Genomic DNA, 288,358 nt, shown 5'->3' on the forward strand with positions numbered 1-288,358 from the left:
GGAGAAATACAGACAAGAATAAAATCTACACACACCACTCTATAAAAGGGGAAGAAAGGAAATTATCAAGCACAAATAATACAAGATGACAGCAACTGATCTACATTTAGATCTAATTACACTGAAATCCAATGGACTAAACCCACCAGTCAAAAGACAAAGAGTAGCAGACTGGGTTGGACGACAAGGTCCACCAACCTGCTGCCTTCAAGAGACACATTCAAACTCACAGACAAAATAGACCAAGAGTCAAAGGTGGGACTAATGGCAAGCTAATGTCAATTAAAAAAAAAAGCAGGGGTGGCAACATTAATCTGACAACATCGACCTCAAGGTACATGATATAATGAGAGACAAGACTGGACATTACATAATGCTCAAGGCATCAATAGACCAAGAACACATAACCATAATAAACATATATATACCCAATGAAAGACACTCAAAATTCATCAACCACATTCTCAAAGAGATGAAAAGAGAAATCACCAGATCAACAATTATAGTAGGTGATTTCAATACACCACTCTCAAAAAAAGATAAATCAACAGGTAAGAACTCAAAAAAGCAACAGAAGAGCTGAACAACAAAATTGAGCAACTCAACCTCCTAGATATTTACAGAGTTCTCCAACCAACAGCAAAAAAAAAAAAATACACATTCCTCTCCAATGTGCATGGCTCATATTCTACAATAGACAGTATGCTAGGTCATAAAGCGAGCTTGAGAAAATTCAAACACATGGAGATCATTCAATCCATCTTCTTTGACCACAGCACCAGAAAGCTGGAAATCAACAATAGAAAGAATTAAAAATCAAACAACAAAATAGCCACTTGGAGACTCAACAACACACTACTCTGAAGAGACTAGGTAACAGCCCAAATGAGAGAGGAAATTAGGAAGCTCCTAAATAATAATGAGAATGATAGCACAACATACCAAAACCTAGGAAACACAACAAAACCATTTATCAGAGGTCACTTTGTTGCAATAAATACGCACATGAAAAAAGAGGACAGAATCATGTTCAGCACCTTAACACAGTCCCTCCAACAATTAGAACAGCATCAACAGCATAATCCTTCCAACAGCAAAAGAAAAGAAATGATAAAAATTAGAGCAGAAATAAATGAACTGGAAAACAGAAAATCAATGATAAAATCAACAAAGCAATCGGTTGTTTGAAAGGATCAACAAAACCAACAATCCCCTAGGATACTTAACAAAAGAAAATGAGCAGACATCAATATCTAGAATTAGAAATGAACAGGCAAAGCCACAACAGACCCTAATGAAATAAAAGGATTAATTACACAGCACAATGTAAGAGTGCATTCCAACAAATTCAATAATTTGGAGGACATGGGAAAATACCTGAAAAAATCACTCTTTCCAAAAATTAATGCATAGGACACTAAGAAATTAGAGCAGACCCACAGCAAAAGAAGAAGCAGACAAGGTCATCAAGAAATTCCCAACTAAAAAAAAACCCAATCCATATATATTCCCAGGAGAATTTTCCCAAACATTCAAAGAAGTGCTGACACCAAAAGGGATCTGCACAAATGGAAGAACATCCCATGTTTGTGGATCGGAAGACTTAATACTGTGAAAATGTCAATACTATTTAATGCAAACCACAACTTCAATGCAATCCCAATGCAAATTCCAGAATCATTCTTTAAAGAAATGCAAAAACCAAATACCAACTTCATATGGAGAGAGAAGAAGCCCAGGATGGGCAAAGAACTCCACAAAAAGAGCAAAGTAAGTGGTCTTGTACTACCTGACCTCATAACCTACTGTACAGCCACAGTTGTCAAAACAGCCTGGTATTTGTATAATGACAGATACACAGACCAAAAGATCAGGACCAAAAAAAAAGCCCAGAAATAAAATCATCCACATACAGACAACTGATTTTTGACAAAGGCCCCAAAAGGTATTACATGGGAGGCAGATACACTCTTCCATAAATGATGCTGGAAAAATTGGATATCCACCTGCAGAAGAATGAAACAAGACCCATATTTCACCCCATGCACAAACACAAACTCAGGGTTAATCAAAGACCTAAGGTACAACCCAAATCTATCAGGATCATCAATGAAAAAATTGAGACAAATCTAAGTGCCCTAGTGCAGGGACTACATGAGCTATCAGAGATAACAAAGGAACCACATTCCATGGAAGACAAAATAGATGAGTAGGACCTATTTAAAAAAAACATTTTTAGCAACAATGTAATATACAACTTTCCTCTAGTTCCTAAATACTTCCTACCTACTCCACCCTCACTATCATGATCCCAATTCTACCTTACAAATCCAGCTAGACCAGAGGGTGTACAGATAAGAACTGGAAAAACAGGGAAGCCAGGACAGATTATCCCTTCAGGACCAGTGCTGAGAGTGGTGATACCGGAAGGGTGAAGGGAGGGTGGGGTGGAAAGGGGGGACCAATTACAAGGATATACAGATAACCTCCCTCCCTGGGGGATGGGCAACAGAAAAATGGGTGAAGGGAGATATCAGACTGTGTATGATATGACAAAATAATAATAATTTTTAAATTATCAAGGGTTCATGAGTGAGGAGGGAGCAGGGAGGGAGGGGAAAAACAAGGAACTGATACCAAGGGCTCAAGCAGAAAGCAAATGTTTTGAGAATGATGATGGCAACAAATGTGCTTGACACAATGGATGGATGTATGGATTGTGATAAGAGTTGTATGAGCCCCGATAAAATAATTTTAAAAAGAACAGAAGTAAAAAATACAATAAAATACCTGTGTGTATTGCAAGATTTCATTACGATAGTGACTGGGGTCTTAAAGGCTTGAAGATAAACAAGCGGCCATCTAGCTCAGATATACATACATCAATTGTATAAAGCACATCCATACATTCCCCACATGGAAAATGCCCACATGGAAGAAGCACACCAGCCAGTGCTATCACGAGGTGCCAAAGGGACCAGGTATAAGGCATCATGCAAAAAAAAAAAAAAAAGAATATGTGTGTATATATATATTATATATATATATATTATATATATATATATATATACCACATTGAATGAAGGGGGAGGTGCAGAGTGGAGACCCAAGGCCCAAGTGTCGGCCACTGGAGATCCCCTCATAGAGGGGTTTAGGAGAGGAGATGGGTCAGTCAGGGTCCAAGGTAGTACCGACGAAGAGCACAGCTTTCCCCCAGATCCTGGATGCTTCCTCCCCACAACTACCACGATCCGAATTCTACCTTGCAGGGCTGGATGGGGCAGAGGTTGTACACTGGTACATATGAGGGCTGGAGGCACAGGGAATCCAGGGTGGATGATACCTTCAGGACCAAGGGTGTGAGGGGCGATGCTGGGAGAGTGGAGGGTGAGTGGGTTGGAAAGGGGGAACTGATTACAGGGATCCACATGTGACCTCCCCCCTGGGAGAGGGACGGCAGAAAAGGGGGGGAAGGGAGACTCCAGATAGAGCAAGATATGACAAAATAACGATGTATAAATTAAAAAGGGCACATGAGGGAGGGGAGAGCAGGGAGGGAGGGGAAAAAAAAGAGGACCTGATGCAAAGGGCTTAAGTGGAGAGCAAATGCTTTGAGAATGATTGGGGCAGGGAATGTATGGATGTGCTTTATACAATTGATGTATGTATATGTATGGATTGTGATAAGAGTTGTATGAGTCCCTAATAAAATGTAAAAAGAGAAAAGGGGGAAAAAAAGAAAGAAAGAAAAGAAAATGATTAGGGCAAAGAATGTACAGATGTGCTTTATACAATTGATGTATGTATATGTATGGACTGTGATAAGAGTTGTATGAGCCCCTAATAAAACGTTTAAAACAACAACAACAAAAAGAAAATGTCAAAAAAAGAAAGAAAGATTTCATTACAAGAGTAAGAAAGCCCATAGAGTGAGACAATATATTTAGCAATGACATAACAAAGGACTAAAATCTATAGTAGTTTATAAGCCTACAACAAGAAAAAAAAAACCAATAACCCTCTGAGAAGGTGGACAAAGGACCTGAAATGATGATTCACAAAGGATGCCACTCAAATGGCTAATAAACACATGAGTGAATGCTTCCGTTCACTAGTCATCCAGGAAACACAAGTGAAAACTATGAGACGCCACCTAACACCCATTATTTAAAAACTGAGAACAACAAATACTGGAGAGAGTGTGGTGAAATTGGAACTCATATCCACTGCTGATGGCCCTGTCATTACGTACAGTCACTGTGAAAAACTGTATGGCGATTGCTAAAACAAATATCAATTGAAATACCGTATGACCCAGCAATACCATTCCTGGGCATACACCCCCAAAAATAGGAAATAGATCATGAGCAGATGTTTGCTCTCCCATGTTCATTACAGCACAGTTTACAATAAAAAGAACTGGAAATGGCCTAAATCCCCATCAGTAGAAGTTGGATAAAAAAACCTCTGGTATATACACATATCCCTAAAAAATACTACATGGGATACTACATATCCCTGAAAAAAAAAAAATGAAACCACCTCAAAACTTGGAGAGATCTGAAAGACATTATGCTGAGTGAAGTTAGTCAATCACCAAAGGACACACACTATAGGAGTCCATTGCTGTGGGAACTAGCGAACAGGCACAAGCTCAAGTTTGTAGGGTATCCAGTTAAATGGGGTGGGTGGGGGGTGGGACTGTCAGACCTGGTAGAGAACCTGACTAGTGCCCGTGAACTATACACCATCCACTCTAGGTAAGTATTTTGAAGGTCGTGTTGCTGGAGGGCACCTCACATCACTGGGATCAAATGGTCAAGGGAGGAGGAAGGGGATGTTGTCTACTGAGTGGCTGCCATGTCAATCTCTGATGAGGTCCCCCTAACAGGTAAGTAGACAGTCCTACAAGAGGGATGAGGGATACTGATGAGGAATCCAACACAGGAGAGGAGGAGGGAGCAAACATGTCTGGGGAAACACAAGCTCGTTGGTAGGAAAAGAGGGGGACTTGACCTCCAGTTGGGGGAGGAATGACTGAACACGCTTTGTGGGGCATTGGCAGGGGAGTGCCTCTGGTGCTATTCACTGACTGGGCCACACTGGCCTGGACTTTGGGTGCATCTTTGGGACCTAGGCCATGTGCCGTGGAACTCTGGGGAATTGAATCCTGGATCTTCAAGGCAAGCAGCATGCTCCAGAGGCTGCATCAATGAGATCCGATGCAGAAACTCCACTGGTGAACTGGACTCTTCCGCAGACACACTTGTAACCTGAGGACTTAAGTCAGAAAATACATGGTGTCTGAGGAAGCAGAAGACAGCTGTAGCAAGACTGTTGAACTGTTGGTTAGCAGACAATCGTGATCTTGCTACATCAATACCCTGTGTGCTGTATTGAGACAGGTATTATTCTGGTAAACCTATGATGACATTCTGTTCTGTTTTGTTTTTATTTGTTTGTATTAGCTTGTATCTTAGAGGAGTTATGTCATTGGGGAGGGCATTCTCTTAAAGTTGTGTTACATGGTTTTCTATTTTTCAGTAAATGAGCTCCAAGATTGATGAACCTATAGGGACAGGAAGCAGAATAAGGATTTGGGGAGGTACGGGGGTGTTTGGGAAGGAGGGTAAATGGAGACAATGTCAAGGAGTCCAGGAAGAAAAAGTATGCTTGGAAACATTGTGAAAGCAATTGTACAATTCTGCTTGACGAGATGAACTACGGAATGATGTGATATATGTACTAACACCCAATGGATAATAAATTTTTTAAAAACAGAGATCCAGGAATGGGGTTTGAACTCACATTAAATCTTAGCCCCAACTTAAGACAATTAGTTCTTACACCATGACCCTGCTCTGGATCCTCACCCCGAGGAAGGGAACAGGGAAGACACAGGTGCTATAGTGAAACGTGACAAAGAAATTAGATGGTACCCGTCTATTGGATAAAATAGCATCTGGGGACTTAGAGGCTCATCTCCAAACAAGCAGTCATCTAAGTGAGATGTCAACTAAGTCCACATGGAAGAAGCACCCCTTCATCAGTCACCAAAGTATTGTAAATCGTATAAGCTGGAGTTGAGAAGGGATTCGTATCAGAGCCTAAACTGAGAATCCAGTTTGCAGAATACTACGGACAACAGTGGGAGCCCACGATTCATCTGTGGGAACTACATAGCAATACACCTCCAGTGCACTCTCTCTATCCACCGCTGAGGGCGCTGGAGAGATGAAGATAGATCTGACTTGAACAGTTAAAACTTTATTAGTTGACTCCCCCTCTGATGCACACTGGACCTAATCTGGTTTTCAACATTTCCTGTAGTTTTGGTTGGTTTTTTAATATTCATATTAGGGTGTATCTCAGAGGTGTATGTCATTGGAGGTCACCCTCATGAAGTTGTGTTATATGTTGTTATGTTTTGTGATATATGGAACCAGGATTGATGAACCTATAGGGACCGCATGTAGAGTAATGTTTGCTGGGTTTGTTTGTTTGCTTTGAGGGGTGGGGTGATAAAAGGGAGACAAGATCAAGTAGTCTAGGAGGAAAAAGAATGTTTAGAAACGGTTTGTGGTAGCAATTGTACAATTCTGCTTGATGTCATTGAACTATTGAATGATATGATATATGTATTAACTCCAAATTAGTAATAAATTTTAAATGCAAATATAAAAAGGCAAAAATAACTTTTAGAAATTCTCATTTTTTACCAGAGGACAACCAGTGTCCTCTAGTGGCCAAAGTAAGAACTAACAATAAACAAAAAATGTCCTTTTTCTTGCTCTCTGATTAATATTGACTGAGCATCTATTGTATGTCAGACACTTCCGATGTCTTCATAGATATTTGACCAAAAATGGCAGATTCTTTCCTTTTATTTTCCTTTTTTTATTTTAAGGAGACTTGACTCACATTTAATTAGAATATTAAATTAATTAGAAAGTCTGTGAATTTAAATCTCACTAAGGATAACTATGTAGGTTTTCTAGGCAGGCAGATTTTTTCTTGTGCAAAAGGACTATTTCAGAAACTTCATACCATATGGAAATTAATATAATTAGACATTGTAATAAAATCAAGAGCCACAGGTGTGACTTAATGAATCTTGGATGTAGAAATTTTAACTCTTTGAAATTCCTTTCTCTGTAATGCTCACTAAGGAGCCATGGCAGTGATGTGGGTGGGTTAGGCTTTGGGTTAATAACAAAAAGGAGGGCGGGTCAAACCTCGCAAGGATTTCTTGGGAGAAAGCTTAGACGGCCTGCCGTCTGTTAAATACGCAGTTCCAGAAACCCTGTGAAGAGTCTGTACGTCAGAACTGATTCTATGGCAGTGGATTATGGGTGGGTTTTACAATGTAATTATTCTACATCATTCCCTCTTTGTAAACTAGCCATTCTGGTTGAAGATATTCAACCAGGCAGACGCATATACTGCTCCTTCAGTCCCACTAGAAACAATAAAAGAAAGATAAACACGAATAAACAAACAATAAAAGACACATAAATGTGCAGTGAGTTGGAACATTTGGGGCGGGGGGGATAATCATCAGACAAGAATGAAACTCAGACCAATATATGCTGCGTGCACCGAGGGTTCGCGTCAGGATGAGCCGCAGCGGTCCGTGCGCATCTCCTAAGGGTTACGGTGCTGCTCGCAAGAAGAGGCGGTCACAGCAGAGAAGGTACTGGAAGAGCCCTGTGTGCTGGTTCCACGTGTGACGCTTTGGCTTGAAAGCCAGGAAAAATCTGCTTGGGTTAGAATGTTAATCTTCCCCTGCCTGCCTCACAATGTCCTCCTGTAAAATGAAGGGACTTCTAAGGACCGGAAAAGTACACATGCTGAAGCAAAGTCCCAACAAGTCCATGCCACCCTGGCACCTAGCTGGGGATCTTTAAAGTTTCAAGACTAGGGACTATAATTCCAGACAACAAGCCACAAAAAGAACAGGGCGTTTAAGAAAGAGCTGGAAAGCCAGCATACTAAGGAGTGCCACAGAGTAGACCAGGAGAGAAGGTGGCAAAAGATTGGCTTGTCTGCTTCCTCTGGGTGCCCCATGATGCTTTCACTCAACACACAGATGAGTGCTTATCAGTGTGAACATTACACGTTTATGTTTGCATAATAGATGTAATCACGCTACCAGATGTATGATGCTATGGAAATTATTGCTAAAAAAGACTAGTGAAAGCAGAAAATCAATTTCATGCTGAAGAGTAAAATTTCAAAATATTCATAAAGAAATTACAGTGCATGCAAAGGAATAAAGAGTCATCTACAATACTCCTCCTGTTTATCTAGAAATAGAAAAACATTATACAGTAGTCCTTGACTTACAACGCCACCATAAACCAGTCCTGACAGAAGGCCAATTCTTGTGTCTGTACATCTGATCTTTCTGGGTTGGAAACATTATACATAAACTCACAGATATATTGTAATATAAAAATGCATTAAAGTGCACAAATCATAAAAAATAAGTATGGTCCTAATGTAGTTAATTATACTACAAATATTTTATAAATTGGAGACAACCTTATACAGAGTTAAGGAGTCCCAGTGGTGCTGTTGGGTAAGCATTGGACTGGTAACCATGAGGCCAGTGGTTCAAGCCCACCCTCCACTTCACAGGAAAAGATGAAATTTTCTGCTCCCATAAAGACTTACAACCACAGGACCCTTATATGGAGTTGCTAGGCGTCTGAAGTATTCTATGGCAGTGGGTTTGTACGCAGAATTGTGAAAGAAAATATATTTAGAATCTAAAACCCATATCCAAAGAAACTATCACTTGAACAAAAGGACAAAATAAGCATATTTGTCGATTAATCCCATTATCTTTTTGAAATAATTGCTGGAGAATGTATTTCAGTTTAAAAAGAAGAGAACTGAATCCCAAAAGAAAAATAGTGCATGGAAGCAAGAAACATTGCGAAAACAAAATGTGTCTGAGTTGTTGAAGGGAAACCTCCATCCAAGTCACAAAAACAGTTTAAATAAAAAGGAAGGAAACATTGCTGAGCATATTGCTAGCATGGACTAAATAAAAATAAGCACTGGCTGAGGATGCAAGTAAGGCAGAAGGGTTCCTGTTCTCTTGCTATTCGGTGGGTCTGGGCTGAGGAGCTCCTTGCGGGAAGAAATGGGGTTCCAGACGGGGGGATGTGTCCCATCTTGCATTCCCTGTCTTCCAGATCATTCCGACTCATAAGCACACTATAGACAACATAGCCCCGTTCCAGAGGGTTTCCAAGGCTGTACATCTTTATGAAAGCAGAAGGCCTCATCTCATCTTCCTTCCACAGGAAGGCAGCTGGTGGGTGGGTTTGAACTGTCAACCTTTTGAATAGCTACCCAAGTTTACCTCAGAGCAGCACCAGGGCTCCTTAGCATGCTACAGGCTGGAGAAAACACTTTCGATTAATAGCTTAATCCAGTTTAAGTGCCAGATCGTTAGAGCATGCGTAAATGCCACCTTTCAAACACTTTGGGCTCTGGTCGCATTCAGGGAGGAGCTCAGGCGTGGTTCCACCTCTCATTACTATCTAGCCCCACCCGGAGGAAGGGGGGCCTTTTATTCTAGCAGCTTGTTGTCAGGCAATTCGGAAGAAGGCACCTGAATCAATGCTTTGAGAAACCGCTTTCTTCTCCAAAATAAGTCCATGAAAGTGACTAAGTAGGGCGCAGAGGAGGGGAGCTAAAATACTAGACAATAATCTGTTTAGAAGGATGACTACTGGCGTTTAAAAATATCATTAGGAAGAATGTTAAAGATATCAATGTCCTTTCGATTCTGTAACTAACCCAAAACAAACAAACAAAACTTACTGCCATACAGTCAATTCTAACACATATGTAGGACAAGGTTGAGCTGCCTCTGTAGGTTTCCAGGATTGCAACTTCACAGGAGTAGAAAGCCTCGTCATGCTCAACCAAAATGGCTGGTGGTTGCAAGCTACTGACCTTGTAATTAGCAGTCTAATTTGTAACCCACTGCACCAGCGGTTCTCAACCTGCGGGTCACGACCCCTTTTGGGGGTCTAACAACCCTTTCACAGGGGTCGCCTAAGACCATCAGAAATGCATATTTCTGATAGCCTTAGGAACTGAGACACAGCTCCTCTATCCTTCTCCAGGCAGGTCCGCCCACATGCAGATACGCCCACGTATGAGTATCCCAGTATCCGTCGTGAAGACTGTTACCCATGCTACACCATGCTTCAAGACAAAATTTCACTTATTTGCCATTAGAAATAAATATTTCACAAGATAGAATTACATATGTTTTTGTTATTCATCACTATGCTTTATTGATGTTCAATTTGTAACAATGAAAATACATCCTCCATATCAGATATTTACATGATGATTCATAACAGTAGCAAATGACAGTTATGAAGTAGCAACGAAATAATTTTATGATTGGGGATCACCACCACTTGAGGAACTGTATTAAAGGGGCGCAGTTTTAGGAAGCTTGGGAACCACTACACTACACCATTGGGACTGCTCTGTAGATCAACAAATCGCATATAAAGTTAAGGGTAAGCATTAAAACAATGAAATGCCATATGTACCTTCCAAACCACTAAAATAAAATTTGACCAATCTAATAAATGTTTTAAATGAAAAAAGTTAGAAAATATTATTAATCAGAAAAAGCAATAATTAGAATGAACCCACTATCAAAATGTGTTTTCCTTTACCTTAAAAAAATTTTAACACTTTTATAAGCCCCTAATAAAATGTAAAAAAAGAAAAGAGGAGGAAAAAAAAGAAAATGATTAGGGCAAAGAATGTACAGAGGTGGTTTATACAATTGATGTATGCATATGTATGGATTGTGATAAGAGTTGTATGAGCCCCTAATAAAATGATTTTTAAAAAGTTAACACACATATACACCCTTTTAAATAAACTTACATAAAACACAAGTTCACAAAAGGATTGAAGGGTAGGATGGGGAAAGACATATTGTCTTAGTCTAGTTACTCTCCACACCAAAAACCAAATTCACTGCCATGGAGTTCATGCTGCCTCCTAGGAGGCCTCTAGAATCATGTCAAGCATATGATCTACCTGTGAGTTTCTGAAACTTTAACTCTGTAAGGAGTAGATAACCTCATCTCAGAACTGCTGATCTTGCAGTTAGCAGCCCAGTGGAGTTGCTAACCACTACTCCAGCAGGGCTCCTCAGAAGCAACCAGAGAAACTTATAAACATATAATATATACAGAGATTTAGCTAAAGGACATGGCTCACACAGTTGTAGAAACTGACAAGTTCCAAGTCCATGGGTCAGAAGTCAGGGTGGAGACTCCTGACTCCCATATCTGCAGGGGCTGATGCTGGACAGGCTGTTGACTGCAGAGGTCGCGAATCCAACATCAGCAGGTAAGCCAGTATGCTACTGATGACTCCCAGGATCAGCGGTCTATATGACAGGCCACTGGTTCGAGTCCAAAGAATTGAAAAGCACATGAATGACAAGCCTGAGGAAAAATGCAGGTCCAGCAAACAGCAAGTGATCTTTACCAGCGTGTCCACATGTATTGGAAACCAGGTACATCGACCCCAAAGGAAATTCCCTGTAAATTGCTTGGTTACACATAGCAGATTTCATCATAGAGATGATTACATTATGTCAATCCTTTTTGTGGAAGATGACTACATCATAACTGCCAAACCACTGAATCATAGCTTAGTGGACAGAACCTTAAGCCATCACACATACTTCCAGAAAGCTGATATGACAATATTAGTTATGCATAGTCATGTGTATCATATAGAATAGTGGCAATAGGGACTTTAGGATTTTAAAAAACATGGGACCCCAAATGGTAGAGAGGGGGGAGTGGCAGGTCTGGTGGGGAATGATCGAGGGTAAGGTTGCGTAGAGAAGAGGTATACTCTAGCCCAGGTGGCGACAAAGCATGGTAGTAGGGCAGGAGGAAAGTCAAGGGAGATGGAGGAAAGAGCTAGGAGTCAAAGGGCATTTATGGAGGTCTAGACAAAGACATGTACATGCAAATATATATAGGAGGATGGGGAAATAGATCGATGTGTCTATATTTATAGGTTAAGTATTAAGGTGGCGGAAGGAGCTCGGGCCTCTACTCAAACACTCCCTCAATGCATGAATACTTTCTTTTATTAAATTGGAACTCTATGATGCTCACTCTCCCAACACAACGGCTGGAGTCAAAGTGGGTGAACAAGTAAATGTGCTGAAGAAAGCTGATGGTGCCCGGCTATCAAAAGAGATAGTGTCTGGGGTCTTAAAGGCCGCTTGAAGGTGAACAAGCGGCCATCTAGCTCAGAAGCAAAAAAGCCCACATGGAAGAAGCACACCGGCCAGTGCGATCACGAGGTGCCAAAAGGAGCAGGTATAAGGCATCATGCAAAAAAAATATGAATGAAGGGGGAAGTGCAGAGTGGAGACCCAAGGCCCAAGTGTTGGCCAATGGAGATCCCCTCATAGAGGGGTTCAGGAGAGGAGATGGGTCAATGAGGGTGCAAGGTAGTACCGATGAAGAACACAGCTTTCCCCCAGATCCTGAATGCTTCCTCCCCCCAACTACCATGATCCGAATTCTACCTTGCAGGGCTGGATAGGGCAGAGGTTGTACACTGGTACATATGAGGGCTGGAGGCACAGGGAATCCAGGGTGGATGATATCTTCAGGACCAAGGGTGTGAGGGGCGAGGCTAGGAGAGTGGAGGGCGAGTGGGTTGGAAAGGGGAAACTGATTACAAGGATCCTCATGTGACCTCCTCCCTGGGAGAGGGATGGCAGAGAAGTGGGGGAAGGGAGACTCCAGATAGGGCAAGATATGACAAAATAACTATGTATAAATTACCAAGGGCACATTAGGGAAGGGAGAGCGGGGAGGGAGGGGGGAAAAAAAGAGGACCTGATGCAAAGGGCTTAAGTGGAGAGCAAATGCTTTGAGAATGATTGGGGCAGGGAATGTATGGATGTGATTTATACAATTGATGTATGTATATGTATGGATTGTGATAAGAGTTGTATGAGTCCCTAATAAAATGTAAAAAAAGAAAAGAGGAGAGAAAAAAAAAGAAAATGATTAGGGCAAAGAATGTACATATGTGCTTTATACAATTGATGTATGTATATGTATGGACTGTGATAAGAGTTGTATGAGCCCCTAATAAATTGTTTTTTTAAAAAAGATTGGGGAATAAAGAAGTTCATTGCATAATACTAAGTAATTAATCCACCAAAATAACGTAAGAATTTTTTATTTATGAGTGCTTACTACCATAGCCTCAAAATCTATAAAGGAAAAACTGAGGAAATTACAAAGTGAATTTGGCAGGTACAAAATAATAGTAGAACCAAAACACTTCTAAGAATAACTCATACGTCAATCAGAGCAAAATTAAATTAATATTGATATAATAATTATATAGCAGGAAAACCTGTAACAAACATCTAAAGAGCACACATCGTTCATATATATGGGTAGAATATTTTCCCAAAATGACCATATTAGCAGCCCACAAAGTATTGCCATGAATAAGGATGACCTCTCCTAGGTAAAAGCACCCTGAGAAGCAGGAGACAAATATCAAGAGGGGGGGAAAAATCCTCAGACCCTCTGGTTAAACAAGCAATTAAGCCACTCAACTACTAGCCAAAAGGTTGGTGGTTCAAACCCATTCAAAGGCATCTTAGAAGACAGAATTGGTCATTTGTTTTTTAAAAAAATCAGACTTGAAACCCCTATGAGGTTCTTCAGTATATTTTTGAGTCCCACTCAAAGAATAGCAACTAACAACAAAGACCCTTCAAAGGCGTCTAGGTGGCGCAGTTTGAACTCCACCTCTAACCTTAAGATTGGGTCCAAATCTACTCAACGGTGGTACCTTGGAAAAAAAGTCCTGATATTCTGCTTCGGTGAAGATTGCAAGCAAGACAATTCGATGGAGTTGCTCTACACTATCATACATGGAGTTTCCCTGTGTCTGAACTGACGTAGCAATAAGTAACATCAGCATGTTACTAGGAGAGACTAAGCCCCCAGGAAAGGACATCATGCTTGGTAAAGTAGAGGGGCAGTAAAAAGGAGGAAGGCTCTCCACAAGATGAATTGACAGTGGTTGTAACATTGGCTCAAACATAACAACAATTGTGAGGATGGGGAAGGATTGAATAGTATTTCATTCTATGGTACATAGGGTAGCTATGGGTTGGAACTGATCACAGCTTGATGGCCTCATTTGGAGGTGCCACGAAGATAAATAGCTCACTGGAGGCCAGATACACACAGACTCGCTGCTTCCTATTCCTGCTGACAAGACACATGGAGCTATACTAGAGCCCTGGAGCTGGAGTAGCCACGTGGAGGCCCCTGTCAATGATGATATGCTTCCACTGCCACTGTATCCACAAGACTTTATGCCCACTGGCCTGTGATCTTCCTGCATTCAGCATCATTCCATGTTTTTGCATGAGTCTGAAGAGGAATTTATAGATTGCTATCAGACATATGGACTAATATTGGGCTTATAAATTTGACCTGAACTGGACTGGGATGTTTTCTTAATGTACAATTACTCTTTATAGAAAGCTCTTTATTACATACATATGAGTCTCCCCAGATTTGTTTCTCTAGTCAACCCGGACTAACACAGCCTCCTTCCTGAGTTGGGACTTCCCGCTGATTAAGCTTAAAAAGGAATCTTCACTGTAAGGGAGGCAACTATAGTAATACTGCAGATTTTTAACAAACTGAATTGTAAATTATGTTATATTTCGAGAATTGATTTTAACTATATCACTGTGATATTTTACTCTATTTAACTAAACTAGAATAGTCATATTTTCCTTCTATTAAAATCCATCCACTAACATGGGTTGAATCCAACTGAGAGGTGGGGAAAAGACGGAAAAGAGTTCGTGCATTTTGCAAGCTGAAGATCATTGGTGACCTAAAATGGAGAACTAGAAGGGGGAAATAAGCGTAATGTGAATTTATTAGGGAACGGAAGTGAATATATTTAAATAGCAATGGCAAACTTTTCTTTGACTCCGATGTGGAGGGAAGCAGGAAATGGAATGAATGCTACAGAAAATATGTTATCAAGAGAAGGTTTTTTGGTTGTTGTTGTTGTTTTCCCTAGAACATGAACTTGGGGATGTTAACAGGTGTTTGTAAAGGAACTCCGGTGGTATAGGTCAGCAGTTCAAAATCACCAGCCATTCCTTGGAAGAAATATTAGGCTTTACACTCTACAGGTGATATGATCCTATATAGAGAAAACCCAAAAGTCTCCATAAAAAGCCTACTGGAAAGAATCGAGGGATTCAGCAAGGTAGCAGGATACAAAATTAACAGCCAGAAATCAATCAGATTCCTCTATACCTGGAATGAGAGCTACTACAAAAAAGACCTAAAGAAAACAATACCACTGGCAATAACTACACAAAAGATTAAATAAATCTATTTAAAGAAACAATAGACAGAGAACTACAGAACATTACTACAAGAAACCAAGAAAGATAGGAGCCCTAGTGGGATAGTGATTATAAGCTGGACTGCCATCCAAAAAAGACCTACATAAATGGAAGAATATACCATGCTCATGGATAGGCAGGTTAAATATTATGGAAATGTCAATATTGCCTGAAACAATCTACAGCTAGAACTCAATCCCAAGCCAAATTCCAAATACATTCTTTAAAGATATGGAAAAACGAATTACCAATTTCATATGGTAGGCAAGAGGTCCAGGAGATGTAAACAACTTCTTAAAAAGAAGAACTAAATAGAAGGCCTCTCACTACCTGACCTAAAAACCTACTACCTAGCTACAGGGGTCAAAACAGCCTAGTACTGGTACAATGAGAGAGATATAGACCAGTGGATCAGAAGGGAAAGCCCAGGCATAAATGCATCAGCCTACAGGCAACTAATCTTCAACAAAGGACCTAGAAATATCAAATGGGATAAAGCCAGCTTCTTCAACAAATGGTGTTGGAGAAGAATAAAAACGACCCATATCATTCTCCATGCACAAAAACAAATTCAAGATGGATTAAACCCCAGAGCTATCAGGATCATCAATGAGAAAACTGGAACAAGGTTAAGGGCCCTATTACAGGATATATATAGACTGCCAAGCATAATAACAGAAGACAAAATAAATGACTGGGACTTGCTGAAATTACATGACTTGTGCACTTCAGAAGAATTCATCAGCAGAATAAAACAAGAGCCCACAGATTGGGAAACACTTTTACCAATGATACATCAGAAAAGGGTCTAATTACCAAAATCTACAGATATGTACAAGAGATTCTGATATTATTTCAATAAGAAAGTAACAAAAGGCCCAATAAAGAAGTGGGAAAAAGACATAAACAGATAGCTCACCAAAAATGAAATCCAAATGGCTAGCAGACACATGAAAAAATGCTCACAACTACTAGCCACGAGGGAGATGCAAAGGAAAACCACAGTGAGCTACCACCTCCCACCCACAATGCTAGCCCAATTAAAAAAAAACAGAAAACAAATGCTGGAGAGGTTGTGGGGAGAATAGAACTGATATGCACTGTTGGTGAACTTGAAAATACATACAACCACCACCACAGAAAATGGCCATATTTAAAACTACTGGTAATTGAAAACCCACGCCAACTATTATTGAAAACAATACCACTATTAGGCATATACTTTAAAGAAATAAGAGACACTCACTCACTCACTCACCCTCTTACTCTCACTCACTCACTCAAAAAAAAAAGAACTCCAACAATTAAAAAACACAAATAAAGGGACATATTAAAATATAAAAAAAATTTTTTTAAAGAAGTAAGAGAGACACATGAGTGGATGTATGCTCTCCCGTTTAGAGAAGCACATTTCACAATAGCAGGCACCTGGAAGCAGGCCACAAGCCCAACAGTGGAAGAATGAAGAATAAAGACACTATGGGACTTACAAACAATGGAGTACTATGCATCCCTGAAAAACAGTGACGAAAGCACTTACCACTCCATGACATGGAAGGACCTAGAAAGCAGTATGTTCAATGAGGTTAATTACAAAAGGTCAAATATTGTATGCGTCCACTAATCTGAGGAGGAACATCAATTACCCAATCTTACAAACCAATTCCCACACAAAGGGCTAGAATGTCTGCCTATGGGCCATGAAGCAGGCATCACCTCCCCTTATGTGCATTCTTAAGAACCACCTCCAAAGAGGAGACCTCACGCTGGCTGTGGTCACTCCTTCAAGGAAGGGAGAAAGGGAGATGGGCAGCCACTTAATGATAGACAACATTCAAACAAGGGTTCGACAGAGCACCAGGGCCTCCACGGGAATGAGAGGAGAACCTTACTGGAAAATCAAGTTCAGAGCAGGGGAGGGGAGCATCGACATTTCAGAGGACGCACTGAGATTTGGTCGGTATATGGGGTGGAGCAACCTCACATGGGGAAAGGATGCTAAACAATCATTGTTGGGAACCTAAGGGGAGAGTAAACCCAGCTCTATGTTCCTGGGCATAAATTAGGAACACGTTTCTACCCAACTCGTGGTGAGCCATACCATGGACTAAGTACTAAGATGACCTTAGACATTCACCTTACAGGGAACAGGGCCTCCCTCAAGGGCCACACCAGGAGGACTCCGCATGGAGGTCTGAGTGAACAAACTGGGATCTCCCTCAAAACTACCGGTATCCCTTGGATTTAGGACTGAAATTCCCTGATGGGAAAGCAAGCAAACAATAGCCTCCCAACACTGTGGAAATGGCAGTCATGGAACCTGGGGTCAGACCCCTAGCTTATTGGGTGTCCAGTGAAGGGGGACCCAGAACCACCAGATGATTGCCATCTCAATGCACCCTGTAGCACTAACATGACAGGTATTGATCTGATAGGCAAGACTCTCCCCTGGTAAGAAATTTTAGAAGACAGTTTCTCCTAGCACCAACCCCTATGCGCAATGTAAACAGAGCTCAATTGATTAAGAAATCAGTCTGTACAAAGCAACAGCTCCTGGAGTGCGGCTTGCCATTGAACTCTACTCACAGAAACTCCTCATATCAGCAGTACCTTAACTTCTCTGCCATTGGATACATTTTTAATGTTATTATTGATGCAAACATCTTACACCTCAGGGGGATAATGGACAATATTTTTCTTTTTAGTTTCTTTTGATTTTTAGTTTTTAGGGTTTTATTTGTTTGTTGTTCTTGGTGATATTTTTATCTTGCTTTTTTCTTATTAATCATTTTATTGGGGCTCTTGAAAATCATATAACAACCCATCACTATATTAAGCACACTTGTCTATATGTTGCTGTGTTATATCTGGTTGATTAAAGAAAAAAATCCAGATAGATAGATAGATAGATAGATAGATAGGTAGATTCATGCAACACATACACAATGATGCTGAATTCAGGAAGATCACAGGCCAGTGGTGGTTCCAATGGTGATGGAAGCAACTCAGTTCTCCAGGTACAGGTCTCCAGGTGGCTCCTCCAGCTCTAGGGCTCAGGCTGCCAACAGCATAGCTTCGTGTGGCTTGTCAACAGGAATGTCAAGCAGAAAGTGTGTGTTCTGCCTCCAGGGAGGAAGACAGGAGTTCCCAGAATCCTCAGGAGAAGACCAGGCCCTCACAGAGACATCATTGGCTATGACCTGATTGGCAGGCTAGATTTCACTCCTTCGCCCAAGTTTACAGGAGATGATATAACTACCCCAGTTGTCATCAACATTTCCAAAACATTTTCTTTCTACTTGAGCCTTTGGTATCAGCTTCTCTTTTTTCCCCTCCGACCCTCATGAATCCTTGATCAATTATATATTATTTTTATTCCATGTCTCACACTGTTCATGTCTCCCTTCACCTGCATTTCTGTTAGTTTGGCTTTTATTGTTTTTGTCATATTATAATCCCCAAAGTAAATCAGAGTCATTCATACCCTGGGGACAAGCAGATGGATTCTGGGCTCCCGATTATTTCTAACCCCAACCCAAGAAAAGTTAGTTCTTATAACACAGCCCTACTTGATACTCACCTTCATAAAGAGATCACTGAAGATAAGCATGCTACAGCAAAGTGTTGTGAAGAGAAAAAAAGGGTGCCCGGCAATCAAGTGGAATAGGGCCTGGGGTCTTAATTTCTTGCATTCAGTGAAGCACCATCTAATTGAGGCATCAACAAAGTTTACATCAAAGAATCACACCAGCCTGTGTGATCCAAAGATGACAATGCCAAAGTCCAAATATGATGAAAGTATTAGAGCTTAAATGATGAACTCCCAATTTATAGAAAGCAGAGTATCTAGTTGGATTAAGCCTCTGACAGATCCCCTCTAGCCACAAGCGAGGAACTCGAAGAGCTTTACTAATAGACAGAGATCATTGTAAACTTGATATGGTGGCTTGAACTACAGCCTAATATGCCTGGTCAATTGACCTGCTCCTTGATCCAATCTGAATTTGCTCTAGGTGCAAATATTTCTTGTTTGTTCCGTGACAGAGATTTCTTCTCTGGCTTTTTAAATATTGTTGGTGGTCTTTATTTTTATCTTTATATTATTAATATTAATGAAAGCACAAAAGGAGTGGATGCATGGAGACAATGACTGATGCACTGGTTTATTGAGATGGGGATGGGAAGTGGGGCGGGGAGGGGAATTGGGGGGCAAGCAATGAATGTAGGAGGGAGCACTAGAATTGACTGTGATGAAAGTGGGGGGAGGGAGATGTCAGACAGGGCAAGATATGACAAAATAATAATTTATAAATTATCAAGGGTTCACGAGGGAGGGGGAAAATGAGGAGTTGATGCCAGGGGCTTATGTGGAGAGCAAATGTTTTGAGAATGATGAGGGCAATGAATGTGCAAATGTGCTTTACACAATTGATGTATGTATGGATTGTGATAAGAGTTGTATGAGCCCCTAATAAAATGATTTTAAAAAGAGAATTGATTGTGATGATGTATATACAACTCCTTTTAAATGTGACTTAACTATGGAAGTGTATGATATGTGAATATTATATCAAGAAAACTACAAGAAAAAAAGAAACCGAAGTGGATCAATAGTTGCCATGGCTGGAGGAGAAAGAGTTTTTGCTTAGAGGGCATTGAGTTTATGTTAATGGTGATGGAATAATTTGGGAAAATATTTCAATAACAGTTACACAACATGATGAGTGCAATGAGTGGCACTAAATTACACAGGTAGAAGTTGTTGATTTAGAGAATATTTTGTTGTGTATATTTTTACCACAACTAAAGAAATGACTACACAAATAATGAGTACAAGGAAAAAGAAAATGTTCTAAAATTGATGTGATAATGATTGTACAACTCTTCTTGATACGATTTAACTACTGAATTGTATGATATGTGGAAGAAGGGCCAATACAACTTAAAAAAAAGATTTATAATCTCAGAACCCACAGAGCCAGTCCCTCTCTGTTCCTTTAGGATCACGATGAGTCGAAATCGCCTCACCAGTTTGAGGCCCGAAGGAGAGAGACGTGAGAGGAGGGAAATCCCAAAGTAGCGGGAGATGCGAGTTTACAGAAGTATACGGAGTAGAAATTCTCCGTGGGAGGTGGACTAACCTTATTCTTCATGTTAGAATAATGGTGTGCATGCATGTCTTCAACTGTTTCTCACAGTGTGCTGGGCGGGGATCCTCTTCCATGATCCTAAAACTTCAGGACAATGCCACACACACTGTCTGGGTTTTTTAGTGGTTCTTTGGCGTAAGGAGGACAGGTCTGCAGTGAGTCAGGAAAGCGGAGTGGTGCCTAGGATACAAGAGGCCAAGTAGGGAATTAGATCAGGTTGGGACATGAAGAAATATAAGCTCCTGGTGATCACCAGAGATAATGGGGAAGCAAAGGGTGTCCAATAACAAGCCTTTGTGATTGCTAAATGATGGAGCAATTCCAGTAAATATTAAGGAAAGAATTTTGTAAGGCTGGAGGGTCTGGGGCTAGTCAGAAAACAATTTGCTGGATTTCAAGTAGCTAAAAAGTTTTGAGTTTGCAAATTATCTGTTGTTGTTACTATGTAAACTGGAATGATCTTGTTATCCCTTTAATAAGATCACATTCGTTCATTTGCATTTAATTCTCTTCATTGACTGAGACAGAACGACACTGGCAGAACTGGCCTGAGGGTGATAGAAACTGAGCACAGGTGTGTGCTGTGCTGGTGACTACTACCCATTCTATGTGTTGCAACGGGGGAAATCTGAGATGATTCATGTCATGGGATTAGCTCAAAGAATGTCTAAACAATTCAGTTGATACATTGTTCACCAGAGGGAGATTTCACCAAGGTTTTGTCCACACATTGTGTATGACTCAAAAACTAAAAACAAAAAGCCAACTCACTGCTGTCAAGTCAATGCCGACTCATTGCTATCCTTAGGACAGTGTGGAATTGCCCCTTTGACTTTCTGAGGGAAGCTCAGCCTTTCTCCCACCCTGAATGGCCAGCGTTTTTGTTTGTTTGTTTGTTTGTTTGTTTTTAATTCCTGCAGCACCCTTAAAGTGCCTGAGTGGTACAAAAGATTAAAATTCTGGGTGACTAACCAGAAAATTAGGTGGTCAAGTCCACCCAACAGGTATTTTCAAAGAAAGAATCAGCCCTGATGTCCCAGGGGGGTGATTGATAATGTTCTCTAGCACAAAATGACAATGACTTCTCTAAGGTGAACTAGATACATAGACATAGACATATACACATACCATAGACACATGAATGGATTTGGGGCTTCCACTTAATTCTAGCCCCGATCTAAAAACAATTAGCTCTTATGACATGGCCAGGCTTGAGCCTCAACCTCATGAACAGATCACTCTAAGATATTGGTGCTACAGCAAAGTGATGAAGAAACTAGAGGCTACACGGCTATCAGAAAGAATAGTTTTGGGGGTCTTAAAGACGTTTGCTCAAACAAGCAGCCACCGACATGAGATGTCAACTAAGTCCATCTGGAAGAAGCACACCAGCCTGTGCGATCCACGGATTTTAAATAATAGAATCCAAATCTAAAGGAGGGAACGGCATCAGAGCTTAAATTGTGAACACCCAGTTTACAGAAGCATATGGATGACAGGGGAAGTCTCAAGTCCATTTTGAGGCTCTACGTGGATTAAGCCACTGATTAATTCCCTCTACCCATAGTTGAGGGATATGTAATACCATTTGGTTGCTTTTCTGCCCCGTTTTAAAGTTGTTTCAGTTTTGTTCTGTTTTTTAAGTGAAGGAGAAAGGCTTGTTGATTCAGCTCGTGGCGAAAGACCTGTGACCATGAACTAAGGATGGGACTAGCCGTGCTAACATGCACAATGGATTGTTGCAGATGTAGTCAGGCTAACATTTAGCACCCTGCCATTCCGTCTCCTTTATGGTCCCTTTAAACTTGTTCTAGTGAGTTAGTTAATTTATGTGCCAACCTGGCCAATAAACACATGTGTGGTTAACTGAAGGGCAGAGGGATAAATGGCTCAGTGAGCCTCGCTTTTCTAGTTCTCGAGTCTCTTGCTTTGTGATGATCGGACCAGGGTGCAGCTGCCTTAGCAGTTCCCTGCTTCAGCTTGCAAGGCTGACTTCCTGAAAGACACCCCAAGGAGAAGCCGCATGGACCTACCCCGATGCAGCCCTGGGTGCTGGAGCAGCCATGTGGAGACCCCTGCCAGCACTGAGATGTTTACACATTCACTGACTCAGCTTTCCTCCTGCAGTCGACATCATTGTATCTGTTTTGTGAGATGGAGGAGGACTTTGTGGATTGGTGTTGGACATATGGGTTAATGTTGGACTTGTGGGCTTGGGCAGCACTGGGTTGGGATGTTTTCGTGATATGCACTTACCCTTTATATAAAACTCTCTCTTATACAGGAGTTTCTGTGGATTTGTTTCTCTAAAGTACCCAGACTAATACATCTAGTTTTTAATATTTTCTGCTTTCTTTTTGATTGAGGTTTTTCTCTAACTTTGTTATTCTTGTTAATTAGTTATTTGTTTTACAGTACCCTGAAACCCAGGCCAGCACACCTACCTGCAGTAGCCCCAACATCTGTGCTCCTTGAGGAATTATACTTTAGTCCTAACTTTCTGTCAGTCAGACTTACTTGTATTCCTTCTTCCCACAAATAACGCTCACTAAGGAGTCTTGGTGACACGGTACTTAAACACTAGGCGGCTAACTAGAGTTCAAGTGCACCAGGTGCCCTTGGGGGGACAGGGCAGGGGAGATGAGATGTGGCAGCCTTGGAGCACAGTCTTAGGAAGATTACAGCCTTCAAAACCTTTGTGGGACTCTTCTGTCCTACAAGCTCGGTGTGAATCATAGTCAATTCAATAGCCATGAGGTTTTCTTTCCATTCTTTTTTGTGGCTTTAAAACTCACCCATTAAAAATCACAAGGACACAAGTATGACCCAATACCGTTAGATGTTTTAGTTTCCTGTAGCAACGGGCAACGCACAACATGAGAATTCTAGTTTGTGTCAAATGAGAACAATAACTAAAGGGAACTTAAAGGGCTTGGAAGACCAGGGTTTGTTAACAGGTGGTTTTAGGACAGAAGAAAATGAGCAAGGTCTGAACAGGACTGGTCAGAATTCATAAAGCAGATCAATCCCTGACACCATACTGATCTTTTCTAAAAGGACGTGTCTACGTACAGTCTCTGTCAGCCCTAGCTGTGGTCTTATCTTGAACAACAGGGTTTGAATGAGTTGATGTGGAAAGAGACAATGCTGTGACGGTTTGCCTTGCACGCCATGGTTTGGTACAGTTTATCTGTTTTGCAAGTTATGGTACAATTTTGCAAGTCGTGGTTTCTATTTCCTTTCACATTACTCAAAACTTCTTTCTGCTTACCTCAATGATCTCAGAACCAAGATGGATACATGAATGCTCTGCGAATGATTGCCATGTGGCATAGCGATACAAACTGGCTTCAAACTCCATTAATGAGAAGAACTCAGTAAAAAGGGACCATGTTCACTTCCTGGGGCATTCCCAAATTTCTTATCTGTTTACAACCCCGAAGACCCAAAAAGCATCAGCGTGGCATCTGAAAAGCCAGATTCAGTGCACTCAACACAGAATTACTTGTTCCTGTTAACGCAGGTGGAATTCGTTCAATTCCCGACTTGCTGGCTTGTTAGTTGTGGCATTTGGGCAAATCATTCCATGCCTCTGAATCGATGTCTAGGTGGGTAACAACATACATCATAGCACCTGCTTCACAGGGTTCTAACGAGAAACCAGTATGTGAATGCACTGCAGTCTATTTACATATTGCAAAACACTGAGTGTTTTAAAATAACACCTTTCTTTTGCTCAGGAGTTTGAGGAGCAGGAATTCGGTAGGAGTTTGTCTTGGTCCCACAAAGCATCAGCAAGGATGATTCCATTGTGCTAACAGGTCCTTTTTCAAGGTGACTCATTCGCATGACTGCCTAATCCATGCTGGCTCTCAGCAAGGAGATCACCCAGAGCTGGCACCAGAGGCATCGATTCCTGTCCCATCAGAGTGAATCCCTGACAGTCTGGTAATTGGGTTCTAAAAGTATTTCTTCCAAGGGGCCTGAGCAGAGGCTGGAGGCTTCCTTGAACATATTCTTACATTGCAGAGTGATATAGTTAAAATTTATTGTACCAACCTGGACAGTAAACACATGTGGAGTTAATTGAAGGGCGGAGGGATAAATGGCTCCATGAGCCTCGCCTTTCTAGTTCTCGGGTCTCTTGCTTTCTGATGATCGGACTGGGGTGCAGATGCGTCTACTTTGGCTGGCAAGGCTCACTTCCTGCAAGACATCCCTGAGGAGAAGCCGCATGGACCTACCCCGATACAGCCCTGGGTGCTGGAGCAGCCATGTGGAGACCCCTACCAGCGCTGAGATGCTTACACATTCACTGACTCGGCTTTCCTCCTGCAGTCAGCATCATTGCTGTGTTTTGTGAGATGGAGGACTTTGTGGATTGGTGTTGGCATATAGGTTAATGTTGGACTTGTGGGCTTGGGCAGCACTGAATTGGGATGTTTGCTTGATATGCACTTACCCTTTATATAAAACTCTCTCTTATACATGAGTTTCTGTGGATATGTTTCCCTAAAGTACCCAGACTAACATGCACAGTGTCATCTCCACTGCATTCTATGGGTGTGTGGGGGGTAGGAGGGGTAGAATGTCATGAAAACCACCCCAGCTTCAAGGCGATGGGGATTAAAACCCTATGTGTCACTGGCAGAGTGATAAAGAAAAGAGCAATCCTAGTAGCAGCCTTGCTCATTCATCACACACATTAAGTGTTTGCCATGACTATCTTCAGCGTTATTCATGGATGAAACATAGGACACAAGAGAGCTTGAATGTCCTAAACCCAGGATGGGAACATAAAGTACATAGACATTTTGATTTCTTCATGGAACAGTTACCAGTTCATTAACTCTATATTGGGCTCCAAAAATGTACCCCCCACTCCCTTGTGGAAGCTTCCAGGCTTCATGGCCACCCTAGGTCCTAATAATAGTTCCTCAGAGCTGAGAACTCTGCTTCACTCGTACGCTTTGTTGAAACATTCTTTTCGTAACCCCATTTGTCTCCACGTTGTTCAAGAAACGCATTATGAGTCATGGTCTATACCACCTGTCTCTTGCAATGATTGCTAAGCAGAAGGTGGGAAAGAGATATCCCGAACATGAAGTTAAACGCTTTCTTCCCTCCTTAGCAGCTCAAATGGTGGGCTGGACTTCCATGGACTCAGTGTAGTTGACTGGAAAACGAAGTGCCTGAACGAAAGGGAGGTGGCTGTCCAACGTTGAGAAAGTAGAATCAATTTTGCTCTAAAATAGGGGATTTGTTTTCTCGCCCTGTGTTTTCAAGGGGAGAACGTGTTGGGGTGACAATAGAAGCTGTCTTCAAATATTCGTTTTGACTGTTCTTCGTGCCCTTGAGTCAGCGTGCTCTCACGGTGATCCCGGGACAGCAGAATGCCCAGCTCTATGATGCCCCTGCACATCCTCACCATCTTCATCATCGCTGGTAGGCTCAGGCCCACCATGGTGCTCTGGCCACTGTGTTTCGAGTGCCCTCTAGCCTAGGGATCTCGTCTTCCAAAACTCTATTGGACAGTGTTCTGTCATGGCCCATAGGGTTCTCACTGGCATATATTCAGAGGTATATACCCAGGCTGTTCTTCCTACTCGCTCTTACTCTGGAAGCTCTGCTGAAACATGTCCATAATGGGCAGCCCTGATGACAGTACAAATACCGCTGGTAGAGCTTCCAGAAAATAGTGACACACAAGCTGCGAGAATCGCAAGCTGACAGCTAGATGGTGGTCAGGTTTTTGAAGTGCTGTCATACAAAAGGAGCAGATTTCATCCAATATTAGAAAAACGTGAAGTGGTGCATGGAAAACATGGACGGGCATTCCACAGAAATGAACTTTTCTTTTTATTCTCCTAAAATTGTTCAAAAGCAGAATGGGAATCAGGGGGCCTTTTGTCCCCTGCAGGGGCTGTAGCAGGATCTGGATAACGATCCAAGGGTGATGTTCCAGAGAGGTTCCAATGCTCTTGTTCAGGGCCAGTTTTTTTCAGATGTTGTCCAAGCATCCTCTGACTCTTGGATTATACAAGTTCAAGTGGAAATAAAGTTCAGTGCTTGTTGTCAGACTCCTTTCCCAACCGATCTATGTAAACGATGCTAGTAGAGACTCTGCTAACCACTTGATCCCAGGGGAGCAAGAGAGCTGGGTGGTCTCACAGACCCATCCAACAGAACTAGGGAGAGCAATAACTCTCACCAGCAACTGCAGCATGTGCAGCTGAGGAGCCGTGACCAGAAGGACCCTCCTAAACCTCCTCCACATCAGCATCAAAGTAAAAAGCCTCCTGGTGCCCCAGAGATACAAATAAAGTTTCAGCGGAATTGGACACAGCAAGATGGGACTCCAGTTGGTTTGGAGGTGTTGGAAAGTTGATGGCCAAGAAAGAGTATTTTAAAGCAAAAATAAAGTACCTGGTGGTGGTAGGAACCCTTGATCCTGGCCATAGCTATACAGTACCTACAACACTCAGTCTCCAGCATTCCAAGACTAGGGAAGAGCCTGATGCAATGTTTGTTCGGTTGGGCTGGGAAAGGGCTTTAATCACTTAAAGATAGGCAATCACAAGAGCAAAGATCACCATGTCTACATTCTTTCAGGGAAAATGTCTTACTTCTTATAGGAAGGATACTTAGAATCTTAATTATTAATTATTAGATCAAAATATTAATTAATCATGAGATCAAAAGAGCCCTCTAAGTAATCATTCAAAATTGTTATATAATGATACAATGCCAGTAACTGGCCGAACAGGGCTTTTCTGCCAACAGGAACTCTCCCCTACTCTCCTCTATCCTCCTGATTCATTTGATACATATTCACTGACTCACTCAGTGGAAGCATGGGACAAGCACACGCAATTCAGATCATTTAATTAATCTACAGGGATAAACACTCTACAGAGAATATTTGAAACAGCACAACACGTGGCCAGCCCCGGGGGGGGGGGGGGTTCATTTGCCGCACTGCTCTTATTTTGTCTTTAAATGGAAAGCTGTTGTTTAGTAACCAAAATATAAAGACAAGTTAGCTAACGAGATAACCAATAATTTCCAAGCATATAAAAATTCGCAAAATCGTCCTCGACAAAATGGCTTAACAGCAGGTGGGACTCTGGCTGACTGCTTTGAACAACCAGAAACCTGATTTCCATGTCTTGGCCATTGTTCTGAAGAAATGCAATGGCATGCCACACACGTGCAGGGGATGCTTCCCAAGATCGAAGCGCCCACCTTTGAAACATAAGATGAGAAGTCAAGAGACCCTCCGCTCAGAGAATAGGGTTGAAAAGGAAATAGGGGAGCTCCACGGTAGAAGCTTGTGGCAGTCACCTAATCTGGTGTCAATTGAAGGATTAAGAGTGTAGGGGTGGAGTCTAGGCTGTCAGTCTGGAGATAGCCAATGAGACCTCTGTGGGCATGGCCTTCTCCTGAGAATTCTGGGAAATCTGGTGCTTCCTCCTTGAAGGCAGAAGACACCTCTCTCTCTGCCACTACCTGGGAGACATTGCAGAAGACAAGCCACATGGATGCAACCAGACCTCGGAAGCCGGAGAAGCCACAGAGAGAGCCCTGCCAGCACTGCGATGCTTACATCACTGGACCCAAAGACTTTCTACCCACTGACCTGTGATCTTCTGCATTTGGTGTCATTACGTGTGTTTCGTGAGTGTGAAGACGACTTTATGGATTGATATAGGAATATGAGGCTAGTATCATTGGACTTATGGACTTGATCTGGACTGGGCTGGGATGTTTTCTCAATGTTCAGTTGTTCTTGTATATAAATCTTTTTATACGCGTATGTGTGTCCATGGATTTGTTTCTCTAGTCTACCCAGACTGACACAAAGCACCAAAGCCAAAGTTAAATCAGATTAAGATTTCAGAATAGCCAATGAAATAATAAAAGGTGTTAAAGAAAAATAATAATAAATAAGTAAAGGAGTTAAGGAGCAGATCTCTCTTCAGTGCCTTCCTTGATTGGCCAACTGTCCTTCTTCCATAGGAACAAGGGAACAGTGACCTGTGCTAAGTGTCAGGCTGGTGAACTCCACCAGGCTCTCCACAGGAGCCTGCGCACTCACAGCAAGATTGACGGTCTTTGACACCCCACAGAACAATTCTATCCTGTCCTACGTGGTCAGAATCCTCTGGATGTCAGTGGGAAAGTGGAAATGAGGGAGATGAGAGTGATTAGCTCCAAACCCTACCTCTAACTCAAAACAAAACAAAACTCACTGCCATCAAGTTGATTCTGCCCCTGCGGCTTCCCAGGCTGTAAATGTTTACAGGAGCAGAAAGCCTCGTTTTCCTCCTCAGGGGAAACTGGGGGTGTCAAACTGCTGACCTGGACATTCGTTAGCAGCCCAACTTTTCACCCACTGTCACGAGGGCTTCTTAAATCCTTCCCCAGCATCTAGACAATGCCAAGCTTTCCTCAGGCTCCCAGTATCTAAGAGGCTCCCCGAAAAGATTGTCGTGAATTGTCAATTCTTGCTCAGGATGTTGCCTTGTGTTCGAGAGTAGGACTGTTCATTTGGGTTCTCAGCCCTGTTGCTAGGGAACTCTGGGTAGGTCTGAACCAGCAACCATTCGGCTGCTGTTTGTATCAGCGAGGAACCTCACCAAAACCACATCTTTCCAAAAGAGACATTAACTGAATCTGTTGTTTGCGTAAAGGTTAATGGTCTATCTTTTAGGGTAGAAATCTTGTCTTTCAGGTTCACTCTTCTAACTCATGTAGAACATTTCCCAAAATGCAAAACAGGGTCAAGAAACATTTGTTGAGTACATGAATAAGTGACTTCATGAGAATGTTTCTCACACAAGGACTATCATTCAGTTCACATCAAACATCAACTGAGTCACCTTTCATACAATGCTTTGCACTAAATACCAAGGGAAAATAGCTCAAAAGATTAACCACACTCCTGCCCTCTGTGAATGTACAGCCTAAAACACTAACAAAAGAATGTGAACAGACATGTATCCAGGTGATGTTTGCCTTTGAGACAGGAGGTAGCCTGTCTGCCTCTTCTACTGGATTGTGGGTATTTGAGGTTGGGGACTTTGATTTAATACTGGCTGATCAGAGCATTCACATGAAGTCTGGGTCACAGAGGGTCCTCAGGAAATGTGCGTAAATAAATAGATAATCAACAATGAATTTCTTTCAAGTTGCCAACAAGCCGATTCTGAGTCATGCAGCACCTTGTGTGATGCAGTAATTTTTATAGAATAAAACAAAACTCATGAATATCAAGTCGATGCTGACTGATAGAAATCCCCTGTGGATTTCTGGAACTGTTTAAGTGAGTAGAAAGCTCTATCTTTCTCCTGCACAGTTTCTGGTGGTTTTGAACTGCCTACCATGCAGACTGCAGCCCAACGCATTACCATTGCCCCACCAGGACTCCTTTTGAAACAGCCGGGTCTTTTGTACCACAGTGCTCCGGATGAGCTTGAAACTTCCCCCCTTTGGGTTAGTTCCTAAGGGCAAACCTGTTAGGCCATAAGAAATTCCTTATATACCAAACAACTAAACCCTCTGCCATTGAGACAATTCCAACTCAAACAGGCCCTACATGGGGTTTCTCAGAGTGTAGGTCTTCACAGGAACAGACAACCTCACCTTTCTATCTCTCCGTGATTGGTGAGTTTTAACCACCAACCTTGCAGTTAGCAGCTCAATGCCTAACCCACAGCACCACCAGGACTCCTGAATAAGGATAAACCCACTGCCATTGAGTTAATTCCAACTCAGGGTAGCTATGGGAAAATAAATTAGTGTATAATCATAGACTCCAGTACTATTTTACAACAAACAGATTATGTACACATCTAGAATATTTGTCAAGATAAAGTCTTGAAATAATATCAAAATAAAACTGAAAGTGAAATAGATTATTTTGTTAAGAAAACATTTTAATTTAAAAAGAAAAAACCAACAGAAAATATTTCAACCATAACAACAGGAACAACAACAATAAAATACTGGGGTGGGGGGACAAGGATTGATTGTGTTACTATTGGTATTAAAAGAAAAGAAGGAGATGTATTGGGCTGGGTTGACAAGAGAAACAAATCCAGGGACACTCATATGTGTAAGAAAGAGCTTTATATCAAGAAGTAATTATAAACCAAGCAAACATCCCAGCCCAGTACAGATCAAGTCCATAATTCAATACTAGTCCATAAGTCCATCTTCAGACTCATGCAGCCACTTGGAATGATGTAGAATGCAGGCAGCTCACAGGCCGGTGGGTGCAAAGTCCTGTGGATCCAGATCCAATGATGGCAGTCTCATCAGAGGGTTCCCAGCAACCAGGTCAGCCAGCAGGGAGGTGAAGGCAGAGTGTAGGGGAGGTTCCCAGGGCACAATGAAGTGTTTGGGAATTCTCATTCTTCTCAAGGTTATACACAGTTTATTATGGTCTGCATAGTCTGATGCTTTTGCATAGCAAAGGAAACGCAGGTAAACATCTTTCTGGTATTTTCTGCTTTCAGTGAAGATCCAACTGACATCATCAATGATATCCCTTGTTTCACATCCTCTTCTCAATCCAGCCTGGACTTCTGGCAGTTACCCTTTGTTATATGAGCTTAAGAAAAATGTTACTTGTGTGCAATAACGATGATATCCTTTTATAGTCCGAGCATTCTGTTGGGTCCCTTTCTTTTCCGTGGGCATAAATATGGATCTCTTCCGGTCAGTTGGCCAAGTAACTGTCTTCCAAATTTCCTGGCATAAACAAGTGAGTCTTTCCAGTGCTTCATCAGCTTGTTGAACCATTTCAGTCACTCGTCTGTCAATGCCTGGAGCCTTGCAATTGGTGAATGCCATCAGTGCAGTTTGAACGTCTTCCCTCAGCACCACTGCTTCTTGCTCATGCGCTACCTCCTGACATGGTGGATTAACCACTAGTCCTTTCTGGTACAGTGACACATTGTGTTCTTTCCATCTTTTCTTGATGTTTCTTGCATCGTTCAAAATTTTGCCTAGAGAATCTTTCAAAATTGCGAGTTGAGGCTTGAAATTTTTCTTGAGTTCTTTCAGTTTCAGTTCATATTCTGGATATGGCTTTTGGTTTTCCATTTCCAGGTCCTTGCGCATTTTGTTATAATATTTCGCTTTGTCTTCTTGAGTGGCCTTCGATGTAGGGGATGATATTTTACTTACCCTTGTAGAAATATGTGTATTTAGAAATTAAACCTGTTCACAATGCACCTGCTCATATTTTCTCTCACTCTCTCTCTCTCTCACACACACACACACACCACCACCACCACCACCAACAACAACAACAAAAGCCATACTTGGACAAATTTTTGAATCATCTGGTCTTAGCCCCACATGTGAAAGGTAAGGAAGCTGGAGATTAGAGGCGGGGGTGGGTGGGGGGAGAAGAAAGGATTCTAATATGTACTGAGTGAATGGTATGTGCCAAGCACTGAATGTATATGACCTTGTGAAATCTTCACAAGTGTTCTACTAGACAGACAAGAGTACCTCGATTCATAGATGAGGGAACTGAGGCATGAGGTTGCCGTGACTTCCCTGAAGGAATTCACCAAATGTTTAACTAACGCAAAGCAGAACTTGACTCCCTAACAGTGAATAGATTCTCCCTGTGTCCCACTTAGTGAGAACCATTCTACCTTCGCTTAGTGAAAGAGGAAGTCAGAATGTCTTGCACGATGTTGAATTTTCTGAGAATGTCTATAGTGACCACTTCTTAAGAAATCTATATTTAAAGTGCTTTGAATTTCTAAATAATGGGCAGCTTTTTGGTCAGTGACATAAACTCTTATTTTAAACCTCTTGCAATCATTTCCTAAATGGTCGATTGACTTGGTATACATCACAAAATAAATTTATCTGCAGAGTAATATATTTCCTTGATTTACAGTGTCAACCCTCTGGGAAGTAATTCTTGATTTCAGAATAAAAATAATACTGACCATATTTCACTCACACCCACAAGGAGGCAGCTATAATCCTCTTTCTTTAATTTAAAAATAATTAAATGTCTATTTTCGAAGAACTTAATATATGTACAAGGAGCCCCGGTGGTGTAGTGGTTAAGTGTTGGGCTGTGATCTGCATGGTTAGTAGTTTATATCCAGCAGCAGCTCAGCGGGAGAAAGACTGGGATTTCTACTCCATAAGCAGTTACAGTCTCTGGAACCCACAGGGGGTCGCTATGAGTCAGCATTGCCTTGATGTCAATGAGTTTTTGTTATATATATATATATACACACACACACACATACATACATATGTGTAATATGTATATGTACACATACTGTATTTTTATGTAAACTGCACATGTTCTATGTTTGCTTTCCTTCTCCCCCTTGAGATATTTTCATAAGTGCATGGTGCTTAAACAAAACAAAAACTGAATAAAGAACTTGCAAAAATACCACTTTAGGGGAGGATGTGGTTGGCAATAAAATATAGAATATGTGTGTTATTCGTGTAAAAATACAGTAGGTGTGTGTGCACGCGTGTGCACATGAGTTTCAAAAACTCTGTGGAAAAATTCGATTACCTTTTAGGTCCATTGTCCACAAACTTGAAGGCTCCTTGTATGTGCTACACCACCATGTGCAGTTTGGTTGAAACAGCCTGCGTGTTGCTGTGTTGCTGGAAGCTATGCCACAGCTATTGCAAATGCCAGCAGGGTCCGCCATGGAGGAAGGGGTGAACTAGAGCCTCCAGACTACGGCAGCCTAGGAAGACAAGCCTGGTGATCTACTTCGGAACATCAGACAGTAAAAAGCTTAAGGATAATCGCATAAGGAAACAGTCAGCAAATGTGCTTTGAATGTCTCATCAGGAGGGATTCATCACTAAAGGAAGGCATCGTGTTGAGGGAAGTCGAGTTCCCATAAGGTGGTGGAAGACTCTTGATGACATGGATTGGCCCTGCAGCCCCAGAAATGGCCTTGAATGTGCCAGTTACTGTGAGGTTACACCTAAAATCATCACAGATGAGAAAGAAAGCAACAGGACTTCTCTATCAACCAAGAGACCTGATGGTGCTGTTAGGTAAGCATTGGACTGCCCATCACAAGGTCTGTAGCTCAAACCCACTAACTACTCTGGTGGAGAAGAGCTATCTGCTCTCATAAAATTTTACAGTCTGAGACTCTGGACAGAGTCATTCTATCTCCTCTGTCCTCCAGGGTCACTATGAGTCCGAATTCAGTCAACAGCAAGGGATTATAACATTACTAATACACAGGCACTATGAGCATAAAGCAGTTTTATTCTTAATTGCCCTAAACTGGAAACAATCCAGGAAACTGTGCCACAGCCACACGATGGAATCAACCACCCAAAGGGGAGGAATTCTCGATACATCCAACAACTTGAATGAATTTCCAAGGTTTTATGCCGAGTGAAAGAAGACATCGCAAATGTTTACTTCCGTTCATGTGTACAATATTCCGAGAACATGCAGCGAGCAGTGATTGCCAGAAGGTGGTTCAGTGGACAAGGCACAGGGTGTTTACTGGAGTAATGGTTATGATCACACAGCTCTATACACATGTGAAAACTCAGTGAAGGACACGTAGAAAAAAATAATTTTACTGCATACATCAAAGAAAACCCTTTTAAACAGTGCTTACTCTATGCCAGGCACTGTGTTATAAATGGGCAAAATGCATAAATTGGCTCTGTCCTGAGTTCCATTGACTAAGACATGAATAGAAACACAAAATAACTGTGGTGTGAATACATATTAGAAAGACAGTAACTGAACAGTGAAAACAGAGGCATCAGAGAAGGAAATCATCTTTGGCTTAAGTAAGTAGATAACACTTCAGGAATAAAGCCACCAATCCCAAAGCCAGGCTCCACAGCAAAGAAAATGAATAGATGGCCCATTTATGAGTTTCATTTGAGCTAAATGAAAATGAATAATGAAAAAAAGAGATGTATTTGATCTTGGTTTCAAAAGCCAAAGGTGAGCCCTGGTGCACGGTGGCTACAAATTGAACTGTGAACTGCAAGGTCAATAGTTGGAACCTAGCAGCTGCTCCATGGGAGAAAGATATGGATTTTCTTCCTGTGAAGATGTGTACCCTTGAAAACAGTTCTTCATACTCTCGCTGGAAGGCCACTGCATGTTAACTCGATGGCAGCAGGTGTCTTGTCAGTATGGGGCGTTGGGAGTTCTGTGGTAGAATTCCTGCCATCCATTGACCCTGATGTTTGATTCCTGGTCAATACACTTCATTGTGAGATTCCATGACTCGGAAACACCCAGACGAACATGGATAACAACTCAAGGTCAAAAAAAAGCAAACCTAAATCCTCACAACTGGATCAATACACATCTTGATAAATGGACGTAAGGTTACAATTGTCAAGGATTTCATTTGGGTTGGGCACACAACCAATGTTCGTGGACGCAGCAGTCAAGAAATGAAACCACCGAGTTCATGGTTTGCGCGCTTGGTAACATTGAGGGTCAGCTGGAAAAGAAGAGCCTTGATGAGATGGATTGATCCGGTAGCGGCAACCTTGGACTCAGCTTTGAGGAAGGCACTCGACTAGGCAGTGTTTCATTCTGTTGAAGATGGGGTCCCTACGAGACAGCCCTAGGCCTGATAATGCACTTATGAAAATCAACCAATGAAAATCATATGCATTATGATGATACGATTTGCAACCAATGACAATGGTACAGGACGGGGCAGCATTTTGTTCTTTTGTGCGTGGGACCACTGTGAGTCAAGATAGAGTGATGGCAGTTAATAACCACCACCTTCCCAATGGACGGAATGTAACAGAAAAGCCCAGCTGAGCGAGCTAGAACACGAGGGCTTTGAGGAGAGCCTAAGCTAGAGTGTTGGCCATCTAGCAAGGTACAACCTGGGCACTGGGCAACATATAGAAAAATGACCAACTCATTTCTTCATTTTATGCCCACCAATTTATATTTCCTAGCAGTTACGTTTTTGTCTCAATGCAAACATGGGCACAGCTTCATCTTGCCTGGCTACTTTTCTTTCTAACTATAACTACACTGCCCCTATTCTGCAGTTTATCTCTAATCTTCAAGAACATCCCTTCACAGTTATTTTACTGGTCAGATGGTTCCCCGAGAAGAGGGGCACAAGTTCCCTTTGGGGCGCCAGGAAATACTGGTGCAAAGGACAGATTTGAGAGACCTGAGTATGGAGATAAGATTAACAAGTCTGGGTTATAAACTAGATGTTAGTTTTAAGAAGATGAAAAATAAGTATTATTTAAAAGTTATAAGTAATCATAGTAAATATTTAATAATTTCATTTAAATATTAGTTTGATTTAGTAAAAATTTATAAAATAAACTTTTTATTTACTTTTAAAAAGCCAGGACAATAAAATGATGCTCTAAATTTAGTCATCCCAACTTAAAAACCTTTTTATGTTTTTACCATTGTTTTGATCTTGGCATAAGTTTTGAATGGCAATCAGGTTCCCAGGCTTTGGCCCAAGGAAATCCATTAAACTCATTGCTATGGGGTCAATGCCAACCCATAGTGACCCTATAGAACAGGGTCGAACTGCCCCTGTGAGTTTCTGGAACTGTAGCTCTTTAGGAGAGGAGAAAGCAGTCTTTCTCCAGTGGAGTGGATGGTGATTTCGAAGTGCTGATCTTGCAGTTTGCAGTCATGTGTAACCACTTGGCCCATTTAATCTACAAAGTAGCTAATATAGAGCCATACTGAAAGTGTTATGTTTGCAACTATTGATCGAGGCACATTGAAGTCTCAATGAAACAGCTGGTTAGCAATTACACATGAGAGCAGCAATGTCCCCCTTTGGGAGACTGTAGGTTCAGGCAGCAATTTCAAACATTCAGTCCTATTGATTGCTCCACACAGATAGCCAGAGCCCAAAGGCAATAACTGATTGATTGACTTAGAAGCCCTGACTTATAGTGTACTCTCAGAAGCAGAATGATATAATGTGTTCTAAGAAGGCACTGAGCTTACACTGAGCCACATCTCTCTACAGTCCGCAAATAAAAAACTGGCAGATACTGAGATGCCCTCCCCATATCTATTCCCTGCTCTTCCCCACTCACCCTCTACCCCAAACCAAACCCAATGCCACTGAGCTACTCTAATCCATGGCAACCCTATATAGGGATTCTGGTGTTTGTGGGGATAGACAGCCTTATCTTTCTTCTGAGCAACTGGTAGGATTAAACCACCAACTTTGCAGGTAGCAGCCTAGCTTCTAACCCGCAGGACTCTGATTGTGTTTAGGACACACTCCTTTGCAGATACAAGGAGCCATGTGATACATTTTTGGTCAATGAAATTTAATACATAGGTTCTAGCTAGCAAGAACCTATTTATTGCTTTCCTTTCTTTATTCCTGTCTGGAATATTGTTACAGATTGATGTGTTAGGCAGGGTTCTCTAGAGAAACAAAACCAGGACACGATTACTGTATATACGCATGTATAAGTAGAGTTTTCAGCACATTTTAATGCAGTTTTTGTGGTAAAATTAGGTGTCTAGGCTGATATTCAGGTCGGCTTATACTCGAGTATATATGGTGTCCATGTATATATACATATATGGATAGGTTTATTTGCTGAGAAGGAATACAAGAGCTAATTAGGCCACACAGCCGTACAGAGGGCTCAGTTCAAGTCACTTTCTTGGAACAGTTAATATACTGAAGGTCCTTCAACTCACAGACTGCTGCTCCAGGGTCAAGGAAGCAGACAGTAGAATCTGCCCTCAGGCAAGAAGAGCAGAGTCAGCCCACAGGCAGCAGGCACAGCAGGGTGGGGCAGCAACAGCAGGAAGATGAGAAGTGGAGGTGAAGCAGAGGCCAGTAGATCAAGAGCATAGAGAAGTAGGTCCCTATGAAGTCATAAGTCCTAGTGATGCACAGCATGGCCACCTGATCCATGGGTTGGTTCAGCCCACAGGTAGCACAGCACATGGTTGAGGCAAAGAACTAGTAGTCTGATCACCAGGGAGAAAGAGGAGGCAGCTGGCTTCACAGAGCCATTCATCTCGGTAGAGCTCCAATCAAGCTGCGACCTGATTGAACTCCACCCACCTGCTCCTCCAGGAGCCTAGTCGGCACAATAGAGCTAACTATCACAATCGAGTTGCAGTTTTTATAACTCCGTACAGAGTAGAGGCTCAATAAATATAAAATAATAATGGCAAGAATAACTATACTATGTGCAAACACAAGAACCCCACATATTATCTTCTATTGTTGTTGATAGGTGGCTTTGAGTGAGTTTCATCTCACAGCAACCCTCTGTATGACAGAATGGAGCATTGCTTATCCTACAGCACTCGGTAATCATTGCTATGGTTGAGGGCCTGGTGCAATTTGCAGGATGTTAACCAATTCCTCCAATCTTGATGCCACATTTGTTATCAGATAGTGCAATTTCTCTGATTATTTGGGCGGCATGCAAATTGAATACATATCGTAGAAGACAGGGCCTTGACATATACTTTATTTTAAACTGTGCACTATCCTTTTGTTTGGGTTGAATGACTGCCTCTCCGTCTACATACAGGTTTTGCATGAGCACAGTTAAGTGTTCTAGAATGTTAGCCATGATTATATTATGATCCGCAGTCAATTGTTTACATAGTCAATGAAATATTTATGTAAGGGAAGAACAGAGAAAAGGCAGGTTCAGGGATTTGCAGAAGCACAGTCCTAGGTATTTAGTACATTTAAAAAATAATCCTATAAAGTAGGTATGACATCTCTCACTTAATTGATAAAGAAACCAAGCTTAGAAGTTATATTGCAAATAAATGGAAAATTGAAATGAAAACTCAGGTCTAGCTATAAAAAATGAACTAAACAAGGGAGATGGAGGAAAGAGCTAGGAGTCAAAGGGCATTTATGGAGGTCTAGACAAAGACATGTACATGCAAATATATATAGGAGGATGGGGAAATAGATCGATGTGTCTATATTTATAGGTTAAATATTAAGGTGGCGGAAGGACCTCAGGCCTCTACTCAAACACTCCCTCTATGCATGAATACCTTCTTTTATTAAATTGGAACTCTATGATGCTCACTCTCCCGACACAACGGCTGGAGCCAAAGTGGGTGAACAAGTAAATGTGGTGAAAAAAGCTGATGGTGCCCGGCTATCAAAAGAGATAGTGTCTGGGGTCTTAAAGGCTTGAAGGTGAACAAGCGGCCATCTAGCTCAGAAGCAAAAAAGCCCACATGGAAGAAGCACACCGGCCAGTGCGATCACGAGGTGCCAAGGGACCAGGTATAAGGCATCATGCAAAAAAAAAAAAAAAAAGTGTGTGTATGTATGTGTATATGTGTGTATATGTATATATGTATATATGTATATATATACCATATTAAATGAAGGGGGAAGTGCAGAGTGGAGACCCAAGGCCCAAGTGTTGGCCAATGGAGATCCCCTCATAGAGGGGTTTAGGAGAGGAGATGGGTTAATTAGGGTGTGAGGTAGTACCGATGAAGAACACAGCTTTCCCCCAGATCCTGGATGCTTCCTCCCCCCAACTACCATGATCCGAATTCTACCTTGCAGGGCTAGATAGGGCAGAGGCTGTACACTGGTACATATGAGGGCTGGAGGTACAGGGAATCCAGGGTGGATGATACCTTCAGGACCAAGGGTGTGAGGGACGATGCTGGGAGAGTGGAGGGTGAGTGGGTTGGAAAGGGGGAACTGATTACAAGGATCCACATGTGACGTCCTCCCTGGGAGAGGGACAGCAGAGAAGGGGGGGAAAGGAGACTCCGGATAGGGCAAGATATGACAAAATAACGATGTATAAATTACCAAGGGCACATGAGGGAGGGGGGTAGGGGAGGGAGGGGGAAAAAAAAAAGAGGACCAGATGCAAGGGGCTTAAGTGGAGAGCAAATGCTTTGAGAATGATTGGGGCAGGGAATGTATGGATGTGCTTTATACAATTGATGTATGTATATGTATGGATTGTGATAAGAGTTGTATGAGTCCCTAATAAAATGTAAAAAAAGAAAAGAGAAAAATGATTAGGGCAAAGACTGTACAGATGTGCTTTATACAATTGATGTATGTATATGTATGAAATTGTATGAGCCCCAATAAATTGTCAAAAAAAATTTTTTTTAATGAACTAAAGCTTTCTACACAGGTAGAATTTTATAGGGAATAGAATCCCTGCTTTTACCATTTGAAGAGGCATGGTCTAGTTCAACCTAAGTTTTCGGAATATCCAACATTAAGACTGATAGCAGGTTATATCAGCTCTGTGGGATTTAGGGAAACTGAAGCATGCCTCTCAATACCTAATAGCAATACTAGTAAAAGGTTAACATGCTTGGCTGTTGAGATAGTTAAGGTTTATTGTGCCAACCTGGCTGATAAACACGTGGGATTAATTGAAGGGTGGGGAGATAAATGGCTCACTGAGCCTCGCCTTTCTATAGTTCTCTTGTCTCTTGATCTCTGATGGGTGGACCATTATGCGGCTACCATAGCTAGTTCTCTGCCTCACCTTGCAAGGCTCACTTCCTGTAAGGCATCCCTGAGGAGAAGCCACATGGACCTACCCTGATGTAGCCCTGGGTGCTGGAGAAGCCACATGGAGACCCCTGCCAGCACTGAGATGCTTACACCACCACTGGATTCAAAATCTTTCTATTCACTGGCCTGTGATCCTCCTGCATTCATCATCATTGCGCGTGTTTTGTGAGTCTAAGGAGGACTTCGTAGATCAGTGTTGGACATATGGGCTAAGTTGGACTTATGGGCTTGGACTGGACTGGGTTGGGATGCTTTCTGAATGTACACTTACCCTATATATATAAAACTCTCTCTTATACATACATGAGTTTCTGCGAATTTGTTTCCCTAGTTTACCCAGACTAACACAACTTGTCACCAAAATGTTGGTGGTTCCTCCCCAAGACATCTTGGAAGAAAGTCGTGGTGGTCTGGTTCAGAAAACTCAGTCAGTGGAGACCTCATGGAGCCCAGTTATATTCAGATACACGCCTGAGACCCCTGAAATTCAAATGCCAACGCTAAGTTGGAATTGACTCAGCAACTAGTTTAGAAGGCCCTTCCCAAAGCCATCCAACATGAAAACTGAGGGAAGGTCAGTGGCAGGCACATTCTCAGGAAGGACCAGCGAGACATGGAATTAGCTAAGTCATTGACCCATGGTTAGATGTCTGAATATTTTCCAAGAGCCAAAGGGAACAATTAAGTATTTTAAGGTGCAACATGATTTGATCTAATATTATAAAAGATCAAATAATAACCTATCTCTAAAATTACTCTTAAAATATTTTTGAGTGGGAATAAGGAAAAAACTTCCATGGATTGTATAAAACAGAGAATTAGAAAACAATAGATGATTAAAGAATCCCTTAAGCTATAAGTATTGGTGGCTTTCCTTACAATAAAGAGATGGTTGAAATAAGAAATGGCAATGACATAGAGATTGATAGGAAATTTTATACTCTTGGACCTATGTAATAGTACTGCTTTAAACGTTAAACCACAGTTGTACCCAACAGAAGAAATTCACTACTATTCTGAACACAATGAGCTCATTCCCGTTGGGATGAATTTATACGAAATCACTATTAATATTGCCATGAAAAATAAGTGCAAAACACCAAGGTAAGGAAGACCTATCAATGAAGACTGAGGAAATGAAAAGACCTTGTGCTCTTATTCATCTGAAGTGTTCACAAAGTGTTCTGGGCTCATCTTTCAAAGGAAGGCATAATACCCCCAATCTTTACTGGGACACTACCTAAGGACCATCATTTCGTTAAGATTCTTCCGTGGGGCAAATCAACAATGCTCTTCCATCTATACTAAGTAAAACTATTTAGTAGATCTAGTTTTAATGCTTCAACTGAAAAAAGAAAAATGTCAATGAGTATATTTGCTGACTGATGAAATAGGAATCACAGGCAACATGGACACTTTTTGTGAGTTGGGCCTCCTCCATGGGGTTAAGTGAGCTTCCCATTGTGGTGACAAAGACACCATAAAATTGGACAAAACCATTTCAACTATGGTCTGTGTAGGTTCAGTAACAAGGAATAGCCACGCAAGAATATGCTCCCTCCTCTCAAATGCCATTTTGCTTAGTGTTTTGATTTCTTTTCATGTTCATCCTTAAGCAGTAAATTAACGTTTGTTTAGAAAAAAGAAAGTTAATTTAATTATACCCTTCCGTTCCCCTGTGGCTGACTAAATTGTGGTTGGAAAAAGAAAAGAGAGTTGGGAGGAAGCTTCAGGTACAGCATTTGGAAAACTCACTGAAGGGAAAAGCACCTCTCATCGCAGCGATCTCTCACAGGAACATGCTCTAGGAAGAACCAGCCAAGCCAACGCTCTCACACCCCTTGCTCTTGATTGCTCACCTGTGATCAGCTCTCTCCCTAACTTATTCAAAACAAGTGGCTGCTGGGCCTTGAACACTATTTGTCTTTGAAAGGACTGTTTGAAGTCAAAATATAATAATAATAATTTATATTAGCAGTCATTTTTCAAGAAAAGACTTTTAAAAATGTATTTTAATGGTTGTTGTAATTGCCAGGTGGGCTTTCAGAGACTGCATGCATGCATGCATGTCAGAACAGAACTGTGCACCACAGGGTTTTCAATGAGTGATTTGGAGAAAGTAGATCCTCGAGACCTTTCTTCTGAGGAAGGAGCCTCCACAAAGCCTCAAGCCTCCAGGCTTTGGGTTAGCACCCAAGCATTTGAGCTAGGTGCTCCCCTCAGTAACTCCTAACATTTCCCGGTGGGAGGTGAGCCCTGAGTAGTTAGAGGTAGCGGTGTTACTTGATTAACTTACCTAATGCTATAGACGAAACCACTGCTGCTGATGAGAGAAGATGGGCACCATTTCTAGGTTTTAAAGCGAAACAATATTCACATACCAAATGATGGTCAAGAAATAAATAATGTGTGAAAAGTCTATGACTTAGAAAAGAGCAGTAATTCCTGAACTGTCCATGGCAGAACTTGACATTCCTTAAAATCCTCTCTCATTAAATGATACAAAAGCAAACCCCACTGCCATCAAGATGATTCCCACTGATAGCAACCCTATAGATCAGTGTCGAACTGCCCCTGTGGGTTTCTAAGACTGTAACTCTTTACTGCGTAGAAAGCCTAGTTTTTCTCTCTCAAAGAGGCTTGTGGTTTAGAACTGCTGACCTTACCATTAGCAGCCCATTGTGTAACCACTATGCCACCAGGGCTTGTCAAATTCTGAGGTTGAAGACCTGTATGCTCTAGGTTCGTGGGAGCCAGCATCGGATTCCCGCTCTGAGATTTAGTGTGGGGTTCTTTATACATCTTTATACATCATCTCATCTGGGATGAGGTTAACTGAGCTAGAAAGTTGCAAGGGGAGTCATACTGGGTTATAATAGAGGTTCCTCCATGGAAGTCCTCTAAAAACTTGAGACTGCAAGGACACCTTGCACTCACAATGGAGATGTCAACACCTCCTGGTCCTCATTACAAAGATTTGTCAACGAGCCTGGTATTGATGGGTGAAGGGCTGCTGGCTAGGCCTTCCCTGGCGTCACTTGACGTGGCCTCTCTCCTAAGAGCTTTTCAGGAGGTGGATTTCTCTGAAGCCATTTCCAGTCTCAGACAAGTCTTGGTTTGGGCTGACTCTTCAAACCAGCTTGCATCTAAGCAGTACTTGTTTGCATATTTCAACACTTAGTCTTCATAGAAGGAGACGTGTGTGTGTGTGTGTGTGTGTGTGTTCAGGAGATAAAGGTTTGTTTTAAAGCTACTCTGCTGAAATGGAGAGTGATTAAATGTCCAATTTAGTTCTTACTCTTTTTTACCTTCTGGTGTAGCATTAGTGAGAATTATCTGCTACTTGATTGCTAAATGTCTTAGCTTCTCTATCTTTCTTTCATAACACCGTGAGAGTAAATTCTCACAGCTTTGGCATTTTAGGGAAAGGATATGAAATTGAAAAGCTTATCACTGGATTTTTTTGCTTTGTTTTGATTTATAATCGTTTTGTTGGCACATAGTTTACATATCATACAATTCAATAGTTCAATTTTTCATTCATAGAGCTTATCATTTGGGTTAAATGAATTGGCTCCATTTTAAAGTCAGGTGAGAATGAGACAATACACAAAAGTCCCTTTAATTTTAAATCACCACATACCAATTATTGGACCCATGGTATTTAAAACTCCTCAGTGGCAAAATCATTTTCCCTGCTTGACCTTTGAATTATTTTAATAACAATTGAAGTAACAACCAGGCCTTTTCTAATCATATCACTTTCTGTAGCTTACAAAAAAGTAAACATTTGGAAAAACATTACCAAATGCAAACACATCTAAGTGAATGGAGAGAAATATTAGTGCCTTCCACTCATTTAAAAAACTATTTTAAGAAATCTCATTTCTCACAGTAATGGCGATGCCTTTGAAAAACATGTGCTAACAATCCTTCATGTGTACCCACATGGACACATTCGCTTGCATTAAAAATGTCCTCATTGATCCAGGTGTTTATATTGTTAGCTGCCTTTGAATCATCGTTGTGATCCAGATGGTCCTCATCGGCTAATTCTCAAAAGTAGATCACCAACTCTTTCTCATTAGTCCATCTTAGTCTGGGAGTTTGTCAGATGCCTGTATAGCATCATAGCAATACACAAGTCTGCCAATGAGCCACCAGCACAGGAAAGTATAAATAGTTTGTGTGGTGGATATAGACGTGATTCTAAACCCTTCCCCGAAAACCCAAACCCATGGCCATTTAATCTATCTGAAGTATAGAGGCCTTGTAGGACAGAAGAGAACTAGGTCAGTGTTTTCAAGGCTGTAGTGCTTCTCACAGACAAGCTGATGGGTGTGAAATGCCAACCTTTTAAGATTAACCTTAATCTCCTGTGGCACCTTCTGATAGGATTATAAAAACAAAACAAAATTTTAAAAGCCTCATTGCCATCGAGTCAATGTTGACTCATAGAGACCACTTGTGGTTTCTGAGACTCTTCACACTTGATCTTAGCCAAAAGGCTGAGAAGCGATGTTTCTGAGACTCTTAACTTTTTATGGGAGTAGAAAGACCAGTCTTTCTTCCGAGGAGTTGCTGGTGGTTTCAAACTGCTGAACATGCGGATCGCAGCCCAGCACGTAACCCCTACACCACCAGGGCTCCTTTAGCCAACAATAATTGAGCAATTACTGAGTCAGGTACCATTCTGGGCCCAGTAATCTTTCTAATCTAGGTAGCAGATACCACCTCTTCTCCCATGTTACAGATAAGGAATCTGAATGCCAAGGTAACTTGCTCAAGGTCCCTACGCAATAAGCAGTAAAGCTAGACTTGATCGGAGAGTCTGATTCCAAATGGCCTTTTGTTGAAACCATGGTATTTCATATCAGACTGGGCATAATTTAGAAAGCTCACCATTTCTCCTTGGTTATTCAACCTCTTCCTCGGCTCTCAGAGTATTTTCATAATTCTATGAAACTACACAAGGAGCATGAAGAAATTGCTTAACTTAACCATGTAAACACGGGGTAAGGCAACCCGTTTGCCATCTATTTGATTATCATTGATGGTGACCCCATATGTATCATTTGGTTTCCAGAAATAGAGTATCAGGCCTTTTGTCCAAGGCACCCCTGGGTGAACTCAAATCTCCATTTGTGGTTAGCAGCTGAGCAAATTAATCCCATTCACCCCACCCCGTGATGGCCCGAGTAAGGTGGAATGGCTGCTAATTCAGATATTCCTTCTTAAATACTGTGCTAGTCTAGGTACTTTAGAGAAACAAATCTAGAGAAACTCATGTATAAGAGAGAGTTTTATATAAAGTGCACAGCAAGCAAACATCCAAACCCAGTGCTGCCCAAGCTCACAAGTACATTAACCCATATGTCTGACACCAAGCCACAAAGTCCTCCTCCTTAAAAAACACACACTATGATGTCAACTGCAGGAGGAAAGCCGAGTCACTGAATGTGTAAGCATCTCAGCACTGGCAGGAGTCTCCACAGGGCTGCTCCAGCACCCAGGGCTACATCGGGGTAAGTCCATGTGACTTCTCCTCCAGTATGTCTTGCAAGAAGTGAGCCTTGCCAGCTGAAGCAGAGAACTGGCTAAGGCAGCTGCACCCTAGTCTGACCATCACAAAGCAAGAGACCCGAGAACTAGAAAGGCGAGCCTCACCGAGCCAATTATCTCTCCGCCCTTCGATTAACCCCACATGTGTTTATCAGCCAGGTTGGCGCAATAAACTAACTACCTCAAATACTTTTCAATGTTCTAATGGTGTATAGTAGGGAGTTTGGGAAACTTAAGAGTAAAACCTGCTTCCTTAAATCATACGCCAGTATTATTGGGAGGCAAAAATATTTGTTAAATGTTGAGAGGGAGAGCACTCTTTCAAGATCTTTTATAAAAATCTCAGGGGTTCTCCAACTTGTTTGGTTAGCAAACATTGCTATTGCTGTTGGGTGCTGTGGTTTCCAACTCATAACGTTCCTCTGTACAGCAGGCCGGTGCACAGCCAGTTCTGCGGGAGCCTCACATTGTCCTTATGGTTAGGGCAAGTACTGCAGCCACTGGTCAATCCTCTTGTTGAATAGCTTCCTCTTTGTCACTGCCCCTCGGTTTTACCAAGCATGTCCTTTTCCAGGGACTGGTCTCTCCTGATAACATGTCCAAAGTACATGACATGAAGTCTCGCCATGCTTGCTTCTAAGGAGCATTCTGGTGGCACTTCTTCCCAGACAGCTTGGTTTGTTCTTTTGACCGTCCATGATACTTTCAATATTCTTCTCCAGCACCATAATGCAAATTCAAGTACTCCTCTTTGGTCTTCCTTCTTTCATGTCCAGCCTTCACACATGTATGAGGCAGTTGAAGGTACTGAATTTACTAGTTGCCTCAATCCAGGACTTGACTTGGAAAAGCAGCAGCCCTGGCTGTACATTTTTTCTGGTAGAATGTGGCTAGTGTCACTCGACAAGTATCAATTGACAGGTAAACATGGGCTCGGGAGCCAGCTAGACCTGCGCTACCAGTTAAGTGAACATGAGCTAGTTAAGCTCAACTTCCAATCCCATCTTCTCGGTTAAGATGGGGATGTTAATGTGCACGACTCAGGGTTTTTGTAAAAGTCAAATGACATCATGTCTGTGAAATTGACTAGACCAGGAACTAGCAGAGTAGGCACATAATAAATGGTAGTTTTATTTAATTTTATGTCATTTGAAAGGAGGGGCAGATGTAAAAGTTTGTTATTAAGAAATAAGAGGATGGAAACCATACATTTGTGGCCTGCAACACTTTCCTTCCCTTAACTGTCTACCAGAGGACTATGTTTTCAGCTAAAGAAGAGATTGCAACAAAAAAAAAAGATTGCAAAATATTACAACAGTGAGCTTTTTCTGCCAACGCCGCAACTTTCAGTAATCAAGCAATTATGTATGCATACCACACGGCCGCTCTGTGGATTACCTTGAGAAACGTGTCTCTGAATGAAAATCAAGAGCGCCACGCCCAAGTCCACATCCACAGGGAAATGCTGATGCCCGGATGGAAATGCCGGGTTCTGCAGCCTATCAGAAAAGAAATGCTCCTTTGTTACCCTGAGGGATGGCGCTCAGAAGAAGTTAGATCAAGTACATCGGGAATTCTACACACTTAAGAAACGTATGAAAGAGCTTATATGAAGAAATCACATTTCCGCCATCTAAAATCACCTGTGACTGCACCTCCAGCATTGTGTTGGTTTTTTAAGATTAAAAAAACAATATATATTTATATATATATATGCCTGCCACGCCTTTGCTCAGCACTTCCTTTTGGGTAATAACACAGCTAATCTGGTACATCAAGAGGAGCAGGGCGAGCTCACGGAAGAAAGACAGAAGCTGACAGCTATAATGCGCAACACAGGCCAGGGACAACAATGAGCAATACTCAGTCCAGAGGCAACAAGAATGGGGAACCAAGGCAGAAGTGCCTTTGCCTGAAGCGACCAGGCAATTTTCCCTTTCTCGAGTAGCAGGGATGCGTTTCCTAACTAAAGGAAGCAAAGGCTGGAGAGCTCAGGGCATCGTGATAGTGAATAAAGCTCAGGGTACAGTAAAGCTCTGGTCACTTCCAGAACGATATGAAGCTCTCCTTTCCCTTTGTAAACTCACCGGTGCAGCAGAGTGAGATCAGGGGTGAGTTCCTAGAACCAACTGTTGTTGCTGAGTTCAGCATTAGTCTCTGAGAAAGCTCAGCTCATTTGGCACCAGGAAATGCTGAGTAAGCAACAACAACAAAAAGCTGAGTAAGCAAGCTTGAAATTTCCCAGGAAGCTTTAACCACAACTTAATGAGTAGCCCTCTTTACCCAACCTCAAAACACTGGAGCCAGCCAGATGTTTCACATTCAGGGTTAGTAGTTACATGCAATGACAAGAGGGTTCTCATTTTATTCTCGAGCTCTTACATAACAGATCTCCATCCGGCTCGTGATACTTTCATTACAATGATCTACACTCACATAAACAGTACGATTTCTGTTCATGTTAACAACTAAGAGGGCTTAAGTTACCCTTGACTCGAATTATCCTAGGCCCCAAATAAATAAGAGCAATAAACTGCATGGTCCTAGAAGCTTTTTGTTAGGGCCCAAGCTCCTTTGAGAGAATGAATTCTTGATGAATCTTTATAAACTCTAAACTCACTGCCAGGAGACAATGCTGGCTCGTAGGTTTCTGAGATTGTAACTGTTTACAGGAGTAGAAAGCCGTCTTTCTCACCTGGAGTTGCTGGTGGTTTTGAACTGCTGACCATGCATATTACAGTCCGACTGGTAACCACACCACCATCAGAGCTCCTTTAGATTCTATTATAGGGAAGTGGGCGGTGCAGCTGCTCAGAGCGCAGTTGTTTGGGCCTCTGGAAAGGTGTTCTCAGCGCTCCCATGCTGGTCGCAGTGACAGGGCGACCTCCACGTCCCCTGCCTCTCTCCCAGTGCAGCGTCTGCCTGCGGCCTCCCTCAGCAACCTGCAGGCCCAACATGGAGCAGGAGGTGTCAGAGTACTTGAGCCAGAACCCAAAGGTGGCTTCCTGGGTGGAGGCGCTGAGCTGCGACACTGACAAACACCGGCTCCACGGTTCGCTGGGGACTTGGCCCCCGCTGGCGGCGCGCATCTCCTTCTCCCTGGCCTGAGCCAACCATGTCTTCCTCGGGTACAGGTACCCTCAAAAAGTTATGGAGAAAATACTTAGTATGGCTGCAGGCATCAAAGTGACAGGTGCTCCGATCCATACAAGAAACGGACTGGTTGCCAAGAAGGCGTACAAGAGCCACCCAGAAAACAAAGCATCGAAGGAAAAAGCAACTCTGGGTTCAGCAAGAGCATCCAAGAACTTTTGTCAAAGCAGAGCAAGCATCACCTAAGCAGGAAAACAGCGCAACATGTACCCGGGCCTCTACCCAATCAGAAAGTGGTGGGAACTCAGCCCGGAGCTCCGGCATCTCCTTGAATGAGAATAACTACACGTGATGGGGATCGAGCTACTTCCAGCCAGAGCAGCAGCTTTTCCTCCCAGGTAACGGTGGTGACGGCAGGGGCTGGAAAAGGTTCTGAATCAGAAACATCAGATAAACATGGTTCCGCGCCATTTGTTTCCTCTGTTGAAATCAAGTGTGGATAATCAATCCACTGATCCCGGACAACCAAGTGGCTCACCTACAACGAGCGTTTTGGAAAGTTCTGCAGTTTCAGCTTCTCAAAGTAGTTCGGAGATTCAATTGCCACGTTGGGCTCCTCAGGAAGCTCTGAAGTAGAATTGCCACTCTCGTCTTCTAAACCTAGCGCAGACTGCTTCAGGTGGGTTAGCTTCTGACACTAGTTCAGAAGCAACGGCTGCATCGGTTTCTAAAAACAGTTCTTCATCGGGCACATCCTTGCTAACGCCCAAGGGTAACTCCTCAACACATACATCACTGCTGACTTCCCAACGCACTTCCCACGTAGCTGCTTCGCTGTTAACTTCCAAGAGCAGCCCCCAGACCAGTGGATCGCTGGTGTCCAAAAGTACTTCCCTGGCGAGTGTGTCCCAGCTAGTCTCCCAAGAGTAGTCCTGAGACAAGCACTTCACAGGTGCCTTCTAAAAGTACTTCACAGCTAAGTGAGAGTCCCATGCCATTCACTTGTTGCAAGTTAACCAATGAAGATGTGAAGCAGAGGCAGCCTTTTTCAATAGACTGAATAAGACTATTGGAAGTTGGTAGCTTTCGGTGGCTTTAGTCTCAATGTGAATCATGGAGAGCTCCTAAATGCAGCTATTGAGGCTCTTAAAGCAACACTGGATGTTTTTTTTGTCCCACTAAGAGAACTGGCAGATCTGCCTCAAAATAAGAGCTCTCCCATGTGTGTCCACATGGAAGAACACACCAGCCTGTGTGATCGAGTGGTCCCAAAGGGATCAGTTACCAGGCATCAAAGAACAAAAAATCATATCATTGACTGCATACCTCCATGATAGGATCGCTGAAGACAAATGGGTGCACAAGCAAATGTGGTGAAAAAAGCTGATGGTGCCCGGCTATCAAAAGAGATAGTGTCTGGGGTCTTAAAGGCTTGAAGGTGAACAAGCGGCCATCTCGCTCAGAAACAAATAAGCCCACATGGAAGAAGCACACCGGCCAGTGCGATCACGAGGTGCCCAAGGGACCAGATATAAGGCATCATGCAAAAAAAAAAAAAGGATATAAGTGTGTATATGTATGTGTATATATGTGTATATGTATATATGTGTATATATATATTAAATGAAGGGGGAAGTGCAGAGTGGAGACCCAAGGCCCAAGTGTCGGCCAATGGAGATCCCCTCATAGAGGGGTTTAGGAGAGGAGATGGGTTAATTAGGGTGTGAGGTAGTATCGATGAAGAACACAGCTTTCCCCCAGATCCTGGATGCTTCCTCCCCCCAACTACCATGATCCGAATTCTACCTTGCAGGGCTGGATAGGACAGAGGCTGTACACTGGTACATATGAGGGTTGGAGGTACAGGGAATCCAGGGTGGATGATACCTTCAGGACCAAGGGCGTGAGGGACGATGCTGGGAGAGTGGAGGGTGAGTGGGTTGGAAAGGGGGAATTGATTACAAGGAGCCACATGTGACCTCTTCCCTGGGAGAGGGACAGCAGAGAAGGGGGGAAGGGAGACCCCGAATAGGGCAAGATATGACAAAATAACGAGGTATAAATTACCAAGGGCATATGAGGGAGGGGGGAAAGGGGAGGGAGGGGGGGAAAAAAAGAGGACCTGATGCAAGGGGCTTAAGTGGAGAGCAAATGCCTTGAGAATGATTGGGGCAGGGAATGTATGGATGTGCTTTATACAATTGATGTATGTATATGTATGGATTGTGGTAAGAGTTGTTGGAGTCCCTAATAAAATGTAAAAGAAGAAAAGAGAAAAAAATGATTAGGGCAAAGACTGTACAGATGTGCTTTATACAATTGATGTATGTATATGTATGAACTGTGAAAAGAATTGTATCAGCCCCAATAAATTGTTAAAAAAAAAATAAGAGCTCTCAAGAAAATATTGTTTGTGAATTAAGATGCAAGTCTGCTTATCTGGGCATTGGTTGTGGAAAAAGTGAAGAAAATGCTAAAGCAGTTGCTTCCAGAGAAGCATTAAAGTTATTTCTCAAAAAAAAAAAAAGTAGTGGTAAAAATATGTTAGAGAAAATACAGAGGCATAGAAATAGAAGATCTCATCCTCCTTGATGAAGAATCAAGGCCTTTAAACTTACCACCAGCATCGAAACATCCTCAAGAATTATGCTAATGTGTCTGAAAGGTCACTTCATAAAATATACCTAGTATTGGAACAGAAAAACTGGTCTTTTTTTGTACAATATAAAAACACAGGCTTTCACAAATTTTGTATTCATTTTTCCAGTTTTGCAGAAAATTTATATTCTAGTTATCTTCATAATGTAGAAGTTGTAAATAATATAGGAAGGTATGCATTAACAGCATACTAGTATGCTGTTTTATTTGTTGAAGAAAATACTGTCTTCTATTTTTAATGATACATTAGGTACGATATGTAGTTCTGTAGTTAAAGGTTTTTTAGTACTTTAAATTTGGTGAAAATATATTACGTTGTCTACCATGCTTTTTTTTTTAAGTTTGAATAAGCCTCCACATCAAAGAAAAGGGGACCACAGTATTTGTACATGAAAAAGCTAGGACACTTAGGGTTTTTAGATTGTTAGCCCATAATGTTGAACGTGTCTGTTAAAGCATAAAAGAAAACAATAGTTACTTCAGACTATTTTTATGAGAAGTTGTGAGCAATTTTTAGATATGTAACAGTATAAAGTACTTAATATTATTTTGAAATTGTTTAAAATTCACCATGATTGTGACTGCTGCAGATTCTTTGTTTTGAAGTAAGATTCAATTTACACTGTTTTCTTACAGACACAAATGTGGGTTTCCATAGGAAGCATATTTTGTGACTATTAACAGACTGACTTGTTTAGATATTAAATGCTTCAAGCTATTTTACCTTTTCAAAGAAAAGATTCTATTATAGGAAGAGTTCATACTTTAACAAGCATTTCATACTCCTATTCCACGCATAATACGCAATAGAAACATTTAGTTCAAATCCATATTTGTTTTAAAAATAAAATGCCACCTTGTCTTAGTTCCAGATTTTGTGTTCAACTTTGTTGAGTCACTTCTGGTACAGAACGTATCCTTTCTCAGGGCACTTGCAGAGAGAAAAACTGAGCAATCACAGATAGGACAAACTTAGGGAAGCAGTTACCACACATACTCATGTATAAGGTGAATTTTTCAGCACTTTATTTTAATGTAAAGGAGAAACTTATTGGGTCATGAAGGGTAACATAATAGGCTTTGCAGGGGTTGGGACCAGGGGCATAAATGCAGTTGGCTATTGCCCAGATGGACACGCTGCATGCAGCACAGGGCTCTGTTGGAGTAAGCTGTCTGAGAAAGCCCAGGGGTCTCACGCTGGGGTACAAACCAATGATCAGGGCACAGGCAGAGTGACTGTGAGGTGAGGGCCATCATCTGAGAGAGCCGAGCCCACAGACACAGTTGGGTCCAGGGCAAGGATGCAGTCCAGGCTGTGCTGCCCAGGTGTCAGCAATGGAAGCCACTCAGCCAGGGGGCCAGAGCAGCATCAGGACCAGGCTGAACAGGAGGGGCCCATGGCCATGGGCTCAGCCCGACTCATGGCCTCAGCCTAGAACCGCACTACCTCCTCAATGGGGTTGCCCTGAGCCGGGTCACACCACATCTGGATACAGCGGCCACTGCCGGGGCTGTAGTTGCTGACCTTGTATGAGTGATCCCAAATGCCCTCACACCAGGCGGCAGATGTGAGAAAGTAGAATTCAGATGTGTGGCAGGCAGCCTTGACCGGGCACTCATTAATGCCTGAGGTCCAGTTAGTCTTGCAGGTGTGAGAGGTGCAACAGTCCTGCCACCAGCTCTGCCAGTCCTCTCTGCACCAGGGCACTTCCAGGAAAAGCTCTTGGTGCCATCTCCGGTCCACCTGCTGGATCCAGGGCCCCACGCTGGGGGAGCACTGGAAGAGACAGCTGTCTTGGTTGAAGTGGGCTTGCACTGGGCTCCATCTCACGCAGCGGTTCCAGTTGAATCTGTAGAGGGAGGCCTTCTTGTGCAGCTCCTGGCTGCTGTTCGCCAAGCAGTTGGCATTCTTCTTCCAGGGAGTACAGGTCATGCAACTTGTCCCCAGGGCTAGGCTCTTCCTTGTCAGCACATTTTTTAGTGCAGTTTTTGGGGTAAAATTAGGTGTCTCGGCTGATATTCGAGTTGGCTTATACTTGAATATATACGGTATTCATTTCCTGAGCTGGCTCACTTTTTCCTCCAAACATTTCCTTCTCTTCCCCAATATATGGGGGTGGGGTGGGGGAGCAGTGTGTACAGGGTGTTTATGTTTAATAGTATCTAAGTCTTCTTGCAAAACATACTTCTAGAAGTACTATCTAGAATTTAGACAAATTCCAAGACATACTATTGCCAACTGTGGTAGTTACATCATTTCATGCTAACTTGAAGATACCATTTCCCTGAAGATAAGACAGTGTCTTATATTAATATTTGCTCCCAAAGATGCGCTAGGTCTTATTTTCAGGGGATATCTTATTGTTGAAAATAAAGGAAACGTATTACCTGTATACGGTACAGTAGTTGTCATCACAAACCAGCAAACCAGACAAACTGTGAATCCTACAGTATCAAGAATTTCTTGTTACTACCATTATTTCCATGTTCAACAACCTATGGTACATTGACTCATAATTTATGGTACATGTACTCGCACTTCCTGTCTGCTTCAGCTGCACTGCGGCCAACAGTGAGCTGCGCTGTGCTGCCGACACTACAGTGGAGTCCTGGTAGCTTTGGGGGGGCTTATTATCAGGGAGTCCTTATATTCAGGGAGGTCTTATTTTTGGGGATGCCTTATATTTCAGCGAGAGGCAAAACTGTAAGTAGGTCTTATTTGGGGGGATGTCTTACTTCGGGGAAACAGGATATGAAAGTGTAGGGCTGGTATTTCACCTGTCAGTCAGGGCACAGCCTGATGGAGCCTCCTTGTTGGTGTGGCCCTCTTCCTAGCAGGGTCCTGCTTCTCTCTGTGCCTTCACCTTCCTGCTGGCTGACCCTGATTGCTACCAGACTCCTGGAGATGTTACGACCACCATTGGATCCACACCAAGTTGTACCGACCAACCCATGATATTCCTACATTCTGTATCATTGCATGGGGCGGTAAGAGTCTGAAGAGGGACTGATGGACTAGTGTCGAACTTATGGACTTGAGTTGGACTGGCCTGGAATGTATTCTTGATTTAAAGCTCTTTCTTATATATACATGAGTATCTTCGTATTTGTTTCTGTAATCAACCCAACTGCACACACCAATATTATCACTAAAGAGATACAAAATTAAAACCTCAACTCAAATATCATGTTGATACTCAGGAGAGCTTCCTGCAATGCTAGTTGATGTTTTCGCAAAAGAATCCTAATCATCATGAGCTAGACCCATGCTTTGAGAACACAAATGTTATCAAGAATGAAAAACTGAATGTAACAAATACTCAAGGCTCCTAATTACTTCATGTGGAAATCTCTGGCCTTTTCAATGACAAGGAAATCAATCTCTTAACTTTGCTAACTTTAATGGGTTAGCCGTTTCTTTGTACTAAATAAACCTTGAAGGTAAGTCTGAAAGTCTTATAATAATTATTAAAGTTATATATTTTCTTAGAAATGTATTTTCCCAATGACTACTAGTTTGACTGTTATCAAAGCAGAAACTGGAACAAAACTTGGCTATTCTTCATTCTTCTGTGTGACATATTTAAATAACAAAAAAATCAGTCTTTACCTAAATTTAAACATGATAGGTTTATTTATTAACCAGCAATTACTGATCACACAATAACAGACAAACAGAATAAAATCTCTTAAAATGTTTATTTTCGTCAGAATAGTTGACGATTTTCTTTTAAGAATTTTGGTTTATTATTATTCCAAGCATTCTGCAGTCCTACCCCCACCCCTGGAAAAACCCATTCAAAGTATCTCAGTTCTTGAGGTAAAGAACTTAAAACAAAACAAAAAAAAAAATCCTGACTTCTTTTTAAAGAAAAAAATTCTGAAAATTCCTCTACGTGATAAATAGAAATAATCTCTTCTCATCTACTCTGGTGAACATAAATGTACTTCATACAGCAACGAATCCAGCCCCTGGTGGAGAAACTGAAGGCGAGAGCTGCACACATGTTCTATCCAACAGTGCAACACTGCCACGTGCATATAGGCTTATTTTTTTTTTAACAGTTACCAACACTCTTCTGGCAAAGACAAGACTTTCGGAATGGCAAAAGCAACGTAAGTTTTCAATCTGAAAGCTGTGGGAGGGAATTAATCAGAGTCTTCGTCGTCCAGATAGTCCTCAGCATTGCTTAATGTCCGAACTGCATCTAAAAGGGACAGAGGGAAAGGACAAAGAGGGAAATTATGAAATCTGTTTGCCTATTTCCCCCACCACCACTTTTAGAACACGACAATTCACACACATTGACTCTTCCCTCTGGCCCAGGGATTGTGCATGCTCAAGGATCTTCTCCTACTTTGGCCTGCCCAGAATCTGGTGCCATCGTAGCTAACACTGTTTCTCAGAGCCCAGAAAAGCAAAGAGCATGGTGCTAGGGTACCATGACTATCTCCGGGGCACCCACACTGGAGGTGACCACACGCACCACAGTTGCCCATGTGCGGCACTACTTGCTGGGCACACTGTGCTTGCACCCGCCTCTCTACCTGTGACAAGGACACTCGTGGCATCCTCGGTCCACGGACTGTCTTACCTGAAGACAAGGTCACTGGGCAGAAAGATAACTGATAAGGGGGAAAGGAAAAGAAAGAGAGTGAAGACAAAGACGCTTCAACGTTACTTTAGAAAACACTGCTAAGCGAAATGAAAGCAAGACACTGAAATGAAAAGGATAAAAAAATAAAATGGAAATAACTGAACCCTACTAAATGTTAAAATCAACTTTAAACAAGACTCAAAAGGGAGACAACTTTCTCCTGAACTGTATACTAATTCAATTATCTGGCCAAATTCCCATAGGAAAAAAAATGTTCCCGGTATAATTGTGAGAGGGAGTGGGAATGCAAATTCAGGCACGTTTTAAAGCTAAAAACAAACTCAATGTCATCAAGTGAATTCTGACTCATAGTAACCTTATAAGACAGCGTAAAATGACTCCAAAGGGTTCCCCAAACTATACATCTTAATGGAAACACATACCCTCGTCTCTCTCTGGTGAAGTAACTCATGTTAAACTTTATGTATGTTGATAATATTAGTTTTCTTTTTCCTCTCGTCTAAGAGTTTGTAATGATAGAAGTTTAAAAAATGATAGTTTTAAAAAGGCAAAAAATGCGAAATTGAAATTAATCGGTTTTACACAGAAGAAAGGAAGAAAGAAGAGTAAGTGAATGGAACTTTGAACAGAGGCAAGCTTCACGACTGGCGGTGATTTGGTGAGAAAAAGTAGTTTTTCAAGCAAAAATTGGAAATAAAAATTACAAAGTGTTCTGTCTTTCTAAACTCCATCACAACCCTGTGGGTATGCTTATCTGAAATATCCTTTTTCTTTTGCTGGTTACTTCTGCTATTTATTTTAATTTTATTGCTCTTGTTCAAAGGGACACACAGCTGGCCATAGTGCAATTTTTGAATGAAAACCAAGAAATTAGAAGTGAGTTGAGCAAATAAAATTCTTCTCATTCCTTCAGCCCCTGGACTACTCAGAGGCAGTTTCTCTGGAAGGTTCCCACATGGTCAGGTCCCACATGGCCCACTGTATGCGTCAGCTCAGCTGGGGGCCACAGCTAGCAGAGTAACTGAACTCTTGATGCTGACTCATAATAACCCTATAGGACCAGGTAGAACTGCCCATGGGATTTTTCAAGACGATAACTCTTCACAGGAGTAGAGAGTCTGATCAAAGAACAAAAAATCATATCAAGTGAGGGGGAGTACGGAGTGGGGATCCAAAGCCCATCTGGCAGCAACTTCACATCCCCTTACAGAAGACTGAGGATGAAACATACAACTTTCTTCTAGATCTTAAATGCCCTACCCACCCACCCCTCTCCATCATGATCCCAATACTACCTTATAAATCTGGCTAGACCAGAGGATGTACACTGGTACAGATAGCAACTGGAAACACAGGGAATCCAGGGCGGATGATCCCTTCAGGACCAATGGTGAGAGTGGCGATACCGGGAGGGTGGAGGTAAGGTGGGGTAGAAAAGGGGAACTGATTACAAGCATCTACACATAACCTCCTCCCTGGGAGATGGACAACAGAAAAGTGAGTGAAGTGAGATGTCAGATGGTGTAAGACATGACAAAATAATAATAATTTATAAATTATCAAGGGTTCATGACAGAAGTGGGGGTGGGTGGGAATGAGGAGCTGATACCAACAGCTCAGGTATAAAGCAAATGTTATGAGAATGAAGGCAACAAATGTACAAATGTGCTTGACACATGGATGGATGTATGGATTGTGATAAGAGTTGTACGAGCCCCCAATAGAATGATTAAAAAAAAATCTTTCTCCCTTGAAGCAGCTGGTGGTTTTAAATTGCGGACCTTGCAGTCGGCAGCTCGTCACGTAACTACTATGCCTCCAGGGCCCTACAACCATCTGATTTAATGAAGTGGTTTTCTAATGAATACAAGTGTGGGCAGGTGGTATGAATAGAGGAAAGACAGTTGGTTCTACAAGGACTGGAGAAAGGTGGGGAGAAGCGAGAGAGAGGTTTACTGCCTGCCTCACACAGCTCCTCTGTTCACGCGTAGACTTCTGGGAGCAAGGACAGCTCTCTGGGGTCGGCGGAGCTTTGGCATTTGCCTTGCAATCGTGACCAAGCCCACAGTCCATAGACGTGACATGGAAAAACTTCACCGCAAAGGACACCATACCGCTACAGGAAACCAGAGGCCCCGAGAGGAAGTTGGGCCGCACTCCTCCTTCCTGGCCTTACCAAGGCAGCGAAGCAAAGAAGGCAGAAGTCGTGTAAAAGTCTCTCTCCCACATGACTACAAACATGGGGTCTAGTCAAAAAGTCCATGAGGAGCAGCAGCTTAACGGAAAGATATTCCCTCTGGAGAACCTATGTGAGTAACCCCTTTTAAGAAAGGTGGGTTCTATCTTTTAACATTCATGGCCAAAACAATGAAGGGATCCCATATTGATTACTGCTTTATCTAAACTGAAGTTGAAGGGGAAAAAAGTTATTGGGGGAGGTGGGGGCAGGAGATATATTTGGGATCAATTTCAAAGGGGACAGTAGGTTCTGAGAACTGTGACAGGAAGTTGAAGAGAGTTAAGGTAGAGAATTCTCGGACTCTTCACCAGAGAGAAAGATCTCTCATTGTTTTTCAATAACTAAAGCAGGTAACCAGTGCACTGGCTTTATTTTGTTACTTCGACTAGGGATGCACTGTGAGCAGCACTAACATTACTTAGTCTGATGCAACAGTGGGAAGACAAACTTGAGGGAGAATTAAGTTTTCTAGGGGTTCCAATATAAATGGGGGCTTAATTAAAATGATAATATCAGAGAAGTAATCAGGATCCCATTATATGATTTTGAGAACTCTGAAAGTATAATACCCTCCAGTTAAAATGGAAGTAAATGCACTTAGCCTGAGTGGACAGTTGTTTTATAAAGTTTGGAATGATGGGTAATGATGCACAAGACCTGCACAAAATTAATCCTCATTGTGCCTACGGTACTTTTCTCCTACAAATTGGTTGTTATAAGTCATATTAGTAATACAGTAACAACAACAACAAAAACAAACAACAACTTGCCATCGGGTCTAGTATGACTCAAGGGGACCCTATAGGACAGGGTAGGCCTGCCCCTGTAGGCTTCCAAGACTAATTCTTTATGAGAGTAGAAAGTGACAAACACAAGATAATAGAGTCACCTTTAATGAACGGGGAAAAGGGGGAATTGAATGTCCCCTAACACCAAACCTTCTTCTACGGTTCTCTTTTCTACCCTCATAGGCTTGTCATGGGCAGGGAAGCGAGTCATGAATGAGAAGGGGGTAATGGACAGGTATGTCAAAGGAACAAAAAAAAACAAAGTTCAAGGCACCGTCTCCTGAATTTCCTTCAGGGATCACCAAATTGGAATGAATTGGGGTCATATTCAATAGGCGATATATTGAAGAAATTTCTAGCTTAGACCTGAAGATCAAGTCAATAGCCAGACGCTGAACTATAATCATGAATGGTCTACGTATTTAAGTTTTTCTTTCAAAACAATTGTATACATTGTCTACTTTTTCAAATTTATTCTTCTGTATCAATAGATGTTTTTTTGTCATTTAGAATGTACACCTAAATGGGATAATTTATGAGGAAAATTTATGGGAAAAGTATGAGCTAGTGATAATGGCTACACAGCATGATGAATGTAATCAATTCACTGAAATTATGCATGCAAACAGTGAGCTGGCAAATGTTTCATGCGTATTTTTGCCACACATGCACACACACACACAAAGCATCTAAACTTTATATATATATATATTTTAAATCATGGTACTATGAATAAACTCCAAATTGTTAGTAACGTTTAGAATCATTTTGATGAGTTTATTGATACCCTCATTTCAATAAAAATAAAATGCAGTCATGGTGCTGTTGAATGCTTCATTTAAAAACACAGAACCTCTTCCAATATGAATCTGAAACAAACGATTGGATGCCATGGTTCTCTCACAAGGGCTGTAATGGAAATCGTGGTGATTGGCACTTGATTGTGAGGAACAGAAGGAACACACAAATATTAGCTTCGATCCATGTCCCCAAGTTGCTTCTCTTTTGGAGGTTTTGGTTTAGATCAGGGATATAAAAATCAAACTTGAGACCTACCTGATCCAGAATTTCCCCCAAACTACCTTGATAAATGTTCACAAAGGCACCAAAAGAAAGGAGAATTCCGGTGAGTCCAAATACCTGTTCCTTGTTTCTTCTTCAGGAGGGAGGCACAGGCAGCGTTCGTCGCCATGTCCAGGGCCAGCTTCTTCTCGTTGTTCCTTAAGTCTGTCCTAGCACCTTCACCAAAACAAGGAGAGGAAAGTCGGTCGATCAATCTTTCCACCAAAAAGAATGGCTTTTGGCAACATGGAAAAAATGATGGTCCAGAAATGAAATTTCTCAAAAGAGTAAAAGAGCGGTCTATGCTAGGGCAGATCTGTCACTTTTAATCAGACAGCTGGTCGCCGTAAGTGTGATGATGATGCCCATTTGAAGCACGTCATCGCCCTGGAGAGGCCCGGTCCGGTAGGCGTCTCGGATTGCTGTGAGCCCTTCGGTGAGAAGTTCACCAGTCCCCTCGGGAAATGCCAAGTGAATTATACCCAGTGGTGACAGGTGCCTCAGCATGAATGTTCCCCCAATCAATGCCATGTGACCCTTCCTTCTGCTAACACGGCCTTGAGAAAAGACCATAGGAACTGAGTTGGAAAGACTTTGACTCTATGAGCAAACTCTAGTGCCAATTAGCAGAATCTCAATAATATTCAAAAGCAAACAAAACTCCAAGGAATAGTCTTCAACAGCATTTTTGCTCATTTACAGCTCTTTATTATTATTAATCATTTTATTGGGGAGCTCTTACAGATCTTCTAACGATCTATCATTCAATCATATTAATCACACTTGTACATATGTTGCCATCAACATTTCCAAAACATTTTCTTTCTACTTGAGCCCTTGGTATCAGCTCCTCCTTTCACCTTCCTTCCTAAATCCTTGATCAATTATATATTATTATTGTTATTTCATGTATTACACTGTCCATTGTCTCCCTCCACCCACATTTCTATTATTCATCCCTCTGGGGGGTGGGGTAGTGGATGTTATAGATCCTAACTTGTGATCAGTTCCCACCCATCCCCACCTCATGTTCACTTACATTCCCAAAGGATCTCAAAAACCTCACTGTCCATGGAGTCAATCCTAACTCCTAGCGGCATTATAGGACTGTGTAGAACTTCCTTGTAGGTTTCTGACACTATAACTCAGTGGTTCTCAACTTGTGGGTCACAACCCCTTTGGGGGTCGAACGACCCTTTCACAGGGGTTGCCCAGTTCATAACAGTAGCAAAATTACAGTGATGAAGTAGCAATGAAAGTAATCTTATGGTTGGGAGGGGGGGGGGGGGCGGTCCATACACCATGAGGAACTATTAAAAGGGTCGCAGCTTTAGGAAGGTTGAGAACCACTGATCTAACTCTTTAAAGGGGTAGAAGGCCTCCTCTTTCTCCTGAGGAGCAGCTGCTGGTTTCAAACAGCTGACCTTGTGGTTAGCAGCCCAATGTGTAACCATTAACTTCATTCCTAACAGACAGTTTCCTAGAAATTATGGTGAATGTAAGAATTCTAGTTTTAATTCTGCTAGTTATTCTCAGATTGCTTTCAAAACAGGCTTCATCAATCAACACTTTCTAACAGTATATAAAACTGAAAAAAAAACAAACAACACCCCCTGCCCACACACACACACACAAACCCTCAAGCCCACGCAGAGTAGAATGACCCCTTTTAGGTATCTGGAGCATAAACGTTTATAGGAGAAAGCCTTGTCTTTCCCACAGAACAGCTGATAAATTCAAGTTGCTGGTCTTGTGGTTAGCAGGCCAGCATATAACTTACTTCACCCTCAGGCTATTTGTCACAGTCTAAAGAGTGCTGTTTTCCTTCTAACCACCCCTACTTCATAAGCAAAACGTAAAATGCTCCAACCTTAAAGTACAAAAATATCAAATGAAGGGTAAAATGGGGTATAAAATAGCATCGTATACAGTAGCATAGGAAATGCACTCTGGCAACTAGCCTGTAACTAGTTCATTACACGTACTGTTGTAACCAGTACATACAAACTATGACAATCTTATATTACAGTTATATTTCTCCTGGGCAGGTTCCAGCCTATCCCCAGCCGTGGTTGTACATAAAACTTCCTGCTCTCGACTGTGTTTCAGGTCATGGATGTCTGAGGGTTAAACCATTTGTGACTGCTAGTATCTTACATGAAATAATTCTTTTAGAGCATATGTATATGATTTCTGACAGAGCAGGAAAGGTGCAGACACAGTGATGCTAAAGAAGGAAAATCATCATTTCCTCCATCCCTCTAGCCAGCATTACCCAGCAATACCTACAGTTTCAAACAATGCATTTTAATGACATTTTTCATTTAGCTTCAAATATATAACATGTTATCACTTCAACATGTAATTGAAATGTATTGTGACACTTTAGGTTTTTACTACTAAATTTTTGAACATCTAGATTCAGGTGAGCTTACGTCCTAGTAGATGCCTTATCAGTGCAATTCTAGGCATTCTCTTTTGTAAGGAGGGGGCACAAAAGAGTATTTCTTATGTCCCATGATATTGTTCAGAGGCTCCCTGCCATCCAGCCTTATAAAGTATGTCTTGGCACCCAAATTTCCTTTCTTAATAGACTTCTGGACCACCTTATGATAAAAGGTCAGATAATTTCTACAATACATCGGGCCCAAAGTAAGGGCTAATTAATACTTGTAGGGAAAATGGATGGATGGATGGATGATCCACAATCTCACTTTCCCAATGACTTGGTGTAAAAATAGAGATATTGGGTATTCTCATTCATTCCTGATATACCTACTGAACTCAAAGCAGGACACTGGAGCTGCACCATTCCCTAATATCTATTGAGACTTATCCTAGCAATTTTACCCAAATTACTTTTTTAGAGAGGAGATATCGCACACAGGCACACACTATTTCCTTCTGAAGACATTTAATTGTGCAGAAATATACAGTAACTCTTTACTAATGCTAAATATATAATTTTAAAGCTTACCTATTTTTAATTTATAACTAAAAACGTATACAAATCAACCCCAAGCATTTCATCTTACTCAGTAAACAACCATTACACTGACAGACTGGAGGTTAAAATTCCAGTTTAAAGATAAGGAATTTGTTATTCCTCCCACTCTCTGCAATGTTATAATCGGATGTAGACTTTTAGGTTAAGCAAAGGCCAGAGAGGCTCAGCACACACTTACCTTTCGTCAGAAGCAACTGGACAATGTCTGCATATCCCTTCCAGGCAGCAGCGTGCAAAGCAGTGTCCCCCAGCTTGTTCTGTGATAATAAACAGAGGAAGTAACATCTGAAGGGAGTGGGTTGAAAAACAACACATCAATTTAGGCTTCTTCCAGTTAGAACTAACATACGAGCACATTTATAAAACCATATGAAATCCCAAGGAGAGTCAAGTGCCCAGAGTCACTTTTGGAAAATGGAAAAAACGGACGCCGCAGAAACGACATAGGCTGAAATCAGATGGCTGTTGAGAGGACACCAGGAGAAGCAAAGATCTGTGCTCAGATACCTAGCAAGATTCCAGAATTGAAGATTCCTGTAAAAGCTGAGGGTGGGAACAGGGTGCTGATTTAAAGTGTTCATAAGTAAGCAGCACCCCGGATCGTCTTCCTCTCCCCTTATTTTATAAGCAAGCCAATAAATATGGTAGAATGATTCACTCAGAAATTAACTTGAGTACAAAGAAAATGTTTTGAAAATGATGATGGCAACATATGTACAATTGCGCTTGATACAATTGATGTATGGATTTAACCTTGTAAGAGCCCCGAATAAAATTATTTACAACAAAAAAAATTAACGGAAAATGAGCTGATTCCAAGAACCCAAGCAGAAGGCGAATTTTGAGAATGACGAGGGCAACAAATGTATAATGGTGCTTTATTCAATTGATGTATGCATGGATTGTGATAAGAGTTGTATGAGCCCCAATAAAATGATTTAAAAAAATACATTAAAAGAAAAAAATTAACATGAGAGATTGCAAGATCATGAACACTAGGTACAAGAAGGGGCAATGAGGAAAACCAAACCACAAAACAGAGAGAGGATTAAGTAAAAACCTACAAACTAAACAATATGACCTATCTCACATCTCCTTGCCTTGCCCTCCTGCCCCAATGGATGCACACCAACATATGTGTGCCTTAGGCAGGTAACTGGGGACCCTCTCTAGACACCTCAACAAACTCACGAGAGAGGAGGAAAGGTAGCATACACTGGCATTGGCTGTTTCCTGAAAAAAGTCAAGACCTCACCACCTCACCCACCAGAGAAGCCCAGTGGCCACCAAGTGCCGCCAAGCACAGAGGTCTTCCAGGCACACTTAACCTCTTAAAGAAGTACATTTGGAGGACGCAGCCGATGTACATGGTTGTGGTGGTCAAGTGCCAACGAGCCGGCTCTAACCCAAGTGGCCCCAGGTATGAACACTGAACCGTGAGCCATCCTCACAGTGTTGCTACGTACGCTCAAGCCCCCTGCTGCAGCTACTCACTGAAGGCCTCCTCCTTTTTCACTGACCCTCGATTTTATGATGTCCTTTTCCAGAGAACATTCCCTCCTGATAACCTGTATGTCCAAAGTATGTGCGATGAGGTCTCATCATCCCCGTGTCCAGGGAGCATTCTAGCTGTACTTCCGCCAAGACGGATTTGTTTGTTCTCCTGGTGGTCCCAGGTAGTCAATATTCCTTGCCAACACTATCGTTGAAGGGCATTATTTCATCGCGGGTCTTCCTTTACGGGTTGCCCAGTTTTCACATGCTTATGAAGTGATTGAAAACATGGTGGCTAAAGCCAGGTGGACCTTAGTCTTCCAAGTGACATCGCTGCTCTTTAACAATTCAAAGAAATCATATGGAGATTAACCCAATGCAATATGCTGCTTGATTTATTTATGCTGCTTGATTTATTGACTGCCACTTGGATGAATGTTGGTTGTGGATCCTAGTAAAATGAAATTTTGACCACTTGAATTTTTTTCTTTTCCAGTGTGTGAGGAGTTAGGTTTTTAAAAAAGATTGAGTTATAATCCATACTGAAGGCTATAGTCTTATCTACAAGTATTTCAAGTCCTCTTCATGTCCCGCAAGCAAGGTGTGTTATCTGTATTCTGCCTTTGTTTCTCTAGAGAACCCTAACATAATACTAATAAGAAAGCATTTATGTTGGAAAGATTACTAAGATGGTCCAAAAATTCCTGTTCCCTGGTATGTATATCCAGGAAAATTCCTTGTGTGGGCGGGACCAGTGAATATAATAGACTATCATTCCCGTGGATAGGTTTATAATCAATTCAATTGGAATTTATCAAAAAACAAATTATTCTGGGTGGGCCTGACCTAATCAGAGAGTCCTTTATAGAAGATAAAGATGCTCTTTGGAGGCCAAGAAAGTGGCCATATGGGGAGTGTTGGGGAAGCTGCTGTCCAGGAGGTCAAGTGAGAGTGTTCTGGTGAGTAGAAAGGTCCACACGAAGATCCGGGAGCCCTCCCTGTCCAGGAAGTGGCTTTGCCCCACATCTGCTTTGGTAAAAGCCCTGGCGAGCTGGGGCCATGTAATAGGGATTTCACGCTGGCTGTGCAACCTTTGTGCGCCTCGATTGCCACCTGCCCACCTGGTCTCCACCCCAGGAACTGAATGGCTGTCATGTTGAGCTCCCCAAAGCCATGTCCTGATCACTACAGAGCAACTGTTCACTCGCAGCTCCCACCCGGTGGATCTGTGCCCTTCTCCCACGATTTCCCTCTCTCAACAGGGCTAGGCAGCTATTCTGCCTACAGGGTCTGATCCTTCCTGCAGCCACCCAGGGCCTAACCTACAGGAAGTATGATTACCTGTGGCTGGAGGGACCCAGCACCAGCACCTGGGTCACCTTCACCCCCCACCCCCACCCCAACAGTCACGTCTACGAGGCATGGCACCCGCCACTTCCAGGGTGCCTCAGCTCATTGCAGCCCCAGTTTCTCCCTGTCCTTACAGTGGTGTCAGCACTTCCCACCCACCATTTCACCAACACTGCAGCTTCTAGCAGCCCCATCCTCTCCCAGGCAGCCCATCCTTGCAAGCCCACAGCACATGCCACTTCAGCCAGAGGTGCGTATCTTCTCAGGCCAGGTCCCTGCAGGCCCCCTGGTGTTCTCCCAGCCCCGGGGCCACGGATAGACACAGCCTAGGTCTCCTCCAGCTCATGGATCATCACTGCCCCATCCCTTCCCAGGCCACGCAGTGTGTGGAAAAGTGGTGAGTACATCCCTGGTCCAGAGGGCATCCTTCCCCAAATCTAGCTCAGCTCCGGAACCCAGGGGACCAGTGACCCAGTTCTCGGAGCTCCCCAGCTCATGCCAGCCACACCACCTTAGACCCCAATGGGGCCACCACCACCTATTGGCCCCCTACAGCCCTATCACTATATTAGGAGCTATCCACCAGTCAAAGTGAGTTCCCTACAGCTGTCCTCACCAGTGCTCAGAACCTTTCATCACTGTTGACCACTGAGTCACTGCAGCACCTGCCTACATAGCAGTCAGACCCATTTCCTTAGTAGACCACAGGCAGCCCTTTAAAACACTGTTGCCAGTCACACAGAGAGAGAACACCGGGCCTCTTGGTCTTCCAGAAATATTGTGCCCAGCTCTTCGAAATCACCACATAAACAACAGCACGTCACATCACGCCCAACAAGAAAACAAGAAAGAGAAACCACCACAGCATGGTTAACAACTCTTATAGAAGAATCTGACATTGATCTGCCACAAAGAGACATTTTCAGAAGGCTGCTTGGAGTGATACAGGAGATGAGGGAAGCTACACAGACTAAGGAGGCAACAATAGAGGAGATGAAGTCCACAAAGGAGGGGATGAAGCCCATGCACCAAAAGGAAATACAAGGACTAACGGATGAAGTAGCAGAAAGTGCACACAAGATCACAGAACTCATGAACAGACTACAGGAGGCTGAGAACCATATCAGTCATCTCAAAGACAATCAGGCAGACCTCAGCAAACAAAGAAAGAAAATCAAACAAGATAATAAAAGAGGCAGAAGAAAACCTGAGATCAATGGCAGATGCTATGAAGAGGAACAACATCCGAATTATTGGCCTACCAGAACAAGACACAGTGAAGAAGTCGCCAGCTAAATGAACAAGGGAATTTCTAGAAGAAAACATCCACACCTTAATGAATGAGAATCTTTCACTCAGAGGAATCAGAGAGGACACAAATTAGACTAACCCCCAGGAAGAACTCACCAAGGCATATGATAAACTATCCAACTTCAAGGTAAAAGAGAAAACCCTAAGAGCAGCAAGAGAAAGGAAGACAGTCACATAGAATGGCTCTCAGGTAAGAATATGCTCAGACCTACCAACAGGAACCATGAAGAGAAGGGTCTTCCAGGACAAGGAAAAACTTAAAGAATACGTAGCAAGATACCCAATCCTGCAGACGATCCTTGCCGTCTCACTAAGGCCAGAAGACCAACATCCACCAAGCACAAACAGTACACCATATAGCCCAACTCCAACCAGACGCCCACGAACCCATAACAATCACTAAGATAACATGGCCTCAGAGAGAAAAGAAGGCAATAAGGAAGCCCCCCACAAAGACACTGCACAGCGATAAGAAGGGTGATAGGAAAACACCCAAAACAAAAGGCACGAGATGACAGCAATGAATCCACGTATTGTGATAATACCTCTAAATGGCAACGGCCTCAACTCCTACATTAAAATAAAAGGGCTTCCAGACTTCTTGGAAAACGTAGCCCATTGGTCTGTTGCCTGCAGGAAACACATCTTAAGCTTGCAGACAAGAATAAACAAAGAATAAAAGGCTAGAAGAAGATATAACAGGCAAATGAAAGCAGGAGTCGCAATCCTAATCTGACAAAACTAATTTCAAGGTTGAAACCGTAAAAAGAGGTAAGGAGAGGCATTATGTAATGCTCAAAGGATCACTTTACCAGGAACCAGTGAGCACAATAAATATATATGCGCCAAATGAGAGACCCATGAAATTGGTCAAACAAACTATTCAAAACATGAAAAGATATCACAGATTCAACAATTATAATAGGGGGCTTTAATACACTGCTTTCAGAGAAAGATGGATCATTGGAAAGGAAGCTCAACAAAGAGACTACAGAGCTAAACACTACAATTAGGCAACTAGATCTGAAAGGCATACTTAGGGCTTTCCATCCAAATGCAAAAAATCCACATTCTTTTCGAGTACACATGGCTCATTTTCAAAAGTAGACCACATGCTGGGGCACAAATTAAGCCTGAGTAAATTCAAACACATAGGGATTACGCAGACATCCTTCTCAGATCACCATGCCATAAAGCTGGAGATCAATAAAAGGACAGCCAGAAAAACAAGGGCAAACAATTGGAAGATGATTATTATCTTCTGTGACAATAGTGGGTACTGACCCAGATTAGAGAGATCAGAAAGTTTCTAGAAGCTAATGAATACAGCATTTCAAAACTTATCGGATATGGCAAAAGGCGTCAAGGGAGGTAGCTTGATAACAATAAAGGAATATAAGAAAAAGGTAGAGAGGTTTATGACGGATATGCTCTCACAAAACTTCCAGCAACAGAACCAAGTCATCAGAACAATCCCTCCAATAGCAAAAGAAAAATAATAACAAAAATCAAAGCAGAACTGAACCACTGGGAATACGAAAAAACGATGCAGAAAATTAATGCAACAAGCTGGTTCTTTGAAAGGATCAATGGAATTGAGAGACTCCTGGTAAACCTAAGCAAAGTAAGAAAAAGCAAACAACAACAGCCAGGATGAGGAATGAAAAAGGGGGGATCACAATATACTCTAATGAGAATGAAAAGATAATCACAAAGTACTATGACTGTTTTGTATTCTAATGAATTCAGCAATGTGGAAGACATGGACAAATACTTGTAGAGAAAAAAAAATCCCTCTCTAGACTATCCCAGATAGAGGTCAAGAACCTAAAAAACCCATAGCAATAGAAGAAACAGATATGGTTATCAAGCAGCTACAAAAAAAAATAAAAGCTGCTGGACCAGACGACTTCACAGAAGAACTCTACAAAGCATTGAGGGAGGAGCTGACACCGATCCTCCAGAAAGTATTCCAGGGTGTAGAAAAGAATGGCAAACTCCCAAACTCACTTTACAAAGCAAGTATAACTTTGACACCCAAACAGGTCAAGGATCCCAAGCAGGAACAGAGAACTAAAGACCAATATCTCTAATGAACATGATGCAAAAATCCTTAACAAATTATTGGCCAATGGGAATACAAAAGTATACACCACATTGGTAAGAAAAAGCATAAGAACCACATGGTAATATTGATAGATGCAGAAAAAGCATTTGACAACATCCAACACCCATTCCTAATTAAGACGCTCAAGAGACTAGGAATGGAAGGTCAATTCCTCAAGTTAATACAAGCTATCTATGAAAAGCTGACAGCTAACATCATAGTCAATGGAAAAAAGATGAAATCAATCCCACTGAAAGAGGGGACCAGACAAGGATGCCTCTTGTCCCAATTTCTATTCAACATTGTAGTGGAGGCCCTAGCTAACAACATAAGGTAGCAGGACATTAAAAGTATCCAATAGGGAGAGGAGGAGGTGAAACTATCGCTATTTGCAGATGATATGATTCTGTACATTGAAAATCCTAAAAGCTCCACAACAGGAGTACTAACAGCGATAGAGGAATATAGAAGAGTGGCAGGAAACAAGATCAACAAACAGAAGTCGATTGGTTTGTTGTATTCATCAGAAAAGACCATGGAAGAGGAGATCAAGAAGGCAGTACCCTTCACAACAGCCAAGAACAAATTGAAATATCTAGGGATTGAGTTAACAAAAAAAAATACACAAAAGACCTATACAAGGAAAATGACAAGACCCTACTACAGGAAACCAAAAGCAACCGCCTTAAATGGAGAAATATCCCATGCCCATAGATCGAAGACTCAATATAGTAAAATGCCTATCCTACCCAGGACACTTTATAAGTTTAATGCTATCTTGATTTAAATACCAACAACCTTCTTCAAAGAATTGGAAAAACTGACCACCAATTTCATACGGAGAGGGAAGAAGCCTAGAATTAGCAGAGAACTCCTCAAGAAGGACAACATTGGAGGGCTCGCTTTACCTGACTTTCACACCTACTACACAGCCACAGTAGTTAAAACATGTGGCACTGGTATAATGACAGATACACAGACCTATGGAAAAGAACAGAAAATTCAAAAATAAAACCATCAGCATATAAACAACTGATTTTTGACAAGTGTCCCAAAAGCATCAAGTGGGGGGAGGAGGGGGGGGCAACACCCTATTTAACAAGTGGTGCTAGAAACAATGGAAATTCACATGTAGAAAAATAAAACAAGATGTCTACTTCATCCCATGCACAATAAACTCAAGGTGGATAACGGACCTAGAAGTAAAGCCCCAAACTATCAGGACCATCAATGAAAGAATTGGACCAACCGAAGAATTTGGCCCAGGGAATACAAAGGCTAAGCTAACTGCAATAGGGCAGGGTACACACACAGGGGAACCTGAAATCAACAAGTGGGATTTACTAAGGATAAAACACATATGTGCGTCAAAAGACTTTACCAAGAGGGTAACAAGGCAACCCACAGACTGGGAGAGGATATTTAGCAACAACACAACATACAAAGGGCTTATTATGAAAATCTAAAATACCCTCCTTGCCTGCCCAAAGAGGAAAACAGTTAACCCCTTGAAGAAGTGGGCAAAAGAACTGAAGTTTCACTAGGGAGGAGACCAGTATCACCAATAAACATAATGCTCCTGATCATTAGCCATCAGAGAAATGCAAAACAACCACGAGATACCATCTAACACCTTTGAGGCTAGCCCAAATAATAAATCATAAAATCAGAAAGGCGAGCCCAAATCATGAAATCAGAGAGCAACAAATGTTGGAGGGGATGTGGCAAGATAGGAACTCTCCTTCATTGCTGGTGATCCTGTAGATATGTACAGCCACTATGGAAAGTGATCTGGTGATACTTAAACAAAATGGAAATTGATCTACCTTATGACCCTGCTATCCCTCTACTGAGCTTATACCCAGAAGAGGTAAGAAGAGACAAGTTCAGGTGTATGCAATCCAAAGACCTGGAAACAACCTAAGTTTCCATCAGTAGATGAGTGGATCAGTAAACTCTGGCACAAAGAAACAAAGGAGTACTGTGCATCACCAAAAAGCACTGATGAGCACATGCACACGTCTTTTCATGGGAAGACTTGGAGGAAATTATGCTAAGTGAAGTGAGCCATGTAATCAGCATGGTTGGTAAAGAAGAGAAGCCACCTATATCACAACATTCCAGCTGAGGTACAGGGAGTCAGGAGGAAGTTAGACCAAACTCAAGGAAGTACGTGTTGGTCCAACACAAAAAAAGGGGAAAGGGTAAGGCGGGGGTGGAGAAAAGGGAGGGTCAAAAGTGAGATGATGATGGAGGGAGCAGGGCACTAACCCACCAAGGGGGAGAGTACTGGTTTTGTCTCCACAGAATTGGGACTGGGCATACCTACCACGGTGCACCAAACCATGAGGACAATGTGGCCACGTGGAAGAAGGCATGAAAAGAGAGAGCTACAGGGCTGGCCCCCAGCCAGAGCCATACCGACCCTTCCCTAGAAATCGGGGTGACAGAGAACAACACTAAACCTACAGGTTGGGGAGGGGGCCAGCATCACCCAGCCGCATGGAAGCAGACCAGGAAGGAAGAAGAGAAAGCCGGATTGGACCCCTCGCTGGCACAGCAGGCCCAGGAGGACATCCCTGCGGGGAGCAGAGGGGACTGGGTGGCAGACAATAGCTTTTGTCACATTGTCCTCTTACTGGAGCAGACTGCGACAGAGGACAATTCTGGGGTCACACAGCAGGGAGGTAGTGTGGTCTGAACCCCGCACTGAGGTGGGGGAGACCAAGAATCATACCAGACCAGCAGATAGAGCAAAGCAAAGCTGCAAAGCTCCTGAGGAGCCCCAAAAAGGGACTCCAGGCTGGGAGGGGCAGCTCCTAGATAGTCATGAAGGCCAGTGAACAGACCTGGGATTTTTGTATATTTCTTCTCTCTTTTTTTTTCTTTTCTCTCTTTTCTTTTTCTTCTTGTTTCTTCTCCTTTTTTCCATTAAAAAAAAAAATCAGTTTCGGCTATGTCATAGTTGGAGTGCCTACCTACATAAGATAGGCATGAGAAGTGTACCTGAGGAGAAATCAGTGGGACCAATAGTCCCGGGGAGACCTGAGGGATGAGAACGGTAGGGTAAGGGGACGGTGAGCAGACAGCGCCATAGATGGGAACTACTAGGGTGTTAAGAGTCAATAAAGAGGAGATAGGGATCTGATGGCAGGAGGTGAGGTGGGGGGAAGGTGTCAGAGCAACAGCAAACTAGCTAAAAGGAGGTACCAAGAGGTAGAAATAAGGGGAAAGTGCAGTGGGACAGGAGGAAGGTAAAAGGAAACAGAGGAAGGACATAGGAAACAAAGCAGTGGATAGAGGTATAAACATAGGTGTGTACATATGTAAATACATTAATCCACAAAAATAGAGGTATTGGCCTATGTATATATATTTATATGGCAATACACGGAGGTAGTGGACAGACTTTTGGCCTCTGGCTCATACCCTCTCTCAATACAAGAACACTTTGTTCTAACAAATTGCAGTTACAGATGTTCACCCTCATGACACAATCACTGAAGACAAAACAGGTGCATAAGCAAATGTGGTGAAGAAGGCAGACGGTGCCTGGCTATTAAAAGATATAGTGTCTGGGGTCTTAAAGGCTTGAAGTTACACAAGCCGCCATTCAGCAGAGAAGCAATAAGCCCACATGGAAGAAGCACACCACCGGTGTGATCATTAGGAGTCATTGGGACCGGTTAATAGGCATCAGCCGACACGTAACAAACAAAAACAGAGTGTTAAGAATGAGGGGGCTGGGAGCAGAGACCCAAAGCCCATCTGTAGACATTGGAATATCCCCGCCACAGAGGGGCCACAGGGAGGGAGGAGTCGACCAGGGTGCAGTAAAGCATCGATGAAACACACCACCCCTCCACTACCATGACCCCAGTGCTGCTTCTCAATTCAGACTAGACGGAAACATGTACACAGGTATACATAAGAGATGTGTGCTCATGACACACAGAATCCAGGAACAGGAGTGGGAATAGTGATTGATACCAGAAAGGTAGGGGGAAGGAGGGTTAAGGAAGGAAGAAAAGAGGAACTGATCATAACGATCGACACATAACCATATACCTCTCTCCAGGGGGAAGAACAACAGAAAACATGAGGGAAGAGAAATAGCAATTGGTGTGAGATATGAAAATAATAATAATTATTATTCTGGGGTTATGGGGGGGAGTTGATGCCAAGAATTCAATAGAAAGTAAATGTCTAGAACAGAATGAAGGCAACATATGTACAATTTCAATAAATGCAAGCGATATATGGATTGTAACAAGAGTTGTAAAAGTCCCCAATAAAATTATCTTTTAATTTAAAAAATTGTTTTAAGATGCTCTCCTGCCCTGCTGATACAGGAAGAGAACAAACAACTATGTTGTACACTGCCTAGAAGCTGAGACCCTCAATCTTGCAGACACAAGAAAATGAATTCTGCCAAAGACCTGAATGAGTGTGTTTTATATGGGCTCAAGTTCTGTGTAAAACACACCCACAGGCAACACCTTGAGTTCAGCCTCTGGGGCACTGAGCATAACATCTAACTAGGCCAGACTCGGAAATTTCTTAGGTAAATTAGTATTGTTTGGAGTCACCATGTCTGTGGCAATTTCATGTGTAGTAATAGAAAACACATATAGATCTTTTGGAAATTAAAAAGACAAGATGAAACAAAGATACAGGTAAGTTAATGGGAGGTTCGATTCAAGAGGTCCAGCATATTACTAACAGGCATTCCAGAAACAAAGAAAGTAGTCAAATAAAAACAGCAAAGAAATAATACCAGATAATTTTCCAAGCTAAACGGATTCACCATAGTTAGCTGGGGAAAGCCCCACAGTAAAGCAATCACTGTGAAATCTAGAACACCAACCATGAAGTGAAGACTCTTAGAGAGAGAAAAAATATTTCCCAGAAAGGAATGAAAATTAAAATGGCAAAAATTCTCAAAAGCCAGTCTGAAAACTGGACTACTATAGACACGCCTTTGATATTCTGAGGGGAATGATTTTCTATCTTTAATTCGGATCAGCCAAGTAATCCATCCCAAGCTACCTTTCCTTGAGAACCTAGTTGAAATTGTGCTCTCCAACGAAGGAAAAAAACCAATTAGGAGACAAAGGATCCAGAAAAATAGGAGATCCAAAACGAGGTACATAACACCACATAGCCCAACTTGTAAAGATTACAAAGTGAGAATGGTGGTTGTGGTAGTTCCATAATCTGTTGTCAATTTGAGACTTAAGAGTAAAGGGGTGGAAGTTAACCTGTCAATCAGGAAAGTTTGATGACCTCATTTGGAGGAGCTAAGGAGATAAACAGCGCACTGAAGGTGGAACTCACACACACCCCTGCCCTGTGAAACATTCCTGTTAAGACACATGGAGTTACGCTAGAGCCTTGGAACTGAAGGAGCCACAATGGAGACTCTTGCCAGCGCTGAGATGCTTCCACTGCCACTGGACCCACAAGACTTTCTACCCACTGGCCTGTGATCTTCCTGCATTTGGCATCATTGTATGTGTTGCATGGGTCTTAAAAGGAATTTATATATTGGTATCAGACATATGGACTAATATTGGACTTATGAACTTGATCCGGACTGGGCTGGGACGTTTTCTCAATATTCAATTGCTCTTGTATATAAAGTTCTTATACACATGAGTGTCTATAAATTTGTTTCCCATACTAACACAGAGGTCTCCAGGAAGTGTGAGTCAAAGGAACTAATCATTTGTCTTGTATATTTAGGAAAAGTATGCTGAAAGAATATTTAAAATGTAGGGAGAGAGGGAGAGTTAGTTTAGGAGAAATAGAGTTTATGTTAATGGTGGTAGATAGATTTGGAAAAGGATATTGAGAATGGCTACACAGCCTGAAAAATATAACCCATGTTATTGAAATATGCATGTAGAAATCACGGTGATAACACATGCTTAATTATGTAGTTTCACCACAATAAAAAGCATACTTTTAAAAGAACTACCACCAAAATAATTAAATACAGAATAATTGTCAATTCATAAGTACAGAAACAAAAATTGCTATTTAAGGAAACAACACAATAGATTTCTTGGTTTAGCAATCAGCAATAGTTAAATGGTCACAATAATATAAGGATTATACACTATCATAACCCAAAACATTGCAGGACCACATGGGAAGACCAGTAAAATAGGCTGAGTGCTGGTAAGTTGGAGATTAAGAGTTGGGAGTCAGAGAAGACAGCAGTTGATCTGAAGCCCTCACCTACCAAATAGGAAACCAAGTTGATGTGTCAACTTGATGAACTGCTATGAAAACAAGACAGCTCCAGAAGCACGCTCTTCAGTAACATCAAAGTAAGCATAAGAATAAACTACGAGAAACTAAAAATGGGATATGACAGTGGTTAGTATGCTGTGTTAGTCCGGGTAGACTAGAGAAACAAATTCATAGACACTCATACGTATATAAGTAAAGAGCTTTATATACAGAGTAAATGTATGGTAAGAAAACATCCCAGCTTAGTTCAGATCAAGTACACACATCCAATATTAGCCCATATGTCCAATACTAGTCCATAAATTCCTCTTCAGACTCACAAACACATGCAATGATGCCAAATGCAGGAAGATCACAGGCCAGTGGGTGGAAAATCTTGTGGATCCAGTGGCAGTAGAAACATCTCACCGCTGGCAGGTGTCCACATGACTCCTCCAGCTCCCAGGGCTCTGGCTGAATCAGCATAGTTCCATCAGGCTTATCATCAGTAATGTTTCACAGGGAGTGAGCATATAACCTGCCTCCAGTGAGCTATTTATCTCCTTAGCACCTCCAAATGAGGTCATCAAGCTTTGACCAGATTGACAGGCTAAACTCCACCACTTCACTCTTGGGTCTCAAATTGATAGCAGATTATATAACTACCACAGATGCAAATTATGAGCTTGGTTTAAGATTTAAATTTTCCTGAAATAGCATGTACTTGTAGCATTTTGATGATAAGTTTTTGGGGGTTTTCTTTCCATTTTATTGGAGGCTATTACAACTCTTATTACAAACCATACATCAATTGTATCCGACATATTCGTACATGTAGTCCATCATTCTTTTCTAGACATTTACTTTCCACTGAGCCCTTGGGATCAGCTCCTCCTTTTATCCCTCCCTCCTCATCCCCCTTGTGGCCTCCTGATAGATTTTAGATTCTTAATTATTTTCAAATCTCACTCTGACCGCCATCTCCCGTCCCCTCTGGTTTGTTATTCTTTCTCCCTGGCTGGGGTGTGTGGCTATGTGCCATTCATTGTGATCGGTGCCCCTCTCCCTCCCAACCTGTCCCCCCCACTTCTCCCTACCCTTTTGGTATCTCTAGTTCCATTCCTGTTCCTGGGTTCCATGTGTAATAAGTTTTATCTCTTGCCTATACTTATGTACATGCTCCTGTCTAGTCTAGATTGGGAGGCAGCACTGAGGTCATGATAGCGGGGGATGAGGAGGCCTCCAAGAAACAGAGGTATATTGTGTGACCCATTAGTGCTCTACTGCACCCTGATTGACTCATCCCCTCCTTGTGACCCCTCTGTAGTGGGGATGCTCCATTGTCCATCGATGGGCTTTGGGTCTCCACTCCAACCCCCCTAATGAGAAGTTTTATCAAAAACAACACAGGGGTGCAGGTAGTTCCAAACATCAAGGCAGAATTGTGCAGGTCCCTAAGCTGCACTGTGTCAAGAGGAGGGCAATACAGGTGTGTTACATGAAGGGAGGTTAGCAGGCTCACCTGTTGGTTCAGTTCAACATTTGGCTGAGTAAATAGCATTTCCACTATATCTGAAATTCAAAGAGAAAAGATTTTTTTAAGCTTGATAAAATTAGGCCTAATCATTTTTAAAAAGCAGACTTAGCGTCAACTTTAGTCATGAAATATAGTTTCTTTTATTTTTTCCTTTTAAAAAGCTTTCATTTTATTGGGGGCTCGTACAACTCTCCTCACAATCCATCCATACATACATTGTTTGAAGCACATTTGTACGTTTGTTCCATCATCATTCTCAAAACATTTGCTTTCTACTTGTGCCCCTGGTATCAGCTCTTCATTTTCCCCCCTCTATCACTCACAAACCCTTGATAATTGTTTTTCATGTTTTACACTGTCTGACATCTCCCTTCACTCACTTTTCTGTTATCCTTCCCCCAGGGAGGGGGCTATATGTAGATCATTGTGACCGGTTGCCCATTTCTCCCCCCGTATTCACCTACCCTTCTGGTATCGTTACTCTTATTATTGGTCCGGAGGGGTTTATTTTTCCTGGATTCCCTGTGTTTCTATCTCTTATCTGTACCAGTGTATACCCTATGGTCTAGCTGGATTTGTAAGATAGAATTGGATCATGATAGTTGGTGGGGAGGAAGCATTTAAGAACTAGAGGAATGTTGTATGTTTCATTGGTGCTATATTGCACCCTGACTGGCTCAGTCTCCTCTCGGTAACCCTTCTATAAGGGGATGTCCAGTTGCCCATAGATGGCCTTTGGCTCTCCACTCTGCACTCCCCTCATTCAGAATGATAAGATTTTTTGTTCTTTGATGTCTGATACCTGATCGTACCGACACCTCATGATCACACAGTCTGGTGTGCTTCTTCCATGTGAACTTTGTTGCTTCTCAGCTAGATGGCTGCTTGTTTATCTTCAAGCCTTTAAGACCCCAAACGATGTATCTTTTGATAGCCAGCTTTCTTCACATTTTCATATACGCACACATTTTTTCTTCAGTGATTGTGTTGGGAAGGTGAGCATCATGGAATGCCACTTTAATAGAACAAAGTGTTCTTGCATTGAGGGACTACTTCAGTGGAGGCCCAATGTCCATCTGCTACCTTAATACTAAATCTATACATATATGCACATAGAGCTATTTACCCATCATATATAAATATATTTACATGTGTACATGCCTGTATTTAGACCTCTATAAATGCCCTCTGCCTTCTAGTTCTTTCCTCTATTTCCTTTTACTTTCCTCTTGTCCCACTATCATGCTCAGCCTTCATTTGGGTTTCAGTAATTCCTCTTGCTTACATTGCCCTTGATCAAGCCCTACCAGATGTTCTACTCCGTCCTTGCCTTCAATTTTGGATCACTTGTTGTTCCCTTGTCCCTGGGTTTGTTAACACCCACTTCCTTTCCCCACCCAGCTTTCCCTCTCCCATGCGCCCCTACCCCCAACTGTTAGTCCATTGTTTTCTCCTAGATAAGTCACAAAATTTTTAATATCTATGTAAGAAATATCTTAAAGATCTAGAAAACAGAATTATTTAGGAAAAGGTCCTGTTTGTTCTGCTTTTCCACATGACACCTGTCATATAAATATTACCCACAATGATATCTTATATTCATATAACTACCGTATATACTCGAGTATAAGCCAACCAAAATATCAGCCGATGCACCTAATTTTACCACAAAAACTACATTGAAATTGTGTTGAATAACTCGGCGTATACATGAGTGTATATGGTAATTTGTGTAATATTCACTAAATAAAAAATAACTTACAGTTATACTTAGCACATTTTCTTTGGTGCTATTTAATTTGTTGGCTTATTCTTTTTTTCATTGCTAACAAGCATATTTTTATGTGTGCTACAGAGTAAAAGTGCTAAATTTTGTTGGGGGGGTCAAGCAGAAAAACATTTAAAATTTTAATTTGTCATTATATTGATTATAACAAAATTATCAATTAGTCCACTAACTTAATGAAACAGAAACAATGAAAAAAATCTACTTCTAGAATTTAATAGCCTGTTTTGGCTTATAATTTAAAGCATAAACTATATATCCTAAAAAGCTGATCCTTTGTTTTGTTAAGATTTGATGCTTTTGTTTTTATATTGCAGCTGCTTTCCTATAGCAGTTCTAAGCCCAAGGGAGGAAAAGAAGTTTCCAGTCTTTCAAATGGAAGAGGTTTCCACAGTTAGACTAAATGGGCATATTTATACCCAACGTATTATAGAGCTTCCGAGAACAAAGTTTATGGCTGACGCTCTAAAGCAGTGGTTTTCAACCTTCTTAATTCCGTGGCCCTTTAACACATTTCTTCATGTTGTGGTGACCCCCAACCACAAAATTATTTTCAGTGCTATTTTGTAACTGTAATGTTGCTGTTATGAATTGTAATGTAAATATCTGATATGCAGAATGTATTTTCATTGTTACAAATTGAACTTAAAGCACAGTGATTAATCACAAAAACAATGTGTAAGTCTATATTGTGAAATATTTATTTCTACTTTCAAATAAGTGAAACTTTGTCACGAAGCATGGTGTAGCATGGGTAACAGTCTTAATATAACAACAGTACATTGCTACATTTTGTGACAGTATACGTAAAAAGCCAACTTCAGTGCGAAGGTTGAGATAGCTTCTTTCTCAACAGATCAGCATGTGGTCGGACCCTCCTGGGGATGGATAGAAGAGTGGTGCCTCCGTCCGATGGTCTGAGGCAACACCTGTGAAAGTGTCTTTAGGGCCCCCAAAGGGATCGTGACCCCCAGGTTGAGAGGCACTGCTCTAACGGATTTGAAAGAATGACCAATGTCTTTTTCAGTTTTGAAAAGCTGGCCACCCTAGATAAGGCACATTGTCAGTAGCATACTTCTTCAAGCTAACAAATGGAATGCAATACCTTTGTGACCGCCGTGGCAGGCCCAGTATAAGGCAGTGCTCCCAGCTTTGTCTAAGCCATTAACACCAACATGGTTGTCCAAACACTCTCTCAACCAGCTCAGGTTGCCTGAAAAATATTTTACATTTGTGAAAACACAAGAAGACATTTCTTTTGGCTATTCTTTTAAAGCCACTTCAGGCTGCACAAATCTCCATTTCCAATGGATTAATCAGCAAGTTTTTAATAAAATTGCATTCATTATGATACATTCTGATTCAGTTTATTAATGGAAAGCATTAACATCAATTTTTAATGGGAGGTTAATAGGATGAGTTATCTAAATGGGTCTCCTTAAAGCATTTTTGCCATTTTGTTTTTTAATGTGTTTTTTTGGGGGGGCGGTAGTAAACTCTAGAACTTAGTGAAAAAATTCAAACTTAAAAATAAGTCGGGGGGGCACAATAAATAAGTAAGCACTACTCATTCATATTTAAGTGCACTTCAGTTTTAACAAGAAAAGACATACTAAATAACCCAAAGCTGCTGCTCTCAAAAGTCAATCATTAAATGATCAGTTGAGTAGTTTTATATAAGCCACCATCTAGAGCGATGATTCCATTGGCATACTCATATTTCAGAAAGATCTAATATGAACTGAAATTGAGCTCACTGAGACCTTACAACCTCCCGTATTTTACTGCACGGTTTCTCAATAATAGTCTTATTAACATTTGGAAGTCAGATATGCTGGGTTAGTGAGGGCGATTCAGAAGACGGTCTCTTCTCAGAAGATGTCTGCAGCATCTCCCCCCCCCCTCCCCCCCGTCAAAACATCTCCACAAAGTAACACATACCCCCAGGGCTTCGGGGCAGGGGTCCTACAATCACTTCCAAGTAAGAACCATTGATCTTGGAGCTATAGGATAATTCCCAAGGTACAAGCCCATTAATTACTTATTTAACCACTTCGGGCTGCTAACTGCAGCAGTTTGAAATCTCCATCCCCTCCTGGGAAGATGAGGCTTTCTGCTCCCATATGATGCACTACGATAAAATGATGAAGTCTCCAAACGGAAGCCAGGGACTTACAGAAACAGTAGTAAATGAGGGATTTTGAGCTCTCACCTGATCGTAGTCCTAATATAAGAACATTCGTTTTCATGCCATGGCCCTGCCTGGTACTCACCCTCATGAGGAGATCATTGAAAACATGGGTGGTGAAAAAATCAGATGGTGCCCGCAACCATGAACAATAGTACTTAGAGTCTTAAAGGCTTGTCTTAAAAGTAGCAGCCATCTAAGTGCGGAGTCAGTCAACTAAATCCACATGGAAGAAGAGCACCAGCCTGTGATCCAAGGATTGCAAATAGTAAGACCCATACTTGGAGGAGGGAATGGGACCAGCACCTAAATTCTAAGCACCCAGTTTGTGGAAAGCTGTGGATGTTAGCAGTAGTCTAACACCCACTTGCAGGATTTTGGGTGGCTTGAGTCCCAGTCAAGCCCCAGTGCACACAGGCGAGGAATGTTAACAGCTCTAGTGCTAGGCAAAAGGCATCGGAAAGTGGATTTCAGCAGCTGGACTTCAGCAGGAATATGACCTCGTATAATTTGACCTCCCTCTGGGCTCAATGTGAATTTATTCTAAGAGCCTTAGAAATGCACAAGGGCCATTCCACTCTGTCCTATACGGTCACTATGAGTCGGAATCCGCTCAATGGCAGTGAGCGACTCCTGCCTGTTCATCACTGCAGCCCAAGCCTTCTCTTCCCCATACACATACTTACTTACACAGCACCAACAATCTCCTAAATCCCATGCCCCAGGCAGCTAGCGCCTTGCTGTACTCCATTTAATTACTCTGGCCTGCAGACCCTGTTTAACTTAAAACTCATACACTGCATCAAGTCTGGCTCGAAGAAACCCTGTAGTAGTGCAGAGAACTGCCCTTGGGTGTTTCTGAGACTGTACACCTCTACAGTCATAGAAAGCCTCGTCTTTCTCCCAGGGGGTGGGTAGTGGTTTCAAACTGCTGACCTTGCAGCTGGCAACCCACCTTATCAAATTACATTGTAATGAGCTGTACTTATGTTTTTCTCCCCTGATAGACTTTAAGCTCGAAGAGTTTACAGTCCATGGCTGTCCACATGCCTCTCTGTACCACAGGTGGCCCTCAGTATTTGCTAGCAGACATAATGAAATCACACGTACGATGGTGACAAACGCCAAAACAAGAAAGCTGACTCAATAGAGGAGGGGCAGGAGGGAACTCTGGAGAATGACACAAATGTTCTAGATCTTGATTTCAGCGTTGGTTACATGGGTGTGCACATTCCTCAAAGTTTGTCAAACTATGTACTTAAAAATCTGTGCAGTTCAAAAGATTTACACCTACCTCTTTTGGCAGCTTCATGCAGTGGATTGTCAATGGATTCTGCCTGCTCAGCCACTAGATTGAAAAGAAAAAGTGCACAGCTCAGGCTGAGAGTGCCAGAGGAGTGATTTCACGGAGGCTGCTCACTTTCCAGGGTCTGATGGAATCGGCAACTCGGTAGACTCCCATACAATCGTTGCTTTAACAAATAGCAGGAAATCAAACTGACATTTCCTGCGGTAAAAGAAACTGAAATGTGTGTGGTATGATGCAAGCCAAGCAAGGAGGCAAGAATACACCCATTCAATGGAAGATAAACAAAAACAGCAAATTCATGACAGCTACTACGTGCTCAAATAACAAATCAGCTTAGACAAAAACAAAGTATTTGGTGATAATTTTTACATTATGTAAAGCACATGACTATTTTTCAGAGGCCCAGGTAAATTTTTATTGGTAAAAGCTACAATAACACACACAAGATTCTTTGTCAGAGAAAGAAGAGGGCAACTTTAATGATAAATTTTAGTAAATTACCAAAAAAGGGGGCTTCTGTCATTTAAAAAATTAGTGAATTGATTTAAAACCTCTTGAGATAAAAATAATATCATTTGTAATTTTTTAAAAGTCATAGCTTAGGCTGTTGGTTTAGGAAACAAATTATTTCAAACACCTATTGAATACATTAAATAATTTTATACCTTGAAAACATACTACCTTTATGAAATCTTTGCCTTTGTGTGTACAGGAGAAACAGAGGAGGGTATTACCCAGCTAAACCCCAAAACCAAACTCACTGCTATCCGGTCAATTTCAGCTCATAGCAACCCTATAGGACATGGTTGAACTGCTCCCGTGGGCTTTCAAGACTGTGGCTTTTCTTGTTGGTAGTTTTGAACCACTGATCTTGTGACTGCCAGTCCAATGAGTAACTATAATGCCACCCAGGATCCTTTGAAGGGAGCCAAAGGGGAAGAATTTGCTTCCTGTCTTCAGAAAGGACAACCAACATACTCTAAGGGAGGTGCATTCACTGTTGTCTAAAAGCCTGTTCTGCAAATACTACTTCTAGCCCACACCCTCCCCATTAAATGGCCATTTGGGAGACAATTTCTTGGATACAGGGAAGACAGTAGTGTTTCCAGAAGCCTTGCTGGGACAGTGGTTAAAGTGCTCAGCTTCGAATCAAAAGGTTAGCAACTTGAACCCACTGGGCTGTGAGAGAAAGATGTGGCAGTCTGCTGTCAAACAGATTTCACGTCCTTGGAAACCCTAGAGGACAGTTTCATTCAGTATCAAATAGCCGGCAATGAGCTTGGGCTTGGGGTTTGCATGCTGGTTCGGTGCAAGAATGTTACCTTCCATGCAGGAGACACCTTCTTCCTCCTTGAAGTAGTATACCTCATACTCAGTCACCCCAGGCTGTCTGCAGAGGCCTGCATGTGACTATTATATTGAACAGGTTTCTGGGGCACTTCTAGACTGAGGAGGGCTAGGACAAAAAACCTAACAATCTCCAGCCAAATGTCAGTCAGTGCAAACCGTGTTGACTCACCATGACCTGACACATTGTGCAGGTCGATGTGATTAACTAGCAAAGCACAGGTCTCAATGTCCAGTGTCATGATGAAGGTTGGAAGTGGAGAGAGCCTGGTTCAGGAATATTTGAGATTTCAAAGACTTAGAAGCGTATAGGAACATTTCAAGTCATCTTGAACCGTGGTGCTCTTAGCCCAAGGCAGATGAGCCCCCTGTGAGCTGAAGTATTTGTAGCAGTCACCTATTGTAACCAGAGCTCCCCTTGTTTCACAAAGGCAGAAAGAGCATGAAGGCTCAGGGCCCTTGTGTACCAGGCTTGTGCTCTTTCATTTTTTTTAAAATAATTTTATTGGGGGATCGTACAACTCATCACAATCCATACATATATCCATTGTGTCAAGCACATTTGTACATTTGTTGCCCTCATCATTCTCAAAACATTTGCTTTCTACTTGAGCCCTTGGAATCAGCTCATTTTCCCCTCCCTTCCTCCACCCCTTCCCTTATGAACCCTTGATAATTTATAAATTATTATTATTTTGTCATATCTTACAATGTCCGGCGTCTCCCTTCAGCCACTTTTCTGTTGTGCATCCCCCAGGGAGGAGGTTATATGTAGATCCTTGTAATCTGTTCCCCCTTTCTACCCCACCTTTCCTCCACCCTCCCAGTATCGCCACTCTCACCACTGGTCCTGAAGGGATCATCTGTCCTGGATTCCCTGTGCTTCCAGTTCCTATCTGTACCAGCATATATCCTCTGGTCTCGCTGGATTAAGGGGCCGAGGTTTTAGGATGGTTGAGAACCACTGTTCTAGACTGTAAGCCTCCACTGATTTCTCAGCCACAGCAGCAAGCAGAAGCATCCCAGGAAGCAGACAAATAAACGCAAGTGAAATCTAGCCAGGGTAAAGCCAGTATTGCAATTCTTACCATAGTTGCTTGGAATTAGCCCAGTTCTACCTTTGCAGGTGCCTTTCCACCAATTGGTATCACTCTAGTGAAAAAAGAGTTAAATTAATTGGTATTACATCCACTTTACATTCAAATTACCTTAAAATTATTTGGCTCAGAGTGTACCTGATTCTACACAAAGTGCTTTCGCCTGCATTTATCAAACGCCTTCACTCCTCAGTTAAAGTTAGCCAATCCCTTTATCTCCAGAGGACAAATGCACACACATTAGCCTGCAACAAGTCCAATGCACCTCCTCATAGGACCGCAACAAGGAAAGAATCCAGCAGGTAAGATGAAGAACAAGCTTGCATAGAGTTCATACTAGATACAGGTCATTATTGTTATCATGTCTCTCAGAGTGTACCTTCTCTTTCCTCCTCCATGCTTTCTCTTTGTGCGGCGGGGGAATCTCTTCATTTCACCCTTATTTGGAGGGGCATGATAAACTTTTTTTTAAACTGTGATAAAGTAATTTTAAAATATTTGCCATTTTAACGATTTTACATGTCCAATTCAGTGACATTAATAGCACTCATGTTGTGAAACCTTCACCACCAACCATTTCCAAATGTTTTTCATCACCATAAACAGAAACCCAGTTAGCTCTTAAGCAGCACTTCCCCATTCCTCTCTCCTTCCAATCTTTCTGGTAATCACTAATAAATATTTGCCTCTATGTATTTGCCTATAACATATATGAGGGGAGTACCCCAAAAAACCAATGCTAATTTGTTTTTTTGACGGGAGGCCAAAAGTGCTTTTGGAGTTCATTCCACCAGGTCAGAATGTTAATCAAGCTTTCCATTTAGATTCTGAAAAGATTGCATAACAATGTAAGACAAAAAAGGCTGATTTGTGGCAGATGGGAAGCTGCTTTTCCTGCCATAACAATGCACCTGCTCACACAGCCATCTCAGTGCGGCAGATTTTGGCAAAAATCAGCATGCCTCTCTTGCCTCACACGCCTTGCTCACCTAACCTCATTCTGTCTGACTTCTTTTTGTTTCCTCAAATGCAGAGGGACATGAAAGGACAGCGATTTGACTACATAGAAGGGCAAGGAAAAAAACGAGGGCAGTGCTGTCAGGCGCCCAAAGCAAATGAGTTTGAAAAATGTTTCCAAGAATAGAATCGCAGATTTGACGAGTGTATTAAGTGTAATGGAGAATACGTTGATATGGTTGTTTTTTTAAAAAGTGTAAAAACATAGCTTGGGGGGCCCATTTTGGGGGGTACCCCTTTGTATTTCATTTACTGTATATACTCAAGTATAAGCTGAGTTTTTCAGCACATAATGCAGTTATTGTGGTAAAATTAGGTGCCTCAGTGGATATTTGGGTTGGCTTACACTTGAATTTATACGGTAAGCAGAATCATTCATTATTCATCCTTCTGCCTCTACTTATTTTACGCAGCATAACATTTTAAAGGCGCAGCCTCGACATCACAGCATGCATGCGAACTTCCTTTCTCTTTGTGACTAATATTTCATTCTGTGGATACACTGCATTTTATGTATCCTTTCATCTGTTGATGAACTAAGACTTAGGTTGTTGCCACCATTAGGCCATTTTGAATAAGGAAGCAATGAATAGTAGTGAACGTTGGGGGGGGGGGTGTTAATATTTTATAATAGAAAAATTCAAACCTATATAAAAACTTAAAAAAACACAATGAACAAATCATATATCCATTTCCAACTACATAAATTATTTACACCTTACCACGACTTCTCTTCCTTCCTATTTTAAAAATAAATTCTAAACATCACATCATTTCATCTGAACATATAGTAATGAGCCTCATAACACAGATTCAGACAACATCTACCCACATACACATTCATGGTTCCAAGCCCAGTAAATCTTCCAAAAAACAAACAAACCCCAAACCAAACTCAATGCCTAAGTCAATGCTGACTCATAGTGACTCAAAGCTCAGCCTTTCTCCTGTGGAGCTGCTGGTGGTTGCACACTGATGACCATGTGGATCGCATCCCAATGAATAGCCATTAGCTCTTTTAGTAAAACCTACTATATTAAAAATTAGATGTACATGGGGAGGGAGTGGGAAAAAAAATGAGGAGCTGATGCCAACGGCTTAAGTGGAGAGCAAATGTTTTGAGAATGATGAGTGTAATGAATGTACAAATGCGCTTTACACAATTGATGTATGTATGGATTGTGATAAGACTTTTATGAGCCCCCCAATAAAATATTTTTTTAAAATTAGATGTATATATAATAGTTCACAATAACTAGCCAAGCCATCAAAACATCATCATTACTCTTGTGCTATTATATTAAAGATGTTTTAGTGTAGCTTGAAGTTTTTAAAAACATTCTTTGCACAGAAAAGTACACTACATAATATATACTAAGATAAATATTTGATGTTAAATTGACGTTAGATACAAACCGTATCCTACCCTTCAGACTTACACCCAAATTCAACTTGAAGAAAGGCTTTATGAACAGATCTTATTCATGAGCCCAAGACTGTGTGTATATTATTTGGTGTTCACACAATGTCCATATCACAATGTCCATATCACAGATCATATCACCGACTTCCAGTGATTTGTGATTGTATTTTGTACATCATTTCTTAAAAATTTTTTACAACATTTCCTAATATCATGGCTATCTAGATCACAACAAAATTTCTAGTGTCCCATAATTGGGGAACAAAATACATTGTGCCTGAATGATTGGTTTGCCTCTTAAGTCACTTTCAATGTCATGGTGTCCTCTCCATCTCTGGCAATACTTCTGTGGAAGAAATCTGCTTGTGCTTTAAAGTGTCCAAGAATCTGTGTAGTCATTTAACAAGTTCCTTTGCACCTGTATTGTCAACAAATTCACCTGCAGTTTAAGAGGCTTAATTGGATTTTGTTTCAATTATTCTTTGGGGGAGGAAGGTAATATCAATTTCTTCCACACACAGACACATAGTTTCTGGGGGTGTCTCTGTGTATGAAATCAGTAGCCACTGATCATTTTAAAATGGTGACACTTATGATTCTCTGTCATTTCCCCATCAACTCTCACGTTAGCCTGAGGAACAGTTCATGAGAGAGAAGGAGGGAAAATGTAGGCACTCTATCCTACTGTTTTCCAATAAAAAATTAAATAAAAAGTGAAAAAGCTCATTCCCTTCCATTCTTAGGTTGAACAATAAAGTTTTGCTGTTGTTTTAAGGATCATTTGGAATTCATAATTTTAAACATTTTTAAACGTTCCATGCTGTTTTCCTAGCTGACACTAGCTACACTGTGCTTATCCAGCATCTAAGTCTCGTGGAGTGACTTCATGAATTCTTCCTTTGAGAAGAACTAGGCTTTGGCATTTTCCTTGCTTTCTAAAAACATAATGTTCTGAGTTCATCGTGTATTTTGGCTGCCTGAGACTTGATAACAATCATTTCTCAGAGGAGCTTTGTACCTTTGGGGGAAAATGACATTTTTTCCCACGTCTTCCCGAAGACGAGGAGCAGGAAATATTTTAGATAAAATATGTGATGGCACTTCCACCTCAAGTGCAGAACACAGCGACATGGTTTTTAACTCCATTGAATTTACATCTGCACCTCCTCTCTCCAATGTGGGAAGTCCCAGTTCTCAGTATCACTGTCCTAGTGACTCATCTGTTCCAAACCACAACATACAAGCTCAGAAGAGCAGTCCCAGCATTTCCCCCAAAGATTATGAGTGAAAACACTTCATGAGTACTATATTTTGGGTGGTGGTTGCTGGGGGGGCGGGCAGAGAGCAGTACTGTTGGTCCTTTATATATATATATATATATATATATATATATATATATATATATATATATATATATATATATTTACTAGGGATGTTCAGTCAAAATATTGCTTTAAAACCATTTGGAATGGGGAACTGATTACAAGGATCCACATGTGACCTTCTCCCTGGGAGAGGGAGGGATCAGTTACCAGGGGGGAAACCAGGTTTGCCCTTTAATTAAAGTGCCTTCACCTGTGATTGTCCTGCCCTCTGCTGCTTGTGACTTAGGGGCTGGGAGGCCGACCCTGTCGGGAATTTATATTATGTGCCCTGAAGCCCAAGGCGGCAGCACCTGTGGAGCCGGCTCTGCTGCCCCTTCCTGCCCAGGCACCTGGGGTGGTTGGTGAGGGCAGCTCTGCAGCCAGCTGATCACAAGAATAAAACCCAAACTGTCAGCCTCTCAAAAAACAAAAACCATTTGGAATAGTTCCTCTTGGATACAATTAGGCTCATTTGATTCATTTCTCTTCATTTTCAGTGATTGGTTTTTACAGGCTAGTTTAACAATGATGCAAAAATCCCTGCGATTTCAAAGTCAAATAACAAATGGTAAGTTTTTATACACTAACTTGTCTACTACCTATCTATGTATCTATTTAAGATCCCGCTCTTTCTCACACCCCTGCCCCTGCCTCCACCGTGGCATATACATGGAACCACTTTTCAAATTTTCTTTTAAGTTTTAATCCTTTTTGTTCTAAACTCAAGTATACACGCACACAAGGGTAAGTGACAAAGTACTGCTATTAGAGTCTCAGTTCATACATGCCAGGGTTTATTCCAGCAAAATGTGTTTAACTATGTCCCTGCACTCTTCAACGGTTGCTGACCAGTTCGTTCAGTAATACACTTGTCTTCGTCTGGTTAGCACAGGGCCCAACAAAACAGTGGCTCTGGAGATCTGGTGACAAGTCAAATTCAAGGCTCAGAGGTCAGCTCAGAAGGTTACAGTGACCGATGCTTGGAATTCGAAGGGGACACACTTGGTAGATTTCCTCAAAGGACAAAAGATGCCCATAAGGGCTTTTTTGTAAGAAGTAGTTCAAAGAAAACTGAAAACTGCACTGGTGAGAAAGTGGCCAGCAAAATTGTGCCCAGGAATTGTGTTTCATAACAATATACCTGCTCATTCTTTGCAGGCACAAGGCCTGACCTTATGAGAATTTCATTGGAAAATCTTAACCCATCACTCTACAGTTCTGATCTTGCCCTCTAGACATCTTTTGATTCGCAGGCCTCATAGAACACTTAAAAGTAGCACAATTTGCATCCCTTTAAGATGCCAACACTGCTATTTTGACAGGATGTCAATCTGAGAGCACAGACTTCCTCGGAGCAGGGTTAGAGATAGAAACACTTCCTTCACACGTGCAGAGCTAGATGGAGGCGATGCCAAGAATATTAATAGCTTCACATTTGGATACTTTTGTTTAATAACTGTGTCTATGACCTTATGGCAGTACTTCTCAACTTGCTCGCTTTTGTACCAGTGTGTTCAGATTCTCTTACACTTCACCCACCTTGCTCTCTTTCACTAGTAAAATATACTGCAGACTATTCTACAGTAGTTGATAGACATTCTTCATTTACTTTTTTGTTGTTGTTAGAGCACACAACTTATATATTTCAAATGGATAAAACATTAGTATCATGTACCATGTCTTAAGATAACCTGCCCTTGAATGGGAGCTTCCTGTCCAGTACTTTGAGGTCTTACAAGGCGTCATCTAAAATAGGTACTACCGTGGAGAGTGAAGACTGCTTAAGTCGAATGGGGGAAGGGAGGCCTGTGGTTTTTTGGTGATTAACTGCTGTCACACTGTCCTTCGGGCGGCTGAGGAGCTTCATATTTTCTTTAGGCATCTTTAGGGGCTGGAGCTCTTGCAGGACAACTTTGATGCTGTAGGAATTCTGCCATTTTGCTAGCACTGGGGCCCATCACTCCATTAGAACTGTTAACTCCATGCATATTCATTTTTGTTACGAATCTTACAAAGTGGGGTGCTTCTGGTTATTTAGGTCCACATTTTATTTTAAGGCTGACTCCTGGTTGAGAGGATTATCCAAGAAGAAGTGCGCTACACACATAAAGAGCTGCTCGAGTTCTCAAATACGTACAAGCAAAAGCCTGGAGAATACCCCTGGGAATGGTTACTAAGGATGTGGGATACTGGTGCACGAAATGTAATATTAGACCAGTATGAGTTTCTGGATATGGGACCCCTAAGCACAGACTCTTTTTTCAATGTCTCTGTGAGACAGGCTAAAAAAGGATCTAAGTCTTTATTTGGTTGGTTCAATGAAGCATGAACTGCCAGATGGCCTAGATTAGACCAACTTGAAGTACCTGACCTACCTTGGTACACTGTAGAGGAAGGCATCCAAAAGCTTAGATAAATTGGTATGTTAGAATGGATCTATCAAGATATTCCCATAGATCCAAAAAGGGGGTGTCCTGAAGACATACCCTTTTACCACAACCATTAGGAACAAGTTTGTGAAGTGGGCCCCAGCATCTCTTAAGACTCCTGTAATTGCTATTCTATGTGCACCAGGATTAACAGTGGACACTGCCCTAAGCGAACTCTGACATTTGCCCACAATGGGGCTGCTTGGTCCCCATGATGGTAGAGGGCAGGTGTCAGCACTGAATCAACAGAGACAGGGTGGGCGTGGTTATAATAGACAACAAGTTTTCAATAATAATCAAAGCAACCTGTCTCGTGTGGAATTATGGCATTGGCTACTTAGCCACGGTGTCCCTAGGAATGAAATAGATGGGAAGCCTACTAAATATTTACGTGATCTGTACAGGCAAAAGAATGGTAGATCAGGTGAACAGCAGAATAGACAGTCACGATCGCTCAGTCAGTTCCCAGACCTGAGCCAGTTTACAGACCCACAACCCCTTGAATGAAGGGGAGCCCAGGTCCCTTGTAAGGAGGATCCTGCTACATCACTGACGGTTTATACTGTTAGTCTTTCTTCTAGCCTTCCCCAAAGGGACCTGCGGCCTTTCACAAGAGTGACTGTTCATTGGGGGAGAGGAAATAATCAAACTTTTCGGGGATTACTAGACACCGGCTCAGAACTGACACTAATTCCAGGAGACCCAAAATGTTTCGAAGACCCACCAATCAGAGAGGGGGCTTATGGAGGTCAAGTTATCAATGGAGTTTTAGCTCAAGTACGCCTCACTGTGGGTCCAGTGGGCCCCCGGACCCATCCTGTGGTTATTTCCCCAGTTCCAGAATGCATCATTGGAATAGACATACTTAGTAACTGGCAGAACCCCCATATCGGATCCCTAAAATGTGGAATAAGGGCTATCAAGCTAGGAAAGGCCAAGTGGACACCATTAGAATTGCCATTACCTAGGAAAATAGTAAACCAAAAGCAATACCGCATTCCTGGAGGAATTGCAGAGATCAGTGCCACCATCAAAGACTTGAAAGATGCAGGGGTGGTGATTCCTACTACAGCCCCATTTAATTCACCAATTTGGCCTGTAAAGAAGACAGATGGATCCTGAAGAATGACAGTGGATTATTGTAAACTTAACCAGGTGGTGACTCCAATTGCAGCTGCTGTCCCAGATGTGATTAAACTGCTTGAGCAAATTAATACTTCTCCTGGTACATGGTATGCAGCTATTGATCTGGCTAATGCCTTCTTCTCCATACCAGTCTCAAAGGACCACCAGAAGCAGTTTGCCTTCACCTGGCAGGGACAACAATATACTTTCACAACTCTCCCCCAGGGGTACATCAACTCTTCTGCCCTTTGCCATAATTTAGTCCGAAGGGACCTTGACCACCTGTCTATTCCACAAAATGTCACACTGGTCCATTATATTGATGACATTATGCTGATTGGACCCACTAAGGAGGATGTATCAAAAACTCTAGATTCATTGGTACAATATCTGCGTACAAGGGGTTGGGAAATTAACCCAACAAAGATTCAGGTACCCTCAACATCAGTAAAATGTCTAGGGGTCCAGTGGTATGGGGCATGTCGAGATATTCCTACTAAAGTAAAGGATAAGCTATTACATTTAGCTCCCCCAACGACTAAAAAAGAGGCACAATGCCTAGTGGGCCTCTTCAGATTTTGGAGGCAACATATTCCTCACTTGGGTGTTCTACTTCGACCTATTTATCAAGTGACATGAAAAGCCTCCATTTTTGAGTAGGGCCCAGAACAAGAAAAGGCTCTTCAACAAGTTCAGGCTGCCATGCAAGCTGCTTTGCCACTGGGACCATATGATCCAGCTGACCCAATGGTGCTAGAGGTGTCAGTTGTAGATAAAGATGCAGTGTGGAGTCTTTGGCAGACCCCTATTGGTGAATCACAGCGTAGACCACTGGGATTTTGGAGTAAAGTCTTGCCGTCCTCTGCAAACAACTACTCCCCCTTTGAAAAACAGCTGTTGGCCTGTTACTGGGCCTTGGTGGAGACTGAATGCCTCACCATGGGCCACCAAGTCACCATGAGGCCTGAAGTACCCATCATGAATTGGTTATTGTCTGACCCACGTAATCATAAAGTTGGACGTGCGCAGCAACACTCCATTGTTAAATGGAAGTGGTATATACGAGATCGGGCCAAAGCAGGACCTGAAGGAACAAGTAAACTGCATGAAGAAGTGGCCCAAATGCCCACAGTCCCCACTCCTGTCACATTGCCTTCTTTCTCCCAGTCTGCACCTATGGCCTCCTGGGGAGTTCCTTACCATGCTTTAAGTGAAGACCAAAAAAGTCATGCTTGGTTTACGGATGGCTCTGCACGATATGCAGGTGCCACTCGTAAGTGGACAGCAGCAGCACTACAGCCCCTTCTGGGATCTCCCTAAAGGACAGTGGTGAAGGGAAATCTTCCCAATGGGCAGAACTTCGAGCAGTGCACCTGGCCGTTCAGTTTGCATATAAGGAAAAATGGCCAGATGTGAGATTATATACTGATTCATGGGCTGTGGCTAATGGCTTGGCTGGATGGTCAGGGAATTGGAAGGACCATGATTGGAAAATTGGTGACAAGGAGGTGTGGGGAAGAGGTATGTGGATAGACCTCTCTGAATGGGCCAAGAAAGTAAAGTTAATTGTAACTCACGTGACCGCTCACCAAAGGATTACCTCTGAAGAGGAGGACTTTAATAATCAAGTGGATACGATGACACGCGCTGTGGAGACTGGTCCTCCTCTTTCCTCTCCCACCCGTTATCGCCCAATGGGCACATGTACAAAGTGGACATGGCGGCAGGGATGGAGGTTATGCATGGGCACAGCAACATGGACTTCCACTCACCAAGGCTGACTTGGCCACTGCCACTGCTGAGTGTCCCATTTGCCAGCAACAGAAACCAACATTAAGTCCAAGACATGGGACCATTCCTCGGGGAGATCAACCAGCAACTTGGTGGCAGGTTGATTACATAGGACCACTTCCATCAAGTGTTTTGTTCTTACTGGAATAGACACCTACTCTGGATATGGATTTGCCTTCCCTGCACATGATGCTTCTGCCAAAACTACTATTCGTGGACTTACAGAATGCCTCATCCACCGGCATGGCATCCCACATAGCACTGCTTCAGATCAAGGAACTCACTTCACAGCAAATACAGTGCGGCAATGGGCCCATTCCCATGGAATCCACTGGTCGTATCATGTTCATCATCCTGAAGCTGTTGGCTTGATAGAACGATGGAATGGGCTCCTAAAGACACAATTACAGCGCCAACTAGGTGGCAACATCTTGTGGGGCTGGGGCAATGTTCTCCAGGAAGCTGTATATGCTCTAAACCAGTGGCCAGTACATGGTGCTGTGTCTCCAATAGCCAGAATTCATGGGTCCAGGAACCAAGGGGTGGAAGCTGGAGTGGCACCACTCACTATTACTCCTAGTGATCCACTTGCAGCATTTTTGCTTCCTATCCCAGCAACTCTGTGTTCCTCAGGCCTGGAGGTCCTGGTCCCGAAGAAAGGAACTCTCCCACCTGGAAACACAGCACAGATTCCACTGACCTGGCAGCTGAGAATGCACCCTGGGCACTTTGGACTTCCCATGCCTTTGGATCAACAGGTCAGGAAGAGTGTCACCGTACTAAGTGGTGTGACTGATCCTGATTACCAAGGAGAAATTGGACTGGTGTTACATAATGGAAGTAAAGAAGAATATATCTGGAATCCAGGAGATCCCATAGGCCGACTCTTAGTGCTACCATGCCCTGTTATTAAAGTAAACGGTAAGTTGCAGCAACCCAATCCTAACAGGACTTATAATGACCCAGACCCCTCAGGAATGAAGGTCTGGGTCACCCCGCCAGGCCAAAAACCACAGCCAGCTGAGGTGCTTGCTGAGGGCAAAGGTAATACAGAATGGATAGCAGAAGAAGGCAGTTCTAACTATCAATTACGACCACGTGATCAATTGCAAAAGCGAGGCTTGTAATTGTCAATGTATTTTCTTTGTATGTGATTATTACGTATATTTCCTTTGTTCAAGTATGTTATATCAGATATAATTTGACTCAGTGTGTTTTCATTTATATGTATGATAGATGATTGATGATAAGTATAAGTGTGATTTCATTAATACCTGGAAATTATATAAGTACGTATGGGTAAAGAATTGTGTACAGGTGCCAGGCTGGTAAGGGGTAGATTGCTATAGTTTATAGGGGTCGATTGCTATAGTTTATTGTGCCAGCCTGGCCGATAAACACAAGTAGGATTAACTGAAGCGCAGAGGGATAAATGGCTCGGTGAGCCTCGCCTTGCTTGTTCTGTGCCTCAGTTTAAAGGGGTACACTACCTGTGGGATGCCTAGCCTATGGACTGTGTCGCTGTAAGTTGAGGTCCCTTTAAGCCCACACAATTGGAATGTTCATCTCTGGAGCTGGGGACTGGCAGTTGATGACAGTTGGGGACCTGCCTTGCTGTTTGCTGCCTGGGTATATATAGCCCAGCTCTCTCTACAGAAGGGTACTGGCATCTGGCAGCTTTCAAAACTTGAAGGACTGCTAGTGTCTCACTGCTTTATAATTTAACTGTTAATTTCTTGTATTATCTATCTGTAGATTATTTAACGGTTTATTTCTTGAATTTATATATCTATCTTTATAAATATATTTATATATAATTACTAGCAATCTGGTTTTGTCTCTCTAGAGAACCCTGTCCAATACAGGCTGTATAGCCAGTTTTCCTAAATTGTTCTTGGAAGCCCCATCATCATCCCTGTCCATCTTGTAAGTGCCATGTCTCCGTCATCTTCCAGAGCCCAGCTAACTGTGCCATCGCCCACGCCTTTCTGCCTTTCTTCTAGTTCTTCCAACTGTCGGAAATCGCTGCCGCGCGAAGGCCGGGCCCTTCTTTTCTTCATTTACTTTTCAAAACTGCATAATAATACGTGCTTGTGGAGACAATAAATTTTATTTTCCTCCTGACAGACATTTGAGCATTACTTCTAATCTATGGCTTACTAGTTTTGTATGTAACAGTAATTAGAAATACATGCATATATGCCTATATATTTCTATGTAATTGATAGACTCGCATTTAAAGAATATACCATAGTATGAAACAGCCTTTTTTGGGACTACTTTTTTTCATATGTGGTATTATTAAATGTAATCTGGACTTACCATGTCAGTAATGTAGATAATATCACCTTCTTCAAAGTATAATTCATCTGGCTAAAAGAGAAATGAAAGGGTTCCATGTGATTCTTCATGAATTAAAGTATAATGCTCATGAAAATAATTATAGATATAAAATCATATAGCTCTTTAGAGAAAATGCATTTTATGTATCTAAATCAATACATAAAACATATAACCAAACATGAAAGAGTAGAAGATGATTGTCATTGCGGAGATTCTGACGCACGGTGTGTGTCAGAGGAGAACTGGGCTCCGTAAGATTTTAAATGGCTGATTTTTCGGAAGTAGATTATGAAGCATTTCTTCTGATGCACCTTTAAGTGGATTCAAACACTAATCTTTCAAGTAGCTGTTATGTGTTAACTGTTGGCACCACCCAGGGTAGAAATACCACCGGGGGAAAACGGAACTTTCACTCTGATGAACTTCGAAGAATTCCACATACAGCAGTGCATTAGACTAGGATGACAAGAGAAACAGCTCCAGAGACACTCGTGTGTTTAAGAGAGAGCTTGATTGTATATTGAAAAAAATCCCAGCCCAGTCCAAATAAGGTCCATCAGTCCAATATTAGCCCATAAGTTCCTCTTTAGACTCACGCAGAACCTACAATGATGTAAAATGTAGGAAGACCACAGGCCAGTGGGTGCAAAGTCCTGTGAATCCAATGGCAGTGGATGCAACCCCAGGGCTCTGGCTGCCATCAGCATGGCTCAATGTGGCTTGCCAACAGGAATGTGAAGCAGAGAGAGAATGTGGCCCTTTTCTAGGGAGAGAGGAAATTCCCAGAATCCTCATGAGAAGACCAGGCCCACAAGGAGGCATCAGGCTGTGACTTGATTGGCAGAGTAGACTCCACCCCTTCATTCTCAATATCCTCAAATTGACATGAAATTATGTAACTACCATTCTTTCACTATAAAAGAAAAGCATTTGGGAGGGGGGGGAATGAGGAGCTGATACCAAGGGCTCATGTAGAAAGCACATGTTTTGAGAATGATGAGGGCAACAAATGTACAAATGTGCTTGACACAATGCATGAATGTATGATTGCGATAAGAGTTGTATGAGACCCCAATAAAATGATTTTTAAAAGCATTTTATATCAAAACAACATAACAATAAAGCTTATTAGAAACTTCAAAAGATAATGTATATTTACTTCAAAAAAGAATTGTCTAGAATTAAAACCTTGAGAAACAGGCATAAACTTGGCTCTCACCTAAACGATTAGGTCTCAACCCTTTAACTTTTTAATATCAACATCTGCTATCTGCTTATTTTGATAAATCTATTATTCTTCTCTCTTTATGTTCAGAGACAAGGCAGATTTCATAGTGGGGAGTAGCGCAGCCCTGCTGAACCCCTCCTCAGAAGAAACAACTAGAATATATAGAAAGAGCAGAAACTCCAATCAATCCAGAGACCACCATTAACTCCACGGGGTTATTGTACGTTCAGCTTTGGGCTTGGTGAATATCCTATAAACTCTCTAAATAAGCCAGGTGATTTAATTAAACAACTTTTTCTCATCAGTATGTAACACCATCAGGACTTTATGCTTATTGATAGCAACATAAAGATATGGAAAACATAGTAAGCAAAATTTCACAAAGGATAAGATCACAATTATGCATGAAAGAGGCATTGGAAATTTCCCAAAGTCTCTTTAATTGGCATACAATTATGCTCATAATTTGGGGTAGGAAAATAGTTTTTAAAAAGCCTTTGCTATCTTCTGATTATAGTTACTGTATCATATAAGTAACAATGATGGTAGTGAAATAAATCTTCCCATCCATTAATTTTTGTTTGGTTACCTACTCTCAGTAGCAGAATTGAGAGGTCAAAAGGCTCGGTACTCATCGTTTATGCAGTTTCAAAGCTGGTCTACATTATTATTATAACTATTCCTCCCTATGTACACTGGTACAGACAGGAACTGGAAACACAGGGAATCCAGGACAGATGACCTCTTCAGGACCAGTGGTGAGAGTGGTGATTCCTGGAGGGTGGAGGGAAGGTGGGGTACAAAGGGGGAATGGATTACAAGGATCTACATATAACCTCCTCCCTGGGAGACGGACAACAGAAAAGTGGGTGAAGGGAAACGTTGGACAGTGTAAGACATGACAAAATAATAATAATTTATAAATTATCAAGGGTTCATGAGGGAGGGGTTGCGGGGAAGGAAGGGAAAATATGAGAAGCTGATACCAAGGGCTCAAGTAGAAAGCAAATGTTTTGAGAATGATGATGGCAACAAATGTATAAATGTGCTTGACACACAATCTGGATGGATGTATGGATTGTGAAAAGAGTTGTACGAGCCCCCAATAAAATGGTTTTATCCGGCGCGAGGCGGCAATCCGAGAAGCACCTAGATCCCTAGCGAGGAGTCCCTGAAGCCCAGCCACGATGTTTCGGATCGAGGGCCTCGCGCTGAAGCTGGACCCCGAGGAGATGAAACGGAAGATGCGCGAGGACGTGGTCTCCTCCATACGGAACTTTCTTATTTACGTGGCCCTGCTGCGAGTCACTCCATTTATCTTAAAGAAATGGGGAGAGGGGGAAGATGGCCGACAGGGACACCCGCATACTCTGAGAGCTCCTCCAAAAAAAGCGGGATTGGCGACCAGGTAGCTGAATAGTAAGAGTCTGGTGAGTGAAATATCCCCCTGGGACAGCACCCCAGTCCTACCCCACGTATTTGTCCGGAGCAGGGGTCTAGGTGAAAGAGGACTGGACTAGTGGGACATCTCTGGCCACTAAGCTGCCGTGAGCTCACTGGCGACCGGCTTAGGCTCCATCCCCAAACGGACGGACGCCAGCCCAGAGCCACTTGCCTGCCCTGCCTACTCCAGCGGCCCACTCCCCACTCCCCATACGCGGATCTCCACTGGGAGAGAAGCTTTCCTCTCCCGCAGTTCCCCTCTCCCCGCAGGGCAGCGATCTGCCCTCGGGCCCACGTCCCTCCCTCCATTCATCCAAGCTCAGGGGAGCGGACCCGCGGGTTGTCTGGCGACCCCCACGGGGGACCATCCACCCGCACCGCTGCCGCGGACCTCTCCACCTGCCCTCCGTGCGCTGGCCTCCCACCCCCGCCCGCCCCCGCCAGCCCCTGGCAGCCTAGCGCCAGCTCCACTCCTGGCCGGGACCCTGCGCTGAGCACTTCCCGCCAACAGGAGCCATAGCCCAACCCGCGCCTGTCCCAGACCCTGAGCTTCCGCTGAGCGCCGCGCCCCGCGCTGCTGAGTCTGCCCACCAAGGGCCCCCCCCTGCGCAAGGCACAAGAGTAGGTGCCCTCCCCAGGGTGCTGCGGGGACCCCGGCGGCCGCGACTCTGAGCCTGAGCAGAGGAAGGGCGCCATTGCCCCCTGCGGTTTCGCGCCAAGCCTCCTTTGCCGGCGCCATTACCCCCTGCGGTTTCGCGCCAAAAGGGCGGAGAGCGAACACCATTGTTCCCTGCAGTGTCCAGCCCGGGCAGATCAAACACTCCACCTGCAGTCTAGGCTTTGCAGTCCCTGAGGAGCCCTCAGTGAGCTCCAGCCAGCTCTCACCACCTGGGGCCCTGTTGGGTCCCCAGTGCCAGCCCTAAGCCTGCCGCAGCCCGCCCCAGCCACCCCAGGAGACGGCACAGTGGCCTGAGCCTCCACACAATAAGGTTACTCCTGTCTCCCAGAAGCATGGGGCCTATTAAAGGATCAAGGAAAAATCAACAGACCACATCACTCCCAACAAAAAAATCAGAAAAACGAGGCACTTTAACAGACCTAACGTCACTCATAGAAGAAACAGATATAGATCAGCCACAAAAGGAAATCTTCAGAACTCTGCTTGCAGTAATACAGGAGCTAAGAGAAGAAAACCAAAATAAGGATGCAACGATAGAAGGGATGAAATGCACAATAGAGGGGATGAAGTCCACAATAGAGGGGATGAATACTATCCACCAAAAGGAACTGCAGAAACTAACAGAGGAGGTAGCAGAGGCCACACAAAAGGTCACAGAAGCTATATCTAGGCTTGAGGAGGCTGAGAACCGTATCAGTGAACTCGAGGACGCTCAAAACAAACGAAGCAAGCGAGAAAAACAATCAGATAGGAAAATTAAAGAAACAGAAGACAGCCTGAGATCAATGACAGATGCTATGAAGAGGAAAAATATTCGAATAATTGGTCTACCGGAACACAACATAACACACAAATCGACCGCCAAGATAGCAAAGGAATTCCTGGAAGAAAATTTCCCCAACCTAACAAAGGAGAATCCGACTCTCATACAGGAAGCAGAGAGGACGCCGGCTAAGCTAAACACCAAGAAGAACACGCCAAGGCATATAATTGTAAAATTATCCAACTTAGAGGAAAAAGAGAAAATTCTACGAGCATCAAGAGAAAGGAAGACAGTCACATACAAAGGAGCGCAGGTAAGGGTATGCTCAGACTTATCAGCTGAAACCATGAAGAGGAGGAGAGAATGGAGCAGCATCTTCCAAATTCTGAAAGATAAAAATGCCTCCCCCAGAATCCTATACCCTGCCAAGTTATCCATTAAGATAGAGGGTAAGATAAGGGTCTTCCAGGACAAGGAAGAACTCAAAAAATATACTGCAAGTCACCCGACCCTGCAGAACATACTGGCTGACTCACTATGGCCAGAAGATCAAGCTCCAACTAGAACCTCCAGGAGACCACCATATATCCCATCTCCATCTAGAAGCCAACATGCCAGCAACACGTACCAGGACAACACGGTCTCAGATGGAAAAGAGGACAGGATAGAAACCCTCCACTCAAACGCAGTACACTGATATGAAGGAAGATAGGCAAAGACCCAAAACACAAAACAGAATATGGCAACCATGAAGCCAGAGATTGTAATAATCACTTTGAATACAAATGGGCTCAATTCATATGTTAAAAGAAAGAGGCTGGAGGATTGGATTAGAAAACATAACCCATCAATCTGCTGCCTGCAAGAGACACACCTTAAGCAAGCAGAAAAGCATATGCTGAGAATAAAGGGCTGGCAGAAAGTTTACCAAGCAAATGGTAACTCCAAGAAGGCAGGAGTGGCTATCTTAATCTCCGACAAAATGGATCTCAAGATCCAAAACATAAAAAGAGACAAAGAGGGACATTACATAATGCTCAAAGGCTCAGTAAACCAGGAAGCAATAAGCATACTGAATATTTACGCACCTAATAATGGTGCGGCAAATTTCGTCAAACAAACTATTAAAAAAATGACAGAAGAAATCACGGAAACAACAATAATAGTGGGGGACTTCAACACTCCACTATCAGAGAAAGACAGGTCACAGGGAAAGAAGCTCAGCAAAGAGGCCAGAGAGCTAAACAATGTAATTAGGCAACAGGGCCTGATAGACATCTATAGAGCCTTTCATCCAAAAGCAAAAGGTTTCACATTCTTCTCCAATCCACACGGATCTTTCTCAAGAATAGATCACATGCTGGGGCACAAGGCCAGCCTGAGTAAATTCAAACACATAGATATTATCCAGACGTCTTTCTCAGACCACCATGCCATAAAGCTGGAGATTAATAGAAGGGCACCCAGAAAAGCAAGGGCCACCAATTGGAGAATAAACAACGATCTCCTGCGACATGAATGGGTTAAGGTCCAGATCAGAGAGGATATCAGGAAATTTCTAGAAACTAATGAGAACGAGCATACAACATATCAAAACTTATGGGACACTGCAAAGGCAGTTATCAGAGGTAGCTTGATATCACTGAATGCATACATGAAAAAAGAAGAAAGGCGTATGACAGATATGTTAACACAAAACCTCCAACAACTAGAACAGAGTCAACAGAACTACCCCTCCAATAGCAAGAGAAAAGAAATAATAAAAATCAGGGCGGAGTTAAACCAGTGGGAAGACAAAAGAACAATGCAAAGGATTAACGCAACTAGAAGCTGGTTTTATGAACGAATTAATAAAATTGACACTCCCCTGGCAAAGCTTACCAAAGATAGAAAGGAACAATCATCAATAGCCAGGATGAGGGATGAATCGGGGGCAATAACAACAGACCCCAATGAGATAAAAAGGATAATCACAAAGTACTATGAAGGTTTGTATTCTAATGAATTCAGAAACCTGGAAGACATGGATAAATATTTAGAAAAACAATCTATCCCTAGATTATCTGAGACAGAGATCAAGAACCTCAACAAACCCATAGCGAAGGAAGAAATAGAGAGTGTCATCAAAAACCTACCAAGGAAAAAGGCCCCAGGGCCAGATGGCTACACAGCAGAATTTTACCAAACATTCAGGGAAGAGCTGACACCGATCCTCCACAAAGTATTCCATAACATAGAAAAGAACGGCAAGCTCCCAAACTCATTTTACGAAGCCAGCATTACTTTGATACCCAAACAGGGAAAAGACCCCACAAGCGTAGAGAATTATAGACCAATATCTCTAATGAACATAGATGCAAAAATCCTTAACAAAATATTGGCCAATAGAATACAAAGGAACATCAAGCATATCATTCACCACGACCAAGTAGGATTCATCCCAGCGATGCAGGGATGGTTTAACATCCGAAAATCCATCAATATCATTCACCACATCGAGAAGAAAAAGGATAAAAACCATATGATAATATCCATAGATGCAGAAAAAGCATTTGACAACATCCAGCATCCATTCCTAATCAAAACACTCATGAAGATAGGATTGGAAGGTAAGTTCCTCAAGCTCATACAAGCTATCTATGAAAGACCAACAGCCAACATCATAGTCAATGGAGAAAAGACAAGAACAATACCACTGAAAAAGGGTACAAGACAAGGATGCCCCCTGTCCCCTCTTCTATTCAATATCGTTTTGGAGGTTCTGGCTAACAACATAAGACAGCGGAAGGACATCAAAGGGATCCAGTTGGGAGAGGAGGAGGTGAAACTATCGTTATTTGCAGATGACATGATCCTATACATTGAAGACCCCCAAAACTCCACAGTTGGAATACTTACAGCAATAGAGGAATACGGAAGAGTAGCAGGATACAAGATCAATAAACAGAAGTCGGTAGGGTTTCTATACACATCGGACAGGGCCATGGAAGAGGCGATTAAGAGGGAAGTACCCTTCACAGTAGCCAAGAACAAACTGAAATACCTAGGAATATACTTAACAAAAAATACTAAAGACCTATATAAGCATAATTATAAAACCCTATTACAGGAAACCAAAAGTGACCTTCACAAATGGATGAAGCTCCCCTGCTCATGGTTAGGTAGGCTGAACATAGTAAAGATGACAGTTCTTCCTAAAGCACTCTACAAGTTCAATGCTATACCAATCCAATTACCATCAACCTTCTTCAAAGAATTGGAAAAACTGACCACCAACTTCATATGGAGAGGGAAGAAACCCAGAATTAGCAGAGAACTCCTCAAGAAGAAGGACACAATTGGAGGACTCGCCCTGCCTGATTTTAATGCCTACTACACAGCTACAGTGGTCAAAACAGCATGGTACTGGCACAATGATAGACACTCAGACCAGTGGAAAAGAATAGAAAGCCCAGGAGTAAAATCATCAGCATATAGACAACTGATCTTCGACAAGGGCCCCAAAAACGTCAAGTGGGAAGCAGATGCCCTCTTTAATAAGTGGTGCTGGAAACAATGGATATCCACATGTAGAAAGTTGAAACAAGACGTCTACCTCACCCCATGCACAAGAATACACTCAAGGTGGATCACAGATCTAGAAGTCAAACCCCAAACCATCAGGACCATTAAGGAAGGAATTGGGACTAATCTCAGAGCACTGGCCCAGGGAGCACATAGGCTCACTGCAACAGGGAAGGGGACACACACAGGTGATCTGGAAATCGACAAATGGGATCTAATAAGAATAAAACACCTGTGCACCTCGAAAGACTTTGCCAAGAGGGTGACAAGGCAACCCACAGACTGGGAGAAGATTTTTAGTAATGACACGTCAGACAAAGGGCTCATTACTATAATCTACAACACCATCATGACCTGCAAAAAGAGGAAAACAGTTAACCCCCTAAGGAAGTGGGCAAAAGAAATGAGAAGAACTTTCACTAGAGAGGAGATCAATATGGCCAATAAATATATGAGAAAGTGCTCGAAGTCCCTTGCCATAAGAGAAATGCAAATCAAAACAACCATGAGATACCACCTAACACCCCTGAGGCTAGCCCAGATCAGTAAATCAGAGAGCAACAAGTGTTGGAGGGGCTGTGGTGAAATAGGAACCCTCCTCCACTGCTGGTGGTCGTGCAGATTTGTACAGACACTGTGGAAAGCAATCTGGCGATACCTAAAGAAAATGGAAATCGATCTACCTTACGACCCAGCCATCCCTCTACTGGGCATATACCCGGTTGAAGCAGCAAATAAAACACGACCAGTCATATGCGCTCCAATGTTTATTGCGGCACAATTCACAATAGCAAAGACTTGGAAACAGCCTAAGTTTCCATCGATAGACGAGTGGATTAGCAAACTTTGGCACATACACACAATGGAGTATTATGCAGCATTGAAAAGCACCGATGAGCACATGAAACACGTTATTTCATGGGAAGAGCTGGAAGGAATTATGCTAAGCGAGGTAAGCCAGTCCCAAAGGGACAGGTACAACATGAGTCCCCTGAGGTAAGTACAATCAGCATGACAGAAATGGGGCATTAATCCACCCAAGGGGAGGGTATTGTTTATATCTCCACAGGGAAAGTGGGACCAGACTTCAACCCAGTGTCGCAAGGTGTGAATGCATTATCCCGGCGTGGAGGACGGAACCGGTGGAGAGGTTTGGGAGGCAGGCCCCAGCACCATAAATTAAGTGGATTCCTGCCCCTCCCCCGAAAAGAACTTGTTCCAAAGGACGACATTGACCCTGCAGCTATGGGAGATGGTCATATTTGACCAGAGCACACGGGAGCAGATGAAGGGGCAGGAGGAGAGAGTGGAGCACAGCCTGGCCCACCAGGCCGTGATGATGATGTTCCTGAGTAGAGCAGCCAGTCCACAGAGAGAACAACATGGCTGGCCCTACTATGAGACATGATGCCCCTCAGTGACTAAGGGCGATACAGGGGACAGCACCGGAGACACAGTGTGGGAATTGCACCTGACCTGATCCCACCACACCGAGGCGATACACTGGGGGAGTGCAGCGGAACAGCAAGGGAATGGAGTGGCAAGGTCCCCAGGGAATGCTGAAAGTGGACTTTGGGGCCAGGGCGTGGTGCCCCAACAGACTGGACTGGAAAACGCTCCTAAGGGCCAGCAAAGATCCCTGAACTAACTACAAGCTTTTCTCTTGTGAACTGTTTTGTTCTGTTCTTTTTCAGTGGTTTGTTTTGGTTGTTTTGTTGTCCGGTTATATACTGTTGCTTTGTGTTCCTCTGTCTAGTTTTCGTGCATGTTAGTGACTCCACAGGTCTGTCTGAATAGGACAGGCTGGATGAACTATCGGGAGGAAAAACAACGGGACCGACAGTTCCGGGGGGACTTGGGGTGGGGGGTAGGGGGGGTAAGGAAGTGGTGTTAACAAACCCAGGGACAAGGGAAAAACATGGGACCCCAAAGGGTAGAGAAGGGGGAGTGGCAGGCCTGGTGGGAAATGATCAAGGGTAAGGTTGATTAGAGAAGAGGTATACTCTAGCCCAGGTGGCAATGAAGCATGGTAGTAGGGCAGGAGGAAGGTCAAGGGAGATGGAGGAAAGAGCTAGGAGTCAAAGGGCATTCATGGAGGTCTAGACAAAGACATGTACATGCAAATATATATAGGAGGTTGGGGAAATAGATCTTTGTGTCTATATTTATAGATCAAGTATTAAGGTGGCGGAAGGACCTTGGGCCTCTACTCAAACACTCCCTCTATGCATGAATACCTTCTTTTATTAAATTGGAACTCTATGATGCTCACTCTCCCGACACAACAGCTGGAGCCTACATGGGTGAACAAGTAAATGTGGTGAAGAAAGCTGATGGTGCCCGGCTATCAAAAGAGATAGTGACTGGGGTCTTAAAGGCTTGAAGATAAACAAGCGGCCATCTAGCTCAGAAGCAACAAAGTCCACATGGAAGAACACACCAGCCTGTGTGATCGAGTGGTCCCAAAGGGATCAGTTACCAGGCATCAAAGAACAAAAAATCATATCATTGACTGCACACCTCCATGATAGGATCGCTGAAGACAAATGGGTGCATAAGCAAATGTGGTGAAGAAAGCTGATGGTGCCCGGCTATCAAAAGAGATAGTGTCTGGGGTCTTAAAGGCTTGAAGGTGAACAAGCGGCCATCTCGCTCAGAAACAAATAAGCCCACATGGAAGAAGCACACCGGCCAGTGCGATCACGAGGTGCCCAAGGGACCAGATATAAGGCATCATGCAAAAAAAAATTATATAAGTATGTGTATGTATGTGTATTTATGTATATATGTATATATGTATGTGTATATATATTATATTAAATGAAGGGGGAAGTGCAGAGTGGAGACCCAAGGCCCAAGTGTCAGCCAATGGAGATCCCCTCATAGAGGGGCTTAGGAGAGGAGATGGGTTAATTAGGGTGTGAGGTAGTATCGATGAAGAACACAGCTTTCCCCCAGATCCTGGATGCTTCCTCCCCCCAACTACCATGATCCGAATTCTACCTTGCAGGGCTGGATAGGACAGAGGCTGTACACTGGTACATAGGAGGGTTGGAGATACAGGGAATCCAGGGTGGATGATACCTCCAGGACCAAGGGAGTGAGGGACGATGCTGGGAGAGTGGAGGGTGAGTGGGTTGGAAAGGGGAAACTGATTACAAGGAGCCACATGTGACCTCTTCCCTGGGAGAGGGACAGCAGAGAAGGGGGGAAGGGAGACCCCGAATAGGGCAAGATATGACAAAATAACGAGGTATAAATTACCAAGGGCATATGTGGGAGGGGGGAAAAGGGAGGGAGGGGGGGAAAAAAAGGAGGACCTGATGCAAGGGGCTTAGGTGAAGAGCAAATGCCTTGAGAGTGATTGGGACAGGGAGTGTATGGGTGTGCTTTGTACAATTGATGTATGTATATGTATGGATTGTGGTAAGAGTTGTTGGAGTCCCTAATAAAATGTAAAAGAAAAAAAAAAAAAAAGAAAATGATTAGGGCAAAATATGTACAGATGTGCTTTATACAATTGATGTATGTCTATGTATGGAGTGTGATAAGTGTTGTATGAGCCCCTAATAAAATGTTTAAAAAAAAAAAAAAAAAAGAAATTGGAGAGTATATGAAGACTTGGCATCACCTGAGAATATGTGATGTGAAGAACCTGGTTCCAGTCTTCCTAGCTGCAAATGAATAGACCCTGAAAGATATACCAGACTCTGATTGAATGGACTTAAAAACTCTGCTTGACAAGAACAAGTTTTTTTTTTCTTTTCTGGTGACAGACTGATTATATAAAATTAATTGGGTAATGTGAAAAGATTTCTTGTGGTATCGCACCTTTTTGCTTCTGATACTCCGCCTTCCATGAATGTTGATGTTATTATTATTACATCTTGTCAAACTTCATTTTCCAGCAAGTATTCATCACCAGTGTCTGCAGCAGGTCTGTCTTGACTGCCATCCCTGTGGACCTTTTTGTTTTTGTCCAGAATGTAGTTGTGAAGCGTCCATGACAGTTAGTTACATTTTGTGGAAGTCAGCACAGAACCGCCATGCTATTTGACCACAGAGCCGTTAGTCTGTATTTTTTTAAAATAAATGTATCAGTGTGAAAAATAAATAAATAAAATGGTTTTTTTTTAAAAGAAAGAAAACTATTCCTCCCTAAAAAGAAATGAGGATGTTATCAGCTATCTTACGCTTTAGGCAACCACAATCATAGATATTCAGGTATATTATGCATTCAAATATTAAAATTAGCAAACGGTTATTAATGACACCCCAGAGTGTTTGTGTCCCTGAAGCACATATCCCATTTACAGTTTGGCTTATAGGTTGGACCTGCATCAGAGTCCCTGGGGGTGCAAATGGTTAACGTGCTTGGCTGCCCACTAAAAAGGTGAAAGTTCAAGTCCATCTATAGGGGCCTTAAAAGAAGAGCCTCACAGTCTTCTTCTGAAAGATCAGCCACTGAAAACCCCCAGTCACCACGGGTCGGAATTAATAAGATTGCAAGCTGGTAGACTTAAATATAGCACAAAGTATGCAAAACAGTATAAGCCATTATAAAGCTGTTGACGTGTATTTTAATATTATTTGAAATAAGCATTTAGGAGGAAAAAGGACCTCTTAGATGGTCTCCATTCTGATTCTAAAATGTACTGATAATCTGTGGTCAATATTACACAAGTGCATGATCAAAATACAAAATGATTAGAGAAACAAGCTATTTCCTTGTGTATTTCCCTGCTGCAAACTGGGCCATTCCCAAAGAGGGCTCACTCTCCACCATCACAGAATCCCAGTTGGACAGAGTAGCTAATCACCGGAATAGGAAGGTTGACAATTTTAGCACCACTTGACTATCTTTCCAATAGGTGGCATTAAGGGATGCAGAATGGTTAGGTGATCGCCTAACAGAAAGATTTGGAGGTGCGAACCTGCCAGTCACTCTGCCAGAGCTAATATTTGGCACAGGACACCCTAGGGAGCAGCTCGACTCCGCCCTTGGAGGGTTTCTATGAGTTGGGACTAACTAGCCAACATAAAACAACAATAAGAGAGAGGTAGCAGACAGTGGTGATCCAGAGGTAAAATTCTGGCCTTCCCTGTGGGAGACCTGGGTTTGATTCCCAGCCAGTGTACCATGTTTGTGTGGCTGAATCTAACCAAGTTTTCATAGCTCCCAGGCTAAAACAGACTAAGAAGAAGGACTGGGTGGCAATCTACTGCCGAAAATCAAGCCAATGAACTCCTATAGATCATGATGACCCAATCCAGTTGGGCACGGAGCGTCCATGAGCCACGGATGAGTGACTCAAGAGCAGCTAACAACAAGGGATGGTATGAAAGAATGAGAGGGGTGGTATGGCATATCGACAACATAATCTAAGTCATTTATTTTCTTTCTTGAACGGTTGTGTCCTCCTGAGTTTTGAAAGAATCCATAGCCTAGAAAAGATGCTTCCTGTCTTAGAGCCATCAGGCCTCCCTTATTCTGTACTTCCCCAAGAGCTACCAACGAATCTTCTCCGATCAGTGCCTGCAAAGAAGCTAGAAAACCAGCATTCTTCGAAGTGCTGGCCTACATTTGCGAAAGTCAGATTTGCCTAAATTTCCACATGGAATAAGAAGAGCATTCACCCTTGAAACAAAAGGGCATGTTGTGAAAAAGTAGCTTAAGAAAAAAGCTAACAAGACAAAATGCAGACACACAACCACCATTTGTCTTATGACTTTTTAAAAAGTCATAAAGCAAAGAACAGCTAAAACTGTAAGGTCCTAAATGGTTCTTGTCCTTCGTGGTTTGAAAAATGTCACTGAGCACAGTCATTTCGATACTTCTCAGGGCTATTTTGGCTTAAATCAATGACCGCTGCTCAATAGCGGTGGCCAGCATGAGCCAGCAGGAAGTCAGGCTTGTTTTCCAGCGAAGACAAGAGGGCAGTGGATGTCAGTGAGGTCAAAAGAGGTCTCGTTCTTTTTGCATCCTGGGAAATGATAGTAGAGAGTTTATTCTCTTTTATTAATTAATAGCTCTCCGGCACACAATGCCATTATCTGTAAAATATTTTGTTCCAAAGAAAATATTTGGGGCCGTTTTTCCTAACCTAGCTATGGAAGTGACCTACCAAATTCTTCAGATTGTTGGTAGCAGTATAGAAGACAAAGTCATTTCATGATAATAATAAACTTGGACAGATGTTTACCTATCATATTCACATTTTTCATCAAGCCACCACCAGCAGGGGACTTGATGTAAATTGCTCAATGAAGATCTAGTTTTAAATTCCTGGCGTCCTGTTCATGGAACATTGATGGAAAAACAGCAAAACAATTTGGCAAGTCCTTCTTTAGTTCTTGCTTGTTCTTTGGCTTTTAACCAAATTCCTCCTTTCTTGTCTCCTTGAAGAACCACTGAGCCGTTGGCCACTGAGACGTGACCATGATGAACACACATCTGTCAATATGTCACGCGTTGTCATATTGTGTGCGCACAGATTTGTCAATTCCAAGGTTTGAATTTTTTTTGGTTTACAGAAACATCTTTTAAGAATGACTCTAAAAACTGCAGTATCATTCTGAAATTCTTCAGATTTGTCCTTCTAGAGCCCCCAAATTTCTTTCTTTCTTTTATATGTACGAATCAAGTGAGGCTGTCTATAAAACTAACATCAAGCTCCCTGCCATCAAGTCAATGGCAACCCGCTGTGACCCTCTAGGATAGGGTAGGACTGGCCCTGTGAGGTCACAGGAGCAGGAAGGCCCGTCTTCTCCGGAGGAGTGGCTGGCGCTTTCCAACTGCTGACCTTTCTACCAGCAGCCCAGGGCATAACCAGAAACGTAAGCCGCCAGGGCTCCACAAACATTTTTGCAGAAATTTAAACAAATGTTTTTTTACCATATTTTATTATGTGCCAGGCATGGGTCTGGCCATGTATAAAATATTAACTAATTTATGTATTAACGAATTAACTAATTTAAGCTCCCAAACAATCCAATAGGAACAACAAGCTGCTGTCAGGTCAATTTCAACTCAGGTGTCCACGTGTGTGTCAGATGAGAACTGAACTCCATAGGGTTTTCCATGGCTGATCTCCACGTTACTTCTCATACAGAGGATGGAATACACATGGCCACATGGCACATAAAAGCCAGTAGCCATAGAAAATATGGCGCACCCTCACAGAATACAATTCTGTACATAAAAACAGTAGCAACATCTTAGATTTGCAAAGCACACTTGACCTCCTTTGATTACCACATCAAGCCATTAGGCAGGGTTGAGTCATGGGTCTTATCTCCATTTTAAAACCAGGTACAATGAGGTTGAAGAATTTGCCCCAAATTGCTCAATTGAAGGTTGGGCTCTTCCCTGAGCCTTTGAATTCCTAGGCCACACATTTTTCCTCTAAGCGTGGTGGTATAAAAAGCTAGCAAGGTTCTGCAAACATCCCATGAACAAAAGCAAGGTTTCCTTGGCTTCTCTCTGGAGATCAGTATACCTCCAGCACACAGGCAATGCTGCTCTCTCCCCAAAGACCATCTCCCCTAGTCTATTCAGGCTACCCAGGGCCCTGTATGGTGTAGAATTAGAGAAGGGGGTGAGGGGTGGGAGTCGGGCTGGATAAGAACTATGCAGAATGGCTTGGTAGGAAAATCCAGGAACCACAGGTGCCCAGCCATTAGCTAAACATTGTGCTGCCCAGTGGACCCAGCACTATCTGCACTGCTGCTCTTACAAACTGAAACAGGATACCCTGGGGTGGGGTCCCTTTCAACACATTCCCCTAAGTAGAGCTCAGCCCTTCAAGTCTTTCCTGGTGCCAAGGACTTAAAGGAAGTCAGGTTCAAAATGGATGTAGTGTGCTATATCTCCACTCCTCTGGAGAAGATATCCATGGGTTGGTGGGGAGGAAAACCCCAATGCTCCCAGTAGTGTCCAACAGAAATCCACTGCAGTAAAGGAATTTAACACTAACCCAATTCTGGGATGATAATCAAAATACACAACAACTAACTGGTAGCATGTGGGCACAAACCCGCCACGAGGTCTCATGGGAGCTAATGTTGTCTACTCTCTCAGATTAGCGTGTTGTGGGACGATGGAAAGGGGTACACTATGGGGGCATCGGGCTGGAAACAGCTCCTATTGACCCCCAGATGCATACAGGATAAATCAGCAGCACTGCTCGGTAGCCTAGGATCTTCAGGAACAGGGGTGTTAAAAAGTACACTTCAAGTTTGTTAAAAAAAAAAAAATCGAGTGAGTTCGGTGTATTTTTTTCCCCTATGCTTTCAAAAATACCTAAGATACCAAAGCATTTGAGAGAATCCATTGTGGTGCAGAAATGGAGGTCAATTAGTCAAAGCATCTTCTCCTGATAGTCATCATGATTGCTTCATAGTAATGGTGTCGGTGTTGATGGCTGACTCTGACTCATGGCAACAGTATGTATGCAGAGTAGAATTGCTTCATAGGATTGTCAAGGCTATGGCCTTTCAAGGAAGCAAATCAATAGAGCTGTCTTCTGAGATGACTCCAGTGGGTGTGAACCACTAACCTTTTGGCAAGTGGGCAATTACTTAGTTGTTTGCGGTACTCAGTGTTTCCTTAATAATGATAGCAATTTTATTCAACTTCCCACTACCACTGAGTCAACTCCAACTCACAGAAACCCTGTAGGTTAGAACTGACCCACAGTGGAACTGCTCTCTAGGATTTCTGAAGCTATAAATCTATACAAGACCAGATAGCCTCATTTCCTCCCTCACAGTGGCTGGTGGATTTGAACCACCAACCTTGTGGTTAGCAGCACAATGTTTAGCTCACTATCGATCTCACTTAATTTTCACTAAAACTTGCTAAGATTCAACTCCTTAGCACACATACACACACAAAACAGAGAAATTGGGAAATTTTCCCAAAGTTGCTAGGAGACAGAGCTGGCCCTGAAACCTAGTGTAGGATCAGAACCCCTGTACTCTGCTGCCACTGTGCTAGATACTGTGCTCGTGAGTGAAACTGAAATAGCCACTGTAGAAGCTCAGAGATGGTAGAGAGAAGTCTTGAGGGTAGAGGGGAACTTAGAGCCATGAGTCCAGAAGGGATTCCCAACTGTGCTATATTGCCAGTCAAATGCAGACAAGATGATCCAAAAAGGAAAGAAGAAAGCAGAACTGGAGTGGAGGTGAAGGTGGAGGTGGTGGTGGAGGTGGAGGTGGAGGCGGAGGTGGGGGTGGAGGTGGTGGAGGAGGTGGAGGTGGTGGTGGAGGTGGAGACGGAGGTGGAGGTGGAGGTGGTGGAGGAGGAGGTTGAAGTGGAGGTGGAGGTGGAAATGGAGGTGGAGGTGATGGAGGAGGTAGAGGTGGAGGTGGAGATGGAGAAAAATTTTTAAAAAAGAAAGCAGAACTGGAAAGGTGGGCTGGCCTGTGGTGACATATCCATAATCTGGTGGTGGATTTTGAGGTACTTGGTCTGGCTGAAGTCAGTAACCAAGCAAGTGAAAACACGAGGTGGCAAGGAACCAAAGGGAGAAGAAGGTGGTGAGAAAGCGCAAAGGTGATGAACAATAGGCTACCGGGGAAAGATAGAAGACAGAGGAAGATTAGCTGCAGCTCTCAGAACCTGAAGGACAAAGATTATGGCCAATAGAACACAGGGAGGAGAGACCAAGAGGCACAAGCAACCTCGGGTCTCAAATTCAAGTCAATGCTGATTCTCGTCTAGAATTAGGAAGGTAGCAGGAAATGGTCTACCAAGTGACTGGCCCACGAGGACAGCTGAGGATGTGTATCCCTGCCCCACATCTACCTTCTTCAAAGGTCATGCATACTAGGAAACAACTGAAAAATTAACAGATTTTATGAAGTGTCCTGGTGGCTTATGAGTTGTGTTGAGCTGCTATCTGCAAGATCCATGATTCAAATCCACGAGTCACTCTGCAGGAAAGAGATGAGGCTGTCTGTTCCCATAAAGCAGTTCTACTCCATCCTAAATATTCTATGGAATTTCAAATCAACTCATTGGCAGGGTTTTGATAGGAATGGATAGCCCTCCCTGTGAGGGGACACAGTCAACCACTGCTGGGCCTCACCCTTTCCATCTGACTCCCAACATCATCTATATGGGAGAGATCTACTAGCACACCTTTTGGCAAGAGAACAAAAAATTGAGAGACCCATCCCTAATTATTTCTGGTCCTAGAAATATTTGGGGTACCCAGTCTTTCAAGAATTTATCTGAATACATACTCAATGTCATCAACTTAATGCCGACCCAGAGCGCCCCTAGAGAACAGGGTAGAACTGCCCCCGTGGGTTTCCAAGATTGTAACTCTTTATGGGAATAGAAAGCCCCATCTTTCTCCCTTGGTGAGAGTGGCGAGTTGCTTCAAACTGCTGACCTTGCCGTTTGCAGCCCAATGCATAACCGCTATGCCACGATATATACCCTGAATACATATATACCCCTTATTAGCAACATTACCTGCCAGTATTGACCGGCATCACCAAGCAGCAGACTTTAAATATTTATCTCCCTTCCACCTCACAGAAGGGCAGTTCATTTTCAAGTGAGGAAATCAATGGCAAGGAGGGCAAGTGCAGACCTGAGACTTGAAGGCAGAGTCGGGCTTGTCTTCACTGGCATCGCTCTGTGCTCGCTCCTGGACATGTGACTCCGGGGGAAGCAGGGTCCAGAGCAAGCCCACACAATGCCACAGGGAAGAGGCTCTAGTCTCTAACGAATACGAGTGAAGTCGAATCTCTTAACATGGCTCTTTTATCCATGTCTCTGTAACTCCCACCAAAGGATTGTGTACAACTGTGCAAATCAGGTGTGTGCAACACTAATAGAGGGGATTGGTCGGTTTCGGTTGCCATTCCCTGGCTCCCAGGGAACTATCTCAGAAGCAGGAACAGAGAGAAATCCCAGTCTAGTTACATAATTTCATGAAGATATAGAAGTGTAGGGGTGGTATTCAACCTGTCAGGCAGGACAGCCTGGTGGTGCCTCCTTGTGAGTGTGTCTTTCTCATAGGGAGGGCCCTGGGAAGCACCCCCGCCTCTCAGCCTTCACCCTCCTGAGGGCTGCCAGAGCCCAGTGATGCATCCACCACCACGGGGTCCACACGACTTTGAACCCACCGATCTGAGAGATGCCTGCATTCGGCATCACTGCAAGTGGCTGTGCTGGTCTGAAGAGGACCGTTATGGACTAGTGTCAGATTTGTGGACTTGATTGGACTGGGCTGGGATGTTTCCTTGACAGATAATTGCTCTCTGCATAAAGCTCTTTCTTACACATAAATGAGCATCACTGGGTTTGTTTCTCTAGTGAACCCGACCTAACACTACTGCAATATCCCCAACATCTGGATCAGTGTCTGCACATAGCAAAACACAAACCAAACACACGGAGATAGAATGGATTGTAACTCGTAGCGGCCTGTAAAATAGATGAATGTCTTAGGTTGTAATGTTTACAGTACAGGGTCACACCTCTTTCTTACATGAAGTAGCTGGTGGTTAGCAGTCAAGTACTCAACAGCTACCACACCAGGGCTCCTACCTGGCACATAGGTGATTACTAAAGAATGGATTTATGAACTGATGGCAGAAACCACACCAATGGAAAGTACATGCAGAAAAAACATATAAAAGGGCTCTGGAAGGTTGGCAGAGGTGTCAACGTGTCAGCTTGAGACAGAGGGTCAAGGGATGAAGCAGGGAGGGTCAGAGTAAGCTAGAAAGAAGATGTCTAAGACAAGGTTTTGGGTCAACTTGGCTGGATCCGGATCCCCAGTCGTTTGGCAGTGGCCGCTACCATGATGTGACCTCAGACAATGTAAACAACTCCACGCCGGAATGGCTGTGAGCAGCCAAGCAGCTGTGGGAAGAGTAGGGTGGAGTGCAACCCTTACTCGGGTCTCAGCCTGATGATATCTCCTTGGGGAGATGGCCTACTTCATATATAAATAGATCCTGTAGACAATTCCCCTTCCTCCCCCTCCTCTTCCTGCTGGTCAGGATCTTGCCTCTGGCTTCTGGGGTCGGCAGCTTGTCATGTTGCCTGCCAACTTTATATTGACTCAGCTCAGCCTCCATCAGCCTGCTTCCTGGTTTGTCAGCCCCAGCAGCTACATGAGTGGGAAGGGTGACCAGCTTAGGAACCAGCCCCCAGATTTGAGGCTGCCTGGGTTTGTCCACTTCTGCAGTTGTGAAGGCCGTTATTGACATTCACTTCTTTCTTATACATATATGCGTCACTTTGTTTCTCTTGAGAGCCCAGCCGAGTACACACTGTCACTGTGTTTTACAAGGAGGTCACTTGGTGACCAAGACAGGGAATCAGCACAATAGAGACAAATAAATAAGGCTGAGAGCTGGAGGATATGCAGATCCCCATGGAGTTCAGTTCTCAGACCCTTGTACTGACGTAGCAACTAACAGTCACTTGAGAGCAATTCGCTTTAGGAGTGTTCCTGAATAGCGCACAGAGTTAACTCGGTCAACTGCGCGCCAAGTCTGGAGTTCAAATCAGCCTCCGAAGAAAAGCCTGTAACTACTTATGACCCACGGTTCTACTGTGACACAAAAGCCGTCACCATGGACCCAAGTCTATACAGTGGCAACCCGTGCTATCAATGAGGAGGGAGGCCATTTGGGCCAAAACTTTAAAATGAGCTGACACCATGGGCTCAAGTGGAAAGCAAACATTCTGAGAATGATGATGGCAACAAATGTGCTGGACACAATGGATGTGTGTGTGGATTGTGAGAAGCATTGTGCGAGCCCCCAATAAAATGATTTTAAAAAACCCACAACTTTAAAATGGAATACTTACAGTTCTGGGCTCAAATGTATACAGAGCTCTGAAGACTCTGACTTGTCCTAAAGAGAGAAAAGGGAGAGAAAAAACCCAATTAGTTCTTTCATTTCTGAATATGCTCAAAAGAGCATTATCCTCTAGCCCTCACAGAATCCCCAATTAAAACTACATATGAGAAATGCATTTTAGAACAAAGTACTTGCCATATAAGAGGGATTGTTTTAATTTTTGCTAAATGACACAAGAAGAAACACATACTTCTGTACTTTTCTTCTTTCTTGAGGCTACAGAATTTATCACGATCACCTGCTCATCGCTCACATGAAAACCCTCAAAACCACGGCCGCCGAGTCCCTTCCAAATCATTGCAATGCTTAAAAAGTCTGAGCACTGGCAACCGAGTAGCTGATAGGGCAGCCGGACACAGCCCTAGGCATAAACCCCTGGTCTTCATACATGCCCTAATTCCCCAACTAGCTTCCTCTTCTAGATTACTCTCCAGAAGAGGTGGAACAGGCTAGATAGACCTCAGGAATTCTGCCTTCAACCTGATGGATGGTGGGAGAGAGACAACAAACTCCTATTGCCACAAAGGCGAAGGTGGAAACTTGTAAAGGCTTTCTAGCATGCCACCCACCTTAGCTATAAACTCTCCTTGCCCCCGCTCACTCAACAGTTCTGTGGGGCCAACAACCTCAACTATCAGATCAGTAACCTCTCACTGTCCCACCTGCCAAGTCCCCAAGGGGCACTTAGAAGTCACTTTGCCCAGCCTACCCAGCGCAAGGGATCCTACCCTGGGGAAGACTGGCAGACAGACACATTGACAAGGTTCCAGCTGTCCATGGACTTGTAAGTATCTTCTAGTGTTCATAGACAACTTTCCCGGGTGGATTGAGGCATATCCCACCTGCACTGAGAAGGTTCAAGAAGTGCCTAAAATGTTACTTTAGGAAGTAATTCCTCAGATTTGGGCTTCCCAAAGCACTGCAGAGTATAACAGGTCTGCTTTCATCTCCCAGATCACGCAGGCAGTCTCTCAACACTTAGAAATAACCTATTGGCTCCACTCTGCTTGGAGGCCTTAGTCGTAGGGGCAGGTAGAGAGAATCAAGCAACACTTAAAAGCTAACCCTCTGGAAACTGACACAAGAAACTCAGCTGAACTTGAAAGATGCACGGCTAATAGCTCTGTTATGTCTCAGAATTGCCCCGGGGCAACCTAGGTATTTAAGCCCCTATGAAGTTTTCTACGGGCGACCTTTCCTTGTAACCGAGCCAGCTATAGACTCTTGAGGTAGCTTTCCTCCAGCAATACGCCATAGGGGTAGCACCATGCCAGGAGGCATTCCATCAGTATGGGCTCATCCAGGTCCAAGGTGAGGTAGTTAGTTAATTGTGCCAACCTGGCCAATAAACACATGTGGGGTTAATTGAAAGGCCAAGGGATAAATGTCTCAGTGAGTGTCACCTTTCGAGTTCTCGGGTCTCTTGCTTTGTGATGGTCAGACCAGAGTGTAGCTGCCTTAGCCAGTTCCCTGCTTCAGCTGGCAAGGCTCCCTTCCTGCAAGACATCCAAAGGAGAAGCCACATGGACCTACCCTGATGCAGCCCTGGGTGCTGGGACAACTGTGTGGAGACCCCTGCCAGTGCTGAGATGCTGATATACTCACTGATTGAGTTTTCCTCCTGAAGTTGGCATTACTGTGTGTGTTTTGTGAGATGGAGGAGGACTTTGTGGATTGGTGTCAGACATACGGGTTAATATTGGACTTGTGGGTTTGGGCAGCACTGGGATGGGATGTTTTCTTGATGTGCACTTAACCTTTACATAAAACTTTCTCTTATACATGAGTTTCTGTGGATTTGTTTCTCCAAAGTACCCAGACTAATACACAAGGGAAGGAAAAGCTACCACCCTTATGCCTGCCAGGAGACCTCGTTCTTATAAAACCCTGAAAGGACGAATCCCCTATTTCCCAGCTCCGGCCAATCTGGAAGGTCCTTTGCCAGTAATTCTCTCTACCTCCACTGCCATGCCATCAGATTCCGGAGCACAGTGCTTGGACCCACCATTCACGGGTGAAACCATGGAAGCTGTCACAACCAGACCCCTCCAAAGCAAAGCAAACAGAAGTACTCCTGTGAACCATTGGACTGTCTTTAGATGATGTTTTACCACCACCCAGAGCCAAACAAGTGTTCCACAGAAAACCCTACCTCAGACCACCAACAGTTTTTAAGCTAGTAAATGCTTTCACGCAATCCCTGCGTTTGCAATAAACTGACACCCACGCCTGTCAGTCCTAAGATTTCTTTTCAAATCTCCAGGTGACAGTAACCCACACTTCAAAGGGCACTGCTATCTCACCGCATCGCCCCAGCCTTACTTAAACTGTTCACCTGTTTTGTTTCTTCCAGAAGTCGTCAGGTTACCAACAATACTGAGCCAAGTGTGCCAACCCCAGGACCACCAGCTCCTGGAACACCCCAAACTCATCCACCGTGAGCCCCTAAGTTGACAACCCCTCCCAACAACCTAACGTGGGTTTGTCAGCAGGAATCAGCCAGAGATGCTGTCGCCTAGTACCCCAAAAATTTGGGTCCACACACGTTCAGTGGGGAAATGTTCGGTAGCCAGATATAGGGGCAGGGGGTTGTTCCTCCCATGCCTGCCCAGGAGGAGGTTGGGAAGGAAATCAGGTGAGCATGAAACACCTATGAGGACACCCTAACTGAGCATGCTCTAATTCAAGCCCCTGAGCCAGGTGGGAGGTACATCTGGGAGACCCAGCTCATGACATCACCCAGGTGGGCTTAACACAGTCAATGGGATCCACCAATACCATCAACCATGGCTCCCTAGCCAAAGGTTTGAAATATTCTGGCAGTGGGAAGGCCATTCTCCTTTTACCCTGTTCTTGGTTAGTGGCAGGTTGGACGGTGAGGTCTCCCCCGCATCTGAGCGCATGTAGCTGCCTGGCCGACTTGGGCTCACCAAGGTTCTTCCCCTGGTGCTCTCTGATGCCCTGTTGGTGCTATGCCACAACCTCTTCCAAAAGGTTGCTCAGGTTCAGTTGTGAGCAGGTGCGTCTTGGCACACTCCCCTGAACTAGTGTGTACCTTTTGGGACTATAAAACCTGAAACTAGTCCTTCATAAAAACCCATTTGGATTACAAAAAATTTAAAATCCCATCTACTTCACCCTACAGAAAATCCACTGGCATCAAGTCCACTCTGCCTCCCATCAACCCTGTAGGACAGAGAAGAAACTAACTGCCTCCTTTGGGTTTCTAAGGCTATACACCTTTATTTTTCCATTAGATAAACTGTATTGTATCAAAGTATTACAGACAAGTCTAAAGGAATCATCTACACTGTAGCTGGACACCTCTTAGATTTTCCTCATCAGCCTGCTCCGGTTCCTCTTTTAGAAACAGATACCATCCAAAATATTTCAGAATACCTTGCTTTTAACTGTCGTGGCTTGCTGAATTAAAGCAGCTGAACTTGATACAAGCCCAATGTCAGTTCCATCAAGAAGTAACTCGTCTTTCTGGGCTGGAGAAACAGAACAAGCAACACTGGTCCTCATGGGAACCTTCCGGATATATTTTTCACCTAAGAAGTTACAGATTTCAACAACAGACCCATTCTCCTGGGTAACCACATGGATGGGGAAGTGGCCGTACACAGACCTCATCTTGTGCAGAAAGCCCAGGGTCACCCCTTGCCCATGTTCTGTCCATGACTGCCGTAGTGCAGACAGTAGTCAGTTCCTTTCTATTTCCCCACCATTTGTCAACTACAAGCCTCTTCCCTTTCGTTCCAAAGACACTGAGTTCTACATTGATGTGACTGAAGTCCCTCCACAGGGTTCCTCTGGGGCCCTTCACAGTGACCGTGCACCCCTTCAGGAAAAGGTGGACATCCACCCGATATGACCCCACCATACCAAGGCAAAACACTAAGGGCATCGAACAGGACAGCAAGGGAACAGAGCAACGAAGTCCCCTGGGAATACCAAAAGTAGACTTTAGGGTCAGGGCTTGGGACCCCATCAGACTCAACCGGAAAATACTCCTAAAGGCCAAAAAACAGTCCTTGAACTAAGCACAAGCTTTTCTCTCTTGTTGTGTTTTGTTTTGCTTTTTGTCATTGGCTTGTTGGTGTTTTTCTTTTGTTTTGTTTTGTTGCTTGGTTTTGCTCTGTCTTGTTTATGTGCATGTTATTATCTCCACAGGTCTGTCTAAATAAGACAGGCTGGATGAACAATCTGAAGGAGAAAACAACAGGACCGACAGTTCCAGGGGACATGAGAGAAGGGGAGGTGGGGGGGAAGGTAGTGGTGTTAACAAACCCAGGGACAAGGGAACAACAAGTGATCCAAATCGGTGGGAAGGAGGGTGTAGGAGGCCTGGTAGGGCATGACCAAAGGTAATGTAACCGAGAGGAATTACTGTAACCCAAATGACGGCTGAGCATGATAGTGGGACAAGAGGAAAGTAAAAGGAAATAGAGGAAAGACCTAGAAGGCAAAGGGCATTTATAGAGGTCTAAATAAAGGCATGTACATATGTACATATATTTATATATGAGGATGTGGAAATAGATCTATGTGCATAGATGTATAGATTTAGTATTAAGGTAGCACATGGACATTGAGCCTCCACTCAAGTACTCCCTCAGTGCAAGAATACTTTGTTTAAAAAACAAGAATACTTTGTTTTATTAAATACTTTGTTCTATCATTCCATGATGCTCACCTTCCCAACACAATCGCTGAAGACAAAGCGGGTGCATGAGAAAATGTGGTGAAGAAAGCTGATGGTGCCCGACTATCAAAAGATATAGTGTCTGGAGTCTAAATGGCTTGAAGGTAAACAAGCGGCCATCTAGCTCAGAAGCAACAAAGCCCACATGGAAGAAGCACACCAGCCTGTGGGATCACAAGGTGTCCAAGGGATCAGGTATCTGGCATCATCACAACAAAAAATCTTATCATTGTGAATGGGGAGGGTGCGGAGTGGAGACCTAAAGCCCATCTGTAGGCAATTGGACATCCCCTTACAGAATGGTCACAGGGAGATGAGTCAGTCAGCGTGCAGTGTAGCAACAATGAAACATACAACTTTTCTCTAGTTCCTAAATGCTTCCTCCACACCCATTTTCATGATCCCAATTCTACTTTACAAATCTGGCTAGACCATAAAATGCACACTAGTACAGTTAGGAACTGAAAACACAGGCAATACAGGACAGATGATCCCTTCAGGACCAGTGGTGAGACAGAGATAATGGGAGGGTGGAGGGGAGGTGGTGTAGCGAGGGGGAACCGATTACAAGGATCTACATATAACCTCCTCCCTGGGGAATGGACAACAGAAAAGTGGGCGAGGGGAGACGTCAGACAGTATAAGATATGACAAAATGATAATTTATAAATTATCAAGGGTTCATGAGGGAGGGTGTAGTGGGGAGGGATGGGGAAAATGAGGAACTGATGCCAGAGGCTTCAGTCGAGAGCAAATGTTTTGAGAATGATGAGGGCAATGAATGTACAAATGTGCTTTACACAATTGATGTATGTATGGATTGTGATAAGAGTTGTATGAGCCTTGTAATAAAATGATTAAAAAGAGAAAAATAAAAAAGTGGCCATTCTCTGGAGTGTAGACAGTGTGGCTGCTAAGAATGATCTTCATTCTCACAGTAAACGTGGCAAAGAGCCCAAGGCTATCAATCTTTAAAGGAGCAGGCAGCCTCATCTTTCTCCCACAGAGAAGCTGGTGGGTTTGAACGGAAGACCTGAGGTTAGCATTCAAAAGATTACCCAACAGTACCACCTGAACTAGAGAGAGGTGAGTATGTTAACACAAAAAGATACTATTGTGGCAATAAAATCTGCAGTGATTTTAGTATTTCTAAATTAATGGCTTGGGATATTACTTCTACCAAAAGAAAGGCAATACCTAGGAGGACAAAGTACCTGGAGAAGAAACGTGATTCCAGTATAAAGTTTGAAAACAGAGAAGAGAGTGTCATAGTAGGTAAAGCTGTGTTCCTGAGTGGTGGCCTCTGTGTCATCAACCAGGGCCTTTCTGAGTTTCCATACTGCGCAGAAACAGGGCTATGACCTGCGTCATGGTGCTGCATCCTCTGACAACTGACTGACCGATCACACTAGCCCAGATGGCAGGAAACTGTGGCTGCAGAGCCATAGGTGGCTTTTTTGATATACATGTGACTCTGAAATAGAAGTGAAAATGAAAATAAAACTATCATAGTTCCACTTATAAAATTTCAAAGGATATTATTCAGATAATGGTAATTTCATTTGTTTGTAAAAATACGTTTATGGTTCTCAAATAATTTTTAAATTGTTGTGAGGGGCGGGATTGGCTCTCATATCAGAAGTCTGCCGACTCCTGCCCGAGATCTTATCATGGGGAACGAGTGCACCATCACATAACTGCCGAAGAGAATCATGGTCTAGCAAAATTGACATCTACTTGGGGAGGGACAGTGAGTAATTCCACCCATAACAGTATTTTAGTCACGGAGTAATAGGTACATCTCATTTGGAGGTGGGAACTCGACTTGGTCAATTTCCTAGCATCTATCAGGCAGAAATAGTATAACATAATGTTTACTAAATAATTTCACACAAACGAGAAAAACTTCAAAGAAGACAAGAAAAAGCCTATAGTTACCAAAAATTGCCTGTCTGAAATATATTCAGGAAAGATACTAAAATAGTAAGACTACCTAATAAATTGTGTTAATAGTTCACTGTTTCAATACCTGACAAACTTTTGAGATCATCAGTCAAAACAGTGACCTCTAAATTGGGACACAAGAAAATTAATTTAAAAATAACTGACATTCTTATCTTACTTTTTTTTAAAACTCCAAATTGTAATATGTTTAATATTTCCTGCATGGGTCTGGGAAGAAGTGTGTGTGGGGGAGGGAATAATTATGGAATTCATGGGAGATTAATGGTGAACAGGGTCCTTTAGAGTGTCACCCTGCTGTGTATAAAATGAGCTCTCTGAGAAGCAGCAAGAGGGATCTCATTACCAGAAAGAAACATGATGTCCTTTGGACCCAAGCCTTCTGTGAAGTGAACCTCCGGCCTGCATCCAGGAGAGCGCTGTAACATCAGAGGAGAGCAGCAATAGAGCCAGGAGCCAGAACATGGAAAGCGTGGCGGACTTTTCAACCTGCAGAGCAAGTAAAGCTGAGAGCTTTTCTGAAGGAGTCTGGCTTGAGGAGTGGAGTGCCTCTCAGCACCTAATTGGGGGAGTTGGGTGGAGCCGAGTGTCTATGAGCTGAGGCTTACTGGAGTGCAGTGTTTCTGGGCACTTAATTCCGGGAGCTGGTTTGCTGACCCAGGAACTTAAGCGGGATGGCTTCCGGTTGAGACTTGCGGAGAAGGGATATGCCCTTTGGGGCGCTTATAAGCAGACCTAAAAGAATGCTGTAACATGTTCTGATAAGCAATTTAAGCCTGAGTGTTCCTCACTGGCATTATAGCAGAACTTATCACATGGTCTTGTAACAAATCCTTTACATTCTTAATGAATCCCTTAATAGTGAATTTTGTTTGTAAGGTCTGTGGATATTAGAAACCAGCGAGGCAATGGAGAGAGCTCTAATTCTGACATCACAGTAAGGTCCTCAGGGAGTGCAGTTAGGCACTTACTTACACTCGAAATGTAGGCTGTGCACACATACCCAGATGCTTTGGAAAGCAGGTGTGAAGAGCTTCTAAAGCAGGGGTTCTCAACCTTCCTCATGGCGCGGCCCTTTAATACAATGCCTCATATTGTGGAGACACTCCTAACCATAAAATACTTTTCACAGCTACTTCTTAACTGCAATTTTGCTACTGTTATGAATCGGGCGCCCCCTGTGAAAGGGTCATATGACCCCACCACACCCCAGAGTGGCGAGAAACGCTGTTCTAAAAGGTGTCAATCTTGAGAACCCTATGGAGCAGTTCTATTCTGCACACATGGGGTCACCATGAGTCAGAATTGTGGGGCAACAATAACCTATCAGTATGATATCATATGTATATATCCATATTCATATATGTATATGTGCAAACACACGTAACATAAATATGGATACATTTATTGGGAGCAGATATTCAGACTCTTCAGCTAACAGAAGGTAAATATAATGGGGGAAGATATTTTTGTTGTTCTATGCAGGCTATATCTGAGTGCCTGAATCATAGAGGCATTCAATAATTTGTTGAATGGATGCTTTGGGGGTCATTCAGCCTCCCTGGCTCCAGAAAGTGTAGAGTCTATGGTTTTTATTAAAAAAATTACACCAGAATATCCTCTGAAGCCTTACTAAAACTCTGACAGGTTAATGAGGGGGGAAAAAAAGTTTGCCTTGACCATTAGGCTCTTTAAGAACTCTCTAGATGGGATCAAACTAACAAGAGCAACTCAAAGGTTAGATAGGAACCTTGGTGGACTGTGAGTTATAGTAACAGGAGAAGGAATAATCTAGAAAAGGGGAGTGAAAATGGTTATGAAACTCAGAGTGCAACCAGTGTCCTGAGCTGGACAGAAAGAAACTGTTCGTTATTTTTACGATGTTTATTCTCAATAATAAAAGCTATATGAAAGGAAGCTGTGGGCATACACACAAACATTAATATGGAAATAAGATCTACAAAACATTTAGTGAAAAAACAATGTTATAGAGGAGTGCTTCAAATACCCACCCATGTATGTTAACAAAACACTCACACACCCCTTGAACAGTGTTAGTCTGAGTACATAAGAGAAACAAATCCACAGAAACTCATGTATAAGACAGAGTTTTATATAAAGGGTGAGTGCACATCAAGAAAACATCCCAACCCAGTGCTGCCCAAGCCCACAAGTCCAACATTAACACATATGTCCAACACCAATCCACAAAGTCCTCCCCCATCTCACAAAAAATGCGCAATGATGCTGACTGCAGGTGGAAAGCCGAATCAGTGAAAGTGTAAGCATCTCAGCGCTGGCAGGGGTCTCAAAGTGGCTGCTACAGCACCCAGGGCTGCATCGGAGTAGGTCCATGGGGCTTTTCCTCGGGGATGTCTTGCACGAAGTGAGCCTTGCCAGCTGAAGCAGGAAACTGGCTAAGGCAGCTACATCCTGATCCGACCGTCACAAAGCAAGAGACCCGAGAACTCAAAAGGAGAGGCTAACCATTTATCTCTCCGCCCTTCAATTAACACCATATGAGTTTATCGGCCAGGTTGACGCAATAAACTTTAACTATATCAAATGGTGTGGCCAATTATGGGGGCTTTTTAACATTCAACTTTACATGTTTATATTAATTATTTATATCAATTACATTGAGTATGCATTAATTTTAAATTCAATGAAAACAGCACATGAAACTAGATGGGCAGAAGAAATCATTTTCTTTTTCTAAATATCCCAATACAGAGGAGTTCAAAGTACCGTGTCAACAAGAACAACTAGTTTCTGACCTGATTTCCAGTGCCACATCTCCCCTGCTCTCCTCAAAATCACTGCCATCGATCAAGTTGATGCAGACTCATGTGACCCTATCGGTGGGTGCACGCCTTATGGGAGTAGAACACCTTATCTTTCTCCAAGAAGAGTCTGGTGGTTTTAAATGGCTGAACTTGTGGTTATCAGCCCAACACAAAACCGCTTCACAACCAGGGAAAGGGGGTGGTTAAGAGAGAAGCAAAAGTAAAAAAAAAAACTCCCCCTGCAGCCACCCCACCCCTGGGTTAGGAGTTTGTTTTGACCCACACCCACACAGCATGGAAAAAGGAAACATCCAACGGAAGGAGGAGATGCCAGGGGAGAACTATTTTCTGCTGACTTGATTCTCTAAAGTGAAGATGAGTTATCTGACTACTTCAGACTTTCCACAGAAGTGCCTGACTCTCCACCTGAATCGATAATGATAGAACCTTCCTTTTTCTGTGAAGAGGGCGGACACATGATGTACTCTTGCTAATTTTAGAAACAAGGTACAATATCAACTTCAACAGCTCACACAGATTTCTACAGAAATTCAAGAGCCTGAAAACTGATAGTTGGAGTACACTTAAAACACTGAGTTTTATGATTATAGCTCTCGTGGTTTCCTTACTTAAAATGTTTTTTTAAAATCATTTTAGTGGGGGCTCATACAACTCTTATCACAATCCATACATACATCAATTGTGTAAGGCACATTTGTTCACTCGTTGCCCTCATCATTCTCAAAACATTTGCTCTCCACGTAAGCCCCTGGCATCAGCTCATCTTCCCCCTCCCTCCCTGCTCCCCTTTCCTCATGAACTCCTGACAATTAAAAATTATTATTTTATCATATCTTACACTGTCCGATGTCTCCCTTCACCTACTTTTCTGTTGTCCGTCCCCCAGAGAGAAGGTTATATGTAGATCCTTGTGATCGGTTCCCCCTCTCTACCCCACCCTCCCTCCACCCTCCCAGTATTGCCACTCTCACCACTGGTCCTGAAGGGATCACCTGTCCTGGATTCCCTGTGTTTCCAGTTCCTATCTGTACCAGTGTACATCCTCTGGTCTAGCCAGATTTGTATAGGAGAATTGGGATCATGATAGTGAGGGGGTCGGGTGGGGGAAGCATTTAGGAACTAGAGGAAAGTTGTATCTTTCCTCGATGCTACAATGCACCCTGACTGGCTTGTCTCCTCCCCAAGACCCTTTGTCCAGTTGCCTACAGATGAGCTTTGGGTCCCCACTCCACACTCCCCCTCATTCACAATGATATGATTTTTGGTTCTTTGATGCCTGATAACTGATCCCTTCGGCACCTCGTGACCACACAGGCTGGGAACACACAATTTCTAGTCAATTTTTCTGTTGGTAAAGTAACAGAGACAGCAAGAAAGCTTTATAAAGTGAAGACATAAGACAAGCAGCCAGAGCCGTGACTATTGAAAACAGCAGGCCTTGATCAGCAGATAACTGCATGTACCTTCTGCGTAAGATTGCTAGAAAAGACAAAGTTCAGAAGGAGGAGGAGTGGATGGGAGAGCCGGGAGTAGACTGGAAGATGTTACCTTGTAGGGACTGCACTCAGTGACAGGAAACAAAATGTGTGTGAATTGCTGAATAGACAACAACAGTTTTGTTCTATAGGCCGTCATCCAATTCACAAAAACAGTTTTTGAAAAAAAATGAAAGCAGCTTTGACAACTATTACATACTCTCTGTGGAGTCTTGGTGGTGTGGTAGTGATGTGTTAGGCTGTGATCTGCATGGTCAGCAGTTCAAAACCACCAGCAGTTCTGAGGGAGAACTGCTGGGCTTTCTGTTCCCATAGCAGAGTTACAGTCTCGGAGACCCTTAGGGTGGTCGCTAGAAGTCAGTATTGACTCCAGGCCAGTGAGCTGTTTGTTTTTAAGGGTGGTTCGGAGTAAAAATATTATTGGTATAAAATGTTAAAAGGGATACAGAAAAACTGGTTTCTCAAGTACTTCAGTGAAAGCATTGGCTAGAAGAACCAACTGAGAATGCTATTTGGCAGTAATTCAGCTTGCACAAGTCTTAATATGCCTTTAAGATCTAAAATTGTTATTTCTGGGGCATTCATTTTGTGCAAGACTGAAGTGCTGGGAACAAAAATAACCCCTCCCCGTTTTGTTATTCCCACAAATCTCACCATTTTTAAAATGCAGGTTTAAACACGTACCAGGATAATGAAAAATTAATTTAATAGCTCTTTAAATAATCAAGTAGAACAGAAAGGATCACAGTATATTGCATATAATTAAAGGCCCATTTGGAGAAATTTTGGTTTTGTTGGGATGGGTAAATAAAGGCGATACAGATGTTTGTTTTAGAAATGTACCAAATACAGTTTGGACATAAAGCCAGGTGGTTATAATATTAAAAAGTCATAACAAGAAAGAACTATAATCCTGCCACAGTGTTGCCTACCATCCCAGAAGCCCACAGGAGCAGTTGTACTGTGTCCTACAGGCTGGCTGTGAGTCAGAATTGACTGGAGGGCAGTCGCTATGCTTTGGTTGGCTAACTGCAGGCCACTGGACATTTGCAATACTAAGGAAATGCTCTCTTTAGAATAAGGCAAGGCAAGATATTCTATACTAGCTTTGCCAGCAGAGTTGGTCTTGTGATCTTGCCACGAAGGTAGCAAGCTTTCCTTCTTCTCAGTGAAAAACGGCTGAGGTCAAGACAGCATCTCATCGTCCCTGGACTTGAAGATTTGCTTAACAGAAATGATCCAATTTCCTGAAGGCGAACCCACAGATAGAATGGCTTTCCAGAAAATGATTAGCTATCAGACTCCGCTCCGCGTGTTGATTCTCAACCACCTATCCCTATAATATTTAATTTTGTATAATAAGTATTTTTTATATAATACGCAAAGCCTCACAGCCATCATTAATGATTGCTGTAAGTTATTCCACTTACACATTAGAAAAAAGCCTACCTACTTCACCCTATAGAAATCTACTGCCATCAAGTCCATTCTGACTCACATCAACCCTATAGGATAGAGTAGAACCGCCTCTTGTGGGTTTCCAAAGCTGTAAATCTTGATAGGAGCAGTAAGCCTCATTTTGTGCCCTCAGAACAGCTGGTGGATTCAAACAACTGGCCTGGTGATTAGCAGCCCAAGGCTCCTTGGGTAGCACAAATAAATAAAATAAATTCTTCCAACTGACAGAGGATTTCCTTGTATAAAAGACACAAGAAGACTTCTGTATTAAATTATATTTAACTTGCTTATCTGCTTTGCAATGTGAATACTAAAATAAACAAGCAAACCAGATAAACTGCCATTGAGTCAATGCTAACCCACTGTAGGCTTCTGACTCTATAACTTTATGGGAGGAGGAGGTGCTGGTGGCTCTGAACTGCCGACCATGAGGACCGCAGCCCAACACACCTACTGCACCACCTGGGGGCTCCTAGTCATAAATCTAAATGCCATATCCTATTTGGGTTACTGATTCTTCTACGCTATTAGGTAAATGTAGATTAGGCAATCTGTGTCATTTTCAATGTTCTAGAAGTAGGCAAAATTGGCCAGACAGCCAAAGATGAATGGAAAGGGTTTTTGTTTTGTTTTGTTTTTTAACAGAAAATCAAAACTAGTATGAATGCATAATACCCCTATCTACTCCTCTGGCTTACTATAAGTATATATGTGGGTATTTGTATATGATTAGTTTCAGAGTCAAATATGTTAGAGTAAAATATAACTTGGCCAAAGGTCAAAGATAAAAAAGTTTGACAGCCATGACTTTAGACCATCTGATTAAATTGGGGTTCTGCTACAGGGCACTATAAGGAATGAACAGTATTTCATCTACCCTGAAAACTGTAAGATTCAGTTAGTACATTTTTTAAAAATCACTCATCTACCCCAAAAAGACAATAGTTAGAACAAATATCAGAGCTATCAAACATGGGTGGAATTAACTGAACATGAAAAATGCCTAAAAAGTAAGAACTGACCGTGTGCACACATTTCTCATATTCAATTAGAAGAAAGTTCATCTATTAAGTTCTACCTTCTGGATGTGGAGATAGGAACACTGGTGGTATAAATGGGCATGAGTCAGACTGCTGGACAGACAGAAGAGAGGCTGCCCTGCCTGCTGTGGAGATGAACAAAGGATCCTGTGAGAACTAGCCTTGAGAACACCTTCACCTTAAGGCCAGGCCCCAGTAACATTCTGACACAGGGCTGTATTCAAAGATAATTTTGAGATACCGTATAGACTCGAATATAAGATGACCCGAGTATAAGCCGAGGTACCTAATTATTACCTGGGAAACCAGAAAAACTGATTGACTCGAGTATAAGCCTAGGGTGGGAAATGCAGGATGTGAATTAACACAGAGACCAGAGCGTGAGAGACAGAGCTCAGCCACAGACACATCCTTACCAGTTCAGCTGCCAGCGTAAGTGAATCACTACGGGGCACTTCTGCAAATTGGAGCAGTCCACGTCATAGGACGGCTCTGATTGGTTAGATGTGAGTAAACAAACATTCAAAGCCCTGCAGTGTCAGCGGGGCTTTGAATGAATAGCGGAGAAATGGCAATCACCCGCGAGATGTTACACCTCGCTGGGATACCACTGACCCGTGTATAAGCTGAACCCCAGTATACACAAGTATATACGGTAGGCTGACCCAAAGCAGCAGCCCAAATAAAACTGAGAGAAACAATGTATAAGACCCAAGAACAAATTGAGTAATTAAAGTTACAATCCCCTCCCCTTGGAAAGTGCTATAAAAAATGATAAGTGTTCCCCTAGAAAACGTCCTCACCTCAACTCACAAGAAGGAACCCGCTTTGCCCCCAGAGCAAATTGCACCTCAACTATGCTTAAGGTATCATTCTCAACTTGCGAAAGGAACCAGCTTCATCTCTTGAAATGACTCAATTCTTTAATAAATGTATGGCTTAATTTTAGGGTGGTGGTGGTGTGTGTATGTCTGTGTGTGTGTCTGTGTACTTTGACAACCCCACACAGGTGTGAAGCTTGGTGGACAGCAGCCCGGGAATTCATCTTCATAATGCTAACTGCAAAGTCAGCAGTTTGAACTCACCAACCTCCCTGGGGGAGAAAGATGAGGCTCTTTACTGCAGTAAAGAGTTAGGGTCTCCAAAACCCACAGGAGCAGTTCTACTCTGTCCTATAGGGTCGCTATGTGTCAGAATCCACTCAGTAGCAGTGCGTTTGGTTTTGGTTTGGGCAGAGAAGGTCACCACTTCCAAGTAGTCTAGGGGAAGTAAAATGTTAAAGATGCCACGAAGCATGCATGATGAAACCGAATGTTTTCTGCTTAAAAAGAAAACAAGGGGTGTCTGTCATGATATCCAAGAGTCAGGGCCAGGAAACAGCTATGCTTTGTTGAGCCAGCCCAGGGCTCCCCCTGACTAGTGGATTCCATCCACAGAACGAGGTGATCCGCACACAGCACAGATACTTTACTATATATAGTCTCAGTCACTTCATTCTGCAAAAGTCCGCTGCTCAGGAAAACAAACACAGAGGCAGGCAGCGGTCCCTGGAAAGATTATAATGGGAATATCCAAGAGTTTCTCATCTTGAAATTAACTTTCTTCCTTCACACTTACATTCCTGAATTCGTCAACTCTGTTTTAAGGTACAAGAGAGACCCCCATCTCAAATATAATTTAAGGAGAACAGTTATTAAGTCTTCGAAGAGACAAAGACAACACAAGGACAGAGACTCTTCATCCAGAAGAGGGAAGAAGTAGGTTATTAGCATGAGGTCAAAGGGGCTTGCTGAGATGCCAGGAAGGACGAAAGAACCTGTGGAAAGCGTGAGTGGGGGCAGATCAACACATCACAATTTCTGGTGGGGTCACGGAGCAGGACTGGGACCATGATTGGGGCATGTACACTGTACTCTGTTAGAAGGGCTTACAAGATTGGTCTAGGGCTGTCTGACCAATGCAGTCAGTGCGCGGGCTGATAAGGCTTGACTCATGACTATGTGACCCTGTATTGTCCCCAGCAACATGACCTCTATTAAGGACACACTTAGGCAAGCCGGGAAGAGATGGCTCCTCTCTGGGGGCTGGCTGAAGAGGGGTAAAGGCAATGCACTCTCCTTTGGGCAAGGTTATCTACTGCCTGTGGGCAAGTTTGTCTACATCTTTTTGGAGCATGCTGCACATGGATTTGGGGCAGTCACTGCCACTGTGTGGGGTAGCCTCTCACAAACCTGGGTGCTCAGAATTTAAGATCTAATACAGCTCATAGCTAATTAATTCTAATTGGATACATACTTTTAAGGATGTACAAGGTGACCAGATTTTAACATTGGTAAAGCGGGACACCATTGATAAAACTCATATCCTGACGAAATAGCCACATGGCAGCCGAAAACCATATACCCTAGCTTGGTGTGCATTCTTTCCAAAAATTGAGACTTTTTAAAAACGCCACAGGACACGGGAAAAATTGTTCAAAAGCGGAACGTCTGGTCGCCTAATTAGAAATGCCTATGAACATAAAATTGCCATGTCCTCACTCCAATACCACCTCTTCCTTGCTACCTCCTCCTAGAACTAAAAAAAAAAAAAAAAAAACTTCAAGAATTTGAACCGTGTGTTGACATCAGCCATAGCAATGGTAGGCCCATAACAGAGGCCAGTGTGTTTTCTGACAAGAGGGCTCTGTTGATTAACAGGGTGCCTTTCTAATCCATTTTTACCCCTGCTTGTACTTTTCTGTGCTTTTCAGCAAACTTGGTTACTTTTACATCTTGAGGACCCATAACTCCTGGCTGTTTTATTTGTTTTATGTAGTCTTAGAGGGGAGTCCCATAAAACAGGGTTCAAAACGTCAATTGACAGGCTCTTAGACAACCATGTCTTGAGGGACTAAAACTCCCATCCAAGTACTAACCAGGCCCAACCCTGCTTAGCTTCCAAGATCGGGCGCGTTCAAGGTGGTAAGGCCGTAGACCCCAGAGGGGCTAAAGCTCAAGAGAGAGACTCAGTATTGAATTGTGACCCCCAAAACTGTGTGTTGAAGTCCACTGGTCACATGCTGGGGGCTAGGAGCCCTGAGAGGGTAGTGGGTTACATGTTAGGCTGCCAACTGAAGCTCAGCAGTTTGAAACCACTAATCACTCCATGAAAGAAATACGAAGTTTTCTGCTGCTGTAAAGGATTACAGCCTGAGAAACCCACGTGGGCAGCTCTCCTCTGCGCCTTGGGGCAGCCATGACATGGAATCAACTCCAAGGCAGTAAATTTCTCAGTGCTAAGGAGTATCTGTGGAGATACAAGTCTGCATCCTTTAACACTGATGCTCTATGACTTGGACATTGTGTTGGCAGCACTGGTTGTATACCGGAAAGATGTGTGCAATGTGCTGAGTGTCCCCGTGAAAATGTTAAGCTGGCAACAGTCCTCCTGGTTGGGACCCTCCCAGTTTCCTAGAGCAGCTCCAACCTGCAGCTGCCCCATCTCCTCCCTCTTTTCTATTCCTCCCTCCCAGTCTCTACTTCCCTTTCCCTCCCATCATTTCACTGCTGATGCCAACTCACAGGGAGCCACCCCCGCCCTTGTGGGTTTCTGAGCCGGTAAATCTTCATGAGGGTAAAAAGCCTCGTGTGTCTCTCAAGAAGCTGCTGGCGGTTTCAAACAGCTGACCTGTGGATTAACACCCGAATGTTCTCCACAACCAGGACTCCTCCGCTTGCCCTCACTAACCACGCCTCGATGCTGACCCTAAATGACACTCCAGGTCAGGGAAGAACTGCCCCTGTGGGTTTTCCAGACAGTTAACACTTTATGGGAGTAGAAAGCCTCGTTTGTCTCCCACAGTATGGCTCCTGGTTTAAAATCGCTGACTTTGGGCGTAGCAGCCCAACACCTAACCACTACACAACAAGGGCTCCTGCCCTAGTGAGCTTACATTATATGACCCAGGGCCCTGCGCCACTAGAGTTTCTTCCATCCAAGCTTATGCACTGCTGTTAATTCAATTCCAACTCAGAGATAATCTTATTAGATGGCATAGAACTGTTCCTTGGGGCTTCCTGGACTACACATCTTCTATTTTTCCCCTTCATTTTGTTTTTATTATAGCATGTTTTCTTAATTTACAGCAAGCAGAAAATAAGCTGGGTCTTGTTTTTGAAGCATCAATGTTTTAAAGGTTGTACACATTTGCTAAAAAGAACACATAAATGCCTTTTTAGAAGCTTCTATAAAAAAGAAAATTACTAGTTTAACTCCACAACTTTCCTCTTTGCTACAACTGAAAATCACTGCTACAATCTAAAATAGACGTTTTGTTGCTTAAACGATACATCTTGGAAAATCGATATTGCATATATGCATATAAATGACTGCATAGCAGAACATGAACATTAACTGCAAACAGTACAGAAATGAAAGTAAGAAATCCTACCAAATACACAAGGTTCTAAATCATCCTTCAAAACATATTCCGCAAACAAGATTTTAAAACCACTGTTTGATGATCGCATTGAATGACACATAACCACACACCCCCATCCAGGGGGAAGAACAACAGAAACCAGAGGGGAAGGGACACAGCAGCCGGAGTGAGATAAGAAAATAATAACAATCTACAATCTATCAAGAGGCCATGAAGGTGGGAGGGGTGGGGAAGAGGAGTTGATCCCACGGTAAATATCTAGAAAAAATTATGTCAATACATGTACTAATATGTCAGATACAATTTTTAAAATCATTTTATTGGGGGCTCATACAAGTCTTACCACAATCCATACATACGTCTATTGTGTCAAGCACATTTGTACATTTCTTGCCATCATTATTCTCAAAACATTTGCTCTCCACTTAAGCCCCTGGCATCAGCTGCTCATTTTCCCCTCCCTCCCCACTCCCCACTCCCTCATGAACCCTTGATAATTTATAAATTATTATTTTGTCACATCTTTCACCATCTGGCATCTCCCTTCACCCACTTTTTCTGTTGTCCATCCCCCAAGGAGGGGGTTTATATAGATCCTTATAATCGCTTCCCCCTTTCCACCCCACTTTCCCTCTATCCTCCCAGTATCACCACTCTCAGCACTGGTCCTGAGGGGTTTACCTGTCCTGGATTCCCTGTTTCCAGGTCCTATCTGTACCAGTGTACATACTCTGGTCTAGCCGATTTGTGTGGTAGAATTGGGATAATGATAGTGGGGGGTGGGGGGAGGAAGCATTTAAGAACTAGAGGAAAGTTTTATGTTTCGTCGTTGCTACACTGCACCAATTGGCTCATCTCCTCCCCGAAACCCCTCTGTAAGGGGAAGTCCAGATAAAAGTGATGTATGGATTGTAACAAGAGTTGTAAGAGCCCTCAATAAAATGACCTGAAAAAAAAGAAAAAAAAAACATTGTTGGTTCTTTACAAGCAAGTCCAGATAACAAAAACCAAAAATGAAAACAGTGATTCCCTAAAAGGGATCGTCTCTCCACAGTACTTCTCACTTTTATATGCAAGCAAGCAACCTGGGATTTCAGAATATCTAGCTTTGATTCTGAAACATGATTTAGACATGTCAAATTACCTTTTCTGTCCCCAAAATGATCTTTCAGAGAAATACTAGAAATTATAAATGGCTAAAGGTGATCACTTTCTCATTTTTTGGTTAGATATTGCCAGGTAGATCTACTATAAAAATAACAAACTCTGAGATGTCACTCTTGCTTAATATGGAGTAATCCTTTTCCCCCAACATTATTTTAATCTCCCGGCACCACAGAATCACCTAGTGATGAGAGTATTGTCTTTCAACTTGTCTCACATTGAATGAACTTGAAGTGTAAGAACCTCTTTCATGAATGTTGACACAAGTGAACACACCAATTCAGTGCTCTACACATCCAAATTTAGTTCTTTTTCATTACCACACACACAGAGCCTACTTTCAGACAATGTACTTGCTTCTAACAGAAGAAAACTAAGCCGTATTGTGGCCATCGACAATGCTCTTTAAAATGTAGAGTAACTACAAAAGAGCATCCCCCACCCCAAAAAACTTTTTTGCCATCATCCATCAGCTCAAACTTGAGTTTTTCTTTACGTTTCTATCTCAAGTATTCATAGAAAAATCAGCAAAGACTCAATGTTTTAGTCAAATACTCAATCTCCCTTAAAAATGTTACTTAACCCCACTGGCTTTACTCCCGACCATTGTAGGGCTAATGCAAGAACCACTGGACACTGCAAACTGAAATAAACTCATCATCCATACGCCTAGACATCCTAACATACCCTGAAGGTTCAGCCCGAGCCTCCGTGTGTCTGAGCATCAGGTCAAGTGTGGTCCTGTAGCTACTACTTCACGTTTGTATCACTCTATCTTATAAAGCTACCTTTCTATGTGAACAGTTCTACCAAATATGGATAGGAAAGTTTATTTTTAATTGGACGTTGCAAATTATGGCTAACCAGTATCCTTTCAACAATACTGCAAACATGAAAAATGAGAAATTTTCCCAAAATATAGAGACACCAGAGATTGGTAGCTGGACGCTCAGTGGCTTCTCAACAGAATTCATTTTAATTAAGACCACTGCCTGGTATGGGGAAAGCAAACAAGTGTTTTTTGTTTTGTTTTGATTGTGTTTTTGTAATCTCTTTTTTTAATCGTTTTATTAGGGACTCATACAACGCTTATCACAATCCACACATACATCAATAGTGTAAAGCACATTTGTACATTCATCGCCCTCATCATTCTCAAAGCATTTACTCTCCACTTAAGCCCCTGGCATCAGCTGCTCATTTTCCCCCTCCCCCACCCCTGCTACTCCCTCCCTCATGAGCCCTTGATAATTTTTTTTTTGTATAAGTAATTACTGCCCTTTATTGGATCACCTTTTTTTGGATTATATTTATTTTTAAAACATTTTATTAGGGGCTCATACAACTCTTATCACAATCCATACATATACATACATCAATTGTATAAAGCACTTCTGTACATTCTTTGCCCTAATCATTTTCTTTTTTTACATTTTATTAGGGGCTCATACAACTTTTATCACAATCCATACATATACATACATCAATTGTATAAAGCACATCCGCACATTCCCTGCCCCAATCATTCTCAAAGCATTTGCTCTCCACTTAAGCCCTTTGCATCAGGTCCTCTAGCCCTTGATAATTTATAAATTATTATTTTGTTATATCTTTCCCTGTCCGATGTCTCCCTTCACCCCCTTTTCTGTTGTCCGTCCTCCAGAGAGGAGGTCACATGTAGATCCTTATAATCGGTTCCTCCTTTCTAAACCACATTCCCTCTAACCTCCCAGTATCGCCACTCACACCACTGATCCTGAAGGGATCATCCGCCCTGGATTCCCTGTGTTTCCAGTTTCTATTTGTACCAGTGTACATCCTCTGGTCTAGCCACACTTGCAAGGTAGAATTCGGATCATGATAGTGGGGACATTTAGGAACTAGAGGAAAGTTGTATTTTTCATTGTTGCTACATCGCACAGTCTGGCTCATCTCCTCCCTGAGGCCCCTCTGCAAGGGGATCTCCAGTGGCCCACAAATGGGCTTTGGATCTCCACTCTGCACTACCCCCCTCATTCACTATGGTAAGATTTTTTTGTTCTGATGATGCCTTATCAACATCTCGTGATTGCACAGGCTCGTGTGCTTCTTCCACGTGGGTTTTGTTAATTCTGAGCTAGATGGCCACTTGTTTACCTTCAAGCCTTTAAGACCCCAGACGTTATACCTTTTGATAGCCAGGCACCATCAGCTTTCTTCACCACATTTGCTTATGCACCCATTTGTCTTCAGCGATCGTATCATGAGGTGTGCTCCCAATGATATGATTTTTTTGTTCTTTTTTAGGTATCATTGCCAACATTGTATTCCTGATAATTTACGTAAACCAAGCTATGAGTAAATAAATGATACATGCCTTAAAATACTGTGGTTTACATACTATTAGTGACCATTGGACTTAATACCAGTTCCAGAGCTTGATCTAGATTTTGACCTAGACCTAGACTGTGATCCTGAGACTAGGATCTAGGTGGTTCTTTTTCCTTGATCCCTTTTCATAACTCCAGCCAAACTTAAAATATGTTTTATAATCTGTTTTAAAGGATCCTCTAGTTTGGTATAAGGTGCAGACCTAGAACATGATTTCGCCTTCATTTCTTCTTGGGCCGGGGCTTCGTCCATGATCTTGAATTGGATGTAGATCTTGAAAATGATTGATTTTGATGTGTGACTGTTGGAATGGCATCTGCTACCTCATGGCCTTCCGGTCGGTCTACTGTTTCTAGGACTATACGATCTTCTATCATTGTAATCAGAAGACCATCTCCTGATCTCCTTCTTTCATCTCCTTCTTTCATACCTGGCATTTCAAGAACAGATATCTGTCACGATCATCACAGTGAGAAGAACTGTACACATTCCTTCCTTCCTTGGTCTTTGCCTGATTTGGTGCCTTCTCATCCTTTCAGTTTAACAGCCACAATCTCTTTTTTGTCCAACTTATATAAAGCCTCTTCAGCGTCGTGAACATCCTCAAACTGAACATCGGCAAATCCTCCTGGAAGTCAGATGTAGAAATCAGGTGGAACATACACGTCAATTGGAAGGCCATAGGGGAACGATTCTCAGTGTAAATATTCCTCACACACACAGATGTATTACCGGTGCTCAAGTGGCAGGGCATGTCAGTGAGGTGAATCTGGCAAGGGGCACTACCAGGCTCCAACGCCTGTAATTTAGGCACCAAGTGGTGACCAGCATGCTCAATTGGGACTTTTGGATGCAGATTGCTGTCAGTCCCAGGAATATGTACGGGCACTCCAAAATTTACAGCATTTGACATAACACGCTTATGTCACTCCTGACTCCATTTGGTCCTGGGCTTCATTTTGTTTGTTTGCTTGTTTGTTTGTTTTGAAGCAAATACCTTTGACTGCTGAGCTATAAGCAAGTTGGCAGCTTGGCCTCCTGGGAAAGTGGCAGCTTCAAGATCCCATAGGACATCAATCCTTGATCTCACTGGCCCCATCACCCACCATCACCACCACCACCCCACCGGCAACTATTCAATAAAGTGATTAGCCAGTAACCAAAACCCAAACCAAATATTCTTTATTGTTAATTCCTGATGTCTACTTATATCTATCTTATATCATGGATTCAGTTTCCACAGGCTCATTGTTCTAGGGCAGAAAGGAGACTCTACATCTCAAATTTAATTTAAGGAGATGGGTTATTAGGCAAAGGCAAAGGCATATCTGGAGGAGGGGATCATTAGCATGAGGCCATAATGACATCCAAGGATTTGCTGAGATACAGAGCTTTAAAAAGGGCAGGGGAAGGCATGTCCCATGTGTGGGACACGAACAGTATAGAAGCTTACAAGAATGACCCAAGGCCTTTTGTCCAAGACAGTCAGGATACAACTGATAGAGCATGACTACGTGACCCCTATCCCAATACAACGATCTCCATCAAGGACACAATCTGGGAACCCCCGACAGGAGACTGCCCACCCAGGGCTGGCTGGAGAAGGGAGTAGCAGTCATCCACTTTTCAATGTACTCTGTCTAAGGATAAGAGTGTTCATATGCCTAAGTCAATGCTCAGAAGAATCAGTGGAGGATTAATCCATACAGATTCAGCGTATAGATTTTGGACTTTCACCCAAAGTGTTCTGCAAATGGGTGCTCAGGATTTAAGCTCAAACAGACCATTCAAATACTCTTGTTCTTTTAATAAATCATTTGCTCTGTACTAACAGTGAGGGATCTTTTTCTGTAAAGGCAAGTGGTAGAAATTTGAGTCATGTGTAATTTCTTTATTTCCTAAGGTTTTTACAATGAGTGGGAATGTCCTCTAAAACCAGGGTAGGGGAAATGCTTTCTCTTTGGATGTCTTATGGAAGGAAAACATATGTTATTTCTATTTTATTTATTATCAGAGTACTTGTTAACACGAAGCCTCCATGTTCTCTCTGTCATCCTCACCTCACCACAGGGCAAGAAGTACCCTTGTAACTTAGGGTAGACAACAGGGCCAGCCCTAGTGGCATAGTGTGTAGGTTTTGGCCTGCAATGGGCCACAGTTCCTATTGTCTGCGCCTGGAAACCACCAGCAGCTCCTTGGGAGAAAGACGGCCCTTCCTACTCTCTTAGAGTTACATTTTTGGGAACCCGCAAGGTTTCCTGTGAGTCAGCATTGATTGAATGACAGTGAGTACAAAGGTAAAGAGTTGGAGGTCAGTGAGAAGTGTCAGGGAAGGAGGTCAAGGAGCTCAACATGCTTATAGCCTAGGATGTGAATGGTTGACTGAGGACTAAATGGTGATAGCATATGCGAAAGAAGGATCTCTCTAACTGAAAATATTTCATATCAGGACTCAGCAAAAACACTGACACACTCATAAAACTTGGGGAGGGGGGAAGTTTCAGGACCAAGAAAGTACTTGTCCTTACTTTGGCTGAGGACTCTATTCCTTTTTCTTCTTCCTCTACTCAGAGCTGTGTTTCCCAAACTGGGTGGTACCATCCCCCTGGGAGGTACTGGAAAGATCCAGGGGGAGGTACAAAAGAAGATCCCTATACTTTCTCCTGGTGTATGGCCTATGGTTTAAATTACTTTCATTGGCATGAGGAGTGGGAGTACTGAGGTGTTATTTTTTGTTTGTTTGGGGGTTTTGCTTTTGTCTTTCTGGAAATAGGGCAGTAGGCCAAATAAATTTGGAAACCTCTAATAGACCCTTACACCTTTTTTTTTTTAAAGACCAGCTAAACTTATTTCCTGAATTAGTTCTGAGATTAAAAAACATCAGGCCAGGTTATTTAGTAAATGAATGCACGTCGCTAGTGGTTGGACAGTACACAGAAAATTTATAGATTTTTGTCATCTGGTACTCATAATAAAGAAATGTTCTCATAATATATTAACAAATGACCCTTACCCTCCATATAAGGACACATCCTAGCAAGACAAGTGTCTCCTTTTTATTTATTTATAAGTGAACCCATTAGGAAACTGGATAGTGACAAGATCACCATTGGCCTGACAATTTGAGCACTGCAGTGGCTTGCATGTTGCTATGACGCTGGAAACTATGCCACCAATATTTCAAATACACGTAGGATTATCCATGGTGAACAAGTCTCATCAGAGGTTGCAGACTAGACAGACTGGGAAGAAAGAAAGGCAAATCATGTCTGAAAAATCTCCGATGGAAAACCCTAAAAATCGTAGCAGAATGATGTTTTCCATACTGCTGGAAGGTGAACCTCTCATGACTATAGGAGACCAAAGTGATACACTGGACTTGAATGGTTAAAACCTTCAAGTTGATCCCCCCCCCCCCCCCCCCGATACACATTCCGCCTAATCTGGTTTTCAACATTTTCTGTGTTTTGGTGTGTTTGTTTGTTTTTGTTGTTGTTGTTTTCTTTCATATTGAGGTTTATCCCATGGTATTTTTTTCTTCTTTATCCCACTGTATTTTGTCATTGGGGGTGACCCTCTTGAATTTTTGTTATATGTTTTCCTGTTTTTTGATATATGAACCCCGGGATTGATGAACATATAGAGAAAGCAAATAGAATAAGGGTTCCTAGGGGGTCCAGTAGGGGAGGGGGAATAAAAAGGGCCCGATCTCAAGGAGTTCAAGAAGGAAGAAAATGTTTTGAAACTGATGTGGTAGCGATTGTACAATACTGCGTGATGTGATTGAACCAATGATATGATATCTGTATTAGCTCCCAATAAAATAGTTAGGGGAGAGAATTTTAAAAAAAAAAAAAGATGAGCCTGTCAGGCTGGAAGGTACTCAAAATACACCTGGGAAAGTGCTAGTCCTCAAATCAGTGTCAGTCTTAATGATGAGCTGGAGCCAGGCTGTCAGACCTGCATGCAGGTGCTGATTGAGCATGACTCAACAGGAAAAGAAACGGTGCAGTAACCAGAGCATACAGTGTACAAAGCATGAATCTGAAACACTGGAAGTCTTCAACAGTAAAACAGAACACATAAAGATAAATAGCCTATGCATCAATGAGCTTAAATGGGCCAGTACTGGCCATTTTGAATAGGACGATCATCTGGTCTACTCTGCTCGGAATGACAAATTGAAGCAGAATGGTTATCACATTCATTGTTAAAAGCATTTCATTATCTATCCTGAAGGACAATGTTGTCAGTGATAGTGAAATATCAATATGCCTACAAGGAAGTCCAAAGAGAAAGAAACTGAAGATTTTGACAAGTTTCTGGAGTCTAAAATTGATCAAATAAGAAATCAAAAGGGATTAATCATTACTGGTGATTGGAATGTAGAAGCTGAAAAGAAGGACAGGTAGTTGGGAAAAATGGTATTGGCAAAATTGAGATTTTACACATTAGATTTTTGCAAGGCCAAAGACTCATTTATCACAAATACTTTTTTTCAAAAACATAAATTATGACTATACATGTGAGCCTCACCAGATGAAGACACAAGAATCAAATCAACTACATCTATGGAAAGAGGCAATGGAGAAACTCAATATTACCAGTCAAAGCAAAGCCAGGGGTCAATGAGTAAGGGGCCACTAGATGTTCAGATGAAAATCTACATTGAAAAAACTTAAACCTCCATGAGAACCAAAGTAGAGACTGGAGTAGATCCCACAGGAATTTAGAAATCATCTAAACACTAGATTTGACACACCGACATTAAGAACATTATACACGAGAAAAGCAAAAGGTCATTAAAAAAAAAGTTTAAAATTTTTAAAAAATTTTTTATAAAGAAAAGTACAAAATGGAGAAGGGAAAAGACTCAAACTTGCTTTTGAACAAAAAATGGCTAAAATTAAGACAAAAATGGTGAAGTAAAAGAGATGACTAGAGGGGAAATGGGGAGCTAGTAAAAAATACAAGAATGAAGAAAATGTTCTAAATTGATTGTGGTGATGATTGTACACTCATTTTAATGTATTTAAATAATTAAGTTATATGGTATATGAATTATATGTCAATAAAGCTGTTAAATTTTTTTTAAAACAAAAAAATTATATTGAGTGAAATAAGTCAGTCACAGAAGACCAAATATTGTGTGAACCCACTTAAATATGAAATAATCTAGACAAGGCAAGCGCACAGAGACAAAGCTTACCAGTGGTTACCAGGACTGAGGGAAAGAATGGAAAAGGAGAAGTCACTGCTTAGGAGGCACCAAGTTTCTGCTAATGGTGGTGGAAGGATTTAGAAAAGGATAATATATCATGGCTGCACTGTATCTGAAATGTATGAATGAGGAGGAGTGCAGAGTGGGGACCCAAAGCCCATCTGTAGGCAACTGCACATCCTCTTATGGAAGGGCCACCGGGCGAAGACGAGCCAGTCAGGGTGTAGTGTAGCAACGATGAAACATACAACTTTCCTCTAGTTCCTAAATGCTTCTCCCCCACTCCTCCACCCCACTATCATGACCCCAAATCTACCTTACAAATCTGGCTAGACCAGATGATGTACATTGGTACAGATAGGAACTGGAAACACAGGAAATCCAGGATGGATGATCCCTTCAGGACCAGTGGTGAAAGTGGCGATATCTGGAGGGTGGAGGTAAGGTGGGATGGAAAGAGGGGACCAATTACAGGGCTACATATAACCTCCTCCCTGGGGGATGGACAACAGAAGGGTGAGTCGGACAGTGTATGTATGACAAAATAATAATTTATAAATTATCAAGGGTTCATGAGAGAGTGGGGAGGGAGGGGGAAAAATGAGGAGCTGATGCCAGGGGCTTAGGTGGAGAGCAAATGTTCTGAGAATGATAAGGGTTACGAATGTACAAATGTGCTTTACACAATTGATGTATGTATGGATTGTGATAAGAGTTGTATGAGGCCCCAATAAAATGATTTTATATATGTATGTATATATATATGAAGTGTAATCACAACCACTGAATTGTGCATATGAAAAATGATGAATTGGGAATTATTGTTTGCTCATTCTTTTTGTTTAACTCCTTGTCTCCCAAATATAAAATCAGACAGACAAGTTTTGTCAGTCTTATATTATTCTGGGAATTTCTGTAGCACTGGAATGGAACCCGTCAGCAGTAAATCTGATAACAGGTCACGAACAGTGCATTATGTTTGTTATATATCTATTTCTTACCAGCATAAAACAAGTTATTTTTTTTAAAGCCATACAGAAAATTCCATAGGGCAGCTTGAGAAGACAAAGTACTATAATGAAGTATGCAAGAGCTATAGTTACAAAACCCAGAAAGAGCCCCAGTAAAATGATAAATAATAATAAAAATAAAACAAGAGGAAGACACATTTCTTGAGACACACATTCCTTAAGCTGAAAGAGCTGAAGCAACAATTCCTACACTGAGTTGAAATACTGAAGGGCTCTACGGCCAAGATGCTAAATGATGCAGGAAGCATAAAGGAAACGTGAAGATAATACACAGGGTCCCTGTACCAAAAGGGAACTATCAATAGGCAACATTTTCAGGAGGTAGACTACCGTCAAAAACCAATGGGATTAAAAGAAATCCAACTAAGGACGTTGATGAACTGAGATGGTCCAACAAATGGATGCACTATTAGAAGCTCTCACTCATCTAGGCCATGAAATTTGGAAAAGAGTTAACTGGCCAACCAACTGGAAGAGATCCATATTTGTATCTGTTCCAAAGAAAGGTGACCAAGCAGAATGTAAATATTATTGAATAATATCATAGATATCACACCAAGTATAGTCTTGCTAAAGATAATTCCGTTTCAACAGTATATTTACAAAAGAGGATGTGTAATGTGGGGGCTATCATTGCTGATATTAGATGGATGTGAGCTGAAAGCAGAGAATACCTGTGTTTTATTGACTACAGACAGATGCTTACTTCTGTTTTATTGCATTTGAATGTTTAGATCATAACAAACTCTAGGTAACATTGTAAAGAATGGGAATTCTAGAACACTTAATTCTGCTTAGACACAGACCCAAGAACAGTAGTAGAAAAAGTATTGTAAACAGACTACGATGAGACTGAGTAGTTTTAAATTAGGAAAGTGTGCATCGGGGCTCTGTCCTTTCACCAGAGTTATTCAATCTGTATTTGGAGCAAATCATCCGAAAAAGAAAGATGCAGCATCAAGAATGGAAAGAGTCATTAACCACCCCTCAATATGCAGATGGCACAACCTTGTTTACTAAAATCAAAGAGGACTTGAAGCACTCACTCATGAAGGTCAAAGACTATGGTCTTCAGTATGGACGATACCTCAACATCAAGAAAATGAAAATTCTCAGAACTGGCCCAATAAATAAATCATGGTAACCACAGTGAGTTTTTATTTGTTTCTAATTTTATTTTAATGTACAACAAAATGAAACTCTCCCTGGTCCCGTACCATCCCCAACAATCATGGTCATGTTGGAGCCCGTTGCTGGAGCCCCTCTATCAATTCATCTTGTTGAGGAGTCTCCTCTTTTTTTACAGGACCTTTACTAAGCATGATGACCTTCTGCAGGGACGGGTCCCTCCTGATAACATACCTAAAGTATGTAAGATGAGGTCTATCACCATCCATGCTTCCAAGGGGCATCCAGGCTCTACGACTTACAACACGAGATGTTCTGTTCTTCTGGCAGTCCATGATACATTCCATATTCTTTGCCAACCCCATAGTTCAAATAAATGAGTTCTAAGGTTTTCTGTATTCACTGTGCTGCTGTCGCACACACACGAAGTGATTGGAAGCACCTTGGCTTGGAATCAGGCACACCTCAGTCCAGAAAGTACATCTTCGCACCTGAACCCTTTAAAGAGGTCTTGTGAAGCAAATTTGCCTGATGCATCATTTGATTTCCTGACTTGTTTCCTTAAGCTTTGATCCAAATAAAGTAAATAGATTCAAGTAAAATGAAACCACTGGCTACTTAATTCTTTTCTGTGTTTGTCATGATTTATTTATTGGTCCAGTGCTGAGAATTTTTGTTTTCTTTGAAGACCACCGTCTTTGACCTTCATGAAGAAGTGTCTTCTGTTCTGTTTGGACTCAGTTGGAACTGAGTAGATGGCACCTACATTAGCGACAAGGATTGACATAAGGCTCTTACAGGTTGAATTGTGTCTCACACAGAGATCTATACTGCAATCCCAAGCGTCAGTAGCTGGGTGTGTAACCTTATTTGGAAATTGGGTTATCATGATGTTTACTTATGCAGGGTGGGTCCTAATCTAATCTGACTAATATTCTAATAAGAGAAGATGAAACACACACAGTGGGAAGATGACCATGTGAACAGCCCACAAACCAAGGACCGCCTCGGTCTACCACAGTCTAACAATGGCCAGACCAAACCTGAACCCATCCTGCAGCCCCCAGCACTGTAAGACAATAAATTCTGTCATTATAAACCACTCAGTGTATAGTACTTGGGTATAACAGTAGCCCTGGGAACTTCAAACAGTATACTATGTAACTAAACCAGAAAGGAATCAGAGACATCACAGAGTTTAAATGAGGCTCTCAATTAAAGCTTGCCCAGTAGACACATCTGTAGCTAAATTGCATAAAGGAATACATTTGTAGCTGAGGGCATTTACAATGCCCAGTTAATACCACATACTCTGGATGTGTAATGCATATTTTCCAACACCAGAAGTAAAAACTAATTTGAGAACAAAGAATAAGCAATAACTTTGAAGATGGAGCCCCTCCCAGTTGAGAAAACAAAAGGACTCAAATCTGAGTCTCCGGTATAGCACCCACAATCGATTTCACATTTTATCTTAAGTTAAAGCAACACTATCTCAAGAGATTTACATTGTTTTTCTGAGGGTTACACTCTTATTTTATAAGTGGCCAGGCTTGTCTGGTGGCCCCAGGACACTTGGACACTGAGATAGTTAAGTTTATTGTGCCAACCTTGCTGATAAACACATGTGGGTTAATTGTAGGGCGGCAAGATAAATGGCTCAGTGAGCCTCGCCTTTCAAGTTCTTGGCTTCAATTAGGAAGCTGGCAAGGCTCACTTCCTGAAAAACATCCCTAAGGAGAAACCCCATGTACCTACCCCGGAGACCCCTGCCAATGCTGAGATGTTTACTCATTCACTGACTCGGCTTTCTTCTTGCAGTCTGCATCACTGCATCTGTTTTGTGATACGGAGGAGGAATTTGTGGATTGGTGTTGGACATGTGGGTTAATGTTGGACTTGTGGGCTGGGTTGGGATGTTTTCTTGATGTGCACTTACCCTTTATATAAAACTCTTTTATACATGAGTTTCTGTGGACTTGTTTCTCTAAAGCCCCCAAACTAATACAGATACGATGCTTCAGACTGGAGCTCTGCGCATCACCTTTCCAGGGTCTGATCTCGTGCCCAGCTAAGGCCTCAGGACAGGGCAGGTTCACCTACCAGGGACAGCTAGCTAGACCAGAATCTCTTCCCTCAACTGGACCTTGGTCCTAGAACTCTAGACTGTTTATGAAGAGGGGCCTGACAAAAGTTCAAAAGGTGCTGGGAAGCCCTACAGACTCCAAGTGATTTCCAGAAAAGGCCATAAGAGAATTTTAACTCAGAGAAAGTTGCAAGCATTTTTTTTCTGACCAAATCAGATCTCACAGAGAGGACTAAGGGCCCAACGAAATAAGAGTTCTTGGGGATTTCCCCCAGAGAATGATCAGGCCTAACAAATGAAAATCTGTGGGTTTGGGGGGGTGGGCTGTAATAAATTAGGGTAAATTATGAGAACTTTCTTGTGGAAATCCCCCTTCCTTTCAAGGCCTGGCTTGTGAAAACTCCCCTCAGCCACACCAAGATTTCAAGGCAAACTTTCAGACCCTCCCAAGGTTACATATGCTCACTGAAACTCCCCCTTTTTCATTGTGGGTGACCAGAAGATCGTTTCTGGTTTTGTTTCGTTGGTGAACATGAAGCTATGAGAAGGAAAGAGGAGAGTTGATTAAGGTAGTAATTTGCCCTTGGAGTCTCTGGCTGTTACAAATGGTTAACTTGTTTGGCTACTAACCGAAAGGCTGGAGGTTCAAGTCCATCCAAAGATGCCGCAGAAGAAAAATCAAATGATATGCTTCTGAAGAATCAGCCAGTGTAAAGCCTATGGAGCAGAGTTCTACTTGCACTTGGGGCGACAATGTATTGGAGATGAATTGAGAGTAAATGGTGTCGCTAACTACTGGTGAATTTACCCTTAAACTTCTAGGAACGCCTTTGTGTCCCCACAGACCTATGAGACTGCAGTTTTTTACTGTTTAAGATGGATGGGTTGATGGATGGGTCAAAAATGACCTCTTTGCCCACAGGGACACAGAAGGAAACGTCAGCACTTTCAAGTGCAGTGGCTTTCTACTACCATGCCACAGGCTTCTAAATTGCAGGCTTCTTCCTAATTACTAGGAATTTTCCCTCATCCAATACCCACTATCCAGCTGCTGAAGTGCCTGCCACCGCCTATCACTTGTCCTGACAAATTACAATGCTTTATCTTCGGCTTTAAATATATTTCAGTGGAAACTTAATATTCAAGAAAGTATTTTAACCACCAAGGGAATTGTTTATATTTGAGGTCTAAAGGCATATCAATTACCCTTACTCTTATCAGTATAATTCTATGCCCTTAACATTTCCAGAGCCCATACACAGATATAAACGTTCTTTTCTTTTAAGAAGTGTGTGTGTGTGTGTGTGTGTTTGGGTTTCTTGTGTAGGGAGAATTCGTCACTCTGCTCCTGCAGAGAGGCAGTGAAAATGCTCTTTCCTAGATTCAAACACGAGGATTTCTAGAAACCAAAGGCTGAACCTGAATCCCGTGTCATAAAGCTGTCACTCCCAAAAGAGACAGAAAGCAGTAAGATTGAAGGAGGATCCTAAGTGGCATTCTACACAGAGTCGATTTCTAAAAATTAACAGAAGCCATCTTTTCTTGCATAGTGAGTTACAACCAGTATCATCATTTTCCTGAATAGAGAAGCCCTCCACATCTTAATGGTCAGTAACAAACGACTATATTTTCTGAGGGTCTCAATGGAATCCTCATGTACAGCCCTTGAAAGAATCCCCAGGTGGGAAAGGGCTAGGCTACTAACCAGAACATTGGTGATTCAAAGCCGCCTGGGTGTACCTCAGAATTAAGATCTACTCCTGACAGTTCAGAGTCTTGAAACCCCTATGTTACCCTGCATCAGAATCGACCCTGCACAGCCTCAGACACATCCTTGCAGGCCAACCCCAGTGTTTCACCACCAGGCAGCTGCAAGAAATGCTGGGTCTTACAGGCAAAGCCTAATTAAACCAGATCAGACCTAAGTATTAATACATTATGCCCCCACTCTACCTTCATCTCATCTGTTTTGCTCTCTGGTTGTCACAGAAATCTATGCTCATAAGAACGACTTAAAGGTATTTGATTCCTTCATGTGTGCGCAGGCCTGCGTGTGTGTGTGTGTGTGTGTGTGTTCCCATGACACTGAGCAAGGGAAGCCATGGAGGGAGAGGGCTGATGGGGAAAGTCCTGGGACCTGAGAAGAAGCACAAGATTAAGCTATTCAGAAATGTGAGAAATTAATTGAAAAGTCAGTCTAATGCCAGGATGACTTAGAATTGGATTTAAAGACTGATAAAGATACAGATCAGATGACGATCATCATAGTCTAAGTGATTGATGAGGATCACCTAGCAATTAGAAAGAAAAGAAGTGGATTTGGGGAACAGAACTTTATCCCCAAACAAAGTCTCTGGCTCCCTCTTCACCAGTGTATGCGTTAGTCTTTGGCAGCCATCCTATTAAAAACAAAGACACACAGAAGCCCCTCACTGCCACTGCATCTATTCTAACTCAATCAGACAGAGTAGAATTGCCCCGGTGGGTTTCCAAGACTGTACATTTTTACAGGACCAGAAAGCCTTCTCTGCTGGTGATTTAATCTGCTGACCTTGCATTTAGCACTGCCACGCATAACCCAGAACACCACCAGGGGTCCTACCCATCTTATTGGCCAATCTTGATAGCTAGAGGAAGGAGCCCTGGTGGCACAATGGTCATGCACACAATTGCTATCCTACACGTCAGTAGTTCAAACCCACCAGCCACTCCAGAGAATTTGTTCTGTTAAGATCAGACTTGGAAACTCTATGGGGCAATTTGGCTCTGTCCTCTAGGGTGCATGAGTTGGAGTCCACTTAACGGCAATGGGTTATCCCTAAAGTTTCTTCATTTTAAAAAGGGATTCTGTGTCTATCTTGAGCATGTTCTACAGGAAACGCATGAATCACAGCGACAACGGTCACTCAAAGGGTCAGATAGGACGGTTGGGGGGAAGCGTTGTTATGCAATGGGGAAGGGATAATTGGAAAAGGAGGGCATGGGTGATTACGCCACCTGAAGAACGTAATCAATATCACTGAACCAAACCTCGAGAAATTGCTGAATTAGAGTATGCTCCGCCGTATAAACTATCAACAATAAAAATACATATTGAGCTTATCTTATATTTTTAATTGCTCTGGTGGTGTAGTGGTTACGTGTTCGGCTGCTAACAGCAAGGTCTGCAGTTCAAAACCACCAGACCTTCCTTGAGAGAAAGACTGGACTTTTGACTCTCGTAAAGAGTTACAGTCTCGGGAACTCACAGGGGGCAGTTCCACCTCATCCTGTAGGGTCACTGAGTTAGCACTGACTCACTCGATGGCAGTGAGTTTGGAATTTTGGAATTATTTTTTAATGGAAACACCTTCAGGGCAGAATGACATTTAATCAATGGTGGATTAATACCAAAGGTGGATTTTTAAAATTATAATTAAATCATATGTGAACCTCAGAACCCTACCTAATTGAGAAAAGAAGTCAAGTTCCAGTTAATTTCCATGAGAAGTAGGCTCAGCACTCTGCTCTTCTCTGTCACTGCTTCAAAGATGGCTTATCAAAGATAGCTCACCCCTTATAGCCAGGGGAGCGGTAACAAAAACTGACAAATCCCCTCTATGAGTGTTACACAACACGGTCGCTTTGCATAGCCCCCACAATCATGCAGAAAGGCTATATTAGGACATTTCCACTCCACCACGCATAGTCCATAAGGAAGACACTGGTACAAATATCTGAGCGTCATGAAGTATGGGTCAAAAGCAGGCAGATGTCAGTTGGTCCTTGGAAATGAGGATGGGAGGGTTCAGCTCATGTACACTGCACATGTTATCAAGAGCGAGCTGTCCTTGGAGAAAGACCTCTTGCTTGATAAGTTGAGAGTCAGTGAAAAAAGGAAGCCCCTCGGCAAGATGGATTGTGAGGGTGGTACAGGACGGGGCAGGGTTGTGTTCTGAGTCAGAATTGACTCAACAGCGCCTATTCCCAACAACAAAGGAAATGATTGGCAAGGAGTAATCAAAAGGAGGTGGCCCTAGCCATCCTACCAGTGGATTGTTGAATTAATGTGAAGCTACCAAGCCTCTTTAAGCCATGACTATAAACTCCCACACCCACAGCTCTTGCGAACACTCTCATAGAGAGTTAAGTGGCGAAGTGGGCCGCTGAGAGGCATACATTTTAAAATCTTGCTGGGTGGAGCAGTCTACTCTCTCACAAACAGCCATACGAAGTGAATGCCTTTCTCTTTCATCTGGAACAAATTTCTCCTGTTCACAATTCCGTGTGCGTGTATGCCAAGTCTCCCTGGCTTCTCGGAAAAAAATCAGCACCTCTGTGGTCAGGCACACACAAGCAAGAGACCACGTCAAGCTATTTCATCTCTGCGTATTTCCCCCGTATCTGTCTCGTTGGCTTTTACTCAAGGAGCCCTGGTGGTGCTAACCAAACGGTGCGCAGTCAAAGCACCTCCAGAGGCTCCACAAAAGAAAGACCTGGCATTCTTCTTTCATAAAGATTACAGTCAAGAAAACCCTGCCGGGCAGGTCCACTCTCACCTGAGAGCACCCATGGTAACAAGCGCTTTTAGTGTTCACGTTCTGACTTTACAGGTTTCCTCCAGCGCCTTTCCTGCCCAGCCTTCTGTCCACACTTGATAACATCGCCTCGATCACAAGCAATGTGCTTTTTCTGTTGAAGTCTTGCTCACACATTTCTTCCTTGGGAGGGATGTAAATTGGTACAACCTCTCAGAAAGGTAACTTAAAAACAGCGTGGAGCAAGAATATGCATAGCCTCTGAGGCAGCAATCTCATTTCCAGGACCTCATCCTGAGGATTTACACAGGTAAGCAACAAGGCCGTTATAACACCAGTGGTCATAACAGAAGACTAGAAGCAATCTAAATGTACGTTCCTATGTAGTTTGTGGTTATTGTTAGGTTCCAGCTCATAGCAACCATGTGTACAACAGAAAGAAACACTGCCTGGTCCTGTGCCATCCTCACGATTGCCCTGATGTTTAAACCCATTGCTGCAGCCACCGTGTCGATCCATCTTGTGGAGGGTCTTCTTCACCATCCTTCTACTGGACCAAGCATGATGTTCGTTTCCAGGGACTGGTCTCTCCTGAGCATATGTTCACATAAAGATCTACAGTCTCCTAATTATATGGAATTGGATTCATAAATTTAGTGGAGTATCATGCATTTCAAAAGAATCTGGGAACTCTCTGTGTCCTGTTGTCACCTACTTTTTGGTTTGTTTGTTTGCTTGCTTACTTGTTTAAAAAACAACAACAACAACAACAAAAAACCTAACTTGTCTGCCCTGCTCCAAAAGAGAATCTTGACTTGACTCACATTAGCTCACTGAAAGATGTCTTCCTTTTTGGGGTAAGGGATGCTGTCTTTCCCTGCATGTGCAGCAAATGAGAACAATTTTGACATTGGTTTTCAATGCACATGAGATAGATGTGCAGCGCAAAAGGTCACCACACTAGGCACATCTAAGTCAAGTGTCAGGGATGCTGCTAACGGGAGGAGGAGAGGCCCCACTGGTTGTGGACAGCAGGGTGCATGCACAACCCTGCCCCCAGCCTGAGCGAACTTTCATCACAAAGCCTCCTCCAGCTTCTTCCACATCAAAAGGCTTCGCTGTGTCTCAAGATCATCTGAGGCCCAAGAAGTCATCAAAACCATGTAACGTCTCAGCAAAGAGAAGCCATCACGTTCCCGCCATCAGGTTAGGGGTGATTTAATTAAATGTTTGACCAGGATCACCTGCAAATGATGTTGTAAATGTCCAAGTGGCCCTTGGCAGATAAAAAAGGGCCTGCCCTAAAGATCTACAGTCTGAGAAACTCCACGGAGCAATTCTACAACTCTGATCAGGTCACTATGAGTAGGAATCTATGAGTTGGACTTGACTTGCTGGGTGTGGCAAAGTTACAAAGGATTAAAAACTGCTCTTACTCTCAAAGTGTGCCATTGAATAAGGAATCTGGTCTGCGGCATGAGCAGAGTAATACAAAGCACACACAAAACACATCGTTCTTAGGTTAATGAAGGTGGCTGTCCAATAAAAGTGGGTCCAACCTCGTAGAATCCTCACAGGTTTTTCCAAGATATAGTATATGTTCCACTTCCACATCAAACCACTCATTAGCTTTGTGACCTTACATAGTTTACTGCCCCCAAAGACCTACTTTCTTCATCAATAAAATGGTAACATTAAGACTGACCTCATAAGGAAGTTACAATACTGAAAAGAGATAACCCAGGGCCACTGAATTGATCGGACTCTTAGCAACCCTATACCGTAAATCTTTACGAAGAAGATTGCCTCATCTTTTTCTTCCTGGGAGTAGCTGTTGGGTTTGAACCAACAACGCTGATGTTAACAGGCCAGCACCTAACCCAAAGCTCCAGCTGGGCTCCTTACTTAAACGATAGGGCAGATAAAGTCAAACAAACATGAACTAGTGATACCACCACCGACATCACATTGTAAAATTTTCAAGATGTCTCTCAGACTTTATCCGGCCACAAGGTGTAAATGTACCATCAAGATCATGGGAGAAAATGACTCAGGCAGATTTCAAATCCACAGGATAAAACTCAACCCTCATCTGTGACGAGTTCTTTATTCATGGGGAATAAGCTTACAGAAAAGTTCAGATTCTTTCAGCCAAAAACATGTTTCCTCTCCAAAGCATCATGTAAGCATATGTAGGCCACACTTGACATTTTGCAATGTTTGTGTTGTAAATACAGAAGAATCCACGGCACTGGCATTTGTTCCTTCAAAGTCATGTATTTATTTACACAAGACTCATTAAATATTTATGCTTTCCTTTCACCACCAAGATCAATACAGCATTTAAAAGAAATAGTCAAGATCAAGGCATCAGAACTCTGTGACGGAGCTTAGAATGAGATTATTCTGAGGTCCAAACTCATTCCACATCCTCCACCCTATCTTGACATGAAGTCTCAGAAAGTCCCTAAACAAAATCTGTGAAAACAGAACCTCTGCCTTTGACAAGGCAGGCAGGTTCACCCTGATTGAACAACGCTTCTGGGAGCCGCCCAAAGCCGCGAAAGTGCCACCGAGTCAATTATGCCTCATAGCAAGCAGGGAGGACACAGATCTGCTTCGTCATGTGCTTTATGGGCAGCACTGAGGATTAAGTGATGGGCTGCCACCTGCAAGGTCAGCAGTTTGAAGCCACAAGCTGTTCCTTGGGAGAGAGATGAGGTTATCAGCTCCCATAAAGATTGACAGTCTCGGGAAGCCTATCGAGGGTTACTGGCTGACAGTGGGGTGTGGGATCATTATGGCAGCAGATCACTTCCTTAAGGAGCCAGGTGGATTCAAACCCCCAACATTTAGGTTAGCATCCAAACATTGTGACTACTGTGCCACCAAAATCCCAAAACCAAACTCACTGCCATCGAGTCAGTTCCAACTCACAGTGGCCCTAAGGAACGCAGTGAAAACGTCCCGGTGGGTTTCCAAGACGGTGTATTTGTACGGGCGTAGAGAGCCTCATCTTGCTCTCACGGAGCAACTGATGGTTTTAAACTGCCGACCTATCCATTAGCAGTCCAACAAATAACCACTAAACCACCAGCTTCTTATTGTCATGCGTGAAACTGAAAGGCCCTGCTGCTTGAGAAAAGAAGGGGGGAGGGGAGTAAAACAAACCCACAGCTGCTGACAGGCTGACCCCGACCTATGGCAACCCTGCCCAGCAGACTGCACTCCATACTGCTCAACGGCTGGTTTTCCAGAAGTAGGTGGCCCGGCCTTTGCTCTGAAACACCCTGGTTGAATTCAAACCTCCAACCTTTCAGTTAGCAGCTGAGAGCATTAACTGGACGCCCCCCCCCCCCAAGAATCCCTTCAGAAGGGAGAACAAATTTGTGACTACCACAAATTGCAAAACTGTGGCACGTTTCAGCAGGTGGAGTGCCACGGTGGCTCACCTAACAGTTGTAGACTAGCCTTTACAATAGCGTTACAACCTTGAGTGGCCACATAAGCTAAACTCACCGACCCATAGCAATCTTAGAGGACCAGGCAGAACTGGCCCTGTGAGTTTCCTAGACCACAGCTCTTCATGGGAGTAGAAAACCTCATCTTTCTCCTGAGGAGCAGCGGGTGGTTTTGAACCGTGGTCCTTACGAATAGCAGCACAGAGCTCCTCTGCATGGCCATATATGGCAGAGAAACCAGAAAGCAGGAAAAGGTCAGGCTGAGAAAGAATTGATTTTCCAGCAGAGAGTGAGTAATACATTAGACACTACAGGAAACATATGCCCCAAACAGCAGGACACTTAAAACTGGAGCTGTAACAATGTTCTGTACATTTTTAAAGGCAAGAAAACTTGAGCAAACATTCACCAAATGTTAATATGATAGGTAGTGGTGAGTTTTATGGCTTTATTTATTGTTTAGCTGTACTGTGTGTTTTCTATATGTGACTCTTACTTTTTTAATGACAAGATCAATTGGTAACAAAACGGATCAAAGCAGTCCTCCAAGTGTGCGTACACAACATTCTAAGAGAGGTCTGCAGACTGGTAAGACGCAAGACCCTCACGATGAAATCCATCTTACTGTTCACGAACCCTAACCTACTACCTACCATCACTAGATTCTACCCTGATATTTACAGGTTTCAGACTGTAAACCTTTACTGGAGCATAGAATCTCATCTTCGTCCTACGGAGCAACTGATCAGTCTGCACGGCCGACTTCACAGCAGCCCGTGCCCGGCCACAACCCTGTTTTGCAGCTAGCACTTCTCCACAACATTCTCTTGGCTATCTTTGCAGAAGCCCTCACCTGTGGGGTCACCAGGTGGGCTCCCACACACATGGCAGGCTTTGGGCTGCTCTGAAGCAGTTTGTGGAGCCAGGCAACCAAGGTTCTAATCTCGCATGTACCCCACCAGCTGCTGACCTTGGACAAGTACCTTAGCCTTCCTATGCCTTGACTTAATCTCGCCATGGCCCCAAAAGTGACAACCTGAGGAGAAAATGGGTTAATGTAAGTAAAAGCTGTTTTTTTAAAAAGCAGTTATGGAATCCAGGACGGATGACCCCTTCAGGACCAGTGGTGTGAGTGGCGATACCAGGAGGGTGGAGGGAGGGTGGGGAGGAAAGGGGGAACTGATTACAAGGATCTACATATAACCTCCACCCTGGGGGACAGACAACAGGAAAGTGGGTGAAAGGAAACATTGGACAGTGTAAGATATGACAAAATAATAATAACTTATAAATTATCAAGGGTTCGTGAGGGTGGGGGAAGCGGGGAAGGAGGGGGGACTTAAGTGGAAAGCAAATGCTTTGAGGATGAGGGCAACGAATGTACAAATGTGCTTGACGCAATGGATGGATGGATGGATTGTGATAAGAGTTGTACGAGCCCCAATAAAATGATTTAATTTTTTTTTAAAGAAGCAGTTAATTGGATCACTCATTCCCATAGAGTCCATTCCGCCTCATAACAACCCTCCAGGGCAGGGTAGAAGTGCTCCTGGTTTCAAACGACAGACCTACACTGACCACTACGCCACCAGGGCTCCTGATTGATTTCCACAGTAGGGACCTTACTGAAATTTGGATCTCATTGGTAAATTAGTGGGGAATCAATGTTCTCTCTAAAATAAGATTCATTCGGCAGGTTGCTTTCTGATTTAATGAGTAAGGGAAAGCTCGGGTGACAGAACTGGTTCTTGAGTGTGTCTCGCCAGTAGGAAAAGGGTGACCCCTGAGCCATAGCCAAGGCATACATTTTTGTACACACACACATACCCATGCACATCACTCTGAAAATACAGGACCATGGAAAAGAGCCACCAAGATTATCCTCCCGGAGACTCCTGTGTCACAGGTGAACGGCCCTAGAGAGCTCTGAGTGAGTTTTCAGAAGCAGATAGTCAAGCCTTTCTCCCCAAATCTGAGTGCACTCAAAGCTGCGACCTTTCGACGGGCATTTGAGCAGTGTGCTCACCAAGGTACTGTACCAGCCCGAGAGTCCGAAGCAGTGCGGCGTCACTGAAACCGCCTGGAGATGATGAAGAACCTCAGAACAGCTCACTATTCCTGGCATCCTTTAAAACACTTGTTTAGTTATCAAAACAAACACGGCTTTGTTGAATACTTGAGGTCCTGCTCTACATTTGTGCTGAGAAAGCAGCTGCCTGGGGCATACACAACTAAAATGCAAATTCCCATCAGATTCGAGCCCTAACAGAGGCACATCCTGATCCCCCACACCCATTGCTGTGAGAACAATCTGAGCCCCTTTCTTCATGCCCACCAAAACGCCCACGACTCAATAAGTTATTATTCCTCCTTGTAAGTAGCTATATAATTTTCCATCTGAAAGACTATATGATTGCAAAGCAAGAAAACTGGATCGTTATGAAAGTTATAATACGTGAACCATGTTTAGAAAAGTCTGAAATAATGATGATGCCTCCGCCAGTGAAAGTGATTTCAAGGTTCCATGTAAATGGGGTTAAGTTTCAGCCTTTGCTATAATGAAGTTACATGAGATTTGACGAAAAACCTGAGACTACACTGAACCCATTTATCTCGAATTTCGTACCAGTAATTTTCTACTGGGATGAATTCGCCTAAGACGTTGTTTCTCTTACGGTGGAAATTTGAAACACCTCGGATCCCTTTTCTCCTGCTTCTCCCTAACACAGAAATATTCTATGGACCAAACCCCAAACCCTCGGCCCTGAAGTGAGTCCAGTCCGACTCACACCCACCCTAGACGGCTAGGTGGCTGCGCAGGTGGGTTTCTAAGATTGTTGGAAATCCTTCCCCAGGCTGAGTACTGGATCTTTCTCCACAAAGTTGCTGACTTCCAACTGCCCACTTCCCCTTAAGACCCTGAGCGCTTAGCACTCCCTCTCCTGGGAATGTTGTTGAAAATTATCAAGGACAATCCGTCAAGACTCATAAGGATTTGTTTCTTGTTTGTGTCTTGTTCTGGGCTTATCAGTCAGGAAACCAGCTCTGGGGAATTCAGTAAGCTCCCAACCCCACCCCTGCCGTCCAGTGGATTCGAACTCCAGTGGATAGCGACCATGCAGGACAAAGTAGATAGGCTCGGCTGTAGGATTTCAGGGACTACAAATCCTTAGATGAGCAGAGAGACTCATCAGTAACCTTGATTCCTGCAAACTCCTGGCGTGAACTGCGACGCTAAAGTGACACTTCCGAGCAGATCGCGCGCTACCAGAGGTAATGCTGCTGTCGCCTCCAGAAGCACCAGCAGAGTTTGCCAAAAAGGCTTTGCCAAGTCCCTTTTCCAAAAGGGCTCCTCTCAAACGTCCCCAAGGAACCTCGCGCCCACCCCACCCTGCAAGCAGCGCACTTCCTGCTCGTTCCGGCCGGTCGGCAGCTCAAACTTGACAGTGGCATAGACCGAAAAGAAAAAAAGAAAAAGAGGAAGTGGCTTAAAAGGCCATCTCAAGCAATATTGCTTTTAGAAAACGAGCTCACTGGCTCCAACAAGGCGAAGCCCACGCACACGCCATGAAGCGGCCGCGAAGACAGAAGACAAGATTAAAGCTCTCGAGACCCCCAATGCTCGCGCCCCCGAGGCGAAGGCAGCAAAACGAGCCACTCCCGGCCGGGTGCCACGGTCTCGAAGGCGACGCTCGGCGCCGAGGACGCGCGGGCTCTGCCCAGCCGGGTGGCGGCGGAGAGAGCAGCGGCGTCCCGGGGACGCAGCGAGCACCTTCTTTACCTGGTTTGACTGGTTTGGGTGGCGGCTTCGACATCTCGCTTCCTGGAGCGGCGGGTCCTACGGAGAACGCCCGAGAAGCCAAGCGAACGTCCGGCCAGTCAGCGCTCTGGCCGCTCCAAAGTGTCCCTTTTTGGCCTGGTTGGCAGTCGTGCTCCTTCCGAGACCGGCGTCCGAGCTCGGGCTGCAGCAGACGCGGCTCCGCGAGTGCACGGCCCCGCCCCGCTGCCAAGTCGCCCGGAGCTCGCGGGCCGGACGACGAGGAAGTGGCTGCCGCCTCGGCGCGCGCGCGCTGATTGGCTGCCGGGTTGGCAGCCCCGCCGCGGGAGGGGCGCGGGCGGCGCGTGCGCGGCGCGCAGGGCGGCGGGGAACCCGAGGAGCCGAGGGAGGGCGCCTCCGGCTGGGCCGGGGCAGGCTCGTGCGCGCGCGCGCGCCGGCGACGGGAGCGCGCCCGACCAGCGCGGGGCGGCGCGCGCCAGGAAACGCTCGCCGCAGCCCCGCCCCGCCCCTCCGCCGGGCAGCATCCAGCGCTGTTTCGGGCCCAGCTACCTGCCCGGCCGGAGGAGGAAGTGACCTCCGGGACCCCTGTCACCTGCAGGGCGTGGGAGGGGGGCTCTCCGCCTCTCGGTTAGCCGAGGGTTAGTGTCAAGCGCGTACTTGGTAATCGCGCCCGCCACTGGGGAGAGCTCAAACTGGCGTCAGGTGAGTGAGTACCTACTTGACCATGCCCTGCTGCCTCGTGCCTGCTTGCTGGGCCTTGGAGAGAGTTCCGAGGTGTTCCTGTTCTGGAACCGGTTTGGATCTTGTGTACCAGCTTGAGACTCTTACCAAGCAAACTGCCTCATAAATATCCCGCCCAGGGGGAGTTTACCTAACAATATCCCGCCCAGGAGTTTACCTAACAATGGCGCAGGCCTCTAATGCCCCTTATAATCCTTAAGATGGAAGTGTCTGCTTCCAAGAGACCCGAGAAGTCCCCAGGGACGGTGACACAAACAAGTTCATCCCCATGAGCAGTCTCATGCCTCTAGTCCTGCAGTGGAACAAATAAGGATAAGAATGGGTTTGGGGGGTTTTTTTGGTGTGTTTTTTTCTTTTCATTTTTAAGTTGCTGCAAAGAAAACAGATGATTTTGTGATACGTGGAAATTTTGTGACATCCAAACTCCTGAGTCCCTAAAGTTGTAGTGGAATACAGCCATGCCCCTTTGCTTACATGTCTAGCCTATGGTTGCCACCACATCACTAAGACCGTGTGCAGTGTCTGCCTCATATCTGGAAAATGCTTCCTGTCTGGCACGTTGTAGATCCCTGGCCGGGTCCTGGAATCACCGCTAGAGGAAGGGCTGCATGGAAAAGGAAAGTACTCTGCATATTTCCAAAATCGCACTCTCCAATTGTATATCTGGGGAAAGAATAACTGAAAATAAACTTCTGTTACCTCAAAACCCACATAAAAGGGAGTGCCAATGTTTCTGATAAAAGGGTCACAGTGATTCTACTTGGCAGCCTGGGGAGATTTCCATGTTTACCAAAAAGGAGCAAAGTTGAATGAATCACACGGAATCAGCTGCCCTATCTGGAGGGCGAAGAACCAAACCAAACTAGCTGCCACTGAGTCAACTCCACCTCACGGCGACCTAATGGGACGAGGTAGAACTGTGCGTGTCCGAGACGCAAACTGCAGACCTTGAGGTTAGCAAGGCTTAGTGATGTACTTCTGAAAATTCACCAACTGAAACTCTATGGCTCATGCGGTGGTCTATTCCCTAACAATATTGGGGACCTCAACATAAAGGAAACAAGAATCCTCACGATTGAACCTATCAACAACATTATGATAAACAATGAAAAATTTGAAGCTCCCAAGGATTTCATTTTACTTGCATCCACAATGAACTCCGCAGGAAGCAGCAATCAAGAAATCAAACTACAGATTGCATTGTCCAAAGCCTGTAACAGCCCTCTGTAAACTGATACAAAGCAAAGAAGTCACTGTAGGAAGCCTGACTCGGGACATGGTATGTAATTTCTCCTGTGAATACACATGGCCTCGTGTGAATGCAAAAGCTGAGGAATGAATAGGAAGACTGAAAGGAATTGACACATTTGAATGTACGTGTTGGTTGCAGGGGCAATAAATCATTTAATGCTGCTTTTTTAATCTGTCTCAAGCTCTCACCAATTGGCCCTGTCCTGCATATCTGGTAAAAAAGTATTGATAGAATTCACCTGTGAGTCATTGTGAACAGGATCTCCTAGAGTGCCAGTCTGCTGTGTGTAAAATGAGCCCTCAGGAAAGCAGGAAGAAGGAACTCATGACCAGCAAGTGCCTCTGGACCTGAGATCCCTGCACAGGGACCCTCCTGGGGCCAGACGACAGCTGTTCCCATCAGAGGAGCAGCGGCAGAACCTAGAGCAGAGTGGTGGACTTCCAACCCCCAGAGCAAGTTGAGCTGGCTGCTTTAGTGCTGCAGGAGGCTGCTGTGTGGAGTGGAATGCCTCTGGGCACTTACCTCAGGGAGCTAAGTTTGCTGGCCTAGGGAGTTTCCAGGTTAAGGCTTACTGCAGAGTGGTATGCCCCTTTGGCATTTATTAGCAGCCCCAAAAGAACTTCATGACATGTCCTGATAAACCACTCAACCCTGAACATTTCCCACTGGCATTACAACTTGTTAACTTCGTGAATAACGGCGTTAATCATGAATTTTGTCTGTGAGTTTTGTGTAGCAATTGCAGTGGATATTCGGATCCAGATATAAAATGCTACTTACTACAACACATTGATGAAGAATTTTAAATCTACCGTGCACTGCAGGAAGCACAAACAAATACTATGTGTTGGAAGAAATCCAGCTGGAATGAATGCTGCTTAGGAACAAGGATGGTCTATGTACTTTGGACATAAAAGGAGGGATCAACCCCGGAGAAGGACATCTAGTGTAGATAGGCCAGAGTATGCAAGGAAGCTCAAGGTCATGAATTGGCACAGTGGTTACAACAATGGGTTCAAACCTATGAGATAGGTACCAGACAGCAGTGTTTTCTTCTGTTGTATATATTATGGGATAGAACCAAGTTGACAGCACCTGACGCCAATATATCTTTACCTACATATCTGTTCTATTTCTGAAAAAGGTTTGTCCATGCTGGCCTGCTTCTGAGTAGCCCTGGTGGAGTATGGATTACGCATTGCCTGCTACCTGCAAGGTCAGCATTTTTACTCCGCCAGCCGCTACCTGGGAGAAATGTCATTGAGGCCTTCTATTTCCATAATGATTTACAGTCTCAGAGACTGCCTCAGAAGGGGCAGTTCTACCCTGTCCTGTATGGTTGCTGCGAGTCGAGTCAGAATCGACTCGATGGCAGTGAGTTTGGCGTTTTGGTTTTGTCCTTGACCAGCAGTGGCTTTCTCCTGCCTTCAGAAGGGGAGAAAGAGAAGTCAGCTGGGAATGTTCACCAGCACCAGCCGCAATGGGTCATAGCCAGGTGACTGAGTCTTGCAAATGAAATGGGACCTGGCTCAGGAGTGTCAAACTCTGGACTTGCTGTGGCCTACCGACGCTTCCTTATCCTTGAAACACACATTCAAAGGCAGATGCTTGGCCGTGGCTCTTTCAACCCACCTGACCTTGGTTGATACATCCTGTTCATGCAACCGCTGTTGACACTTGCAGGAAGTGTGACAGAAACCAGGCAGCAGCAGGTTTCCATGGCGTGTTGGTGATCCAGCAATGGGATAAGCGAAAGATGACTATTGTCCCTGCCCCCCAGCTCCCCGTGGTCTTCCTTACTGAAGCATTCTTTATTTTACCACTTTAGATATAATCTCAGAAGTAAGTTTTAAAATGCTGTTTGTTTTTGTAGGGCATTTGAGGAAGGTGTGATTTCCAAGATAATTATGAAAACGTTTGTCATTGGAATCGGTGGGTAAGTCTTCTGTAAACAGCGATGAAGACACTCATGCTATTCACGTGGCTGCTGTGCGTGAACATGGCTGGGGGAAAGGGATGAGCAGGGCACTGGGAAATACACCAAGCAGTGGCATCTGGTTATGGAGCCAGCAGTCAAAAATGGAGGAGTTGCTATAAACAGAAATACCCATTTCTTTATATACAGAGAGGCATGCATTTATTTTCAGGAGCTCACACCAGGGCCCATGCCTGACACTTCTATGGCTTGAGGTGACTTACCCCACCCCAAGTGGGTGCTTCTCCAGCAAGACGGAGAAAATCCATCGGTTCTGCCCTGCGAGGTCCTTCTGTGGCCACATGAAATGTAGAACAACTTGACCTCCGCTTCCCCTCATACTTAGGGAGCCATATGTCCGAGGTTACCTGAATTAGACCTTGTTAACCTTAACCTTGCATAATTATTCATCATGCCCCTTTCCCTTTCAAAATTGTTGTGATTTATATGGTCCCTCTCAACCCCATGGTATGAGGCATAGCTCTGCAAATAAGACATTGCAGCAATGAAGAAGGACATCGTTTGTTTTACTCCTAAATGGTTCCCTTTTCTGGGTGTATTCACATTCAAGCCAAATGCCAGACACGTTGCCATAAAGTCTGTTGCAGCTCATGGCAAACCCATGTGTGTTGCAGGGTAGGACTATGCTCCATGGTTTATTATAATGGCTGTCATCTTAAACAGTTCACCAGGCCTTTCTCCCTGGCAGTGTAGTGGTTACACAGTGGCCTGTAATCCTCAAGGTGAGCTTTTCAAAACCACCAGCTGCTCCACAGGAGAAAGAAGCGTTTACTCCTATAAAGAGTTGTAGTCTCCGAAGCCTGTAAGAACCATTCTACCCTGTTCTCTAGGGTCTCCTTGAGTTAGAATCAACTCAGTGCCAGTGAGTTTGGTTTTGTTTTTCTTCCACAGTAAGAAGCCTTGGTGATGCTGTGTTAAGCATTGCACTGCCAATGGCAAGGTTGTGGTACAAACCCACCAGCAGCTCCCTGGAGGAAAAGATGAGGCTGTCAGCTCCCATCATGATTTACCAGAATTCTTACAGTCAGTCTCAGAAACACGATAGAAGGTCTTTGAGTCGGAATTGGCTCAATGGTAGCAGGTGGGCGTTTGGCTTTTTCATCCACAGTACTGGTTTGAACCACCAGCCTTTCAATTTATAGTCAAGTGCAAACCATCTTCGACACCTAAGATCCCGCATTCACATTCTGCGTGGCCTAATTATTAATGTAGGCACCCTGGCAGTGTAGTGGTTATGCGTGGGGCTGCTAACCTCAAGGTCAGCAGTTGAAAACCACTAGCAAAAAAAAAAAAATTAAAAAAAAAAAAAGAAAGAAAACCACTAGCTTTACCAAGGGAGAAAGACAAGGATTTCTAATCCTGAAAGGATTTACAATCTTGGAAATCCACAGCAGCAGTTCGACCCTGTCATAGAGTCACTGTGAGTTGGAATCGACTCAGTGGCAGTGAGGTTTGAATTATTAAAATGTTTGAGAACAAAAGTTTGTAACCTTTGGGAGAGCCGTGTATGGTTATATTATGTTCCTGTTCTCCTTGCTCGGTTCACAGTCAATAAAATGGGTCTAGGGTCAGAGCTCTGCATTTTCTCTCAGCTGATCAGAGCCAAATCCACTCCGTCTTACTTCTTTGCACGTATCTTGCCCATCCCTGCCATCCATGCTCATTGCCACCATCCTCGTTCAAGCACTCACCCCCTCAGTCTAGTCTCATACTAATCTTTGCCACTCACTTCTATTAGATTGATCTTTAAAACATGTTCATTTCTTTCACCTGCTGAGCAGTGTTTATGGATTGTCAGAGCTAAATTTGAATTCCTAGGTGTGTGAGTGACACCCAAGGGCCCTGGTGGTATGGTGAGTTAGGCGGATTGACCTTGGGACCAATCACAATTAGACCTCAAAGAAAAGGGTAGAACTTGGGGAGGCAGGTTTGTAAAGCCCACTGCATGTTTCCAGCCAGTTTTCACTCTACATATGTAGGCGTAAAATTTCCCGCGTTTCAGTAACACAGTAGTACCCTTTGCCTAGTAGTAGGTCTCATGCTTACGTGCCAGGTACACTGGGTACTATTCATAACTCTAGTAACTACCTAGAGCTGCTATAATAAAACATATCACAAGGGATGGCGTTCAAGGGGTCTGGAATTCAAAATCAGGGTATAGCTACGGGGAATGGTCCTTCTATAGTTGTTTATCACAGCTTCTCTCTCCCGGCAGCAGCTTCGGGTGTTCTGAGATGTGCGGCTGCATCTTCCTCTGTCAGCAACGTGTGTGTGTGTGTGTGCTTATCTTTTATAAGACACACATATAGAAAAAAATTAGGTTTCCACCCCACCTATGATGTATGCCATCATTATCCTAGAAAAGGAGGCCTCTCTTTCTAAAGAGACCCATATTTGTGGGTGCTCACCACTGCCAGAGCCCTGCCCGGCCCCATAGCAACCCACATAGGATTTCTGAGGCTGTAACTCTTTATGGAAGCAGACAACCTGATCTGGTGCTTAAACCCCAGATTAAACGAACTCTGGAGTAAATTAGTGGGTTGAGAAGTACCTTCCTCTGTGTGGGGCTGGGTGCTGGGGGACTTAGAAACAGAGAGGAATTTGCCAGGGTCCCCTTCTCCATGTCACTGTCTAGCCAAGTAGGACAGCTAACTGATATGGTGTGATGTGCTGTGATAAGCTACCAGAGGCCTCCCACACACCGCCCTGGGCTAGCAAGTGGATTGTGACGCAGAACTACTCTGCAGACTGGACTAGAAAGAACTGCCTTAGGGTTTCTGAGAATAAACCTTGACAGAAAGCCGGGTGCTGGGGGGGGGGGGGCATAACGGATGAGATGTGAATTCAACGTAGGTGGCTTGCAAGAAGCCACACGCTAATTTTGTGCATTGAAAAGAAGGTCACTAATAACCACTTGTAATGTTATATAGAACTCATCGTATCCCATTGATTCTAATTTAACAACCCTATGGGTCAAAGTAGAACTGTTCTTGTGGGCTTCCGAGAATGTAGATCTTAATAAGAGAGTAGACAGCGTCGTCATTTTCCCGAGGAGCAGCCAGTGATTTCAAGCTGCTGCTCTTGCGGTTAGCAGCGCAGGGTGTAAGCACTAGAGCACCAGGGCTCCCTGCAACTTCATATGCTGGCACTGAAACATTGCTCCTTCTGTTCCCGTTAAGGTGAACTATGAATTAATATTTTGCTGCAAACAGATGCCCTTTTGTTTCCAACACAGTATCCGCATCGTGTAGTTCTCCCCGGTGCACTTGCCCAGTAAACACTGACGACTTTTTCCTCCAGCGTTCCCTCCTGCCCCCTGCCTAGTCATCGCAGGAGACATGGGTAGGCCCAGGCTTTTACAGACCGAGCGAGCAGGCACTGCGGAAGAGGTACTTTTCTCAGCTTGTCACTTTCCCTGGGCTTGCTGTCACACGTCCTGCGCGTTTTGTTTGTGATTGTCCTAACTCACCTTCCTGCGTGGCTCTTGTTTCTCTTGCCTTCGGTTCAGCGTGACCAACGGTGGGAAGACAACATTGGCTAAGAATTTGCAGAAACGCCTCACAAACTGCCGAGTCATTTCCCAGGATGATTTCTTTAAGGTATTTATCAAGCTTCCCAGTATTGTGCTTGGCAGCCAGAGCCTTCTGTTAGCAAAGCTAGTTAAATTGAGTGCAAAGGGTGTGGATGCTAAGTGAGGAGCCTGGACCTCCCAAGCCAGCGCCCCATGATGGTGTTGCTCATAAGCTCGTTGGTACCAGGAGCTGCTGCTTATGGTTGGAGTTTATGTGTCACCGTCAGCCGACACTTAGCACCCCTTTATTGTGTAATCGTAGTCCCGCTGGACACTGGTTTTGATCGACACCTTGTTGTTTTTCTCCTAGCCAGAGTCTGAGATAGAGACAGATAGAAATGGATTTTTGCAGTATGATGGTAAGTCGGTAATGCTGTAAAACATGAAACCTTCATTTCTTTTCCTTGTCAAGCCCCGAGGGCTGCTTTGTCTATGCGGGTGGTCTCAAAATGTGTTTAAGTACAAGGAGGCTTCAGGAATTCTTGGAAAACTGTACTAAGAAGACAATGGAATCTCCCTACAAACTTTCTGAAGCCCCTCCTCCGCCCTCTCGCTTAGATGTCTTTTAAACCTGCCTCTGTGGCTTTCTGATGTCTGTTCAGCAATCCAAGTCAATATTTCCCCAGTGTTCTGTTTAAACTAAAAACATAGGAATGATAGCTTTCTCTTTAGCTGGGGCTTGTTAGGAGTGCTGTCCTTGACTGACCCGGGCTTAGCATTATACAACTAGGGCCCCTCCCACTAGCAAACACTCCTGAAGCTGACTGTCCTCTGAATAGCCTCTTAGCCTGCTTCCTAGACAACACCATGCAAGCAGCTGGCTTTGTTCTTTTTTATTTTTTTATTTTTCACTTTCATGCTTCTAAGTACTTTTTAGCATTCACCTCCCTCCTTCCCTCCAAGGTAACACTGTTTTCAAGCGGAAATATTAAAGTCTGGTAGAAAGCACTTGCTTTCCAATAGAAAGCAGGAAGGAGCCCTGGTGGTGTTCTGGGTTACCAGTTGGGCTGGGAAGCGCAAGGTCACCCATCTGAAACCACCAGCCTCTCTGTGGCAGACAGAGGAGGCTTCTTATTCTCATAAAGATTTATGTCTTGGAAACCCACAGGAGCAGTTCTACTTTGGAGAGAATAAACTGTGGCTTGTAAGTTGATCATTAAGTATTTATGTTAACCAGTAACAGGGAACATTCGCTTCAAGACTCTTACAGGCTGTTCTTTATTTTTGATCATGGATGCTCTAGAGCAGGTCCTCAAACTTTTTAAACAGGGGGCCAGTTCACTGCCTCTCAGACCGTTGAAGGACCGTTCTATAGTTTAAAAAAAACTATGAACAAATTCCTGTGCACACTGCACATACCTTATTTTGAAGTAAAAAAAAAAAAAACAGGGCAAAAACACCCAATGGACCAGATAAATTTCCTCGGCGGGCCGCATGTGGCCCGCGGACCGTAGTTTGAGGACCCCTGCTCTAGAGGAAAACAAAAACAAAAAACCTGTTGCCGTCCAGTAGATTCATATTTACAGTGACACCCTGGGAAGCAGAGTCACGCTGCCTCACAGACTTTCCAAGGCTGTGTGGACTGCCAGTCTTCCTCCTTCAGTCTAGTGGGTTCGAACTGCTGACCTTTTGGTTAAAAGCCAAGCACTTAGCCATGGTGCCTCCTTAATTCACTGTCTGTTCTCTTGTCTGAACTTACACTCAGGATCCCCCCCCCACCCCGCAACACACACTTTTTTTTTTTTTACTTTTATACTCCTCAGTTTATTCTAAAAACAATCTTTACAAATGACTTTGAGATAACAGTGACCTCAAGACACAAATATCTACATTCTCCTATAAGTTTAGTAAACAATACTGAAGGAAATTATTAACATATCAATATTAAGTTGGCCTCTGCCAACTTTTTAAAGTATCTCTCCCCTGCTCTAAGTCTATTAATCTATTTGACATTTGGGATAACCCAAAATGTATATACAAAAAGACATGTTTGTCAAATGACAGTACGACTAAACAGCTTGCAGTGTCCTTTTGATAAACTTGAATCTTCAGATGGAAAGCGATTCAAATAAGGAAATAAAGGAGATAAAAATTAAGAAGCATGACAGGTGTGGAAGATATTTTCCATAATCCTTTACCTATTCTTTGAACACACAAGAATGTGTGTAAATTAGAATACTCTCATCTAGGCTGGGGTGCCCTTAGTTGGGGAATGTTATTCAATGCAAGGCCCTGGGATAAAAAGATGAGAGGTCGTTTGTGGGCAAGTAGAGGATGCTTGTCCTTTATTAACATCTCCAAGTCTCAATTGGCCTGTTGTTGGCCAGAACCTTAAGGTGTTTTATTTCATTATCATCATAATTAAGCAATTCCAAGTGAAGGCAGTCCTTAGATGTTCAACTGCAAGCACCAGAGAATGACCCACGTTCAAAACATGCACAAAACTTTCTATTTTGTTTTACTACTTTGCTTATAACGAGGGTGAGGGGGAAGTTCAACGAACTGAGAAGCTTTAATGTACCCCATAAATCAAATGTTTATTCTTCTGCCAATCACAACTGATTTCCAGCTACAATAATTTTCCACGGAAGAAACAGTAGGTCAACTGAAGAATTAGCTGTGACTCTGAGCTATGGGACTAACAGGACTACACTTTAACATGGGCTCCAACTGACACTACTTAGCATCGCGGGAAGGTGCTCATCACAGTAGGCCGTTAGCAGCAGTGAATGGTGCAGCTTTAGCTTGCCTTCTCCAAAAATGCCTTGCAGCACCTAAGACACTGCTGGTACACAGTCTCAAAGTCAGAGTCATTCCCGTAATAGGGATCTTCAATGATAAGTTGTTTTTGTGGATCATAGCTTCCAAGCAGTTCAATTTTAGCTTTGCAGTTTTTAACTTGATTCCCTTTTCTCGTTAGATCTCTCAGATTGCTTTCATCCATACATAGTATAAAATCAAATGTGGCAAAGTCTTCTTTGGTAATCTGCCGGGCAATGTGATTCATGGGGATACCATGCTTCTTCATGCAATTTTGCCCCCGATAATCAGGAGGGTTTCCTATTTCATATGTGGATGTTGCTGCACTGTCTATTCTCCACTTCTCTAAGAGGTTTTGATCCATGACAAGTTTTCTGAACACTGCTTCTGCAATAGGTGATCGACAAATGTTACCCAGGCATACAAACAGAACGGATTTGGGGGCCTGCTCAGCCATCTTCTCTCCCACAGAGATGTACCTCAACACACACTTTTCTTTTCTTTGCCTCCTAATGAGAAAGATTATAATTAAGTAAGCATTGAACTAGTGTAAAATTGTTTTCAGAACAATTGTTTCTGCTTTTAGAACAAGTTTCTACAAACAAAAACGGAAAACACTGCAATCCTAATAGAAAAGGGGTCACGGTACGTAAACTGGCTCCAAAGGCAAAGGCCATTTGATTACGAGGTGAACAACAGACAGCCTCACAAGTAGTCAGGCAATTGCAAATTAGATTTGTATATGATAGCTTCGCCCCCCCCCAAGTAAACAAAGAACTGTAAAGCCATGATCTTCATCAAATGATGGCACAATAGCACTCTTATACTCTAGATGGGAGTATAGATTGCTACCGCCTCTCTAGAGAGGAACTTGACCATATGTTCCAAAGATATTGAACTGCTCGTCAGCCTGTCCTAGTTACTTAATGCTGCAATTTAAAAATGCCACAGGTGATTGCTCGAACAGTTTAAGAGGCTGGACATATAATTCGGAAGGCTTTCCATCTCAGGGCTCTGGACAGAGGTCTTTATCTCTTTTCTTTTTCTTAAATCATTTTATTGGGGGCTCGTACAGCTCTTATCACAATCCATACATCCATCGTGTCAAGCACATTTGTACATATGTTGCCATCATCATTTTCAAACCATTTTCTTTCTACTTGAGTCCTTGGTATCAGCTCATTTACCCCCTCCCCAACCTTTCCTCCCTCATGAACCATTGATTTAAAATTTTATTTTTTCATGTCTCACACTGACCAATGTCTCCCTTTACTCACTTTTCTGTTGTCTTTCCCCCCTGGGAGGGGGTTATATGTAGATCATTGTGATTGGTTCTCCCTCATTACCACCACCTTACCTTTACCTTCCTATTATGGCTACTCTCAATATTGGTCCTGAGGGGTTTATCTGTCCTGGATTCCCTGTGTCTCCAGCTCGTATCTGTACTATGTACATGCTCTGGTGTAGCCAGATTTGTAAGGTAGAATTGGAGTTATGATAGTGATGGGGAGGAAGCATTAACGAACTAAAGGAAAGTTGTATGTTTCATGGGCGCTATTATACTACTCCCTGACTGGCTTGTCTTTTCCTTGTGACCCTTCTGTAAGGGAATGTCCGAGGGGCTACAGATGGGCTTTGGGTCTCCACTCTGTACTCCTCCTCATTCACTTGATAGACATTTTTTTTTCTGGGTCTTTGATGCCTGATACCTGATCCCATCAATACCTCATGATCACCGAACATGACAAGAGGAAATTAAGAGGAAAGAACTAGGAGGCAAAGAACATTTATAGATATCTAAATATAGGCATGTACATATATAAATTATTTCTATATAACTATAGGGAAATAGATCTATGTACATATATTTATATGTTAAGTATTAAGTAGCAGACAGACATTGGGCCTCTACTCAAGTACTCCCTCAACACAACGACACTTTGTTCTAATAACCTGGCATTCTGTGATGCTCACCTTCCCCACACAATCGCTGAAGACACAATGGGTACATGTGCAAATGTGGTGAAGGAAGCTGATGGTGCCCGGCTATCGAAAGATATAGTGTCTGGGGTCTCAAAGGCTTGAAAATCTTTGTCTCTTTTCAATGTCTACTTCTTGGTTCTTTAGTGATCTCCTGAGGCACGCCATCCGTCTTCCCCACCTGTGATTTTTCGTTGCTTGTTTGATAGGTTATTTTATATCTCAAAAGAGATTGACGTAAGACACACCCTTCACTGATCTATTACAAAGTCAACCCTATTTCTAAAGGGGATAATGACCACAGATACAGTCGGATTTACTGCACATATTTCAGGGGATAAAATTGAATCTATAACACAGCTTCGGCCCGTGTATTACAAAGCCATGGCTTGAGTTCCCAAGTAGCATCTGAAACGCGTACTCCCAACAGAAGCCAAGAGACTGTCCCCACACGCTGAGAGCATTCTGTTCTACATTCTCTTTTTCACTGCACTCTTTCCTAAGGCACAAGTGAGTCCTGCAAGCACTGATGGCATATTGGCCACATCTTCAGCTGTGATCCGAACGGGCAGCAGTTCAGTTCCACCTGTGGCTCTGAGGAAGAACGGTGGGGCTTTCTATTCCCATAAAGAGTTACAGTCTCACTAACTCACAGGAGCAATTCCACCCAGTTCAGTCGGGTCACTTTGAGTCAGCAGCAACTCCAGGGCAGTGAGGTTTTTGTTTGGGGGATTGTTTGTTTGTTTGTTTGTTTGGGGGAGGGAGGAGGTCTTAAGTGTGCCCTAACGTGGAGATGAACTAAAGCTCTACATACAGCATTTACTTAGGCTCTCTTGTGGCAAGGTCCGAACTGACATAACATGAGCCTGGGGAGTGTTTCCATCTGACTGTGACCTCAGAGTTCACATCATAGGCCAGGGCAGGAAAAGTCCAAGCCAGGCAAAGTGAGAGAGTCTCTGAGCACAAAAGGAATTGCGCATCCCATAAGCTGCACCGTCCATTACCATGATGGCCTCTACAAGGCGAGGGACGCCTTTCGGAGTATGAAGGCTAGAACCCTGTCTACGTCATCAAAGCTGACACTGACCCCTGCGTAGGAGACAGGAGGTGCTAACCTGGACAAGTCGGCGTAAGCTCTAACAGCAACCTTCGCAGAGCTTCTGATGTGGTTCATGTGACAGGTATGAATGATGGCAACAGCTTGGCCACCTGACTTTCCAAATTTCATGATTAACAAGCCTCCGTCAAGGCAAAGATATCCACATCGCCATTGCTGAAGAAAGAGTCTAGATTCTGGCTGCCACACAGAACAGTGGGTGTCAGACACATGTGATCTCCAGGTGCTATGAATGAAGGGGTCTTTGTATGCAATTAAAAATAATAGGGGCTGAAAATGTTTATGCCATGTGTTCAAGTACGCCACCTCCAGGTATCTGTCTCGAGGGAAATCTGCAATGTCAAATGTATGAGTTTAACGTGAGAGAAAGAATGACATCCTGCACTTAACTGGGTTTGAAGTAAACCCAAGAAGCCCTAGTTCCTTTCCCGGTGAAGGGCACTGGGGCTGCTCATCACTGCATTTGGAATGACAGCATCCTGGGTTTGAAGCCAAGCCAAGCAGCCCAGGTTTCTTTCTTTGGGAATATGCTTTTTCAAAGATCCTGGCTAGTTAGCTCTCTGCTACTGCTTCAAAGAAGACTCATAGTCTGCGGTGGTAATGAAACGGACCAGTCCCCTCTATTAGTGTTTCACACACCCTGTCTGCATAGCCCCACCCAATCATGTTGGGGGTTAGAGAGACTTGGGTGGAATAGCCATTAAGAAATGTCGCTCCATCACAATACTCTGCCCTATAAAGTTGCTGTGAGTCAGAATTGATTTGATGGCAGTGTGTCGGTTGGTGGGTTTTGTTTTAGTAGTTGAAATAAACAATATATTTCTTACAGTTCTGATATTAACTAACCATTTCTTATGGTGTTTCTCAGATTGGCCTGGTAATAAGACTTGCCTATTCGGAAACTGATTATGGTGCTGATTCTAAAACCTTCTTGTGATTGAACTGTTGAATTATAAGATAAGCGATTCATTCATATGCCAATAAAACTGCTGGGGGGGCGGTGGAGGGCAGGGATGGGGACTGCTTGGTCTGGTGGGCTGAACAATGCCTGCATCCTTACCTCCAGTAGACCCACATCCTAATCCCCGGAGCCTGTGAATGCCACTTTAAATGGCAGAAAGTGTTTGCAGATATGGTTGAGGTGAAGGTGTGATCTTAGAGTAGCTGGTGGACCCAATGTAATTTCCCCAAAACCCACTGCCAGTAAGTCATCCTTTGGGACAAAGCCGAATTCTCCCACTGGGTTTCTGAGGAGGACACTGACGCATCTGTGTTCTCTGGAGCTACTGTTGGGTGTAAATACCAACCTTTTAGCAGCTAGTGCTGTAACTACTGGCATCACGGCTTCTTAATACCATTGCAGAGGTTCATATTTGAGGGAACCAAAAACAGCAGACCCAGAGGAGAAGACAAGCTGGTGATGGAAGCAGAGAGTAGAATGTGGACGAAGGATCTAGAATGTGGATGAAGGATCCACAATCCAAAGAGGACAGGCAACTCTAGAAGCTGAAGAAGGCAGTTAAGGACATGGATCCTTCCCTCAGCTTCCACAAGGGATCAGCTCTCCTGACACCGTGATTGTAATCCAGTGAAATGTATTTCAGTCTTCTTACCTCCAAAACAGCAAGATGGTAATACAGTCAGTTGTTTAAAATCACTGGACAAAAAAAAATTTAATTATTGAAGCTAATTATGGGAAGAGGAGAATTGATTATATCAGCAGTTCTCAACCTGTGGGTTGCAACCCCTTTAGGGGTCAAATGGCTCTTTCACAGGGGTTGCCCAGTTCATAACAGTAGCAAGATTACACTTATGAAGTAGCAATGAAAACAATTTTATGGTTGGGGTATAACCACAACTAGAAGAACTGTATTAAAGGGTCATGACATTAGGAAAGTTGAGAACCACTGCATTATATGTATGTTTGAAATCTTCCATAATAAAAAATTTTTATGATACCTATTTATCAGTGCTAGCATTTAAATTTGATATTCAAGACATTTGCTTTCCATTTTTCAGAAGGACAAATAAAATGATGTTCCTCTATGACATTTAGAGAGCCCTGATATACATGCTATGAAAAACAGCTTCATCCTAAACAACTAAGGGTGTGGAACAGAACAGCAAGGCGAACAGAGCAACGAAATCCCCGGGGAATACATAAAATAGACTTTGGGGCCAGGGTTTGGTGCCCCATCAGACTCGACCGGAAAACACTCCTAAAGGCCAACAAACAGTCCTTGAACTAACTACAAGCTTTTCTTCTTCTTGTGTTTTGTTTTGTTTTTTGTCATTGGCTTGTTATTGTTTCGTTGCTTGGTTTTGCTCTGTCTTGTTTTTATACATGTTACTATCTCTGCTGGTCTATCTAAATAAGAAGGGTGGATGAACAATCTGGAGGAGAAAACAACAGGACCAACAGTTGGGAGGACATTGGGGAGGTGGGAGGAAAGGAAATGGTGTTAACAAACCCAGGGACTAGGGAACAACAAGTGATCCAAATCAGTGGTGAGGAGGATGTAGTAGGCCTGGGTATGACCAAGGGTAATATAACCAAGAGGAATTACTGAAACCCAAATGAAGGCTGAGCATGATCATGGGACAAAAGGAAAGTCAAAGAAAATAGAGGAAAGAGCTAGGAGGCAAAGGGTATTTATAGAGGTCTAAATAAAGCCATGTAAATATATATATGAGGAAATAGATCTATGTGCATATATGTATAGGTTTAGTATTAAGGTAGCAGATGGACATTGGGCCTCCACTCAAGTACTCCCTCAATGCAAGAATACTTTGTTCTATTAAACTGGCATTCAATATACTGACCTTCCCGACTCAATCTTCGAAGATAAATGGGTGCATAAGCAAATGTGGTGAAGAAAGTGAATGGTGCCAGGCTATCAAAAGATATAGCATCTGGGGTCTTAAAGGCTTTAAGGTAAACAAGCGGCCATCTAGCTGAGAAGCAACAAAGTCCACATGGAAGAAGCACACCAGCCTGTGTCATCACAATGTGTCAAAGGGATCAGGTATCAGGCATCATCAGAACAAAAAAATCATATTATGAATGACGGGGAGTGCAAAGTGAGAGACCCAAAGCCAAAGCCCATCTGTAGGCAATTGGACATCCCCTTACAAAAGGGTCTCAGGGCAGAGACAAACCAGTCAGAGTGCAGTGTAGCAACAATAAAACAACTTTCCTCTAGTTCCTTAATGCTTCCTCCCGTACCCCTGTAGCCCCCACTATCACGATCCCAACTCTACCTTACAAATCTAGCTAGACCAGAAGATTTGCACTGGTACAGATAGGAACTGAAAACAAAGGGAATCCAGGACAGATGATCCCTTCAGGACCAGTGGTGAGAGTGGCAGTACCAGGAGGATGGAGGAGGGTGGGTCGGAAAGGGGGAACTGATTACAAGGATCTACATATAACCTCCTCCTTGGAGGATAGACAACAGAAAAGTGGGTGAAGGGAGACGTTATACAGTGTAAGATATGACAAAATAATTTATAAATTATCAAGGACTCATGGAGTGGGGAGGGAGGGGGAAAATGAGCTGATGTCAGGGGCTTAAGTGGAGAGCAAATGTTTTGAGAATGATGAGAGCTATGAATGTACAAATGTGCTTTACACAATTGATGTATGTGTGGATTGTGATTAGTTGTATGTGCCCCTAATAAAATGATTTTTTAAAAACAGCCTCATCACAAAAATTTCAATGCTAAATTCTGTGTGTCTGTCTTTACAGTTCTTGAAGCACTTAACATGGATGAAATGATGTCAGTCATTTCCGACTGGATGGAAAATCCAAGATACTCCCTGCAGTCAACAGACTGGGCAAGTGCTGAGGAAATCCCCATCTTAATTATTGAAGGATTTCTCCTCTTTAACTATAAGTAAGCATAGCCTTTCCAACGTCGACTCTGAATGAAAGAGGGCAGGGAACTGTATGAACTAAATAAAGCTGTTGTTTTAGGCCCCTTGACACGATTTGGAATCGAAAATATTTTCTGACCATCCCGTATGAAGAATGCAAGAGGAGGAGGAGGTGAGTTGTGAAATCCCTTTTGTGAATTCTAATTTAAAAGGACAATTTGGGGGGAGACTTGGAAAGCAACACCATTTAGCAATCTGTGGACAGTGGCTTTCAAACAAGGGAGCCTTAACTCTGGCACGAGGTGTAGAACTTCACTCCCTGATTGGTCCCCCACCTGGAGGAAAGCAAATTGTGCTTCCTCAGAAAATGCACCCTTACAGGCTTTGGGACACATGTATTTAAAGCTTCACAGGAACCAAGCTCAGGGTAGTCATGGTTTATAACCTAGTTGTACTCTGCTGCAGCCACACAAAACGGCAGCTACCTCAAAATTTAATCCATCGTACCTGTATCTATGTTCACATTGATTTATAAGGATTACTCCCCTTCCCCCCCCCCTCTTTTTTTAAAAAGAATTACTCCTAATTCTTCTGGAAAGCACTAGAAGAGGAACAGAGAGAATTAGGAATGACATTTAGGGAATTACCTTTGGATTGGAAAGCTAAAGCCGTTTCCCTGCCTTTGCGTGTAGAGAGCATCCCTGAGTGATCTCCTACTGTTCTGACTGTCGTTGGTTTACGCTTGTCAATTGCCTGACTCTGCCCACATGTTTTGGTAGTACAAGGGTCTATGAGCCACCGGACCCCCCAGGATACTTCGACGGGCATGTGTGGCCCATGTATCTGAAGCACAGGAGAGAAATGGACGACATCCCCTTGGAAATGGGTGAGCACCTTTCTAACCTGCACGAAAAGCCTCTTACTTGTCTGCCTCGAGGTCCAAAAAGAAATGGGTCGTTTGCCTTGGCATACAGAAAAGAGGGCGATTTCTGGAGGGTTTGCCCTGTGTCACAGATTATAAAGGGCCATTCGGGCCAGAGCACTTCTGGGCTTCCCTTCTTCTCAGAGTGACTTTCCTGGCGTCTGCTGCTGTCTGAGTGACTCTTGGTACACCCTTTTTGACTTCAACAAATACGTGGGGATACGGAGGAGCTAACGTTCTGTCAGGAGAGATGAGATAGGAAACGAGTTGTTGGCGATCCATGGAGTGCTGTGAGGACACGCGTCCAGGGGGCTACTTCAGTCTCCCTGGTCAGTCAGACAAGTCCACCTTGATGGTGCATTGAAGCCCAAATCTGACACTGCCGTAGCTTCTGTGGCCTCCTTGAGCAATATACCCCAAACTGGGTGGCTTAGACTATCGGAAATGTATTGTCACAAGGGGACGCACTCAGCTGTTACCTGAATGGTTGCCAGTTCAAATCTGCCCAGAAGCTCCACAAGCGGAGACCTGGTGATGTGCTTACATCAAGAAAGCAGCTGGGGAGCCCGGGGAGCAGCTCTAACGCTCTGTGATGTGTGTGGGCACTGAAGGCGGCATATTCCCTGACGGCTTTAGGGCCCTTCCTTCCCTGCCTCTTCCAGCTCTGCCAGTCCCCTGTGCTGCTTGGCTTGTGCCAGCTCCACGCCGATCTCTCCTCCAGCCTCACATGGCAGTCTTCCATCTGTGTCTCAGTCCTTCCTCTGCTTTCTGGAAGGACATTAGCCATGTTGGAGCAGGGTTCACCCCGAGCTCATTCCTGTTTCTTGAAATAACTTGGGCATTATTCTGGGTACACAGGACAGAGGAGTCGCAGGTTTCTAAGGGTTGAATACAAGTCTGTTTTAGCCATAAGGAGGCTGAGAAGCTTGGGAGACACAAAGTAGCAAATCAGAGCTAGGCACTGGATCTGTGGCCCTGAGCCAAGACCAGACGACCTGATTTGGAGTTCAAGGCAGAGACATGGTAGGAGACCAGCGAGACAGGTGATCAGAAGAGGTGGGCAGTGTACATTTCTCAGGAGAAAGGAGCTGGCGGCAGCAGTGCCAGTGGACTCCTCCTCCTCCCCCCAGAGCAACACTGTTTCCCCCCTTCCCATCTAATGTGGGAGATGGACTGTGCCTGTTCTCTGCTGACATCCTTTCCAAGGGCAGACAGTGCTTTGAGATACAATTTAAAAAGCCAGGCCTCAAGTCATCTAACAACTGAAGCTCCACTTGCTCCAGAATCTCACCTCTCGCGCTGTTCCTTCCCTCCACCCCACGTCCTAGGCATTCCAAACTGTCCATTTCTCTCACCAGCCAGCTGGCTCCTGCTGTTGTCTGACTCCAAAGGCCTTTCTTCCCTTGAACCCAGATAACAGCCACTTTTCCTCCACAACTGCTTTAGCGGTTTTGTTAAGAATGCATATTCCTAAACCTCGAATACATATTCCAGAAAAATGCATATTCCTAGAATCTGGCAAATTCTAATTTGGTACTGTCTTAGACAGAGTTCTCTAGAGGAACAAAATCAGGACACTTCTGATTTGATGATAGATAGATGGATAGATACAGTATGAATAAATATAACAGCTAATCATCCCACACAGCAGTGCAGAGGGCTCCGTTCAACTCACTTCCGTGAAACAGTTAATATACTGGCAGTCTATCTCACAAGGGCAGCTGGGTCCAAGGCCAAGGAAGCAGACAGCTGAGTCTCCTCTACAGGCAGTCCGGCCACAGGCAGCAAACAGCAGGGCAGGTCACCAACAGTCAGCCAGATGACAGGATCCGATAGTCCCCAGCTCAAGCAATGTATATATACTCCAGCAGTGTGGTGAAGCAAGTCTTGAAGGAACCTCAAGCTGTAGCCACACAGTCCCACGGGTAGTGTAGCTTGCAAGTTGAGGCAGAGAACTAGCTAAGATAGCCACACATTGGTCCAATCACCAGAGCAAGAAACAGAAAGGCAAGCCTCACCAAGCCGTTTATCTCTTTGCACATCAATCAAACTGTGACCTTATTAATCACACATGTTCTTATTGGCCAGGTTGGCACAATAAATCTACCTGTCACAGGTACATAAAGCCCTGCAAAAGTCAAGGAGGTTCCAAACTGATCCTGTTGCTTAAGTGGATTGGAAAACCATTCCTGAAATGAGTCTTGGGGAGGTTCCTCCTGGGTACACCTGAAGTGCCCACATGCGCACATCTCCATTTAATTATTTTCCTTACATTTAAAAAAAATTTGGATAGCAGTTACTTTGTAGCAAACCAGAATTTTTGATTTGTTGTTTCTGACTATAATCTATTTCTTCTTCTTCATTGTCATTTTTCATTTTTTAAAGTTATTGTCCAGGGTTCTTTGGCAAGAGAGATGTCAGTTTATCACCTATTTTAGTCCAAGTTCTCGAGGGAAACTGCCAATATGATGGATGAATATATATGCATGTGTACATGTATGTACACACAAGGACCCTTCAAAAAGTGTCGAGGGCAGGTGGGGTGGAAAGGGGGAACCAATTACAGGGATCTACATATGGCCTCCTCCATGGGGGACGGACAACAGAAAAGTGGGCCAAGGGAGACATCGGACAGTATAAGATATGATAAAATAATAATTTATAAATTATCAAGGCCTCATGAGGGAGGGGGAAGGGGGGAGGGAGGGATAAAAATGAGCTGATACCAGGGGTTTAAGTGGAGAGCATATGTTTTGAGATTGATGAGGGCAATGAATGTACAAATGTGCTTGACACAATTGATGTATGCATGGATTGTGATAAGAGTTGTATGTTCCCCCAATAAAATGATTTTTTTTAAAAAAGGTGCCTATACTTACCAGCCTGTGAACCTGTGAATTGCCCCTTTTCCACTTCTCAGTTTACCTGGATGGAACAAAATCTGAAGAGGAGCTCTTTTCGCAAGTATATGAAGATCTAATACGTGAACTATCAAAGCAGAAGTGTAAGTGTTGCCCTTTTAAGCTGGTTAGTAGAGGTGGGATTAACATACAACACAGAATGCTAAAGTAGGAGGAATTTTATTCATTCATTCATTCATTCATTCATTCATTGCTTTGCGTGTAATTCAGAATCAGATACTGTATAGATTTGGGGACTGGATTATACCTAACCCTAACTTAACTACATGATTCAGTTTCAAACACCTTTATTCAAAAAAATCAGCATTATGTGAAAATTGCAGTTTTGCAAAAGTGGAGGAAGACCACATCAGATCAAAAAGTGGAGGGTGATTACATCCTGACATGACTGATATATTAGAACATTACATAACAGCCAAATCACTTAGCACCAAGGTCTGGCCAAGTTGTTCCATAAATCTTAGCTGCCACAGCCTGCAGCAGAACTCTCTCCTTGCGCCTCAGTGGTCATCACTGCCAGACATAACTACTGAATGCAGGGTACTCAGCAGATTGTTCACCAGGGTTGTAAATGTGAAATGTTGGATAACAAGATGGTTGATAGGGAGGAGTAACGTTCTTTTCTTTGGGAATCTTTATGAAGTAAAAAATATTTACCCTCGGTTACATCTCTTAATGGTATTTATGTTGTTCGATTTAAAAGCTTTAATAGATGACTGATTTCATTGGGGCTGAAATTTAGAGCTATTTATTGTTTCTTTGAGGTTATACAAGACCTTTTTCAAGTGACAGAAATCCCCCTAAGTCTGACACAAGCCAGAAAGGAAGTCGTGAGGTCCAGTGATGCTGAGCCAGACCAAAGAGCTCAAACAGGGCTCTGAGGTTTCTGCCTCATACTTCCACTTTCTGTTTGGATTCATTTTGAACCTAGGTTCTTGTTACTAGCACGTGTCTGGGTAAGTCAAAAAGCATTGCGGCAGAATCAGAAACTATTATTAAGAAAACATATCACTGTGTGAAGCTTTTGTGCTTGACATCGCCTCCATCCAGGCCCACACGCTCCTGAAGGTGGTGATTCCAACCTCGCTAGACCTACCCTGAGGAATTCTGAGCTCTTCGACCAGTAACTTCCCAAATAGCCATTTTTATATCCTCAAGAGACTCAAATTCTTTCCCAGCTAAGGGTTCTTTGATTTTTGAGAACAAAAAGAAATCTGAATGGGAAAGATCAGGGATATAGTTTGGAGGTGGTATGTTTCTCAGTTAAATCTTCCTAAGACCATCCTTGCTCCCTTTGAAGAGCAAGCAAGAACATTGTTGGCATGGGAAAAAATGTTCGCTGCAGCATTTCTGACCTTTTGTTCTCACCAGTGAAATTTTCAATTTTTGAAAAACTATTTCATAAGCTCCTGTGATTGTTCTATGTGTAAGATCTATCAAGATTACTCTTTGGAATCCCCCAAACAGGCCCATAACCTTTTGAGCTGACATCTTTAATTCATCTTGGAGACCTTCCTGTTTTCTAAAACTATTTGATTCATCTGTAAACTATTGTTTTATTTGGGGCAGCATTCCCATAAACCTGTTGCAAAGCTTCAATGATTTGGGAATATGTCTACTTGAGTTTCATTAAAAATTTTATATTAGCCCTACCCTCATTTTTCCCCATGGCATAAAGAAATATGCTTTTTATTGAAAGTAGCCTAGCAAGACTAAGACAAGTACACGAGAGAGCTTGTCTGCAGCTGTGCACAGCTTGCAGTGATGTTCTGTTTGCTATAAACCCACGAATGTATAAACCAGCACCTTAGTAGCAATACATTTTTACACCATCCTCCTAAGGTCAGCTATCCTTCTTGGGGGGAAAAATTTTTACTCAGACTGGACATTAATTTGATAAATGCTGATAAATGTCAAGTACAAGGATGCTTCAGACATTATTTCTATGACTTTGTGTATGTTTAAAATTATCCAATTTGAACAGTTTTAGGGGTTGTTGTTGGCTTTGTTTGTTTGTTTGTTTGTTTAAGCGGTTTTTTTCCCATAAGCCCAACTGAGAAGTTTCTGGGAAGACTTTAATTGGTTCTACTTTGGTCTTATGTCTTTTCCTGAGCCAGTTACTGTTCATGGGAGAAAGATGAGGCTGTCTACTCTCATCAAGATTAAAAGTTAAAAAAAATTTTTTTTTTTAAGTCTCGGAAACCCAAAGGAGCAGATCTTCCTTGCGCTGTGGAGTCGCTATGAGTCAGAATCCACTTGATTGCAGTGAGTTTGGATTCACTGTTTAGGACAGTGGCAGTCTGAATTGGCGAGGACTGAATAATATACTTTACTGGAGGCGGCCTGTACTTGAGGAAATTTCCTAAAGGGAAAGCAATATGGGGGGTTGGAACCAGAAGGAGACGGATAGAAATACCTGCTGGATAAAGACATTCATAGATATGTGTGGGGACATCTAAAAGTCCGTGGAATGAGGAAATGTGCTCATTCACTAGCCATCCGGGAAATGCAAGCCAAAACATTGATGAAAGATTCCATCTAACACCCATCACCATAGCCCAATTTAAAAAACAGAGAACAACAAATGCTGAAGAGGGTGTAGAGAAATTGGAATTCTTATTCACTGCTGGTGGGCCTGTAAATACATACAGCCACTGTGGAAAGCAATGTTGTGATTCCTAAAACAACTGGCAATAGACCTACCATACAACACGGCAATCCCATTACTGGGCATATACCCCAAAGAACTATGAGACAGATCGGGAGCACATGCATATTCCCCAAGTTCTTTCAACACAGGTCACAATAGCAAAAGATGGAAACAGCCTAACCCCAATGTAGAAGAATGGATTTTAAAAACAATGGAATAATACACATCCCTAGAAAATAGCCATAAAACACCTAATTCCATGGAGGGATCTGGAAAGCATTGGACTGAGTGAAGTTAGCCAATCACAAAAGGGCAAATACTGTCTGAGTCCACTGCTGTAGGGACCAGCAACAGGAGAACCCTACTGACCTTCCATGCACCATCCTCTAAGGGGGGAAGGATGCCTGGTCACATGCACTTAATAAGTCAGTGGGCCAAGTTTCTGGACACACCCTGGGGACCTAAGCCAAGTGCTATAGAACATGGGTATTGAATCCTGTATCTTCCAAGTACACAACACGCTACAAAACCCATACAAGAGAGATCTGATAAGGAAACTCCACGAGGTGAACTGGACTTGACTTCAAGCATACCTGTAACCTGACGACTTAGACTGAAAGTTCATGGCGTTTGAAGAAGCCAAAGACAGCTATACCCATAGGATTAACTATCTGTAGGCAGACAGACATGGACTTAGTACATCAATGCCCCCCCAGTTGTTTTATTAAAATATATGTTATTCTGGCAGACCTCTAATTGACATTGTTAGTGAATATTATTATAAAAATTTTTGCCTGAAAACTACTCCCATTGTTTGTGTAAATAGTTTCCAGTCACTTAAGGATTTATTTTGTACAAGTAAATAATTCAGGTATTGTGATATATAGTTAGCCTACACTGGTCCAAAAGCCTTCTAAAAGTTAGTACCATGAACTAATCAGTGAAAATATTCACAGAAATCTTTATGTTCCAGGGAGGTGATCAATAAGATTCACTACAATAAATTAACAAGGAAATCTCTAAGGGGACCCAGAGAAGCTAAAAAACATAATCCAAAAATGGATTCGTGGCTTGTCCTTAACCATAGCTCCAATTTAAGAACAATCAGTTCTCATGACATAGCCCGGCTTGATACTCACCTGCAGAAAGGAAACATAGAAGATACGGGTGCTATAGCAAAGTGTGAAGAAATTGGATGGTATCTGGCTATCAGATAGAATAGCATCTGGGCTCTTAAGGCTTATTTCCAAATAAGCAGCCATTTAAGTGAAATGTTCAGCCCCATGGAAAAAGCACATCAACATCTGTGACCCAAGGATTGTAAAGTACATAACCCAAAGTCAAAGGAAGCTTAAACTGTGACATGCTGGTTTGCAGACGGTTGTGGATGACAGTGGAAGCCAATGATTCATTTCTGAGATCTGTACAAGAAATAAGCATCCAGTGATTTCTCTGAATCCATAATCGAGGAATAGGAATAAACTGGTTACCAAATGGAATACATTGGAGAGATGACGATAGGAGATCAAAATGACAAACCTGACTTGAACAGTTAAAACTTTGTCAGTGCACTTTGGGGGTTAAGCCTAATCTGGTTTTCAACATTTCTGTGGGTTTTTTTCCGTATTAGGGTTTATATCGTCATTGTGGATAGCCTTCTTGAATCTTTGTTATGTGTTTTTCTGTTTTTCAGTATATGAAACCCACGAGTGATGAGCCTATAGAGACAGCAAGTAGATTAAGGTTTCCTTCTTGGGGGAGGTGGGGGAGGAACACCAAGGAGTTCAAGAAGGCAGAAACTATTTTGAAACTGAAAAGAAACAAAAAGTCCGTGGAAAAACAGAACGGAATTAAAAGGTATAAGACTTTCCCACAGACTTTTGATACCCCCTTGTAGCTGCTATGTTACCTATTTGAACAGAAAGGATTTCCATGGCTAACTGCAATCATCAGCTGCTGGGAAGAGGAGCCTGAGTCACTGCAGTTATGAAGAATGTTCCGTGCTTTTCTGCTGAGAGACAGCAACCCCCAATACAGATGTCACCAAACCTCAGGATGAGTTCAATTTCCTGTGTCCTCTGTACATTCCTGTCTGTCATGAAGACGGAGCCCAGTCAAGCCACGCACTGATTCTGTTGTTATCAGCCACAGGCCCTCTACTCCCGCTGACCCCATTGCAACAAGATCAAACTATGGTAATACATAGGTTTTACATTGGCTGATTTCCAGAAGTAGATCTCTAGCCCTTTCTTCCTAGTCTGTCTCACTCTGAAGCCTGTTTAACATCCTACCAACACATGAGCCTCCCCTGAGCTTATTTTCCAGACATGGTACAGGAATCACACCCAGGTTTCCTGGACATCAGACAAGAATTCCACTGCTGAGCTGTGTCCATCCCTACCTTACCCCCAGTGATCGTAACAAAAAGCATGACAGTGCCATCGAGTCACTTCCAAATCGTATTGACACTATGGACAAACTCTACCTGATCCTTAGGGTTTCCAAGACTTTGAATCAGTGGGGGCAGACTGGCATGTTTAAATCAAGGACCTAGCTGCTTTTCTAGTTTCAGGAACTACCCTTCAGATGGGCATGATGACCTTTCAGGACCATTTTTTCTTGCAGCAAAGTACACATTCATCAACACACAATGCCCTTCCATTTTTAGAGATCATCCTTCATTTTTCTCAGGAATGTTTTATAATTTCAGTATGCAAGTATTTCATCTCCTGATGGTAGGTTTATTCCTAGGTGTTTTATTCTTTTAGATGCTTCTGTAAATAAAATTGCTTTCTTCATTTCCAAAAAAAAATTTCTTCCTGCAAGTGGGACTTGGAACCCAGATATTCCTGCCCAGCTCTGCCATCTGTTACTTGATGGGAAAAGATAGCCCCCTCCCCAACCATAACAAAGCTCAGGCCCTGGCATGATTGGTGGAGAGAGGGGCGTAAGTGCAGGGGTCCACCCTTCTTATGTGATAGCCCCTGAGCCTTGAAATGATGAGACACAGGCCTCTGAGCCCTAACTATGTTGTCCAGGGGTATGTCTGCTTCCGCACACCCATAGTTTTCTATCTTCTTGACAATAGCCAGTGCTCAGGCTGCTTCTCCTTGAATGACTGAGTTTGACCATGGGAAAGTTGCCCTAGTCATATAAGCTCTGGCAGCTTGTGCCCGGTTCCATTGTAAATGCAAGCTTCTGCCATCTGCCCGTTTCAGAGACAGCTGACATATTTTGGCAGATGCTGAAAAACCACAGGGACATCTATCTCCTTAAGTGTGGCGTCCTCTTCTCGCCTTGCCTGTGTCCTAAAGGTAGGTAAAGAGCTAATCAGTTGTGCCATTTAAGATGTCTGTCTTACTTGAATCACAGCTATTGGGAAAAAATAGAAACCTTAGGAGAGTCATATGTCTGAAGGAGATCAGCTTCTCCTGCCTCCGAGGTCTGTGTTACTTCTCTTTCCATTGCCAAAATGAGTTACTCTGTTGTTTTTCATATACTTACCACCTCACCAGCACCAGTCACAGTACCCTGGCAGAGCCGGCCTCCAGGGATCCTCAGTACAGTCCACTGCAGCCCTCAACACAAGGCTGAGCAGCCAGGGAGGCATTTCAGATGTTTCTATGGACGGCTCTTCAGGCTTGTTCTCTCGTAACATCTCATAGCGCTGCTTAGTCAATTTTTCATTCTAAGTCTATACAATCTGTATATCAAAGGTAGTTAATGAACCCTCTTCCAATCCCAATGCCACGTTCCTCTTCATACAATCTAACTCCTTGCATTACCTGCTTAGCAGACAGTCTGAATAAGTATAATGAATGAATACAGCCACAATGTATCTTCCTGGTGTTCAACCACTCAGTGCCCCCTTGTTCTATTCCAGTGACTACCTCTTAATTCATGTCTAGGCTGAGCATGAGCACCATGAAGTGTTCTGGAACTCTCATCCTTCGCAGTACAAAGCAAACTACTGAAGATCAAAGACTACAGCCTTCAGTAGAGTGTACACCTCAACATAAAGAAACAAAACTCTTCACCACTGAACCAGCACGTGGCATCATGATAACTGGAGAAGCCTGAAGTTGTCAAGGATCTCATTTTACTTGGATCCATTATCAGTGCCCAGGAAATCAAAGGACCTGCCCCACAGGAGGGCCTGTGTCTGTCCCACAGAAGGGTATCTTGCTGGGAGAGGGTCGGCTAAAAAGTGGAAGATTGTCATTGAGGTAGACTGACAGTGACTGGCACAAGGGGCACAGTAACAAGTGCAGTGATGGTGCAAGACCGGTCAGCATTTTGTTCTGTCACACCTCGGGTCTCTGTGAGTGAGAACTGGCTTGATGGCACGTAACCAGACAGCACATGAGGTCATGATTGCGATCGAGTAATAAAATGAACGAACAAAGATCGAATTATTGAAACACTAATAACCCAGAAGAGTAGTTAATGAAGCTAAACCTCTAATTCAATTCTAATTGAAATCCTAACTTGGAGGTAAAACATAATTCTTACCTATCCCAAGATAACAAGGCTGCCCAACCACCAGAAACATTCCCATTCGCTCTAAAAACACTTATTTTCACCTCTGAGACCCTGGATAGTGTAACTACTAATGTGCTCAGTTGCTACTGGAAAGGTACCTCAGAAGAAAGGCCTGGCTACTTCCAAAAGACCAGCCACAGAAAATCCAGTAGAGTGCCAATTCTATTTGACACACATGGGGACTCTGTAAATTGTAATAGACTAAATGGCAACTGGTCTCATTGTAATTTTTCTTCATTTGTTTTCATCTCATTATGAACCCAAAACCAAATTTGCTGCCATTGAGGGCCTGCCGACTCATAACAACCCCACAGGACAGGGAGGAACTGCTCCTGTCATTGTCCCAGACGGTGACTCTATAGGAGCAGAAAGTCCCATCTTCCTCCCGCAGGACAGCGAGTGTCCCTCTTGCGTATCATAGGCCAACATGTACCCACTACACCAACAGGGCTCCGACTCATTATGAAAGCGTCATATTGTCAATATTTTTAAAAACAAAAAAGCAAAGGGGAGAAAACATAAGTCACTAAGTCACTTGTGCTCCCACCAGCCAGCAGTGTTAGTATTTCAATGAGATCACATTCTACTCTTCTTGCTGTTCACATCATATTCTCCCTTTCATGATATGTTGCAAATGCACTAGTTAATCAGCCATAGTGTATACTTAATATTTAAGCAGCTTCATAAACTTATACAATGAAGCAATAAAACTGAGTACCTCCGGCCACCTAGCTGAGAAAAAACAAAGCCCACATGAAAGAAGCACAGCAACCTGTCCCAACATGATCGCTCAGACAAAGCGGGTGTGTATACGCACATGTGAAGAAAGGTGATGGTGCCAGGCTATCAAGAGATATAGAGCCTGGAGTCCTATAGGCTTAAAGATAAACAAGCGGCTATCTAGCTGAGACACAACAAAGCCCACATGGAAGAAGCACACCAGTCTGTGGGAACACAGGCGTCGAAGGGATCAGGGATCAGGCATCAAAGACCAAAAAAAAAGCATAGAATTGTGAATGAGGGAACATTCGGGGTGGGGACCCAGGGCCCGTCTGTGGGCAGTTGTACATCCCCTTGCAGAAGGGCCATGGAAGGAGACAAGGTAGTCAGAGTACAGTGTAGCAATGATTAAACATAATTTTCCTCAAGTTCTTCAGTGCTTCACCCCCACCCTACTATCATGATCCCAATTCTACTTTACAAATCTGGCTAGACTAGAGGATGTACACTGGCACAGATAGGAACTGGAAACACTGGGAATCCAGGACAGATGAACCCAGTGGTGAGAATGGCAATAATGAGAGGGTGGAGGGAAGGTGAGGGAGAAAGGGGGAACTGATTATAAGAATCTACTTATAACCCCCTCCCTGGGGGATGGACAGTGGAGAAGTGGGTGAAGGGAGATATCAGATGGAGTATGACAAATTATTATAAATTATCAAGGGTTCATGAGGAAGCAGGGAGGGAGAGGAAAAATGAGCTGATACCATGGGCTCAAGTAGAAAGCAAATATTTTGAGAATGATGATGGCAACAAATGTATAAATGTGCTTGACACAATGGATGTATGTATAGATTGTGATAAAGAGTTGTACGAGCCCCCAATAAAATTATTTTTTTAAAAGATCAGGAGAAATATACAAATGGCTTTCTTCCAGGGTTCAAAATAGAGAACACTTAACTGCATGGAAAGGTTTAATTAAAATAAAACCATATTTTTATGAAGGGTTTCCCAAAAAAGGTGTAACCCATGGCATCTGAAAGTAAATATTCTTTTTAATTATTTAAAAGTACCTTTAAACATAATACAAAGACCTGTGGTCTGTAAGCAGCCCTCCACTGTGCATTATAACACTAAGGCTCACTTTTAATTCAAAGACAGTGTTTGGGAGTTATGAACCAATGGATTTAATAAACATCACTTTATTAAAAAACTGAGTATCTCCTCACTGTTAAAGGATTCAAAGCTATATTCTAGTTTGCACACCAAGTGAAATAAGAGGGCTGCAATGCGTTCATGGAAAATGGAGCGAAGATCAGGGAACTTTCAAAGCCCTATCACATAGGATTTGACACTGACGGTGAAGAAATATGTTACACTTCTAGTTTCAAATGAAATCATAATAAATCACAGAATGCAGATTTAGTAATGAAACATTTTCCTGCATTGAACTGAAAATTAAATTTCTTATTATAAAATAAATATCTAAGAGTAGTCCATAGGAACATCAGATTATTTAACCATCTCTCCATTGGATATTTAGTATTCAAGGTTTTCACAATAATAAATATCATGCTATTTTAAAATATTCTATTGCTTCAAATGTATAATTTTAATTATAAATCCCCAGAAGTGTCACTTAGCTTGCCCAAGGGCATAGTCTCTTCTAAAGTTTATATATTTCAAAGATTACGTACTGCATTAAAAAATGTATGTATCTTTAACAGTAGCTGCTATGTAATAAAAATGTACTGGGTTTCAAGGGCTCAAATAGGAAGTAAATGTTTAGAAAATGATGTGGCAACATGTTCAAATATGCATGCTATGTGGATTGTTATAAGAGCTGTAAGAGCCCCCAATAAAATGATCTTTTAAAAAAAAAGCGTTCTGGGTTTACCATTGATTTACTTTGGTGGGGTGGGGTGGGACAGGGCAGTTCTGTTGCACAAGACCTCTTTAATGTTTAAAAACAGTTATATTAGCACTTCATCCATATATCATACAATTCAATAATTCAGTTATATCAAGATCAGTCTTACAATTATAACAACAATCAAGTTTAGAAAATTTAATTCCTTGTTCTCATTATTTGTGTAATTTTTTTAAATCATTTTATTGGAGGCTTATACAACTCTCATCACAATTCATATATACATCAATTGTGTAAAGCATATTTTGTATATTCATTACCCTCATCATTCTCAAAACATTTGCTCTCCATTTAAACCCTTTGTATCAGCTCTTCATTGTCCTCCCTCCCTCGCCGCTCCCCCCTCCCTCATGAACCCTTGATAATTTATAAATTATTATTTTGTCATATCTTTGCCATACCCAGGGACTCCTTGTATATTAGAGTACTTTTGTTTCTGCATATTTCTGTGATATTTTGCTGAACACAAGATTCTAGGTGGACAGTTTTTTTCCATCAGGACTCTGTATATTTCACTCCTTTGTCTTCGTGCTTGCGTGGTTTCTGCTGAGCAATCAGGAACCGTTCGAATCGCTGACACTTTGTATGAAATTGTTCTTTTTCCTCTGGCTGCTCTTAGAATTTTTTTCCTTGCCCTTGATGTTAAGCATCTTGACTACAATATCCTGGGGAGTTTTGCTTTTGGGATCTCTCCTGATTGGGGTTCTTACAGCTTCCTGAATATCTCTTGTCATTCTTCAGGCATTAAGGAAAGTTTTATTGCAGGAATTCTTAGACGCTTCTCTGTGTAGATTTCCTTGTTGTTTCGTCCTCTTCTGGAAGCCCTAGAAGGCAGAGGTTGTTCCTTTTGATTGTGTTCCACCTTGTTCTCGGTCTCTAGCATGTTTTATTTGTTCTTTTTTATTGGAGTCTCTGGATTTGTCTTCAAGCTCGCTAATTCGGGGTTTCGTCTGTTTTCTGTTCTTTTATAGTATTTTGTGATTCTGCCATTGCAGTAGTTGACTTTTGTGTTTCCCCCTGTAAGGTATGTAGTGAGGTTTCCAGCTTCTCTGTGTTTTCGCTTTTCCTCGCAGACTCCTCGTCTGTTGTGTAACTGCCGTCCTCTTTCTTTTAAGTTCTCTTTTTGGTAGTTCCATAGTTCAATGCCAGGCATTTCATTTAGGTCTGGTTGGTGTTCCGTTATTTGTGCTTATCTCTCTTGATTTTTGTGCGTGAATTTGTTAGGTAGCGGAATAGGGGGGTTTCCTCCCCATGGCTAGGGGCCCCCTACAGGAGGTTGGAAGCCAATACAGGCTAAAGGCATGGGACAATTCAGGCCTCTGAGCTAGTACACCTTGGTGGACCCCAATGTAGGCCAGGTGGGCTTAATTTAGCCAGTGGTCAACCAGTACCGTCGACCGCGCCTCCCAGCCGAAGGCCCTAACAAGCCACACCTGGAGCCCACCACCCTCTTCTTTTTCTAGCTGCTCCTCAAGCCATCTGCTCAGCCAAGCCGTGTCTCTCTCTGGCCTCAGGCCACCACGTTTGGGTGTGTAGTGCCATGAGGGTGCTTGTGTTCAGTTACTATAATGCCTGAAACTTCTTCTATCCTTTATTAAAATCCACTTGGATCACAAACGGCTTCTGCATGAATTCTTTCTCATCCAAAGCCAAGGACAGAGGTATTTCCCAGTGGAGGAATCTAATAAACTGATGTCTTATGTTGCTTCCGTGACATCCTGGTGTAACTATTGGGGGTGTTAGGGAAATGGATAACTGTTAGGTGGTGCAGTAGAGGGGTGGTAGACAATGTATATTAGTTATCTGGGGAGATGTTAGATTAAATGTTAGGGGAGAGATCAAAAAAGTGGAAGAGGAAGTGCTAGAAGATTGAGAAAGAAATTAAAGGAGCCATGGTGGTCTAGTGGACACCCATCGGGTTGCAGTCTGCAAGGTTGGCAGTTCAAAACCACCAGAAGCTCTGTGGCAAAAAGAAATTATAAAGGAAGCAAAAGAGGGAGCGGGTAGTGTTAATTGGTAGGTTAAAAGAAAATAAATCAGACCCCCAAAATGCTATGTTTTTGAAATGATGGAGGAATGAGTAATAATATTTAAGAAATAAAAGCAAGTGTAGTGTCAGCTTTGGGTTTTATGAGGATGAAAAAGAAAAAGACTAATAAGAAAAATGAGGGAAAAAAGATGTAAGGGGGCTGTGGAACGCAAGTTTAGATTTTAAAATTAAAGAAGGAAAAGAGACAAAAGTATTAAACATAAAAGTAGAACACATACTACTAGAATCAGAAGTAAAAATGGTATTCATGTATGTTTGAGCTCTAAGCTTGGCCCAGGAGCTTTGTCACTGATGTGGGTGGTAACTTCTGGATTGATGATGTGTTGAGGGACGAGAAAACAAACCAACTGAAAGCAAAAAGGTAAAATATTTCTTTTCTGCCCTTACATATACCAACACAGGGGAAGTCCTGAGTAAGGATGAATGATAAGGATAGGGCACAACTTTATTTTAAAGCGGAGGAGGGTACAGGAATGATAAAACAGCAACAATACCAACAGAAGAACGGCCGAGATCTAGAGCTCATCCTGGGGGGAAATCGGGGCTATGAGGAGCCGAGGTCTTTTGAGCAGGTGGAGACAGTATCGGTTAGTATGTTGTTTGACCACCTTGTGCTCCTTTAGGAGACCAGAGTAGGGTGAGGTTAAAGCTAGGGAAATGATTTGGGTCTGATATGGTTGAGAGTCCTGTATTCTTATGATTTAGGTTACCAGTAATTAAAGGACTCCTCCGTTAGATCAGGTCAGAGGGGGTATAGCTTGCTCCTTTGGGATGATGGAGGTAATCAAGTGGGGCTGAGGGAATACCTTACACACCCACCTAGGTGGTTTAGGAGGGAGGAATGAAACAGCTGCTGGGCCCTGAGCCTTTTAGCCTTTGTCTCTGAAAGCCTGAACTCCCTGCCTGTGCTTTGTAAAACTGGTATTCCAGTTTCTACTTGTATTGTTATGCTAATACTTTGCTAATGTGTGTTGTCTGCTAAGGAAACACGTTAAATTGGGGGGGCGTGTAGTCTGCAAATGACTGTGCTTTTTGGGTGCTTTAACATGGGATCCATGCAAAGCTGTACCTCAACATTGTGGGATTAGCTTTGCTTAGTGAGGCTAGACTTCCCTGGCTTGGGTGGAGAGTTCGTTTATTCACTATGTATGCCCACTCCAAGATGGCCTGTAGAGTTATCCCACACGACTTGGTAGGCTGTGACATCCCTGCTATTGAGGAGGTAGAGGTACAAGTGGATCAGACTGGTCCTCCTTTGGTGTGGACAAGAGCCACGCCTATTGGTGCTTGTATCCACCCCAGGCTGATCACGGGGAGCTTTGTCCCGGCAGCCAGGCTAGAGCGGCACCCTAGCTCCAGGACCAGGAAAATTGGTTGAGAAATCTGGGAAGCTGAGACCAATGACAAAGGGGCATCTATTGGCCTGCATTGCTGCTCTTTAACAAATTTGTGTCTACTTTATGCTGAGAATCTTGTGTCTGGATGTGTATGATATCCCTCGCCATGGCCCCTCCGCACTGGTCTCTGCAGTCCCTCCCACGAGTGCTATACAGTTGCCATCTTGCCCTGACTCAATATATAATTGGGTTTCTAAACCACAGTCACCAAGTATTTAACTGTACTTCATTAGGTTAAGTAAACAGATTAAAGCTAATAATACTGTCCCTAAATCAAGGATGATGCTACAAAACAAGTATTACAAGTCCGATTTGATCTCTGAACTCTCTGGCACCTTCTTCCTCTTCCGGAATGCAGTGTAGAGGCATTCAAAATGGGTCAGCGTCTGACCTACCAGTGTAGGCTCACCTACAACACAGCCTCTAACAAAACCAGGCTGCCCTGAACCCCTGGTAATAGAATTGTTTGCCTTTATACACAGAAGGTTGGGAAAGTGCCAACATCTGCATGTGGCGTGTGCCCAGGCCACCTGCGAGGGGTCCGTGTTGTGAGCCCCAAAGTTCTCATGAGGTTGTCCAAAACCAAAAAGCACATCCGCAGGGCTTATGGTGGGTCCATGGGTACCAAATGTGTCCGAGACAGGCTCCAGCGGGTTGTCCTTATTGAGGAGCAGAAAATCGTCAAAGTGTTGAAGGTACAAGGACAGAGACAGAAAGCTAAACAAATACAAATGAAGCTTGTTTGAATAATAAATCAAATGACTTGTTCTGTTAAAAATAATTACACTACAGTCAGCTACCTTTCAGGTTACTCTTGCTAGCAAGCTTTGTTTTATTCCTTAAATCATGGAGTGTTATACTGAATTACAAATGACAGTGGAAACATGATATCTTAAGATGGACCTAAAATTATTAGGAATAAAAGAACAGGACTAGGATTTTATTTCATTCTTTAAGGACTACCTCTGCTTTTCTTTACTCCAGAATCCCTGTAATCTTAACATCCTTAATATCCTGCTGTTAATGAGAACTTTTATAAAATGAGGATTGGAATTTTCCATTAATTTCTATTAATATTTATTCCCCAGGTTTGCCGGGAACTGCATGAAGAATGAATAAACTGGATCCTTAATGGGTAAATTATGGGCCTCAAAGGAGTATATTCAAGAATCTTAACCAAGGATATGACAGCATTTTTAATAATTTTATTAGGGACTCATATAACTCTTATCACAATCCATACATACATCAATTGTGTAAAGCACATTTGTATACTCATTGCCCTCATCGTTCTCAAAACATTTGCTCTCTATCTAAGCCCCTGGCATCAGCTCCTCATTTTCCCCCGCCCTCCCCACTCCCCGCTCCCTCATGAACCCTTGATACTTTATAAATTATTATTTTGTCATATCTTGCCCTGTCCGATGTCTCCCTTCACTCACTTTTCTGTTGTCCGTCCACCCTCCAGGACAGCATTTTGTTTGTTTGCTTTTAATTCTGTGTGATTTTTCTCCAACATTTGGAAGTAAATAGTTAGCTATCCATGCCATTCTCATTCCGGAGACCACACCGATGAAGCGTGGCTCACAACCACGCCTCAGTCCTCCATATCAATGGCTTTCAAACGCCTCTGACTGGGACCCAGAGTAAAAAAGAAAGTTCATGGCATATACAGTATCTGTACACAACACACTGTGTATATACGTGAATGTCCCTGTGTCTGTGTAGATTTGCATTTGTGTGTATACAGACAGTTTGGGTGTCACAACATTTACCATATTGGTTTAGAACAGTGGTTCTCAGCCTTCCTCATGCCGCGACCCTTTCATACAGTTCCTTGTGTTGTGGGGACCCCCAACCATAAAATTATTTTTGTTGCTACTTCATCACTGTAAATTTGCTACTGTTATGAATCGTAATATAAGTATCTGATATACAGGATATATTTTCATTGTTACAAATTGAACATAATTAAACATAAAGAATAGTGATTAATCACAAAACAATATATAATTATATGTTGTGAAATATTTGTGTTTTCCAGTGGTCTTAGGCAACCCCTGTTAAAGGGTCATTCGACCCTCAAAGGGGTCGCGACCCACAGGTTAAGAACCGCTGGTTTAGAAACTATTGCTCTATTCTACCCCCATATTAGTGTACCACTTTTAAATATCAGCATGACGGAAGTAGCGATCATATTAAATAAATCAGTACTTTACTATAACCTCACTTGTTTTCCTTCATTTTGATTTTCGCTATGTCTCATACCACTGGAAGAAGCCCCGGTGGTGCAATTGTTTGGTAGCGAGCACAGGGACTGGGGTGTCCGTTACACAGGCTCAGAGGTCCGAACTTCCCGCAAGGACAGGGTGGTACCCGTCCGTGGGCATTACACCTGGATTGGCCCATCCGGGCCAAGTGAACTTAATTTAGCCAATGGGGTTGACCAGTACCATCGACCACGCCTCCCAGTGGGAGGGGGCATGGGGGGGCGTCTTGAAAAGTCAGAAGTTTGCTCTGGCCTTCCCTCTCCCAGCATCTCTGACACACAGTGCAGCGCAGCCGGGATGCGGTCCCGCGCATAAACTCATTGGATCACAAGCCAGGCGTCAGTGTGAATTCTTCCTCGTGCAAAGCCAAGGACCGAGGTCTACCTCTTCCACGAGAGATGGAACACAATGTTGAAGTGCTCGGCCACTAACAGACAAATTGGTGGTTTGAACCCGTCCAGCAAAAGACCTTGCAATCCGCTTCCATAAAGATTCTAAAACTCACTGCCATCTAGTCAGTGCGGACTCCAGCGAACTTATAGGAAAATCTTCTGCCCCTGTGGGTTTCCAAGACTGTAACTGTTTATAGGTATAAAACGTCAGACTTTCTCCCAAGGACCTGCTGGTGCTTTCAAACTTCAGTCCCTGGATTGCAGCCCAAAGCGTAACCATAATACCACGAGGGCTCTACCCCTGAAAGGACTACCTACAACCTGGGAAAACATATGGAGCAGTTCTACCCTGTGACACCAGGGGGCGCTGTGAGAGCCTCGCAGCAGCCAACCCAACATCATGGTCACCATCACTGGAGCGCTGTATTGCTTATCTGTGTTGAGGCTTTGTTACAGATTGTGTGTGTGTGTGTGTGTGTGTGTGTGTGTGTGTGTGTGTCAGTCAAACCAAAGCCCTAAAGTCACATATAACAGTAGTTACCCCGTTAATGTGTAGCACGGAGGGCCTGCCTTTGCGTTTACATGCAGGAGGTCAGGATCAATTTTTCGTCTTCAAGTCTCTTCTAATCCTGGAACATTTCATTTCATCAAGCTTACATTTGTGTTATTAAAACAGTAGGCGCTTGCTTTAGAATGAATGCATAGCGTAGATAGGACTCCTCACTTGTCTCCAAATGTTCAAGGATTTCTGAAATGCCCTCGTCCCCTTTCTCCTCACCCGACAGAGTGCTTGCATGTTCTGTGGGCATCTTTGCACAGCCCTTGTCTTTTCTGCCTACTTCAGAGCAGGTGGGAACAGGTCAGAGAAAGTCTCTTGATTATGCCAACTCAAACCGTGGTGCGATGTATGGTTAGACTGGCACATGCCCTTACATATTGACAAGGAGCAACGCTGATGAAATGTCTTCACTGTCTGCGGTTAAGTAACCTCAATCTTTCTAGGATAACTCTGTATTAAAGTTTCATTGTGCTTTGTAACACAAGGGATGAGGGAAAGTGTCAGAAGACACTTCAAGCTTACGGCCATTGAGTCAATTCCAATTTGCTATGCCTAGCAAACCGACAGGACAGAGTAGAACTGCCGCTGTGCGTTTCTGATACTATAAATCATTACAGGAATAGAAAGCCTCATCCTTCTCTCGAGGATTGACTGGTGGTTTCAAACCGCTGATCTTATGGTTAGCAGCCCAATGCATAGCCCACTATGTACCAGGGCTTCTTAAAAGAGGACTTAATACATAACACCAAGGATAGAAAAGAATTCTCTTTTCTCACATATTGTGAAAAATGTAACCAAGTGACTGAACAAGTAGCACACAAAAATCCTCCCCTTTTAAAGAAGAGGACTTAGTGAACTCAAAAAGGACTGTTTCTAAGAAACTAACAAGTTTTTATTTTTTAATTCTGATTCTTAAAAGCTAAAAAGTGTGTGTAGTTTTGTGTGTGTTAAATTCCAAATTTCAGTGCTGAGGCAGGGAGAAGATTTCAGTGCCTAAGTTTCAAATTTGCTATCAGAGAATTATTTGCTGTGCCCTCTAAATAATTCCCTTGCATATTTCTTGGGACCTGCTGAAAAGGTGGAAATATCTGTGACAGTGGTAACCTAATGGGTTTGAAAGGTATCGCAATGATAGAGTCGTAAAAAGATGCTGTTACCCCTAATAAAGGTTCATACCTTAGAGCAGCAGAGCCAATTCACCAACTCTTTCTTTGCAGGAGAGAAATTTGATTAGGTGACACCAGCGCGGAGTCACCAAAGCAATGCATTGCTGTCTTACTGAGCTCCACTTTGACCAGAGTCCATAGAGTTACATGGTTTTCCACGGGCATGTACACTCCTGGGAAGTCATACATTTCCAGGTGTCTTGCATTACCCAGGACACAGGTCAACTCAGATAAAACATCAGTAGTAGCATTTCAGATGCACACTCTCCTTCAATGACTTAACGACCCTCCAGACAGTGTTTTCCAAGTGTCCACACGCTATATATTCATCTCTCTTTGAGCAATACAGAAAGTTAAAAAAATTCCACAGCTACTGAAGTAAAGAAAAGGCCAAACCTGGCATGAGTTAGGCTAATGACTAGCAGGGATATAGTTAGGCTAATGTTGGATAACAGTACTTTAATAAGCTACTTGCCCAACATCATTGATCATTAATAACCCCAAACTCATTGCCTTTCAGTAAATTCTGACCACAGAGAACATATAGGACATGGTAGGGATATAGAAAGTAATACCACTGGACACCCAGTAGATGGTTAGGATCAATAATAATAACAAGCATTGCCATGAAGTTAAGGCCTGATGGTGGTGTGGTTACCTGCCCAACTGCAGACTGAAAGACAGCAACTGGAGCCAAGCTACTCTAGAGAGATCGGTGGCAGTCTTCTCTCATAAGACTGACAGCCTTGGAATCCTTATGTGGCAGTTTTCTCTGTCCCAAGGGTCCCCATCAGCCTTATGAACAATGGGGGGGAAGCAGAATCACCTGGAAAAGGAGAACATGTGATGTGCAATGAAATGCCATTGATGAGAAAGGCACTGCTGCAACATGCATGAACCTCAAAAGCGCTGTGCTGAAGGAAAGGTGTTAGACACAAATGGCCACATGTTGTATGCTTCTATCTTAGGGCATTCCCAATAATTAGCCCGGGTCTTTCATGCATACTATGTCCAGAAGAGACAATCTATGGAGATGGAAAACAGATGGGTCTCTTCCCTCTGGGGAGGGAAGAAGATTAACTGTGAACAGACACAGCCATCAGGGTGACTTGGAGATGTTCTACAACTGTATTATGGTGATGGTGAACAACTCTGGAAATTTACCAAAAAATTCATTACATTTTACACTTAGCTCACGTAAAATGTATGGCATATAAATGATACCTCGATAAATGTGCTTGAAAACAGAGCATTCTTCCATCTCCAGTGCACACTAATCACTAAAGAAGGAGAGAATGAGATTCATTTTATTGGGGGTTCATACAACTCTTATCATAATCCATACATACATCAATGTGTAAAGCACATTTTTACATTCATTGCCCTCATCATCCTCAAAACATTTGCTCTCCACCTAAGCCCCTGACATCAGCTCCTCATTTTCCCCCTCCCTCCCCTCTCCCCCCTCCCCCGCTCCCTCCTCCCTCATGAGCCCTTGATAATTTATAAATTATTATTTTGTCATATCTTGCCCTATCTGACGTCTCTCTTCACCCACTTTTCTGTTGTCCACCCCCCAGGGAGGAGGTCACATGTAGATCCTTGTAGTCAGTTCCCTCTTTCCAACCCACCCTGCCTCTACCCTCCCAGTATCGCCACTCACACCACTGGTCCTGAAGGGTTCTCTGCCCTGGATTCCCTGTGTTTCCAGTTCCTGTCTGTACCAGTGTACATCCTCTGGTCTAGACAGATTTGTAAAGTAAAATTTGGATCATAATAATGGGGGAGGAGGAAGCATTTAGGAATTAGAGGAAAGTTGTATGTTTCATCATTGCTACATCGCACCCTGACTGGCTCGTCCCCTCCTCAAGACCCTACTGTAAGGGGATGTCCAGTGGCTCACAAATGGGCTTTGGGTCTCCACTCCGCACTCCCCGCCTCATTCACTAGGATAAGATTTTTTTGTTCTGATGATGTCTGATACCTGATGCCTTCGACACCTCGTGATCGCACAGGCTGGTATGTTTCTTCCATGTGGGCTTTGTTGCTTCTGAGCTAGATGGCCACTTGTTTACCTTCAAGCCCTTAAAACCCCAGACGCTATATCTTTTGATAGCCGGGCACCATCCACTTTGCTTCACCACATTTGCTTATTCACCCGCTTTGTCTACAGTGGTTATATCAGGTAGGTGAGCATCATAGAATACCAATTTAATAGAAGAAAGTATTCTTGCATTGAGGGAGTACTTGAGTGGAGGCCCAATGTCCTTTTACTACCTTAATACTAAACCTATAAATATATGCATGTAGATCTATTTCCCCATCATAAATAAATATATTTACATATGTACATATCTGAGATAGTTTATTGTGCCAGCCTGGCTGATAAACACAAGTAGGATTAATTGAAGGGTGGAGGGATAAATGGCTCGGTGAGCCTCACCTTGCTTGTTCTGTGCCTCAATTTAAAGGGGTACACTACCTGTGGGATGCCTAGCCTGTGGACTGTGTGGCTGTAAGTTGAGGTCCCTTTAATCACACATGATTGGAATGTTTGTCTCTGGAGCTGGGGACCGACAGTTGGTGACAGTTGGTGACCTGCCTTGCTGTTTGCTGCCTGGGTATATATAGCCCAGCTCTCTCTACAGAAAGGGACTGGCAACTGGCGGCTCTCAAGCCTTAAAGGACTGCTAGTGTCTCAGTGCTTTATAATTTAATTGTTAATTTCTTGTATTATCTATCTGTATATAATTTAACGGTTCATTTCTTGTATTATATATCTATCTTTATAAATATATTTATATATAATTACTAGCAATCTGGTTTTGTCTCTCTAGAGAACCCTGTTCAACACAATGTCTTTATTTAGATCTCTGTAAATGTCCTTTGCCTCCTAGCTCTTTCCTCTAGTTCCTTTGACTTTCCTCTTGTCCCACTATCATGCTCAGTCTTCATTTGGGTTTCAGTGATTCCTCTTGATTACATTACCCTTGATCACACCCTACCAGACCTCCTACACCCTCATCACCACTGGTTTGGATCACTTCTTGTTCCCTTGTCCCTGGGTTTGTTACTGCTACTTCCTTTCCCCCCACCTGCCCCTTTCCCATGTCCCCCCGGAACTGTCGGTCCCGTTGTTTTCTCCTCTAGATGGTTCATTCAGCCTATCTTATTTAGACAGACCTGTGGAGATAATAACATGCACTAAAACAAGACAGAGCAAAACCAATCAACAATATGCAACAAAACAACAACAACCCAATGGGAAAAAAAAAACCACAATAAGAAAGAAAAACTTGTAGTTAGTTCAAGGACTGTTTGTTGGCCTTTAAGAGTGTTTTCCAGTCCAGTCTGTTGACGCACCATGCCCTGGCCCCAAAGTCCACCTTCAGCATTCCCTGGGGACCTCGTCGCTCCGTTCCTTTGTTGTTCTGTTGCACCCCCTTAGTGTTTTGCCTCCGTGTGGCAGGATCAGATCGGGCGTAATTCCCACACCGTGTCTCCAGTGTTGTCCCCTGTAAGCCTATGGGTCAGTGAGGGACGTAGTGTCTCATAGTGGGGCCGGCCATGTGGTCCTCTCTGTGGACTGGCTGCTCTAATCGGGAACATTGTCTTCAAGGCCTGGTGAGCCAGGATGTGCTCCACTCTCTCCTCATCCCCCTTCATCTGCTCCCGTGTGCTCCGATCAGATATGTCCCTCTCACGGAGCTGCAGATTCAATGCTGTCCTTTGAAATACATTCTTTGGGGGAGAGGGGCAGGTGTCCACATAGTAGTTGGGATTGGGGCCTGCCCCTCAGACCTCTCCACTGGTTCCCCAACTGTTTACCTTTTAAGGACATGTCTGGTAGAGTCATAGACTGCTAGCATGATATCAGCTGGGCCAAGATTCTATATTTCAGTATGCAAATTGAAACCAGAGCTGGTAAGCTACCTAATACCATGCAGTTAGTGAGTGGTGGGAGTGGGGCCACACAAGAAGCCCCTAGACCTCTCAAGCCTGCACATGTCCATTTTTAATGTTGGAGGAAAGAATGGCAGGTGAAGAATGTACCCGAATGCCTTCTCTCTCTCTCTCTCTCTCTCTCTCTCTCTCTCTCTCTCTCTCTCTCTCTCTCTCTCTCTCTCTCTCTCTCTCCCCCCCTCTCCTCCCCCTCCCTGCTCGAATGTAGTCAGGAAAAGCCATAGCTGTGTCAGTGAAAAATGAACCATTCTCTTCTGGCCTCTTGGAACCTCGTCTAGGAGGCAAGCCAACCCATGAGGTCACCTGTGGGGCAAGGAGCAGTGGTGAGCTAATGTGAGCTCACGTCACTGTACAGCCACGCTTCCGTGTTTAACTCTAGCTCCTTTCTCCGCATACCATCAGGGATGGGCAGTTAGCAAAGTGTATACAGGAAAAGTTGTGGAAATGAAGACTAACATATGATCAAATGCACACAGAGAAATGGAAGAATACTGCAGCTGCAGCCTTTGGATCCTATTCAGGGCAACGTGACCTACAGCAAAGGGCATCCAGAGCAGAATTGCTTACCAAAAGAACATGCTATCAGTTCAAAAGTGGAGATAGAGTAATATGTACCCTGAGAGTCTCCAGATCCCAGAGAAGGTAAATTGTCAGCCTTGATTTGTGGTAATCCAGTATGCATGGAACACAATGCTGCCTTGTTCGGCACCATCCGCATTATAAAAAGTGAAAAGCAAAAATATAATTAATTCATTTTTAAAAAGTGAAAGACTAAAGCTGTCTCAAATAAGTCTTATCAATTATCCCCTTCGAACCCGTACGAGCAAGTTTCCAGAACTCCCCGCTGTAGCAGCGGTCCTCGGGCACAAGCTTGTTTCAGAATTCCTTGGGAGGGCTTGTGAAAGCATATGGTGCTGCTCCCCATCCCCGGGGTTTATTCTGTATGCTGGGTGTGGGGCCCTAGAATTTGTATTTGGAACAAGTTCCCAGATGATGCTGACATTGCTAAGCCAGGGACCACACTTGCAAACGTTCTGCTCCGTAGAGGAGAAATAGGATCGCTGGCACACCTGGATGTGCTCATCGACTACCCTCCAGGCTGGTTTTTTAACCCAGCCAATGGCACGTTGGGAGACAGGGATTATCTTTAGAAAGATCACAACATTTTACTCTACCTGCACGGGGTTCCTATGAGCCAGCATTTACTGAAATGCAACTCAAAGCAACCACCAACCCAAGTCCGTTGCTATTGAGTCCATTCTGGCTTGGTGGCCCTATAAGACAGAGTTGAACTTCCCCTTCAGGTTTCTAAGGCTGAGGCCTGGTGGTACAGTGGTTATGCATTGGGCTGCGACCTGCATGGTTGGCAGTTCAAAACCACCAGCAACTCTGCAGGAGGAAGACTGGGCTTTCTACTCCTGTAAACACAGTCTCAGAAACCCACAGGGGGCTTGCTATGAGTCAGCATTGACTCAATGGCAGTGAGTTTGGAGTTTGGTTTAATCTTGACAGAAGCATACTGCCAAATCTTCCTTCTACCAAGCAGCTGGTTAGCAGCAGAGCCTTAGCTTCTGCAGCCCCAAGGTTCCTTACAGCGATAACTACGGTTGGCTGGCTCTCCAGAGGAGTAAAACCAACAATATAGATGTATCATTGTCGCTCACACTGTTGTGGAAGCCAGTCAGTCCAGACCAGTTCAACTTCATGGATCAAATGTTAGGCTGCAGGCTTTTCCTGACACATGCAGCTGCTGGGGCTGACAAACCAGAAAGCAGGAAGACCCCAGCCTGGTGGAGACAGATGCATCTGAATCCAATGTCAGCAGATCAGACGTGGGGCTACAGAGTAAGGTGAATCCAAGGGCAGCAGGCAACATGACAGGTTCAAGTTCAAGGAACCAGAGTCCCATGAGACAGAATGCAACATCCAGAGCACATCTAGTCACATACCCAAAGAAATTCTCTTTCAACTGCAGCAGGGCTGAGACCTGAGTAAGGAGGATGCACTTCTACCGAAATCTGGGAACTGAATTGCTGCCCTGTGGGAAACAGAAAGATTTCTCCCAAGTCATCTCCCCCAAATATATGTTAGACTTAGGACACTGCTTGTAGCTAATGGTAAATGATTGTCTAGTTACCTCCCTGAAGGCATTCAGCTGCCAGACTACTGTCTGGTTCCACCACAGGTAGGACCCTGCTGTTAAGGACAATGGGCTACTCCCTAAAGGCTTGCAGCCATCAGTCTGGTCCCAGTAGGTGGGGTTTGCACACTACTGATAATGGTTTCTATGGAGAGCCAGAGAGCAGGTCAAACCAGCTCAGTGACATCCAGAGTTAGGCTGCCATCCTGAATCTAGGATCTGCCCATCTTGACACATATGTACCCCCAATCCCTCCTCTTCCTATTGCGTGGATACCCCTAGATCACCCCCTCCCATTATTGTATTACCTATAGTACAACCCTTTCCTGTGATGTCCTCACCTGTAATTAGGGGACTTGCATGTCCCCAGAGAATATAAAAGCCTTGGTTAGCAATAAATATCTCTCTCTCCTCCACATGGACCATCAAGTGAGACTGAGATGAGCATTCTCCCATGAAATGTGCCTGACTCCATTATTCTAATCTCTCCTCTGTCTCTCATGCTCTCTATGACTTTACTATACTCTACTTATTGTCACTGTACAATTGCACCTACCGGACCTGTGATGATGTGTTAGGGGCAGTTACCCTGACATTGCCCCCATGGGATCACTTCATGGAGTGGATTACACTGAGAGTTCACACCTTGAGGGATTACCAGGTCCTAAGTTCCAAACCACTGAGCTGAATTGTCACAGAACCCAACTGTCACCACAAGCAAACCCACGGTCGTCTAGTGGATTCGGCTCTGAATGTTTACAGAAGCAGACTCCTCATTTGTAGAGTAGCCTGGGTGTTCACACTGTTACGCTTTTGTTTAGTTGCTTAATGCTTAACCTGTAGCACCAGGGCTCATATACAACAGCACTGTAGAAATTGTAGTTTGCAGACCCAGCAAGGCCCACATTATACTGTCACTTGTCAAGGCCCACATTACACTCTAATCCTGAAATTATCACCCTCTGAAGAAGGACTTGCTGATGAAAATCACAGGCTGAAGTCCTCAGTATGGATCACAATTCAATGTGAAGAAAGCCAAAATTCAAAATCAGAAACTAAATCCAGAGAACAAAAATCGTCCCAACTGATTCAATAGACAACATCAAGGATTTAATACATTTACGTGGATCAAAAACCAATGCTGATGAAAGCAAGTCAAGAAATAAAATAGTGTGTCGCATTGAACAAACAAACTGCTGCACAAGATTTTTCTAAAGTGTTGACGAACAAGATGTCACGTTGAATTCTAACGTGCATCTGACTCGAGCATGGCATTTTCTGTCACATCCTATGCATGTGAAAGTTGGACAATGAATAAGGAAGAGTGCAGAGAACTGGTGCATTTGAACTATGGTGTTGGCAAAGAATCTGAAAGTACGACGGACTTCCAGAAGAACAAACATCTGTTCTGGAAAAAGTAGCGTCAGATGCTCATTGGAAGTGAGGATGGACAAAATTTGTCTTGTCTTATGTGCTTTGGACTTGTTATCAGGGAGATCTGCACCTGTAAAGGGATCTCAGGCTTGGTAAAATGGGCTATGGGCCAACACAGTGACTGCAACACTGGGCTCAATCTCAACCATTTTGAGGATGGTACAGGACCGTGTAAGGTTTTGATCTGTTGTACACAGATCCTCATGAATTGGAGATGACTCACCAGCACAACAACAAAAACCAATGAAGATATTGCATAATTTCTCTTGTGCTAATTACCAATTCATGGACTCTTCATTCCAAAACCTCCCCTTTTGCCTCATCTGAAAATGAAACTGAGCCCTTGCAGTAGTTTACTTTGTGGCACAGTGATAGACACGGTCAGTAGAGGACAGAGGAGAGATTTTCACGACTTATGTGCTTTTCTTCAAGTTCCCATTTGCTTCCTTCCATGCCAGGTGCCTACTCCAGCATTGGCCCCTCCAGTGCATAGAAACCAACAACACAGAGGAGCCGGCAGCAGTAGTGGGGTACCTACAGTGACACTCCTCTCTAAGAATAGTTTTCCCATGCACTTTAAAAAAAAAATCATTTTATTGGGGGCTCATACAACTCTTATCACAATCCATACATCCATACATTGTGTCAAGCACATTTGTACATTCATTGCCCTCATCATTCTCAAAATATTTGCTTTCTGCTTGAGCCCCTGGTATCAGCGCCTCATTTTCCCCCTCCCTGCTCTCCCCTCCCTCATGAACCCCTGACAATTTATAAATTATTATTATTTTGTCATATCTTGCCCTGTCCGATATCTCCCTTCACCCACTTTTCTGTTGTCCATCCCCCAGGGAGGAGGTTATATGTAGATCCTTGTAGTCAGTTCCCCCTTTCTACCCCATTCTCCCTCCACCCTCCTGGTATGGCCACTCTCAGCACTGGTCCTGAAGGGATCATCTGTCCTAGATTCCCTGTGTTTTCAGTTCCTATCTGTACCAGTGTACATCCTCTGGTATAGCCAGATTTGTAAGGTAGAATTGGGAACTTGATAGTGGGGGCGTTAGGAAGCATTTAGGAACTAGAGGAAAGTTGTATGTTTCATCGTTGCTATACTTCACCCTGACTGGCTTGTCTCCTCCCCGTGACCCTTCTGTAAGGGGATGTCCAGTTGCCTACACATAGGTCTTGGGTCCCCAATCTGCACTCCCCCTCATTCACAATGATATGATTTTTGTTCTTTGATGCCCGATACCTGATCCCTTCGACACCTCGTGATCACACCAGCTGATGTGCTTCTTCCATGTGGGCTTTGTTGCTTCTGAGCTAGATAGCCACTTGTTTACCTTCAAACCTTTCAGACCCCAGACGCTATATCTTTGGATGGCAGGGCACCATCCGCTTTCTTCACTTTACTTATGCACCCACTCTGTCTTAAGCAATTGTGTCGGGAAGGTGAGCATCATGGAATGCCAGTCTATAATAGAACAAAGTGTTCTCGGATTGAGGGAGTAGTTGAACGAAGGCCCAATGTCTATCTGCTACCTTAATAGTAAATTTATACATATATGCACATAGATCTATTTCCACATCTTTGTATATAAATATATTTACATATGCACATGCCTTTATTTAGACCTCTAAATGCCCTTTGCCTCTTAACTCTTTCCTCTATTTCCTTTGACTTTCCTCTTGTCCCACCATCATGCTCAGTCTTCATTTCAGTTTCAGTAATTCCTCTTGGTTACATTACCCTTGATCATACCCTACCAGGCCTCCTACACCCTGCTCACCACCGATTTGTTGTTCCCTTGTCCCTGGGTTTGTTAACACCACTTCCTTTCCCCCCATCTCCCCCTCTCTCATGTCCCCCCAGAACTATAGGTCCTGTTGTTTTCTCCTCCAGCCTATCTTATTTAGACAGACCTGCGGAGATAATAAAGTGCACAAAAACAAGACAGCAAAACCAAGCAACAAAATAAAACAAAACAACAACAACAAGCCAGTGACAATAAAACAAAACACAGCAACAAGAAAGAAAAGCTTGTAGTTAGTTCAAGGACTGTTTGTTTACCTTTAGGAGTGTTTTCTGGTCAAGTCTGATGGGGTGCCAAGTCCTAGCCCCAAAATCTATTTTTGGTGTTCCCTGGGGACTTCATTGCTCTGTTTCCCTTGCTGTTCTGTTGCACACCCTTAGTGTTTTGCCTCGGTGTGGTAGGATCAGATCGGGCAGAATTCCCACACTGTGTCTCCATTGTTGTCCCCTGTAAGGTTTTGTGTCAGTGAGGGATGTCCTGTCTCATAGTGGGGCCGGCCATATGGTCTTCTCTGTGGATTGGCTGCTCTGACCAGAAATATCTCTTCAAGGCTTGGTGGGGCAGGATGTGCTCCACTCTCTCTTCCTCACCTATATTTGCTCCTTTGTGCTCTGATCACATATGTCCCTCTCCTGGAGCTGCAGATTCAGTGCTATCCTCTGAAATAAATTCTTCAGTGGGGGGTAGGGGGTATGCACTCTTAGAGACAGATTTCTCAGAACATCAAGAGGATGGATTCCCAACCAGTTCCCCATCACGGAACTACAGTGAGCCACATCTGTGCCCTCTCCAACAGGTGTGGATTTCACTCATGAAGCAGTAAATGGGGCAGTGGAGTAAGGAGAGGTGATGGGGGGTCTTCCATGGCCCAAGAGTAGTGGCTATTCCTTATGTCTGCATTCTTTAGCATTCTCTTTACTTCTTACTAGCCAATCCTCTCTTAATAATTGAGGATTGTTAATAAGAACCTTAGTTAATAATTAACTAATAATATGTTGTTATTAGTAGTCATATAAATAAGAACTATAACATATTATAGTTCTTAAATGTCATTGAGTCAGCCCCTGGCTCAGAAGACACCATGCATAATATTGTATTTCATAAAGTTTGGGGGGGCGGGGCAATTTTTGAAAGTAGAACATCAGGCCTTTCTTCCTCATCTTTCTTAGTCTCATGCCAAACCTGTTCAGTGTCACAGCAACACACAAGCTTCCCCTGACAGATAAGTGGTGAATGCCCTTGAAGTGCATTGTCCAGGAAAGGAGCCTCGCTCCCACTCAGGAGGTGATAATTCCCACAATGCACTGCCACTGCTCTCGCAGTAGTGCGTGCTTTCTCTCTACTCAGTGGACCCAGAGTGCTGCAGTTACAGGCTGCAATTATTTAAGAAACATAATTAATAAAAATTATTTTAAAAACATTTTAAAAACATAATGTTGGGAATCTTTCTTTTTTTTGATAGAACAAGTGGAACAATATTCTGTTCATGGATTGCTGATTGGACTTGGGGGATGGGGAGGCACAGATTGATTGAATATGACTGTGGGGGAGGGATCATACAAAATTTACTTACTAAAGTTTTAGATAACCAGTGACTTTGTCAATGAGGTCGGCCGGTCCTGGCCCAATTCCTAAGACAGCCCGAGAGCCTGGTTCAATCTGAGTACGTCCGTCATCTTGAATTAAATTTACAGTTAGTTACAGCTTTTTGGCACGGGTCAACAGTTCAATCAGAATTTCTTCATCAGGGGCTTTGACCACTACTTTGGGCTGGCCGCAGTAGTCCCATTCTTGGAGTAATTCAGGGTTTCTTCTTTGAATTTCCTTGTAGGCAGAAACTGCAGCGTGAGAGCACTGGGCAGCGACTTTCCCCTTTCCCATCTTTAAGTCATTTCGAACCACAAGAATCATTTTGTATTCTCCACTCTTTCCTAAGATGCTGGCTTCAGTTCTGGTCTCTTTGTCTCTCTCACTGAACTTTTGGGAATCATTCCAAAGCGTACGCGGAGGCACCAGCCCAGACACATGCCACAGGCAACTCCGACAGCCAAGCTGAGTGTGCCAGGATGAGCCAAGTAATCCATGAGCAAGGATTTTCAGAGCACACAGAGTACCGCTCTCCTCGCTCGCGCCTTCCCTTCTCTACTTCAGAGCAGCGAACACGCCTTCCCCACGCAAGCTACTTCTTCTATGGGAATCTTTCTTTCCCCTTAACCTTTGTCATTCCGATCTCTGGGATACTATAGACAGCCCATTTTAACATAGAATTTTTTTAATTGACTAACCAAAAGAGTCCCAGCCTGCAATCCTATGATCTTTACTTTATCATGCTTCTTTATAAAACAGATATTAAATTTCCTAAAGGAAGTGGATACTCTCAAGTTGGCAGTACCATTTTTCAGGCAGGGAGAGAGGTTTGAGTTTTATGAGTCTAGGATTTATGGAGATATTTTGAACACCACATACTGTTTTAAAAGTCTGCTTTACTGTCTATTAGTTTGAAATTTGAGTGGAAAATACTTTTTTACATCATCAAAGTGACCACGGTGAGTAATCCAACTAGAAAATTATTTCCAACTGTGAATATGCCTGCGTAATGTTCTTCAAGAGTCAACCTCTACCACTCCCTTGTATATTTTATTGTGTGCTTATTTGAAAATTGACCTAAACCGAAACAAAATCTGCTGTCAGGTTGACACCAGCTATAGCAACCCTGTACAACAAAGTCGAATTGTTCCACAAGCTTCCCCAGACCGTAGATCTATCTTTATGACAGTAGATTGTAACATCTTGCTTCTGCAGAGCAGGTAGTAGGTTTGAACTGCTGACCTCTCAATTAGCAACCAACTATGAAATCACTACGCCACCAGGGTTCCCTAATATCTGTTGATTAGTATTAAAAACTACTCATTCTTGAACATCTTTCATGTGTTAAGTATAGTATCAAGTATTGAAAAGATTTTCCAAACTTGGAAATACGTAGAATGGATTTCTACATGTCTTTTCAGACTTCTCTGAGTCTTGTCTAGCAGGTCCACTCAGTGGTGATCCAGTTCTCTATGGGTATGTACCTTTTTTTTAGATTTATTTTTAGAATAATAGCTCTCATAAAGTTAGATGTTAAATTGTAGAAACTTATAACCAGGGTTTCTCAACCTCTATACCATTGACATTTGAGTTCAGTTAATCCTTGGCTATAGGGGTTATTTTGTGCATTGAAAGATATTTAGAGCCACTAGATGTCAGTGGTTCCTACATTTCCATTTGTAACAATAAAAAAATCTCATATTCTTATAGGGCAAAATCACCTCCATTTGAGAACAACTTCCAATAGCAATGCAAATTAGTTTTATCTGTTGGGGATGCAAATTATTTACCTGGAGAAAGAATAACCCTTAAAACCACAGTTTTGTTGCTGTATGTATCAACCAATTTTCTATCTAAATTAAATCTTACTTAAGCATGTTTCTTTTGGCCACCACAATACTTTGCTTTCTATAATTCCTCTTTTTAAATTGGTCTTTCAAAAACCTATCATGCAATCTCCACCTTCATTTCTATCACCAAGTCCATATTTTGTAACTACTGTTCCTTCCTCATGGTTTCCAACTTTTGCATTCCAATGGCTAATAATTTTCAATGCATATTGATTGCATGCTTAATTAATTTCAGACTGAAGTCATTGGTAGAAGTCTTCAATTTCTTCATCACTAGCTTTTGTGATTGGTGCATAAAGTTGAATACTAGTTGTATTGATTGTGACAAGTCACTAGATTAGGGACAAAGGGGGCTTGTCACCACGGAATGCCTGCATAAATGAAAATTAGCTGTCCATGCCACAATAATGGGGTTGCAGGGAAATCAGGCACACTAATTAGACACCTGGGCCCACACACAATGCTAGGCACCAGCAACATGACATCATACAGGTGCGCCTAAACTCAGCCAATAAGATTGACCAATACCCTCAACCAAGCCTCTCCAGTTCATGGGCACAAGAGGAGATAAGTAGCAGGGGCTGAGGGCAGGGCTTTCTTGCAGGTGTGCTCTGCAAGCAGATGGTGGGAATCTCTCCCAAGGGCGGAGCATAAACACCTGTGGGCCCTTTAGGGCACATTCTCTTGGCCTCTGGGGATTTCCTGCTCTTGGTTCTGCACATGGGGTTTCCGTGCTCTTTTTCTGGTGTTCTTTTCACTGGTTTTCGCGCTCTCCGGAAGTGGCCATTGTCAGTCACGAGCTTCTGCATGGTCCCTGTGTGGCCCTGTACCTTTTCCAGAAACAGTGTGTACTTTTTGAGGCACTAATACCTGAAACTTCCCTTTCCCTCATCAAGCCACCTGGATTCTTTCAGTATTGCCAAGCGAGAACTGAGGTTTACCACCCAAGAACCTAGCAGTTGGGTTTCCGTGAAGACAACAGATAGATGCAATCCTCTCACTGAAAGCATCCTACTTCATGGAATGGTTTTGCAGTGTCCTTTTAGACAATGAATGCCACCCTATTCCTCTTGATTGTGCTATTCCGGGCATAGTAAAATGGCCCAAACCAGTTCATTTCAGCTCATTAATGCCTAGGATATTGGTATTTATGCATTCCATTTCATTTTTAACCACTTTCCAATTTTCTTAATTCCAAGTTCTGATCATTAGCAGCTGTTTCTCCTTACCTCGAGCCATGCTGTATCCACAAAGAAAGATCCCGAAAGCCCCATTCACACAGCCTGTACCCGGCTCACATCACCAAGTTGACTCCACTTCAAGAAATCAATCCCTCCTCGGGCACATTTTGAGGTGCCTTCTGACTGGAGGAACCAATGATCTGCTTCCATACCGGAAGACTTCAGTATCTGACAATGTTTCCATGCTCATAAGGTTTTCGGTGGCTATTTCCTCCGCAGTGGGCAGGTGGTTCCCTTTTCATGGTTCGTTCTTAGTCTGGCAGCTCTGCTGAAACCTGTTCGCTTTGGGTGACCCTGTTAGCATTGGGAATACTAGTAACATAGCTCCCAGAATCACAGCAACACACAAGTCACCAGAGTACGACAAACTGACAGACAAGTGGTGGTATTTCACATTACATTATTTTATCTCATCTTCATAATAACTGTGTGACTATGAAGCTTTAAGATGTAAAAGAAGTTGCACATCATACAACTAACAGATGTTGTGTCCATGTTTGAACCCAAACTTTCATGACTACCAGTAGTATGCTTTTAACCACCATATTACACTGTGTTAGGTGACTAGTCACAAATTCTGTTGATCTAGCTTTCTGTTGTGTGAGGTCCAGCCCCACAAATGAATGGTGTCCTCAGGAGACGACCACACAATTACAGAAATGAGACGGGAGAGTGAGGCACAGGGGACCTAGCTCCACTATTGGGAGAAAAGCCCTTGAGTTTATTCAACAATGGGGTTATCTAGTGATGAGGCTTGTAAGCCTCCATTAAGCACATAGATATAGAATGAGCAATATGTGAATTTTGGATATCCTGAGCTCCCTAGGGGAACACTTCATAAGTATAGGGCATCTAAGAGACAAAGGGAGCAGATTGCTGACTGGGAGGGATGAAAGAATCTGACTGCTCTTAAAGTTAGACATTCTCCAGCTATAGAGCAATGGTTCTCAATCTTCCTAATGCTGACACCCTTTAATACAGTTCCTCATGTTGTAGTGACCCCCAATCATAAAATTACTTGTGTTGCTACTGCATAACTGTAATTTTGATACTGTTATGAATCATCATGCAAAGATCTGATATGCAGGATGTATTTTCATTGTTACAAATTTAACATAACCACAGCTGAATATAAAAAGACTGATCAGTGTCCAGATTAAATCCCCCTGGTACATATATTTTTTTTCTTTGCAGGAGTTGATGATTTTACAGTACATGATTTTACATTTACCAAGTAATTATAACTCATGAAGTGCCATTTTACCTTCAATACTGCTGCTTTCAACACAGTAGCTGCTTTCAACACAGCAGCTGGTTTCTACACAGTAGCTGCTCTCTACACATGTGACTGGTCAGCATAAGTACATTATGGCGCCAACTCTGTCACATACACCTGTATTTGTATGGAGTATATGTGATGGGGTTGGATTAATGATGTCATCACACCGGGTATTCATATGTGAGTGTAGCTGCATGTGGGCAGACCTGCCTGGAGATGGATAGAGGAGCTGTGTCTCGGTTACTAAGACCATCAAAAAAAGTGTTTTCCAATGGTCTTAGGCAACCCCTGTGAAAGGATCGTTTGATCCTGAAAGAGGTCACAACCCACAGGTTGAGAACCACTGCTGTAGAGCAAGGAGCCAGGCACTTGTAGGAGACAGCTTTAGAGTAGCATTTTAATGGAGGGAAACTGTGAAGAAATCTCTTTATCTGGAGAATGTGTATTTTCAGCATTATCCATATCTCTGGGCTGTGGAGGTCTTCCTCTAAACACTTGTGCTGATCTTCCAAGCCCTGTGATCAGGGGAGCATGTAGAAGGTAGCGATTAGACTGCTTACCCTTTCTTCCAGGTTCTCCGTTGCCCACACTGTTGTCACTGCACTTGGCTTGCAATAGCACCAAATCCCACTAACCAATCATAAAAGCCTTCCAACTTTGGGCATCCTGTATGGAATTCTTATCATATCAGAAGTCAACACAATAGCAGGTTGGAGGAATGGGGAGCGAGACTAAGAGTAGAAAAGATTGGACTGGTGAGCATATCTTTTAACTTCTAGGAGTCTAAGTAAAAGGCCCTGGTGATGAACTAGTTAAAGTGTTGTCTGCCAACCAAAAAGTCAGTGATTTAAACCCACCAGCTACACTGTGGGAGAAAGTGGTGGCAGTTTGCTTCCATAAAGATCCCACCCTTGCAAACTCTACGAGGCAGTTCCACTGTGTTTCAGAGGGCCCTATGCGTCATAACCAACTTGACAGAAATGCTTTTATTTTAATTTGGTATGCTTTTGCGCTGTTTTGGTTGTTGTTTGCTTGTTGGTTTTTTTGCTTGCTTGGTTTGTTTTTTTCAGGCTTAGTAAATGAAATCTCCCTCAAAACTGAATTTTACTAATATTTACCTCATGTTGTTAAGTAGCCAGGATAGGGAACGGTGGGGTGGGGGTGTCTCCCCAGTGCCTGCATAAGGCCACAGCAAAGGGGTTGGAAAGAAATCAGGCACCCATTAGACACTTATGGAAAGTTCCGAACTGAGCATGCTCAGAGATAAGCCCCTAGGCCCAGCTGCGAGGGCCACCGTGTGGGTCTAAACTCAGCCAGTAGGATCAGCCAATACCCTGAACCATGCCTTCCCGAGCCAGTGGAGTGATTGGGAATAAAAGCAGGGGACGCAGCCTCACATGCCCGCTTGGCCCCTGGGATCTCCTAGTTCCACAAGCCTGGTTTTATGCTCCTGTTCCGGTATTCTTTCCATGTGGTTTGCCTCATTCAGCCATGAACTCCCACGTGGCCTTGTATGCTTTCCAGAAACAAGGTGCGTTTTTAAGACTGTAAAACCTGAAACTTCCCTTTTTCTCAAAGAAGTCACTTAGATTACTTCTAAAACATGCTTCTGCCATGTGAATTCTTTCAGCACCGTGAAGCAAGAACCACGGTACCCCAATCCAAGAACCTTACAAAGGTGTTTGATTAAAAATACTTAATGAATATCAGGCATCTAGTCAAATGCCTGGCACCTGGTGAATTTTCCCTATGTTGCGCTCCATCTTTCAATCCCCACCTTTGCGATTCTATCCTACAAAACCAAGATTGTTTTGCAGTGTAAATAAGATTTTACAAAATTATCTTAGAAATGCTGAAGGATTCTGCAAATGTTAAAACCAAAACCCAAACTAACTAAGACGATCTCTCTTTATAGGAGTAGAAAGCCTCATCTTTCCCCTGCAGCATTGGCAGTTTCAAACTGCCAACCTTGTGGTTGCCAGCCCAATGTGTAACCACTACACCGCCAGGACTCCCTTTTGCAAATGATAGGCATGTTAAATGAAGAGATGTGAATCTTTCACTATGGCTAGAGATGAATCACACATAATCCTTAGAGTTTAAAAAAGTTATTATTTCCCCTTATCTACCTTTCCTCATTTGTATATATATTTTTTAAAGGATAGAGGAGGGTAGAGCATGGGCATTTTGTCTAGGACATACACTTTACAAGGATGGCCCCTACCTTTTGCAGCAACAGAGCATCGGAATTAGAAATGCCACCCACCCCTTCTTGCTCAAAGACACCCAAGTCAGTCATGATGTCAGGAAGGCTCCGAAGCAGCCCGTGGGAAAGCTCATCTGACAGGATTGTAACAGGGCTGCCTACCTTGTGACATGTGAATGTGGGCCCCTCCAACCCCATTGTGCCCTCCCCACACATGTGCTAGGATTCTAACTCCTATATATCTGGATCTGAACTAATCTAATCCCCCAATATAACTGATATAATTAATCAGCGTGTTACCATCAATCAGTTAAGGTCATAAAGGTGTATAAGCCATCCTAAACCTAATCATCCCTGAGTTAATAAAGTGCAGCATAGACTCAGAGACAAGCTCGTACCTACTGGAGCAGGACAGATGCCATGTGAGGATAACCAAGAACCAAGGCACACCGAGAAGAAATGAATCGACACTATCAAACCCTTGATTTCTCCTTTAAATTCCCGTTCTTTAAATATATGTATTTTTAATAAGAGAAAATCCATTACTAAGTATCTCTTACTTCTGCATATCTTTTCCCCAAACCCACCAGCACTTTCCCATAGCAGCCACACAGGGTTAAAGAAATGGTGCCTCTAGGAAATCTGAATGACAAAGACCTCCAGTTGACAAAGAAACCCACCAGCAGCCCAATATTTTAAAGACAAGAACCGCAGTAATTATCCGAATTTCCCCTTTCCTCATTTCCCTCCAGAATTAGCTCCAAATTCTTTGAGAAAACTCTCACATTAAGCTGTTCATCTCCTGTACGTCCAGTAATTTCCAGACCCCCCTCATCTTCTGCTTGCTTTCTTGCACCTGGTACCTGCTGTCAAAGGACAGCAATACACACACACACACACACACACACACACACTCCAATGCACTTCAGGGTGAAATGTTTGTGTTGCGAGGTGCCACGGAGTGGTTCCAGCTCTCAGCGATCCTATGCACAAGAGGGAGACCCCACCCAGTCTGTTCTGATCCAGAACGAACCTGCATCATCCTCACAGCTGTTCTTAAGTTTGAGCTCACTGCTGCAGGCACGGCGTCAACACACAGAATTACAGAAACCTATGTTGACCAAAATATCCAAAGGTGACGCTATTGCTCCCTGACATATTGTCCATCTAAGTCTATATACTTAAAAAAAAATCATTTTATTGGGGGCTCGTACAATTCTTATCACAATCCATACATCTATCCATTGTGTCAAGAACATATGTACATTTGTTGCCATCACCATTTTCAAAATATTTGCCTTCTGCTTGAACCCTTAATATCTGTTGCTCATTTTCCCCCTCCCTCCCCACTCCTCCCTACCTCATGAAACCTTCATTATTCATAAATTATTATTATTTTGTCATATGTTACACGGTCCGACACCCCCCCCCCCAACACCTTCTCTGCTGTCCATCCCCCAGGGAGGAGGCTATACATAGATTCTTGTAATCAGTTCCCCCTTTCTATTCCAGATTCTCTCCATCCTCTAGGCATCACCACTGTCACCACTGATCCTGAAGGAGTCATCTGTCCTGGATTCCCTGTGTTTCCAGTTGCTATCTGTACCAATGTACATCCTCTGGTCTAGCCAGATTTGTAAGGTAGAATTGGGATCATGATAGTTGGGGGAGGGGGGGAAGCATTTAAGAACTAGAGGAAAGTTATATGCTTCAGCATTGCCACCCTGCACCCTGACTGGCTCATCTCCTCCCCACAACTCTTCAGTAAGGGGGTGTCCTGTTGGCTACGATTGGGCTTTGAGTCTCACAGTTTTCTGAGGCTTAAAATTAATTTTAATTATTTCAAAAATTGGTTTTAAATTATGTAAATTAAAAATTATATAGATAAATTATGTAAATTAAAACAAAGATGTTCATACACACACAAAAAATACTTGCCTTTACATCAAATTCTAACGGACTGCACACGGTTAGCAGGGTGAAGGAGAAGGGTGGAGACTGCGTGAAAGACAGAGAAAAAGAAAGAGGAGAGGAGAAATTTCACGAACATATGTCTGGTAGGCATTTCCAGATGAGATGTGAATTTACAAGACCTCCTCTCGCTTCTTTGAATACATATATTGTGTGTGTTTGTGTTTATGTGTGTGTGTGGTATGTGTGTTTCTAGTCTCTTTTCGGGAGGATCTCCCCATGCTAAATGTACTTCAGTGATTTTAATTATTTGTGTTCAGCTGTGGAAATAGTAATCTGTTCCACCATAAGGAGAAAAACTACATTGAACTTTATGGATAGTGGCAAAGGATCTCTCCCAATTTCCATCCCTGTCTTCTCCCTTAGTAGTAAAAGCCAGTTTGCAAGTTGGAACATTATCACCCAGTGTGGTAATTACATAATCTGTTGTCAATTTGAGACATAAGGGTGAAGGGGTGAAGTTTAGCCTGTCCATCAGGTTGCAGCTTAATGACCTCATTTGGAGGCTCTAAGGAGATAAATAGCCAGCAGGAGGTGGAACACCCGCTGACTCCCAGTGAGACATTCCTGACAATGAGCCTGATGGAGCTGCACTGATGCAGCCAGAGCCCGGAGTTGGAGGAGCCACGTGGAGACCCTTGCCAGCTCTGAGATGCTTCTATCGCCACTGGAGCCACAAGACCTTCCACCCACTGGCCTATGATCTTCCTGCATTCGACGTCACTGCATGTGTTTTGTGAGTCGAAGAGGAATATATAGATTGGTATCAGCCATATGGGCTAATATTGGACTTATGGACTTGATCTGGGCTGGGATGTTTTCTCAATATACAATTTCTCATTTATATAAAATATTTTCTTATACACATCTGATTGTCTATGAATTTTGTTTTTCTAGTCTACCCAGACAAACACATCCAGATAAAAGAAATTTAAGTTCAGAGTTTCTCTATAGAACTATGGAATGGTTTGATTGCTATATTGATCCCAATTAATAAAAAAGAAAAGCTTATCAAAACTGAAATTAAAAATAAAGAGTTTCTCTATTAAAACAAACCAAATTTATCCTCTCACCTTTAGGAGGTGTGGTAGTTATATAACTTCGTGCCAACTTGAAGGGCAGGGGTGGAGTCTAGCCTGTCAATCAGGTCACAGCCTGATCTTGCCTCCCGGTGGACGTGACATTCTCACAAGGAGGATCCTGGGAACCTCCCCCTCCTTCTCTACCTTCACCTTCCTCCTGTTGAGTCACTTGGAGAGCTGCAAGAGCCACTACCATTGGATCCAAAAGACTTTGTACCCACCAGCCTGTGATCTTCCTGCATTTTGCAGCATTGCATGTGGCTGCGTGAGTCTGAAGAGAGACTTAGGGACTTGAGTTGAACTGGGCTGGAATGTTTTCTTGACATCCAATTACTCCTTGATATTAAGCTCTTTCTTACATATATATGAGTGTCCCTGGATTTGTTTCTCTAGTCAACCTGGCCTAACACAGGAGGCTAGAAGTCCAAACTCAGAGTATCAGCTCTAAAGAAAGGCTTACTCTCTTTGTCTTTCTGTCTGGTTCTCAGAGTTTCCCAGAACAGAGACCTTGGGTACAAAAGATGAGTTCAGCTCCTGAGTCTTTTTTCTTGGTGGTAGTCTTTTTGTTGTCTGATTGCTTATTTAATTTCTTTTATATCTCAAAATCAGTCCACTCAAGATACATCCTAAGCCTGTAGATTGTATTTTGCCCCATTAACATAAATTCCATGAATCTTGCCTCATTAGCCATTAAAAGCATTTACAACAAAGAGGATAATTACATCATATCATGAAATGCTGAGAATTGTGGCCTAGGAAAGTCGACACATATTTTTTTAGGGGATATCATTCAAGCTATAGCAAGCATAATACACTAATGAAGACCAGAACTGTGCTGTCTGTCGGAATCAAAAGTAACCTTATTGGCTTTGCCTGTAAAACAGAGATAATGAAAAACTTGCTTTATAAAGTTGCTATGAAATATTACATTTTTAACTCCTGGAAACATTTCATTTAGAAAAGTAAACTGGAAAAGGATAAAGCTCATTAAATGTTAGCTATTATTTTACTTTTGTTTGTTTTTGTTAGTTATTATTTTAAGGACTCAGAAAATAAAAAATTCATCTAGTGAGTTAGTAACAAGACATTTAAATGTCATCATTGGTTTATGGTTCTTTACATCTTGTGCTACTTACATGCTCATTAATACAAGAATTAGTACTTGGTGATCTGGTACTCAGCTCTGGTTTTATTTTTATTTTTTTTGTTCAGGTTTAACTACTTTGGAGTATTCTCACATTGTCTATATTATATTAAAATAATAATAATTCAATCCCTTTCATTTCCGAAAATGAGCATAACCCACCTTTCTGAAGCAGGCATGAGCTAGAGAGGGAAGATGAGGATACATCCCTTTGCCTACACTCTGAGGTCAATTCTCACCTCCATCCACAGATTTTTTTTCACTTGGTGTGCTTTTCATTGCCCCCGGCCCCCTTCCTCTTCTCTCTCCCTTTTGCCTACATAGACTCAATACTTCTATCACACAGTCCCAAGAAACCCCATAGTGCTGTCCAATGGTAAATATTAGGCTGTTAAACCTCAAGGCTGGCGGTTCAAACCCACCTGCTCCCAGGGAGAAAGATGAGATCAAGGGCTCCTCTAGATTGACAGCCTCAGAAAATCCGATACAAAGTGACTATGTGTCAGAATTGACAAACAGCAGGGGGTTTGGTTGGACCGTGTGGTTCAGAGAAACCCTGATGGTGCTGTAACCTCAAGGTCGGCACTTCAAACACACCTCTAAAGGAGAAACAATGAAGCTGTCTACTCGCATAAAGCTGCGCGGTCCCAGACACCTTAAGGAGCAGATCTGCTCTACCCTATGGGATTGCTATGAATAAGAATCAGCTCAATGGCAATGGCTTAGCTTATCATGCAGTCCCAACATAATCAAGATTAGATGGATGCGCTTTTATTGTATTTAAGCAGTCAGAAATTACAAATAAGAACTGCAACCATGTTAGACCCCCATTTAAAAAGCTCTAAAAAACAAAACGACGTGTTTCCAACCTGGAGATGGAATTAATTACATTATTGCCAGAAAGTAGCACCGGAATCACATAGACTATGTAAATGCCATGGACTGCTAAGAGGGCACCCGTCTATCTCGAAAGAAGTGCAGCCAGAGTGCTCCTGAGAGTCAAGGACGGAGAGACGTTGTCTTACATATTTGGGATATGTTGCCGGCAGAGCGACATCACCTTTGATAAAGCAGAGGGGCAACGCAGGAGAAGAAGGGCTTCAAAGGGATGGCGTTGCAGTGAGACGATGGGACCAATTGAGAGGACGGCTCAGGAGCCGGCAGTGCTTCCTTCTGTTGTGCACGGTCGCTCTGGGTCGGAACTGACTTGGTGGTGCCTACCACCGCCAACAGATATAAATGCTGGTCTCAGCAGCACATTTTCCTATCTGCTTCCTCACAGGAGATGTTCCCCGCCCTCTTAAAGACGTCAAAAATCAAAGGTGTGATTTTGAAGACTGAGGTGCCCCATGTCACCTCACGAGCATGTGAAAGTGGAACAAGGACCCAGGAGGATTGAAGAAGAATCAAGGCATTTGGATTAAAGTGCTGGCAACGAATAGGGATCATACTGTGCCCTGCTCAAAGAACAAACACATCTCTTTTGGTAGAAGTACAGCCAGAATGTTTCTTAGATGCCAGGGCGGGGAGAGTGCCGCACATATTTTGGATGTTATCGGGAGTCGTCGGTCTCTGGAAAAGGACATCGTGCTTGGTAGAAGGGCAGCCACAAAGAGAAAGACCCTTAGCAACGTGGACTGACCCAGTGGCTGCTACAACGGGTTCAAGCACAGCCACAATTCTGAGGATGAAATAGGGCTCGGCGGTGCTTAGGTCTGTTTACATAGGGTCGCTATGCGCACGGACAGATTTGATGGCACCTAACAACAAGCTCATGGGATGCCTGTAGTGCTAGGAAGAGGGACCAAACCTAACTCACTGCCCCTGGGTTGATTCCAACTCATAGTGACCCTATGTGAGGTTCTGAACCTAAATCTTGCTGAGAGCAGACAGTCCCATCTTTCTCCAGAGGATCGGCTGTGGAGTTAGAACTGAAGACCTTGCTGTTAGCAAACCAATCCAAATCCTCAGCGCCACCATGCCGTTGTTGCTGTTAGGTGCCAACAAGTTGTTTCTGCCTCGTCGTGATTCCAGGATAGAAATACCGCCGGGTCTTCTTGGTCCTCCGTTGTCCTCACACGCATTGCTATGTTTGTGCCTGTTCATGTACCCATCCATCTCATTGAGCATCTTCCTGCTTTTGACTGACCCTCTACCTATCAAGCATGATGTCCTTCTCCAGGAAATCGTCTCTCCTAATTAGACATGCAAAGTATGAGACCAAGTCTCGTCGTAGTGGCCCTACGTGATTTCTGAGACTGCGAATTTTCACAGCAGCACCCTGTGCTTTCAGTGAGCTCCACAGCCTCGTGAGGAACCAGGTCTTTTAACAACTGATTATGAAGCTGCCTAAGAAACACAGCCACAGAGGAAGGAGAGTCTGAGGATGTAGCAGACTAGTAACTCCTGGGGGTGAGGAGGCAAGGAGAGAGCTGAAAGGAGGCACAGGAAGGATAGCCATTGGCCTGCTTAGGAAGAACCCTGTTGTGTCATGGAGCATAGGTAGACTGTGCTCTGTACACAGAACAACGCCTTAGAGGAATGTGAATGACAAGACTAACACAATCCAGTTCCCATTTTAAAATATTATCCTATGAGTTTTTAAAAATACATTTTCTAAAGGCATGGATATCTTTGATGACCCTGGAAAGGAGACTGGCAGATGAGTTGGAACGTGTATAAAGAGGTCATATGTTTGGCTTTGGCTGGTCCCTCCCCTGAGTAGTTTTTATGTAGCCCTATTTATTAGCAAATAAAGTGCAGACCAGGAATTTGTTTGGCATAATGACAACAAGCAAACAGAACCCCAACATTAATTATAAACATAGCTAGCTAGTTATGCATGTAGACTGGGTATATATTAACGTAAAAACACAACGTTGCTATCGAGTGACACCGTGTGTGTTGGAGCAGAAATATGCGCCATAGGGTTTTCATTGGCTGATTTTCTTTGTAGTTTTTGGTGGGGAAGTAGATTTCAGGCTTTTCTTCTGAGGGATCTCTGGGTGAATGTAAACTCCCAACCTTCCAGGTAGCAGCTGAGCACTTAACCCTGTGCATCACCCAGGGGCCCCCTATACAAGGGTAAGTAAACAAGTATATGGTACCAGTTGATACTGCAGCCCCTTCCCCAAACAGACAGACAGACAGACAAAAACCGTTCCCATCCCCATCCGCAGAGTGAGAACGTATCAGCTAGCTGTTTCCCCCACAGTTGTTCTGAGTATGGAGATCTCTCCAGAGAAAACGTTCCTTAGCTTTCCGGTCAACAAGTTCCATGGCTCACAAAGATTTCTAGGGGAAACTCTTGGCAAGGAAGCTAGATTTAAAACGTCTGAGGGAAAGAAAGTGCTTTTAAACAAGCTCAAATATTTATTTTACATACACCTAAACAGGCTGGAGGAACCTCTGTTTATATACTGCCTGTAGCTAGGAGGCATTTCCACTTCATCTAGTTTATACCTCCCAGTGAGGCTGTAAGAAGGGTGATTTTGTCATGCGTATTTCAAATACGTCTTCAAGAGTTACTGAGTGAAAAACAGGAGCTGATACCAAGGGCTCAAGTAGAAAGAAGATGTTTTGGAAAAGATCATGGCAACAAAAGTACAAATGTGCTTGACACAATTGATGTATGGATTGTTATAAGAGCTGTAAGAGCCCCCAATAAAATGCTTTATTAAAATAAAAAAAAGAAGAGTAGCACCAAGTGGCAGGGCTAGAATGAGAAAAGGCACTTGAGAAAGGTCAGCGCAAGAGACATAGAAGACCGTCAACACCTTTGTTGGTGGTAGAGGGTGGGGCAGAGAATGGATAAAATCCAATTGTTGCTCTTCAAGTGTCCCTGGTGGCACAGATGGTTGAGCATTGGGCTGCTAATCAGAGGGTTGTCGGTTCAAACCTACCAGCTACTCCTAGTTCCATGCTCGTTCAGTTCCTTAAATATTTATAGCCTTGGAAACCCGAGGGAACAGTTCTACTCAATCCTATAGGGTGTCTGTGATTTGAAATGGACTCTTCGCCATTGGGAAGCAATACAAATGAGTCTTGGTAGGATAGTGGGTTAAGTGTTGTGTTGCTAACTGTAAGGTCTTCTGTTCAAACCCACCAGCTCCTCTGAGGAAGAAAGATAGGACTGCCTGCTCCTGTAAAGATTTGCAGTCTTGGAAACCCTGCGGAGCACTTACTCTGCCCTACAGAGACGCTATGAATTGGAATTCACTCCTCAACCGTGAAGGTGCCCTGTAGCACAGTGGTTAAAATGTTCCACTGCAAACCCCAAATTTGGCCACTTGAACCCACTACCCCAGCGGTTCTCAACCTGTGGGTCACAACCCCTTTGGGGGGGTGTCAAATGACCCTTTTACAGGGGTCACCAAGACCATCTGAAAACATATTTCCAATTAGGGACCCACTTCTCCTCTATCCATCTCCAGGAGGGTCTGCCCACATGCAGATATGCCCACATCTGAGTACCCGGGCGTGCAGACTATTACCCATGCTACAAGACAAAATTTATTTCATTTATTTGGAATTAGAAATAAATATTTCACAATATAGAATTACATATTGGTTTTGTAATTAATCACTAGGCTTTAATTATGTTCAATTTGTAACAATGAAAATACATCCTGCATTTCAGTTATTTACATGATGATTCATAAGAGTAGCAAAATTACAGTGATGAAATATCAAGGAAATAATGTTATGGTTGGGGGGGTTACCACCACATGAGGAACGGTCTGAAAGGGCCGCGGCCTTAGGGAGGTTGAGAATGACTGCACTAGCCACTCCTGGGAGGAAAGATGTGGTGGGCAGTTCCACTCTCTTCTATAGGGCCTCGCTGCGTTTGAATCATCTAGGGCAGTGGGTTCGTTTTGTTTCCTTTTTATAAGCAAGAAAAGTAACGTCTCAAAGTCTGTTTCTTCAGTTGTTAATGGGAAGATAATAAGAGTACTTTCGCAGAGCTGGTAGGAAGAATGAACAAGGTGATAAAATGGTAATCATTTTGAAAAATGAAAAATGTTAAATAAATGTTAGATAATGCAATATTTTAAAAGTACAACCAGAGTCTTAACTGATTACTGATGCAATACACAAGACCTGCGGTGCTTGGAAAGAGGTGCCTTACAGTGCCAATATGGCTGGATGGAGATAACCAAATAAGCCTCTACATTCAAAATTACTTTGAAAGTGTTTATTACATCATCCAGGCATGGGCAATCAAAAGGTATATATCTGATTATCATCCATTGCATTTGGACCTTTATCAATATATTTCACAAATTATTACACTTTAAGTTTGTGTGTATATATGAAAACAATATTAATACCAATATTAGGAGAATTCATACATGATTTTCAAAGGTGGTCTCTAAGAAAGATAGCTTTGGCTAGAAAATCTGAACTAGGGAAGGAATTGATATTCGCTTATTGTGGCTGAGGAGGGGGATAGGAGATCTAAGGAGAAGAGTAAGGGTATTTTTCACATGTGCAACCGTTTGCATTTTCTTTTTGAATTTTGAGCTATTTGAGTATTGTATTTAAAAACAGACTTTGAAGTTTTAGAAAAATCTTTTGATAAAAATATAGCATTCGCATAAAATTCCCACAGGTAGTATTTTAGCTTTTTAAAAAAGTGTTCAGTTAGCAATCTGTGTATACAAATAAAAACTCGGATTACATGGTCTGCTTCTCACCCGAGGATTGGAGTCCATCCAGAGCTGTCCTTGGGAAGAAAGGCCTGGTGATCTACTTCTGGAAAACCAGCCCTTTAAAGTTCAGCGAAGTACAGTTCTACTCTGACACACGGGTTGCCTTTAATGAGAAAGGACTCAGGGAGCAAATGTTTACTTTAAAAAAAAAATTCAACTGTTGCCAGGGGAAGCCAGCCCCTAACACATAATTACCGGCCCAGTAGGCGCAATAGTACAGCGATAATAAGTAAAGATTATAGTAAAGTTATGGAGAGCATGAGAGATAGAAGAGAAATATAGAAATAAATGGAGTCAGACACAATTCATGGTAGCATGCTCACCTCAGCCTTTGAAATCCTACTTTCTATCACAGGATAAATGTCCTAGAATTCTAGAAGAGTTTTTTGAAAAAGAATCTTTAAAAATTTGGCTAGAGTTTGTACACAATCAAGCAGTTCTTTATCAAAATGCTATACAACTTATTGAAAGTAACAAATTTTCGGTAATCAAAGTAGCAAATGAAGTTAATTATTTAAAATTTCAGTGTCAAGAGTGGTTAGAAAATAATTTTCTTCCATTAACTATCCGTAATACTATAAGCCAGCTAGAACAAGGTGCAATAAATCGTGCAGATATCACAAATCACGTTAAAAAGTTCTATAGTAACTGCACAGATTATTTAGAAGAGTGGATGGTACATTACAATGATATTGAACATTTTCATTGGGTTACATTAAAACAAAAACTTAACTGGAATAATGTGCAAAAATCATTCGATCATATTACTCAAAATTTCCCATATAGTAATATTTCCAAAAATGATCTTTCTAATAAGGTATCATTATTAAAAAATATATTGATTAGAAAAGGTTAAATCTTGGGAATCAGCAAAAATCACAATAGAGAATAGTTAGAAATATTTCACCATTTTGAAACAAACCATGTTCCATACAATCATGCACTAAAGTGGAATACCGCTGTCCTTACCAGGAACTAATGCTGTGACTGAATGCATTTTTTTCTACAGTAAATAAAGTGTGGACATCAGAAAAATCACAATTAAGTGTTGGGACTTTGAAAGCCATTTTATGTGTGAAATATAATTTAACAAATTCTTGTGAAATTTTTCATGACCTTTTAAACAATAACAGCAATCTACTAAAATTTTTTCACTCAAATGAGAAATATGCCAAAGAATAAAATACTATACATAATTTTTAATGTATTATATTTTTGAATTGTACTTATGTTGAAATTTAACATATACATATTTCAATACTATTTTTGCGTCCTATGAAAATTTTTGTTGTTCCATATAGACCAAATTTTTAATCAAGAACACCCCCCCACCCCACCCCTGTCAATCGTGTCTTGCTTTACCCATGGTAAAATCTGGTCACCTTAACCTAATGACCTGTTTGAGACTTTCTGCAATAAAAATTCCGTGTCAGTTCATCAAAGTTGAACTTTTTTTTACTTACTTACTTGCTTTATTTATTTCTAATTATTTTATTAGGGACTCATACAACTCTTATCACAATCCATCCACACATCAATTGTGTAAAGCACATTTGTACATTCATTGCCTTCATCATTCTCAAAGCATTTGCTCTCCACCTAAGCCCCTGGCATCAGCTCCTCATTTTTTCACCTCCCTCCCCGCTTCCTCAAAGTTGATCTTGCTCTCTCCGCTCTGCCTCCATTGCCAACGCCTTACAGCTAGGTTAGCTCCACGAGTTCGCTGCACTGGCATTTAAACGCCACCCACACCACCACCCGCCCCGCCAGGGTTCTCCGCCCTCGCCCCTCCCACCTGGCCCCTGGGCCCGCCCCCAGACGCATCGTCGTGACGTCACGCGCCAGCGCCGACGCCGACGCCCGTCAGCCAATGAGCGCGGGCGGCCGCCGTCCTCCGTCGTGCCCGCGCATGCGCAGGGGTCACGGCCATCCAGAAGACCGGGCGGAGCGCAGCGTGGCCGGACGCGCGCGGGCGGCGGGGGCGGAGCGCGCCGCGAGCCGGGAGCCGGGAGCCGGGGGCATGTCTAGAGGAAGGACGGGTCGCCGCCACCACGTTTCCAGTCGCGGCGAGACGCCGGCGAACCGGCCGTAGGTTCGCGGCGGCCATGCAGCGACGGCGGCGCCCTCCGCCGCCCGCCCCGCAGCTGCCGGAGGGCTGCGGGGGAGGAGGCCGCGGCGGGACGGAGGAGGTGGAAGTGCAGTTCTCCGCGGGGCGTTTGGGCTCGGCCGCGGCGGTTTCGGCGGCAGCGGCGGCCGCGCGCAGCACGGAAGAGGAGGAGGAGCGGCTGGAGCGCGAGCACTTCTGGAAGATCATTAATGCCTTCCGTTACTACGGGTAAGGGCGCCTGCTGGACCCGCCGGATCGGCCGTGCTCCCGGCGCTCGCCCTCCGGTCGCCAGCCCCCGGGGGCCCCGGGTCACCAGGCGCCGTCCACCCCCCTCGGGGCCCTGCGCACCTGCGCCCGCGCCGTGCTGTCCTGCTGCCCAGCCGCGTGTCTTCTGACCTCCGGATCAAAATAGATCCGTCGTCTTGCTTCCGAGTTAAGGGCTTGGCTAGGAGGCCGGTGGGGGTGACCCGAAAATATGATAATCGAGGAAGTGCTGTCACCCGACTAGAAGATGATGGCGGTGAAGTCGCCCAGGGTCGGGCGCGATCTCTTGTGTGTGGTCGATGCCCTCCGAACGGAACGGACGGAGAGCCCAAGTTCGCCTACACGTGGGATGCCGTAGGACACATTCGCTAAATGGTTTCCAATCCTGGTGAGAGCAGCCTAAGATTTCCACGTTATCCCCCAGCCGCTGTGCTGGCACGCGCACGTTTGTGGCGCGCGATTGACGGCCGCTTCTGGTTTTAAGTGGGGGAAATTCAGAGGAGAGGTCCCCAAGTTCTGAAGCTTGATTATGTCAATGAGGCCAATACACGTCAGCCGTCTTTTTGTTCATTCGGTAAATAGAGTCTGAAGCCTACGACGGGCAGGATGGAGTGGTATGGCCTTTATGCATGCATCCCTCCTCGTGCACTTATACGTTTCTCTTGCCCAGTGGATTTCATGTAGCTATTTACGTAGTTTAATCACAAATCTATCATTCCAAGATACAGAAGGGATATTAGTCACTTGGGTTTCCAGCTAAAGGTAACACTTTTATTCTTGTAAGAAATGCGTTAACAGAAAGCTATGTGCTGAATCTGCAGTTGGAATTAGAACGACAGGGCACCCCTTGCAGGCAGAACTGTTGTCCTTCATGGGCCCCTGCAGGCAAACTTTGTTCATCTTTGTATTGCAGTATCTGAATCTTGCCTGCATGTGACCTCCTCAAGGACATAACCCACACTTTGTTTGCACCAGGGCCTGGCATAGTTGTGAATGCTCTGTTTCTAACAACTATGGGAAGCAAAGAGTCTGTTACTATCTAGTCTTGTCTGTTTTTGACTACTAGGTAAACTAATGTGTTACTGAAATTTAGTTCTGAATTTCAATTTTAAAAATCGCGCCTAAGCATTACTTGTAGGCAGAGAATAATGTTTCCAGGTAGTTTTTGTGACACCTAATGAGAGCATGAGCTAATTTGACGATTGTCTAAAAGAGCAGAATCAAAGACTACAGGCACCGAGAGAAGAGGAATTTAGGATTCCTCTGTGTGTCTGTGGGGAGGTGAGGTGGTGGCTGGGGGAGATGTATGGGGTTCCATTCATCTTTGTCAGTAGTAAAAGAGGAGGACTTTTTGAGTGAAATATTTAAGGTTATAGGTTGAGTTTTCAGGTATGAGCAAGAAATTGCAGGGCATTCAGTATCCAAAGACTACTAGGAATGAAATACTGTGGCACTGTAATTGCTTCCCCTCCCCAAACTCAAACCCAATTTTGACTCATAGTGATCCTGTAAGACTAGTACTGGCCCGTAGGGCTTCCAAAGCTGTAATCATTCCAGAAGCAGCCTGCCACATGTTTCTCTTGCGAAGCTCAAAAACTCAAACCACCCTTTATGTTGATGGCCAAGCTCTTAAGCACTCTGCCACCAGGGCCCCTTAGCCTCCAGCAGCGCTGCTGCTAACCTACCTTGTTATTATCCTCCATAGAGACAGCCTCTTGAAATGTTACCTGGTCCTGTGCCAGCCCCTGTTTGCGGCAGAGAGTACTCATGGGCTTTTATTTTTCAAAAGTAGGTTACCAAGTCTTTCTAGTCTGTTCAGCTCGGAAGCTCCGCAGAAACTTGTTCAGCAACATGTAAGCTTCCACTGACCGTGGCTGCACTTGAGGTGATTGGATCTAGGTCTACCGCAGGAAAGGCAAGCAGTCTACCCTGAGCCATGAGTGTCCCCAGCTGCCCGACTGTGGCCACATTACATAGTGCCCTTAGTATCTCGCTCTACTGAGATCATTGCACATTCAGAACATCTTTCTGAAAATAAATGTCAAGAACCTTAGACATACTTATCCCATCTGAACTGATAATTTTTTGGGGGAATTTGTCTTATTGCCCCTCTCTAAAATATACAGATTTTGAAAACGAGAAAGTTTCCGCCCAGTAGTTGGAAAATAATAAGTAAATTTTGGCAGCATAAAATGGAACTATGAACAGTCATTAGAGACGAATATGTGAGAACTTTTTCTTCTGACCTAAAATGCTTAGGATAAGGGTAAACGAAGACTTACAAGAGCATCTCAAACTTTAAAAATGTTCTGAAACGCCAGGTTCTAATTGAGTTGGTTTGGGAGGGGCCTTTAGATTCTACAGTCTAACCACTTCCAAGAGATGGCTGTTGAGCGTGCCCCATTTTGAATAGGAAGGTGTATTAGCTGACTTTACCAGCAGCAAAATGGTTATAAATACTCCAAAAAAGGTTCTAAGGGTCTCCTGGGGGGTGGGGGGATTATTCCTAGCCCTGCTCTCCCAACCCCCAAGCCTTGTGAACGCATTGTTTAAATTATATACACCTGTTATTTTTTTACACACTTACTGTAATTTCAAGCACCGGGCTAAGTGTTATACTTTCATTGTTCTGTTTGATTTTTAATGAACCCCTATCAGGTAGCCAGAGGAACAAATTGTTAACCTACTTTTTAGGGTTTTATGGAGATTTTTCAGAGTATTCCATATTTAAGTGACTTGGATTCATGTCTAGCATTTATTGAACTTCAATAAATGGCAGCTGTTCTGACCCTCGTATTAATTTTTGTTACTCACTCTCTTGTTTTTATAGGTAGCACAGCTGGGGCCCAGGGTGAGGAAGTAATTTGAATTTGTCTAGGGTCACATAGAAAGTAGCTGGCCCATCCTGGATCTTAACCCACATACATCCTACTTCAAGGCTCACCTTCACATTGTCTTTAAGGGGGAAGCAAACCAGGCAGCTACTTCCAATTTGATCCCTCACAAATCTGAACTACGTCCACCTTTCTTTTTTAAAATCATTTTATTGGGGTTCATACAACTCTTATCACAATCCATATATACATCAATTGAGTAAATCACCCTTATACACTCGTTGCCCTTGTCGTTCTCAAAATTTGCCTTCCGCTTGGGTTCCTGGAATCAGCTCATTTTCCTTTTTTCCCTCCCTCTCTCTCCCCGCTCCCCTCTCACCTTTCTTTCAAAAAAAGAACACCAACAACAGAAAATGCATAAGCTTCAAAAACATACCAGATTCTGCTTACATTTTGTTGAGAATTTTTTGAATTTCTTTACTAATTAGAGAGTAATTTGGTAAAAAAAATTGAAGTATTATTTTCATTAAGTATAGAGTAAATGCAAAAGAATATATAAGAAATAGGACATGTAAGTTTACATATATATGTATAACGTAATTTAGTGTGAATTGCCACCTATGAGATTAACCATTTTGTTTTAAAAAAGAAAATTATCCTGTGTCTTTTTCTTCAGAAAACTTTGAAATTTCGTTTCCTTGCTCTTAGTTTTTCCACATGTATTTGGTCCCTGAAACAATATATTGTTTGGTTTTATGTAAAGTGGAATTGTACATTATTTATTCTTATACCAATGGATTTTTTTCACCTATGTATTACATACCTGAGTTTTAGCCATTTTACTGTCTGTAAGTGTTATTTCTTTCTTTGTATTCTATTGTATAGTTGTATAATTTCTTCTTTCAGCCTCCTTCTGATGAACATCTGGGTTGTCTCCAAATTTTTAATTTTTTATTTCATTGTTTTGATGAATACTGTTATATTTCTTGTGCCCGTGTGCAGGCTTATTACAAGTATATGCCTGCCTAGAAGTATAAATGCTACTTCACAGGGCATGTGATAATGCTAAGTTATTTTCCAAAATACCCACCCCCTACCCATACAACCCCACTCACACCCTGCCATTGAGTCAATTCTGACTCATAGTGACCCTGTAGGACAAGGTAGAACTGCTCCTGTGGGTTTCTGAGACTGTAACTCTTTACTAGAAAGGCTCTTATTTCTCCCTTGGAGAGGCTGGTAATTTTGAACTGGTAACCTTGTGGTTAGCAGCCCAATGCCCTACCCACTATGCCACCAGGGCTCAAATCACCCATCATCAGTGTGTGTAAATATTGTAATTGTTCTATATTTTGCCACTTTTAAAAATTGTTAGACTTTTAAGTTTTTAGGCTTACCCATCTGATTGATGTAAAACTGCATTTTGTTGTGTGTGTATTTAACTTTTTAAAATTCTGTTTTCTGTTGTGGTCTTAAACATGAGTAATTCTCTAAGTGGCCTTTAAAAGTTACCTATAAACTTTTAGATGCTGACTGTGAATTTTATGTAAAATTCTATAGACTGGATTCTTGAAGTGCTTACTACCTTTGTAGTACATAAGATCTTTTAATGTAACCCTTAGAAATTTGACTTGGAGGCTTTTAATAATTACCCCGAACACGTTATCTGAATTCATACATAGTTTCAATGCAGCATTCTACTACTGAACTGGTGGAAGAATCTATAAAGTACTCACCCAGTTTTGCTAAAAGTTGGAGTTACAGGAGTAAACAAGTTGCAGTTAACTTCCTTTATGCCTTCTCCCCCATCTAGTTCATATAAAAGGTCACTTTCACTAGTCATACAGTAATTTTTACTGGTTTGCTTACTGAAAAAATTATAAAATGAAAATAAAAGCTTTTAAGTTGACATCTATTTAGCTAGACGGTTGTTATTGACAGGATCGTACCTATCCTAGCATTAAAAGAAATAACTACAGAAAGAAAAAAACTTTAAATAGGTTTGGTCCATTGTGAGAATTCTTTTGCCAATTTTAAAAGCACCTTTTGTGTTCTAGCACCAGCATGCATGAGCGAGTGCACCGGACAGAAAGGCAGTTTCGATCACTTCCAGCTAGTCAACAGAAACTCCTTCCTCACTTCCTCCTTCACTTGGACAAGATCCGGAAGTGCATTGATCATAATCAGGACATCCTACTGACCATTGTGAATGATTGCATACACATGTTTGAAAATAAAGAATATGGAGAAGATGTACGTGAACGTTTATTCTGTTTGCCTTCACTTTAGAGTTCCTGTGTTTCGAGATCTTGAGGTTTTGCTTGTAATCTTGCACGGGGCACTTCCTCGCAGAATGGCTTCACTGGGCTCAGTCACCTGATTTGGCATCATACTTAGTTGAGCAGTATGCCGGAAATTGGATTTGTATGTTGATTTTGTTTTTAAGGTACTAAAGGTATTTGTGTTTGGGTACACTTTACATAGTGTTCTGACTAATCTGACATGAGATTAGTGACTAAAATGTTTACAAACAATTTTATTATCTGTTAAGATTAATTTCCCTATGTTTAAACTTTCTTCCCCACTATTTTATACCTACCGGTATTCATCTTTGACTTTGAGGGACTGGCAATAGTAGGAACTGAAGCCCTCTTTCTGTGTGTGTGCACAGGGTAGAGTTGGGCACTCCAGTGTGAGCCTTTCCACGCTGCCTTGTCACTGACCTGGAGGGACTCTCTTCCCTCTCAGAGAGAGAGAGGCTGTTCGCTCCCCATAGCAGCTCAGTTCTGGTCCTCTCCTGAATAAAGACTGCTTAATTATATGGTAGTTTTATGATTAATGGACCTTAATCTATTGAGGACTGAGGTGAGACTACCAAACTCTTTTCACTTAGGATCTCAAGCAGCCTTGAACCATAGTTGAGGTGAGAAGCTAGTGATTTATCTACTACACCATCTCTATTAGCCCCTCAGAAGCATGTCTATTTCACTATATTCAAGAGGATGGCTTTCGCAGCGGCTAATTGGTTTCTGTTTTTTGAACAGGGAAGTGGGAAGATGATGCCAGCATCGACATTTGACATGGATAAGTTAAAATCTACGTTGAAGCAGTTTGTGAGAGATTGGAGTGAGACTGGGAAAGCAGAGAGGGATGCCTGCTACCAGCCGATCATTAAAGAAATTTTAAAAAATTTTCCAAAAGACAGATGGTAAATAATACCTTGTTTTTAGTCAATTACTTTTAAAAGATATAATCACTTTGGGTTTCTGTATGAGACATTTCAGGCTTGAGTCATTTTTATAGTTGTCAGCCAGTGCGTGTGAGTGTTAAGTATGTATTGGATACATGAAGTTGGAAATTACTATTTTGAATAATTTAGCTGTACTGCTAACGAATTTATCTAGAAACTAAATCCAGAGGCTAGATTGTCCATTATCCGCGACATTTACCTTTTTATATTTGCTTTAGGACAGAGCAGAAAGCTGCAAATGGCTCAGTTCTTGCTTTACGGCACACTTAAAAATACGCGAAAGGTCTGGGTTCCGAGCAGTGGTCCTTACACTCTGCTCTGTGGAACTCTTAGGCAATCTGTCCCCCCCCCCCCACTAAGCCCTTTTAAGAATGGCATGTTTTGTAAGTAAATGAAATTAATCACGTAAGAATTAAATGAACTATTTTGAAACCCAGCTAGCAAACTACCTGAAAAGCAAACTGCCTAAAATTATAGCAGGTGTATTTTAACATGAAAAGCAGGATGGCATGTGTAATTGTGACTTGAAGCATGTTGCTAGGGTTCCAGGTCATGGCACAGTGTATTCCACACACAACATGCGTGAGCACATCTCTCCAGGTGGTGGATGACCACAGACAAGTTCCCTTGGTAGTGGCTGGTCTTAGAGTGCCCTCTGTGATAAAACAATGCTGGGGTCAAAGCTAGTACATATTTTTAGCAAACTAAATTGGCATCTTTTCAAATTATTGTAGCTTTAAATGAGTTTACGGGACTGCTGCCCCCATATAAAACAACAATCAGATCAAATTATTTCAGGACGTTTGGGAATACTTCAAAGCTGAACCAAGAGAGGGAAGGCCATCATCTATCAGCCTTTAGGAATGAAGAAGAAACTGAAGCCAGAACCTGATGAAAAAATACCATAGAGTCGATGCTGGAGCCACTTAATCACATGATACAACATCTTTAATTTTAAGAGGTTGACTCTTGACTTGATGCATGCCTAAACGTGTGAAGATGAGCTGGCTCAAAGAGCTTATCTTTCCATCAGCCTTTTAAGCAAGACTGGAGCTAATGAAGCCTTTTTAAAGAATGTACTGCAATAGGCATGAGTCTTGGTAACAATATGATCCAAAGAACAAGATCCACTCAGAATAAGGCTTCCAAGTAGATGTGACATGGTGAGCTGGTTAAATTCAAGGCAGGAAGATCCGTTTAAAAGACTACAGTGACTGTATTTTGAGGTCTCCCAGAGGTCATCTTGGAAGGGTAATCATGGAAAATTGAAAAGGGCATTGGTAGGGAAAAGGCCAGGAAAGTTGTGCCAAGGAGTGAGCTGTCCTATGAGCATTTTTGAGAAGCCTTGCCCATCTAGCCAACAGCCCTGACCGTTCCTCTTCAGACTTCTTTTTGTTCCCTAAACTCAACATTTTAAAAGAACATTATTTGAGTCCCTGAGGTATATCAGAAGCAAAAAAAAAATTTTTTTTAAGTATGTCAGAAGTGCTGTTTTGATGTGGTGTAAATAGAACACATGCAGAATTCTTCAGGGAAGAGTTAGAGAGAGAAAAATATGGTCCAGAGTGTAATAGACCTCGATGGAGGATATGTGGAGAAACGGTGACTTCACATTTTCATTTTTAAATAAAATTTTCTATGTTTGGATAGCAATACTTCTGATTCACCCTTGTGCAGTATTTTGACAAACTCAAAAGCTGAAATACAAAATGTGAGTTTTTTGTAATAAAAATGCAGGTCTCCTAAAAGAACTGTTAGTTGCCTATATTTATAACTGAAGAAGAACAATAACAAATTATTTAAAGGTTAGTAAAGACCAACAACTTCCCTCCCTTTCTCATTCCTGGAATCCCGGGAATTTTATCCATACAACCTTGGGAGCCATGCATCCCAGGGTAGGAATCTCTGGCTTAGAGGAAACAGATTTAAAGTGCGACTAAGTAGACATCAGTCTTTGACTCTGAGGGGTTATATTTACAGGATCTTTGGGGTCTCAGAAATGACTTGATTTTTTGGGGGGGGTGGGGGGGTTTCGCAAGAAGAGAAATAGCAATTCAACAATGGAATGTGTGACCAAAATTAGCAATATCAGTGAAGGGCGTGCCAGTGATATGCTGGTGGACCTGGTATGGCTCTGGATTTGATCCATTGAGAAGGGTTCACCACCAGTTATGGCAAAGGCTGTATACGCTGAATCTAACCACAAAGCAGCATCTCATCTCAAACTGAGGAATATTCTATAAAGTACGCTGATTAAATATATATATATATTTTTAAAATAACAATGTCATAAAAGAAAGGCCATAGAATTGTTCTACATAAAAGATTAAAAGACTCGTCAATTAAGTACAATTCAGTATTCTAGTCTGGAGGGAAAAGTAGTATGAAAGACATTAGAATTTCTAGACCAAGCCATTTTTAGGGCCCCAGTCACTTTAAGACCACACAAGTAGTGCCCTGTTCCGTATATCCCCCCCAGCCCTCCCAACAACCCCCTGGAGCTGTCAGCGCGCATTGATGGTTCTCTTAGAAACCAGTCTTGAGCATTGATGTGTGTAGACTGGTGATTTTCAAGCTCTATTTTTTTCTTAGGCACTCTGCAAAAAGAGCCCTTCTTTCTGCCTTGATAATTATCAGGTGGATTCGCCGTTCCTATTTTATTCACTCAGGTATGATCTATTGTTAGTTGCTATAATGCCTATTTACTAGGGGTCTTTTCATATCTAGTTTTGAATTCTAGTTTCTTCTCCCTTCTGTCTACAGAACTGCCATTAGGATATGACTTCTCTTAGCTTCTGTTTGGGAATGTTTTGATTTCGCCCTCATTCTTTAATGTTAGTTTCACTAGGCATTGTATTATTGGCTGATAGTTTATTTTTTGTTTGTTTTTTCTTTCGGCACTTTAAATACATCTTTCCATAGCTTATCCGCCGCCCTCGTTGTGCTGAAGAGAACTTGGCCCTTAATGTTCTATGGGATTTGTGTATGTGAGTGTTTGCTTATATCGCACGACTTTCAGAGTTCTCCATCTTTAGTTTTTGAGGGCCTAACTGATGTGTCTTGCTGTACATATCTTTGGGTGTATCCTGCTCAGAAGTTATTTGAGCTTTTGAATTTGCAGGTTTCTTTTTTTCCTTAGACTTGGAAATATTTTGTCGTAGCTTCATATATTCCTTCTACTCCTCTTTGTTTTTTCCTCCTTCTGGAAGTCCATGGATGTGTGTGTTGGGTCTCTTTTTCTGTAATTCCATGAAACTAGGCTGAGCCACCTTGATTTTTCTGTTCTTCTTTAGCATGTGAAATTATAAAGATCTTACCCTATAATTTGCTGACTTTTCCATCTGATTAAATCTGTTATTAAGTCCTGTTGTCTTTAGCTATTGTCCCTTCAGTTATAATATCTTCTTTTTTTAGATGCTCATTTTGTTGTGTATTTAAAAAAATTATTAGCTATTTCTCTATTTTCTGTACTTCTTGAATTATGTTCAACTCTGACAGGAGTTCCAGGAGGCCTACTTTGTGGCTGTGAGCACCTCTTATAGTATATAGTGTGTTGGCTCTGAGTGGATCCTCCACGCCACATTCCAGTTTTCTAGCACACGACCAACTGTCAGCATTCCTTAATCCCAATTGTAAGAGGAAGGAGACAGACCCAAACCGCTCTTTCTCTTGGATGTCTTGCCCTCTTGGTGTCAGGCCTCGGCAGGCATTGCTCAGGGAAGCAGGTAGAGTACTGCACATGGGACTTCACCAGGGCAGCCTTCCGTAGCAGTTAACTGTAATGAAGAAAGTCCCTTGAAATTGATAAGGTGGTTTTGTAAAAGATTCAAATACATAGCTTTAAAAAAATTCTGGTTTTTTGTGTGTACCCCCTTGTAGATCTGTACTTAAAATTACAGGTTTTGTTTGTTCATCTGGACAGGTCTTGAAATCACACCACCAATAAAGTGTTCTGTGGGAAATGCTTGACATTTTGTCTAAAGGAAATTGCATTTCTCTATTCTCCCTGCTAAACTGCGCCCCTGCCCCCTGCTTCTCTCCCTTCTCTACAAGTCATGAGATTCAGTCAAAAGTAAACTTGAAAATGGAAAATCTTATTCCTTAGATTCTAAATGGCTATAGAGTCCTTGCCATTTATTTGTATCTTCTTGCTTGTGCAGTAGGGGATCTTGTAAACCGTTTGGTGGGATGTTAGGCAGGATGGTGGTATTGCCTTTGTAGCATGATTTATAGCACATGAAAATAAATCTGAAATTTTTTCATAATTTTATAAAGTTCTTGCTGGTTTTTAAATTTGACATTATGGCTTAACAGTTTTTCATTATTGTTTGTTTTGGGTTTTCTTTTGAGGATCAGTCAGTAAATGGCTACAAATTAGGCTCACATCCTGAAACGATGCCTTTCTGATTTCTGTCCTCACAGATAAGTTTGGCCTCTTCTAGGACCTCATATAAATGTAATCATTCAGTGTGTATGTTTCAGCATGTGAGATACATTCATTCCTTTCTATTGTTGACTAAAATCCTGTAGTAAAAAATATAACAAGCTAGCACAGTTTATCTCTTTACTCCCTGATACTTTAGTCATAAGGTTTCTTTTACACTGTTCTGAATAAAGCTGCTGTTAACAAAAGCCTACAAATCTTTGTGTGGACATACATTTTTATTTGTTGAGTAAATTACTAGAAGTAATTCCTCATAAAGTAGTTCATTAAAAAAATAAATAAATAAAAATAATATTTTTGTGTAGTATTTTCATGGTTGAGTTGTAGCTCTCTATTTAGGATATAAGTACTTTGTCAGATATGTTTTATTACTATTTTTCCTACTCTGTTTTCCTAGTTCATAACAATGTCTTATGAATTGAAATTTTAATTTGATAAGTATAATTTATCATGTTTTTTATTATCATTGGTTTCTTTGTTAGGTAAGAAATCTGTGCCTTATTATAGGACATAAGGATATTTTACTTTTTCTTTTAAACACTATTGCTTTGGGTATTATATATATAATTTTTCTCTAATTCTATCATGCTATTATGTAGGGATCAGGTTCATTTTTTTTCCCTGTAAAATGTTCGTGATTGATCAGAAGACTTGGTGCCATTGTTGAAGATCAGTGAGCATATGTACTTTGTGTTGAGCAGGTTGGCCCCTGTCCAGTGCTGTCCAGTGGGGCTCTCTTCAGTGTTGAAAGGGTTTCATACCTAGGCTCTTCACCATGGAAGTCACCAGTCACATGTTGCTCTTGAGAATTGGAAATGTGACTGATGCAACAGAGTAATTGAATTTTTAATTTTCATTATTTTAAGCATAAATTTAAATAGCCACATGTGACTGGTTGGCTAGTACTTTCGGAGACTGCAGCTCGGTTCTGTTTCATAAATCTCCTTATCCATTGTCCTAATGGCACACTTATCTTTTGTACCTGTATAGTAAATATTAAGGTTAGGTAGAGGTTTGCTAGTTTTCAGAATTGCTTGTAACTGTTAGTATCAATTTATCAATTTATGCAAAGCCTGCTGAGATTATTAAAATGTCTGAGTTTACTCTCTAGATTAATTTGCATGAACACTAATATTTTAATACTGAATTTTTTTACCTATGAATATGTTGTCAGCCTCCGCATTTGCTCTCACTTGGTTCTGCCATTTTCAGTGTAGTGGTTTTGTTCGCCTTTTAAGTATATGCTTAATCGTATTGTGATGCCATTGGAAGTAGTTATTTTTTATGTCATGTTCTCCCTTGGGTAGTTTGTGAGGCACAGACTACATGCTCCCAAAATCTTCATTGTGGTGCTGCATTGCCGCCGCTGCGTCTTTCAGCATGGAAGATTGGTGGCAACTGTGCATTGGGCCGTCTTAGCGGTGCCATATGTTCCAGTTGCACCTGCTCTTGTCGTGTAATTCTCACAGTATTACACGCCTTCTTCGGTCTCTCACATCTTGGACTAACATCATGTGACCTTAACTTTCCTATGCGCTGACAAATGAAAAGTCATGTCACTGTTTATTGTCTGGAACAGAGCCCACCCGCTGATAAAAAGGGAGAGGAGGGGTGAGAGATGCATTAACTTTCTTATCATTCCTGAAATGTTATCCTTTATCTTTGATAAGGATGCCCTGCCTTGAAGCCAGCTGTCATCTGTCTTAAGCGGAGCAGTTGGTGAGTGTACACCACTGGCCTCCCTGAGCAGCGGAGCAGTTCATCACTGTGCCACCAGGGATCCTTTGGGAACCATCTAGTTGGCCTTTAATTCCAGGATTATTACAGTATAGTCATTAAATGGAACTCGGTGTATTCATTGCATAGAGTAAGCAAGCTCTGTGTGCTGAGGGGAGGCTGGCACAGGACACTGCTATTCAAGATCAGGAGATTAGCAAGCTTTCTTAAAGGGCCAGATAGGAAATATTCCAGGTTTTCCAGGCAGTTGTGACTTCGGTCACAGCTTCAGGTAGTCCTGAACTCATAGGACATCATTCTGTCAAGTTTATTTCTGTCATAAGTCAGGCAACTTTTTCCACCACTGTCATTGTTTTTGATTGTTAGTATCTTTAGAAGTGTAAGTTTTGTCTTTGAGATTAAAAGCATCGCATATAAACCTCTGGGAGTCAATGAACAATTGTAATGCAGTTCTTCTGAGCTCAAATACGATAGATGGGAATTTACTGGGACTCAACTCCACTGTTGTGGAAATTTAACTAGAGAAAAAGCAGATGTTTGGGCGGGACTGTTTCCCTTTAACTTTATTGACAGAAACAGGTAGTTAATTTCTGGACCACATGGCTGACCCCTGTATTAAATGAAGGAAACAAAAGTCAAGAACAAGGTATAGAAACTATAGCAAGTTGAATGAAACACTGAAAAAACAGAACTGAATTAAGAATGTGGCTATTTAAGACTTCGTAGATGTGGTAAAACAAATGTAAATCAAAGTATGGCTAGCAAATGATAGAAGTTTTTATTGAGCAAAACTATGAAAATGTAAAGCTTCTGTTTCTCTGCATTTCCTTCATCTAGGTCTCCTGAAGGTGGCGCTTCCATCTCTTTAGCTCTACCCCATACAGTTGTGCACTCTTCAATTTACACGACAGTAAGATAGCAGTTTTGGCATCTTTGAATTTTCAGACTAAAATGTCTGAAGGGGTAAGATCAGAGATGGAGCGTGTATGGGATAAAGTATTCCAATGAAATTCTCATAGAATAACCCTTTCTACCCTTGAATTCCATTCTAATAGAGCACAATTCCTTGACACAATTTTCTTGGCCTTTTTTCTCAGCCATGCGGTTTTAAATTTTCTTAAAATGTCTTTATGTATTGTGTCTGGGGTCTAAAAGGCTTGAAGATAAACAAGCGGCCATGTAGCTCAGAAGCAACAAAGCCCACATGGAAGAAGCATACCAGCCCATGTGATCATGAGGTGTCGAAGGGATCAGTATCGGGCATCAAAGACCCACAACAAAAATCATGATGTGAATGATGGGGAGGGATGGAGTGGAGACCCAATGCCCATCTGTAGGTAATTGGACATCTCCTCCCAGAAGGGTAACAAGGAAGAGACAAGCTAGTCAGGGTTCAGTATAGCAGCGATGAAACACACAACTTTCCTCTAGTTCTTTACTATTTCCTCACCCCCTCACTATCCCCCCAATTCTGTCTTACAAATCTGGCTAGATCAGAGCGTGTACACTAGTACAGATCAGAGCTGAAAATAGGAATCCAGGACAGATAAACCCCTCAGGACCAATAATGAGAGTTGTGACACCAGGAGGGTAAGGAGAAGGTGGGAAGAGAAAGGGGGAACCAATCACAATGATTGACATATAACCCCCTCCCAGGGGGACCGATAACAGAAAAGTGGATGAAGGGAGACAGTGGTTGGTGTAAGACATGAAAAAAATAATGTATAAATTATCAGGGGATCATGAGGGAGTAAGGTTGGAGTGGTGGTAATGAACTGATACCAAGGGCTCAAGTAGAAAGGAAAATGTCTTGAAAATTATAATGGCAATGTATGTACAGATGTGCTTGACACTGGATGGATGTATGAATTGTGATAAGAACTCCCAATAAAATGATTTTTTTAATGTCTTCATAAATCCCCATGATAATCCTGTGTCCTTAGAGAAAATCTCTCAAGATTAAACTAAAGGAATCCTCAAAAAGCCCTCACCATAACCTCCGTAGTTGACCTCTGCCTTGAATTTTACTGGTCCAGTAGATCCCTTAAAAGCCACTCTTCTGATGGACCTTTTTGTATGAGGCATCCTGGAAAGACCTCAGACAGTTGATTACTGGTGGACCTTGTCTGCTGCCATCCGTTGATCATGGAGCTAAGTTTAAATTTGTTGGGGGTGAGCTCCATGCGTGCATGAATGAGAGCGCTAACAGTACTTTCTACTTACTCCTGTGTTGGCCCCGGGTCTTCATGAGTATCTTCTCGTGTGGTGAGAAATTGTCCGGTTGAAATACAGTGCAGTTCTGTGTTGAAAGTGGATGAGGAAGTAAACTGGAACCACGTATCGGAAGGAGCTAGACACGAGCTCTAACTCACCGTGTTCTCCTTTGAATAATATAGTTTGAAAAAACTCCCATCTATTCAACCATGACCTTTTGCCACATTTATTTTAAATCCTTGTTTTTTAATTAAAAAAGAAATATCAAAGTTAGATTTGGAGCTTCCTTGCAAACCACCCAGGTCACATTTCCCTGAGATAACTATTCTTTCTGGAGATAACCATTAACATGAAATTGTTGTTTTCTTATCCTAATACTTGTACATTAACGACTTGGTTACAATATTCTTAAATAACCATTACATTGAAATATTTTGAAAGTTTTATGTGTCTGTGGTATCACTTCACACTTAATTTTTGCTCAATATTGTGTTCTGCATAGATCAGCAAGTGCTGTCATTCAGAAATATAATGGAAACCCCACATATAATTAGAATTTTTTAGTAACTTAAAAACAAATTAATAATACTAATGTTAATATATATCAGTTTCATAAGGATTTTAATAGCTAATTCCTCAGAATTGGACAACCCATTTCCCCCTTGTTCTTGAAACTGCTGAAGCCTATTTGCCTTGAGTGACCCTGCTGGCGTTTGAAATACCAGGGACACCCCATCCAGTTTCACAGCAACCGTTGAAGAGGAAGACTCCTCTGGAGGACTTCCAAACATTTGTGGATAAATGGAATAAAAGATCATGGGATTTTCCATGAACCTAAAACAACAGTATACAAGATTACTGAGGTATTTTACATTTTTCTTAACTAAGTCTTTGAAATCTGGTCTTTATTTGAAGCACATTTCAACTTGGACAATCCACCTTGTAAGTGTTCTAGAGTCACATGGGACGAGGGAACCTCTTATGTTGAGCAGCATGGGCAGAATGACACACCGAGAATTCTGCGATTCAAGAAAACTGTTAACCCTTTGGGTGCTTGAGAATTGTGAGCGCTTTCACCATCAGCAGTCAGCCCAGTGTTGTCATGTTGACACACAAAAGGAAAAGCATTTTGTCTGTGGGAGTCACCTAAACTGAACCACAATGTAAAAAATCTGTACTATCCAGTAAATCACTATCAAGAAAACATTTACTGTTGGTGAAACAGTTGAGCAGAAAGGGTGATGCAAGCAAACATTATCCTTATCCATCCCCTCCTCAAACACGGGCTCTGTTCTGTTTACAGCGGTACCCTCCCCACTTGTGCGTCCCTTGAATTCACTCTCACAACTCTACCCCCACCTCCTTATCAAGGGTGTCAGTCTAATGTAGACACCTGTTATCAAGGATGTCTCAGCATGTATACCCTGCTTCTCCATATTTAGATCTATTAACTAAGAGCCCTGGCAACTTGGTGGTTTATGCATTGAGTTGCTAATCACAAGGTCAGTGGTTCAAACCTAGTAGCTGCTCCTCAGGAGAATAATTAAGCTTTCTGTTCTCATAAAGATTTACAACTTCAGAAACCCAGACAGCAGTTCTGCTTTGTCCTACAGGTTTGCTGTGAGTCAGAATTGACTTGATGGCACTGGGTAGGTCGCCAGGTAAACTTGTGAGTTTTGCTAAAAATTTCAAGCAGACCGCATCTGATATCTGAGCCACATATACTTTCCATGGTTTTCTAAGTACTCAGCCTGGTGTAAAGTGACATCATAAAAGTCATGCCCTGACTTTATAGTGATTCATTGCAGACATTGCTGTTACGAGTGCTTGAATCTATGTATCATAATTAGAGGCTTTTTATATTTTTGATATCCCCCTCTTTCAAGGAAATGAAAAAAAGTCTGTACTAACATAAAAATAAGAGCTTTTAAGAATGATGCAAATATTAGTTACTCTAAGCATTTTTTTTAAATTACTTTATTGGGGGCTTGTACAACTCATCACAATCCACACATACAGCCATTGTGTCCAACACTTTTGTACATTTGTTTCCCTCATCAATCTCAAAACATTTGCTCTCTACTAGAGCCCTTGGTATCAGCTTCTCATTTTTCCCCCTCCCTTCCCGTTCCCCTCTACCCTATGAACCCTTGATCATTTAAAAATTATTATTTGTCATATCTTAACACAGTCTGACATCTCCCTTTGCCCACTTCTCTGCTGTCTATCCCCCAGGACGGAGGTTATATGTAGATCCTTAAAATCTGTTCCCCCTTTCTCCCTCACCTTCCCTCCACCCTTTCGGTATCTTGACTCACCACGTCCTAAGGGGTTCATCTGTCCTGGATTCCCTGTGTTTCCATTTCCTACCTGTACCAGAGTACCTCCTCCGGTCCAGCTGGATTTGTAAAAGCTCTGATAAATTTCAGTGTGGCAACTGCCATGGCGTGGTGAAAGGCAGTGCTCACATGTACCATTTGTGTCTTCAGCCCACACACGGTAAAAGGATAGGAAAGGACAGTGGAGTTAAAAATGATAAACTCCATACATACTATGTTCTCAATAATAAAATGAGTATAAAATGGGTTAACAAGATTATAAATAAATTTAGCTGAGAATAAAAGTTTAGGGAATTCTATCCATTTTTTACTCGGTTCTTGGTCATTTTTCTATTGCTAAGAGGTTGGTTTTAATGTCTCTTACCTATTGAAATCCTTTTGTCACAATACAAATAATTTGCAAATCTATAGTAGTTTCTCTTTTACAATGGCACCTTGATATATTCTGCATCCCATGGCTTGTTGCTAGCCTTTTAATAGTTTTATACAAGGTACTATTGATGTATTTTTTTAGATCATTTTATTGGGGGCTCTTACAACTCCTGTTACAATCCACACATCAGTTGTATTTGACATATGTTGCCATCTTCTTTTCTAGACATTTACTTTCTATTGAGCCCTTGGGATCAGCTCCTCTTTTTCCCCCTCCTTCCTCTTCCCCATCCCCCACCTTAATAGCCCCTTGATAGATATAGTTATTTTCAAATTTTACACCAACCACTGTCTCCCTTCCCCGTTGGTTTCTGCTGTTCTTCCCCCTGGATGGGAGTGTGTGGTTATGTGCCATGCATTGCGATTGCTGCCCTCTTCCTCGCTCCCTCACTTCCCGCTATCCTTTTGGTATCGCTATACCCATAACTGCTCCTGTGTTGTGTGTGGTGAGCTTTATCTCTTACCTATACCTATGTACATGCTCCCATCTAGTCCAGAGCAGGAAGCAGCACTGGGGTCTTGATAGTGGGGGATGAGGAGGCCTCAAGGGATCAAAGGTATATTGCGTAATTCATAGACACTCTACTGCACCCTGTTTGATTCACCCACTCCCTGTGTCCCCTCTGCGAGTATGTACCATTCTACACAGATGGGCTTTGGGGCTCTGCCCCAACCCCCCTCATTCTCACCAACGCATTTTTGTTTAGTTGTTTGTTTTGAATTTTCTGATATCTGTTGCCCAGTCCCGATGATGACACCTCGTGATCGCTGGTGTGCTTCTTCCGTGTGGGCTTGTTGCTTCACTGTTGGATGGCCGCTTGCTTAACTCAAATCTTTTAAGACCCCAGACGATAGAGCTTTTACTAGCTGGATACCATCCTGTCTTCATCACATCTGTTTATGCACCCATTTTGTCTTTAGCGGTCATGTTAGTGGGGGTGGGGGGGTGAGGTGAGCATCACAGAATGCCATTTTGTTAGAACAAAGTGTTCCTGTCTTGAGGGAGGGTATGTACTGAGACCCAGGCCCATCTGCAACCTGAGTATATTGCCTTTAAATATATGTGCATAGGCCAATACCTCTATTTGTATGGATTATATTTACAGAAGCACACACCTCTGTTAATAGCTTTGCTTCCTAGAGCTTACCTCTGTTCTCTTTTGCCTCTTCCTGCTCCACCATCACTTTCCCTCCTCTTCCACCTCAGTGCTTCCTCTCAGCTAGATTATTGTTGCTCTAATACAGGATGTATACACCCTCCTAGATGTTGGTTTCAGTTCCCTAGTTCCCCATCTGTGGCGCTGTCCACTCACCACACCCTTCTCCCCACCACCTCCTTCTCCCAAGATCCTCCAGGCCCTTTGCTTTCTTCCTGAGCTTCCTTCCCATCTCCGCCCCATATAAGTAGGCAAACCAGCAATGTCCTAGTCCAAACAAGGCTGAAAAAATGAAAAGGAGAGGAGAAAAAACAAAACAACCTACATAGTCCAGGTCTGTCCCCTGGCCCCATGCGTCCCTCCCCCTTGGTTCTGGGGGAGATCCAGGGGCTGCCCCTCCTGGTCCATTCTTGGGGCTCCTCGGGCTCTGTGAATTGACTGTTATGCTTCCTTCCTGGTTGGTCCCCCTGCAGACGATTCTGTCCACACTATCTCCCTGCCATGTGTCCCCGTTAGTGTCCCCTGCCACCATACACTCCAGTTTGGAGACTGTTTCTTGGTTGTCGGCAGTCCTCTCTGTCCCTTAGCAGCTCTGTGCATGGACATCATCCTCCGGCTTGGTGTGCCTATATGCAGACTAGACCAACCGTCTCTCTCTTTCCTTCTTGGTTTGCTTCCGAGTGGGGGTGGTGCGTCAGTTCCTTTCCCCCAACTGAAGGTCTAGTGTCGTTCTCTGTGGCACACACTTCCAGGGCAGGGGTCCGACTGGCTCTGGTGGGGGCAGCCCTGTAGTCCAGTCTTTTCATTCAGTCCTCCATGTGGTTACGCTGCCCTCCTGGTTTGGTGCGCTGTGGTGGGGTCTGTAGGCGCACTCCAAATCTGTGGAGACATAACCAATACCCTCCCCCCTGGGTGGGTTAGTGCCCTGTTCCCCCCATGACAGCATCTTAGTTTCTCCCCACCCCCATTCTTCCTCCTCCCTTCACCTTTCCCTTTCTTTATGTTGGACTCACATGTACCTCCTTGAATTTGGTCTTACCTCTCCTCCCTCCTCCCCCTGACTCTTTGCCTCATATTGTGAGATGTGTCTTTTCTTCTATACCTACTGTGCTGATTATATTTACCTCAGGGAACCCATGTTATACTTGTCCTTTTGGGATTGGCTGATCTCACATAACATAATGCCTTCCAACTCTTCCCATGAAACGTGTTTCCTGTGATCATGCTTTTCAGTGCTGCAGAGTACTCCATTGTGTGTATGTGCCAAAGTTTACTAAACCACTTGTCTGTCGATGGAAATTTAGGTTGTTTCCCACACTTTGCGATTGTGAATTGCACCTCAATAAATATTGGAGCGCAGATGACTGGTCGTGTTTCATTTTTTACTTTTTCTGGGTATTTGCCCAGGAGAGGGAGGCTGGGTCATAAGGTAGATTGAATCCATTTTCTTTAAATATCGCCAGGTCGCTTTCCACAGTGGTTGTACATAAGTACATGACCACGAGCAGTTCCTGTTTCACCACAGCCCCTCCAACATTTGTTGCTCTCTGATTTGGGCTAACCTCAGGGGTGTTAGATGTTATATCATGGTTGTTTTAATTTGCATTTCTCTTATGGCTATGAACGAGAGCACTTTCTCGTGTGTTTATTAGCCATCTGGGTCTCCAACCTAGTAAACTTTCTTTTCAGTTCTTTTGCCCACTTCCATACTAAAAATCCTCTCCCAGTCTGTGGGTTGCCTTGTCACCCTGTTGGTGAAGTCTTCAAGGCGCACAGGTGTTTTATTCTTATTAAACCCCATTTGTCGATTTCCAGTTCATCTGTTGTGTACCCTTCCCTATTGCGGTGAGCCTTTGTATTCCCTGGGCTGATGATCTTAGGCTAGTCCCTATTCCTTCCTTGATGGTCCTGATCATTTTGGGTTTCACTTCTAGGTCTACGATCCACCTTGTTTGTTCTTGTGCAAGGTAAACATCTTGTTTCATTTTTCGACAGGTGGATATCTATTTTTTTCCAGCACCACTTGATAAAGAGGGTATTGGCTTCCCACTTGATGGTTTGGGGGTCCTTATAGAAAATCAGTTGTCTATTTGCTGATGGTTTACTTCTGGGCGTTGTGTTCTTTTCCACTGGTCTAAGTAATCTGTCGTTCTGCCAGTACCACACTGTTTTTACCACTGTGGCTATGTAGTAAGTGTTAAAATCAGGTAAAGCGAGTCCTCTGACTTGGTCCTTCTTGAGGAGTTCTCTGCTAATCTTGGGCTTCTTCCTTTTTCCAATTTTTTGAAGAAGGTTGTTGGTATTTGAATCGGAATAGCATTAAACGTACGAAGTGCTTTGGGTAAGATTGACATCTTTACTATGTTGATCTTTCCAATCAACCAGCATGGGATGTTCTTCTATTTGTGGAGGTTGCTTTTGATTTCCTGTAGTAGTGTCTTGGAGTTTTCCTCGTATAGATATTTAGTGTTTTTTTTTGTTACATACATTCCTAGGTATTTCAATTTGTTCTTGGCTATTGTGAAGGGTACTGCCTTCTTGATCTCGTCTTCCATGGTCCTCTCCGATGTATATAGCAAACCTGTCGGCTCCTGTTTGTTGATCTTGTATCCTGCCACTCTTCCATATTCCTCTATTGCTGTAAGTACTTTTATTGTGGAGCTTTTGGGACTTTCAATGTACAGAATTATGTTGTCTGCAAATAGTGATAGTTTCACCACCTCCTCTTCCAGTTAGATACTTTTAATGTCCTTCTGCTGCCTTATGTTGTTAACTAGGACCTCCAGTGCAATGTTGAATAGAAGTGGGGACAAGGGGCATGCTTGTCTGGTCCCCTTTTTGAGTGGGATTGTTTTCATCTTTTCTCCATTGGCTATGATGTTGGCTTTTCATAGATACCTTGTATTAGCTTGAGGAATTTTCCTTCCATTCTTATTTTCATGAGTGCCTTAATTAGGAATGGGTATTGGATATTGTCAAATGCCTTTTCTGTGTCTATAGATATTATCATGTGGTTCTTATACTTTTTCTTATTAATGTGGTTTATAATATTGATGGGTTTTGTATGTTAAACCATCCCTGCATCCCTGGGATGACTCCTACCTGATCGTTGTGGGTGATATATTTTATATACTTTTGTATTTTATTGGCCAATATTTTGTTAAGGATTTTTGCATCTGTGTTCATTAGAGATAACGGCTTGTAATTCTCTACCTGTGGGGGTTTTGCCCTGTTTGGGTAGACTGGCTTTATAGAATGAGTTTGGGAGTTTGCCATCCTTTTCTCTATGCTTTGGGATACTTTGTGGAGGATCAGTGTCAACTCTTCCCTAAATGCTTGGTATAATTTCCCTGTGAAGCCATCTGGTCTGGGGGCCTTTTTGGTTGGTAACTTCTTGATAAACATATCTATTTCTTCTTTTGCTATTGGTTTGTTGAGGATCTTGACCTCTGTCTGGGGTAATCTAGGGAGGGACTGTTTCCCGAGTATTTATCCATTCCTCCAACATTTTTTAATTTATTAGAATGCAGTCCTTCATAGTACACTGTTGTTATATTTTTAAAAACACATTTTTTAGAAAAGAGGTTCTAAATTATTACCCTGACACTCCTTAGAGCTCAAAGATAAGTTTTATTATTACTTAAAGGTACCTCCAGTGTAAAAAATGCATACTTGAAAATGAAGACGTACTTGTCTCTGTAACAGCTTTCATGAGCTATAAGCCATATACTGTGCTGCAAACCACAAGAGCAGTGGTTTGAATTCACCAGCTGATCCACGCGAGCCTGTTGCGGTTTCTCCTCCTGCCAACAGCTACAGTCTTGGGGAGACCCACAGGCAGTTCTGGTCTGCGTTATAGGGTGCCATGAGTCAGGCTGCACTTCATGGCCATGTGAAAGTGTACCAGGTTGTTAATACACTCAAGGAGCTGTGGAGCTATCACCCTCGTCCAGTTTAAGTTTTGACTACCACCACACGGAGCTATCCTTCAGTAGTCTGCCCCCACCCTTTTCTAGCTCTAGGCAATACTAATTACTTTCTGTCTGTATAGATTTGTGTATATTGAACATTAAATTCCATTAATGTAAATGGAATCATACTACAGTATATGGCCTTTTGTGTATTTTTCGTGGTTTCAAAGTTTACATTATAACATTTAGCAGAACAGCATTCCTCTTTATTGATAAATAATATAGCATTGTGTGAGTATATTATGTTTTATTTGTTTTACATTGATGAACAACGGGGCTTATTTTCACATTTTCACTATTATAAGTAATGCATGCCAGTGTGGGTTTTTTTGGATATAGATGTTAATTTATTTTGGATATATTCCTAGGAGTGGAATAGCTGTGTTGTAATATGGTTTCAACTTGTTTATAAATGTTTTTGTATATATTTTCAGGAGTGGAGTGCCTGTCATAATATGATTTAATAATATGGTCATAATGTTGCTTATTAATGTTTAAGCTTGTTTATTACTAAAATCTTTAAAGACTTTAAACTGATTAACTTCTAATAACTGTAAATAAAAACTTACTGATGGTAAATTTTGTGTTAGCAAACACCACAGTTGCTTTTATGTTTTATTCAGAGTGATATCTTGGAGCTTTATTGTTTTAGCATGATAACTCTAGAAACCTGTAATTGTAGAAACCTCTAGAAATGTGTTTTATTAAATCAGAAGCTATAGAAGTGTAGTACCTTTAATCACACAAGCAACTTAGCATTTTAAAATCAAGATCTTCAAGCCTCATAATTTTTTCTGACAAAAACTGGGAGTAGCGTGCTAAAAGATTCTGATTCTTAAGCCAGTTGCTGTCTTGCTGATTCTGACTTAAAATATTCTGAAAGGACGCAGAGTAGGAGGGGCCATCGAGTTTCCAAGCCCCTTCCTTACCTTTACATGTTCAGACTGAGAAGCAGCTGGTGGGTTCAGGCCACCCACTGTTTGGTCAGCAGCTGAGTGCTTAATTATTGTGCTCTATGACGCCAAGGGCTTAAGTGGAGAGCAAATGCTTTGAAAATGATGACGGCAATGAATGTACAAGGGTGCTTTACACAATTGATGTATGTATGGATTGTGATAAGAGTTGCATGAGCCCCCAATAAAACGTTTTTAAACAAATCAACATTAGTTAGGAAGAATTCGTTCACAGTAATGAACCTACCGTAAGTTTCTGAAATAATAGTTTGTACCATTTTTAGAACAACTTTCCCCCTAAGCTTTGCATCATTTACAATTTCTGCCCAGAAACCATACTGAGAAGTGTTCAGCTATTTAGGTATATTAGGCATAAACCTGTGAAAGCTCTGTTTTGTCTTACTTTAATGATATTTTATAAAAGCTATTAAGTGTTACTAGTCATGGTAGCTCCATTTGTTAGAAACTATTTTTAGCAACATCAGTTTTATGTCATATTATGTATATAAAACTCAGCAGTGAAACAAACCAAAATTTTGACATTTTTCTAAGATTTTCTTACAAATACATGATCCATACATGTATGGACATGTAAGATGGAATGACCTTCATAAGATAGATGGAGGAAAAAAGAATTTTACTTAATAATTGATTTAGAAAGCAGATTTTATTTATGAACCAACAGTGAAATTCTTTTTTCAATTGGCATACTAAGTTGTTATTTATATTTTCTACTGGCTAACTATTGGAATACTCAAAGTTTATTCAGGATTATACTGATATGCCAGAATCCGTGAGCATCAGTCTTGCATTGCTAAGGCCTTTAGCAGGTAGAAGGTGGAGCTTACGGCAAAGGGGAGGTGTGACGGCAACATAACTCAGTAAATGGCAGAGACAAGTTTGATGTAGCACATAGCTCAGATGCAGTGTCCTGTTTACCCCATGAAAATCTTACCTCCTCCCCTCAGTTCTCTGCAAATTGGAGTATGGGAGGGGCATTTTTTAAAGTTTGTAGGAAAATTCTGTTACCTTTCACTCCATTTTCCACTAACTCTGAATCCTTTTTGCAGAAGCTTCTAGAAGTATGTGACACATTAAAATCTATATTTTTAGTCAATATATTACCCTTACTATATATTAAAGCGTATTTTAAAAATTTATTTAAAAACAAATAATTGCATGTAATGTAGCATTTAAACAAAGTCATGTGTGTTACTTTGTCTTATGGTGAAAAAAATTTGTTGAAACTCCTCATAATGTAATTTGGATCCCTTTATGATAATGTGTTTCCAAGACCATTTTTCCAGTGATAGCTATTAGGATAGCTCTTATGACTGACTTTGTAAGTGATAGTTAGCATGAGGTACTTTGTTAAGTCTCAGAAAAGAGATAATGTCTTTTTTTCTGCAAATTAAATTTTGGGGAATAAAATCTTTTACCTGATACCTGAACTTAATATGCTAATTCTTTATGCTTCATATTTCTATTGATCATTAGAGGTAGTTCACAATATAGAGACGTCAGAGCCTTGAGAGCATTTATTCTTGCTGAGAATTGAAGTTTTCAGTTATTAATGTGGAGTTTGTCCCTTTTTTTGTTTGTTCTTTCCTTTCTTTTCCTTTGAGGGGTTTGGATATAATTGCCTTATTTCATTTCAGGGATCCTTCTAAAGTAAATATTCTGGTACCTGGTGCTGGACTAGGAAGACTGGCCTGGGAAGTAGCTATGCTAGGTTATGCTTGTCAAGGAAATGAATGGAGTTTTTTTATGCTCTTTTCTTCCAACTTTGTACTCAACAGGTATTTAATTTACTTTTTGCTGGAAATAATTTCTCAGAATCAGACTGACTTGGCTCTTTTTTGAGCATTTCTGAATTTGAAGATAAGATCATAGTACTTGACTGTGATGTATATCATGTTTCTTATATTAAAGTAAAATTGCTTATACAAATTACCATTGTCATCAGTAGCCTAGTTACAGAACTCTGAAGCAGGATGGGTAAGTGATTTTTTAGAAAGTGACTGGGTATTTTCTGAAACCGAAATGATTCTGTACAGAATTATCAGGACTAATTATGATCCAGGAAGGGGCACTTTCTCCTTATTCCTCAAACTTCTTCACCCGTTGTTTCTTCAGTGGAAGAAGAATTTAATGTAGTAATTATATATATATATCCTTAACCACTTTCTTATCAATGGTCACGTTTGCTTTATATGACTGAGATAGGAAGATATTTAACTTAGCCTTTTAGAGAATATAGCAGGGAAAGTATGGTTTTTAAAGCCAACCGAGCTGTGAGAGAAAAAAAATGTTAAAAATGGAAAAAGCTTATATGTGAATATACTCTTTCCCTGCCTCGTTAACCCATGATTTGTTGCTCATCTACTCATACATTTTCAAGTAATTTGTTAGGCGTCAGTGGTAATACTTTAAGTAGTAACCTTCAGCTAAATAAATCATATTTCAGTGTGTAAAGTATATTTTCTTGATAAAATGTTGAACTGAATTTTTTGTTCATATTTTACAGATGTTCTGAAATTAATAAGTATAAGCTCTATCCCTGGATTCATCAGTTTAGTAACAACCGGAGATCAGCTGATCAGATTCGACCCATCTTTTTCCCTGATGTTGACCCCCACAGTCTTCCCCCTGGCTCTAACTTTTCTATGACAGCAGGAGATTTTCAGGAGATCTACTCTGAGTGCAGTAAGTCCCAAACCAGCGGAAAGGTCTTTTTTCCTTTATTCTAAACTTAATGTGCTAACTTAAAGTAAGTTAATGTGCTGATCATTCATTGTGAGATGGAAATATAAGTGTTGTAGAATCAAGTGCAGGTAGGTTTGAGAAAGGAAGGCTGCAGACTTGAAGGCTAAGGGGCGTGGCATTCCAGTCAGGCAGTAAGTGGGGAGCCAGAGTCGTCTGACTGAAAGGGACAGGGAGCTGTTTGGGGAGATCTGATGGGAGGAGACATGGCTGGAAAAGAATCCTCTGGGTGGCACAACTGGTTTGCACTTCACTAACTGAAAGGTTAGTGGTTCTAATTCACCTAGTGGCACCGTGGAAGAAAGGCCTGCTGATCCGCTTCTGTACAGTTACAGCCATTGAAAACCCTAGAATGTTGTTCTACCGTGACACACGGGGTCATCATTAGTGGGAGTCCATCTGCCTGCAGCAGACTATGTTTGCCACAGTAATTTGGTTCCAGATGATGGAGGGCATTTACTTACAGCTATGCAGCGTAGACATCGGACTAGTGAACTTTGCTACAGACATTTGAACTTAGGGAAAGACAGGTGAGACCGGGAAAGAGAAGAGAGGGTTTTGTAGTAAAAGAATGTGAAAAACACTTTGCTGAGGAGTTAGCAAGATCATTCACTGAGCCAATATTTGTTGCGTACCTCCTAGGCATTGGTAAGACAATAGTATACAAAAGTTAAGTCTCTGTCTACAAGGAACGTATATTCTAGTAGAAAAAAACAAAACTCACTACTGTTCAGTTGGCAACCCTCTGTAGCAGTGGTTCTCAACCTGTGGGCCGCGACCCCTTTGGGGGGGGCGGTTGAACGACCCTTTAACAGGGTTCACCCGCTTCATAACAGTAGCAAAATTACAGTTATGAAGTAGCCACGAAAATAATGTTATGGTTGGGGTCACCACCACATGAGGAGCTGTACTAAAGGGAGGTACATTAGGAAGGTAGAGAACCACTGCCATATAGTTTCTGAGAATGTGAATTTTTATAGGAGCAGATAGCCTCATATTTCTCCTGCCTAGTGGCTAGTAGGTTTGAACTATTGGCATCATGGTTAGCAACCCAAGGCCAACAGCCCCACCAGAATTTACAGGAAGATAGAAGCAATAACAAACAACACTCAGAAAGAAAACGGGTAAAAGTGATATAATGTGCGGAGGGACTGAGGCACCCCAGTGACATAATGGTTTACATCTTGGGCTGCTGACCAAGCCCACCAGCTGTTCGTGGGAGAAAAATGAGACTTTCTGCACCCATCAAGAGTTGCAGTGTTGGAAAGCAAAAGGTATTGCTCATCTACTCTGTCCTACAGGGATGTATCAGTCGGAATCGACTTGACTGCAGTAGGTTCGGGCTCTCCTTTTCGGTTTGGAGAGAGACTAGAGTTGTCGGGGGAGGCCTAGTTCCTAGGAGCAGAAATTAAGAAAAGGAAGAAATCCCAGAGGCCCTCAAAAGTGTTGTAGAGGCAGACTACTCCAGTATTTTGGGCAAAATGTTCCCAAACAAGAAAATGGCCAAGGTAGAGAGTCTTTGTTGTGGACGATATGCTTGTTTGGTTCAAGGAAGAACTGGCAAGCGGGTCAGTTTGGCTGGTGTCTAAGAGTAAGGGCACAGTGGTAGAGCTGGGGGAGGGGATGTCTGCGAGGTGGGCTTGCACGTAGACTTGGAAGTTTATTTTGAGAGAGATAGGAAGCCATTGGAGGAACTGGAACAGGGAAGGTATTAAAGCTCATATTTTTTCCGAACTCTGGGATTGAGAAAATTCCTACCCTAAAGATAGAAAGGAAAACTTGGAAAGTTGAGTGGTGGGGGGATAGTTAGGAAGCAAAATCTCAAAATAGAGACAAAATAATGTAGAATAGCATTTAAGCAGGTATAAATGACCTACAACAAGGTTTGAGAGGCTATGAAGGTGATTCTCACTTAAGTGTCGTTATTGTATCAGTTTATACAGGTGCCAAACTTTAACTTGAGTTTTCTATAACTGTTTCAGGCCCCAGCATCCAAGAAGTAAACACAGTTTTTGCTGCAGGGTTCCACTCTAGTGTTTCTCACTGCCCTGGCCCCGTTTTCTCTGGAGACTATCTAAAGTAGTGCATTCGTTGATTCCTCACTGAGAAGCGGGCGCCCGTGTTCTTTTGGAAGCCTGCCAGAATTGGCAATTAGGTTACAAGTCATAATTTGAAATCTAATGGTTATTCCATCTTAACTGATTTTAAAGAAATCTAGAAATTCGCTATCAAAATTAGTTCCAATTGAGTATCTGGTTATTATTGATATCCTTTTGGTTTACAAAATATCTTTGATGTATGGTTATTTTGCTACTTCGATTATAGTGTCAATAAGATTTTAGTTTCTCTATCCTTACAATTGAATGAAATATTAATACTCTGAAAAGGATACTTAGTAAAGTTAGAGTTAATTGAAAGGAAAAACAAAATAATATTTGTTATTTAATTTTTCTTGAATAGACACCTGGGATTGTATTGCTACTTGTTTCTTCATAGATACAGCTCACAACGTAATTGATTATATTGATACAATATGGAAAATACTCAAGCCAGGTGGAATTTGGATAAATCTTGGTAAGTTCCTTAGTATCCACAGATACATTTCTTAGGATTGTGTAGGTTAATCTGAATTACCTACAAAGCGGAAGAGCCCAGGGACTGATTGGTCTTTTATGGAGACCCCAGAAAGTTGCTCCTGAGGTGATTGTGGCTCAAGGCACCCTGTGCATGTCCTGGAGGAACCGCTCCGGGGTCTTTGTGGTTGAGGCTGTTTGGAAGTAGAAATAAAGGGCCTGTATCCCAGGGCCCTTTGGGGCAGGGTTAAGCCCCGTCCCCCCCGTCCTCCCCCCCTTTACCTTTTCAGTTAGTTTTAGCACTCAGGCACTCCTGTGTGATTAATTCTATTGCTATTTTAGTCTCATAGTAGCCCTCATTTTGAAGTCTACTGACTAGTAATCTGTAGATCATCATTCCCACATTTCCCCCGTGTGCCCTCACGTAGGCTAGTCGGAGGCTCTGCTGGTTAAGAAAGAGGGTGTTGTTTTGTCTTTCTGTAATGAGTATTGAGGCCTCATGTGACTCTTCTCCAGCATGTTCATATACTGGGGGGAACATAGCTATGATAATTGTTGTGATCAGCTTGAGTTTATGAAAGACTAGAACTGTTACTAAAAAAAGATGCTTAATTGAGTCCTGCTGCTGTTTGGTTACTTGAGTGTGACAAGGTCTGTCGTGCCCAGAGACTAAGGGAAATTGGCACTTAAAAATAAAGGGGAAACCATGGTAATGTCTCTACTACACTTATATTTTTATAGTGAGCTAAGTATTCCATATTATGAAAGAAATCAAGGCTGGAATATAAAGCTTTTCAAAAGTAAAATTTTGTGTTGAGCTCATGCCTTCAGGTTTGAGCTCGTTGTTTGTGCTGTGTTCTATCACTTACTATCTTGGTAATGGATTGAATTAAAAGGCACCTTGAGAAACATTTCCCAAGTAATAATCGATAGACACTTACTATCATCTATGTGCTCACTGTGGATTGGTTTGGCACTGTGTTTGCAAACCTGCCATTGAGCTTCTGATTCACGGTAGAGCTCTTTGAGAAAGTCGAAAACCTCATCTTTCTCTTACGGAGCATCCGGTGGTTTCAAACTGCCCTTCTCAAGATGAGCAGCCCAGTACATAACTGCTATGCCACCAGGGCTCCTGGCACTACGCTAGCCCCTTATAAATAACTCATTTAATCTCCAAACAGCCCTGTATTCAAACGACATTATTGCCCTTGAAGAAATGAAGCTCGGGGTTAAGTAGTTTGCAAGACATTTTCATAGTTCTTCTGTGGCAGAAACAGGTTCCCAAACTAAATGTAATTCTCCAGGTGCCTAAAGTTAACTCTACCAATAAAAGCTTCTCAACTTGTATTAATTTATGTTAAACTGTACATTAATGGGAAGCCATATTTCTATGATAAAGACTTTACTTTGCTGGTAAGGGTTTTTGGTGTTTCCAGAGTGTTCAACCGAGCTTTCCCAGAAGCAGCCCTTACTATCGTGTATCTGTGTTACGGCAGTAAGGGTGTCCGTGCCTTCAAGTGTCCTCGATCCCCATCCCCAGTTAATTCTTCAGATTGCCACCTGCACGTCTATCCTTGTCAAACTCCTTGCATAAATATTTGTCGTTTTCATAACCTTAGCTTTTGTTGGTTATATGCACAAAGACTTAAGATATCTTTTTGCCTAGTGTTTTGGTGGGGGTGGTGTTAGTTTTAACCATTCATTATTTCTCTATCCACTGCTCTGAAAAGTGGACACTTAGTTTTTGTCCTTTAGTAGTGATCTTAGAAATTGTAATGTGGATGCATGTTAAGTCTTTATGCTTCACTCCAATAATACAAGGATCTTTTTTGTCCCTTCTAAAAGTATTACATTTAAAATAAGTTTTTGTTAGTATTTATTTAGATTCACCTACATATTTATTTACTACTTTGATTTTTGTTGTTAAATTTGTTAAATTCTGTATTTCTGACTTCAAATCCTCACATCTGAAATCACTTTTTAAGTCATGAAAGTGGTTACTTTTATTTTTATTTATTTTTTTAAACGTTTTATTAGGGGCTCATACAACTCTTATCACAGTCCATACATATACATACATCAACTGTATAAAGCACATCTGTACATTCTTTGCCCTAATCATTTTCTTTTCTTTCTTTTTTTTTCCCTTTTCTTTTTTTACATTTTATTAGGGACTCATACAATTCTTATCACAATCCATACATATACATACATCAATTGTATAAATCACATCCATACATTCCCCGCCCCAATTATTCTCAAAGCATTTGCTCTCCACCCAAGCCCTTTACATCAGGTCCTCTTTTTTTTGCCCCGCCCTCCCCGCTCCCCCCTCCCTCATGTGTCCTTTGCAATTTATACATCATTATTTTGTCATATCTTGCTCTCTCCGGAGTCTCCCTTCCCCCCCTTCTCTGCCGTCCCTCTCCCAGGGAGGAGGTCACATGTGGATCCCCGCAATCAGTTCCCCCTTTCCAACCCACTCACCCTACACTCTCCCAGCATCGCCCCTCACACCCTTGGTCCTGAAGGTATCGTCCACCCTGGATTCCCTGTGCCTCCAGCCCTCATATGTACCAGTGTACAACCTCTGCCCTATCCAGCCCTGCAAGGTAGAATTCGGATCATGGTAGTTGGGGGGAGGAAGCATCCAGGATCTGGGGGAAAGCTGTGCTCTTCGTCGGTACTACCTTGCACCCTGACTGACCCATCTCCTCTCCTAAACCGCTCTATGGGGGGATCTCCAGTGGCCGTCACTTGGGCCTTGGGTCTCCATTCTGCACTTCCCCCTTCATTCAATGTGGTATATATATATATATATATATATATATATATATATATATACATCAATTGTATAAATCACATCCATACATTCCCCGCCCCAATCATTCTCAAAGCACTTGCTCTCCACTTAAGCCCTTTGCATCAGGTCCTCTTTTTTTTCCCCCTCCCTCCTTGCTCCCCCCTCCCTCATGAGCCCTTGATAATTTATGCATCGTTATTTTGTCATATCTTGCCCTATCTGGAGTCTCCTTTCCCTCCCTTCTCTGCCGTCCATCTCCCAGGGAGGAGGTCACATGTGGATCCTTGTAATCAGTTCCCCCTTTCCAACCCACTCACCCTCCACTATCCCAGCATCGCCCCTCACACCCCTGGTCCTGAAGGTATCGTCCACCCTGGATTCCCTGTGCCTACAGCCCCCATATGCACCAGTGTACAACCTCTGCCCTATCCAGTCCTGCAAGGTAGAATTCGGATCATGGTAGTTGTGGGGAGGAAGCATCCAGGATCTGGGGGAAAGCTGTGTTCTTCATCGGTACTACATGGCACCCTGACTGACCCATCTCCTCTCAACCCCCTCTATGAGGGGATGTGATCACTTTCTTATAGAAGTACTTCATTTAGAATATCTGTTTCGTGAACATTTTCTGGTGACTGGTTTGTATAGCTTTTATTTAAAGTTACACATTTGCTAATCATATTCTTTTTCTCATGTATGTATGTATGCAACAGAACTTGGAAAAGTTTATGGGAAAATTCCAGTCTCTCAATTCTGTTTTTTTTTCAAACTTAGTGAAGCTCCCTTGTATAGATATTTCATTATCGAGTACTTATGTTTGATTATATTTTAAATAAGGCATTCAGTTACATAGTCATAGTACAAATGCTACAATAAGGAAATTTGACATTGGTAGGATAATACTGCTGCTGTTAAGTGCCATCGAGTCAGTTCTGATACACAGTGACTCTGTACAACAGAAAGAAACACTATTTGGTCCTGTGCCGTCCTCACAATTGTCCCTATGTTTGAGCCCCTTGTTACAGTCACTATATCAGTCCAGTTCATTGAGGGTCTTCGTTTTTTTCACTGACTCTACTTCAGTAAGCAAGGGTCCTTTTCCAGGGATTTCCCTCTCCTGGTTATGTGGTCCAAAGCACACTTGATGAAGGCTTGTAGTACAGCTTTCAAGGAGCCTTCTGGCTCTGCTTCTTCCAACACAGATTTGTTTGTTCTTCTGACAGTGCACAGGACTTTCAGTGTGCTTGGCCAACACCATCTAGCTAATCTAGAGACCCTATCCGCAATGCACCCATTGCTACAAATTCTCCTTATGGCTAACCATCATTTATAGCCTGCCTAGAATTCTTTCCCCACTTCTTTTGATCCTCTGATTAGGAAGTTCTAGGTCAGCTTTTCCTGCAGCCCTCAAAGGGGGCAAGTTTACCTTTTTGTACTCTTACATTAAAACATAGCTCTTAAGATTCCTATCTGTTTTCCTTGACCCAAGGCATCTGTCAAGTTGCAGGTGTAAGTGTCTGAGTTTTCCTCTGGTTAATTTTACGAGTTTCTAGCTATTTCTTACTAGGGTTGCAGATTTTAAAAATATGTATTTCCTCAGTCAGTTTTAGTTGTTTTTCAGTTGAAGGTCTGATCTAATGACCTAAACTGCCTTTTTAGGAAACAGACATTCCTTTTTGGATTTTGATATCTTTTTACAAAGAGCTTTATTTTTTTTAATTTTTAAAGGGGAAAAAGGTGTATGTGTATATATGTAATATATATACATGTATATGAAAATCAGTATATGTAGAAAAGCCAAAATCTGTAGAGAGCACTTACTCCTGAAGTCAATTAGGCGCACAATATAAATTTAAAAGTTATGAAAGAGTAAACATAAATGAGTGATAACCAAGAAAAATCCCCTTCCCTGCTAGTTCAATGAAATACTAATTTTTACTGTTGATATCAGGCACATGTTTTAAAGTATTACTTGAAACTTTGATAAAGTGCTGTGAGCTCGGCTATCGGGTGATATGGTGGAGTTTACAACTTGCCATACGCACGTGGTTGGTACGTGTTGGAGCTGGGATAGAAATTGTGCACATGGTTGGTACGTGTTGGAGCTGGGATGCCTGCTTTCACCTCCATCTTCCATGAAGTCTTTTTTTTTTTCTCCATGAAGTCTTTTCTATAACTTGTCTTTCCTTCACACTTGCTGAGTCAGCATTGCTTAACAGCCCGTCTCTGACTTCACATGATAGACAATTTTTATCTGCAATTTTCTCTTCCCTTAATGGAGTTAACATTTATAGTATACCTTTGGAATTGGAGAAGATAGCATTTCTGATTCAATTACTTCTTCAGAAACTTGGGAGTCACAGGTGTGAGTGCTTGATGTGCGAGGAGTTATATGCCAGGCTGATGTCCCAGAGGGGCTTCACTCCTGTGAACGTAGCTCCAGCACCGGACTGTGGGTAACTGGGCCAGAATTTGGAAAATCTGAATCCGTACCCCAGGCAAACATCCAGGTTCTTTACTTCTCCTTTCGTTGTTTGCCACAGCTACCAGTCTGAGACCTTTCCAAAAGCTCAAACCCGTTGCCACCGTGTCAATGCCAACTCCTTAGGTAAGACTTAGTAGACTCTGTCTTTGTAGGAGCAGGTAGCCTCAGCTCTCTTCCTGTGGAGCAGCTGGGCTTGAAGTGCTGACCTCGCAGTCAGCAGTCCAATGCTTACCTGACAGTGCCATCAGGGCTCCTTAACTAAGCCATCAGCTTAGTTCTTAACCAAGGTGGTCCATGTGTGTCAGTGTCAGCTTGCTTCGTGAGGTTTCGGTGGCTGATTTTTTGAGAAGTGGTTTGCCAGGACTTTTTTCCAAAACACATTTGGACAGACTTGAAATTGCAACCCTTTCTGTTAGTAACTAAGCACATGAACTATTGGCACCACTCTGGAACTCCTTTCAGTAACGAGACTTAACATACTGAAGTTGGGATTCAGGTTGGCACAGTTACTAGTGCAAGTTTACATTCAAGTGATTCATTCATATGTCTTTAAACCGTAGGTCCTCTCCTGTACCACTTTGAAAATTTGGCAAATGAACTTTCTATAGAATTGAGCTATGAAGATATTAAAAATGTTGTTCTACAGTATGGATTCCAGGTAGAGGTAAGGAGAAAATGAAGTATTTACAAAGTTTAATTTTCAGTTACTGACACTATAAATCTCTATGTTCTCATTTGTAAAGTGAGGAGAATTTTGGCTGTCAGAATTATAAAATTTGGGATAACATGTAAAGGGAAAACTGCAATCTTTCCTGTAATATAATTTATTTGTCCATGATAGCTGATAATTTTTATAGTATTTGACTATAGACTTCACTGATCAATACCAAGTAGATAGGACTGTAGGGTAGCAGATAGGAGCCATGTGTAAAGAAATGCTTTTAGTGGTATTTTTTTCTTTTATCTTCTACACTATTAGGAAGTTTTATGATATTTTGACTATTGTGCTCCAGTTGTACATTTATTTAGAGGCATTCCATCAATTAAAAAAATTAAGCTTAGTTTTTTTGTTTGTTAATAGTGAAATAATGTATTATGGTAGTTTTGAATTCAAGTTAGGGGATCCAAGTATGAGTCGCAGTTTTGTTCTACCCCTTTATGTATATTTTCAGTGTGACTTTGGACAACTTATATGAGCTGTCTGTGTTTCAAGTTCTTCGTTCTACAATGGGATTACTCGTAGTACCAATCTTAGGGGAGAATTCAATGAATTAATACACAGATTAGTGACGGTCACATTTAAGTGTGCAGTATTGTTTAGTGGTTATTATTATCATCACCTTCATTATTATTTGCTTTGCAGGTAGAAAAAGAATCTGTCTTGTCAACCTATACTGTGAACGATCTGTCCATGATGAAGTACTACTACGAATGTGTCTTGTTTGTGGTTCGTAAACCACAATAATTGTCTCAGATGGTATCTCTAGGACAAAGTTTAATAAGAACAAATGCTGAAATAAACAATTAAAAATCACCTATCAGTAATGACATGACAAGACCTCAAATCAGTGGTGCCTTCTTATTTCTAAAGCAATTTAGAAATAGCATCTATTTTCTTAATATGTGTCTATTGCTTTTTCAGAAGTATACTATGCCATGCATATTTGTACTACACAAGTGAAAATGGAGGAAATGTCTTTAAGTACATTGTTTCTGTGAAGCGCAGAATTGTATCAGTAGGAAAAAAACCATATCTGCAGTGTGTTCATGAGGCTGTCCTATTGCAAATCTGCCATATTGATAAGTAATAGTATTGAAGCCCATAATAATCTCTTTTGTTGCTTCATCCTCATTGAGCGTGTTATGTTTTCGAAGTACCTAAGGATCTTCCGTCACATTCAACATTTAGTTTTGGGACTTCAGTTCACTTTGGACCTACGCAATCTATACATAAAATGTGTCTTTTATTATTCAAACTATTATTACTAATTTCTAGCTCAGTTGAACTTAGGGAAGCATCAAGTATTTCATTTTTCTGATATGCTAAATTTAATATGTTCACTGGCCAGTAAGCTAAAAAAGTAAGGCTTCAACCACACTCAGTTAAGCATTTTTTCTAAAACATCCTTATCATTGAATCACTTTGAAATATTTGAGATCTCAGCAGCCTGAGTGAGGCACTAGTTTGACCTTGCTAAAGGTAGTGTCAGTCAATTGGGAAAAGAAGAATACAATTTTTCCCACTCGGTTTGTGAGACTCAGAACGATAAATGGATGCAGTTTGTCAGTGTGCTGTTTACAATAATGCCTTTTTTTTAGATTATATGAATTTCAAAAGCAAGCACCTGTTTTTGTTTTCATAAAACAACATACTAGTAACAATGGTCACAATGGTATTAATGTGGGAAATTTTAAAAAGTTAAAATCAGGGATAAATTACTGCCCTTGGTCTGTGTCTTTAATATTATATAAGCAGCAGCCATTAATGTAAATTCAGATTAACACCAGTTTTATTCCTTGATAGCTGGAGCTTGCTTTAAATTTCTGCTGCTTTAAATTTCTACCTCTAGAAGATCTTTATTGGAAAGAGTTTTCCTTTGTATTTTTGTATGTTTATTACTCTTTTCCCAATAGTTGGGAAAGTTGAGATGACTAATTTAATGTTTTTAATTTTTTTCTTGGAGAAAAGGAAGTACTCTTGTTGGATATTTTCACTGATGATTGTGCTTGAGTTAACTGGCCTCTGTGGAGATGTGGATTAATGCAGACGGACTTCATGTTGATCGTGCTGGCAGTATAAATGGCATTTTAGAATTCGAGGCAGGTGTAGAACTTTAGAACTTTGTTGCCAGGGGAAGGAGTCGCTCTGTGCTCTGGTGTCTTGTTAGCAGGACCCAGTCCTGTCTGCACCCAGGCGAGGAGTCCTTGTTCTCTGGTGTCTTGTTAGCAGGACCCAGTCCAGTCTGCACCCAGGCGAGGAGTCCTTGTGCTCTTTACTTGAGCTGTGCGGTAAGCAATTCTCGAGTTCATTTGACTTGTCAAGTTCGGGAAGCTCATAGTCGTTTTTTCTTTTTTTAAATTTCTCTTATTTTCTATTCTGCCAGTATTTGGCAGATGTTAATTTGGCAGGAATTCTCATTACCTACACAAATGACCTTGAAATTAACTGTAAGGGAAAAGAAAAAAAAGTTTTGTTTGTTTTTGGAAAGACACTTAGAGGAGTCCAACTGAGTATTGGAGCGCACCATTGAAAAGAATGCATGCTGTTCTTGAGTACTTTAAAAATGTTTTATTCACTGACTAGTACTTACTTTTTATAACATGTATCAAAACAGAAGGTCCATGTTTTTAATAGAGACAACCAAAAGGGTCAATACCAATTCTTCTTCCAATCAAGATTTATTCTTTAATAGTAGCAAGTTATGTTTCTCACTTGGAGCTTATATTTTAGTTAATTCTGGAATCAGGTATTTCATTTGCTTTTCATTTTTCCTTTGTGTCATGAACGTTAACTATGCTGTACATAAGTTTGCATCTTTTTTTCCTTACAGCTTTTGTTGCAGTTAATCTATTCTAAACTTGAATGTGGTATTGATCAGTAAAGAAGTGTTAATAAATTTGCATTTCTTGTGTTCCGTTCTATTTAAGTGTAAGCCTTAAATTAAAAGAAAATATTTTCTCCAAATTTTTGCTGTGTTACATTTTCATAATGTCACAAAGGTAAATGATTGTGTGGTTCTTGTTTTTAATTTACCGTAACTGACATAATCAGGTTATGCTATGTTAATCAAGTGAGCATGGTGGAACATAACATATGAACAGATGCTCTATGAGCCGCAGTATAAAATATGACCTTTGGGAACTGTAAAATGTGTACTGTGTTGACATGTTTTCTCCTTCTAGAAGTTACCGCACAAGCTGAATTGGAAGCTTCATGGCTGCATGAAGTTTCCTGTGTTTTAATGTGTATGATGGACTAAATTTTCCTTGAATATTAAAGTCTGCTGGTTGCTATGAAATCATACTTGCTTGGTTATACCCATCTAAGTTAATGATAACCATAAAAGGAAATTTTAATTAATTAAACATATACTTTTGAACTCTTGAATTAGCCTAATTTAATATGTACCTAAGAAGCCAGTAAAAGGAGCCTTGGTGGCATAGCATAGGGGTTACACGTTGGGCTGCTAACCACAAAGTCAGCAGTTTGAAACCATGAACTGGGGGAGGTGATGGTCCTGCCCTGTTTGCTTAAGGAGCAAACAACTTTACCCTCACAGGATACCTTACGCCATTACCCCTACAGCCCTAATCTTGCCCCTGCAGACTTTGCTTCCCCAAACTCAAAAAAATATTTGAAAGATGTACAGTTGGAGCCCGTTGCAAATGTCAAAACTGCCACTTTGAATAAGTTGGAAAGTACAGCGATCATTGGGGAAGAGTTAGAAAGAACTGCCACCTTCAGAAATGTGTAGACCAAGTGGAGTATATGTAGAAAAATGTCCCATGCTGTTACTGTTAACGGTTTCTCTGATTTTGTAGCAATACTTTTAAACTTAGCCCAGCATATCCTGAGAGGGTAGACTGTCTGAGGGGGCACCCCGCAAAACCTGAAAAGAGCTCTGCTGGGTGGAGCTTTCGTAGTACTGCAGCCCCTGAGAGGGAAGCATCCAGCAACTCCCTCTGAGTTAGCGCACCCAGTGGTTTCACCTGGGAAGGTTTTCCCTGCTCTCAGTGAATTTTTTCGTAAAAGCAGTTTTGCTCGAACCTCTTCTTTTGTGATGGCAATTTAAGGGAACAGCATATGGCTGTGAAATTTTGTTTCCCGCTCAGAAAAAATGTTGGAGAAACTTACGTTGAACACAGCTTCCAAGGACAGAGCTACGGGAAAAACTCAAGTGTCCTCAAGTGGTTTCCTCATTTCTAAAACGGTGAATTGTCGATTGGTGACTAACCTTGTTCTGGATGTCTTGTCAACTTCCCAAATGGACAGAAATGTCGACAAATTCTGCGCTTATGCTCAAAGACTTATGACAACAGACTGTTGAAGAGATGGGGAAGTTATCTGGACTCTCTTGGAGCTTGGTTCAGCAAGTTTTAATGGAAGATTGGGGAATGAGAAGTGTCCCTGAAATTTGTGTCTTGGGTTCTGACTTACAGGAAAAAGTGTTGAGTAGAAACATGCTGTGCTTTGAAAGAACAGCCCCTAAGTGTGACCCAGACTTTTTTCCAAAGTCATTCCTGTTGATGAGACCTGGTGCTATTCTTCGGACCCTGAAACCAAACATCAGTCAAGTCAGTGGAAGATGCCATCATCACCTTGCCCCCCAAAAAGCTCATCAAGTAAAATCAAAGATCAAGATGATGCTCATTAGTTTTTTTTATGTGAGGGGATTATTTGGTGCATTTGGAGTTTGTTCCACCAGGTCTGACTTAATGAAGCTTACTATTTAGAGGTTCTGAAAAGATGGTGTTACTGCTACAAAAGAAGGCCTGATTTGTTTCATATGGGGTGCCACCACAACAGTGTACCTACTCACACAGCCATCCGTTTTTGGCAAAAAAAAACAGCATGCCTCTCTTGCCCCACACACCTTAACTCACCTGACCTCAGTCCATGGGAATTCTTTGTGTTTCTGTGAATGCAGAGGGACATGAGAGGACAGGGATTTGGTGCTGGCAACTACGACATGTCATCATAGAAGAGGTGAAGAAAAAAATAAGGGAGTTGCAGTCAGCCATCCAGATGAGTTGGCCAAATGTTTCCAAGAATGGAATAGCAGATTTGACACACATTAAGTGTAATGGAGAGTACGTTGAGGGGATAAGGTTTGTTTTGTTAAAAAACAAAACAACTTTTTTTGGGGGGGTTATGTTTTTTGGGGGGTACTCCTAGAATGGTAGGTCAAAAAATTTCCCAAATTTAAAACTTTAGAAATCTTACAAAGTAAGAGAAGTAGTTTTATTCCAAATATGTTGGGATAATATGAGGAATTAATAGAATGAAAACTTAAAAATTGCAAGACTGTAAGTTGATACCTTAATAGTTAAGATAAAATCACTAAAGACACTAGAAAAATACTGTGAGGGAAATGAAATATGTAAAGTATACCAGAACTTAGCAGAAACTGCTCAAAGGGGGAAATTGATCATTATTAATACTTATGTTAAAAATCTCAAATCATCACAAGACCACTTTGTTTTAACCTGGAATTCCATGATTCCTTCCAGACATGATCTCTGGAGACAAATGTGTGCATAAGGAAATGTGGAGAAAGGTGATAGAGTGGGGTCTTAAAGACTTGAAGGTAAACAAGCAGCCATCCAGCTGAGAAGCAACAAAGCCCACGTGGAAAAGCGTACTAGCCTGTGTGATCACAGGGCGTCAAAGGGATCAGGCATTAGGCATCAAGCAACAACAAAATGTGAATGCGGGGTAGTGCAGATTGTGGACTCAAAGTTTCTCTGTAGGCAACTGGACATTCCTTATAGAAGGGTCACGGGGAGGAGATGAGCCAATCAGGGTGCAGTGTATGTAGTAACAATGAAACAACTTTTCTCTATTTCTTAAATGCTTTCTTACCCTCACTATCATCCCAATCCTACTTTACAAATCCAGCTAGACCAGAGGATGTACACTGGTACAGATAAGAACAGGAAACACGGAATCTAGGACAAATTATCCCTTCATGACCAGTGGTGAGAGTTGTGATTTTGGGAGGTTGGAGGGAAGGTGGCGTAGAAGTGGGGGAACCAATCACAAGGATTTACATATAACCTCCCTGGGAATGGAGAACAGAAAAGTGGGCGAAGGGAGACATCAGCCAGTGTAAGATATGGCAAGATAATTTATAAATTACCAAGTGTTCATGAGGGGGGAAATGAAGAACTGGTACCACGGGCTCAAGTAGAAAGCAAATGTTTTGAGAATGATGACTACAAATGTGTTTGACACAATGAATGTATGGATTGTGAAAGAATTGTATGAGCCCCCAATAAAATGATTTGAAAAATCTCAAATCAGTTATCTACTACCTAAAATAACTAGAAAAAACTAGCAAATTAAACCCAAAGCCAGCATAAGTTAAGTAATAGTACTGATTAGGACAGAAAAATAAAATACAGAATAGGAAAGCAATAGAATCAACAAAACGAAAAATTGGTTCTTTGGGGGAAAAACATCTATGGGCTAGAGTGACTTCAAGAAGACAACTAAAATTAGAGACACCACTGACCTAACAAAAGAGATTATAAAAACATTATGAATAATTGTATGCTAACAAATTTGGTAATTTAGATTAAATGGACAAATTCCTAGGACAAGAAATACCACAACTAAGAGGAAGTGGAAAATCCAAATAGACCTATAACAAAAGTGCAGGACCAAATGGATTCAATGATGAGTTCCAGAAAACATTTAAAGATGAATACTTAAAAACCACTTAGCAAGAAATTCAATACTTATTAATGTAGTAGACTGTAAGACCAGTGAAACACGGAAGCAAAGGCAAAGAAAGCTATCACAAGAAAATTATAGACTTGGCTGATTTATTAATACATACATGTAAAAATCCTTAAATTACTAGCAGAATTGAGTCCCAAAAAAGTATATTAAAAGGATTGTATGCCACGATGAATTTATCTTAAGAATGCAAAGATAATACAGTATAAAATTATTCAGTGTGATATATCATTAATAGGATGAAGAATGGTGTGTATATATATATGTATGATCATCTCAATAGCATTTGACATTCACTCAGTGATAAATGAACTTAGCAAACTAGGAAAGGGATTTATATAACATGAAAACAGGCTTTTATGAAAAACAATTAGTCTTGTCAACAGTGGAAAACCTTTCAAAGGCAAGCTGCAAACTAGGAGAATATCTTCAGAAATCACATAGTCTATAACATCTAAAAATGATGTAACAAAACCCAATTAAAATGAGCAAATAATTTGAATAGGCAGGCCACCTAGAAAAATACTCAGATGGCCACTAAACACTTAAAAAAATGCTTCATATAATTGGCCATAAGAGACTCAAGTCAAAACCACAATGGTTTCATGGGACATCCAGATTAATCATAGAAGGGGTTTCCAGTTATTCTAAGCTCTAGTTTGTTTCATAGTGCCCAGGGTCTTAAAAGCTTACCAGTGGCCATTCAAGGCACAGGTGGTCTATTTGCCTGCAGCAGGAGAAGAAAGAAGAGTCAGCAATTGGAGGTAATGGAATGAATGACTGCAAACAAAACAAAAAAGCAACCCACCTCAGACTCATTGCCACTGAATTGATCTCGACTGATAATAACTAAAGGACAAGGCAGAATTGTCTCTGTGGGATTCTGAGATTGTAACTACAGTAGAAAGCCTCCTCAGTCTCCTGAGAAGCAACCAGTGGCTTTGAACTGCTGCCTCAGGGGTTAGCAGCCCAATGAGTAACCTGCTATCCCACTGGGACTCCTGTAACTGTGTGAAAGTTAGGTTTATTGTGCCACCGAGGCCAATAGGAACGTGTGCAGAGTTGAATCAGGTCGCAGCTTGATTGAAGGGCTCCCAAAGTAAAGAAAGACTGCTGGCATCCCATCTCTCTCTTGCTCCTTGGTGCCTTGGACCAGCCTGCTGCTGCCTGAGCTAGTTTTTTGTCTCCACTACCTGTGGGCCAAGTCAACCTGTGGATCCATAGTGTGGCTAGGGCTGGTGGATCTTGATTTCGCTTGGGTTCAAGCTCCCATCTGGGCCTGCTTTGCTAAGCTGTGCTACTGACTTTCAGCCCCCACCCGGCTGTCTGCTGCCTGCAGACAGACTCTGCCTGTCCCTCTGAGGGAAGACTCCAGTGTCTGCTTCATTGACCTTGGTTGGACTGGCAGCCCTTGCGAGGTGAAGGACTTTCAGTATGATTGTTCCATGAAAGTGAGCCGAACTGAGCCCTCTGTACTGCTGTGTGGACTAATTAGCTATATAAACCTATAAATATATCTCATCATACAGGTTCTGGTTTTGTTTCTCTAGAAAACCCTGCCTAACACAAGCTTCAGTGTAGTTAGTTCCTTAAAATGGTCTTTCTAGCCATAGTTCTCCACAGTGTGGTGTAAATCCTAGTTTCCATACCCATGAGGCAAGATTCAGGTTGGATATATTCTGAGTCCCCACTTATAGCTGGTGTGACTCAAGTCACCACCTGTTTACTTGGGGTTACATGAAGATTATCTGTATTTTGATATCTCTGTTAAAATAAGAACTAACTTCCGGTTTTACACTGCTTAATAGGCACCAGGCACAAGCATGGAACAGTTAACCACAAATACAAGGTCACCAGTTCAAACCCACCAGGAAGAAAACTGAGGCTCTCTGCTTCCATAAAGATTTACAGCCTTGGAAATGCTATGTGGTCACTGTGAGTCTGAATTGGGCTGGTGGGAGTCACTTGACTCAATGGCAGTGGGTTTTTATTTGATCTTAATCGGCTAATTACTAGCTGCCTACTTAAATGAAAAAAGCAGGAGGCTGAAGTCACAGAACGAGCCTTCCTAAGATCATAGAGGGGATCAATGTGTCCTCTAACTTTACAATAAAATGTTTTTATTATTAATTGGGATTTAGTACATGTATCATTCCAAAGTTCAATCACAGCAAGTAGGATCGTACAATTGCTACCACAATCAATTTCAAAACATTCTTTTTCTACAGGATTCCTTGAAGTCGTCTCCCTTTTACCCAACTACCACCACCACCTCTAATCTTTTGATAAAAACCACACATCCATCCAAACCCCAGATGTTACACCCCTTGCCCCCCACTTCTTAACTGAGCATGCACAGAAGACTGGTGCTGAGTCACTTGGCGGTGAATACCAGTCCGAGGCCAGCACTGCCCTAAGAAAATTGTTGGTGTAGGACTCAGGGACCTTCTTGACTTGCAGCGCTGAATAACTTTGCCTAAGTTCACTCGTGCTCTGGACCCTGTGTTTAGCCTCACCTCTGGCTTGTGGGGCTGGAGCTTGCTACCTGACCTGATTGATCAGCTTCCACAGCTTTGTGAATCAACAGCTTGATTTGGTGTGAATGAAAATCCTCCTGGCAGGCTTCTGAACTTTAGATTCTGGTTCAGGGTTTCCTCAGCTGTAAATGTTTACAGGAGCAGATAGCAGTTAGCAGTTCAAAGCTTCCCTGACAGCACTGTCAGGACTCCTTATCCCAATGAGAGTACATTTTAAAAAGTATTCTTACTAAGGTCCTATTCATACATGAATGAATTTATTCAAAAAATATATTCAGACATAACTGTGATCAAAGGATGGCTGCAGATAAGTTCTCTTAGTGACATATCTTGAATATTTTCATTTAAAAAAAAAGCTTTCTCTAATTTTGCAGCACTGCTTTTTGATTTAGGTTGGGCTGCAACCTGCAAGGTAAGCAGTTCGAAACCACCAGCTACTCCTTGGAGAAATATGGTGTTTTATACCTCTGTAAAGAGTTACAGTCTCAGAACCTCACGGGAATTTCAAGCCCTGTCCTAGAGGGTCAATATGAATTGGCATCACCTTGATAGCAGTGAGTTTGGTTTTTGGGCTTTTGAATTTTTTTGGTTGGTAATTCCAGACATAATTCTTTACATAGAATCTCCTGCAGACACTACAAAACCACTAGGATAAACAAAACCAATTTGTAGGCCACAAAAATCAACACACACACACACACACACACACACACAGCTGAGTTTCTATATAACAGCAACGCACAATCTGAATGTGATTGGTCACTAAGGAATTGTGAATTTAAAATACTGAGAAACCACACCACTGTTTTAATAATGCTTTTCTTTTAAAAATTGGAATATATGTTTAATGATCAAAGATGGTGGGTGTCTCTCTGTTCTGCCAGCCACAGGTAGTCTTAGTGGTACACAACTAGAATGCTGGCAAGAGTCCAGGAATGAGTAAAAATGTAGCAAGGTTCTTCATGAGGAATACTGGCTAAACCCATGATGCTACTTGGTTAGGAGTGACAAATCTGTCTTCAATCTTATAGCAGCAGTACAGAGTCCCCATAACATTTCAACAACACAAACCATCAGTGAACTCGCCACCATTAATCAAGGGCCCCACAAAACCAGTGTAATGTCTTAATTAGTGTTCTCTATTTTACCTCCCTAGGTTCTCATATCCATTGCAATGGCTATCCAGAACTAACAGATAAAATTCATGATTTAAAGTGCCAGTGAGAAATATTCAGGTTGAGTTGTTTTTCAGGACGTGTTTCAAAGCTGTCAAATCTGACAATAAGTGCCCAAAGGGCATACCACTCTGCTATAAGCCTCGACTGGAAGACGTTCAGCTTAAGCTCTGTGGGACAGCAAGTTCAACTTCCCTAATTAAGTGTCCAGAGCACCCCCTCTAAGCCTACCTCCTGCACAAAGGCATTCAGCTTTATCTGCTTCTCTGTGTTGGGAAGTCCGTCACTCTGTTCCATGCTCTGCTTCCTGTTTCTGCTGCTGCTCCTCTGTATAACTGCCTCCTGGATCAGAAGTTATCCTTTACTCCTGGCTCTTACTAATAATGAGATTCATCCTCCTGCTTCTCAGAAGAATCATTTTATATACAGTAAGATGGCACTCCAGAGAATCTATTTGCAATTACAAGTGGATGCAGTCTGTATGGTCTTCCACCTAATGACTTTGTTTCAGGTGTTGGAGTAGGAGATAAAAGTTTATCCCAATGGAATAACTGACTCATCCAGGCTTGGACAGTTATGTTTTTAAATATACTATTTCCATTTGACTACTGAGACTTCCTGGATACTTTTCATTTCATTTTGTTAGTGTTCGAGTCCCAAGTTGACCACCCCAAATGATACCAAGCCAAACAGTCACAGGGTTCGAGTCTGACACCAGGTTTCAACATAAGTTTGATGTAAGGTGCTGACGAATCCATTCAAATTCATAGCAACTCTAGGTACAATGAATGAAACTGTCAGATACTGCTCTAACCTCACAAGCATTGATATGTCGGAGCCCATCATTGCAGCCACTGTGGCAAATCCATCTTATTGAGAGTCTGCTCTTTTGAAAACACCATAGTTAAAATGCATCAACTCTTCCTTGATCTTCGTTATTCATTGTCTAGCTTCCACTTGAGGTGAACATTATGGCTTGGGGCAGGTGTATCTTAGTGCTCAAAGTGATGTCTGTAACGCTTTGAAACTCAAAGTCTTTTGGGGGCACATTTGCCTGATGGCCATGCTGGTTTGACGGCTGTTGATGGTGGATCTAAGTTAAATGAAATCCTTGACTTCAATATTTTCTATGTGAATTATGATGTTTCCAACTGTTCCAGTTGTGCAGATTGTTTGCTCGCCACGTGTAATAAGTACTGAAGGCTAATCTGCACCTGGAAGGGCTTCCAGCTCTCTTCACTGTTAGCCGGCATGGTTGGGTTATCTGCACATTCCAGGTTGTAAATGATTCTTCTGCCAGTCCTGATGCCAGGTTCTTCATACAGTCTAGTCTCTCAGATTATTTGCTCAGCATGCAGATTGACTAAGTATGCAGACATTTTCTGATTTTAAACCTTTGGTGTATGTTGTGGTTTTACCCCAGGTCCTGGAAATCCCATTCATGGTAACATGATCCATCATTTGTTCTCCCCACATTAGAATACATTTCCATAGTCAATAAAAAGATAAACATAGTTCTGGGATTCTCTGCCTTTAACTAAGATTCACCTGACATTAACAATGATATTCTTCATTCTACACCCTCCTTGAATCCAACTTGAATTTCTGGCATTTTCCTGTTGATGGTACTACTGCAACTAGTTTTTGAATTACCTTTAGCAAAATTTTATTTATGTGTGATATTAAAGGTATCATTAGACAATTTCCACATTCTGTTGGATCATCTTTCTTTTTTTTAAATTTTTTTATTTTTTGGATCATCTTTCTTTGGAATGGACACAATGATCCATCTCGTCCAGTTGGTTGACTAGGAGGCTGTCTGTCTTATAAATGCTTCTGGGAATGTTAAATGGCAAATCCCTTTGTAAAAGTTTGGCTTAAAACACTTGTGCTGTGAATCATTACCACACGATCACTGCTAATGTAAGGTGATTAATATCAAAAGGCTCTTTAAGCAGATACAACTCTTGAGCTCACCACACAGCCACCAACAGGAAAAAAAAACTATATGTAAGTGGGCCAGCACAATTCAAACTCATGTTGTTCAAGTATCAACTATAAACTATGGGCAGATTTTCTTTTATTTATTTATTTTTCTCTTTTTTTTTTAATGGGCAGATTTTCAAGTGTGTGTAAGGTCAGTACCCCAACCCCTTCCCTACATGCATAGCTCAAGGGTCTACTGTATAAGACTTTATTTTTGATAACCCTAAACTGGAAACAACTCACATGTCCAGCCACAGGTTAATGGAAAATAAATCATAGTACATGCATATACTGGCATATGTCTTGACAATAAAAATGACTAAACATGTAACATGGATGAATTTCAACATAATGGCCAAATTAACCAGGCTCCCCCTCTTACCTGCAAATTATATATATATTCTATACTGACAAAATATATAGAAGTTGCCTGAGGATTATAAATAGTCATGAAGAAACATTTGGAAATAATGGATATATACATTATCTTTTGTAGTTATGATTTCACAGGTGTATACATACATCAAAGCCTATTGTACACTTTGAAGGGGACTTCAAAAATTTCAGGGACAAATGGGATTTGTCCATGAAGCTTTTGAAGTCTCTCCATATATGCAATTTATTGCATGTCAATAGATCTCAGTAAAGCTGTTTAGATCTCAAAAAGGCAGGGAAAATGAAAATTGTGTTACTTAGGGATATATATTACAAAGGAAAGCAACTGAATGATGAAATCAAAATCCATAGTATAGTGGAGGAAAGGAGGGAGATATCATGGGAGAGAGACACACAGTTGTCATGTTCTGGTACTGGTAATGTTTCTGAAACTGGATACTAGGTGTTTCACTATCCTCTTAACTACATACCTGCTTTATGCAACCTTTTGTATGAGGTTTTCATAATTTAAAAAAAACTTGTTAAGAATTTTCTGAGTCTGTGAAGAACTTAAAGGAATCATCACTATTTACCAAAATGTAGTTAATCATTTTTGGACAGCAGCCCCAAATCTTTAAAATAAAACATCTTTTGAATACTAAGATTCTTAGTATCTTTAAAGCTCTTTCACCTGTGATCTGTATTGCTGGTTTCAAAATGACAAATTCTTCATCTATTTGAGGCAGCTGTGCAATCAATTTCAAAGGAAGGAATGGAAAGATAAAAGCTATAGCTACCCTGTTTCTGTCCTTGCCCATATTTAAAAGTAAATAATTGGCCTATTTCCTCACAACAACCTGGAGATGGGAAGCAGGAGGTAGTTAACCAGCCAATCCTACGGAGTGAGATGTGGGATCTGTATCATAGTAATTTACAGCCTTGGAAATCCCTACTGAGCAAATCAATACCACCCTGCAGCAACACTATGAATCACAATCAACTGGATGGTAATGGGACTGATTTTTGGGTAACTACCTAGCCTAGAAACAATTTCCTTGCACACAACTTCTCTAGAAGATGATTGTGTTTTCTCTCTCCAAAGTACTTAAAAGGGTTTTTACCTTTACATTTTCATTTATTTGGTTATTGTGTTTGTCCAATATATACTGTAATAATAGTATATATACTGCTGTTGTCTCCACTTCACTTTGTTCTATATTACAGTTTTGTTAATATGTAATGGAGGTCTTGGCATTTTGGTTCTGGCCATGGCAGCATAAACTGGGAATGTGATGCCATTCTCACATAATTTAAGAGGCAAACAACCCTAGGTTTCATTTGGAAAAGAAAACTGTGCTTCAGTCTTTGTTCCTGTCACCTTCCCAGCGAGTTTGAATGAGCTGCACTTATCTGCTACTTCACTCAACTCCCTGCCATCTAGTGGACTGACATAGGGACACATTGGGCTGCTAATGGCAAGGTGAACAGTTCAAAATCATCAGTAGCAAGATGAGGCTTTCCACTCCCACAGGGTTTACAGTCTTGAAAACCTACAGTAGCAGTTCTACTAGGCTCTAGTCTCAAAACAACAGCGAGTTTTAGCAAGATCCACCTGATATTATCAATGATATTCTTCATTCCACGTCCTCTTCTGAATCCAACTTGAATTTCTGGCAGTTTCCTGTTGATATACTACTGCAAGTAGATGACATTTTCAAGGAATGTGGTGGCTACTTCACTTTCTACAGAAACCACCAAGCATCAAGTTTGTTTGTTCATTTTATTATTTTTTAAAGTTTGTTTGGTTTTTAAACAGTTTTATCGACAATCCACATATCATACAATAGTTCAATTATATCAAGAAAAGCTGTATAATCATCACAATTTCAGAGCATTCATTTTCTTCTGGTATTCATTGTTCTTAGCTCCCCATTTCTCCCCAGCCTCCCCTACCATACCCTCAAGAAACCATCAATACAGTTACTGTCTCTATCAATCCACCATCCTGAATTTCACATATAGGAAAACATACAGAAACAGAACAACAATAACAAAGTAAAACAAAAATCAAAAAGCAAGCAGAAAATAAAATTGTTGCACAAATTTACAATGGGTCAAAAAGGAGATTAAATTATACAGTGTTAACTTTTAATCTACAACAATTCACTTTCCGAGGCACTCTGCATGATAGCAAGGTTATTTGAATATTTGGTTTATGGTCAGAAGGGAGTCACCAGAAACTTAATCCATGTGCATTTCCCTTTCACTTTCTTTTTAAAAATTTTTTATTTTAAATCACTGTATTAGGGGCTCATTACAACTCTTATTGAAACAACTTTCAAAGAGGTCCAAAGATAGCTCAAATTACAAGATATTTTATTTTAACTACATCTGCAATAATTAACTTTACAATGCTCTTGTCTGATAACACAGCTAGACACATCCCTCAACCATGGTCAGAGGGGATTCACCTGAGGCTTAAAATATGCTAGACTTTGAAAATGGGTTTTGGGCTTCCATGATCCTCCATTACCTACTACGAGCCAGGTGTTCACCATTTAAGCCCTGATACCATTCCCTCCAGATTCGGATATTATTTGCAATTCTTGGATCACAGCTGGTGTGCTTCGTTCATGTGGGCTCAGTTGACCCCAATTAAATGGTTGTTTTAAGACTTTTAAGAGCCCAATTCAGATGCTATTTCTGATAGCCAAGTACCATCTACCTTATTATAGCGCCTATTCAATTGATCTCTTCAGGAGGGTGAGCATCAGGCTGGGCCATGCCATAAGAGAGAATTGTTCACATATTGGAGAATTAAATGCGAGCCCGAAATCCATTCCTACATTTATGGTTTATACATGCCTCTGATTCACCTTAGACTACCCAGTTATTTTGAACGGGCTGCACATACAATTCCATTCAACTCTCTGTCATCGAGTGGATTGTCATAGCGAGTTACAAGTTGGGCTGTGTCTTGCAAGGTGGGCAGCTTGAAACCACCAGCTGCCCTGTGGGAGAAAAATTAAGACTTTCTTTGGGAAGACCAAGATTTAGTCATGGAAACCCATATTGCCAATTCTATATGCTGCAGGCTAGCAACGTCACCACTGAGCTCTACAGGTGTTTTAAGGAATGGTAGCTATTTCACGTTTGCAAGGAAGCCCCTCAAAACAAACGTCAAGTTTTAAGAGGTCTCCTTTGAGGTTTCTTCGTCACTCTCCTCCGCTTGAACCGGAGCGTCTTCGGAACCCGGGTCGCGTCGGGGTGAAGCGCTGGGCCGCTCACGGAAGGATCTTCCCTCAAGATGTGTCGCCTTAGAAACCGGAGAGAAGCGCCAGGCGACGCCCCTCGGCGGGCTTCCCGGGCCCTTTAATAAACCCGCCGCGGGCCTTCCCGCCTCTCTTCGCGTCGTGCACTTCCGGCCGCGGAGACGCTCGGGAGCGCGCCTCGCGAATCTCCGCCAATCAGCGGCTCCGCGCGGCCGGCGCGCGCGCGCGCATTTGTGCGCAGGTTCGAATCTACCCCTCCGCGGTTGCTCCCTCCCAACGTCCGGGTCGCAAGGAGGCGGAGGGCGGAGTCGCGCGCGCCTGCCGCCCCGCCCCCTCAGCCTTGGCGCGTTCCTGGCCGCCGCCTCGCCCTCCGCCGCGCGCCGTGCCCTCGGCCTCGGCCTCCGCTCGGCTTCCCGCGCCGGGCCGACTCGGCTCCACCCGCGCTCCCGAGGCCCATGGCCAAGCGGCGTGCGGCCGAGCCGCTGACGTTCCACGTGCCTTGGAAAAGGCTGCTTCTCCGCGAGTTCACTGAGGAGCCGCCGCCGCCGCTCTGGGACCTGCCTCAGGGGGCCGCGCATCCCCCCCTCGGTGACCCCGAACCGCCCCGAAAGCGCAAAATCGGCGCGGGGGCCATGGCCGAACCCCTGCCATCGCCCCGCAAACGCCGCGACGGCGGGAACGGCTGCGGCGCGGGCCGTGCGGCCCACAGCCCGGAGACTGGCGAGCCTCCCCCGGGCGCCCCCGGGCCGGGGGAGGAGCCCCCGAGGGGCGGCGGCGGCGAAGGGGCGGGGCGCGCGGGGACGCCCAGGGGCGACTGGGGGCCGGTGCCGAGCCAGGTAAGGTCGTCCGAGGGCTGGGTGCTCGCGATGGTGGGCGGGCCGAGGAGGAGGGCGCGGGACGTCCCGCTTCAGACGCCCATCTGCAAGGACGCGCCCAGAAGGGACTAAGCTGTGGCTGCTTGCCCGGGGACTGACGTCGGCGCGTTTTGGGGGGAGTCCCACCGACTAAGCATTTTTATTAAACTTTCGGAAAAGGAGACGGTCCAGTGAGGGACAAGGGGCTTGGCAGCTTCAAACCCGGCAACGGGTAAGGAAGCAGGAATGTGGGTCCCAACTGTACCCGAAAGAGGGTTAGCTCAACGGCAAGCTTCCCAGGAGGGTGTCAGGTCTTCCCTTGGGGTCATCGTTACGCCAAGTTTAACTGCGGTTATGCCACAAGTCACGATTTCATTCTAAAGGGGGTGACCCAAGCTGAACTCACTTTAGGCACGACAACGCTCACTTGATTTAGAGGCAGGACCTCTAAACTTTGTATAAACGCTGCTCATCCGCAGAAGGATCATGTTTGGAAATTAATAGGCTGCCAGACCAATGTGTGCATGAGAATCACGTGGGGATTTCACCTCAGGAATTGAACCTACCTCATTTCTGCACCTAAGAAGGTCTGGCTTGTTCTCATTGGCAGTCTTTATTTATTTATTTTTCTCTCTCTTTCTTTTTACTATTTTATTGGGGGCTCTTACATCTCTTGTTACAATCCATGCATTGATTGCATTAGACATGTTTGTACACAATGTTGGCTTCATTTCTAGACATTTAAAAAATCATTTTATTGGGGACTCATACAACTCTTAACATCATCCATCCATTCTGCCAAGCACATTTGTAGCCATCATCATTCTCAAAACATTTTCTTTCTACTTAAGTCCTTGGTAGCAGCTCATTGTCCCTCCTTTCCTCCCTCACAGACCCTTGATAATTTATAAATTATTTTGTCATTTCTTACACTGTCCGACTCTCCATTCACCCACTTTTCTGTTATCTGTCCCCCAGGGAGGGGGTTATATGTATATCATTGTGATCCGTTCCCCATTTCTACCCCATGTTTCCCCTTACTCCCCTGGTATCGCTACTCATTGGTCCTGAGGGGCTTATCTGTCATGTATTCCCTGTGTTTCCAGCTCTTATCTGTACCAGTGTACATCCTCTAGTCTAGCAGGATTTGTAAGGTAGAATTGGGGCCATGATAGTGGGGGGGAGGAAGCATTAAAGAACTAGAGGGAAGTTGTATGTTTCATCAGTGCTATACTGCACCCTGACTGGCTCCTCTCCTCCCGGTGACCCTCTGTAAGGGGATGTCCAGTGGCCTACAGATGGGCTTTGGGTTTCCACTCTGCACTCTCCCCTCATTCACAATGATAGGATTTTTTCTTTTTTGATGCCTGATACCTAATCCTATCAACACCTCATGATCACATAGGCTGGTGTGTTTCTTCCCTGTAGACTTTGTTGCTTCTCAGCTAGATGGCCGCTTGTTTATCTTCAAGCCTTTAAGACCCCAGATGCTGTATCTTTTGATAGCTGGGCACCATCAGCTTTCTTCACCACATTGTTTATGCACCCGCTTTTTCTTCAGCGATCATGTAGTGACGGTGAGCATCATGGAATGCCAGTCTAATAGAACAAAATGTCCTTGCATTGAGGGAGTACTTGAGTAGAGGCTACATTGGCAATCTTTATATGAGACTTGAATTATGGTAAGGACAAATTGAATTAAATGTAAAGTCCAGACTAGATTTCAGAGATTTAGTATGAAAGAAGGAAAGTTTAAATAGCTCAATTTTATGTCACACATTGGAATAGCCTTTTGGGATATTAGATTAAATACATGATATTAAAACAAGCCAACTTAATTTCCATTTTTAATATGGCTGCTACTACTACTTCTCAGTGCCATTGAATAGGTTTCCAACTGTTGTAAGTGAGACCCTATGGGACAGAGTAGAACAGCTCTGGTCGGTTTCTGAGGTGAAGGAGAAAGGTTTCTCTTCCACAGATAGGTTTGAATCACTGGCCCCAGTGGCAAGCAGCACTATGCGTAACTTGCTATGCTACCAGGCCTCTGTAACATGATGACTAGGGAACTTACATTTGTGGCTAGCATGTTTTTATCAGAGTGTGCTGATTTATATCTAAGAATTTAAGTGGATCCCAAAGTAATGTAAGGAGCCTGAAATGCTTCAGCTACTACATGAAAGCATCTACCCTACTTTTTTCTGTTGTGTTCTTACAGAAGATGCTTTCTAAAAAGAATTGGGGTTCCTTTAGCATGACGTGTTCTTCATGGAAAATCCAATAAAATAATGACAGTTTTATAATTCAGAAAGATGTTTTATACATGATTGTGTTCAAACTACGGCCCGTGGGCCATGTGGCCCGCTGAGGACATTTATCCAGCCCGCTGGGTGCTTTTGCCCCGTTTTGTTTTTTTACTTCAAAATAAGATATGTGCAGTGTGCATAGGAATTTATTTATAGTTTTTTTTTAAACTATAGTCCGGTCCTCCAACGGGTCTGAGGGACAGTGAACTGGCCCCCCTGTTTAAAAAGTTTGAGGACTCCTGATTTAGACCATCATGGATATTTCTGAATGAAATTTCAAAGTGTAAATATTCAGTTTTGTTGGAATTTAGAAAGTATAAACCTTATTTAGACCTTTTCCTTCAGACTACTCATTTATGCTCAAAATCAATTTCAAACAGACCTAGAAATATAGTCACGCTGAGCTATTGGATATAGACAAGCTTTGTAGCTTGAAAATTTCCTTAGGCTATGGATCAGGTACCCCACCCATACATATTTTCATTCCAGAATACACTGCAGTATAACCACAAAATTGATACCAAATAAGTATTGAAATGACAGCCAGGCAAACAGAATTATTTAATAGACTGACCCACAGATGTCTCCTTAAATTTTACTTGCAAGTAGTATCAGTTTTTATGTTTTCATCAGTGACTTGACTTGACATCTCATATGAACAAGCAAAACACACGGCAGGGAACAAGTGTGCCTCTAGGATTTCCCTCTTCACCAAGACTTGCCACTTATTCTCTTTTGGCAAAAGCCCAAGAATTCTATCATATTGTTAATTTTTGTAAGAGCTGCTTTTCTTTGAAATGGAGGACATGCTGTCCAGCTGGCCTCCCGTTACCTGATTCCAGAGACAGACTACACCTATGCCCACACTTAACACTAGACTGTTATTAGCCAACGTTTTGCATTTACAACAAAAGTAAGAAATGTACTGTTAAACTGTTTTTTTCCCCCTGCTAATTAAGTTCATCTGGCAGTAAAGAGCACCAGGGTTTGAAGCAAGAGTGATGTTGGCATGATGGTCAAGGTTATATGTCAACTTTGTTGGACCGAGTCTCTGGTTTGTCAAATTGTGTAATGATGTGGCAGCTTTTTATTAATGACACCAGTCCTCTTTTGTGATTGATATGATGATTCTCCATTTTCAAGTGACACTCATTTTTGCATAATGATTTGGTCTTTGGATCTAAACCATGTTAAATGTGATGTGATTGTACAACATTTTAAGGATTTTATGACTACTTGCCAAGAGGGAACAAGATATAATAAAATAGCATTGGGTTCTTAAAAAAGTGTTTTCAGTTAATGTAGTGAATGCCCAGTTCTAGCCCCTTCCTAACCCCATGGTGTCTCATGTGAGGAATTCCTCACATGTGCCCACTGTCTTCCATGAAAGTGTAAGCTAGGCAGGATAATGGGAACTGCTCTTCTGTTCTGAAACCTTGGAGGGCTTCCTACATTTCTAATCTTTTCTGGGTTTTTCTTTTCTTCTTTTGATGTCCATCACGTCGATTCTGATTCATTGTGACCCTACAACCAGATGTGACTGCATTGAAGTGATTTTCTAATTGTAGTGTTATGTAGGCTCCATTGCTCTGTGCTGACCTCTACTATTAGACGTTTGAAGTAGAAAGTAAATAGAAATGTTTCGTGTAATTAGACTAGTATGACTCTTAGGCTTATTGGAATAGAATATTTAACCTTAATTTTCACCACAGTTTCTCGAAGTAGTTTGTTTCATATGTTTTACTGAAAAGGGAGTGGATAATTTGCACAATTAAAAAACCAGACTCACTGCTATTGAGTCAATTCTGGCCCGTAGTCACTGTGTGGGACAGGATAAAACTGTCTCTGTGACTTTTTAGACCTGTAACTCTTTACTGGAGTAGAAAGTCTCAGTTTTCCTCAGCAAAATGGCTGGTGGTTTCAAACTGCCGACCTTGTGGTTAGCAGCCCAAAGAGTAGCTTCTGTGCCACCAGGGCTCCCCCATAGGGAGAAAAATAGATCTTTACTTAAAATTTGATTTGCTTATTACAGTGACATTTTATTGGTGTATATTTGATTTGTATATGTCTATCCTAATATTCAGAAATTTTCACAAGACTAGTGCATTGAATGAACTGTCTGCTGAGATTCCCATGTAGATTGGTGTTTCTCTTTACAGTAACCATTAGCCATTGTTGAGCACTGAAATGCTAGTTTAAGTGGTGTTGGAAGTGTGAATAAGAGATACTACTGAGATTAATTTCACCAGTTTCCTTTTACTTTTTATGCTTATAAGAAAGCAAGATATGACAAAATAACGATGTATAAATTACCAAGGGCATATGAGGGAGGGGGGAATGGGGAGGGGTGGGGGGAAGAGGACCTGATGCAAGGGGCTTAAGTGGAGAGCAAATGCCTTGAGAATGATTGGGGCAGGGAATGTGTGGATGTGCTTTATACAATTGATGTATGTATATGTATGGATTGTGGTAAGAGTTGTATGAGTCCCTAATAAAATGTAAAAGAAGAAAAGAGAAAAAGATGATTAGGGCAAAGACTGTACAGATGTGCTTTATACAATTGATGTATGTATATGTATGAACTGTGAAAAGAATTGTATGAGCCCCAATAAATTGTTTAAAAAAAAAAAAGAAAGTGAAAAACATTTAATTTTAGTTTTATTTCTGTTGGGCAGTTCTAATATAAGAATTATAAACCTAAAATAAGAACAATACTGAATAATATATGTGAGGGGGCTTCAAGGTCAGGGAAGAAGAACTAAAAGCAGATGGAATTTTTCCCCCCACATTTTTTGTGAAGCCCTTTCTTGGAACTCTCTAAATAAATCTGATGTTCCTTCCTTTTGCACTAAGTATTTCTGAGATGCTTTTAAAATTATGTGCCACTTTGGAACTTTTTGTAACCTCAGATTCATGTTACAGTTAGAAATAAAACTATTTTGGGACATTTTCTTTGGTTGCAAAATGGGTGAAAATTGGGGGAAGTGTTACCTGAAAACCATTTTTTTCGAAATGACTAATGTGTTTTCATCTCTCCCTTCTTTCCCACAAAGCATAATGAAGAATTTTGGCAATATAATACCTTTCAGTATTGGAGGAATCCTTTACCACCTATTGATATGGCAGACATTGAAGATGACAGACATGAAGATAAGCTGCCAGAAGCAACACTTCAGGGCAAGGATGAGGTGGTTGAGATTGACATGGAGTCCTGACAAAAGTAGCTGAAGAAATGCCCTAGTGAATTTGAAGAAATCCTTCTCGGTGAATTCATGTACTCTTAAGGGAAAAAGTAGTTCTCCATACTCGAGAGTTGTTCTTGATCCTGAAAAACAAGGAAAGGTCAATTTAAAGATAAATGTCTACAGTTACTACTGAACCTCCTGATAAAGATTTGTTGAAGATATAGTGCAGTTAGGAAGTATTTTAGGTAGGTCTTCTTAAAAGACTTTTTTTTTTTTTTTTTTCAGTTTAGATTCTAAATGTGAATCTCTCCAACTTTATAAAAAGGGACTCTGGCAATGTTAGAATGGGGTGGAAAACACAAATAATATTCCTTTTGCCTACACCAAAAGGATTATTGGTAGACACAAAATGGAGATTGTTTTATAATAACTGTTATTAATAAAGTGCTTCCTTAATACCTTTGACTCTTCTTAGTTTAACTCGTCATAAATAGCACACGTACACATCTATTCACTCTGAAAATGTAGAAGATTGTTGCTGAAAGTTGATCCCAAACTACAAACTCACTGTCATTGAGTCCAGCTCACAGTGATTCTGTATGGCATTTCCAGGGTTGTAAATCTGTACGGGAGCAGATAGCCTCCTCCTCTCTCTCCAGAGAAGCAGCTGGGGTTTGAACCTCTAATCTGTGGTTAGCAGTCCAGCACTTACCTGAGTGTGCCACCAAGGCTCCGAAAACTTGATACTGTTTTAAAGTATCTTTCTAAATGTATAAAAATTACTCATTACCATTGAGTTGATGCTGACATATAATGACCCTATAGACCGGTAGACTTGCCACGGTGAGTTTTTGAGACTATTCTCTGGGATTTGAAAGCCCTGTCTTTCTCCAGAGGAATGACTGATGGTTTCAAACTGTTGACCTTAAAGTTAGCAACCCAAATGGTAACCACTATGCCACCAGGGCACCATCTAAGTGTAAAGTAGTATGAATGAAGATTTGGATATCATGTTTGCGTAGCGTTTAGTGTTCGATATTTGCTAAACAGTCATTCAGTTATTGGTGTTGTTTGCTTTCCAGTTGATTCTGACCCATAGAGATCCTGTGTACGATGGACTGAAGCACTGCTCTCTTCCGTACAACTTCTCAATTGTTCCTGTACACAATATTCAGCTTGTGTGTCATTCCATCTCCTTGAGGACCTTCCTCTTTTGCTGACCTTCTGCCAAACACGATGCCCTTCACCAGGGATTGGTCTCTCCTGACATAGTCAAAAGTATGTAAGACGAAATCTTGCCATCTGCCTATAAGAAGCACCCTGGCTGTACTTCTAAGAAAAATAGGTTTATCTTTTTAGCATTCTGTGGCACTTTGATTATTCTTCTCTAGCACCACAATTGTCTTCCTTATTCAGTTTCCAACTTTCACATGCATAGGATGCAACGGAAAAGAGGGCTTGTGCAGCAGATTTACCTAATGCATGTGTTTTTTGATCTCTTGACTGCTGTTGTCATGAGCATTGATTATGGATCCAAGCAAGACAAAATCCTTGAAAACTTAAACTTTTTTTCCATTTATCATGATCCCTATTGGTCCAGTTGTGAGGGTTTTGGTTTTCTTTACATTGACTTGTAATCCTTACTGAAGGTTTCAGTCCTTGATCTTCAACACGTACTTCCGGTCCTCACTTTCAGCAAGCAGGGTTGTGTCATCTACATATAGCAGGTTAACAAGCCTTGCTCCAATCCTGATGTCGCATTCTCCTTCATATAAGACCTTCTCTGATGATTTGCTCAGCATACGGAGTGAATAAGTATGGTGAGAGGATCAATCCTGACCACACACCTTTATTCTAAACCATGCTGTATTCCTTTGTTCCCGCAGTTGCCTCTTCATCCATCTTCAAATCCCACCTGAGTACAGTCCAGTGTCCTGGATTCCCATTCTTCTCAAGATTATCCATAGTTTGTTATCCACACAGTTGAATACCTTGGCATAGTCAATAAAACAAACATCTTTCTGGTATTTTCTGCTTTAAACATCTATCTGACATTAGCAATGATATTCCACATGTTCTTCTGAATCTGGACTGAACGTCTGGAAGTTCGCTGTCAATGTACTGCCTTTGGATGATCTGCAGCAAAATTTTACGTGGATGTGATATCAATGATACTATACTGTCCTTTAATTTGAGCATTCTGTTGGTTTATTTTTTTTTGGAATGAGTACACATGAATCTCTTCCAATGGGTCAAGTAGCTCTTCCAAATATCATGGCATACACAAATGAGTGCTACCAGCCCATCAGCTTGTGGAAACATTTTAATGGGTATTTCATAAATCCCTGCTGTTTTGTTTTTGGCTAATGCTTTCAGGACAGCTTGCACTTCCTCCTTTAGCACAATTGGATCCTCATGCATTCCTAAGTTGGTGAATGTGGACTAGTTCTTTTTGGCATCATGACTATTCTTTCCATCTTTGGATGCTTCCTACATAATTCAATATTTTGCCCTTAGAATTTTTCAATATTGAACTCAAGGATTGAGCTTTTTCTTGAGTTCTTTCCATAGAAAATATGCTGATTGTGTTCTTTTTGGTTTTCTCGATATTTGCACATTCTGTTATATTTCACTTTGTCGTCTTGAACTGCCCTTCGAAATTTTTTATTTAGCTCTTCGACCTCATCCTTTCTTCCATTTACTGCTTTAGCTACTGTACAATTAAGAGCAAGTTTCAGAATCTCTTCTTGCATTCACGTAGATCTTTCCTGGTTTTTGTTTTTTTTTAAACGACCTTTTGCTTGCTTCCTCAGTGATGGTCTTGATGTCCTGCCACAGCTCATCAGGCCTGTCATTAGTATTCAGTGAGTCCAGTCTAAAGATGTTCTTGAAATTCAGGTGGGATAGACTCAAGTTTGTATTTTGGCATTTGT

At 42.4% G+C, this 288,358-nt stretch overlaps 5 protein-coding genes, 1 non-coding gene and 4 pseudogenes across 12 annotated transcripts; 5 read left to right on the plus strand and 5 right to left on the minus strand.

Annotated features, from left to right (window-relative positions):
- Positions 1 to 48,640: 48,640 nt before the first annotated feature.
- Positions 48,641 to 51,519, plus strand: LOC142458546 (CDKN2A-interacting protein pseudogene; annotated as a pseudogene).
- Positions 51,520 to 52,870: 1,351 nt separating this feature from the next.
- Positions 52,871 to 54,010, minus strand: LOC142458547 (folate receptor alpha pseudogene; annotated as a pseudogene).
- A 1,125-nt stretch (positions 54,011 to 55,135) lies between these two features.
- OSTF1 (osteoclast stimulating factor 1) lies at positions 55,136 to 163,428 on the minus strand. Its single transcript, XM_075559543.1, has 11 exons — positions 163,341 to 163,428; positions 159,719 to 160,264; positions 117,013 to 117,059; positions 96,474 to 96,524; positions 84,994 to 85,057; positions 82,544 to 82,597; positions 80,167 to 80,274; positions 77,261 to 77,310; positions 63,418 to 63,496; positions 60,311 to 60,409; positions 55,136 to 55,732 (listed from the first exon to the last, which is right to left on the minus strand). The coding sequence occupies exons 1-11, from the start codon at positions 163,426 to 163,428 to the stop codon at positions 55,674 to 55,676; spliced, it is 1,245 nt and encodes a 414-aa protein (XP_075415658.1). The 3' UTR covers positions 55,136 to 55,673.
- On the minus strand, positions 144,563 to 144,688 carry LOC142460602 (small nucleolar RNA SNORA54). Its single transcript, XR_012786778.1, has one exon. It is a non-coding gene; the product is annotated as a small nucleolar RNA SNORA54 (small nucleolar RNA).
- Positions 160,098 to 196,346, plus strand: NMRK1 (nicotinamide riboside kinase 1). 7 transcript variants are annotated; one of them, XR_012786456.1, is made up of 11 exons: positions 160,099 to 160,417; positions 163,582 to 163,644; positions 167,213 to 167,303; positions 167,586 to 167,634; positions 176,882 to 177,029; positions 177,110 to 177,181; positions 177,789 to 177,895; positions 180,852 to 180,935; positions 183,046 to 183,117; positions 185,196 to 185,697; positions 187,386 to 190,625. XR_012786456.1 is itself a non-coding variant. In XM_075560530.1 (10 exons), exons 2-10 carry the CDS (start codon positions 163,616 to 163,618, stop codon positions 195,247 to 195,249), a joined length of 672 nt encoding a protein of 223 aa, XP_075416645.1. In that variant the 5' UTR covers positions 160,098 to 160,417; positions 163,582 to 163,615; the 3' UTR covers positions 195,250 to 196,346. The 7 variants fall into 7 exon arrangements, 5 of the variants coding, with proteins under 5 accessions (XP_075416645.1, XP_075416643.1, XP_075416648.1 ...); XR_012786457.1 differs by lacking the exon at positions 187,386 to 190,625 and adding an exon at positions 186,721 to 187,379; XM_075560530.1 differs by lacking the exons at positions 185,196 to 185,697; positions 187,386 to 190,625 and adding an exon at positions 195,230 to 196,346 and having other exon boundaries at positions 160,098 to 160,417.
- LOC142457994 (low molecular weight phosphotyrosine protein phosphatase) lies at positions 169,405 to 170,508 on the minus strand. Its single transcript, XM_075559065.1, has one exon. It carries the CDS (start codon positions 170,490 to 170,492, stop codon positions 170,016 to 170,018), a length of 477 nt encoding a protein of 158 aa, XP_075415180.1. The 5' UTR covers positions 170,493 to 170,508; the 3' UTR covers positions 169,405 to 170,015.
- LOC142457995 (large ribosomal subunit protein eL34-like) lies at positions 194,355 to 194,985 on the plus strand (annotated as a pseudogene).
- A 13,105-nt stretch (positions 196,347 to 209,451) lies between the features above and the next one.
- LOC142458549 (peptidyl-tRNA hydrolase 2, mitochondrial-like) lies at positions 209,452 to 212,125 on the minus strand (annotated as a pseudogene).
- A 15,779-nt stretch (positions 212,126 to 227,904) lies between these two features.
- On the plus strand, positions 227,905 to 263,831 carry CARNMT1 (carnosine N-methyltransferase 1). Its single transcript, XM_075560534.1, has 8 exons — positions 227,905 to 228,285; positions 233,213 to 233,408; positions 234,200 to 234,363; positions 253,311 to 253,451; positions 254,180 to 254,358; positions 256,876 to 256,989; positions 262,834 to 262,937; positions 263,637 to 263,831. The coding sequence occupies exons 1-8, from the start codon at positions 228,056 to 228,058 to the stop codon at positions 263,736 to 263,738; spliced, it is 1,230 nt and encodes a 409-aa protein (XP_075416649.1). The 5' UTR covers positions 227,905 to 228,055; the 3' UTR covers positions 263,739 to 263,831.
- A 15,518-nt stretch (positions 263,832 to 279,349) lies between these two features.
- On the plus strand, positions 279,350 to 285,883 carry C10H9orf40 (chromosome 10 C9orf40 homolog). Its single transcript, XM_075560535.1, has 2 exons — positions 279,350 to 279,916; positions 285,294 to 285,883. Exons 1-2 carry the CDS (start codon positions 279,536 to 279,538, stop codon positions 285,453 to 285,455), a joined length of 543 nt encoding a protein of 180 aa, XP_075416650.1. The 5' UTR covers positions 279,350 to 279,535; the 3' UTR covers positions 285,456 to 285,883.
- The last annotated feature ends 2,475 nt before the right edge of the window (positions 285,884 to 288,358 follow it).

This window comes from Tenrec ecaudatus, chromosome 10, assembly GCF_050624435.1.
Source record: "Tenrec ecaudatus isolate mTenEca1 chromosome 10, mTenEca1.hap1, whole genome shotgun sequence".
Classification (NCBI taxonomy): Eukaryota; Metazoa; Chordata; class Mammalia; order Afrosoricida; family Tenrecidae; genus Tenrec; species Tenrec ecaudatus.

Bases quoted from the DNA above. Each gene is read 5' to 3' on its own strand.
- OSTF1 (XM_075559543.1), bottom strand. From the start codon at position 163,428: ATGGAAACCTGCTGCTGCCTGGTTTCTGTCACACTTCCTGCAAGTGTC. The intron at 96,525-117,012 runs GTAAGTATTCCA...TTTCTCTTTTAG, and splicing joins ATACATTTGAGCCCAGAACT to CCAGATGAATTATACTTTGA. The intron at 55,733-60,310 runs GTATTTGGACTC...TGTCCCTTTTAG, and splicing joins GAAGAAGAAACAAGGAACAG to ATGCAGTTCGGACATTAAGC.
- C10H9orf40 (XM_075560535.1), top strand. From the start codon at position 279,536: ATGGCCAAGCGGCGTGCGGCCGAGCCGCTGACGTTCCACGTGCCTTGG. The intron at 279,917-285,293 runs GTAAGGTCGTCC...TTTCCCACAAAG, and splicing joins GGGGGCCGGTGCCGAGCCAG to CATAATGAAGAATTTTGGCA.
- CARNMT1 (XM_075560534.1), top strand. From the start codon at position 228,056: ATGCAGCGACGGCGGCGCCCTCCGCCGCCCGCCCCGCAGCTGCCGGAG. The intron at 233,409-234,199 runs GTACGTGAACGT...TTTTTTGAACAG, and splicing joins ATAAAGAATATGGAGAAGAT to GGAAGTGGGAAGATGATGCC. The intron at 234,364-253,310 runs GTAAATAATACC...ATTTCATTTCAG, and splicing joins AATTTTCCAAAAGACAGATG to GGATCCTTCTAAAGTAAATA.
- NMRK1 (XM_075560530.1), top strand. From the start codon at position 163,616: ATGAAAACGTTTGTCATTGGAATCGGTGG. The intron at 167,635-176,881 runs GTAAGTCGGTAA...CTGTCTTTACAG, and splicing joins TGGATTTTTGCAGTATGATG to TTCTTGAAGCACTTAACATG. The intron at 183,118-195,229 runs GTGAGTTTGGAT...TTTATTCCCCAG, and splicing joins TCAGAATCCACTTGATTGCA to GTTTGCCGGGAACTGCATGA.
- LOC142457994 (XM_075559065.1), bottom strand. From the start codon at position 170,492: ATGGCTGAGCAGGCCCCCAAATCCGTTCTGTTTGTATGCCTGGGTAAC.